The sequence below is a fragment of the Balaenoptera musculus genome, chromosome 12 (assembly GCF_009873245.2).
Source record: "Balaenoptera musculus isolate JJ_BM4_2016_0621 chromosome 12, mBalMus1.pri.v3, whole genome shotgun sequence".
In the NCBI taxonomy this organism is placed as follows: Eukaryota; Metazoa; Chordata; class Mammalia; order Artiodactyla; family Balaenopteridae; genus Balaenoptera; species Balaenoptera musculus.
The window spans coordinates 53721659-54010016 of NC_045796.1; the positions used below are offsets into that span (position 1 = coordinate 53721659).

Genomic DNA, 288358 nt, shown 5'->3' on the forward strand with positions numbered 1-288358 from the left:
AACCAAATGAATTGGTATTTAAAATAACTGGATACCTAGAATGTTTCAGGCACAGATCTTGTAGACTGTGTACTTTGTAAGAGCAAAGGTCACATGGGTCTTTTTTACTATTATATCCCCAATGACTAGCACGGTGCATGGCGCAGAGTTGGCACCCAATATAGATTTTTTATTTGAATGATATAAGAAATTAGAACTACGTATAGGAGGCCTAAGATACAGTACTTGTGATTAATCTAGTGAGGGAAATAAACACTTAAATACAACTTGATAAAATACAACTTGTACCATAAAACTTGATATGTTCTAACCAAAGTGTTTCACTGTTTTCCAGTCATTGCAAAAACAGACAAACTTAGGCTTGTTTAAGCAATAAATTAACTTATCATGGCATGTGAGATGGCTCACAGACTATCCCACAAAGCTGGAGAGCCAGACTCTGAAGCCCAAACATGCCCAGCCACTCCTGAGAGCTGGTCTAGCAAACACCACACTTATCACCTCTCCGCAGTAGGGGCTACACACAGGCAGCTCTGCTACTGCCATCCCAAGAATCAAAGACTTGTTCTGATCACTCTTGACCGAAGATCAGCCCCACACCTTGCCCCCTTACACACTAATGCTCACTTGTAAAAAAAAAAGTTCCGTTCAGGTTCATCTGATTGAGGGAGCTCAGATCCTTTAATGGCTTCTTAGCTGCAAGGGAAATTTGAGTTTTCTGGGTTCTACTTCAGAGAGATGGAATTCATGTGGCTAAAAATTTGCCAAACATAAGACCGATACTCAAAAGAATCTAGGCAGCCAAAAGCACACAAGATGGTCACTGCCGAAGGAAAGGACAAAAGGCTATGGGAACACAGAAGAAGTGAGTAACTCTGGATGGCTCAGGGAAGTCATCCGCAGGGAGGTGACAGGTTGATGAGCTGGGCTGATGAACAAGAATTTATCAGATGGAGACGAGAGGGCTGGCAATCCAGAAAGGGTAAGCAACATGGGCCAAAGCCCAGCATTGTGCAAGGGCATGTGTTGGAATCCAGAAAGGGTAAGCAACATGGGCCAAAGCCCAGCATTGTGCAAGGGCATGTGTTGGTGGGGAACAGTGAGAAGTTCAGTGAGGTTGGATAAAAGGGGATGGGGTGGGGCAGGATGGCAGGAGATGATGCTGGTACGATCAGGTGGGGCCAGACTGCTAAGCACTTGGTGAGCCATGCTTTTAAGTAATTGGGACTTAGCTTTGTAGGCAATAGGGACCCAGCTTACATTTTTAAATAGAGTGACATGAACAAACTTGGGTCTTACAATGTGTACCCTGAATGGAATGGAGTAGGGAAAAACTAGACAGGTGAAAATATTCGAGGAAGACCAGTTAAGAGGTTGCTGCAAGAGGTCAGGGGAGAGGTGATGAGAGTCCACACCAAGGCGATGGGGTGGAAATGGACTGAAGGGGATGAATGCAAAATCAGGTAGGAGATGGAATCACCAGGAATTGTAGTAAATAAAGAAGAAGTAATCAAGAATGACAGTGAGGTTAGATTTCTAGCTTAGGTAAATGGATGAAGGTGAAACCATTAACTAAAAACAGGAACGCAGGAGAAAGATCAGGGTCTCGGGGCATGAAAATAAATTTGGTTTTGAACATATTGAGGCTGAAGTGCTTGGAGGCTATATAGGCACAGATGTCTAAGAATTCATTGAAACATATGGTTATGGAGGCCACAGGTCAGGGCTACATACGTAGATTTGGACTTCATCACTGAATAGGTGGAAGCTGATGCCATGAAATCAGATGAAATTACCTAGGGCAAATGTGTAGAAAATAAGGATAAAGGAGGAGCAAGGACAAAACCCTGAGTAACACTGACATTTAGGTGCTTTGCAGGTAAGGGGGAGCCTACACATGACAGAGGCCAGACAATGCAGTTAAAGAGGTAGGAGGTTGTCTGGGGCAGAGTGCACCCCTTTGGCAAGGTCATGTGATGCCTATCTTCAAGATTTAATAGACAGATAGAGGCTGGGTCCTCTATCTTATAATGCCCTTTGCACTCTTCTCCCTCTATCCAGCAATCTCAGGTGCATTTAACATCTCCTCTCATTCTCCAACAGAGAATGAGGTCAAGAGGCCAACTCTCTCTAACCTACACTGATTTTTTCTTTCTTTAGCCTTCTATTATATTTTCTATCTGAATTTAAGTTGACATTGAGGTAAACTGTAAAAATGCCCATAATTCTCCACTCTTCCCATAAAGAAGTAGAATCCATTTACTCACTCCTTAAATCTAGGTGAGTTATGTGACTTATTTTGGCAAATGAAACATTAGCACGTGTGATGCAAGCAGTACTTGAAAAGAACTTGCACTTTGGGGCTTAGTTCCTTGCTTCTCTTGGAATCTTGCTGCTATATGAACATACCTATACTAGCCTACAGGATTATGAGAGATGTGTGGCTAAGTCACGCCTATTACCCCCAACCAACAGACGGCGAACCATCAGAAATATGAGTGAGATTATCTGGGACAAGCCAGTGCCCAGTCAAGCCACCAACTGATCCCTGACACACGAAAGAGCCCATTGGAGATCAGCTAAGCCTGTCCCAGACCAGAACTGCCCAGCAGACTCATGAGCCAAATAAATAGTGCAGTTTTAAGCCACTAGTTTTTTGCCTAAAAACATTTGCTTAAAAAAAAAGCAGTGACCTAGCACAAGGTCAATAAACAGCCAACTCAGTTGTGAGCACCTTTTGTATCTTAACCTCAGAGATGTACAATGAATGTAGGCAATGGAAAAATCCTGAACTACCACATAAAGATTCAATTATGTCCAAACTACTTGGTAAGAAAATGCATCTGTTTCTATGAGACAATATATTCTAAATTTTAAACAACTGACTTACAAAATGCAGCTAATTTGTAATTTGGAGACTTCAAAAATGTGACTTGATCTTCCTACTTGAACAGACCAATACTCTAGTACCTGTATCAGTTTTCTATTGTCTCTTGCTGCATAACAAACCACCCCCAAATTTAGTAGTTAAATTGAACACTGTCTTTCTAATATACTACAAATACAAAATGTTTATTATATTAAGGCTACTTTGAGGATTCCCTGTTCCATCTATTAAAATTATTTTTAAGTAGATTTTTAATTTATCTAATTCAGCAAAACACTCTGTAACTGATTTAGGCTAAGATGCATCATGTTAGAACTCTAAATAAAACCATAATGCAGGTAATCGTTTTATCTGTGAGATTCAGTGGTAAGCTACCTGAGGACAGGAACTGTCTGGGTCTGACGTGTCAGGCAGCGACGAACCCCCAAATTTTATCCTAAGATATCCCTAGATTCAAGTGGCTAATGGAGTCCTCACTTGTGAAGTAAAGTTAAAACTCACAACTACTAAAATATTTACTACCATATCAATGAACCAAAAATTTACTTGCTTTTAATCTTATGCAATAGAGTATATACCTCTAGTTTGACATAAAATTTATCTTGTAATTCATTTACCCTATTCTTAGTATTTTTGAAAGTTTCATTTTAATTTCCTCTTGTTGTTACAGCTCTATGGCCATTGTGTAACAAAATGGGAAATACAATGCTGAGCAAATGGAATACCACGAAGTAGTAACGGCAGGGTGGCATACTTAAATCTTGGGATTTAGAGTCAGACAGACCTTGGCTGGAGTCCAAGCACTGCCACTTACTAATTATGTAACTCTGAATAAATTACTCAACTGCTCTTAGCCTCAGTTTTTCTTCTCCAAAAAAAATGGGAAAGGGGCTTCCCTGGTGGTGCAGTGGTTAAGAATCTGCCTGCCAGTGCAGGGGACATGGGTTCGAGCCCTGGTCTGGGAAGATCCTACATGCCGCAGAGCAACTAAGCCGTGTGCCACAACTACTGAGCCCACGTGCCACAACTACTGAGCCCACGTGCCACAACTACTGAAGCCCGCACGCCTAGAGCCCATTCTCTGCAACAAGAGAAGCCACCGCAATGAGAAGCCCACACACTACAACGAAGAGTAGCACCTGCTCGCTGCAACTAGAGAGAGCCCGCACAGCGACAAAGACCCAACGCAGACAAAAATAAATAGATAAAATAAACAAATTTATTTTAAAAAATGAGAAAAATATACTAAAGTAGGAAGAGTAAATGACGCGTGTTAATAGGGAACATGAGAGGATTTGGGGGGGTGATGGAAATATTCATATTCTATATCATGATTGTAATGGTAGTTAGTTACATGACTAAAGCATTTGTCAAAATTCATGGAACTGTACACCAAAAGGTATGAATTTTACTGAATGTCAAGTATACCTCAGTAAAACTTATCTTTAAAAATATAATAATAAGGGCTTCCCTGGTGGCGCAGTGGTTGAGAATCTGCCTGCCGATGCAGGGGACACGGGTTCGAGCCCTGGTCCAGGAAGATCCCACATGCCGTGGAGCAACTAAGCCCGTGAGCCACAATTACTGAGCCTGCGTGTCTGGAGCCTGTGCTCCGCAGCAGGAGAGGCCGCGATAATGAGAGGCCCGCGCACCGCGATGAAGAGGGGCCCCCACTTGCCGCAACTAGAGAAGGCCCTCGCGCAGAAACGAAGACCCAACACAGCCATAAATAAATAAATAAATAAATAAATAAACCCAAAGTTTAAAAAAAAAAAAAAGAGGAAGGACAGGGAGATACTTCGTTCTCTATTTAAAAAAAAAAATACATATATATATAAATAAAAATTTTCAATGCATGTGAAGTAGTTAGCACAGTGTTTGACACTTAGTAAGTGCATAATAAATGATAGTTTAATATATCAAAATTATGAAAAATTAATTTTTCCATTGTCACAGCAATGATTCTCCCCATAGTTAATAAATTCTTACATCTTGGTGTACTGAATTGGAGATCAAATTCAGCATTCCCTGTATACCTCTTCTGCTCTTTAAATGTTATTAAATGTCAAAGGAAAGTGCAAAAGAAATAGTCAAAGCATACTTCCAGCTATGGTGCTGAATATTTTCACTTTACATAGATCTATTAAACTCCCATTGAGGGCCCACTCTATGGGATGCAGAGAGATATAAAGACAATACAGGCATTCTGCCGACTTAAACACTTTATATATCCATTCATTCTAAAAATATTTCTTGAAAACCTATTATGCACCAAGCACTTGCACTTGGAAATACATTTGGGGCTGGGGGGAAACAATCACTATCCTTGTGAAACAGTCTTGTGGGAGAAGTGGACTTTAACCCAGGAATTACCCAAATACATATTAAACGTCTCAAAAATAGATACAAATGGATAGCTGGCTTGGAAACGTTACACAAAGAATAGCTGACCTGAAATTCAGCAGAGATGAGAGCAAACCAAGAGTTTTCTTTTTGTCGTGCAAGGAATATGGCAGATAAGAAGGTGAAAGATATAATCCTAGTGGTAGAGAACTTCTTTCTGGGAGGGATTCTCAATTTTGGATTCAAAACATGTGGCCTATGGACAATTGGGGATATTTGAATATGAATTTATGTTAGATGATGGTATTGTATCAATGCTGGATTTTCTGAGTGTGGTAATTATACTGTGGTTATGTAGGAGATTATTCCTGTACTTAGGAGACATGTTGAAGTGTACCTAGATGTTTGCTTATAGTCACAAAATATAGTTGTTCTCCTATCTACATTTAATCAAACCACTGTGGCATCTGGTGATGCTAATATTACAAACATAGTTGTCATTAACCAACTTTGGGTCCTAGGAGATGCACAGTAAAAATTCTCCCTTTTATTGGTGTATTATTAGTATTAATGCTTGAGCAAACTTAAGAATGCCTAGAGAGGGCTTCCCTGGTGGCGCAGTGGTTGGGAGTCTGCCTGCCAATGCAGGGGACACGGGTTCGGGCCCTGGTCCAGGAGGATCCCACATGCCGCGGAGCAACTAGGCCCGTGCACCACAACTACCGAGGCTGCGCTCTAGAGCCACGAGCCACAAGTACTGAGCCCGCATGCCACAACTACTGAAGCCTGTGCGCCTAGGGCCCGTGCTCTGCAACAAGAGAAGCCACTGCAATGGGAGGCCCGCACACTGCAACGAGGAGTAGCCCCTGCTCGCTGCAACTAGAAAGGGCCCGCGTGCAGCAACGAACACCCAAAGCAGCCAAAAATAAATAAATTAATTAATTTAAAAAAGAAAAGAATGCCTAGAGAGAGTGGTTCATGGGTTAATTATAGACAATCCTCACTACACAGTTTCAGCCTGTATACACGGTTTAAGATTTCTCAATATGTGGCACAAAAACAGACATACAGATCAATGGAATAGAATAGAGTGCCCAGAAATAAACCCACACACCTATGGACAACTAATCTTTGACAAAGGAGGCAAGAATATACAATGGAGAAAAGACAATCTCTTCAGCAAGTGGTGTTGGGAAAGTTGGACAGCCACATGTAAATCAACGAAGTTAGAACACACCCTCACACCATACACAAAAATAAACTCATAATGGCTTAAAGACTTAAATATAAGACAAGACACCATAAAACTCCTAGAAGAGAACATAGGCAAAACATTCTCTGACATAAATCATACAAATGTTTTCTTAGGTCAGTCTCCCAAGGCAATAGAAATAAAAACCAAAATAAACAAATGGGACCTAATCAAGCTTATAAGCTTTTGCACAGCAAAGGCAACCATAAACAAAATGAAAAGACAACCTATGGACTGGGAGAAAATATTTGCAGATGATGAGACCTATAAGTGCTTAATTTCCAAAATATACAAACAGCACGTACAATTCAATAAGAATAAAACAAACAACCTAATTGAAAAATGGGCAGAAGACCTAAATAGCCATTTCTCCAAAGAAGACATATAGATGGCCAATTATGCACATGAAAAGATGTTCATCATTGTTAATTATTAGAGAAATGCAAATTAAAACTACAATGAGGTATCACCTCACATCAGTCAGAATGGCCGTCATTAAAAAATCTACAAATAATAAATGCTGGAGAGGGTGTGGAGAAAAGGGAACCCTCTTACACTGTTGGTGGGAATGTAAATTGGTACAGCCACTGTGGAAAACACTATGGAGGTTCCTCAAAAAACTAAAAATACAGTTGCCATATGATCCAGCAATTCCACTCCTGGGTATATACCCAGACAAAACTATAATTCGAAAACATACATGCACTCCTATGTTCACAGCAGCACTATTTACAATAGCCAAGACATGGAAGCAACCTAAGTGTCCATCGACAGATGAATGGATACAGAAGATGTGGCACATATATACAATGGAATATTACTCAGCCATAAAAGGAAACGAAATTGAGTTATTTGTAATGAGGTAGATGGACCTAGAGACTGTCATATAGAGTGAAGTAAGTCAGCAAGAGAAAAACAAATACCATATGCTAACACATGTATATGGAATCTAAAAATAATAATAATAATAACGGTTCTGAAGAACCTAGTGGCAGGACAGGAATAAAGACGCAGACATAGAGAATGGACTTGAGGACACGGGGAGGGGGAAGGGTAAGCTGGGATGAAGTGAGAGAGTGGCATGGACATATATACACTACCAAATGTAAAATAGATAGCTAGTGGGAAGCAGCTGCATAGCACAGGGAGATCAGCTCCGTGCTTTGTGTCCACCTAGAGGGGTGGGATAGGGAGGGTGGGAGGGAGATGCAAGAGGGAGGAGATATGGGGATGTATGTATATGTATAGCTGATTCACTTTGTTATACAGCAGAAACTAACACACCATTGTAAAGCAATTATACTCCAATAAAGATGTTTTAAAAAAAAAGTCCATTGACAGATGAATGGATAAAGAAGGTATGATATACATATACAATGGAATATTACTCAGGCATGAAAAAGAATGAAATAATGCCATTTGCAGCAACATGGATGGACCTAGAGATTATAATACTAAGCAAAGTAAGTCAGAAAGAGAAAGACAAATATCATATGATATTACTTATATTTGAAATCTAAAATACGACACAAGTGAACCTATCTATGAAACAGAAACAGACTCAAAGACATAGAGAACAAACTTGTGGTTGCCAAGGGGAAGGGAGGGGAGGGGAGGGAAGGATTGGGAGTTTGGGATTAGCAGATGCAAACTATTATATATAGGATGGATAAACAACATGGTCCTACTGTATAGCCCAGGGAACCATATTCAATATCTTGCGATAAACCATGATGGAGAAGAATATATATATATATGTATAACTGAGTCACTTTGCTGTACAGCAGAAATTAACAAACATTGTAAATCAACTATACTTCAATAAAATTTAAAAAATTTCTCAATATGGAGATTTAGTATATTACAATGATCCTATGTCATGTTTATTTCAGTACATTTAATGGCTACAAATTTATTCTTTTTTTTTTTTTTAAATGGGTGTTCAAATTTTTCTCACCAGGAACACCCTTCTTTGTGCTCTTTTTTTTTTTTTTAAGTAGCTGCTTAATTAATTAATTAATTTATTTATTTATTTATGGCTGTGTTGGGTCTTCGTTTCTGTGCGAGGGCTTTCTCTAGTTGTGGCAAGCGGGGGCCACTCTTCATTGCGGTTCGCGGGCCTCTCACTATCGCGGCCTCTCCTGTTGCGGAGCACAGGCTCCAGACGCGCAGGCTCAGCAGTTGTGGCTCACGGGCCTAGTTGCTCCGCGACACGCGGGATCTTCCCAGACCAGGGCTCGAACCCATGTCCCCTGCATTGGCAGGCAGACTCTCAACCACTGCGCCACCAGGGAAGCCCTACAAATTTATTCTTCAAGGACATTTTTTAAAAACACAACCAAGGGGCTTCCCTGGTGGCGCAGTGGTTGAGAGTCTGCCTGCCAATGCAGGGGACACGGGTTCGAGCCCTGGTCTGGGAAGATCCCGCATGCCGCGGAGCAACTGGGCCCGTAGGCCACAACTGCTGAGCCTGCGCGTCTGGAGCCTGTGCTCCGCAACAAGAGAGGCCGCGATGGTGGGAGGCCCGCGCACCGCGATGAAGAGTGGCCCCCGCTTGCCACAACTAGAGAAAGCCCTCGCACAGAAACGAAGACCCAACACAGCCATAAATAAAATAAAATTAATTAAAAAAAAAAAAAAAAACACAACCAAGACTTATCTAAAGCCAAATATGATGAATAAAGTGAATAATCCAAATACGTATTTTTTTCCAGTGGGAGGGGTAACAGAAATTAGCCATATTTATAAAGTGAATTGTTTTTCTTGTATGTTTCTTAAATTGGCTTTAAAGGCAATTGCAAAAGAGCTTTCTGATGCTTTTGAAACCATGCACCTTAGATTGGGACTTGAACCCACACAGCTGGGACTCGAACCCGAGCCAAAACCCACAGTCTTCCAACTGAGATCACACCCTGGTCTCAGGACTTAACGAAGGTCAGGTTCTTGATGTCTCATTGCAGAAAGAATTCAGTGAGAGACAAAGTGTTAGGTAAGAAGTGAATTTATTTAGAGAGAAACACACTCCACAGACAGAGTGTGGGCCATCTCAGAAGGAGAGAAAGGCCCCAGGATATGGCGTTGTCAGTTTTTATAGGAGTGGGTAATTTCATAGGCTAAAGAGTGGGAGGAGTACTCCAGCTATTTTAGGAAGGGGAGGGGATTTCTAGGAATTGGGCCACTGCCCACTTTTTGATCCTTATGGAACTGTCATGGCGCCTGTGGGTGTGTCATTTAGCTTGCTGATGTGGGCGTATACTGAGGCTCAAGGTCTAGTGGAAGTCGACTTGTCCACCATTTTGGACCTATTTGGTTCTAATCAGTTTATGTCATGTCCTCAGGCTATGTCATTCTTTCAAAGGTTGTGCCTTGCCTCCTTCCCTCCTGTTTCATTTTGAGTAATTACATTATTGTTCAACAAGTGTGTAGCCTTCTGGAGTTTCAACTTTGAGGAACAACATAATTTATATTTCATTATGCTTTTTTTTAAAGTCACCTAACTTTAGAGTTGTACCTTTAATCAGATGGCTTTAATTCAAGTAATTCATTTTAGCTATAAAAAGAATTTAGTGGTTATTGGAAGTTAACACTGGAATTTTTTTAAGAGCTTGAAAATATTTTATTTATTTTTATTGAAGTATAGTTGATTTACAATATCGTATTAGTTTCAGGTGTACAGTATAGTGATTCAGATTTTTTTTTCGCAGATTATATTCCATTATAGGTTATTTCAAGATATTGGGCATAAATCCCTGTGCTATACAGTAAATCCTTGTTGCTTATCTGTTTTATGTATAGTAGTTTGTATCTGTTAATTCCATACTCCTAATTTGTCCCTCCTCCCCCACTTTGGTAACCATAAATTTGTTTTCTATGTCTGTGAATCTGTTTCTGTTCTGTTTATAGATTCATTTGTGTTATTTTTTAGATTCCACATATAAGTGATATCATATTTATCTTTCTCTGACTTATTTCACTAAGCATAATATTCTCCAAGTCTATCCATGTTGCTGCAAATGGCAATATTTCATTCTTTTTATGGCTGAGTAATATTCCATTATATATCACATCTCCTCAAGCCAATTGTCTGTTGATGGGCAACACTGTAATTTTTAATAAATATATCATTCAGTCAGTAAGCATGGCTCAGGGCACTGCTAAGTGCTACGCGGGGCCCACAACATCCTTTAGGAATTCAACATCTAGTTTAACACATAAGACTAAATATTAAATGATAAGGGTCAAAATTTAAAAGTTGCCGCTCTAATGTGAGCCTTTAATCATTATTTTATCATTAGCTTACTAATCTAATGCATAAAAACTAATACATTTTATTTTGTCTCATTCCTTGGCTGCACCTTCGTCCACCATTACTCCTCTGCTCCTAAATAACTATTCAGGACAACACCCATACCTGATCTACATTCAGATTACTTGGAGGTGGTCCTGTCCTACAACTAAGATATGGTGATCCACATACCACCCAGGTTAAGCATTGCCTATCCGTAGTAAATTGAGAACATTATATAATTCTTCCAGGTGAATGAGGACTTTGCGAGAGAAGACATAATTATTATATAGAGAAACAAAAATATTTATTCTCATATGCAATGCTTATTAAATTATATGAATTATGTATTACTGGATTTTTTCCTCATATTTGTCTTGTTCCAGAAAAGGATTTGAGGTAGGTGAGTAAACTATAGATAATTCATAAGCAATGGGCTGTGTAGGTTGATTTCCCCACTCAAAAACATGGATAATTTCATACACTGTAGTGATAGCATAATAAAAGTAGCTTAAATGTTTAAGCAACCAGATTCAAACACTAGTTACGGGTAATTTATACTTGGGACAATCTAGCCCATTAGTCACTACTATATTTAGCATCCAGAGCAATTCATATCAATGTGGGCTAATTATTCTGACTAAATGGATCAGTCAATTCAATTCAGAAGTTAGTATAATTGATTTTCCTCCTACTGAATTGACATTGGCTGTGATGTTCCCATTACCTGAATTATGACATTCCAGATCAAGCCCATGGTACTAGATCTTAAACCTCAACCCCCCTCACAAGCACCCTCTTCCAGTCAGTCACTATTTCTCCTTCCCACCCCCTCCTTTCCATCCCACGCCATTATCTTTCTTGTCATTTCTCAGTTGACTGTAGTAGCTTTTCAGATGCTCCCATTGCCACCATCGCTGGTCAAAATACCGTTCATGCCATGGTCTGAGGAAGTTTCCCAAACCACAGATCTGATCATATCACATCCTTAATTGAAACCCTTCAAAACGGCTCCCCTGTGGTTACAGCAGGAGCTTTAGAACCTTCTTGACTTAATCTATTGGAAGAAATAACACAACTCAAGGCACACATACTAGTTCAGGATGTGCATATATATGCATGATATGCATAACTGAAGTAAAAGTTTTATGAAACAAACTTACCCTTGCTTCTTGTGATGCACTCTGATCTATTCTATTCTATTCTCTTCTTCTGTTCTATAAAATTGTATTTCACATAAAAAAATTATTGCAAACCACTAAATTGATCTCACAATCCACTAATAGGTCATAAGCTACAGTCTGGAAAATCCTGGTCTAGGGGATATAGTTCAAACCACTTACCTCGGTTTCCAAGCCTTTTTCTGCTATAGCTCTAGGTGACAATTCTGGCTTCATTCATTTATCCATCTAACCAGTAAGTAGCCGCCCAACGCCCACTACTGTCAGGCCCTATGTGGGGAATTAAAGGCTCAGTGCCGACCAGAGAAAAGAGCGCAGACCAGTAAAAAGTCTATTACCATTCCGTGATAAAAGGAAGACAAGACTCGCCGGTCGCAGGGAAAAGGTGGAGGCGGCGGCCACCACGGCTCGGCCGGGGTTCCCAGTGCCACGTCCGCCGCACCCCCTCCCCGTCTCCCGCCCCCGCGAAGCCTGATGCGACTCCAGCCGGACCCGCTGGCTGCCCCGCCCACCGCCACCACCCCAGCCCCAGCCCCAGCCCCAGCCCCGCGAGCAACCTGAGGCCGGACTGCGCGCGCAGCGCCCGCACGGCTCGCACGGAGGAGGAGCTCCGGACCCTGTTCGCCAGTGGCCTCCCTGTGGCCATTCAACCCAAAGATCTCTACCTGCTCTTCAGGCCGTTCAAGGGGTATGAAGGGTCCCCATCAAGCTCACATCGAGGCAGCCTGCTGGTTTTGCGATCTTTGACGACCGGGCAGGAGCAGAAGCCGCCCAGAAGGCATTGAACGGTATTCGCTTTGATCCTGAGAACCCGCAGACCCTGAGGCTAGAGTGTGCCAATGCCAACACCAAGACGGCCAAGAACAAGCTGACGGCTACGCCAAATCCCACCAACGCTCACCCCTCCCTAGGAGCACACTCAGAGCTGATGGGGGCCCCTCTGAGCCCCGCATACCCAGAGTCCTGGGCCCCCTACCCTCTGTACACCACAGAGCTGACCCCAGCCACCTCACCTGCTGCGCTCACCCACCCCGCTGCCACTACCGCTGCCGCCGCTGCCCTACATGCTCAGAGGATGCAGGTCAGGTGGCGCTCTCCCATTTTCAGGATGAAGAAACTGATGTCCAGAGGTGCGCAGGTACCCTTCCTCTGATACCACCCAGCGAGGTTGGAAGTCTTGTCAGTCCTGTTAGTTCTTCAGTCTTGTCGCCACAGCTCGAGGCCCCCGCCCCACTGGGGAGGAAGCCGCCCTGAGCTTCCACTGCCCCAAGGCAGCCCGTGCAGAGCTGCTGCTTCCCTCCAAAGCCTGAGAATTTTAAGCCTGACTCAGTGCACTGTTTCCTGTTTCCTTTCTCTCCTCTTCCTCAGCCCTGTCCTGCCCCAAAACCCCTCTTCAAGGTGCTCACGGCAGGATTCAGGGGCCTTCTCTCTGGGACACCCAGACCCAGCTCAGAGGCCTCCCTGGGACTGAGCGAGGCCTGACCTCCAGTCCAAATTTGCTTCCGTAGCTCCATCTCAAAGAAACGACGCGTTTAATTTTGCATGTTTTCTGGCATGGATTAAGACACTTAAGCTTCTGTGTATGTGAGTGTACCGTTTGTTCTCACATTGTGTCACCATAGCAACAGGTCCTGACCACGAATGGTTCATCATTCCCAGCCCCACTGTCCACACCCCTCCCTGCACCCACCCTGTTTCAGTGAGGACCAAGCCCTGCAGCCAGTTCCGCCCAACAGGAAGGACCACCCAGCCAAGACAGAGCGTTTTCCTGGTCATTTCAAATCGGGGTCCTCTGCTTCCTCCTCCTCAGATGCGCCAACAGCCGTTAAGAAAATCCTTTCTCGGGACTTCCCTGGTGGTCCAGTGGTTAAGAATCCCCCTGCCAATGCAGGGAACATGGGTTTGATCCCTGGTCCAGGAAGATCCCGCATGCCGCGGAGCAACTAAGCCCGTGTGCCACAAAGACTGAAGCCTGCGTGCTGCAATTACTGAAGTCCCCGCCTAGAGCCCGGGCTCGGCAACAAGAGAAGCCACTGCAATAGGAAGCCCGCGCACCGCAACGAAGAGTAGCCCCCGCTCGCTGCAACCAGAGAAAGCCCACGTGCAGCAACGAAGACCCAATGCAGCCAAAAAATGTATATATATATCCTTTCTCTGCCGGTTTTGCGTACCTCTCCACATAGCACCCCACCCCTGCTGTGGCTCATCATTCTTTTCAAACTTTGAAAGCAACCAAAACGTGGAAGTATTTTTGTACCTTGTGTAACAAAATATTTATGCCACATAAAGGAGAAAAAAAAAAAAGAAGGTAAATACAGGCTGTTAAGGCAACACATAGGAGAGATATTTGGGCCATTCTTGTGGGGAGTAGAAGGACTTCCCAGAGGAAGAGACCTCTAAACTGGCACCTAACGGATAAGTAGGTGTTAACCAGGAAAAAGGAGTGGTGAGAAGTAGAGTCCCAAGCAAAAAAAATAGCTTGTATACACCCGGAGGTGATAGAGGGCAGGATCTTTATGAAAAGTGAAAAGTGTTTCTGTGAGGCTGGAGGACAGAGCTCAGGGACATATGATAGAAGATAAGGATGGAGAGGTATTGATTGCCCCATGGAGGGTGTTGAAAGCCACACTTGCTCTTTTAGGCCAGGGGTTTCCAGATCTGTCCGAGGGAACCCAAGGGCTCCTTGATCTTGCCTCTGCCTGCAGAGGCAATATCAAGGCCAAGCAGGCTGGGCTCTCCTGATCGCCTTCAACCAGAATAGCAGTGACACAACATCAGCTTTGGGAATATGGATTCCCGATACTGGGAAGTGTGGAAAATAGATTGGAAGAGGGCCAAATGGGCAGGTATCCCAAACTAGGGGAGTGGCAGAAAGAGGAGTGGGAAGAATTCAGAGTCAAGAGAAAGAAAAGGCAGCACTGGTGACTGAATTCTTGAACAAGTCCTCATCTTTAAACTTGCTGTGTTTTTTTTGTTTTTTGGGTTTTTTTGGCTGCGTTGGGTCTTCATTGCTGCGCGGGCTTTCTCTAGTTGTGGCGAGCGGGGGCTACTCTTCGTTGCGGTGCACAGGCTTCTCATTGCGGTGGTTTCTCTTGTTGCAGAGCCTGGGCTCTAGGCGCACGGGCTTCAGTAGTTGTGGCACGTGGGTTCAGTAGTTGTGGCTCGCGGGCTCTAGAGTGCAGGCTCAGTAGTTGCAGTGCACAGGCTTAGTTGCTCCACGGCATGTGGGATCTTCCCAGAATAGGGCTTGAATCCGTGTCCCCGGCATTGGCAGGCGAATTCTTAACCACTGCGCCACCAGGGAAGTCCCAAACTTACTGTGTCTTCTGTTCCCTTTGCCTGGAACAGGGGTTCTTAACTTTACTTTTATTCTTTTTTCACAGTGAATCTCTTAGACAGTCTGGTGAAGTATGTGGAGCCCTTCTCAGAATAATATATTTAAATGCATAAACATACATATTATTACATAGACATACGTATTACTACAAAGAGATAATTGTATATTCCTATACAGCTATCAGAATGTTAGGAAAACAAATTTGTGTTATGTAGTATGCAATAAATAATAAGGTCTCGCAGTGAGTCTAATTCCTACTGTAATTTCAAAGTAGCAATATGTGTAAAATAACGTTTCAAGAATCTGAGTCAACTGCAATATGAATATATCTATGTTGAATATATCTGTTTCTATTGGTGACAAGTTACAAGTATTGCTAATACTACTCCAGTTTGTGACCTATATTTATAATGGAAAAAAATGCTAAATTTCAAACTGGAGGTTAGTGAAAATAAAGACGTACTCATTTTCTCATCCAAATTCTTCAAGCTCCTTAATTTGAACCGTGGACCCCTTGGTTAAGAGCCCCTGGCTTAAAAGCCCTTTCTTTCCTTGTCCACATGTTGTATCTATTTATCCTCTAAGATTTATTTTATACGTTGCTACTGGTTCTCAAAGCTAGGTTCCCATAACAGTTGTACATAGTCCTATTACAGCCAGTTAGGGACTATTGCAATCATTTGTTTACTTATCAGTTCTCTGCCAATCTGGAATGTGAGTTCCCTGAGGGAAGAAATTATTTCGGATGCATCTTAGTATGCTGAGTACCTGGTACGGCCTGGCACATAAAAGCCTATTAAGTGAATGAACACACTGTTCCGTGAGAACACTAATAATTTTATAAATCGCTGGGAAAGTGTGGAGAGGGGGCAAAAAGGATACTTTATTCGTATCCGTCTTTCTGGAATACAGAAATTTCATGTTATGGTTTGATGAAAAGATGAAAAGAATGTTAGAAAATCTGCCTAGAGTAAGGCAGTGAATAAAATCAGTGCATAAATGGTGGCTAGAAATGTGTGGCAAGCAGAACATGAAAGCTTCTTGTTTCATTTTGCCCTTTGCTCTAATGGCAATATAACCGAGCTCTTCTAGGGAGAAATGGAGATCATGGGACAAGAAGCAGTCTTGGGTACCTGTGAGAGGTGAAGAATTGGCTGCCTGAAGCTTACTTCTTCACTTCAGTCTCTCCGTCATGGGAAATGTAGGTGAGTTTACTGTGAAGCTTAATTTTCAGGTCTCTTCACTTACGTGGGTCCTTTCTAGGGTCACCTAATTTTGTATTTGTAATTTCTTTGTATGTGTGCTTTCCAAAGAGGACCTCCCAAATTGTATGAGGTTAGAATATTAGAAAAGTGTTATAGAATCGTGCCCAGCACATAGTGTGCTCTGTAAATGTTAACTATCTAACTAACTAGATAAGTAGTGTGTATGATGAATTGTCTAACCTCCTGACCTAGAGTATCTTACATTTGCAGAATAAAATACACTCACAGCATCCAGGCATGAACGTGACTGTTTCATCCCTGCTTTTGATCATTCTTTTTTCCTTTCCTGAAATACCTATACCTTTCCCTTCTCTCTCATTCTCTTAAATCATGACAGTCCTATAAAGCCCAAGGTAATAAATGGATCCTAGGAACAGAGTGATGGCTATTGAGCGTTTCAGTAGTAGTGTTTAGGAAAACATGAAAAGTAAACCATGGCATGTGTGTGGTAGCGATACCACTAAAGGAGAAAGATAAAGGAGAAAGGTGTGGGCTGACTGCCATCAGATCTGGGAGGTGAATGAAAAAAGTAATGATTACACAATGGGCTTTTTAAAAATTCAGCAGTTATTCCACAACAGACTTTATTTTTAGGCAAACTGAATACCTGAATTTTCAAAAAAATCGGTGTTTTAAACCATCCCGCTTGTCCCTAAAATTGACAGAGGTTTTAGGAACATACCATTTCTGGGATGACAATTCTGATACTTTATGTGGGCAAATTATCCCACAGAAAGTTCCCCAACACAAGGGTTGCTGGTAAACATACATTTTATTTTTTTACTTTTTAAAATTATGTGTATGTTTTGGGTCTTCTTTTTTTTAATTTTTATTATTTATTTATTTATTTATTTATGGCTGCGTTGGGTCTTCGTTGCTGCCCGCGGGCTTTTCTCTAGTTGCAGTGAACCAGGGCTACTGTCCGATGCAGTGCGCGGGCTTCTCATTGCAGTGGCTTCTCTTGTTGTGGAGCATGGGCTCTAGGCGTAGTTGTGGCTCACGGGCTCTAGAGCACAGGCTCAGCAGTTGTGACGCACAGGCTTAGTTGCTCTGCGGCATGTGGGATCTTCCTGGACCAGGGCTTGAACCCGTGTCCCCTGCATTGGCAGGCGGATTCTTAACCACTGCGGCACCAGGGAAGTCCTAAACGTACTTTTTAAAGTAAAAAATTAGTACTCTGTGTAATTAAATGTGACTTTCATTTAAATTTTTAAAATTTTATTTAAAAAACATTGCACCCTGAAAAGACATGAAGAAAATTTAATTGCATATTACTAACTGAAAGAAACCAATCTAAAAAGGCCTCATACTTGATGATTTCAACTATACAACATTCTCAGAAACCCAAAACTATGGAGACATAAGAGGATCAGTGGTTGCCAAGTGTTCAGAGGGGGGAGGGATGAATAGACAGAGCACAGAGGGTTTTTAAGGCAATGAAACAACTGTATGATACTATAATGGTGAATACCTGTCATTATACATTTGACTAAACTCATGTTTAGCCTCTCTGACTAAATCAAGAGCAAACCATAATGTAAATATGGACTTCAGGTGATAAAGATGTGTCAGTGTAGGTTCATCAATTGTAACAAACGTACTGTTGCAGGATGTGATAGTGGAAGAAGTTGCGTGTGTGTGGAGATGGCATGTGGGAACTCTGGACTTTCTGCTCAATTTTGCTGTAAACCTAAAACTGCTCTAAAAATAATTAATTAGAAGTATATATTGCCCCTGCTTTTAAGTTTAGCGTTTAATAACTGAGGGATATGAATTATATTTTTGAAAAAGAATCCATGGAGCTCTGCGTTTTGATACATATAACATAAAGTCTGTGCATAACATAGTAACCATTAATAAACTATGAAATGAAATGCTTTAAAAAGTGCCATTTCAGTCATGGCTTCTACTTCTGAACTTCTAAGACATGTTTTTCCTTGACCATTCTTTTCACCTTGTCTTGCATTCTTGCTGAATCTCTGTGTAATATTGTTTCCCAGTCTATATTGTAAACAGCTCTAAGGCAGAACTGTGACTGCTATTCTTGTATTTCCCGTACAGTCCTGGGGAGAGGGCACTTCCAGCAGAAGGAACAGCATCAGCAAAGACGCAGGATGTGAGGCAGAGGTCAGAGAGAGACCAGGGAGCCAGACAAGTGATGGGTGATGAAGCTGGAAAACTGGATTAGGTTAGTTCCAAGAAATTTCGGTTTTATTCTGTAGGCAGTGTGAAAAACAGGGCAGCGACATAATTAGAACTGTGCTAAAGAAGATTACTCTGGCAGAAGATTGTAAAATGGGTTGGTGCAGGGGAAGGGAGGCACAGAGCCTGATGAAGGACATAAAAACAACAGCTCCTGTGTATTGAGAGCTCACCATTTACCAAGCACTGTGGTAAGTGTTTTATGTGCATCATCTTCCTTAACCTTCACAACGAGTCTATGAAGCAGGTGCTATCATTATCCTCATTTAACCGTGAGGAAAATGGAGAAGTGGAGGCTTGGAGAAGTCACATAAGAGTCAGGTTCTTGGGCGTGTGACCTGTCGTATGCACAGCGCTTGATTTAATGCTCTGCTGTCGCCATCTTCAAATTCCTTTCCTTAACAAAGGGCCCTCATTTTCATTTTGCGCTGGCCCTGTGGAATTATGTAGCCAGTACTGGTTAAATAATTTTTTTTTCTGGGGCCACACAGATAATAGATGTCAGATATGGGATTTAAGAGCACGTCCTCAGCTATGCTATTCTGCACTAGTTTATGATCGAAGAACAAACACAGGTGAAGGAAAGGGAATGGATTTGAAGGAAATTTTGTCAGTACTGACAAGGTTTAGAAAGTGTTTGGGTTTTTTTTTTTCAAATTAAAATAATTTTGTTGTGAAAACTTTTTTTAGGATTTCACAAAATCTCTTGAGATAACTTGAACTTTCCTATTGGGAAACAGTCTATTACATCACTGAGGGTGCTATTGACTGGCCTTGCTGGTTGGGGAGCTCGGAGCTTTGTGTCAGGTTGATTGTGACACCTGGTGATAGCAACGTATTATTGCAAGGATTTATTTTGCTGTTTCAAGAATCAGGCTGTTCAGTTTGGTTTTGTTTTTTTAAGTTTCCCTTTAATTTTATACTTCCCAGACTATTTTTCTTCTGCACACATTGAGAAAACAGATTGAAAAACTGCTTGACTAATTTTTCCCAGTTTTTAATAGGAGCTATTTATAGAAAATATTCCTATGAGAACAGCCAAATAATCTAATTCAAAGATTTTTTAAGAATAATAGTAATTTGGGGGATCAAAAATTAAAACACAAATGCATACAAGTTATGAATGTATATATTTTTTCTAAAGAATATTAGGCATATTGTTTTGATTCATTCCTATACAATCTATGTAGGCAAGTAGATAGAGAGTACTGAGTAACTGGAATCATAGTCTTATAACACAATATTTTCGACAAAAACCCACATTTTATCTGTAGCAGTGCTGGAATTACATATGGTATTATGTAGTTGACATGGTAGTCATAAGAAAACTGCTCCAAATTGTGATTTTAAAATATATATTCATGTAATGAAATTTGGGAGGTTCCTTTGTTGTTGCTTAAGAGTTACTTATTTTCACTTTACCAAGCACCTAATTATGTGAACTCAAGAAATGTTTAAATGACTGAATGAAGACTTGTCACAGTGACTGAAAGGCTGTCACTGAAGCTAAAAGAGTCTATCCATCCAGCTCCTGGATTCATTTTAGAATGTCAATTAAATAGATACAAATGGGATGTCTATGATTGTTCAGCATTGAAAGTCTCAAAATAATATTTGAATCCTCCAAATGCTCTCTCACCTCACAGGAGAGAACACTGTATAATGATACTTTCCTGACCTTCAAGCGTGTGTCCTTAGAATTGCCTAAAGGTAAAAACTTAGAACTATAAATATGATCACAATCACAATCAAATGTGTGTTATTCAGTATAATGCATTCTGGCCTGGTTGTTTTGCTCTTTTGTTCAAAATGAATATTTACGTGCAAAGAACTGAGGTAGGCAGTGCCTTAGAAACACGAAGAGCTATAGAGGAGTGTTACGCTCCAAAGCCTTTAGCATCCAGGTAGGTAATCTAAAGTCTAAATAAGTGATAGTGCGGGGACAGCGAGAAACTGGAGAGGGCATTCCCAGCCTAAAAGGGGGCAGCTGCAGCTCCACTCCAGCACTCGGTTGCCATGTGGGAATGTGGTCCCAGGGCTGTCAGATTCCAGGATAAGTCAGAAATCCAAATTTTTGAAACCTGTTACCATTTTTTTTTCTTTTTTTAGAGTCTAAGAAACATTTTAAAGGACAGAGTGGATATCTGTCACTCTTGGTAACTGATTGAGAGAGACGACATAATGTTAACAAATGGAAATGACGGAGAACAAATATAGAATTCCTCTTATTTCCAAATTTTTGCTCAAGGAGCATAATCATGAGATGGGAAAGAGTACAACAACAACTGGACCATATCCAGAGGAGAGATATGTCATGTGAAGAATGGGTGAAAGAACTGACAGTGTTTATGCTGAGTGGGTTTTGAGGCATATCTTTTCATAGCTGAAGTGCTGTCTATTACAAGGGTTAGCTATTTCTATTGTAGGTTGGGGGTGGGGTAGAGGAGGGACAAGGGGAGGAAGGAAATAAACAGGGTCAATTCTTAAAGGTTACAAGAAGCTGGATTTTAGCTCAATATAATCACTTTCTACCCATTAGGGTTCTCCATAAATAGTTTCTCTGCCCCCTCCCCAAACATTTTATTAGGAAAAGTTTCAAGCATAACAGCAAAGTTGAAAGAATTTTACAGTGAACACCCATATGCTCACCACCTAGATTCTACCGTTAACATTTTACTGTACTTGCATTATCACATATTTATCCATCTATCCATCCCTCTAGCCATTCGTCCATCCATCTAATTTTTTCGATACATTTCAGAGTAAATTCCATTTAGTTTTGCCTACCATTGGGAAGTGGGGGCAACTTTATCCCACGAGCTTTTTTACAGAGGCTAATGGCTGTCTGCTGGGGATGCTATAGAGAGGATTTCTGCATTAAGTAAGTGGAGTGGACTGGACTGTGGCTTTCAATTTTTTTTGACTGCTACCCATATCAAGAAATGTATTTCACATTCCTACACAGTGTAAACCACGTACATACTAAAGTAAAAACTTCAGGAAACAATATTTACCTTTAATATGTGTGAAGCATACCAATATTTTCTATTTTTTTTTTAACTTAAAAATTGCTAGTCATGACCCACTAACTTGATTTGATGACCCACCAATGAGTTGTGATTCACCACTGGAAAATCATTGGGCTAGACAACCTCCAAGAAGGTTTTTTTTTTTTTTTTTTTTGCTGCGCTGCACGGCCTGTGGGATCTTAGTTCCCCGACCAGGGATAGAACCCACGCCCTCAGACAGTGAAAGCATGGAGTCCTAACCACTGGACAGCCAGGGAATTCTTAGAAGATTCTTTCTTTAAAAAGAATCCTGTGGCTAACACTAGGATTTTCCTAGTCTTCCCACTTATCAGGAACCTATCATGAGTCTCAGCACAGTAGTATTCACTTGGCATGCATAGCATTATGTTGAAAGCCATGTGTAATGAAGAGAAAAACGTTAAATGCCTGCTAAGACTTCTGGATAGACCTAATGCAAACACTTTTTAGGAGTAAGTTGACTAATTGCTTGTCATTTTCACCAACAGGAAGACATAGGTACGTACAATTGGAGGGATGGCTGGGCTTCAGTATTCAAGTATTTTAGTCTTTTGTTAAATGCGGCTCTTAATTCGTGCTGTGGCTCTGACAAAGTGGATAAGATCAAATGAGAAAATAGATATGAAAACACTTTGAAAACCAACGTTTTATTAATTTTACTGTGTGAAGCCAGGACAGGGATGCTGCGATGAAGCTCTAGTGAGGCAGTGACTCAGTATGTGTAAAACTCTCTGCTCTCATGGAACTGTTACATTAACCTCCCTAAACAACAATGACTATGCCAAAAGCACAGGACTCTAGGAAGAGGGTAGAAGCCGGGAACTTGCCATGGCTTTGACCGAAAAGTCACGCTCTCTGCTCTGTCCGCGCATGCTCAAGCGCGGCTCCAGCTTGCTCACGGGGTTGGGCCGAACTGGGAGGGCGGAGTGCGGGCCACGTGGGGCCCCGTGACGTCATCTCCGGGCGCCGAGGGTGACTGTACTTGCGGTGGGCTTCCAGAGCTCCGCGGCGCTGCGGGCTGTCTTCGCTGGATACGGGAGGGCGGAAGTGCAGCAGGGTTCGACTCCGACCTCCGCGCAGGTGCCTTCTGCGGCTGCGCAGGCCAGCGGGACTCCAGTCTGGTGCATCTCTGCGGGACAGTGTGTCTGGCGCTCTCCGCCGCCGCCCAGCCAGAGCCCGAGACCCGAGCGTCCTCACCGGTGCAGGAAGGCGGAGGAGAAGCCTGAGCTTCTGGTAGGGTATGTGTGTGTCTGTCACCCCAGTGTGAGGAAATGCCCGGAGGAAGAGGGTTGGGGAAGTGCTAGGTAGGTGTGGTAAGAAGGAGGGGCGTGTGCGGCGAGAGGAGCGCTCCCCCGGGCGGTGGTGGCGGGTGAAGGTGGTTCCTCGGGGGGAGGTGGCGTTGGCCAAGAGCCCACCTCGGAGCCCTAGTGCCGGCTGGAGGGTGTAGCCTGCGCGGTCTCTCGGGGAATACGTCCGTTCCTTACTAAGGTGGGAAGCTTGGGTCTCGTCGCAGGCTCTAGAGTTTAGTTCGGGACCTGCATTTTTCGTGGAATAGTTAGTTATTTAGATCATAGTTATTTTATAAGCAGTTCGATTCTATCCGAAATCGGTGGGGTTTCCCCCCAATTTATCTTCTCAGACGCATTCATTGTTTCATTTTAATAATAATATTTAGTGCCAACAAAGCCATTTTCCCTTGGCAGAGCACTTTCACATACTTTATAGTTTGGATTATTTTCAAGTCACACCTGAACGTGGGGAACCTAGGGAAAGTGGATTGGTCCTAGATTTTTTTGAGGGATGGGGAGGCACAGCATGTTTTCAGCAAGAATCAGAACCCAGAGGCTATCAAACAGCACTGAATTTCCAAGGCCTTCCAGAGTTTACTTGATAAATTTCAGTCTTTGGGACTGTGTGTACTTGGATCTGAACGGACTTATTTTGTGATTTCCATAAAGGGAGTTGTTGGTTGAATTTTGAATTTGAAAGTAAAGATGTTGGCCTGAGGGTAGCAGTGGAGGGAAATTTTAGAATTTTATATTGGATTTAAGTAGGTGCTTTGATCCTCAAAGGTATGCCGATTAAAATTGGGGAAAAGTGAACAGAATGGTACTATATTTATAAGAGTTTTTAGAATAATGTACAAGCTTCAAGTGTAGGTTCACTTTATTAATTTAACAGATACTAAGTGCTAGTTATGTGCCAGGCAGTGAACAAAAAGTAAACAAAACAATAAACAGTGAGGAAGACAATAAAAATCCCTGCCATAATGAAGTTCACTTTGAGGGTTGAGGGGGGAGACATTAATTTAAAAATTAATTAGAATATGTGTCAGGTAGTGAAAAGTGCTATGAAGAAAAAATAAAGTAATGAAGGGGAATGGGGAGTGCTGGTAGCATGCATGGGAAATTATAGTGGTGGCCTTAGAAAAGATGACATTTGAGCAGAGACCTAATAGTGATAAAAAAGGGTGCCCGTGGATGTAGTGGAGAGGGCCATCAGAGCAACCACAAAGTCCCTGAGGCAGGAGCACATCAGCGAGTTTGGCTGGAACTGGGGGAGCAAGTTGCGGAGAGAAGCAGATAAGCAGGTCAGAGTGGGGTCAGGTCATATAGGGCCTGCTAACACCTCGTAAGACTTTAGTTTTTACTTTGAATGAGATGGTGGGGTTTTGAGTAAAGGAGTGAACTGATCTGACTTGTGTTTTAAAAGATTTTTCTGATTACTTTGTTGTCTCTCTGCAGCAAGGGCAGAAATGTTGAGACCTCTGTTGGTAGGCCATTTGCATTTATCTGAGTTAAAGGTCAAGGTGACTTGGATCAGTGTGGTAAGGGTGGAGGTGGTGAGAAATGGCCAGATTCTAGATTTATATCTAAGCTAGAGCCATCAAGTGTGAAGAGGGGTCATGGATGACTCCCAGATTTATGGCCTGAGCTGCTAAAGAATGGAGTTACCACCCAGTGATTTGGGGAAAACCACAGAGTAATAGGGAGAGGAGGGAGGAAGATCTGCAATCATTTGCAGTTTTGCACTTGCTGAATTTTCAAATGAAATGTCAGTATACAGTAGTATATATGAAACTGGAGTTCAGAAGAGAAGTCTAGGCTGAAGATGTAAATGTGGGAATTGTTAATGTGTAAGTGATATTTAAAGCCCTGAGAGATCTCCAAATGCAGGGTTCAAGGACCGTGGGGCACTTCAGCATTTGGAGATTGGAGGGAGTTATGACCTATCCCCCAGGGTGGAGGTGGGGCTGTTCCTTAAAACCCCTGTTCAGAACTAGTGATCCTTAGTAACCAGATAGAAGGAAATAGAAAGCCAGGTCATTAGCTGAGAGAGAGTGAGGAAGGAGATGTGAAAATTTGAGGAGGGGGAGTTGATTTAGGACAGTGGAAGAATAAATGGACTAGGGAAGTATGAGAATACTGGGCAATACTCAGAGCCCACTTTTTTTTTTTTTTAATTAATTTTTTATTTATGGCTGTGTTGGGTCTTCGTTTCTGTGCAAGGGCTTTCTCTAGTTGTGGCAAGTGGGGGCCACTCTTCATCGCGGTGCGCGGGCCTCTCACTATCGCGGCCTTTCTTGTTGCGGAGCACAGGCTCCAGACGTGCAGGCTCAGTAATTGTGGCTCACGGGCCTAGTTGCTCCGCGGCATGTGGGATCTTCCCAGACCAGGGCTCGAACCCGTGTCCCCTGCACTGGCAGGCAGATTCTCAACCACTGCGCCACCAGGGAACCCCTCACAGCCCACTTTTGAGGTCAGTGTTCATGAATTTAAAGGGAGATCAGCCAGCATATATATTTTTAGATGTTTACAAATTTACTACTAGTAGTTATTTGATATTTTAAGTAATTTCTGAGTAGTTAGGGATTTTGTCAGCAAAACAGCTTCAGGTAATAGGTTAGCCTTTCTTGGTTTGTAGTGTAAAAGGGACTGTTAATTGTGCATTTTATTGGGTTGGCCAAAAAGTTCATTCAGGTTTCTGTAACAGGTTATGGAAAAACCCAAAAGAACTTTTTGGCTAACCCAATATTTTTATCATACTCACTGTGCTGTTTGCTAAGTGTTGTTGGTTGGGCACCTGCCTCTTTTCCAGGCCATGAATTAGATGCAGAGAATACAGCAGTCAAGAAGTAGTCCCTGCCCTCAGGAAGCTTACTTCTAGTAGACTGCATCATGGGTTGGGATTTCTGTTCTTCCAAAACATTGCCTTCAAGTTGGATGCATGGTGTTGATGTCGTAGTATATGTATGAGAGGGAAAAATATTTTTCTAAAATAGTGAAATTCGCTGAATATGAAGTGTGATTGTACAGATTTAGGAAAGAGTTTAGGTGGAAAAGTTTCTTAAGTAGCTAGTATAACTTTTGGATTTACACATTTTATTTATTTATATATTTTCCAGTTGTTTAACAAAAATTCCAGAGCCTATTATGTGCTGATTATGCTAACGTCCTGGATACAAAGGTATATATGACTCAGTTTCTGCTGTCAAGGAACTGACAGTTTAGTGTGGGGAGGGGCAAGAGACAGATAAGATACACAGGTGCAATGCATTGTTACACTGTATAACAATAAAGATATAATAACAGAAGTAATTATATTATAGTTTGCTTAGTGGAAAGCTTCCCAAGGAGTTAATGTTAAGCTGACTCTTAAAAGAGGATTAAGAGTTGTCCAAGAGAAGGGGCAAAGGGTATTCAAGCAGAGGGGCCATGGAAGCACAGGGAAACCATGTATTAAATACATTTACCATTTTTCCAGTGCTTGGTTACTAGGTGCTAAATACCCAACAACCCTGTGAAATTAGAATTATCTTCAGTTTATAGATATGAGGTTTAGAGATGTCAGGTTTGTTGTCTAAGGACATACAGCTTATATGTGGAAGTCAGGGTTGAAACCCATGTCAGTCTGATTTCAAAACCCCTTAACTACCTTACTGGATAGCCTGCTGTAAGCATTTAAATCTTCTCTGTCCTTGGTCTTTGTCCCTCAGCCGGTCTTTTTACCAACTTCTATTTATTCTTCCTTGGAAAGCCCTCCTGTCTCTCATCAATCCACTGCTACCAGTCTAGGTCAGGCACTCATTATGTGCCTTAGTTGCTGAAATTGCTTCCCGGCTAGCCTCTCTCTGGCTCTGGATCCCCTTTTGTGAACTGCTACCAGATAATTGTTTTTATTTCACCATTATAAAACCTTTCTAGGCTTGTTGGATGAAATTGAAAACCCACAATTTTCTATTTGGTGTACTTCATTATCCAGTTACATTTTATATTTACAAATTTGACATTAAAAGAATAATAATTGCTTTTATTTCTCAGCACATGCTGTGTCCATTACCATGTCAAATACTTTATAGATTTTTTTTTTTTTTTCTAGAACAACCTGGTGACTTTTACAGGTAAGGAAATTTAGACTGAGTGAAGTAAAGTGACTTACCTAGAATCAGGTATGATAGTAAAACATGTCACAGGTCAGCTCTTTCATTATCTACTACTCCTCCCAACACAAAGTTTCCTAAAAAGTTGGTACACATACTGCTCCTGCCACTTCCTGCCTTTGCTGATGCTATTTTGCCTTGCTTGGAATATTTGTCTTCTTTTTGTCTGTCCATATTCTACCCATTCTTCAAGTTCAATATCTTTTAAGATTCTTCCCTGAACACTATAGGTTCTGTTAATATTTAACTTCTTCCCCTCCTGCATTATGAAAGCTCTCACAAAGTAACATTTAGTTATAACCATGGACATTTTGGAATTGGAAGGAATGTTTGGCAATAAGTATGGTATGATGGAAAAATTATGAGATTGGAAATCCTGCCGTAGTAGAGGAAAAGTAAAGGCACAGTGAGGTAACAGTTTCTGCCTGATTCATGCATAGAAGAAAGGCTATTTTGAGCAGAGTCCTGAATGATGTGTAAGTTGGAAGGCGAGGTGGGGAAGGCTACTTTAGGGTAAGGAACCACCGGCATGAGCAAAGCCATGCAAAGGACATGAAAGTGCATGGTATGTTTAGCAGATTTGTAAATAATACCTTCTGGGCGATGCCTGAGGTTTTAAAAAAGTTATCACCACCATCATCATCATCATCTTGTATGCCCTCAGCACCTGCCACAGAGCTGGGCATATCAAATGATCAAATATTTATTGACTCTCTATTGAATGTTATTAGCAATGTTCAATGTATAATTTTTAGTTATTTTCCTTTACTCTCATAATTCCAGTTTACACTAAATAATGCTTTTGATTATTCTAAGTTCTTAAAGTCTTTGACTTTTGAACATTTTTTGAGACATGCTCTGGTTGGTTCTATAAATTATGATGATAAATACACTTTATAGTACTGTGTTATAGGCATTGTTCTAAGTGTTCTACATGTATTAATTTAATTTTCATATCTATCTTATGTGGTCAGTGCTGTTATTCCCATTTTACAGATGAGAAAACTGAGACACAGAGAAGTTATAGGTGAAGAGTTCACTTTAGATAAGCGGTAGACTCTTTTGGGGCTTGAGAGAATGATTCAAGTATAGTTTCACTTTGGCTGTGGTTCATTAGTTGTATATGTAATTTTGAAATGGTTACTTCCGTGATCTCCTTAAATAAATAATAGCTCCACATTTAGAATTTGTTGTACTGATTTTTGCATTCATTCTAAAGAATACCCATCACGGAGTTTTTTGAAGTGAATAGTCTTTATGTATTCTTTTTTTCCTATAATCTTCCTTTGTTTTGGAGCAGGTTCATTTATACCTGCAAGGATCTAATACTGTTCGTTTTATTTTCAGTTTGGCTTTGGCTGGAGAAGAATTCAGCCTATATGTACTGCTTTAACCACTGGAAGAATGACAGATGACAAAGATGTGCTTCGAGATGTGTGGTTTGGACGAATTCCAACTTGCTTCACCCTCTATCAGGATGAGATAACTGAACGGGAGGCAGAACCATATTATGTAAGTTATGTTGATGGTGGCAAATGGGATACCATAACTTTGTCCATTTTTGTAAATAAAGCTCTAAGAACCTGGAGGCTGATTTTCAACATTTTATATACAATTAATATGTGCTTATTGTGGAAAAAATTAGGAGACAGATCTACAAAAAGAAGAAAATAAGAATTACCTCTAATCCTACTACTCAGAGGAAAAAAACACTGTTGACATGTTGATGTGGGACCTTCTTGACTTTCTTTTTCTTATGCATATATAGTATATGATAATGAATCATAAGTTATGTGTGGTTTTTTAACAGGAAGCTATTTTGAAAATGCTAGGTTCAGACTTGATTCTTTTGTATGTAGGTGGTTCAAAGCAACTATTTAAATTCTTTTTGCAAGCTGAGTGAACATATGAATGTGTGTGTGACTTCATATGTTCATGAGCTAATATAGATTATATGAAATATATTGTTTAATAACATAAATCGCTGTATATAGACTTGTATGTTTGAGTTACTGTATTGTCTGTTCTAAAAAAAAAAAGTATCAATTATCTTCTGATTTTAGTCTGCTTTTTTTCTTTTCTAATTGCATGTATGATCCAAACTTAAGCATCTGTCAGTCAGAGATAATAGTATCTTGCCTTTTTACTGAATAGTCCCTAGTAGGCAAAGACATTCTCAATTGTTATTTTAGTTTTTTTTTTTTTTCATCTCAGGTACACATAATATTGTTTACTCAGGAGGATCTGGAGAAGTGGAAATGTATTTGTGGTTCTGGATTATTTCTTGTTGTGCTTTTTAAAAAAGTTAATTAATTAATTAATTTTTGGGGCTGCATTGGGTCTTCGTTGCTGCATGCAGGCTTTCTCTAGTTGCAGCAAGCGGGGGCTACTCTTCATTGCGGCGCACTGGCTTCTCATTGCAGTGGCTTCTCTTGTTGCGGAGCACGGGCTCTAGGCGCGAGGGCTTCAATAGTTGTGGCCCGCGAGCTCTAGAGCTCAGGCTCAGTAGTTGTGGCACACGGGCTTAGTTGCTCCGCGGCATGTGGGATCTTCCCGGACCAGGGCTCGAACCCGTGTCTCCTGCATTGGCAGGCAGATCTTAACCACTGCGCCGCCAGGGAAGTCTTCTTGTTTCACTTCAGTAAAGCTTGCGCTTGGCTTTCTTCCTCTCTGTTGGAGAAGCAGCACTATTCCACAGCCTTCTCCAGCTGTGGGAAGTCAGACTGCTGGAAGAAGCTCCTTCAGGGGCCCATTCACTAAATTTTTGGGTAGAGGAACTTGCATTTTTCTCTGCACATTCTCGAATCTGGCATAGGTCATGCAAATGGTAGATACTCAGTGCATGAAAGCCTCTCTACACCCATGTTAGGGGTTTGTTTTAAATTCTCTGGGTTTTCTTATTGAATGATAATTTCAGAGAAATTGGGCAGTCTTTTGTACTAGTATTTAGGTAGTCGTAGCTGGTTATATTTATAAATTTGAGTCATTTTAACTTTGGAAACCTCAACAATTATCTGCCTTTAGAAAAACTTCCACAGTTAAAAATGAAGTGTGATCATAGCTTATTTTTAGAGACATTTCATTTGTTAGATGTATTTTTCCTCTTCTCCCCCTGTAGCATGGGTTAGGATATCATTTATGTTTGTTTCCAAACTAGCTTTTGCTATTTTAATGAAAACTTTTAACTTTGGGTAGCTTTCTAATAGTATCTAAACAAAAGAGTGTATGTGTTCAGCTGGTCAAAGTGGCAAAAACTAAGAAATATATAATTTAAGACTGTTTACTTTTAAATCAGAATATGATGTTTGACACACTTTCTGCAGTTAAAAAAAAAAATCCAAGTAAAGAATATAGTATTTTTCCTTCCTTATATATGAATCTGTTTAAATACGAAAAGACCGTTGTGAGAACTAGAGGGTAAGTTGTTTTCTGTCTGTTTCTAATCGAATTAAAAATGGCAAAGGGTAATGGGGGATAACTGTTGGAGGAAGAGGATTGTTTTGTCTAATAGTAATTGATTTTTTTCTTGAATTCTTCCTAATTCTTCACCCAAAAGAAACTCTTACATAGTGATTGTGATTATGTTTTTGCAGAATATTGGGTGATAGGCATATAATAAATATTAAACAAAGAACTGGATTTTAAAACCATGCAGCATAATGCAGATTTTGTTCTTTAAATACATACATACTTAATAAACACATACGTACTTAAGTATAAGAAAGACAATATACAAAACCACTAGCAGTGGTTACCCTTAGAATTATTATAGGTGAGCATTTTAGTGCCAATATGATTTTCATTCACCTGTCTCTTGGTTGTAAATTAAACTTGAATGTATTTTTTAATTGCTTTGAGTTATAATAATGATAATGTTTTAAAGATTCCGGATGAAATGAGATGAAAATATCGTAGCCTGAGAGCCAGTAGACCTCTTTCCCAAACATTCTCAAAGTTCAGATGAGATAACATAACAGGGTTGTCACCAAGGATTGAAGAGTCCATTCATGTTCACGTGGAGGTGCAGGAAGGATGGGTGAAAGGGAATGTAGTTTATTTTTATTAATATTTATAGCTTATTTCTTAGAAACTAGGTTTAAAAATATCCACTCATACCAAATTTATAAATTATTACTCAAAGAGTCTTCTGGAATGTCCTGTTTCCATTGGAAAAGCATGTTAATGTTAGACATATTCCTGTCTATTTGTTGGCTCCATATAAATCTTTCAGCCATCATCCTGTATGTATATCATTGAGAATTATATCGTATTTTACAGGGAGTATTAGGAAGGAAATTTGTTAGAAAATAGGCAACTTTTCAGTTTTTGTTGTTTCTGTTATATTCATTTGAACTGTTGCTTTTCATTTAGATTATCCAGTATGAAATATACATACTAAATTGCATTCATATTTTGTGACTTCTTACCAGAGGAAATCATACAGATACATGGTCATCGATTTGAGTGGACCCTAAACATTTCCCAGCATTCCTTTTATGTTTCCTTAGTTAGCTGTGTCTGTTCTCCGCTAGGACTATTTCTCTGAGTCCTGACCTCATTTTTCTTGACAGGTGACCTCACTTTCTACTTCACAAAGGAAATAGAAACCATACAATAGGACCTTCCTTAACTTTCTGCCACCAAGTCTGTAAAACATATCTGCACTCAACATACTTTTACTTCTCCTCTCTCATGTTTTAATGGAAGAGGTGTCCTTTCTTCCTAGACAAGGCCCAGCCTTCCATCTGTGTTCTGGATCCCATCTCCTGCTTCTGTATTTACTTTACTTTCAAACTTTTCTATCTACTGACTTCTTCCTTGCAGCATTTATATTGTCTCAAATCCTTTCTATCCTAAAACAACCCTCTGTTGACCCCATCCTCCTTTCAACTACTTGCTTTTCCTTCACAGCCAGACTTATTAAAAAGATTGTCTGTACTCATTGTTTCCTTCCCATCTCCCACCACTTTCTTCACTGTAATCATATTTCACCCTACTCCAACAGAACTGTTCTTGTCACTGTCACTAAAGACATCTTTTTTTTTTTATTTTTTTTACCAGACCTAGAGTATGTTTTTGAACTTTCATTTGCTTGATCTCTCAGCACTATTTGATGTCATTGGCTGTTTTCTCCATTGCTCTGCAGTGCCTCATTCCTGGTTTTGCTTCTGTGGTCCCCTTTGCCAGGGGACCTCTTTTGCTTGTTGCTCAGTGTTGGCATTCGTTGGGGCTTTGCCTTTTTTTTTCTTTTTCCACTTCACTGTTTTTTCCCCCCTAGAGCTAACACTCCATTTTTATGTCTTTGTTGAGCATTTTTATCTTGACAGCTCCCCAGGATTTTTCTCCTGAACTCCAGACCTATATGTCTTTCTGCTGGATAGCCTTACTTAGATGTCTTGAAGGAACTCAAACTGAGTGTGTTTGAAACTGGACTCATCATCTTTACTCCGGAAAACCTGATTATCTGCCATCTTCCCTTCCTGTTTTATCATCCAGCTAATTAATTACTCTTACAGTAATTAACATGGGACTCATCCTTTGATACTTCCTTCTCCCGTATCCCTGACATTCATTCATAACTTAGTTCATCTGATTTTACATCTCAGATATTTCACACTTTTCTGATTCCTTTCATACCCACTGATACAGCCTAGTTCAGGCCACCATTTAAAAACTAGTGTATTGGGACTTCCCTGGTGGCGCAGTGGTTAAGAATCCACCTACCAATGCAGGGGACACGGGTTCGAGCCCTGGTCTGCGAAGATCCCACATGCCGCAGACCAACTAAGCCCTTGTGCCACAACTACTGAGCCTGCACTCTAGAGCCCACGAGCCACAACTACTGAGCCCGCATGCCACAACTACTGAAGCCCGCTTGCCTAGAGCCTGTGCTCCACGATGAGAGAAGCCACTGCAATGAGAAACTCGCGCACCGCAACAAAGAGTAGCCCCCTCTCGCCCCCGTGCGTAGCAATGAAGACCCAACGCAGCCAAATAAATAAATAAATTTATAAAACAACAACAACAACAAAAAACTAGTGTATTGTATAATATTAACTAATTCCCCTGGTTTCAGTCTTGCCCTCTTTCCATTTTCCAGTCTGCAGTTGGAGTCATCTTTTCAAAACACGTATCTGACATTGTCACCTGCCAGCTAGAAACCTTTAGTGGCTTTTCATTGTCTTTAGGATCCTTAATATAGTTTACAGGGTTCTTCATGATCTGGTCCCTTGCTTCTTCAGTACTATTCTGTCCTAAATCTCTACAGTCCTGTCATATTCAACTTCTTATAATTCCTCATGTGCCAGTCTTTGTCCTTTTGTATTCATGCCATGCCTTCTTGCAGTTCCCTCTGCTGGAATGAGCAGCAGTATCTCCCATCCCTACTCACACCCAGACATCCACACCAACGCATGTTTGGTTCATTCCTGTTTCCCTTTTGACCCTTGCCTTAAAATTGACCTCCTGTCAAGGCTTCCCTGAGCTCCTAGGTTGGGTTAAATTTCTTTGCTACTTGCTCCTATAACGTTCTTTACTTCCTCTTTGCATTCGTCGTATTTGTAATTTTGTTTTTACTGTCTGCCTCTCAAGCCTGTAAGCTCCATGAGAGGAAGAATTCTTTCTGTCTCATTCAGTGCTCTATCCTCATCACCTAGTGTGATGCCTCACACATTGAAATGGGACAGAATTCTAGTGTATTTTAATTCTGTTTTTGTTCTAGATAAGCGAATCTCTAATTTTATAATTGAAAATTGTTGGACAAAATAGGATTCGGTGTAAACAAATAATATTACGGGCACTTTTTTTCTGAAACATAAGTAATCTATACAACTATGTAAAACATGTATGACTTATAAGCTGTACAGAAAAAAAAAATGAATCACTTGTGTCATACTGAGTACTTGACAGTGCTGAATGAGGAATAAGGGAATGGTGGAGTCCTCGTAGTAGACAGTGTCCCCGGGGGGGGTTAATCCTTTTTGTATTAAAAGAACTTAAAGAACCTTGAAGACATTAATCAAAGTGAAATAAGCCAGACACAAAAGGTCAAATATTTTATGATTGCATTTAGATGAGGTACCTAGAATGGTCTAATTCAAAGAGACAGAAAGTAAAAAAGTGATTACAAAGGGCTGGGGGGTAGAGGAGAACGGGGGAATTACTGTTTAATAGGTACAGCGTTTGAGTTTGGGATGATGAAAAGTTCCGGAGATGGATAGTGGTGATAGTTGCACAGCAGTGTGAATGTATTTAATGCCACTAAGCTATATACACTTAAAATGGTTAACCTGGTAAATTTTACACCAGGTATATTTTACCACAATTTTTAAAAATGAACTTGAAGTAAACCAATTTGATACACCAAAGAAAAACCTTATGTGATACAATCTGGATGTAGAAGGCAGGGTGATGTCTTTTTGCTGTTACTTTCTTTCCCTTTTTACCTATTTAAATATTTACTAGATAAAGTATCTATACCTACTCTCGTTATTTCTTAGTGCTACTATGTATAGATATTTATGTTAGTTATGTGTTACTCCCACAGGCTAATTTAGGACAGAAGATTCCAGCTACATTTTATTGTACCTTCTGTCTGAAGAATGAGCATTCTTTTACAATTTATCACTTTTGACCTTTTGTCCCACTTAACCTTTTGCATCTCTGATTCATTCAGCAAATATTTATTGTATGCCTGCTATGAAGCAGGCACTATTTTGGGCATTGGGAATGTTAGTTAGCAGTGAACAAAACAGATGAAAACCCCTGTCTTAATGGAGCTTACATTCTAATGTTCCTCATTCCTTATCGTAAATAAGTTTTCGTTTCATGAAAATCATTTGTGAATTTTTCAGCAAATTTGGTTGAACCCTATGCATGTAGGACAGCTCTTTCCAAAATCAGGAGCTGATATCCATACTCATTTAGTCCTGATATATCTTCTTTCTTATGATCTCCAAAGGGTAATGTCATTCTCTACAGAATAGATAGCTATGCAATGCCCAACAGACATTTTAAATTAAAGTCCTTGACTTACTGACATAGAACTATTGGACTAATAGACCATACTTAATTTATTTTTAAAAAATGGCTAATTTACCATGCTATTTTAATTTCTTAGAGACTGCCCATGATACTTCTGTACTTGATTCTGTCATTTCTGACTCTAATGAATCATTTCTTTGCCATTTATTTAATAGAATATGGTTTTGGCAAGTTATTTAAGCTGTATGTAAAATAGAGGTGATAATAATTCTTCCTGTAAAACAGCTAGTGCTTTTCCTTATACATAGTAAGTATGTTTCCTTTTTTTTTTTCTTCCCTAATCACATTCTAGTTGTTTCTTTATAAAAGAGGAACTTATGTTCTGTTGAATCCACACAGCTATCCAACACCTTGTTCCTAGTATTAGTACCTTTTATTCCATACTGGAGCATGCCAACTACCGCCCATACCCCTGTACCCTGTAGCTCCTAGGACTACTGTCATGTTCCCTTACCTAACTGGGGCCTGTTACCTTGATCTTCAGTGATTAAGTATCAGAGTGCCTTTAACCAGAATATTTCTCTTTGTATATATTCCCCAGCCCGCTACATAATTCTACTTGATTTACTGATCAAAAGACATAACCTTGAATAAGCAGCATGAAAAGTGATGCAGAGTTACACTCACAGAAGCAGCTGAAAGAGAGTAACAAAACAGTTTTACCAGCAAAAGAAGACAGAAGCTTAGGAAAACAAGAAATGGCTAGAGAGTCTGCTGCAAAGGAGGAAAATACATGTATTTTTGCCAGTTTCCTCCTTTTATCTACTCGTAGGTTCTTTAAATAAATTCTTGCTCTCTTATGTTTTCTTTCTGGGTACCTTTCCTAGGGGAAAAACACTGACAGCCTTCATACTATTCCAGTTGAGGCTTTACCAACCTTAATGTTCCTTTCCAGACTTTGCTCTCTCCAGAGTCCAAGTAGGTCCAGCCTCCATAAGGACAGATTGAGGGAGTTGATTGACAGTGGCAGGATCGTCAGTCCACCAGCATTATACTCTAAGCTTGTACTTTATTGCATTTAAATATTTAAATGTGTAGCTCAAAAGTCAGTCATCTAACTTACCTCTCTCCTTGAGATTTCATTAGTAATCACAAAATCTTTTCTGACTTCCAGACCTCCCCCACTTTTCCATTCCTTCTTTCTCATCTCATGTAATATTTCCTTAACAGATTTCCTATCTAGAATCTTACCTTATTGCAATTTTTATATACAATGGCTAGAATATTCCTCAAGTACTGTTTTCATCATGCCATTAATGGTATCATAGTGGGCTTCACTGTTTATCAAATGAAAATTTCCATTTGACCTTCAAAGGTCTTTCTATTGCTGCCATGAAGTATTTTTGTAAGTACTTTTTATGAGTTTGTTTTGTTTTGTTTTGTTTTTAGCCTCCACTTTATTTTAGCCTCATAGAAAAGGATAGATTATGTCCTTGTCTTGGTGTTCTTCACTGCAACTAAGCCAGTACACAGTAGCTTATCAAAATGTGATGGACCAATTGAGAAGTCCTGATTGATAAGTCAAGGTGTACATTAGACTGAGTTGATTATCTTCTCAGAAGTTGAATTAACTCAGGAGAATCATATTAATTTTTAAGTTAAATTTGGTAGAACTAATAAGTATCCTAAATAGTATGACATATGATTGCATTGTATTTTTATTTGGAAAAAAGTATTACAGAAAGATTGCACATAGACTTGTGTTATTTATTATTCTAGGCATTTATCTTATAAGCTGTACATAAGTAATGACCTCATAAGAAATTTTAAAACATCTTAGCCTTTAGCCTTTGATTTTCTATAAAAAGCAGTTGACTTTGTGTGGAATATTCAAAATAATGCAAAGAAAATGGTTGTTTTTCAGAATATTCAAAATATATTTAAAAACCTATTTAGTATATTTCTTTTTGAAAAAATAGTAAATAAATATGGTTTACAAATTTTCATTTCAGTTGCTTTTGCCAAGAGTAAGTTATTTGACGTTGGTAACTGACAAAGTGAAAAAGCACTTTCAGAAGGTTATGAGACAAGAAGACATTAGTGAGATATGGTTTGAATATGAAGGCACACCACTGAAATGGTGAGTGAATTTTTCTGCATTATTAAGCGTTGAGTATATACTAGCTTTAAGAAGGTATAGTGCCTTGAAGCAGTTTTTTAAAAGTTCTATACAAGAAATCACTAGTCTAGCTCTATAATACAGTGAATTTTAAACCAATGCTGGAATATTTTATTGGCAATATTTCTGTCTTCTATTTGGATGCATGGGAGACTGGACAGATTTGTATATTTTCATCAATAGATTTCTTTATATGGCATAATAATAGTAAATTTGGTTATGGAGTTTTTGGTTTTTTTAATTTTTTTTTAAACGTATATTTAAAACTCCCTTATGAATAAGTCACTCTGTGACACTATTCAGTTTTGTTTCTATCTCTAAAATCTTTATAAACAGAACTTTATATACGCATGATTACCTAAAGGGGCATCTTTCAAACTGCTTGTCACATATAGTTGACCACTGTGCTATAAGCACATGTTGTTTAGCCTTGGTTTAGTATTTAAATTATATTGATTTCCTTTTTGTGTGAAAAATAATTTTGGTAGTATATTGGAATACCATTTTTTCAGAAACATTTAAAATAAATATCCTTTTTCAGACACATAAATCTGGGCTTATCCATGTATAGATGATGTAATTTTGTACTTCCTCTGTTACTGGGAGCTTTGGTCATTGTGCTTCCAAAAATATTTAATGAAATTGAAGAAATTACAGGGAGAAGAATGTTAAAAAGTGACTCAAGATATGCTGAGATATAGGTGTTGAAATGCTGCCATATAGATGTAGTTGAATGAGAAAGATACAGGCTGAGTCATGCTTTAAGTGAAATATGAAAAATATAAACAGTTTAATAATGGACTTGCTCTTTGAATCTGGGAATGATAAAAAAATGAAGAGTTTTAAAAGAGACTTAAAGCAAATAAAAGGAAGCTAGTAGGTGTGTAATAAGTGCAGCTGACTTGAATCCAAGGATTACTTAGAAACAAGGAGTGAACTTTTAGAACTCACTTTGTGCTGATGAATTTCCAAGAGTGGGTAGATTTCTCTTAATGATTTAGAAACATGCAAGGTGATATCTTGTATTGAGTTATGGGTCACATCACTAACCTTTTTTTTTCTTTTCTTTTTTTTGTATAACGTTCATTTTTTAGTCAAAACAGAATACTGAGCTTCATAATCACATTATCAGACTCATTATGACTCTTGAATAGTTCTAGACCTCTGGCAGCATAGATAAGTCAATGTTTTCTGTTTCTTTTTATTTCTCAGAAGAATTGGAGGTTTTGGAATGGGAAGGTGGCTTAAAAGAAGTATAAGAGGAGCAAGGATCAGGAGAGTAGAGGGAGAGGAAGGAGGGGGAAAGATTGTGGGTGAGTAGCAATAGGATATCTCTGCTCTTGACAGTTCTATCTGTATTATAGATGGATGTTGAAATTGTATTGCTTTATGTGTATTAGTTATAGATTCCCTTAAGAACTCATGCGACTGACAGTGGGCTTTTCAGTTTTATCATTGTAAAGCATGGGTTCTCAACAAGGGCCCTACTGACATTTTGGACCCAGATAATTCTTTGCTGTGGGAGGGCTACTCTGTATGTTGTAGTGTTTTTAGCAGCAGCCCTGGTCTCTACCCACTATTGCCAGTTGCACGCCCTTCAGTTGTGATAGTAAAAATGTTGCTAAATGTCCTGGGGCAGGGGGTGCAAAACCACCCCCATTTAAGAAACTCTGGAAAAGATGGGAAACCTCAATTTAGCTTTTATAGTAAATGATTATTAAGTCATCATCTTTCAGCTGCCGTTTTAATTTATCTCGTGTGGTGATTATTTTTGTATTTGCTGTGATTTGTCTTCTATAGGTTTGTATTCTATATATGATATCAGTAAACAACATTTGGACCCATTCCTCCCTGTTACGACAGAGTGATGATTTTGGCTTCAAGATACATTTTCCTACTTTGTCATTATTTATCCCTTCTGAAAGTCTTTTATTAAAGAGTGAAATTATTTTTCCTTTTAGAGAGCTTATGTGAAAGCAATTGTGTTCACATATCTTCATTTTAGTTTTTGGGGTGTTAGCTTTTTATGCATGATACCACTTTCATAGCTGTGTCTTGCTGTACATTCATTGTATTTAATGGCTTTTGATACAACTTTTCCTTTAGTGTTGTTAGGTATTCCATATATTTGAGGAATGACTAACTTACCAAGGCATGAATAAAATTTAGGACCTCTGGGCTAAGTTCTGCTCTTTTCTCTCTTTGCTCCCAACAATAGCAATTTTCTCTTGTGTGATAAGAGTTATCCTCCTGGAAATAGGCTGTCAGTATCTACCTGGCATTTAAGCAGTGGACTTCATAGGATAGGATAATCATTGTAGGGAAGCAGCTACCACTGAAGCTTTGTAGGACTTGGACTTTTGAGACCATAAATGTGTCTTAAGCGTAGAGGAGCATTTATTTCAGTAGGATGATAATGTCTGCCTTATACTTGATTCTTTGGAGTTTTAAGTAAATTCAAGTGAGAAAGGAAATCAAACACCAGTTTAGACAATTCATAAAAGAAGGAAGAAAGCATAAATTGATATTCCTTCTCTCTCTCTAACCCTTTCTCCTGTTCATATTAATTATTATTACAAATATTTAATCATCTATGTGAGATGGCTGAGCAGGTGCTCTGTACCTTAAGCAGTAGCTCGTAAGAGGTGCTAAGTAAATGTTTGTTGAATGAAAAAATGAATCTAAATAAGTCTCTTCTTTTTATTGAGAAAACTGAGGCTCAAATAAATAACTTACTCAAATGAGCAAGTAGGACCATATTTTGAGGGCTCTTTCTACCATACATGCTGATATTCTGTTTCTTAGTTGTTGTTTTCTCTGATTCTGTATGTTCTAATGACTTATGTTAATTTGTCCATATTAGAATAGAAAAGTATTTAAGAACAGTGGTATGCACATAATGAATACTTAATATGTTGTTGATTTGTAGAGAGATGCCAAGGAGGCCTTATCTGATTAGTGCTTTTAAAAATTATATGGGAAATGGAAAGTGCTGATCTTAACTCAAATTAAGGATCTCTTTTTAAAGAGTGATTTGAGTTGATCAGTCAGCAGAGGGTGCTCTAACATTGCATTTTAAGGGATAAAGTTTCTTGTTACCGTAACGCAAGTGTTCAAAATTTGTATTTGTTACTTTTATATTAGGCTTGTCTTAAGAGAAAAGTTCTTGGTTCTTCTAAAGAATACTTTGTTAGTATACCCTAATGCTAGTTAGATCTTAGGCCTCCAGGTACAAAATTTAGAAAAAGGTTCTTTGTCAACTGTAAAACAAGTGTCTGTACAAGAATATTATTATTTTGTGTAAATTGACTTATTTTCAGGATTGATTGTTGAAAATAGATTGTTGAAACTACGTTTTGAATTAAAAAAAAAAAAGGCAGCAAATACTGATGTTGATCTTAAATGTAGGCATAATAGAGTGACCCAGAATTTAATACTGTACCTATGTGATTTCAAAAGTAAATTTTAACAAAGTAATTTTAACATCTTAATTGTAAATATTGTGCAGGCTCTTCTCTTATGTCCAGTCATTTTTCTAAGGTTGTGCATTTTTAGAATTTTATAAATTATTCTGTAAACTAGATTTTTTGAAATGTGGTTTACTTAGCATTTTATACATGTAGTATCCCTTTAGTTGGTTATTTCTGTACTTTTTCATCCATAGGAATAGGCTTAGAAAGCTGAGAAACACAGCACTGGCCTGTAATTGTCTGTGTTTGTACTATAGACAGAGTAACGCAAAATAGATTATAATCATTAAATTACTTTGGTTTATGTTTGAGTTAAACCCTTATTCATTAGAATGTAATCGTGTTTTCAGTGAATCACTAACGTAGCAAACTTACGAATAGGATGCATTTATTTCAGTGAAATGGAGTGGGACAATAGTTCTCTAGTATATAGGGAAGATTCCTTTCAATACTGATCTTAAGATACTGGTTTGCTATCTAACTGCAGATGTTTAGACTAGAATGAGCACCCTTGGCTGACCTCAAAGCGTATCTGTTACTGCCATACCATGTGCCAGTATGTATATGTATTTTAGCAGTAATGAAAGGGTAAAGAAGAATCAACTTATGCAAAAAAAAAAAGAAAACGTTAATTCATTTAGAGAATTGAATTTAGAAAAGGCTAGAGCAATTTAAGGAAGAGAAAGAAAATGAATAAAATGTGAAAGCAGACACAACGCTAAATATTCTGGTGCAGTTAATTTTTATAGCGTGGTAGATTGAACCTTTACCAGTTTGGTCCTCTTCTGGGGTATTACAGGTTCAAATCCTCACCACTTCCTTTTGTTTTAAATTTAGGTTAAATTGGCAGGAGTAGCAATGTAACAGCCAAATGGCTACATTACGATTTGACCTCACAGTTATGGCTTACATGGTTTCTGTGTTATGGGTTAGGAGCCTCCTAACAAAACTACGTGGAATATCTGTTTAGAGGAATTGTGCAAATTAGTACTTTTGAAATCTTTGACATAAATCAGATTATAGTGTAAGAGAAAGTCAGTACTTTTAATTTTTGCCAGTTCTGTTTTTTAGATTTTCTTGCATATTAATAGATTCATCAAAAATAAGCAATCTTGGAACCAGTTAATTCAGGTGGTGTATTTGTTTGGAGTTAGTATAATACTTGCATCAAAATCGTTCTGACATAAACATCTGCATTGATGATCCACGTATGGTCTATATACTTTGACAATAGATAGAAGTAAATAGTTATTTTACTCCTAAATTTTTCTGGCTTAGTTTTATTTCTAAAGATTGTTACAGGATAATTGTTAGCTATTGTATTACTTAGAATGCTCTTATGATAATATTTTTTATCTTTTTAAATCTTAAATATAAGTTTTAGAAATTATCATACTTAAATTTCCATCCTAACCCTTAGTATATCAGGAAAAAGTCATCATCATTTACTATTTGAGACCAATGAACTTTAAAATATATATATGCGTGTGTGTATGTGTGTATATATATATATATATATATATATATATATATTTAAGTCACTTTATAAATAACTTAGAGAAGTATAAAGGAATGGCATATAACAACTTTATTATAGAAATTTTAATAAGCATTTAAATATAGAAATTCAAATTTTCACTCCATGTTTTCCTGGTTTCAAAGGTATATATATATACCAGAAGTGGGGAATGTCCTCAATGCAAGTTACTGCTCATTAGTTGTCAAACATTCAAATAGACCTCTATGAGGTTCCAACTTGTCATTACTTCTGGCTCTTCTTGAGTTTAACGACAATGCTTTACGAAATTTAAAAAGCCCTAGATCGTGATTTTGTTGTAAAATAATTTCTTTATTACATGAGTAAACATCCTGAATGAGCAGTCCAATTGTTTTTAATTTCTGCATCATCTAATTCCTCCCAGTCATCTTTGTTTACAAATCTGGCTTTAATATTTGCCCACTTACTGTCAAGTAAATTGCAGTGTACAAATGGCATTAAAGATAAGAATACTGATACACACACATCCTTTTAGCAAAATGGGATGGTCTAGGTTCTAGTCATGAAATACTGTATGAAGAAATCCTTTCCTTTGACCAATTTTCCCAGCACCACTTATTGAAGAGGCTGTCTTTTCTCCACTGTATATGCTTGCCTCCTTTATCAAAGATAAGGTGACCATATGTGTGTGGGTTTATCTCTGGGCTTTCTATCCTGTTCCATTGATCTATATTTCTGTTTTTGTGCCAGTACCAAACTGTCTTGATTACTGAAGCTTTGTAATATAGTCTGAAGTCAGGGAGCCTGATTCCCCCAGCTCCATTTTCCTTTGAATGACTAAGTGGATAAGAATGCCATATGTCCTTAGAAATACATTGTTTATGCATTAGTTCTTGAGTTTTATAAAATGCACCTAGGATATCATCATCTAAAGACTCATACTCTGAGATTTCACTTATATGATCAGTTTTACCAATGTCATTAAAGTCTAAAGTACTGCTATCTGTCTCTTTGCAAAAATCTTTTGATTTATCTAATTATGTAACGTCTTCCTCTGTCAATATAGGTGGAAAATAAGACATTTTGAATTTTCAGCTGTATTAATGAGAGATAAAAGCAGACTCCAAAGATGGGGTCTGCATCCTTATTTTATGCTTTTTGAAATATGATATAATGTTTTAGGTCACAAAGTAAGAAAATGGAAGAAGGATGCATTATTATATCTTTCTTCTAGGCATAACATTATTCTTCCAAATTCTTATTATTTTAATCTTTTTTTTAGTTAGGAATAATTGATAAGTAATGATGAGATAATCCCTAGAATGATGAAATAGCAAAACGTTTCAAGATAGAGGAAAAAAATAAGATCACTAAGATACCACAATATATCTTAGATTTGTAAAAGGGTCCAGTGAGTTCATATGGCAGTTACTAGACAGAGTTTTTTTCTTCTTTATTCTTAAGTGAGTTTTCTCTGTGATTTTTGGAAGACTTTTAAGAAAGAATAAAAGGGGGGACTTCCCTGGCGGTCCAGTGGATAAGACTTCACCTTCCAGTGCAGGGGGTGCGGGTTTAATCCCTGGTCGGGGAGCTAAGAGCCCACATGCCTCATGGCCAAAAAACCAAAAACATGAAACAGAAGCAATACTGTAACAAATTCAATAAAGACTTTTAAAATGGTCCATATCAAAAAAATCTTAAAAAAAAAAGAATAAAAGTTATGAAGTATTAATCTTAAAGTAGAGCTGCTCAGAAAAGAAGTTCAGAACCTAAAATTGGGCCCATTGGATCTTCATGGTATACCAAGGGTTAACTATTCTGTGGATCTTTGATTTATGCATTCAGCAGCTATTAGCTACTTTGTTCAAGATTCTGTGCACTTGCAGGCCTTTTCTTTTTAATATTGAGGGTAAAAAAATAACTGATTATTATGAGTCTTTTTATGTTTAAATTGTATTCTAACTCAAATACTTATTATTTATTTTTAAGGTTGTACTTGATTTTATGTGACTGTATAGATTCCTTGAAGATAATATTTGATTTAACTTTAGAATTTGTATATAGTTCCATTTGTGAATGGTGGAGAACGTGTACAACACTGAATTGCTAGTCATTTTATGGGGTTACCGGTGAATCTATCCAATAGGTCAACTACATAATTTGCTAAAGAGATTCTATAATTATATCTGCAGTGCTGCATAGAGTTTGGAAAGCAGTATGCTCTATTACTTTAAGTACCCATATTCATTCTTAACCTAGTTGCACGTAACTCAGAGGGACACGAGGACTGAAAAAGGTCTAATTTGTAAAAGTGCAGGGCATTATGTAGAGCCTGTGCAATTTTAAGAGGTCAGAGAGAAGGATCAGAATTGGATAGAATCTATAACTTGTTGATAGTGCAATATTTTTGTTTTCTTTAATTAATATTTTTATTTCAGTTTTTAACTGAGACTGGAGTTTTTCCTGATTAGAGAATTTCCTAAAGGAAGCATTCTGTAATTTAGTTAATTCAAGATTTACTTCATATTCATTCCTAGTTATGAAGGATTTGTGTTAGATACTGACTTTCGATTAGAGAGAAGTATGAGGGTTTTATTAAGAGATACAACACATATATGACTAAAACTACTCACTGTTTTATTTTGCTAGCAGGGCATTCATCTTAAATTCATTCTAAATAAATATATGATCCCTAATGACTGATGATTTTTCCACAATTATATTATGTAGATGTAAGCAAACATAAATAGTATTAGCTAATATTTGAATCTTGATCAGGTAATGTATTTGGGTCACTCATTTGGAAGGAAATTAGATGTATTTTCAAAGTTTTCCACTCTTAAATCTAGGAGTAATTCACTAATATATTATATAGGAAAGAACAGGACTGCACATAAAACCAGGCAGTCTTCTTTTTGTCTTTGTTGGGAGGATTATTTATTCTGATTCACTGATTAAGCTACTTTAGATTCTTTAAAAGGTTGTAAAAAATAAGGTTTGTCCACTGAAATCTGCAAGGTTTGTATTATTAACTTGTTTGTTACTAAATAATTTGCTTCACTGTGAGTAATGGTTATATTAGGAAATGTTCTCTCATTTAGGAAGTCCCAAATTTATTATTAAAAAAAAAAAACTTTAGAATTAGGTTGCAGAAGAATATTCAGTGACTTTGGAAAATGTTCACATATTGTTATATGAAAAAAGCAGGTTATAGCAGTCTGTAAAGGATAAGCCTAATCTATATTTAGATATGTATGCATAAAGAAAAGACTGGAAATTTATATACTGTAATGTTAATAGTAATAAGTACAAAATAGGTGATTGCATGCTGTTTTAGGTGCTCTTCTCAGTTCTTAACATTTTCTAAAATTTTAAGTTGTTTTTAAAGAAAAAACTGGTTGCCCAATATGAATGCTTGGATGATAATTAGATGTGGCAGTACTGTGACATAACAGTGCTCATGGCTGATAAAAGGTGCCTTAGTACAATTTCATTATGTATATTGAGGATTCCCTGGGGAACGGTATGGTTAGAAAAAAAAAAACCACCTGATGCCTAGAAACTATGCCATATTAACCCAGGCAAGTAACTGTGTAAAACATTACCTTTCTGTGATTTGTGGTTAAAGTCCCCTGATATTTGATGTTGGAACATGGCTGGAAATTTATTTTGGAGTTGTAGTTTAAATATTTATTTTATCTCAAAATATACTCTTTCATTTTTAGGCATTATCCAATTGGTTTGCTCTTTGATCTTCTTGCATCAAGTTCAGCTCTTCCTTGGAACATCACAGTACATTTTAAGGTATAGTTTAAATAGCGTTTCCCATTTGTCCCACTTGTGGTAGTACTTAGTAAGTAGACTTAGAGTAGAATTTTTTTTTTAAGTTGTTTATTGCTTTTCCCATGATACTTTTTATTTGCTAAGCTGCCGTTAGTGTTTATAAAATGCCTTTCAATTTCTTCTTAACTCTTGCCAGAACCATTTAAACATTTAACGTATAAGTGCCTATTCTTTGTTGGCGCTGGATACACTATGTTTAAAATTTATAATATTTTGGAATATTTATATTCATTAAAAAAATCTCAAATAGGAAGAACAAAATCCTGAGTGCATGTGGGCATGGGAATGGGGAAGGAGGCAACCTAACACTGAGTAACTCTAAGGCTATTTTGATAGAATGAAAAGAAGCGTTAGGAGACAGAAATACAAAGACTTGATTTAAGTCTGTTTTGAGAAATATTAATTCCTGTAGTTTTTGAGTCCAGGCTAGATTTATTGTAACCTAATTTTGTCTCATTATTTTATAAAAATCTCATCCCTCTTTCTCACTGAACACCCTGAGTCTCCATCCTCCACCCCACAAGCAAGTACTGCTAAAGGATTGAACCCCCTCTATTAGTTGATCACTAGGCAGTGATTCTCAAATGGTGACATATAGTGGGAGGGAGACATGCTAAGAGTTTGAAAAGTCATTTAGGTGTCTGATTTGCTTTCCCATTAGGGTCACTTATTCAAAGTCACTGCCCAAAGGCTCACCCAGTCTTCCTAAGTTACTTTCCTTTCTGTTTTACTGAAATTGAATTTGTGGGGCATCTGCATTTATTTCCGTGTTATTTGCACTAATATACTTTGCACAGCACCATGCTACCACAGATGTTAGTTACCACGGAACCATACAGAGTGAGGACATGGTTCTAATATGCATGAGTCTCAGTTACCATGAAGAGCAAGGACTGCCTGTATGTATAATAATTTAAATTTAGAATGGTAGGAAGGTAAAACTACGCTAAGCATAATAAGTGTAGAGGTTCCATATTGCCTAACAGGTCTTTCCCATTATGTTGAAAAGCATTTCCAGTAATTAGATTGTGTGCGTGTGTGTGTGGGGTGTGTGTGTGTGTGTGTGTGTGTGTGGAATGCACTCTAAAAGACTTTGAAATCTAGGTTAAAATATATCATAGCTACCCACTTATTTATTCATTCAACAAATACTGAGAGCCTTCTGTGTGCCAGCCAGGCACTGTTCTAGGAGCCTGGGATATATGAGTGAATGATACAGAAGATACTCAAACAAAGTTTATGGTACCTAGTTGGCATTGCCTGCTAGGCCCTCTGTAATTATTGGTTGAATTAGTTGATGGATTGTAATAGTGATAGGAAAGGCTTAGAATTCTTATGATTGGTATAGTGTCATGGTTCTCAGAGTGCTTGATGGACCCAGATCCATGGGGATTCCTATTTCCATAATAATATTAAGATGCTATTTGCTCTTTCCACTGTGTTTAAATTTGTACTGATCTGCAAAAGCGATGGTGGGCAAAACTTTTGGCACCTTAGCACAGAGCAAGGCCCTGTACCAAAATGTGCTAGTGGTCGTTGTATTCTTCACCACCACACACTAGGACTGTTCTGGGTGAAGCGGTACAAATTATTAATTATTATTAATCTTGACTCTTAAGTACATGTCTTTTTAATCTCATGTGGTGAAATGGGAATACACATAAAGCACTTCTGTGTGCCAAATACGATGGTTGTCTTAAGGAAAAGCATTGTGCCCTTGTTTACTTTGAGAGCTAAATGAGCCACTTTTCTCATGAAACACCATTTTTTATTTGAAAGAGTGACTGAAAAACTGTGGTTTATTCACATTTGGGTATTTGTTAGATAGTTTCTTGAAAACAAACAAAGTGACCTCTCATTGCAGAGAAAACAACTGACAGTATTTGTTTCCAATGATAAGATTTGCACTTTTAAGTGAAAATTAGAATTTTGGAAAACATGTATCTGTCACCATGAGCTTGACAGCTTTATTATTCTCAAAGAATTTTCTGATGAGATTGGTGGTCATTTTAACAAATTGATTTTTAAGAAATTTTATGTAGTGAAATGTGAAAACGTTTGGAGATGGCCTACTTTAACTCAGTAAACAGATACTTTCCAAATGATCAATGCATTATGTTGAGAAATTATTATGCATGTGTGAAAGATCTGTTCAAAGTGCACGGCTAGCATCAGGAATTTTAATGTAACAGAGGTCAAAATGTTTATTGATGTGTTTTCAGATTCCACATTAATGTTATAATAAACTATGCTTATTGAATTAATGTAGTATCAAAAAAGAATATCCATAAATCTGAAAAGACTATTAAAATACTACTTTTTCCAACTACATATTTTTATAAACCTGTATAATTACATACTTTAACCAAAACAACTGCACAGTATTGAATGTGGAAGCAAATAAGATAACTCTTATCTACTTCCCATTAAGCCAGACGTTATAAAGGTATTTGCAAAACTGTACAGCAGTGCCGGTCTTCTCCCTAAATTGTTGTTGTTGTTGTCGTCCTGAAAAATATAGTTATTTTTCACAAAAATACAGTTTTTGTGTTGACAGGTAATGGGTTTGTTCTTGATATTTTAAAATGAATTGCTCTTTGGGATCCTTAGTAGGTCATACATTGTCTTCCCCGATGGAAAGTTTATTAGAGAAATTAAATAGAAAGCAGAATGTTAGAGGATGTTTTAAATTTGCTCCAACTACCAGCGTGTTTCTGTCAGCTGCTCTTACTCTTTCTGACCCTGGCTTGTGTTGGAGGAAAATTATTGCCCAGATTTCTTTCTCCCTATACTAAGTTCCCTTTATTTAGGGTTATAAGACCTGGTTTACCACAAAGGTCGTCCTCAGGTATTTAATTGATAGCTTATACGGACTGATATAGGCCCACATCCCCTTGTAGTGTCTTATGGCTTTTGATTGATTATAATGAAACTGAGTAAGCATTATATTTGCAGGTAGAAAAGCAATGCTTTTAGATTGAGGAAGCAGGTTTTCTTTAAGTTTCTAGAAAATAGTTTCTCATCAACAGGTTAAATTTATTGAGTAACAACTTTCTGTCAGTTGATGCATCAGTATTTTATCTTTTATGATTTTGTATTGAGTGTGTCAGATGATGTGTGTGCTTTAACCAGACTGCTTAGAATTTTTCTTTTACAGTTGCTTTCAAAGATATTGATTTTAATTAGATTTTGTGCAACACTGAAGTCTCCAAGAGATTCCCCCACCTCCATCACACACATTTGGGTCAGTTCATAGTTCACACTGAATTCTTGGGGAGAAAATCTGTTAAAAATTTTTCGAAAGGACATATTTTCTCTAATTTTTAACTGACTTTGATGCTTGTCATTTGAATAGATTCATAATGTTTATAGTAAGTGAATTTTAATGTCTAGAGCAGTGCTTTTCAAAATTTAATGTACGTACAAATCACATGTGTGTCTTGTTAAAGTGCAGATTTTGATTCTGATTCCATAGGTTTGCGTTGAGGGCAGAGGTTCTGCATTTTTAACAAGTTCGCAGTGCTGTTGATCCACCAGACCATGGGTTGAATAACAAGAGTTTAGAAAACAATGCAGATTTAAAAGTTAGTGTTGGACTTCCCTGGTGGCACAGTGGTTGAGAATCCGCCTGCCAACGCAGGGGATATGGGTTCGAGCCCAGGTCCAGGAAGATCCCACATGCCGCGGAGCAGCTAAGCCCGTGCGCCACGACTACTGAGCCCGTGTGCCACAACTACTGAAGCCTGCGTGCCTAGAGCCTGTGCTCCGCAACAAGAGAAGCCACTGCAATGAGAAGCCCATGCACCAGAACGAAGAGTAGCCCCCGCTCGCCGCAACTAGAGAAAAGTCCGTGCGCAGCAGCGAAGACCCAACGCAGCCATAAATAAATAAATAAATAAATAAATAAATAAATAAATAAATTTATTTTTAAAAAAAGTTAGTGTTGTGTACAAAACCAAAAGTTTGTAAAGGATGATTCAGAAAATTGTTTTTGTAGGAATTTTTATATTATTTTTTGAATTCTGAGAGAGAAATATTATGCAGTTGTAAAGTGTTAACTACTTTAAAACATGTAGATTTACTTTGCTTTCTTTTTCTGTTTACCAAAACAGGAATGAAAAAGGTATCTTCTTCATGGTTTTCTTAATTAGCTTCAAGGACATTTTTGATTCCTAAATCTGATTAGCCTCCTGAGAAAATTATTTTATTTCTCTTTCCTCAGCTTTTATTTTTAAAAATTCAAACCTGTATTAGAAAGATTGAGAGTCGAACACCCACAAACCTTTCACCTGGATTTGCCAATTGTTATTTTGCTACCTTTGCTTTCTCTGTCTCTTTTTTTTCTTTGATATTTCATTATTCCTATAGGCATTTTGCTTGCAAAGCTGCATTATAATCAAAAGGTTGCTTGCAGTATATGCAGTTTTTAAGGAGGGAAGTTAGTAGTGTGATTCAGAAATTTAGTAACATCAAATGAAGAGAGTGGGCTCTTTAAAATGCTCAGGTCTATTGCATATCTATCCTAAAAAAAAATTAATGGAGTAAAAAAAACCCAACAATAATTCAGTGTTTTTCTTTTTCTCTTAATAAAATGGTGCTAAACTGATTTATTTAGGTTTCGAAAAGAACAGAAATTTAAATTTTGAATCTTGACAGTGATTATTAGGGGTCAGAGCTCACACTTGCTAGGCAGAATTGGGTCAGCATTAAGGTAGGTGTTTCTGTGTAAAACACTGCTGAATGATCGTGACCAGACAAACTTAGGTTTTTGGATCAAGGCACTCTATCTTTCCTACGGTGCATGGGAAGGCACTACCACTGGTCCTGACTATACCTGTAGGACTGACCGCACCCTTTTTCTGATGGACAAGTTTTCTTACTAGGCCAAGAGCCACTGTGTCTCTATCTAAGGTAATTTACCACGTCCCTGCTCCTTCCACTGTGTGTTGATGACATAGATCTGAGGTAGCTTTCCTTGTTCTTAAGTGCACTTCATGGTCTCTCCTATGCTTCTGCTGCCTGTACTTCCCAGCTCTAAATATTGGTGGCTGTCTTGAAGTATTTTATCAGTAGTGTATTATATTATCTGTCTATCACGGTGGGACAGGTCAGCAGAAATGTAGCAGCTTAGAACAGCACACGTTTATTATCGCACAGTTTCTGTGGGTCAGGCTTACCTGGATCCTCAGCTTAGTGTCTCACAAGGCTGTAGTCAAGGTATTGACTGGCCTGTATTCTTGCCTCGAGACTTGAGAATCTGCTTCCAAGTTCACTCAGGTTGCTGGCAGAGTTCATTTCTTTGTGACTGTGGGACTAAGGGATATATCTTCTTGTTGACTGTTAGCTAGAGGCTGTACTCAGCACCTACAGGCTGCTTCAAGTTCCTTGCCATGTGGATTTTCCCAGCATGGTAGCTTACTTCATTGAGTCAACAAAAAGAGCCTCTAGAGCTAGTCTGTTAGCAAGACCAGAGTTATATAACATGACTTAATCACAGGAGTAGTATCCATAATCTCTGCCACATTTTTTTTTTTAATTTTTAATTTATTTTTGGCTGCTTTGGGTCTTTGTCATTGGGTGTGGGCTTTCTTTAGTTGCGGCGAGCCGGGGCTACTCTTCGTTGTGGTGCGCGGGCTTCTCATTGCGGTGGCTTCTCTTGTTGCGGAGCATGGGCTGTAGGCGTGCAGGCTTCAGTAGTTGCAGCACATGGGCTCGGTAGCTGCGGCGCACAGGCTCTAGAGCGCAGGCTCAGTAGTTGTGGCACACGGGCTTAGTTTCTCCACGGCATGTGGGATCTTCCTGGACCAGGGATTGAACCCGTGTCCCCTGTATTGGCAGGCGGATTCTTAACCACTGTGCCACCAGGGAAGTCCCTTTGCCATATTCTTTTGATTAATACAGATCACAGGTCCTACCTACACTCCAGGGGAAGGGGTTACAGAAAGGTGTGGACACCAAGCGGTTGAGATCACAGAGGGTCACACATACTTAAAACTTTATGAAATAAGATTTGTTTAGTCATTAAATTATATATCAAATATTTACTGGGGTTAACATCTGCTTTCATCTGACAGAGTAAGTGGATTGTATTTTTCCTCTAGTCATAAGCAGCTATAAAGCCAGACAAAATATATGAAGTAGAGCTGTTTTCAGGCACTGGATGTAGAGAGAAAGAGAACAAACGAGGTGAGCCCCGCATTTAGCCCATCTCTGTGCTTCAGGGTAATTGGCTAACTATGTCATGGGGAGTGGAACTCAAGCAGAGCAAGGAAGTTCTACTGAACTGAGGGTGCAGAGATTGGAGTTCTGGGCTGCTGAAGCAGCTGGAACTTGTTAGACAGGTTGTTGAAGAAGAGGGTACGTACAGAAGTATGAGTTCCCCAAGAGTGCTTGGCTGAGGGTTGGGCTGTACACGTGTAGGTGATGTTCCTTAAGGCCTAGTAGAGAGTGCATGTTAGGGGGTTAAAAGTGGGAGAAATATCATAATACCTGGAGATGTTGGATTTCAGCCCATCCAGAGTGGAGAAAGACCTAGTTAATATATTGGGTATTAATCTTAGATTCCTGAAAGGCTGTGCTTTTGGACAGGTTTGGCAAGTTATGGCCTGTGTTCCAAATCTGGCCCACTGACTGTTTTTATATGTACTGTGATCTAAGGATGGTTTTTATATTTGTTAGTGGCTGAAAAGAAATTAAAAGAAGAATAATACTTTGTGACATGTGAAAATGATGTGGAATATAAATTCTAGTGACCATAAATGATGGATGGCTGCAGCCAGCCATGTTAATCCATTCACATACTGCTTTTGGACTACAGCAGCAGAGTTGAGTGCTTGCTATAGACATTGTATGGCCCACAAATAATACATTTACCATCTTGCTCTTTACAGACAAAGTTTAAGTCCTCTTACAGAGTAAGGATTGCTCTGGATCTGCCCTAATAAAGCCTAAAATTAAGCCTTTTTAAGATCAAGGAGAGGCTCCAGGCAGAACAAACTCAACAAGAAAGACAGTATAATCTAGAATCCTTACACCATATTCACAATGTTTAGCATACAATCGTCTATTACTAGACATGCAAATAAGTAGGGAAACTTGAACCATATCAAGGGGAAAAAATGCTGTCAATAGACATTGACCCTGAGATAACCCACATTTGGAATTAGCAAAAAATGAATTAAAGCAACTATTAAAAACTCAGTGACTTAAGATAACAAAATTGCAGAACTGAAAACAGTATCTGAAATTAAAAGTTCACTGATGGACTTAACAGTGAATTGGAGATGGCATAAGAAAGCTTCTGTGAACTTGACCGGTCCATAGAAATTATTCAATGTAAAGAACTGAGAGAAGAAAATTGGAGGGAGGCGGGGACAGAGTCCCAATGACTTCTAGGATAATATCAAGCAGTCTAACATACATGTTATTGGAGTCCTAGAAGGAAAGGAAGAAGGACATGGGTCAGAAAGAAAATTTTAAGAAATATGATTTGACTCACATTTCCTGGTTTCAAAGCAACAGTAAACACAACTACATGGTACCAGCAACTAAAGTACAAGCAAACAAAGAAAAAAATAGATAGGTAGATAGATAATAGATAAATTGGACTTCATCAGAATGCAATACTTTCTGTGCTTCAAAGGAAATGAAAAGACAACCCACAGAATAGGAGAAAATATTTGCAAAATTATATATTTAATATGGTCTGGTGTCCCGAATATATAAGGAACTGTTAGAATTTAGTAATAAAAAGGTAAATAACCCAATTAAAAATGGAAGAAGGATTTGAGTAGACATTTCTCCAAAGAAGGTATATAAATGGCCAGTAAGCATATGAAAAGAAACCAAGCATAATTATTTATAGTTGCCAAGACATGGAAAAAACCTAAGTGTCCATCAACAGATGAATGGATAAGGAAGATGCGATATATATATATATATATATATATATATATATATATATACACAATGGGATACTACTCAGCCATAAAAAAGAATGAAATTTTGCCATTTGCAGTGACATGGATAGACTTGGAGGGCATGATGCTAAGTGAAGTAAGTCAGAGAAAGATAAATACTGTATGATGTCACTTATGTGTGGAATCTAAAAAATAAGACAAACTAGTGAATATGACATAAAAGAAGGAGATTCACAGATATAGAGAACAAACTAGTGGTTACCAGTGTGGGGGGAGAGGAGACATAGAGGTGGGGGAAGTGGGAGGTACAGACTCTTGGGTGTTAGATAGGCTCAAGGATGTACTGTGCAGCACGGGGAATATAGCCAGTATTTTGTAATAATTGTAAATGGAAAGTAACCTTTAAAAATTGTATAAAAATAAAAAATGAAAAAAAACCACAAAACCTCAGCATAATTAGTCATTAGGGAACTGCAAAGAAATACCTCAGTGAGTTACCCCTTCATGCCCACTAAAATAGCTATAATCAAAATGTTGGACAATAACAGGTGTTGGAGAGAATGGGCTAATCGGTACTTTTCATATGTTACATGTTACTGTTGTGAATGTAAAATGCTGCAGCTGCTTTGGAGAACAATCTGGCAATTCCCTCAAATGATTAAGACCTGCCATATGACCTACCAACTCCATTCATAGTTACATACACAAGGGAATTGAAAACATATGTCTACCCATCAACTGGTACATGGTTGTTCATAGCAGCTTTAGTCATAAGAACCAAGAAGTGGAAGCAATCCAGATGCTTATCAACTGATGAATGGATATACAAAATGTATATCCATACAATGGAATATAGTTTGGCCATGAAAAGGAACGGAGTACTGTTACATGCTATAGCACAGAAGAACCTCGAAACATCATACTGAGCCTGAGCAAAAGGAGGCAGACTCAAAAGGCTGCACTTTATATGATTCATTATATGAAACGTACAAAATATGCAAATCCATAGAGGCAGAAAGTTGAGTAGTGGTTTTCAAGAGCTGGAGGGAGGGCAGAATGGGGAGTGACTGCTTACAGATACGAGGTTTGTTTCTGAGTGTTGAAAATATTATGTAATTAGATAGCAGTAATGGTTGTACAGCTTGTGAATAGAGTTGTCCCTGGGTGTCTGTGGGGGGTTGGTTCCATGACACCCCTCTCCATAACAAAATCCGCTGGATGCTGAAGTCCCTTATATAAAATGGTGTAGTACAGTCAACCTTCCGTATCCACAAGTTCTGCATCCACAGATAAAACCAACTGCATTTTGATCCGTGGTTGGTTGAATACATGGATGAAGAAGCTGCAGGTATGGAGGGCAACTGCATACTAAAAACTACTGAGTTCTAGTCTTTAAAATGGTCAATTTTAAGTGAATTGTATATGAACTATATCTCAATTTTTTAAAAAAGAAATAATGATTAATAATTTTCCGAATTTGGGGGAGAAAACAGTCTGTGTTAAAGAAGGTCAGCAAATCTAAAGCAAGTAACTATGTAGAAAACCACATCCAAGCACGTCATAAACTGCTGAAAACCAGTTATAAACAGAAAATCTTGAAAGCAGCCACCAAAAAAATGACACAAGAGAACAGTAGGTTAATGATGGGTGACTGCTCATCAAATAGTGAAGAACAAAAGAAACAAATATTGAAGAACAAAAGAAAATGGAATGACATCTTAAAGCACTGGAAGAAGCTACAGGCAGGAATGAAGAACACTAGCAATGGTAAATAAATAGAAAAGATTACCTCTTTTAACTTCTTTAAAAGAGAAATGACAGTTTAAGGCAAGAATAATATCATTTTAAGGAAGGGTTAATAATGTCTGTAAGTAAAATATGTGGCCGCACTTATCTAAAGGATGAGGCCGCTAAATCTTCAGTTAGCTATGGGTCAAAGAAGAAATCACAAGGGAAATTTTAAAAGTATTTCAAACTGAATGATAATGGAAACACAACATATCAAAGTTTGTGGGAGTCACCCTAAGCAGTGCTTAGAGGAAATTAAAAACTTTCTATAGTAGGAAAACATAATTTCTGATACCAGGAATGAAAAAATGGGATATTTCTACAGATCTTATAAACATTAATAGGATAGTAAGAAATATCATGAACAACTTTATGCCAGAAAATTTGACAAATGGACAAATTCAATGAAAAGAAGTAGCAGATATGAATAGCCCCTAAATATATGTAGAAGTTAGATTTGTAATTTTAAAAAAAGTTCTCACAAAGTAAAATTTCTTGCCTAGTTTCGTGATTGGTGAATTCTGTCAAATGTTTAAGGAATAAATAATGTCAATCTGTAGGCTTTTTCCAGAAATAGAAGGGGAGGGAATATTTCCCAATTTGTTTTACAGGCCAGAATAACTCTGATACCAAAACCTATTAAAGATATTAAAGGAAAATTGCAGACCAGTATTTCTAATGAACTTAGATGCAGACACTCTCAAGAAAATACAAGCAAATCGAATGCAGCAACATAAAAAAGGACAATACACCATGACCATGTTGAGATTGTCCCACAAATACAAGGGTAACTTCAACTTCATTATCAATGAATTGATTTAATTCAGTTCAGCATATTAGCAGAAAAAAGAGAAATGATTTGGTGAATAGATGCAAAAAAAGCTTTTGACAAAACTCAGTACCCATTTTTCATCAAAACTCTCAGCAAGCTTAGGAATAGAAGGGAATTGTCTCAATTTGACAAAGACTAAATATGAGAAGCCTATAGCTGAAATCATGCTAAATAGTGGTTTACTGAATGTCTCACCCTAAGATCAGGAAAAAGGCAAGAGTGTCTGCTTCCACCACTTCTACATAGTTTTGCTCTACTGCAAGATACATATTCCTAAAAAGCACTGTGTTGTTAAAAATCAGAGGAAACCCCAAAATTTCATTAATGACAAATGAAAAAGATAGGAACCTAATAAAAGCACAATTTTACATATGTTAAATGCTTAAGGAATACATAAGTACTACAATGAATATGGCACTCTGTTGAAAAAGACTGGAAATTTGCTTGTTGAAATGAGCATTGGAAAGGATTGCAGCTTGTTAGTTATTATGAAGTGATAGGAGGAAGGTTATCTGAAATCAGACAAAATTGTAACATAGGATGTGGATGAGTGTAGCTCATAGTATGAATTGAAGTAGTGGATCCATTTCTGAGGTGTGTGTGTGTTTTGTGTATTCTGATATGGTTTGGTTTAGCTGGGTGCATTTTTTGTCTTCACCTACTATTGTGGACAATGTTTACAAAAGTAAACATGAAAGTTACATTGTTCAAATTGTTCCCTAATATTCATTCACTTTGGAACACATCCAAAAGATCTAAACAGACATGTGTATGCACACACACATGTATATGTGTATATATATGAACAGATATATATGTATGCTATGTATATGTATGTTCATGTGGGAATAATCAATTAGCACATGAAAAGGTGTTCAACATCATCAGTCATCAGGGAAATGTGTATTAAAAACCAAAATGAGATGTTGCTTCACACTCAGTAGAATGACTAAAATTAAAAATACAGTACCCCAGAAAAAGGAATTCCCTGGTGGTCCAGTGGTTAGGACTTGGCACTTTCACTGCCCTGGGGCGGGTTCAATCTCTGTTCAGGGAACTAAGATCCCGCAAGCCACACGGTGCGGCCAAAAAAAAAATTCTGACAGTACTAAGTTTGAGGAATGTAGTAACCAGAACTCTTACATTGCTGGAGGGAGTGTAAAATTGTACTTTCATCTTGGAAAATAGTTTGGCAGTTTTTAAATAAAGTTAGACATAAACTTTCTTTATGACGACATTTCTGTTTCAAGGTATATACTCAAGAAAAATGAAAACATGTTCTCAGAAGACTTGTACACTAATGTTCATAGCAACTTTCTTAGTAATAGCCAAAATTTGCATATAATCTTAATGTCTACTAACAGGGTTTTGGATTAACAGATGGTGGTATATCCATTCAGTTGTACAGTACTATGCAATAAAAAGAAATTAACTACGGATACATGCAGTAACAAAAATGAATCTCAAAAACATGCTAAGTGAAAGATACTAGAGTACACAATACCACACATTGTATGATTCTGTTGATATGTGATTATATTATAGGCAAACCTAATCTCTAGTGATACAAATCAGATCAGTGATAGCTGAGGTTCAAAATGGGGGAACTGATTGCACAGGGCACCAAGGAACTTTTTAGAAGGTGATGGTAATATTCTGTATCTTGTTTGGGCTGACAGTTACGCAGTATCAAAATTCATCTAACTGTATGCGTAAAATTTCTTCATTTGGCTGTATGTGAAATCATATCTCAATAAAGTTACTTATTTTTAAAAGTTTTTTGAGATGACACAGACTTGAGAACAGTCTTGGTCTCTGTCTTGAGGAGCTTTAAGAGTACGGTGACATAAAATATAAGTGATATTATAGGGTCAAGTATAAGGACTTTGTGAACATGACCTAGACTTGGGGAGTAAGGGAAATTTCCTGAAGGAAGTGATATCAAAACTGAATCTGAATTTTGAGGAGGATTTTTTTGGGGGGTAGGCATGTAGGTGGTTGAGAGATAGGCAAGGAGAGTGTGCCAGGCAGAAGAAATAGTTTGTGTAAAGGTACAGAAAAGAGAGTATGGCTGAAAGAATGTCTGAGCAGATGACAGATATTCAGGATCGTTGGAGCAGAGACTGTATGTGGGAGAGAAGGGAAAGGGAATGGAGTATGTGAAATGCGAGTAAGAGATTATGCTGGAGAGGTTAGCAGAGAGAGAAATCATTCGAATGTTGAAAGCGTCAGAAGTTTGATTTTATCTTAAAAGTAGAGCAGAGCAGCTGAGTGAGAAGACCAGATTTGCATTTTAGAAAGATCAGCATGACTCCAAATGTGAAAAATGAATTAAAGAGGGTAAGATTTGGGGCATGGGATCCAGTCACGAGGTTTTTCAGAAATTTCACATAGTTGTTAATTTGTACTAGGAAAGTGGCATTGGGAATGTTGAAAGTGAATGGATTCAGATCTATTTAAGATGTAGAGTCAACAGAACTTGATTGGATGTGGGAGACGGGGAGAAGGAGGAATCAGCAGTACATGGAAAATGTTTTTTTGTTTTGCTCTATTGTCATAATAGAGCTTGTAATATTATTATTAATAGACTGAAAAGGCTTTTTTTCCTACTAACTTTGTAACTAGTTTTAATGTTTCGTTTAGTGTTATTTGGTTATCTCTAATGCGTCTGGACATACTCCAGACTGCCTGGATTAATATTTTAATTAAAGGACACAGGTAATAATATATAAGTAAATGGAACCTTTCAGGAAAAAAGTGAAATTAGATCTAGTTTATTAGGATTCTGACTTGGAAGATTAATGAAAGCAAGTAAAGATGGTGTTAAAGTCGCTGCCTTTATTTGCAAGAGTTTGGACTGAAAAGATATGGACTTAAACAAAAAACTGCTCATGTATATGAGAAGAGATTTAGAAATGTAGTGTAACAAATCAAGATTCTGCTTGTAATTTTATTGTGAAGCTTTCAAAAAAAGATTTCCCACCCCAGCCCAAGCTAATCATGGAAAGAAGAGCATTTCATGAGTAGAAGCTGAGGGGGCTTTGGGTGAGACATCTGACACTGTATTCATTGCCACAATTAATTCAACTGCTATGGCTGCCTAAGCAGGTATCTCCGTTTTTCTGTTACTGGCTCTCATGCTTCCCCTGAGTTCATTTCATTAAAGAGTTCATCTGGAGATAGGGCATTCTCTGTTGAAGGGTAGGTGTACAAACATGCACGCTCTTAATAGACCCCCTCTTTTGCTATAAAGACTAGGCATTTGGAATTGTCAGCTATCAATTATAGGTGTCAGCATTGGTTAAGTTTAGAAACCTGCAAAGCAGTGGAAGTCTGGGAAAAGCAAAACCTCAGTACCTTCTCTGGTTACAAGAGCCATTGAAGGAATTAGCAGCCTATGCTGATGCAACACTAAAAAATGGCAGGATTTTTTTCCTCCTGATTTTTCAAACCAGTGGTTTGAGAGGTCCTAACTCCTTTTTTTCATAATCAGCTTGTATACAATTTTAAGAAATTCTAACGGTATTTAAGCTTAAATAGGTCATAAATTAAACTACATGAAAACAATATTTTCTTTGAAATATGAACTTTTATATTTTCTGCCACTCATTCATAGCCAAAGTGGATAATTAGCAGTGTAGTGAACTGTACAACAGGGGTCCCCAGCCTTTTAGGAACCGGGCCGCACAGCAGGAGGTGAGTGGCAGGCAAGCGAGCGAAGCTTCATTACCCCCGAACCATCCCTACCACCCCGCCCCAACCACTGCCCAAGTCCCTTCCCAGGAAAATTCGTCTCCCATGAAACCGGTCCCTGGTGCCAAAAAGGTTGGGGACTACTGTACAATAACTGAAAAAGCCCTTCTAGACTTCCCTGGCAGTCCAGTGGCTAAGACTCCGCCCTTCCACTGCAGGGGGTGCAGGTTCTATCCCTGGTTGGTTGGGGAGCAAAGATCCCACATGCTGCACGGCCTAAAAAAGTAAAAAATAAAGACAGCATTGGTCTGAAAAAGCCCTTCTAATTTTATAGATCAAGTATAACAAAACTGAAATTTTCTTAAATACAAATAACTATCATAATGCTAATCCATTTGACTGTAATAGAATTGATATGATGTACACTTAATTCTTCGTCCTGGTCAGGAATCCAGGGCAAATCCCTTCAGTCTAGCTAATTCAAAGCAAATACAGCTGATTGTAAAGTTGCTTATGGCAGGGACACTCTCTCTGCTGTCCATATCCTCTCTCATCTTTTAGTTTTATCTGTCCCTCATATTCTCCTTTTGCCTTTGCATTCTTAAGACATTTTATATTTTCTCCTATTCTTTGCCTTTGTGTGCCTGTGTCTGAAAGCATCCATCTTAATTCTTTATGGACTTCTAGTTCAAGAGCACCATGAATCTGGAATCCATTTGTACCTAGAGAGACAATTTGATTGTCTCAGCTGTTTCCTTCTGCTCTAGGCAACTGTGACCAGCGGGTAGTTATATAGTGGCTTACCGTTTGCTCAGCAGAAACTGTGAGGCTGGATTCTATGAAAATAGAAGGAGGTGTGACTGATTATTTGCATTTAAAAAATATGCTTTAGGAGATAGCCATAGGTAGTCAAGTGCCTTTTCCTTTGGTAGGAGGGCATCTATGGTAAATTTCCTAATCATTCAGGAGCTTTCCATGACTTGGATAATTGAATGTTGTCTATTAATACAATAACATGAGTAGGCTATAACTAAATGCTATTTTCTACCATTATTATTTGACTCCATTTTTATTAAAGGACTTATAGAACAATGTCTTTTTTTGGTAAGATAATGTTCGAATATAATCATTAAGTACATATTTAGGTCTTAGGGAGGAAGTGGTATTGCATGGTGGTTTAAGAGCTGGGACTGTTGAGTCAGACTAATTCTAACTCCACCACTAGCAAGCTGTACAATTCTATCCACTCCCAGAGCTTTATTGATATATTTTTTGTCTGTAAAATAGCAATAACAATAGTGTTTACCTCGAGTTGTTAGGAAAATTAAATGATTTAATCCAGATTAAAGTCTTAGTACGATGTTTGTCACATACTAAGTGCTCAATTAGAGTTAGCTATCATTGTTAATATCTTTCTTTTTTTTCGGTGAAAAGTGCATGTCATCTCATTTACATAACTGCTTATTTGTCCAATGATCATTGCCTCAACTGCCTAAAAGATTCAGTGAAGGTAAAGAATGTAAATTTAGCTGTTTGACCTTACATTTTTTTTTTGTTTGTTTGTTTGTTTGTTTTTTAAATTTATTTTATTTATTTATGGCTGTGTTGGGTCTTCGCTTCTGTGCGAGGGCTTTCTTCTAGTTGTGGTAAGAGGGGGCCACTCTTCATCGCGGTGCGCGGGCCTCTCACTATCGCGGCCTCTCTTGTTGTGGAGCACAGGCTCCAGACGTGCAGGCTCAGTAATTGTGGCTCACGGGCCCAGTTGCTCCGCGGCATGTAGGGTCTTCCCAGACCAGGGCTCGAACCCGTGTCCCCTGCATTGGCAGGCAGACTCTGAACCACTGCGCCACCAGGGAAGCCCCTGACCTTACATTTTAACAGCTTTGTCAAGCTCTAATTGACCTAAAGGAAACTATGCATGTTAAAAGTGTACACTTTGATAAGTTTATACCACAGTTTATATATTTGTTTACCTGTTGACATTTAGGTTGCTTCCTGTGTTTTTACTGCTACAAATAAAGCTGCTGTGAACATTCATGTACAAGTCTTTGTGTAGACATATGCTTTTATTCCTCTTAAGTAAATACCTAGTTGTAGAATGACAGGATCAGATGGTAGGTGTCTGCTTTTTTAGAAGAAACTACCAAACTGTTTTCCACAGTGTTTGTACCATTTTACATTTCCATCCACATTCTTGCCAATACTAGGTATGGTCAGTCAAAAAGCTATTTTTAAAATTCTTGCTCTTTCATATCTTTTTTCATGTTGTATAAATGCATACCATATCACATAAGGATTATTTGGAAAAAGTGCAGAATATGCCAGACAGCTAAAGATTTTTAAGTTAATTTTAAAACGTATTTGGAGTTATACTAAAATCTCTTTATTGCAAAGGTAAGAGGTGGTTTGCTTAAAATATTGGAAAATTGCAGGAGATAACAATTCTTTGAAGAGCTAATTTTGTAACGTGTGTACCTGTTTTATATGTCTATTTTTTCTTCCTTTGATAGAGTTTTCCAGAAAAGGACCTTCTGCACTGTCCATCTAAGGATGTAATTGAAGCTCATTTTATGTCTTGTGTGAAAGAAGCGGATGCTTTAAAGCACAAAAGTCAAGTAATCAATGAAATGCAGAAAAAAGATCACAAGCAACTCTGGATGGGTTTACAAAATGGTAAATATAACAATGTCTAATTTCATAATACCACTTTATGAAGTATGAAGTAACTATAATCCTGTGAGTAATTGGTACATCTTAGGGTTGGTGGTACAAGTTTAAATTCCAGCCTCTGTGCACAGAATTTCACAAAGAAGCTACCTTTGGTCATACCTTTCTTACATTGTACCCTTCTAGCATCCCTCTCTTCCTGGATTCCCTAGCATTAGACAGATTGCTTTGCCCATAATATAAGACAGTATAAACTTCCTGTGTTTAGCTTCTGGAAAAAGTGCCCTTAGTCCTAGTCATGATCCTTCTGGAATTGCAACTGAATACCCTGTGTATGTACCAAAATACCTCCGCCTGGGTAGGGCACAATCTCTAGTCTCTGCTTTCTCAGAACAGGAAGCCTTGCTTTGTGCTCAGATTCTCTCTCTCCTGGCTGGGGTTTAGAAAATACACTCAAGGAAAAAGCTGAGGGGAATCTGCAATTTACTGATGTATTCTTCTTCTTAGCCATCGTAGTTCCTTAATCTTGCCTGCATTGATTGCCCTCCAGCGCCTACACACAGTTCTGTATACAGGCAGTTCTCACTTTGCATGGGTCAAATATGCATGAATTTCAGTTAACATGCTTTAGTTAAATAATGCCAGTTCCCCAACAATGTGGCTCAAATTTCATTTGTCATGGTGTATTAACTGTGAATAATCACATAAAGTACAATTACGTAAGAGTTAGCTCTTCGGTCCACTCATTATGTAACAACAGATACATATCATGATCAGTGACCGGTCACTTTCTTTCAGTGTCTGTCAGTGAATCGTCGTTATGCCGCTGTTATTTAATTCACTCACAGACAGCAAAGCATGCAGTTGTGTTGCCTCCTTGTGTCCATTAAAGATTTATTTATTTATTGATTGATTGCTATGTTGGGTCTTCGTTTCTGTGCTAGGCTTTCTCTAGCTGTGGCAAGTGGGGGCCACTCTTCATCGCGGTGCGCGGGCCTCTCACTATTGTGGCCTCTCTTGTTGCGGAGCACAGGCTCCAGACATGCAGGCTCAGTAGTTGTGGCTCACGGGCCTAGTTGCTCCGCGGCATGTGGGATCCTCCCAGACCAGGGCTCGAACCCGTGTCCCCTGCATTAGCAGGCAGATTCTCAACCACTGCGCCACCAGGGAAGCCCCCTTGTGTCCATTGATAAGCCCACATAACATTTTGTAAAACTGGATAATTGAAAGAGGGAATTAGCCAAGAAAGGTGAAAGTGTAGCAAAGAAACAAAAAGTGATAACGCTGGAAGTGAAATTTGAATAGAAGGTAGTGGAATTATAGAAGACATAGCTAACTGTGGGGCTGTTGACACTACCACCATTTGAGAGACTTTAGATATGCAGCCCCAGGAGCTTAGTGAAGGCAAACTCTTCCACACAAATGAGGGAAGTGGTTGTGATGAAAAAGATGAAGTTATCCCAGAAGGAGTGATACTGGCAAAAATATCACATTAAAGGAACAGGGATATCTCATGGTGTTGAAAGTGCAAGTAACATGTTTGAAGTTGATCCAAACTTAGAAAGGAGTATGATAATTTGCCAAGGTTTAGGAAAGATGCTTGCTTGTAAGAAAGCAGGCACTATTCAAACTGTGCTTAAGATTTTTACAAATAAAGCACTTTAATTCTCCATGTTTCTAATGCTTTAATTAGTGTACTGTTAAACACAGTACTAAATAAATATTAGTTTTATTTACTTTTTTCATTTTCCTGTACATTTATAACCACCAGAGTTTTTAATATTTTGACAATTTTCTAAAAGATCACAAAGCAATCATAAATTTTCCCATTAACTATTAAGATCACTTTGCATGGTTTTATGTTGCATGGTCATTTTTCCAGTCCTGCACTACTGTGCGAAGCAAGGACTGTCTGTATTTTGTCCATCTTCGATAGTTGTTTTTGGACAAGGAGTTGGTACAATATAAGCTGCTCTTTCATGGCAACAACTAGAATAAGAGAAAACCCCTCTTTCCCCCTTAAAAAAAAAATTTTTTTTAAATGTGATACAGTTTTATCTTTTGGACTGTATCATTACCATTTCACAGAGTTGTCTGTAGTTATTTAGTATTTATTAAACTTTCATTATGCAAAATACAGGGCATTATCTGTGACTTCATTAGTACAAAAGGTACGTATTTTATGACAGTGTGTCCTGAAAATTAAATTTTCACATTTCTTTTAAGTTTCTTAGATTTAACCCAAGTTACATGGAGTTGCTCCTTAGTTTCATATTTGTACCTCCGATATTTCTTAATTAGGTTGTAAGGTTTGCAAAAGGAAGGCACCAGGCCTTTCACTTCATTTATATTACTGAGTACACATATTCTTATTAAGTGATCAAAAGAGTTTACAACCCCTTAAGAAGGTGTACTTTTTCCTTTTCCTAGCTGGCTATTTGTAGATGAAGTGACATTTTAGGAGGCTTGTGAATAAGAGGATTGCTTAAATGGAAGAAGACAGGAATGTTCTAAAGAGAGAAGAGATCTGAGAGTAATTTGTCTTCAGAATTTAAGTAAATAATTTAGATGAACTTTTAAGTAGATGTTCTTGAAATCTATTGTGAGCATGGTGAGTCAGCTATAGAGAGCCCAGGGATTCAGCAGAGGATTCTAAAAATGATTGAACTGTTTCAGTTGGGGCATTAGAGGATTAGGTATGGAGGGTGATGGGTAAGAGTTGTGGAAATAACAAAGGTGTGGTTTTTAGTCTCAGCTCTTCTGGTAGCTCCTTAGGGCAAGTCACTCAATCCCTTTTAGCTTCAGTTTCTTTATCTGTAAAATAAGAGAATATCTGCTATGTTTTCCTATAAATGTTTTTAGAAGCTTTAACGAAGCACTAATACAGTTTATGTGAAAGTGTTTGAAAGGAAGTAAAGCTGTCTTGATAAAAAGAATTATTGAGAAGTCACTTTGAGACTCTAGAACAGGGGTTGGCAAAAAGTGTGGTCATGAGCCAGCCACCTGTTTTTGTAAATAAAGATTTATTAGAACCCTGCCACACCAATTCATTTATGTAACATCTATGGCTACTTTCATGCTACAACAGCTGAGTTAAATAGTTGTGATCAAAAAAACAAACAACCCAATCCCAAAATGGGCAGAAGACCTAAATAGACATTTCTCCAAAGAAGATATATAGATTGCCAACAAACACATGAAAGGATGCTCAACATCACTAATCATTAGAGAAATGCAAATCAGAACGACAATGAGGTATCACCTCACACCAGTCAGAATGGCCATCATCAAAAAATCTACAAACAATAAATGCTGAAGAGAGTGTGGAGAAAAGGGAACGCTCTTGCACTGTTTGTGGGAATGTAAATTGATACAGCCACTATGGAGAACAGTATGGAGGTTCCTTAAAAAACTAAAAATAGAACTACCATATGACCCAGCAATCCCACTACTGGGCATATACCCTGAGAAAACCATAATTCAAAAAGAGTCATGTACCACAGTGTTCATCACAGCACTATTTACAATAGACAGGACATGAAAGCAACCTAAGTGTCCATCAACAGATGAATGGATAAAGAAGATGTGGCACATATATACAATGGAATATTACTCAGCCATAAAAAGAAACGAAACTGAGTTATTTGTAGTGAGGTGGATGGACCTAGAGTCTGTCATACAGAGTGAAGTAAGTCAGAAAGAGAAAAACAAACACCGTATGCTAACACATATATATGAAAACAAAAAAAAAAAAAAAAAATGGTTCTAACGAACCTAGAGGCAGGACAGGAATAAAGACACAGAGGTAGAGAATGGACTTGGGGACACGGGAAAGGGGAAGGGTAAGCTGGGATGAAGTGAGAGAGTGGCATGGACATATATATACTACCAAATGTAAAATAGCTAGTGGGAAGCAGCCGATTAGCACAGGGAGATCAGCTCATGCTTTGTGACCACCTAGAGGGGTGGGATAGGGAGGGTGGGAGGGAGACGCAAGAGGGAGGAGATATGGGGATGTATGTATATGTATAGCTGATTCACTTTGTTATACAGCAGCAGCTAACACAACAGTGTAAAGCAATTATACTCCAATAAAGATGTTAAAAAGTAAAAAAAAATAGTTGTGAAAGAGACCATGTGGCCCACAGCTTAAAATATTTACTCTCTAACCCTTTTAGAAAACATTTGCCAGCCTATAGAAGGTTGATTAAACCAACAGCTTGTATTTATCATTGATCTAGAGCATGACTCACAGTGTCACATGTTCAGAACTTGGTATAACTTAACGTATCAGACTTAGTCTAATAACTGCCTTCATTGCTATTTTTTTATATAAAAAAATATATTTTTTTATAAAATTCCTTTTTTCCTATTTTTGTCTTAGCATATATTCTTTCTTGGATATATGACTATTTTAAAGTTATTTTTATTAATTTAACTTTTATTAAATTACTTTTCAAATTGAGTTTCATTAAATCCAACTTAAAATGGTATGTGGTTGAAATAGATTTTGTTCCTTTTTTTTAGCTATAAATTATTTTCGTAGCTATTATGTTTGGTTATATTGGTACTGCTAATGATTGAGTTTACACACTCAAAATCCTACATGTGGTATCCTGTGGAGACCTTGATAGTTTATTTTATACCTTTTAAAATTGAAATATACATTTAGAAAATCTTTGGCTGGGTAAAGGTTGTTTGTAGAAAATATGTTTTGGGGTAAAATGTTGAATGTTACCTACATTAAGGTAAATTGGTGAAAGGTGGGTATAGTAGTTCATTCTGTTCTTTCTGCCTAGAATAACCTTTCCCTCCTTTTTTGTCTATTTAATTCTTACTTAATGTTTTAATGCTCATCTGTCTTGTCACCCTTTAAGTGAAAACTTGCCTCTTTAATTTTTTTTTTAGCCAACAAACTATTTATTGAACATCTAATATGTGCCTAACACTATGCTAGGAGCTAGTGATCATCCAGCAGTGATAGAACAAACATGGATCCTGTTTTTGTGAAGCTACAGCCAAGTGGAGGCAGAACTATTTATATTTTCATGCTCTCATGGCTCCTTGTCCATTCATACGCATTCTTGCTCTCATAATTCACTCTCTGTTATAGTTATGGTTTATGTATTCTGCTAGAATATAAATTTCTCTTGGTTAGAGTGTATCATGCATTTTCTGTATCCCCAGCACCTAGTATATTCTTAGGCATAGAATGGACAAATAAATATTGACTGAGTGACTCCTTTATTTTAATCCTATCTAGTACAACAAGGAAATACTGTTAACAGCTTTTTATAAATAGATTAATATTAGTATAAAATAGAGGAAGTACCTTTAAAATTTTTAATTATGGAAGTGGATTTTATGTTTAAGAATTTTTCCATCCAAAAGAAAGTCTTACAGATTTGTTAGGGCAAAGATATTTCACCTGTTGGTTAGTGTAATTGTAAATTGGTCGGAATTGAGACAAAGCAGATGGTAAATTTATTTCATTCAGAACTGCACCTGTACAGCATAGCAACTAAACGATTTAAACAATTTTTGAATACTTTCAAATGCTAATTTTAATTTTTCAGATCTCTGTGAAAGAGAAATAAGAAAAGCTTTTGAAACCAAGAAAGCTCATTTAAGACATACTGTGCCTTTCAGTGTTTTTTATGGGTTTTCATTTTAGATATAAAAGTATTTAACCTCCCTGTGAAACAAAGGTAATGACCACAAAAAAAGAGAAGAAAGTAGCATTTTTATTATTTATGAGGCACTTGTCACTATATTTGCAGGCTATTTTCTATTAAATGTCAGGAGGTTTTTCTTATAAGCTAGAGATTTGAGGAAATCTCTAAAAAATATTTCTAACATAATATATGACTTAGTTTTCAGCTTTGGTTTTCTGAGTATACTAAAAAAGAAAAGATGGCATCAAATAAATTCCATAGACCTTCAAATAAATGCAAGTTTTCACTGCTAAATATTGAAAATTTACATTGTTTATAAAGTATGGTTAATCCTTTTGAGCTAAGTAATTTTTTAGAGAAATCAATTATTTGGTAGTGTACCATTTTAACTTAAAACTGGTTTTTAAGAGGAAATAGTGGTTAGCCTAAGGTGAATTTTATGATAAGTCATAGCATTTTGAAAATACTTTTGTTTGGTGGGTGATGCAAAAGAAATGCAATGGTTATAACATTATAACCATATAATGGTTATAACAAGCTTATATGATAGAGACAGTTGGGTTGTGATTGCATTGCTTTGTTTTTATCAGTTGCAATATAGTAGTATAAGTAATGGACTGAGAATCTCTTGGTCTGAGAAGGAGCATTGGACTTGATCTTTCTTTGCTTATCTCCTATTGGTTGTGTGGCCATAGCAGATCACTCTTCTGAGATGGAGTTTCCTTATAAATGTCAAGGTGATGATACCTCACAAGACTCAGATTCAAAGACTGTCCAGTGGTAATCACTTACACCTGAATTCTGGTGATTAGATAGTCTTGATTCCAGAGGATTTGCTGGAAGAATAATTATTGTTTATTTCTCTCTCGCTCTGTCTCTCTCTCTCTCTTTACCTCTCTCTCTTTCCCTCTCTTCCTTCCTGGTCCTTTCAAGCAGGACTTAGGTAAAAGGCAATAGATAACTTTCTAGAAATAAATGTGGTCATAGAAATACTACTAAAACAGAAAGACAAGAGATTTTTGGACTTAACTCTGTATCTTGAAGCTTCCATTTCTGTGCTGTTATCACAGTGTCAGTACTGTTCTAATGTGTAGGTGGTGTGGAAGGAGATTCCTATGTAGAACTGTCAATAGGAAGCGTAAGTATTCTTCTTGAACCTTTTGTCTCAGTGAAAGGTCACTATTTGGTAAGCTTCCTTTCTTTAGAAAAACTCAGATGTTTATCAGTCATGAGAACACTGGGATCACATTGTATAAATAAGAGCAAAGAAAATAGTGTAATGAGCATCCACATACCTATCACCCATCTCAGCAGTTATCAGTATATGGTCAGTCTTGTTTCATCTGCTCTCACCCCTCCCCCACTCTGAGTTTATAGAAATTTTCATTCTTTAATCTAGCGCTATGAATATTGCTCACAGATTTATATTCTTCACAGACTTTATACTCTGTTATTTAATCAAGTCTTGGAAAGAACAGTCATTATACGAGAGTTATACCCAGATCCTGATAGTATGGATTAGCCAATTACAAGAATCTACCACATGCCAGGCACTGTGCTAGGCCTAGGGGGCGCTGGGGTGAGTATGACAGCCATGGTTCCTTCCCTCAGAGTTTACATTCTGGTGGGAGAGGCAGACATTAAACAGATAGCCTTTAAATAATTATTACATTTATATCTTGAGTTATAGAGGAAGGGATAGAGAGCAGTGTGGTTGTGATGAAAGTGTTCCAGGCACAAGGAATGATCTGGGTTAGGCTGAGAAGGAGAAAAGAGCTTAATAAATTCTAGGGGCTTTAAGAAGGCTATTCTTTTTTTTTTTCAGAATCAATATTTTATTTAAGGGGTACTTTTACTTCCTTTAAGCAAATCTTTAAAGCCATGTTACGTGGACTTCCCCCTTCAAGCCTCCTGTGGTTCTTCTGTGTTTAATCAGTGGTTCTCCAAGGCCTCAATTTTCTTTATAAGGCTCAAGAAGGCTATTCTGACTAGAGCACGGTGATCAAGATTGAGAGTGGCAAGTAGATAACACTGCAAATTGGATAGAGGACCCTATCTATTCAGGGTCTGATAGGACATTTTAGTGATATTGAACTTAATCTCCAGGGAGTGAGGTGGGGTAGATAGGGGACTGCTGAAAGATTATAAGCAGGGATATAAAGGAATCAGATGTTCTTTTTTAAGTTATCTCTGACTACTGTATGGTTAATGAATTAGAAGGGAACAAATATGGAATTAAAAGGCGAAGTACAAGTCCATTCCAGTGGTTAGGTAGCAGATGAATTTTTCAGACTACAGGGCAGTGTTGAAGGTAGAGAGAAGTGGACAGTTTTGAGAAATATTTGAGATGTAGACTTGCTAGGACTTAGTATTTGGTTGAATGTGGTGGGTCATAGAATGAAAACTGTCATAGCTGGTTCCCAGACATTTTAGAAACTGTTGAGTGTGCCTAACTACACTCATCCAGCTTACAGACACCCAGAAGGAGATCATTATTGTTATATTAAGATAAATCATTTTTTTGATATCCAGTCCCTTAATACTGTCATAAAAAGAAACATGGTCACTTTGATGCTATAAGTATTTTAAAATTTATGCTGATTTCTACTAATTATTGTTTTACTTTCTGAATGCTCAAAAACATTCTAAAACTTTGCTAAAGATTGACGTCAGGCTTACCAGTTGATAAAATCCGTTCATATTTTTAGGTTGAAACATTTGCCTGTCTGCTGACCTCAGGCACCTCTCTTGTTTTCCATTGTTTCATAAGATTATTGGCATTGGTTTTGTAATCCTATCTTTAAGTTCTTTTAGTGTCCTCTGATGTAATTTTCCTTTGTCTGAAGACTTGCATTAATTTAAAACAGAGTACCTACTGTTATGTCTGAATCTTTTGAAGCATCATTTTTATTTTAGCTAAGTTTTCACACTTTCTTCTTTGAAAATCATTCTCTTGTTGAAGAAAATGGAAACTAACAGAAGTTGGATAGTTTAGCTTTCTCTCTGTCATCTCTTAATATGATAACCGTCTTTCCCAATAATGTTCTCCATGCGTTCGTTCTTTCTTTGCCAGACATGGTTTATAAAGCTCGTTTTGTTTTTCCTCCTTTTTTTTTTTTTTTTTTTTTTTTAAATAAACCTCATCTTGTGCTTGGTGTTGACCTTCCTGCCACTCTTCTTGCATACTCCTCTTATTAGTCAGGATTCTCCAGAGAAATAGAATTAATACACACACATACACACACACACACACACACACACACACAGATTTATTATGAGTAACTGGTTCATGTGATTTTGGAGTCTTACACGTCCCACAATCTGCCCTCTGCAAGCTGAAGACTCAGGAAAGTCAGTGGTGTAATTCACTCTGAGTTTCAAGGCCTGAGAACCAAGGATGCTGCTGGTATAAATCCCAGTTCAATGGTAGGAAAAGATGAGATGTCTCAACTCAAGCAACGGGGCAGGAAAAAGGGGGGCAGATTCCTATTTCCTCTGCCTTTCCTTTTGTTCTCTTCAGGTTCTCAACTGATTGGATGATGTCCACTCACATTGGGGTGGGCAGTCTACTGAAATGCCACATATTCATATGCTAATCTCATCCCAAAACACCCTCACAGGCACACCCAGAAATAATGTTTAATCTGGGCATCTGTGGCCAGTCAAGTTGTTGCATAAAATTAACCATCACATTTCTGCTATAACTTTGTTCATCCTTTTTTTTTTTTTTTAAATTTTATTTATTTTATTTTTATTTTTATTTTTGGCTGCGTTGGGTCTTCGTTGCTGCGCATGGGCTTTCTCTAGTTGTGGCGAGCGGGGGCTGCTTTTGGTTGCGATGTGTGGGCTTCTCATTGTGGTGGCTTCTCTTGTTGCGGAGCACGGGCTCTAGGCGCGTGGGCTTCAATAGATGTGGCATGTGGGCTCAGTAGTTGTGGCTTGCGGGCTCTAGAGCGTAGGCTCAGCAGCTGTGGCACACAGGCTTAGTTGCTCAGTGGCATGTAGGATCTTCCTGGACCAGGGCTCAAACCCGTGTCCCCTGCATTGGCAGGCGGACTCTTAACCACTTCACCACCAGGGAAGCCCAAGGAAAGAATTTTGATATTAAGTGCATTGCGAAGCCATTGGAGGATTTTTAAGCAGGAGAGTGATGAGATGCAGAATATGATGGAAGAACATTGTAGCTGCTGAATAGAGGGTGGAATAGAGGGAGCCAAGAGTGGAAGTGGAGAGTCTGTAGTAGTAGGTCCAGGTATAAGATGATGGTGGCCTTTAGGGTGATGATGGTAGAGATGGAGAAAAGTCAGTAAATCTGGGGTTTATTTTGGAGGTAGCATTGATAGAATCTATTATTAGATGGGGTGTTAGGTTGTTACTAAACCAAACTTGAGTCAGCTCACCCACACACAGTAAAGCCAATCTACTGACACTGGGTTGTGGTGAAGGAAAGTACAGTGTTTACTGCAGGGCACCAAGCAAGGAGAATGGGCAGTTCATGCTCAAAAGACCCAAACTCCCCGACGGCTTTCAGGGAAGGGGTTTTAAAGGCAGTGTGAGGGAGGGGCTGCAGGGTGTGTGATCAGCTGTTGCACAATTGTCTGATTGGTTGGCATCAAGGTGAAGTTCCAAGCATCATTGACCTTCTGGTTTCAACCAGACTAGGATCTGTGTTCTTGTGGTCAGCAGTTTCCATCTGGTGGGGGCCTGCTTCCTTTAAAAACAACTCAGGAATGTGTGTCAGGCCTTTATCTGTATCTTTCAGGGACCTGGGAGTTGGGTGACTGTGCTGTGTGGTGGATTTATAGTCTAAATTGTTACCAGTTTCCCAGCCCAACAGCTATTCTTTATTTCTACATCTTCACATTTCCTAATCATTAACTCTTGAGTCAGCCTTTTGAGACACAAGGGAGGCCTGGGAGACTAAAGCAAAAGCCTTTTTACTTCAAAGGACAGGGACACAGGGGCTTGTGTATGGTTTCAAGTTGAGGTTGAAAGAAAGGAAAGAATCATTCCTGAGTTCTGACTTGGGCAGCTAGATGGATAGTAGTGCTTTTATACCATGATATGAAATAACTAGATAAAAAATAGGTTTGGGATGGGGAACAAAGCCAAATTGAAAAGGTCAGCCTTGAAGGCAAAAGTTTGAAATGTGGGCTTCCCTGGTGGTGCAGTGGTTAAGAATCCACCTGCCAGTGCAGGGGACACAGGTTCGAGCCCTGGTCTGGGAAGATCCCACATGCCGCGGAGCAACTAAACCTGTGCACCACAACTACTGAGCCTGCGCTCTAGAGCCCATGAGCCACAACTACTGAGCTCGCATGCCTAGAGCCTGTGCTGCACAACAGGAGAAGCCACCACAATGAAAAGCCCATGCACCGCAATGAAGAGTAGCCCTCGCTCACCGCAACTAGAGAAAGCCCGTGTGCAGCAACGAAGACCCAAAGCAGCCAAAAATAAATAAATTAATTTTTAAAAAAAGTTTGAAATGTCTCTGAGACATTCACGTGCAGATGCATTGAGTTAGATGTTGATAGAATTAAGTATTGTGAGTGTGTATCAGTAGATGAAGAAAGCTTAACAGATTTGAATCGAACGCTGCAGCTTCTAATTTCATAGTCATTTACTTTAACAATAAGTGCCCTGTTTATTATTTTATCTTAAAGGATATGACAGTTAATGTCCTAGTGATACAAGGCAATGAATATGGAGCAATCCCATATATTCCTAATGTATGAGAGTTCTTTATATCCACTAACCGTGTTTTGCTTTTTTTCTGCATACAGCTGAGATAGTCGTTTCCCTTATTGTTTTGTCTGCAGTATAGTCAGATGAATAAGTTCAGTCTGAAGCTGTGTGTGTGGCTTCAAGAATCTACAACTTTGTGAGAAATTTGCTTAGAGAAAATTTGTAACCTGCTTGAGCATTCAAGTTTTACTGCTGAACAAACAAGCATTTTACTATATTATGCTACATGTTTTAAATCAATCTCTTGGTATTCTAACTTTCTGTAATTAGAAATAATGATGAAAATCTAAAAAGTTTATGCATTTGTGTTTTAATATAAAATCATAAAGATACTTTGCTTGGCTTCTGGAGAAAGATTGCTCTTGGGAATTACATGATTTGAATGAATAAATAAATTTGGTAATAATTTGGATCATAGCTTCTTACAGTGCTTTGGGTATACTTGGCAGTGAACATCATGGATAATAAAACTTGGCGAAAACATTTAGACAGTTATTTCATAATACACTACAAATTATACTAACATAAGTTTATTGAAAAGAATCCATTAATTACAGTGAATGGTCATATGTTCCAGAGTTAATCAGTGGTAGAGAGAATACATTTTTGTGTATGAGATTCAGTTGATAAATGTACAAATCTATGAGACTAGATTTATACTTCAGTCTAAACTCTGATCAGTACTTGAAAATATTTTTAGTGAACTCTTAGTGTTGCAGGAATACAAAGGTTTGGTTTGTAATGTCATTTTAAATAAAATTCCATATTATCTACAGTAAGACTACCTTATCATATCTTTTATTTATCTGGTCCAGTTAAAAAACTTTAAAAAAATGTATGCCTTGTAACGTACTGTCACTTTTTTGTAAGGTAAGTTTGGGAAGGTTCAAGAAGCTTTTTCTTATGAATGTTGGTACCCTATATAAAGGAAATGCAGATGAACATCTGTCAGATATTGATCCAATATCAATATCCAGATATTGATTTTCACTCTTGGACTCATGACCTATTATTATTACTTGAATTTAGAATATGATTCCTCTTTCTTCTTAAAAAAAAACAAAACACAGTGTACACACAAACACAAAACACATATATATACACAGGTATATATGCATATATAGTTTAACTTACTTTGTTTTTATATTTTTATTTTAGTTTTTAATTTTTTAAATTTAGGTATAATTGACATGTAGCATTATATTATTTTCAGGTGTACAATATATAATGATTCAATATTTGTATATATAGCAAAGTCTCACCACCAAAATAAGTCTAGTTAACATGTCATTTTACATAGTTGTAAAAAAATTTTTTTTGTGATGAGAACTTTTAAGATCTACTCTCTTAGCAACTTTCAAATATGCCATACAGTATTATGAACTGTAGTCACCATGCTGTACCTTACCAGTTATAAAATAACTAAAAATAACTAAAATACTGGCTGCACCAGTTTACATTCCCACCAGCAGTGCACAGGGTTTCCTTTTCTCCCCGTCCTTGCCAACACTTGTTATCTCTTTTCTTTTTGACAGTGGCCATTCTGACAGGTGTGAGGTGATATCTTTTTTTGTTTGGCTGTGTTGTATGTTCGTTGCTGTGCGCGGACTTCCTCTAGTTGTGGCGAGCGGGGGCTACTCTTTGTTGCGGTGCGTGGGCTTCTCATTGCAGTGGCTTCTCGTTGCGGAGCTCGGGCTCTAGGCTCACGGGCTTCAGTAGTTGTGGCATGCAGGCTCAGTAGTTGTGGCTCGTGGGCTCTAGAGCGCAGGCTCAGTAGTTGTGGTGCACAGGCTTAGTTGCTCCGCTGGCATGTGGGATCTTCCCAGATCAGGGCTCGAACTCGTGTCCCCTGCATTGGTAGGCAGATTCTTAATCACTGTGCCACCAGGGAAGCCCATGAGGTGATATCTTATTGTGGTTTTGATTTGTGTTTTCCTTATTATTAATGATGTTGAGCACTTTTCATCTACCTGTTGGCCATCTATATGTCTTCTTTGAAAATGTCTATTCAGATCTTCTGCCCATTTAAAAATTAGATTGTTTAGGGGTTTTTTGCTATTGAGTTGTATGAGTTTTTTAATATATTTTGGATATTAACCTCTTATCAGATACATGATTTGCAAATATTTTTTCCCATTCAGTAGGTTGTCTTTTCATTTTGTTGATGATTTCTTTCGCTGAGCAGAAACTTTTTAGAGTGATGTAGTTCCACTTGTTTATTTTTGCTTTTGTTGGTTTTGCTTTTGATGTCAGACTGAAAAAAATTGCCAAGACCTATGTTAAGGTATATGTGCATATATATTTTAACTTATTTTGTTTTTAAATGAATCTTTTGTTTTGAAACTTAATATCGTAATTCTCCTCAAGAGAATGGAAAACCCCAAGTGTACTTACTTTTCGTAATATTTTTTTCGTTTTGTCAGTTAGCTCCTGATCACTTTTCTCTAGAGCAGTGTTTCTCAAAGTGTAGACAATGGGACAGAAGTATCAGTTTTAGCTAGGAACTGACTAGAAATGTATCCTAAACCAACTGAGTCAGAAACTCTGGGGCAGATCCCAGTAACCTGTGGTCCAGCACCCCTCCAGGTGATTGTGATGCACTAAAGTTTGAGAGCCACTACTCTTGAGCAGGATTTCTCAGGGTTGGCACCATTAGATATTTTGGACTGGATAATTCTTTGATGTTGGGGTGGCGTCAGGGAGGGGCTGTCCTGTGCATTATAGGATGTTTGGCAGCATTCCTGGCCTCTGCCCACTCACTAGATGCCAGGAGCACACTACTCCCCGTTCTCAATCATCACATTAATAAATGTCTCCAGACATTGCCAGATATCACCTAAGCGGCAGAATCACCCCATTTGAGTACCACTGCTCTGAGAGAGGTGATGTAGAATTTAATGCATAAAACTGCTTCTCCATTAAAGTAGCAGTGATCATTTATTGAATCCCCAAGTTCTGTCCTGGGTACTTTACATGAATTATCACTGTCATCACAACAGCCTTGTAAGATGTGTTTGAAAGTCTAAAGCCTGGGCCAATTTATTTATGAAGTTTCTCATCTGTTCCACCAACTCAGCCTTTGAGAACTACTATGTTCAGTTGTTACAGTGACTCATTTAGGCTGTATTTGGAACTATATTCTTTAAACAAAAGGACTTTGACATGTAAACAAATTAAAGTTATTTTAATCAGTTAACTCTTCTTGTATGTAAACATAACCATGTGAACTTCTTATTGTAAACTTAGCTATAATTGTTTCTGGATGATGAGGATTATTTTATTTTTGTTGAGGTGACTATTAAATGACAAATGAATCAATAGTATGCTGTCATTTCAGTAAGACTGTTTACATTTTTTAAAAATTCATTTATTTATTTATTTTTGGCTGCGTTGGGTCTTCGTTGCTGCGTGCGGGCTTTCTCTAGTTGTGGCGAGCGGGGGCTGCTCTTGGTTGCGGTGTGCGGGCTTCTCATTGTGGTGGCTTCTCTTGTAGAGGAGCATGGGCTCTAGGCGCTCGGGTTTCAGTAGTTGCAGCACGTGGGCTCAGTAGTTGTGGCTCGTGGGCTCTAGAGCACGGACTCAGTAGTTGTGGCACACGAGCTTAGTTGCTCCGCGGCATGTGGGATCTTCTCGGACCAGGGATCGAACCCATGTCCCTGCATAGGCAGGTGGATTCTTAACCACTGCACCACCAGGGAAGTCCCTGTTTACATTTTTTGAAGTAACATGCGTCTTCCATATTTTTCCTTTTCCTTCTTTTGCTGCCTTTCCTCTCCCTCCCCAGCTTTCTATGTGGCACTTGATCTAGTTCTGAATATGTTGATAACACTTCTTTCCCTCTCTTGCCTCTCATTTAAACTTTTACCTACTCTCTGACCAATTCTTTCATTATCTTTCTAGGGTCTGGATGACCAGATAAACATTTTAGCTCAACAGTCTAATTAATGAGGGCCAGTGTGTTACCTATTCCCAGGTACCTATTTCATGTACTTTTTAACAAAGACCTAGAAATTACTTTATTGAGAATTCTAGAATTTCCTCCCCCTCCACTCTCCCAGTCCTATCCCTGTGACATTCTATTTACTCCATCTCTGCCTGTGCAGACCAGTCCTGACTAGTGGCTGTGATAACGAGTTCTGGATGTCACGGTTCTCCATATTAATGATGTTTTTTCTGAACCAAAGAAGTAAGTGCTGTTCTATAGCAGTGCTAATTTGTTATTATTTATTGCATGTCTCTTTTATTGCTTTAGAAACTGTAAAAGATTCAGAAATCCTTTTATGTGAAAATTACATTTAAATATTAAACTATCCAGTGTTTTAATTAGCATTCAGAGAGTTGCAAGATTTTAACCCAAATGCTGGAAAACTAGAAAAGAAGCAACCCATAAAAAATGAGTGCAAAATAAACAAATTTGTGTATCTGAGATACAGGGTGTTCAGTCAAGTCCTGATTATTATCTTCAAAGTGGCTTTCTACTTAAGAAGCATTTCTTCCCACAGGGTCCCTTTAGGATCCGGACTATCTCTGGTTCCTGGGCTTTTCTACATCTAGCTTATTTCTATCTTTCTCTGTAGAGGAATATCAATAAAATATCCCAAATGGTATTTTTAATTGGAGTTTATTTGCATAAAAGATTTAACCAGATTCAGATTTCGCTTTATTTCACATTACCATAAACCGCACTCAGAAGTACACTTCAAGATATATGCCTCTTTTTCTTAAACTAGCTTCTTGTTTTTGTTAATAAACTCAGATTTTTTTTCCTACAAGTATATTCACCTGCACTTAACTTTTCCCTTATTTTAAGGTGAAATTATTTTTATGTGGGTTTTTAAAACCCTATAAAAACATTTTTGCGAGAAAAAAAAATGTATTGCTATTTGTCCACTCAGAATATAGGGAAGGAGGAGCAGAGGAAAAAAGGCAATTAGTGGACATCTAATATCTGGGAAGGAGGAAGAGAAGAGAGCAACTGCATAGGCTCATTGAGTGAAGGAGAAAGGCTTTACATACAGAAGTTTCCCCCCAGAAGTGGCGGGGGAGGGTGGTGGTTGTGATGGGATGAATTGGGAGATTGGGATTGACATGTATACACTAATGTGTATAAAATAGATAACTAATAACAACCTGCTGTACAAAAAATAAATAATATAAAATTCAAAGAACAGTTTCCCCCCAATATTTTTATCATCATTTATTTTAAGGTGTTATTACACTCAGAATAATATTCTGTGAGATTCAGATATTTGAGTGTAAATGAATAAGTTGAGAAGTACTGGTAGAATAATTTCAATAACTGTATTCTTATTTCTACTGGAATTCTTAGAAATCCTGATTAACTTTTAGGATACATTATATATATCATTTATTACTAAAACCTACTGAATACATTTAAAATAATAGTATTTATTCTAAAATAAACTCGCTATAGGAAGTAATATAGTTTATAAAATGTTGGGTGGGCCCTATTTTTGGGGGTATGTGTATAATTTTACAAGTCAACTTTGTTTTGATAATGAATGAGTTGTTATAATAAATAAATTTTGTAGTAATTGCCACCTGAATAATCCTAGTAGCTAAAAGTTAAACTATGGTTGAATTTTCCAGTTTTACTCATCATTGCCCATGTCTGCTTTTAAGAGGTAGTTCCTAATTGAATGATGTTTTCAATTATCAGTTGCATTTTTCCTTGTTCTCATTGAAAAATAATGCCTTAATGTACATGTTGAAGTAAATTTTTATTTACTTAAATGTTTATTAAGTATTTATTTCTGCAACAGCTACTGCTAACTGTTCAGTTTGTGATCTGTAACTGCCAAAGGAAACAAGATTTGGTAAACTATTATACCTGACACTACCATGAATTTTGAAGTATAGGACTATGGAATTTTTGATAATATGAACATTCTGTTCATTAATAGTTTCTCAGATTCCTGTTAATCATACGTCATTGAATTGACTCAACTTGGAGTGTTAAAACTCCAAGCAGTGTTTTAATTTATAGAAACGTAACTGAAAGTTTTCTGTGATATGGTAGCATCCCTGAGAATCTACTGGCCTGGTGACCTCAAGCAAATCATTTACCTGCTTTGAACCGCAGCTTCCCTCAATAAGTTGCTTTGAAAATCAAACAACATAAAATTCATTTAGGGTTTTAAAAAAACAGTTAAATTCTGTTCGGGTATGTTATTAATAAAAATGATCTCTGAGGTTCTACTGTAATCAGAACCCATGACTTTTCACTGTAGCATCACTTGAGTTATTTTAATACCACTTCTTTACCAGCCTAACTTTTTAAAAAAAATTTATTTTTGGCTGTGTTGGGTCTTTGTTGCTGTGCGCGGGCTTTCTCTGGTTGTGGCGAGCGGGGGCTACTCTTCGTTGCAGTGCACGGGCTTCTCATTGCGGTGGCTTCTCTTGTTGCGGAGCACGGGCTCTAGGCACGTGGGCTTCAGTAGTTGTGGCTTGCGAGCTCTAGAGGGCAGGCTCAGTAGTTGTGGCGCATGGACTTAGTTGCTCCATGGCATGTGGGATCTTCCCGGACCAGGGATCGAACCCGTGTCCCCTGCATTGGCAGGCAGATTCTTAACCACTGCGCTACCAGGGAAGTCCCCAGGCTAACTTTTAACATGCTTTTTACTTAAGCATCTGTCACTTGGTCACCTGCATTAGAAGAGAAGTGGGCGGGGAGGACTTGAACCATCAAGCACTACTAATGCACAATAAAGGACCAATCGGACCCATTAGAAATTGTGATAACTTTATGTATGTCAATTTGGCTTCCCCAACTACATATTAAGTAAAGGAGAGTCCGTGTACTTGTTTTATATTTTGGTTTTTAATTCTCTACAGCTCCCAGTACTCAATTAGGTACATAATAGGAGTAAATAAACACTTTAATAGATTTAACTCTATGCAGATCCTACAAAGTAAAAACTTAATTGAGTACACTGTTACTTCTATCAGTTGTTTTACTTTTTCTTTTCTCTTCCTTGCCTAGAATTAAACAGGAGATTCATAATATGAACTATTTGCAAATGGGGGACTTCTTTTAAAGAGGCATTTTTCATGTAGCCACCTTGGACAGATGAGATGGATTTGAAATAGAACAGAATTTACCTGTAATCATATTACATTTACTAAATTCCTGTGATGTCCCAGTCCTGGATATGCCTTCTTAATGATTCTTCCTAAGAATTTGATAAACATTATCAACTTTAAAAATGAGGAAAAGAGCTTACAGGGCTAGTAAGAGATGGGACCAGGATTTGATCCTAGATCTCTGATTCTAAAGTCAGTGTATTTTCCAGTACATCTGGAGGCTGTTAACTCTGGCTACATATTAGAATCATCTGGGCGTTTCCAAAAAATACAGTTCCAGGGAATCTGAAATAACTGGTCTGGAGTGGGTCCTTGACATTAGTATTTTTTTTAAAGTTTCTCAGGTGGTCCAGGTAGGCAGCTAAAGCTCAGAAATGTTGCATTATATATTGCATCTCCAGTGACCGCTGGTGCCCCACCCACCTTTTTAAGCTTTTGTTATTTGTCTAGGAATAATTATTAATAAAATTTTCTCATTTACAGTTTCTCATCAGAAGCATGAGGAATTTGTATTAGAATAAAGATAGAGTATCCTGCATAATAAACATTGCAAAGATAGTAGTGAATATAATGGAGTATCTTTTTCTCCATTGGTCTTTCAAAAGTTAAAATAGATTTTTGTTTTTGTCTTATGACTTTGGAGTGCTCTGAGTGAAGTAAAAATGGGCTTGATTACATGTTAAATTTGTTTCTGGCCCTCTGAATTTAGGAAAGTGATAAACTAACTTAACCTGAGAGGAAAAATATTTTCTCAATTTACAGTAGTTTTGAAAGGTAACAAGTCAGGTAATCTGGTTAAAAATCTATAGGTGATTTACACAGGAATACATTTAGTTAATTAGCGCTGGCCTGCCACTGGCTATAGCTCTTTAAATCTCTTTTTGGCAAACAAGCTACTTTAAAAATTGTCTTTTAGAGTCAGTGAAGACTTGAATATAATTGAAGGTCATTCTTCCTTTTTTTATTTTTAACATGAGCACATAGAATAAGTTGGGGTTTTTTTACATTATGATTTTTTTTGAATTTTGAATCCCTTTTATGTTGTTACTGGCCCAATTTGAAAATAAATTTGAAGTAAATGTTTCTTAATTGGTTGAAATACAGTAATTGAATTCTGTCCATTAAAATAAAGTCAACTACTGGGATTGACTCTTGGAATGCATTTTAATTGGGGGAGAGAGACAGTAACTAATTAAACACGTAAATAGGGTAATTTCAAAGAACAGTAAGTGTTTAGAAGAGAACAGGATAATACTTTAGCTAGAATTATGAGGAAATTCTCCCCTGAGGAGGTGACACCTCTTTTGAGACTTGGATGATGACAAAAAAGCAGCTACGTGAAGATTAGAAAAATGGGGGATTCCAAGCCTCTAACTGTGATATGGGGATAAGCTTGGTGTTTTCTAGGGACAGAAAAGAAAAATAGTGTGATTTGGAGCTTTCGTAAGCAGATTGGTAGGCAGCGAGATCTCAGAGGGATGCAGGAACCATTGCATTCCAAGGGAGTGGGAGGGGGCTGAAAGGAACCAGCTTCCTGGGAAGGAGGTATTTCATTACCAACGTCATGGTTGCTTGCATGCGGAGTTTGAGTGAGGAGCAGTCTGCCCCATTTGTAGCCAGTAAGGAGATGCAATGGATTTTTTCTTTTAATAATGATTCTAGTACTTAACTTCAAATAATCATATTGTTAAAGTACATTATAAAGCATTATTCCTTATGGCCCATTAGAAAAATGTTTGGAAATTTATTCATTCATGGTATGATTCAATTTATGTTTTAAAAGAGCATTCTGGATGCTGTGTATTATGGATACAAGTGGAAGGGCAGAGACCAATTAGGAGGCTGTCACAATGGTTCAGATGAGAGATGATAGTGGTTTAGATGAAAGTTGCAGCAGTGAATACAGAGAGAATTGCACTGTAAAAATATATATTGATTCCTCTCCTTGATGCCAGTTTTCTAGACTGTGTTACAGCATCTTCAATGTATTCCAAGAGTGAATCCCAGTAATTGACTTTATTTTAATAGACAACACTTCTTTTTTAGGGCAGAGGAGTATGGTAGTTCCTCCTTATTCATGGTTTCGTTTTCCACAGTTTCAGTTTCCTGTGGGCATACGTGGTCTGAAGATATTAAATGAAAAATTCCAGAAATCAATAATTCACAAGTTTTAAATCGTGCACTGTTCTGAGTAGTATGATGAAATCTTGCTCCGTCTCACCTCAGCATGTGAAGTATAGGGGATGATTCCAGTATATCCACACTGTATGTGCTACCCTCCTGTTAGTCACGTAGTAGCCGTCTCAGTTATCACATCAACTGTTGTGGTATTGCTATGCTTGTGTTCAAGTAACCCTTATTTTACTTAATAATGGCCCCAAAATGTTAGTGATGCTGGCAGTCGGGATCGTCTCTTACTGTGCCTAATTTATAAATTAAACTTTATTACAGGTATGTAGGTATAGGAAAAGACACAGTATGTATAGGATTCGGTACTATCCGCTGTTTCAGGCATCCACTGGAGGTCTTGGAACGTATCCCGCATGGATAAGGGGAGACTGCTGTCAATGTCTTCTCTCAGTTTATTCTGAGGCAGTGATGCTCCAGGTCAGAGATTTCCTCAGATCCAGGTTTTATTGCTCTTTTGATTCACGCCAACAACAAATTCCCCAGGGTACAATCCTATTGCCAAGATGAGTGTTTACGAACAGGATTAAGGATTGACCTTCTCCTGGTTTGGTTCTCCTCTCAGCCTTAATCCAGAGGCCAGCCTGCTGGTCCTGCCTACTTCTGTCTTCATGACAAATTTTCAGGGGTCCTTGAAGCACTTTCAAGACTTCTTTGAAGATATGTCACCGTAACTGGAAACCTCAAACAGAACTTCTCATGGAAATGTGTGGGTGTAGTTCTGTTAAGAAGCATCCAAGCACCAGTGGACGTGCTGCCGTACAGAGAACGCTCCCTTCCCTGGGTCAGCCCTAACTGTCCTGTTAACATATGACTCAGAGGACAAATGAGTTTGAAGATACAGGTCACATACTTAACACACCTGTGTTTGGTACCCTACCAGTAATTACTGGTTTTTTTCCCCCTCCTATTTTGCTTCACAAAGATGTTTACTATATTACATGTTAAGAAATTAATTCAAATAGGTCTATACTTGGACATGTTTTCTGTTAGAAATTTTGAAAGCCTCTGGTCAAAACACCATGTATATCGCATGGCCGCCTGTAGTACTGGTTTGAATAATACTGTTGATAAATGCGGACTTTTGTGAGGAGTGTGTTCCCTTCAGTAGTGATTTTCAACCATTTGCTTTTCTCTTTAAAGAAAAGCTTAGAGCCTGTGTTTTATGGGCCATCATGATCTGACACTTATTTAGGGAGCTGTAAATCTGTTCTTTTTGACATCACAGACTTAAAGAGCAGGAAGTGGATGGTGTGCATGTGGAAACCATTTCACCCCTTTCCTATGGTTATATCCCAGCCAGCGATACCACATTACTGAATTGAGGCTGGGTCGCAGTCCCTTAGATGTCCTCCACGTTTCCTGTGGGGTCCTGTAGACGAATACATTGTTTGTGGCATTTGAATATTAAAAATTATTTTGCCCTGAGTTCTTAATAAAGCTTAAGTGGAAGAGCAGAAACATCCTTTAAGACTGCCACTTTTTTCTGCAGCTTTTTCCATGTGAGGAACAAAGAATACAAGTGTAATCAATTTATTTTTCATGCTTCTTAGGAAGATCTTTTGTTTAAAAAAATGTTTTTTCTGGATTTTAAAAAAATTTCCAAGACCAATATAAAAGCTTAATTCAGCAGAGAGTGAGAAAAAAAAATTGGTGGCCACCAGGATTTTGAGGAATTCTGTTTTTAATATCTTTAAAAAAAAAAATAGATTGACTTTCTATAGCACAGCTATAGAAAACAGAAACCAACTTATCAGTCATATTCTTAATAGCTCTGGCAAGAAGTACGTTAAGTTACCTTCTTTTCTCCCATTCTTTGTATAAGCTAAGTGACTGCTAGTTTTAATTTTCTTCTACTTAGTAGTTTGTTTTGTTTTAGAATTAGAACTAAATTAATGTGAAAGCTGTTGAAATAGATGTACATTTACCTAACTTTACAGTTTAAAAAATGAGTAGCTAAAGACCATTGCACTTCTTTTACTTGTAGGTACTGTTTTCGTGGCCAATGACACAAATAACTAAATTTACAACTTAATTATAATAACTAATAACGTAGTTCCAATATTCAAAGTATTGTTTGGTAACAGGTTAATATGTACTTGATTCATTACCATGTAAGAAGTTAGCAATACATCCTTACTCCAATTTTATTTAATTATTGACTAAGGGATAGAAGAGTTCCTGATGTTACAAAACCCAGTGTGAAAGACATTTGGTTATAAACTGAAACTCAGCACTGATTTTCTTTTAATTTCTTTTATTTGTATCTTTCTTGTTAATAACTTTGACTTACAAAAGTTAGATTATTCTTGGTTGGAATGTTTTTGGTATTGTTGAGGAAATGCCTATTTTATATAAGAACATAACATTTTTATAAGAAGATAAAGCTAATCTTAATTAATACAGATTTTTATTATGTCTTTATTCCTTTAAAACTTAGTTGTATCAGACTAGGTCCACTCAGGAGGTAGAAACCACACAGAGGGTTAAATAGGTTAAGTATTATATACTGAATGGTTAAACTCTGGTAAAAGAGTAACTGAAGATATAAGAAAATCATATCTGGTACCCTAGGGCTAAAGAGGAAGGTCACACTTAAAAGGAGCCCCTTCCCAGGGCTGGGTTTAGAACTCATTGGAGAACGTATATTCCAGCCCATTGGGTTAGTAGAGAAATTCACTATTTTGCCCAGATTGGAGCAGGTCTGCAGTGGCTGGGAAGTCAGGAAAATCTGGAGTGCGGGCCACCAGCAACAAGTGGCACAGGCATGCAGAGGGACTGGCGTCTCTGTGGGAAACTGTAGGCCAGCCACCCATATGGGCCTGCAGAGGAAAGCAGGGTGCTAATTCGGGCAAGGGGCCTTCGGTGTGTGTGTGTGTGTAGGCAGGAGCCCCTTTCTCCTGCAGTGTCCTTTCAGTACTCTCTACTGAGAAAGCTTAATGTGATTGTCACGCTAGAGATGCTTAAAGAAATTGTGTCCATTATGCCTGTGTATATTGAAGGGTGAATTTTGGAGCTGAGAGTCAGTAAATTGGTAATGTGCACAGTAATGTTTCTTTTTCCAGTTTACTTTTTTGCAATATAGGTACATGAAAGCTTTTTACTAATTACCTTTCTGTACTTTTTGTTTGTTTGCTTTCCTTCCTTTAGCCCTATTGACATTTTGAGTCAGATAATTCTTGGTTGTGGAGAGCTGTCCTGTGCATTGTGGTATGTTTAGCAGCATCCCTGTCTTTTACCCACTAGATGCTAGTAACACACACATATTGGTGACATCCAAAAATGTCCCCAGACCCACAGGGGAGCAAAATCTTCCCTGGTTAAGGACCACTGCTTTAGCCCATTTTTTTTCCCTCTGTCAGAAACAATATAAATTTTTCATTTAATAGAGGTTTGCTTGTGGCTTTTAATAAGTTATATTTTGATAAAGAAGGTATCTTAAATAATTACAAAATTTTATTTTTAGAAGAGGTATTAGAACTATTTAACTCCTTTTATTTCATCTGTAAGTGAATTAGGGCAGAATTTTCAGTTGATTTGTTTCTAGTCTAGCTATTAAGTTGCAGACCTAGGATTAGGATCTAAAAATTTTAATGAAAAGTTATATATGTAGTATTCTGTTATTCATTGATTCAGGAGCATATGTTGTGCATGCACTGTGGTAGGTGTTAGAGATTTAATGATGAGGCAGTGAGTAAAATTTTAGCAGTGCATGAAGAATCACTTTATGTAGCTATCACATTCTTGCTTGATACTTGAAAGTAGAAAGATACTTTTAAAAAAACATTGACTGAATAATTGATTCATACATGAAAGAATTGTGGTTAAAGGAGCTACTCTTAGCGTTAAGATGCAGTCTTGTGGTTGCAACTGTTGAAACGGTTGTGGGCTTTGAATCAGAAGACCAAGAGTCTTGTCTTGGTTCTTAACTAAACTCATAAAAAGCTGGACCTTAGTTGTCGTCTGTGAAATTGCCCTGGACTGACTGGGTTCTAAATTCCCTATCCTACCAGTTCTATTGTAGTATGTGTCTTTCCCCAGATTGGAGTTGAAAATGAGATTAGAGAAGGCCTAGAGCCTGTCACAGTCATCTAGGAAGAAACAACTAAACTTTGTTTTTTATATATAATTATGATGGCTTAAGCAGTATGAATAGATTGCCAGTAAATTGGGTTGAGATGAGTCTAGTAGTAGAGAATATACCAGGCTGACCTGAGATTCTGGAGTATTCATGTACTTTACAGAGATTTGATTCTGAGATAAATTTCTGTGTATAAAAAATATTTTAAGGTAGAAATCTGGGTGAGTTAAAGGCGTTAAAAAACAACACACAGAATGGGAAAAAAAATAGTTGTGTATTATTTATCAGATTAAGGGGCTTGTATCCAGAATATATAAAGAACTCTTACAATACTCAACAACAAAAAGATAAACAACCCAGTTAAAAAGAGGACAAAGGATTTGATAGACATTTCTCCAAAAGAAAATATATTAATGGCTAGGAAACAAATGAAAAGATACTCAGCAGAATTAGTCTTTAGGGAAATGGAAATCAAACCATAAGGGGATACCACTTCACACCCACTAGAATGACTATAATAAAGAAGATGGGCAATAATGTGTTGGCAAGGATGTGGACAGATCAGAACCCTCATACATTGTTGATGGGGATGTAAAATGGTGCAGCCTCTTTCAAAAGCAGTTTGGCAGTTCCTCAAAACATAGTTACCATATGGCAGATAAACAGTTACTGTGTAACTCAGCAGTTCCATTCTTAGGTAATATGCCCAAGAAAATTGAAAATACGCATCCATACAGAAACTTGTATGTGAATGTTCATGGTAGCATTAATCATAATAGCCAAAAAGTGGGAACAACCCAAATGTCTACAAACTGATGAATGGGTAAACAAAATGTGGTATCTCCATGCAATGACATATTATTTGGTAGTAAAAATGAAGTTCTGATACATGCTACAACATGAATGAACCTTGAAAACATAGTAAGAAAAAAAAACAGATGCAAAAGACCACATATTTTATGATTCCATTTATATGAAATCTCTGGAATAGAATAGAGATTAGTGATTTCCAGGGGATGGGGGGTGAGGGCATAATTATTAATGGGTACAGGTTTCTTTGGGGGATGATGAAAATGTTCTGAAATTAGATATTGGCAACTCTGAATATGCTATCAACCACTCAGTTAACACTTCAAAAGGGTGAATTTTATGGTATGTGAATTATATATCAGTAAAGTGGGGTTTTTTTTGTTTAAAGCAAGCGTTACATTTTTAAAAAGGAGTTGTTTAATCTAAGATTAAACTGCAACTGACAGTTATTTCTGACAGTTATTTCTTAAGTGTCAGTTTCACATTTCTTTCAAAGCCTGTCCTATAATTTTATCTTTTTTCTGTTTAATGTGTACTCTGTTTGGTATTTTTACTTTGTTTCTTTAAACAATTTGTGGTTAAACTTTAGGTCACTTGAAGCTGTGCCTTTATAGTTTAGACAGTAGGAATAGGACCAAGGGAATCGAGACATTCATCTATACCTGATGTTTTTTGCTGTGGTAACACCAGTAGTCATAATCTGTTTAGGGTTTCTCTTATGAGAAAAAATGTCTATGGAAATATCTAGGAAAAGGAAGCAACAATAATGTAGAAAAAAATTAATTTTATATCTTGCTTTATGTTTAGTTATGGAAAGATAAGTTTAAGAAAAATAATATAGAAATAATGCCCTTTCAGAAACTTCTATGAGGATGGATGCTTAACAACTTTCATCTCTTCATATGAGGTATTAAATTATAATGTTGTTCATTTTTAATGAATAATTTATCATTACAGACAGATTTGACCAGTTTTGGGCCATCAATCGGAAACTCATGGAATATCCTGCAGAGGAAAATGGATTTCGTTACATCCCTTTTAGAATATACCAGGTAGGAAGTAACATTTTTAACAATACCAACTTATGAAAGCCTCGGACATCTTACTTCTTGAAGCACTCTAGTCCAAAGTCTTTTCAGTTTGCATAGTAACTGAATAACATTTATTAGGGTTTTCCAGATCTCTTCCTTTTGGTGGCAGTCAAATCAGAGACTGCACTGTGAAATATGTGACTCATTTAGTTGGTGCTCTTTATTTGCAGATTTTGTATTTGCAGATTAGCCTGCTTGCTAAAATTTATTTGCAACCTCAAAGTCAGTACTCAACAGTACTACCCTGGACATGTGCAGAGTGATGAAAAATTTGATTTGCCCACGTGCACATTTTCAGTGATGCTGTGCCTTCTTGTTTTTGCTCTCATACTGTAAACAAGTGACTTTTCCCAGTCTATTTAGTGCCACGTTCTTCACATTTTTGTGCTTTTTGTTGGTAATTTTGATGTTAAAAATGACTCCCAAGCATCGTGCTGAAGTGCTATCTTTATACAGAAACATACATAAAACAAGGTTATGTATTGATGAGTTGAAGACATGTGACCAGAGACTTGCAGTAACCCTTGTAGTCCCCCTAAGAGCAATGGTTCAGTATTTGTTAATTCAGTGTTTGCAGTAACTTTATAGAACATAAGTACCACAGATGAGAATCGACTGTATTTGTTTTAGATGATGGATCTTCAGTGTTGTACAACAAAATAAATAGTAGCGTCTCATTACTGTACACTTTCATGGGGTTAAGAAGCTCCATGTTTCTGTAGAGTACTTTAAAACTACCATGTGTTTCCTATATAGCAATACTGAGTAAATTTTCATTGAATGAATGGTATCCAGAAAGCTAGTTGCCTACTATCATGGAAAAAGCAGTTAAGAATAGGAATTAGAAACACAGTATCACAAACATAGACTCTCATCTAGCAGGCCCTCCATTCAAACTCAAAGAGATTGTGTCATAACTTCCCTCTGTAGCCATTTTTACTATCTCACAGTCTTTACTCATAATTACTTCTACAGTTATTTTTTAATCTTTTGTAGCGCCATCAGATTAATGTGTGTTCCAAGAGGAAAACAAACTGTCCAACTGAAAAGTAAAAAACAAAAATCCCAATATACTCAAAGAATGAAAAGTTTTTATGACTTAAATAAGGTTGCTTCTCATTTATTTCATTAACATAATGGCAAATAGACTATGTTTAGATCATGGATTCATAATATGTACAATAGAAATAAAATGAGAAAAATGCCTGATGGAATAAGACCAGATGATCTAATTAGCCACACTCCTCTGCTTCCTTTTTTCAGGAAAGTAAAATTTTAATTCCACAAGTCTTTGTTAAGCACAAATATTACCCACTGGGTTTGGAAATGCCATAATTTATTTATTTATACTTTATCTTGTATCATGAAGAATCTGAGGCAATTTACAAGAATATATTTTGTATAGTCACAAAATAGAAAAAGTTTGAAATTTAAAATTAGAGCCACCAAAGATATAAAATGGAAACCCAGCATGAAATGACCTACGCTATGAATAAGTGAGATCCTCAAATTTATTAAAATTGACCTATAAATTTGACCCCAAGCTTCCTTTTAGCCAGAGCAAAGGGGAAAGAAATGTGATGAGATATAATTTTGTTTTTCATTTTATATATGATGAAAACTTACTAGGTCATCAGGAAAGCTAACTTTTCTTGGGCACCACCTAGGAAAGAAATTCTCACATGGCCTCATTTTGAAGGGACAGGGCAATATATCCTTTATACCTTACCTACAGTAAAAATATAATAATAGTTTCAGTAAAGCTGCTACCTAAAGTGTCACTCAGTGATAGCTAAAGACAATGTGTCATAAGCCATGGATCATCCACAGTATAATAAAGACTTGGCGAAGTAATGGGAAGGCTAAGGCAGAATAAAATTTTAGGTTATTTTATGGAAGAATGTGTTTATCAAATAAGAGGGAAAGTAATTGATGGAGCAAGGCAATTGAGGATTGGGATTAACCAGTAAAGTTTAGCCCAAGAGAAGAGAGGTTTGCAGAGACCTGTTAAGGAAAAGGAAGGGAAACATTGTTGCTGCTCACGTGCGAGAGTCTCAGTCTCCTCTGTACAGGCAGCAGAGGGGTAGAACAGTTTCGGCAACTGTTACGTTAAACAGTGGGCAAATAGGACAGTGCCTATATCTGCATAAAATAATGTGAGAAAGGTGGCAGGAAGCCTAGTTGTATAGAGAGAAGAAATGTCTCACGTTACATGAATTGGTACTGACCACCTAGGTATTCCCTAAGAGAACTTCAGGAGTGATTTTACAGAACTAGATTCAGTAGTGATATGCTTTAGTTATTCCACTGAGAAAAGCCAAAATCGAGTCAGATTTTATGGACTAAGTATAGTACTTATAGTGGGTAGGATCCTTTATGTGGTCTATAAATCTCATAGGGAGAGGCTACGTCTTCACCATCACTGACATAGATATTGGTGATTAAAATACTGATTAAAAACAGTAACAGGTTATTACAGAATTTTAGAGTGGTCCTGAAGTTTTCTGAGTAGATTTCATTTTTTTTTTTTTTTTTTTAAATGCAGCAGCCCACTTTGGGGTTGAACTTGGAAGGGGTGGGTAGATGGGGATAAGTGAGATTGACTCAGGTGGCTTGACTCTGTCCTCCTGGGGACCAGTGGTTATAGCATCACATACTTATGGAAATTCTGAAGCACGGTTTGCAAATCTCTTTATCTAGGCCTGGACAGGTTCAGTGATTTGCCCAAGTTAGGTAATTCTTGATCTAACTAGCACTGTGGATACACTAATACACTCAACATGCTAGTGATATCTCTGAAGGCAAGGCTAGTTTTTTTTGTTTGTTTGGGTTTTTTTGTTTTTTCCTTTTTAAATCTGTGTAGTAGGATTTAGCACAGTGTTATGTACACTGTAGGTGCTTCACAAGTAACTTACTTCGTTGAATCTTGGAATATTAAAAGCACCAAAGATCACATAATTCTGAAGCTGAAAAAAGACTTCATAGTTCAAATAATCCAAAACTGAAAGAACCAGCTGGCTTTAACAAGGATAGTGCTGTTGTAATAGTTGAAGAAAAAACACTTTTAAAATTAATTCAAATGGTGGGAGAATAGTAGGAGCAAGTGGAAAAGAGCTGTTGGAAGGGTTGCATCCAAAAACAGTGCATGATAGATCAAGATCACAGTTTTGCCTTATTCACCTAATCTGACAATTTGTGACTTCATGTAAACCTCTCTGAGCTCACCAAGTTGTCAGATATTTGAGACATAGAGGCCAAAGCAGTTTCCCTTGAAAAACAGTTAGGTTTCCTACTAAGAGCACTGCACTAGAAGGGAGGCCTCTAAGGCCCTGTGCGAGGTGTGACACTGACTAGTTGTGTGTCCACAGGCGCTTACTGTCTTGCTGGGCCTTCGTTTGCTCATCCACAAAATGAAAAGGGCATGACTGAGTGAATTTATACATCTGGTGGGAATTGTTCTTTAAAGAAGCCATATTACAGGTTTATCTAATTATACCAATGATATTCTTTTTCAAACACTTTATACTGCTGATTTCAGAGCAGATTTATTATTTTTACAGTAAGCACAGTTCTTTCCTTTATGGCAGTATTTACCATTCTTTTCTGGGGAAAATTGTCAGATGTATGCATACCTGTTACTGTCATATCATAACAGAAAAGGATTTAGAGGGAGAATGTGAGAGAGAGAGGGAAAGAGAATGTGTATGTGTGAGAGAGAATGGTTTTCATAAAGGTCTATAATTAGATAGAAAGTGGGAAGCTAGAGAATTCTCAAAATTTGCTTGACAAAACCTGGCTGCCAGGTGGTGACTGTTAGGGCAGAGCTTGCTGCCTGATCTTTCGTCTGTCAAGACAGTGGCAGCTTTTCCTCAAACAGGGAGAGACAGAGCCTCAGGGTTTTTTGGTTTTTATTTATTTATTTATTTTTGGCTGTGTTGGGTCTTCATTGCTGCGCATAGGCTTTCTCCAGTTGTGGCGAGCGGGGGCTACTCTTCATTGCGGTGCGCGGGCTTCTCATTGCAGTGGCTTCTCTTGTTGCAGAGCACGGGCTCTAGGCATGCAGGCTTCAGTAGTTGTGGCTTGCGAGTTCTAGAGTGCAGGCTCAGTAGTTGTGGCGCACGGGCTTAGTTGCTCTGCAGCATGTGGGATCTTCCCGGACCAGGGATCGAACCCATGTCCCCTGCATTGAAAGGCGGATTCTTAACTGCTGTGCCACCAGAGAAGACCCCCGAGCCTCACGGTTTTATTGGTTCTCTTTATTGAATTTGCTGTTGGCTTACCCTTATCTGGTTTGGTTCTTACTTGAACTTGATTAAAATTTTAGACGTGCGATGCATAAGTGAGTATAAAAATTTAGGAGTCTTAGTTTTTGCCCATTGTCCATTCTCTGGCTTTTTCCATTTCCCTATTTTGTATTTTTGAATCTTCATTCATGCCTTGACCAAAGGAAGATGGGATCTGCTTTCTGTTTTCCTTAATTATATGATCTAAAGGTAATACCATATTTCTACTGTTGACTGCTTTACAGCTGATTAGTTTGTGTGGTTGGTATAGTATATTGATTAAGTGTAGCTTTTACTTATGTGGCATTTTGATTAATCTGTACTTTTCATTTCTTTAATATACTAGATGTAGATCTCTGTACTGTTTGAGACCTTAAATTAGTAAGTAAATTTAGATAAAACCTGAAAATCCAGGTTTATTAATAAGACAAATAAAGGGCATAATTTTGCTAAACTTTTTTTCTTTGCAGCATTCTAATAGAATTCCTCTATAGCAGGGGGTATAAAGGATAGGACAGTGAGCATGCTTGAGTGAGGCCCATTTTATCTTTGGAAGCCTCAAAACCATCTTAGGATGTAGGGATCATTATCTGATTTTACACGTCAGGAAACTGAAGCTGAGGAATTTTAAATCACTTGCTCAGGGGCACACATATGAAATGCGGAACAACTAGTATCCAGACGTAGGTGAGACTTACAAAGAAAATATAATTTTATTTATAAAAATTAAGTTTACAGAATTTTCAAGACATAAGTATCACATAAAGTGAAGTCCACTTTGACCAAACCTAGAAAATCTCTAACTGGTGATATTCTTTAAAGGTTGACTTTTATACAGATTGTTGGAAAACTTTAGTTCTTTCTCATCTGTAGTTTGATTACCACGGGCTCAAAATGACTATAATCCAATGACGGAATTTTAGTGGTAAAAGTAAAATAGGTCCAAAAGTAGTTTAGAGATCCATTACAGACCAAAATGTGTCATTTCTGTCATTTACATAACAGTTTACTTTAGCGTGTGTGTTTCAGGTCTGTGTTCCTGAAATCCAGGTGCTTCATATTAGCCAGTATTCTAGAGATGAGGTTAATGGCAGGAAGTGCTTCAAAAATATAACTAAAATGTTATTGAGACGAGCACATGTAAACAGATGTGATTAATGAGGATATCTGTTAAAAAGACTTGTAAAGTGACTGTGAAGTCCTTAGGCATTGGTATTTAGGTTGTATAGTGAAAATTAGGCACATAATTTCTGTTTTTCAAGAAGCAGTGGATTCATAAGTGTTATCCTGCCAATATGCTACATGTAAGAAAAGGTTGTCTCATTCATTCATTCAAGTTCATTTGTTCACCAATATTTGCATGCTATGCCTTATACTGTGCACAGGGGATACAAGTGGTTATTAATATGGTACATCATCCTTTAAAAGTTTATAATCTAGAGGTGGAAAGAAATTAATCAAATAAGTATACAAACAAATTTTAAATCACAACTTTGATTGGTGCTGTGAAGGAGAGGTATATAGTGCAATAAAGCCTAATTCCTCTAAGGGGAATTTGATCTAGCTTAGTAGGGCAGAGAAGGCTTCTTTGATGAAAGTGTCATGTCTTTTGAGGTCTGACAAGTGGATAGAATTAAGGTAGGCAAAGAGTGATGAGAGGACCTTTGAAGGCAGAGGGGACATTGTAAGCATGAGGACAGCCTGCTGGTCTTGAGCACAGAGTTGGGGGCAAAATAAATATTTTGCTTATTTTTCTTTTGGGTTATTTATCTGATTTTACAGAAATTATTTTTATAGATACTAACCATTTTTCTGTCAAACACTTTGTAAAAAATAATCACAACTATAAAATTTGTCTTGATTTTTTATGGTATCTTTCTGTAAAAAATGTTTACAAACCATTCCATTGGTTTATTTGTATTTTCTTATAACAGTATTATTTTTATTTGATTTTAGTCTTCTGATATCTGCTGGGGCAATTCACCCCTTACCTTTTTTTCAGTCTTTTCATGCTTAATAAGTGGAAATACATTTCTGTTTTAATTTTGGTAGAATTCACCTTTTTATATCATTAAATCTTCCTACATAAGAACATGGTACATCTTTTTTGTTTGTTTGTTTTTGGTTTTGGCTGCATTGGGTCTTCTTTGCAGTGCGCGGGCTTCTCATTGTGGTGGCTTCTCTTGTTTCGGAGCACGGGCTCTAGGCGCGTGGGCTTCAGTAGTTGTGGTTCGTGGGCTCTAGAGCGCAGGCTCAGTAGTCGTGGTGCACGGGCTTAGTTGCTCTGTGGCATGTGGGATCTTCCCGGACCAGGGCTCGAACCCATGACCCCTGCGTTGGCAGGCGGATTCTTAACCACTGCACTACCAGAGAAGCCCAGGTACATCTTTCTTATTCAGATTTTGTTTTTATGTTCTCAAATAGGCCCTGTGCCTTTCTTTTTAATTTATTTCTAGGTGTTTTTTAGATTTTGTTTTTCTTTATTTCATTTCCATGTCTAGATATTTATTTATGGCATCAACCAAAAAAACAACACCTCTTGCTGTCATTTTTTTTTTTTTTTTTTAATATTTATTTATTTATTTATGGCTGTGTTGGGTCTTCGTTTCTGTGCGAGGGCTTTCTCTAATTGTGGCAAGTGGGGACCACTCTTCATCGCAGTGCGCGGGCCTCTCACTTTTGCGGCCTCTCTTGTTGCGGAGCACAGGCTCCAGACGCGCAGGCTCAGTAATTGTGGCTCACGGGCCCAGCTGCTCCGCGGCATGTGGGATCTTCCCAGACCAGGGCTCGAACCCGTGTCCCCTGCGTTGGCAGGCAGATTCTCAACCACTGCGCCACCAGGGAAGCCTCTTGCTGTCATTTTTATCAGCCATTTCTCGTTTGCTTTATCACATTGCTAGTATTGCATTGCCAAGACAGTATTGAATAATAAACGTTACTAGCAGGATTCAGCCTTTTTTCCCAGCCTTTTCCTTAGCCTTTGGGGATACATAGGCTCGTTGGTCCTTAGGCTCATGTCCACCCAGAGGGGAGAATATTGCAGAGGGTTTGTAGCTCCTCCATGTAGGTCCTCCCTGCCAACTCACCCCAATAGGTGCTTTAACTCAGGAGAGCCAGCCACTGTGTTGGGCATGAGATAGATTTGGGAGTAGAAGGGAGAGGGGGAAGCATTAAGCTTCCATCCTCCCAGAATCCTCTCCATGTATAGTTGTTATTATGCTATTTTTTCATGTAAAGAATTATATGGCAGTAATCTTTGGGGCAAGGTGTCTAATACTTAATTCACACCCTAGCTGTGGCGATACATGCTACGATGAATATTAAGACATCTGTGCTTAAAAACAGGATTTGTATCTCATATGTAAAGACAAGAAAGTACAGAATGGATGCTCAGTTCTCAAAATAACTTCACTTCTGATCCAAGTGAAGATAACAGTTATAAAATGATAAATAACTTGCAAGTTGAGGGCATATCATTCATTTTCAGCTTTCTATATATAAATTTAAGGTCAGCTTATGAAGTTAATTTCTTTCCAGAGTATTTTTTTTCCTCTTTTTTTTTTAATAGATCTTTATTGGAGTATAATTGCTTCACAATACTGTGTTGGTTTCTGCTGTACAACAAAGTGAATCAGCCATATGTATACATATATCCCCATATCCCCTCCCTCTTGAGCCTCCCTCCCACCCTCCCTATCCCACCCCTCTAGGTCATCGCAAAGCACCGAGCTGATCTCCCTGTGCTGTGCTGCTGCTTCCCACTAGCCAACTATTTTACATTCGGTAGTGTATATATGTCCATGCTACTCTCACTTCGCCCCAGCTTCGCCCTCCCACACCATGTCCTCAAGTCCATTCTCTATGTCTACCTCTTTATTCCTGCCCTGCAACTAGGTTCATCAGTATCGGTTTTTTTTAGATTCCATATATATGTGTTATCATATGGTATTTGTTTTTCTCTTTCTGACTTGCTTCACTCTGTGTGACAGACTCTAGGTCCATCCACCTCACTACAAATAACTCAATTTCGTTTCTTTTTATGGCTGAGTAATATTCCATTATATATATGTGCCACATCTTCTTTATCCATTCATCTGTTGATGGACATTTAGGTTGGTCAGAATATTTTAAACATTTATTAAACAGCTAAGGAGAATTCCTTCTTTAGTAAACTCAGAGAAGAAGTTGAGCCTCTGTACTGTGCTTATATCTTTGTGTTCATCACAATGCCATACACATAATAGGTGCTCACTAAATACACAAACTGTATAACAAACTAAGGAAGGTCTCATTATCTATGAAGGTGGTGGTCATTCTGGTCTCATAGTAAATTAGACTGTAACATTCATACCATATATTTTTACTACAGAATTCTGGGCTGGATTTTCTGTTGAGTAAACTATCATTCTCTACTATTGCCCTAAAGTAGAACAGAGCTATATGAGATATATAATAATAATAAATCCTATTTGTTTAGCACTTTATATTTTGTAAAATACCTTCACGCTACCTCATTTGATCTTCACAACAGCTTTGTGAGGACAGAACAAATACTATTGTCTTTTTTTAAGGTGGAAGTTAATGACCAGATAAAAGACACAAAGCTAGTGAGCAGTGGAGCAGGGACTAGAGTGCAAATCTATCTCTGTGTAGTATATACATGTGCCCATATTATAAAGGGATATCTTTTTTGCAAGAAGATGAATGTTTATTGAGACTTTAGCAGTTGGATATGAGATTAATGTTTTACAGGCATAGGTTGGTTCAATTAATGAAGAATTAATTTGGAGCACTGATTTGAGTTTAAAGGATTAAAGAAATAGAGTCCAGCATTCTTTTCTTTTTGCATTTGTTGCCTTTGCTTTTGGAGTCAGATCCAAAAAATTATTTGCAAGACCATGTCAAGGAGCTTACCACTTTTCTTACCATTTACTGATATCTACAAGCTTACTGTTTTCTTCTAAGAGTTTTATGGTTTCAGGTCTTACATTCAAGTCTTTAATCCATTTTGAGTTAATTTTTGTGAATGGTATGAGAGAGTGGTCCAGTTTCACTCTTTTGCATGTGGCTGTTCAGTTTTCCCAACACCATTTATTGAAGAGATTATCCTTTCCCCATTGTATATTCTTGGTGCCTTTGTCATAAATTAATTGACCATATACATATCTGTGGATTTATTTCTGGGCTCTCTATTCTATTCCATTGTTCAGTGTGTCTGTTTTTTTGCCAGTACTATATTGTTTTGATTACCATAGCTTTGTTATACAGTTTGAAGTCAGGGGGTGTGATGCCTCCAGCTTTGTTCTTCTTAAGATTGCTTTGGCTATTCAGGGTCTTTTGTGGTTCCATATCACAAAATTTTAGGATCAAATATTCTAGTGGGTTATATTTTTGAGATATAATTCACATCCATAAAATTCACCCCTTTAAAGTGTACGGTTTTAGTATTTCACAGTTGTGCAGCCATCACCACTATCTACTTTCAAAACATTTTCATCACCTCAAAAAGAAACTCCATACCCATTAGTAGTCACTTCTTTTCCCTCCTCTCCCTGGCCCCTGGCAACTACTAATTTACTTTCTGTTTCTGTGGATGTGCTATATGGACATATAAATGGAATCATATCACCCATTAGTAGTCACTTCTCTTCCATCCTCCTCCTGCCAACTACTAATTTACTTTCTCTTTCTGTGGATGTGCTACATGGACGTATAAATGGAATCATATCATATGTGTCTTTTTGTGTCTGCCTTCTTTCATGTGGCATAATATTTTCAAGGTTCATCTGTCTTGTGGCATGTAGTACCTCATCCTTTTTTTAACTAAGTAACATTCCATTGTATGGATACATCACATTTTGTTTAACCATTCATCGGGTTGATGAATATTTGGGTGGTTTCCACTTTAGGGCTGTTATGAAGAAAGCTCCTATGAACATTTATGTACAAATTTGGGGGTGGGCATATGTTTTCACTTTTCCTGAGTATATACCTAGGAGTGGAACTGGTGGGTCATATGATAACTCCACATTGAGCCTTTTGAGGAACTGCCATATTGTTTTCCAAATCGGTTGCACCATTTTACATTCCCACCAGCAATGAATGAGGGTTTCAGGTTCTCCATGTCCCTGCCAACACTTGTTATTGTACATCGTTTTGATTAGTTATCCTAAGTGGATATGAAGGGGTATTTCATTATGATTTTGATTTGCATTTCCCTAATGACTAATGGTGTTGAGCGTCTTTTTATGTGCTTAGTGACGGTTTGTATATCTTCTTAGAAAAAATGTCTCTTCTTTGCTTATTTTTAAATTGGGTTGTCTTTTCATTGTTGAGTTGTAAAAGTTCTTTATATATTCTGGATCCTAGACCTTTACTAGATATATGCTTTATAAATAGTTACTTCCATTCTGTGGGCTGTCTTTTTACTTTCATGGTCATGGCCTTTGAAACACAGAAGTTTTTAGTTCTGATGAAGTCCAGTTCTTTTTGTTGTTTTTACTTATGCTTTTATGTTATCATATCTAAGAAAACCTTGCCTAATACGAAATGATGAGGATTTCCTCTTATGTTTTCTTCTAAAGTTTTATAGTTTTGGTTCTTTCATTTAGGTGTTTGATCCATTTTGAGTTAATTTTTTGTATATGGTGCAAGGTAAAGGGGTCCAACTTCATTCTTTTGTATGTAGATATTCCAGTTCTCCCAGCATGATTTGTTGAAAAGACTTCTCTTTCTCTCGTTGGATTGTCTTAGCACTCTTGTTGAAAATTAGTTGTCCACAATCTGTGGATTTGTATCTAGAGTCTCAATTCTATTCCACTGATTATATGTCTATTCTTGAATTCTGTAGCTTTGTGTAGTAAGTTTTGAAATCAAGAGGTATGAGTCCTCCATCTTTGTTCTTTTTTTCAATATTATTTTGGCTATTCTGGATCTTTTGCATTTCCATATGAATACTAGGATCAGCTTGTCAGTTTCTACCAAAAAAAAGACAGTTGGGATTTTGATAGGAATTGTATTCAATATGTAGATCAATTTTTGGAATATTGCTATCTTTTTTTTCTTTTTGGCTGCACCACGCAGCTTGCAGGTTCTTAGTTCCCTGACCAGGGATCGAACCTGGGCCCAGAGCAGTGAAAGCCCATGTCCTAACCACTGGACTGCCAGGGAGTTCCCTGGAGTATTGCTATCTTAACAAACAATATTAAGTCTTCCAATCAGTGAACACAGGATTTTTTCCCATATATGTAGGTATTCAGTGATGTTTTGTAGTTTTCAGTGTACAAGTTGCCCACTTCTTTTGTTAAATTTATTCCTATGTAATTTTTTCTTTTTGATTCAGTTTTTATTATTGTTTTTGGACTTTTTATTGCTAGTGTGTATAAATAGTATTGATTTTTTTGTATATTGATCTTGTATCCAGTAGCCTCATTGAACTTGTTTCTTACTTCTAACAGTTTTGGGGGGGTATTTTTGGGGTTTTTTTTGCTGCTTCCTTAGAATTTTCCGTATAGAAGGTCATGTCACTACAAATGGAGATAGTTTTACTTCTTCCTTTCCAGTTCGAACGCCTTTTACTTCTTTTTCCTGCCTCATTTCCCTGACTAGAACCTCCAGTACAGAGTCAAAATAAAAGTGGCAAAAGCAGACATCCTTGTTTTATTCCTGATCTTAAGGGGGAAGAAAGCTTACAGTCTTTCATTATTGAGTATGATGTTAGCCTGTAAGTTTCTCTTATATGCCCTTTATAAGATTGAGTTCCCTATATCTTGTTGAGTATTTTTATCATGAAAGGGTGTTGGATTTTGTCAGGTGCTTTTTCTGTGTCTACTCAGGTTCTTATGTGGGTTTTCCCCCTTTATTCTATTAATATGATGTATTGCATTGCTTGATTTTCTTTGTTGAACCAACCTCATATTCCTGGGATAGATACCAGTCAGTCAGATTATATAACATATGTAGCTGGGTTTGGTTTGCTGGTTTCTTTTTTTCTTTTTTTTTTTTTTTTTAATTTATTTACTTTTTAAAATTTTTGGCTGCTTTGGGTCTTTGTTGCTGTGCATAGTCTTTAGTTGCGGCGAGCAGGGGCTACTCTTCATTGCTGTGCGCCGGCTTCTCATTGCGGTGGCTTCTCTTGTTGCGGAGCACGGGCTCTAAGCGCGTGGGCTTCCGTAGTTGCAGCACGCAAGCTCAGTAGTTGTGGCTCGCAGGCTCTAGGCACGCAAGCTCAGTAGTTGTGGCGCACAGGCTTAGTTGCTCCATGGCATGTGGGATCTTCCTGGACCAGGGCTCGAACCCGTGTCCCTTGCATTGGCAGGCGGATTCTTAACCACTGCGCCACCAGGGAAGTCCAAGTTTGCTGGTTTCTTGTTGAGGATTTTGTGTCTATATTCATAACGATTGTTGGTCTCTAGTATCCTTATCTTGTATGTCTTCATCTGGTTTTGATATCCGGGTAATACTGGCCTCAGAATGAGTTGGGTAGTGTTCCCTCTTCTAGTTTTTGGAAGAGTTTGTGAAGGGTTCGTGTTAAATCTTGAAATAATTGGTAGAATTCACCTGGGAAGCCATCTGGTTCTGGGTGTTTCTTTGTGGGAAGTTTTAAAAATTAATAATTGTCTCTCACAGTTTTTGCCAGTGTTCTCATTGCATTTATGGAAGATAGGATATTTGAAGTCCTTGCTCCACCATTACTGATGACACCACCACTTCTAATAATTCTTAACCTCCAAATTTATATAGGTGGATTTTGTAGAAATTTGGGGAAGAGAATAAAGACTGAGGAGTTTTCTAAGGTTTTTTTTTTTTAATCTGTTCTTTCTAATTATTTCTAAATACAAAAATTTTAACTTAGTATATTGCTTAAGAACATGAATATTGCTATAAATGATAGATGATTATTACTTTTTCTAAAAGTTGTACATCCTTGATTATTTTGGATTTTTTTTTCTACATAGGTTCTCCAGTAAAGAACTTTGAAAAATTTGTAGGAATTGAATCTGTAACTTTCACTAATATACCAAGTGGTTAAGATGGAGAAGTTTCATTTAGGCAATTATATCCCAATTAGCTGTGATTTGGGGCATTCACTTCACATCTCTGGACCTCAATTTTATCATTTGTAGAATAGGGATAATAATATATCATAGGGTTGTTAATGAAAATTAAATGTAATACTTTTTGATATTATGCCTGGCACATAGGAAATAATTTGCAAATTATTTGCTGTAATGATTATTAGATTTTATTGCTGTGAATTTTTTATCAGTGATGATAGGGATTGCCATACCCCCTATGACTACTGTAACATATGTAACAAATAGTTCACTCCATTTATCAATATATTTCTGGTCTTAGTGTAGTCTTCTCTGTGAGGCTCTGTCTGGTCCCCAAAATCTATTACTCATTACTGCCAAGTACTCACATAACCTACTCTTTCTGTTTCAGTTCCCTATTTCTTTACCACTTTCTTTCAATTTTCTAGACAAAATACCTTGGAATCTCTTTTGATTAGTTTCTTAGAATTGTACAGTACCAGAACCATTTGCATTTATCACTTTCTTGCCATTTGCACTAATTTCAGTTACTGTTAATTTGATTTTCATGAAACAAAGCTAGACTCCTACCAAATAACATCATGTATTGTTCCCCAAAACATGCTTGATATTTTTATTTTCTTACTCTGTTCACTCCTGCTAGGAATAGCCCCTATTCCCAGAATGCCTCTTAACTCAGCTCAAATGTCACTTCCCCCAAGAAGTCTTTCTTGATTTCTCCATATGTGCCCCAACTCTTCATACCATGTAGAAATTATTTCTTCTTTCTCTGAATTTTGTTTTAAAACATTCCCTTCTGCCTCTTATTATGGCAAATGTAATTATACATTAGGAGGAAACCTTAGGAATCATCTAATTCAGCCCCCTAATTTTAGAAAGCTTGCACAAAACTCTTGCCCAGATGTTCAACTGGATACTTAATGGCAGAGACAAGAGTAGAACTTGAGTCTTGAATTTCCAGCCTGGTTCTTTTTCTGCATGCAGCATTGTAATATAGACATTTCTTAAGCTATTTTGCAGTATTTCACCATGGATCTGTTGAAGTCTGTGATTTCTCTGTAAGATGTAACCTGTGAATTACTGGAGGTCGAGGAATTGTTTCATTTCTCTCTGGATCTCTATAGAGGTTTCTCAGAGACTGTTTCCTGCTAGAATGAATGAATGAATAATACTTTGCTTTAGAATTAATTAGTATTCTTAATGTAAGATTCTAATGATATTCCCTTAGACACCTTTTAAAAGAAATTGGTAAATTGAGGCCTGTAGGGGGCAGCCCAACACAGCAGATTTTGATTGCCCTTGCTAAATAAGCTAGCTACTACTCTCTGGGATTGTTTTAGTCTTAAATTGCTTCCTATGTGGATTTTTGAAAAATGAAAGCAACTATTAATTATGAGCTTATTTGGTGGGTATATTTTTTAAAAATTGTCTTGTATAAGAATGGGAACTTTTTGATGCAGATGATTTGCTGTTTTGTTTTTAAGGCGTTGGATATATATTAGAGCGTCTTAAAAATTTGCTTCGTTTATTAATTCCAAAACAACACAGATAATATAATGGCAAATGTTGCCCCTAATTTATTGTTAAAGAAGTTAAAATATGCAAATTAATAGTATTATCCCAAAGTACTAAAGTTATTATTAAATGAAGTCAACATTTTCTTATTACTAATTTGTTACACTAAGCTAGGTCATTGTTTCATTTAATATTTTCAAGAATAAAAAACATTGCTGGTAATTAAAGTAAGCTATAGAGAAACACCAATAATAGCTAACATTTATTGAGTACTTTGTGTGCCAGGTACTATTTGAAATACTACTTTACATGTATTAGTTCATTTACTTCTCACTAGAGTCCTCTGGGACATATGCTGGTACTGTCCCTATTGTATGGATGAAGTAATTGGTTGGTTACTGAAAATTGCCTAGGGTCACTCAGGAGGTGGAAGAGCTGGGGTTTGAACCCAGGCAGTCTGGCTCCAAAGCTCTCACTCTTAATCACTATTCCTTTGATACATTGTTGAGTTCATTACTTTTATTTTCTTACTTCTTTCTATCACAACTTTCCACTTGAGACTGTTTTCCAGTTTTTACACACATCAGGCTACTTATTACTCCACCCTTTCTGTTGCTTCCTGCCTTCAGTCCTTTTTTTCTTCTTCTTCTTCTTCTAATAGAGAAAATGCATGGACAGAAAGTAAAAACATGACATCCTCCCTTTAGTGTGAAGAGATTGAAACAGATAGCTAAAGTTGTGCGGTTTTCTTTCTCTTTTATTTACAGAATGTTCTTTTTCCAATTACCAATTAAGCGATTTTTAGTGATCACATTAAAGCATAAACTCTTAAATTTAGGAATAGAATGAACTTCACTCTCCTGCTTAAGCATGTAGTACTATGGGGTAATTTTAAGAACTGAAAGATTAAATACCTCATTTTAAAAAGATAGACAAATTTTGATAAGATGGTCTTAATTATTTCACTAAAAATTATATTTTAGATCCCTCCATAAAAAAATTCTTAGTTTAATAACATGCTTATATTTTATTATGGTATTCTAATATATGTAAAAATTGACATTACTGTCAATTATTCGTGTGTATTTTCTTTTTCATTCTCTCCTTTTGATAATTTCAACTCTCCTTTAACACTCTTTGAGAATATGAGTAGATATGGTAAAAATAAGTTGAACTCCAGTTAGTTTGAAATTTGAAAAAAGCTTGGGTTAACTGTGAGATGACATAAAAAATTATAATTTGGCTAAAATGAAAATAGAGTTGTTTCATACCTAAGTATTCAATAGTATTTATATCACAGAATAAGATCTTGGTGTATAACTCTTTTAAGAAAATATTTTCAATTCCAGTTTACTCCTTGGTTTATTATTATTATTTATTTATTAAGGCACCTCATATTACAGTTAATATTTGAGTTTCTTGGAGGAATTGTCAGCCGTATGCCATGGATAACCTACACCTTAGGATGGTCAGCTGCTGCTTTAATGGGTTGATTTACAGCCTTCCCATCTTTTTCTAACTGACATGGGTTTTAGTTTCCTGATTTACTGCTGGCCTAATGAGGTCTTGGCAGATGTTAAGCTCAGTCCCTGTCTAAAGAATGTTTTTTTCCTTCAAAAAGTTTTCTACTACCCATATCATCTGTGTGTGTTTGTGTCATTATCACATTTTTCTTTCAGTCCCTTTCCATCTCAGGAATGCCAACATCCAGAAATGATGCCCTATAGGGTGATCATTTAATCTATTGACAATTTCATGGTGTAAGAAAATTTGCTTAATCACTTATCTATTCCAATAGTGAAAACTACCTTCTGATTTTTTTTTCCTGTTCTTCTCATAAATGATTTTCATATAACAGGCCAGAACACACAACACCTGTCCGTTAAGAACAGAATTACTAGGCTTTGATTCTTAGTAGTGGTTCCTTCTTTTGGGTAAATATGAGAATTGCTTTTGGTCTAATTACTCATACTTTTAAAATAACTACTTACTAATAATTTCAAGTAGGTAATGTATGTGTGATTATTTAGGAATATTAGAAGGAAAAACCAATCTAAAAATACACAGGCTAATATCTTATTCTTTATTTCTGGCCTGAACCTAGAAAATTTTGTTTGGCATTTTATATCCTGGTATTACTCTTTGATGAAGTTTGTGTCTTAGTTGTTGGGTCATACCCATTTTTCTGTTTTTTTTTTTTTTAATTTTGTTTTTAATTTTCAAGGTTTTGTGGGGGTTTATATATTTTTGCTTCATGATCCATGCAGGTTGTTTATAATAATAAGACAAGTACTAAGGAGATCATGTAAATACAGAGATATATGTGTAGCTATATTGATGCATGCATCAATTGTATTGCTATTACATATAGATGCAGATCTTGATATATACATATTTGAAATTTCTAAATTGTTGGCTAGGCAAGTTGCTCCTTTTGCAGATCGATTGTGATATATTAAAATGTTAATTCTCAGTTAAGAAATATAATCTAAACTATACTAAACAGTCAATTGCATTATCTTTTGATGCCTTGGGAACATTTTATAGACTATATCTTGTCTCAAACAGGATGTATCTCTCAAAGGTCTGTTTCAAAAAACCTTATAAATGTAAAGGAATGTCAATGCTGGTTCAAAGAGCCACTGTTTGAAGTGTGTTGCTTAGAGTGGGTAGTGGATAGGGAGGGCTCTCTAACAATGGAGTGATGAGTCTTGATCACAATTAAGTTCAACAGGATTGGATCTACATTTGGAAACCATATATGAGTAGACCATATGTCTACCTTGGGTGTGATCTTTTCATGAAAGTCACCTATCTGTTATGTTGTGACACAGTTATGTACACGACTTAAATTAATTAAAATCGTATGAATTGTAAAATTCATACAATTTTTGAAATTGTATGAAGTAAAATTCATACAATTGTGAAATTGTATGAATTAGTAAGCTGAGGATTTCAAATGATTATTGAATTCACTGATGAGTGATTTGTATATTAGATGTGTGGCTGAGTTAATGTGCACAAAACTTTGAGAAGTCAAACTAATATGTTACTTATTATTGAACTTCATTAACCATATTTTACACCATATTAAATCTGTCTTCAAAACATTCATGTAAATGGATATTACGTTTCAAATGTAGAAAATAAACATACTAAGAAATGACATGTCTTCAAAACTAAAGACTCAAAATGTTAAGAATACATAATACATTGGATTTCTGTTTGTCTAGATATTTCAAAGCATAGATAAGAGAAACGTTGGTTATTTCATGTATATGAGAAGAAAGAAGTTCTCCTGCTAGTTTAAAATTTGAAAGAAATAATGTATTTCATTCGGCACTTCTGTTCTTTTAGTCTTTCCTTACTTTCTTTTCTTTTCCTCCTCCATTTCTCTTTTTCTTCATCTTTCTGTCCCACCTTCTTCTTTTACAGAGCCCCTCCTTTTCTCTGCCTCACTAATCTGAGAAGTTTTACTATGTAATAAGCATTTCCTATTTTAATTAAAGTTTTGAAGTTTACTTTTAAAAGCGGAGTTTTACTAAAGGAAAAATACCTCTATTAGCTTACATTTAAAATCCTTTTCATCATGATGAGGGTAATTATCTGTTACTTCTAAGAAGTAAGCCACAGCTAATTTCTGACTGCATACATGTTTGAAGTAGTTCTTTAGAATCAGCTTGGGACAGTTCTGATGTCTGCTTGTGTAATGCAGCATTCGTACTCTTCACTAGGTGTTCATTTTAGCTACAGATGCTTCATATAAAACAGAGTAGAGTAGCTTTCAAAAGGATCTGCACATCAAAGTATAACTAGAACTCTGGTTTTTACGTTGCTTAAGGAATCCTTAATGGAGTAGAACTAACAAATTTGCTCTTCCCTCTAACACATTATCGTTTTAAAAACTTTTTTACTTCCATGCCTTCCTGAGTCATATCACATATAATTGAATAGATTTATTACTTCAGAATGTTTTAACAATGTCCACATTAAATAATATAGTAATTTATGTTCTGTGTAAAGAAGGCTTCCTTTAATTGTAATTAATTCTGGGGAATAATGATCTGCTTTTGGAACAATAAATAAAATTCCTTAAATAAAGAACTATATTTTAAGTTGAAATACACACTCTTTCACCCATTTTGTAGTTCAGCTGATAACTATTCATAAGTGTTGTGATAATAGCTTTTAGCCACAGTTTGTTCTCTTCTGCCTCACCACAGTCTTCCATTTCTCAGCTGGATAGACTGTCACTTAAGTTACACAAGAATTAATCTTTGCTGTCTATGGTCCTCTTAGACCCTTATTTAAAATATCACCACTTCAGTGTACTAAATAGCAAAATGTTTATGCTATTTTATAACTCCCATTGTGGAAAGAAACCTGCAATTCTGACTTGCTGAATTGGTGGTATTGGAAAATTATCTTGAACTAAAATTCTGATGGGATATATTAGCCTACTTTGGATTCTGTAGACAGTCCTTTCTTCATATATTGTGTTCCATAAATTTGAATCTGTAAAGGAGATAGGACTTGTATTATAAGTAAAAAAAATTCCTAGGATAAGCTACATAATTAGTAATGAAATTCAACTATGATATTGGTACTGTAAAGCCTAACCTGCACTTAGAATATCGTTCCTTTACCATTCTAGATTCTAAGTCAAGAATCTGTGAGAGGAAGAGCCCCTCTTATTGCAGAGTCCCGCCTCTCCATTCGGGTCTCAGCAGTGTGGGCTGGAATCAGAGGTTCCAAGCTAGTAGGAAGGAAGTAGGTAGATGAGGGGTTCCTCTCCTACCCTGACTGGTGGAGTGGGTTCTGGGAAAGCTCAGAAATAATAGACGTAATGAGTCTACAAGCTGGGCAACAGTTGATCAATAAGGACATTTTTTATGATCCAGACACGCTATTTGGTAAGATAGATTAATTCTGTTTTATATAACCCTTTATTATTAAATTCTGAATTCATTTTAGTAAGCCTCCCCGCCGCGCATGCACGCTTTAAACTAGGTTTTATAATTTCAAAACTTTCGGGCTTCATTTTAAGCATCAGAACATGATTTTAAATGAGTTAAACAAATTAAGGCAGAGTTATTTAAATTCCCACAGGCAACTTTAAAATCGGCACGATGTTATACAACTTTTTAAAGAAAACTTATAATTTTTCTGAATTGATGAAGACAGGGATATTTCTCTGATCCTTATTGTTTGGAAACTCTTGACTTTACAATTTTTAAATTTGTGGGGGTGGTATAATTATTGTTTTTTAAGAACTCATGGAACAAACATGGTTTGATGAATAGTTGTAAATGAAACTATGATGAATCTGAATTATCACCCCAGAAGGACTCCCCCCCACTGCCCACCCATTTGAGGACTTTTTAAATTATGTTTTCTTTTTAATAATAGCTTTATTAAAGTATAACTTTGATATCATAAAGTTCACCCTTTTTTTTTCTTTTGGCTGTGCCGCATGGCATGCGGAATCTTAGTTCCCCAACCAGGGATCAAACCCAGGCCCCCTGCAGCAGAAGTGCAGTCTTAACCACTGGGCTGCCAGGGAAGTCCTAAAGTTCACCCTTGTAAAGTGTACTGTTCATTGATTTTTTAAGAATATTCACAAAGTTGGTGCAACCATCACTGTTATGTAATTTCAGAACACTTTTATCACCCCCAAAAGACCCCATACCTGATTAGCAGTCACTCATTCTTCCTTCCTTCCTTCCAGCCCATGACAAATTCCCCCTCACCTCCAGTTCATGGCAACCACTAATCTACTTTCTCTCTCTGTCTCTCTATGGATTTGCCTATTCTGAACATTTTGTGTAAATGGAATCTTAAAGTATATGGCCTTTTGTGTCTGGCTTCTTTCACTTTCATTATATTTCCATGGTTCATCAATGTTGTAGCATGTTTCAGTACATTCCTTTTTATGGCCAAGTAATATTCCACTGTTTGGAGATATCACATCTTGTTTATCTATTCACCAATTGATGGTTATTTGGATTGTTTCTACATTTTGGCTATTATGGATAAACGTTTCTGTAGACAGTAATGTACTAGTTTTTGTGTGGACATATACTTTCAGTTCTCTTGGGTAGATACTTAAGAGTGGAATTGCTGGGTTATGTGATAATTCTATGTTTAATCTTTTGAGGAACTGCCAGACTGTTTCCCAAAGCATGTGCACCATTTTACATTTCGCTAGCTGAGTACGAGGGTTCCAATTTGTCTACATCCTTGCCAGCACTTGTTATTTTCTATCATTTTAATTATAGCCATCTTAGTGGGTATGAAGGGGTATATCATTTCGGTCTCAGTTTTCACTTCCCTAATTACTAATGATGTTAAACAGCTTTTCATATGTTTAGTGGTCATTTGTATGTTATCTTAGGAGAAATATCTTCAAAACCTTTGTTCTTTTTTAGTTGGGTTGTCTTTTTATTACTGAATTATAAGAGCTCTTTATATCTTCTAGACACTAATTCCTTATCAGATATATGATTTGCATATATTTTCTCCCATACCGTAGATTTTATTTTCATTTTCTTAATAGTGTCCTTTGAAATACAGAGATTTTAAATTTTGATTAAATTCAGCTTATTTTTTCTTTGGTTGCTTGTGCTTTCAGGTTGCCTTGCCAAATCCGAAGCCATAAAGATTTCCTTCTATGTTTTCTTTCAAGAGTTTTATAGTTTTACTACATTGTTTTTCTTCATATGTTTTTTAGAGTAGTCACGGGCTATGTTTTTTGAATTTCTTGATCAGCAGATTACTTTCAACAGTGAGATCTGTAAAATATTTATCACTAGTTTTTATTTGCTACTTGTAAAAAATTCACAAGAATTTATGAAATCTGCTTTTGATGATACTTCAGTAGGATAATTTTTTTAAATTATTTGTATCAGAAACAAAAATATCAACATTCCCATATTATAAACTTTATTTAGCATCCACTGTAAAACCTACAGACCTTGCTGAGAGGACTGAGGATCTTGTAGAGCTTCACTAGCTCCTGGCCCAAGTTTAGAAACACTTTTCTAGTGGATAAGACACTTGACTGGACATCAAGAGAACAGAATTTTAATTCTGAGGTCAACACAACCTCTTTTACCCAGATGTTTCTTCTTGCTACTTGGATTTCTATATTTGTACAAATTAAAAGTGCTGCATAGTTATTTTATGTAATTATACCGTAAAGATAGAAATAATCTGTATATAAAAGTATCCTTTGATTCTTTAGTCAAAAACAGTTTATTAATTACATTACTCTTGTAGTAGCCTACCTTTTAGTTTGGCTTTTAGGTAAAATTAGAAAAGATATTTTAAAGCTCTTATAGATAATGAAATTTAAACTATGATTCCCCAGGTATGGTTTTGAAATCTTTCCAGAGAAACCTTAGAAGAATTAAGATAATTATTACTTAAACACATCAATCCTAGCACTTTTATAGGAAGCTTCTCAGTTGGCCACTCTACTAATAATTTCAAATAAAACACTTTAAAGCCATATAACTTGTTTTATAAATTAGCTCATAAACAGCATCAAATTGATCTCAATCTTGAGTAACAGGGATATGGTACTTCCCTGTAACACATTTTATTCAGTGAAAGGATATGAGGACGACACAAACTGTTGCCTGTATTTGAAGAAAATTTGCCTTTAATTATTTATGCGGCAAAATATATTTGGTATTGTCTAGGCAGAAATATAATAAATATAACAATTTAAATAAGACAAAACATAAACTTCAAACCAGATGTGTGGATATAATTCTGATGGGTGCTTTCATTTAATCATAGTCTCAATTAAGACACTGCTGCTTTGAGGATTAAGTGTCCCTGACTATAATAATGACAGCTTTTCAAATGTTAATTATTATTTTTCAGAGTTGTCGGGAGTATTAAAAGTGGACTTCAGACTCTGGTAGCATAACTACAGAAAGTGCTTATTTTCAAGTCTCCCATTTCCCTACATAAAGGATAAAAGTAGTCTGATTAAGTGGCACAGGCTCCCCCCTCCCGCTGTCCTCCCTGTCCCCCTACTTCCCACCACCAGAAGGACTGTTTACTGTAAAGGTCTAAAAGCATTCATTTGAAAATGGCCTGTTCTTTTTACTTAATGAGGTATTGTAATTGTGTATATTCTTAAGCTAATTTTAACATGAGGCTTCTTTTGAAAAGCATGTGATGCAAAATTTGACATGCATGAATATATCTAAGGCCAGATATGCATGTGACAGTTTGAAGCACATATCATGTGTCATTGTTGGTAAAGTCTGTCAGCATATCCTCTGTAAACTCCTATTTTCTTTTTCTTTGTGCCACATATTTATTCTAATGAACAAGACTTCAAAGGGAACAACTCATGGTTGAATACCAATTATTTTTTATTCTCTCTGTTTTTGGTTCTGTAAAGACTAGATAGTGTTACCTTTCTTTGGTCCAGATTTAACCGTGGTTTTAAAGGGAGAAATGAAAGGAATTAATCATTGTTAAAACACCTGTTGCACTAGGTGTTTTGTGTATCTCATCTTATTTAATTGTTACAACAGTCATTCAAAAATATATATTATTCCCATTTTTCAAATTTAGAAACAGACTCCCAAAGATTGATGTAATTTGCCTTAGGTACCTAGTCAGTTGTGTTGTGAGTTGGGATTCCAACCAAGCCCTTGGTAATTCAGTGCATTTGACATTCCACGCTTTATGTGCTAAATCTGTAGGCCACTTTGCTCCCCTTATCCACTAATTTCTCACAGGTACTGTTATATTCCATCTGCCTCTGAATAGTTTAGTGGGGAGGGGCATATGAAAGGGAAGGATTGGTGCTGTACTCTGCCTGAAATAGCCTTGTCTCTTTCTCTGTTTTTAAAAAAAATTCTCCATTTCAGGTTGGAAACTGGAAGACCTATATTCTCTCCTTTGTTTTCATCTTCTTTGGAAACTCCCTACAATTTTATTTAATACATTACATTCTACCACACTTAGCATATTTTACTTTGAACCTACTGGTATATCTTGCACACTTATAAAATGAAATTATGTAACCAGTTTTTTGTTTGATGTTTGTTTGTTTGTTTTTTACTTTTGTTTTTGCTCTAGCTGCCAAAAAGTCCAGAGTTAAAAAGTTTATGCTTGGGCTTTTAAATTTTCTCATAGCACTTTGTACATATTTCTGTTATCACTTAACACTGTTACAATTATTCGTTTATGTGTGCATTGTTCATCTTTGTATCTACTAGCACAAGTGATACCTTCATAAGTGCTCAACAAATGTTTAATGAATGAAGATTTCTGATATATTTACCCCTGCCCTCTGGTTGTTAGAGATCCTGGACGTGGGTACTACTACTGGGATAATTCTTTTTGTTTGTTTGTTTGTTGTGTTGTGTTGTGTTGTGGCTGGACTCTTGACTGTCTGGGTCTGGGCTGTTTGGGGGCCGGTGGGGAGACAGCCATGAGGACTGTGCCTACTTGCCAAGACCACAGGGCTTCACTGGACTAGGCAAGAATTTACCCAAAGCACATGAAATCAGCCTAACTCTCTAAAAATAGGAAGTAGGAAGTGCATCTAAGAAGCCAGAGATGAGAGCTGCCAGTGGGGTGAAGTGGAATCATAGTCAGGAAAAGAAGATGTGATCAGAAACTGGGAGATTTGGGAACAGGCTAGGAAGCAGAATTTGAAAGGATGTGGAGGGAATGTTTCTGGATGGAGGCTGTGAGCACTCTTAGGGGGTGGGACTAATTTTTGAGTTACTGGATTAAAGGAGAGCTACTCAGGGCTGGTCAGAGAGCTTTGTGAGGGGAGTAACCCTGCTCATTTTCTGCTGAATACCTTTAACAACTGTCTGATACAGTAAAAGAGGTGAATTAAAGTAAGAATAAACGAATGAATTAAGGAAACAAATCTATTTTCAGATCACACAATCTATCCACATCCCTTATATCCACTCTCTCCATTTTCTTTGCCACCACACAAGTTCTTATCCTCATTATTTCTCAAGCAAACCAAAGAGACTCCCCAATTCTCCAATCTCTTCCAATTTTAATTTATGTTATAGACTGTAGCAGGATTAGTCCTTTTTTTCCCTCATTCAATTTCTGTAAACTAAAAACAAAAACAGTTCACCCAATCCTCCCACCCCCATACTCCCCGCCTCTGGCAACCACTGATCTGTTCTCTGGATCAGTGAGCTTGGTTTGTTGGTTTGTTGTTTTTATTTTTTGGATTCTGCATATAAGAGATGGGATCATTCTATCCAAGACAAAGATGTGTTAATAGTTTTTGTTGTTATTATATGCATGCTTTTGCTATAAGCAATCTCAAATCCTTTTTTTAAAAAAACATAGACAGGAAATAAATGTAATATTCTTTGTTGCAATTTATTTATCTTTATATCCTTGTAATGCCTGTCACATTACAAGGATTAATGGAATATCAGTGGCCACATGATTCTCAAAAGTAAAGTATTATATTGTGGTTTTTTTCTACGGATATAAGGAAAGTTTTATTGGTGTTCATCATGTCACCATTTTGGCAATAATGAAGGCTTCACTACTTATGTAAAGCTTTTAAAATGTAGTAAATTTAGTTATTTTAAAATTGTGTCAAGTGAAAATGCACTGATTTTGATGGCCCTAGTTGGTGGAGTTTTTAATATTGGAAGTAACTTTACAGTTATATGTGTTTTATTGGACTTATAAAATCTAGTGTTTCCAATGTCTTTCAGTTCAATTTATGCTAGTTATAAATATAGTAGGTTTGCATAAAAATCAGAGCAATTTTTTTCACTTCTTGATATTTTTATAATTTATTCCTTTTCCATATTTATTCTTCTAAAACACATAGTATTATCTATATAGTTAATGAAATAAATCTAATTACATTCTCTATTAATAAGTAGGCATTGCTAATTCCAGTTATAGTTCAGTATAGCTGATTTTTTTAAAAAAATCTAAAAACCTAACAAGTGAACTCCTTTGATATACTTAAGCAAGTCTTGTAAATCAAATTTTATTTACAAATATAGTAAACCAATTATCCTGACTCTTTCATAGGACTTAAAAGCAAAACATACAAAGTAGCTGATGATATCAAAACTTGTTGCTGGGGGCTTCCCTGGTGGCGCAGTGGTTGAGAGTCTGCCTGCCAATGCAGGGGACACGGGTTCGAGCCCTGGTCTGGGAAGATCCCACGTGCCGCGGAGCGACTGGGCCCGTGAGCCACAATTGCTGAGCCTGCGCGTCTGGAGCCTGTGCTCCGCAGCAGGAGAGGCCGCGATGGTGAGAGGCCCGCGCACCGCGATGAAGAGTGGCCCCCGCTTGCCGCAACTGGGGAAGGCCCTCGTACAGAAACGAAGACCCAACACAGCCATAAATAAATAAATAAATAAATAAAATTAAAAAACAAACAAACAAAAAAAAAACTTGTTGCTGTACCTGGAGAAATACCACATATATAAAGTATCAACATAATATTTATTTCTTCAGCCCAACCAAGGGCTTAGAATACCAGTCTAAGGCTCACTGGACCAAATATTATGGATTCAGTTTACAGCGAGTCAGATCAGAGATCCTGAACCTGGGTACTACTACTGGGATGATTCTATCCAAGCAGTTCTAACAAACGGGGTCCCTTGTCATCATGAGGTACTGCCTGCTGTATCAGTAGGAGACCCCCCCCCCAGCCTTTTAATTAAGGGCATTTGTAAGTTTCATAAACAAGTGACTCATCATGCATCTACTGGGCATCTTTTAGGTTGCATCCTTTCTGAATTTTTATGTTTTTCTCTTTCATAACTTTTAATCTCTTTGTTTCAGTGAATAGAATCTCCTTTTCCTATTGGATATGACTCTTTCCTCTTTAAGGTCACTAACTCCTTGGTCTGTGAACCAAATGTGTCCAGCTGTAATTTGTCATTTTCAACAAACTAACATTTCTAACCCATTATATTGATACAATATATATTACCAAAATGACAAAATCAGCCCTAATGCTATGTAGTAACAGTGTGATGACAAGATTAGTATATCTTCTTATCATCCATATTTTATATTACAACTCAATATAAAATACATGTTAGTGTTTAATAAATTTCTTTTGACTGTCAAGTCGTGCTTAATAAGAACAGTAACAGCACTTACTGAGCAACTAAATGTGCACTAGGCATTCTTCTAAATGCTTTTCATAAATTAACATGTATAATCTTCACATGGAGTTGTAACAAATGATACAGAAACATCTCTATACATACTCTTCACCCAGTTCCCCCCCACTGGTGACATCTTCTATAACTATAGTAAAATATTATAGCCAGGAAAAGTGACGTTGATACAATCCACAAACTTTATTCATATTTCATTAGTTTTGTTCCAACACAAAGGCTACCCTTTTATAGCTCAGCCTCCAACCTCACTTTCACCTTTCCCTGACATCTGGCAACTACTAATTTGTTCCCCATTTCTAAAATTTTATCATTTTACTAATGTTACGTAAGTATAATCATACAGTACATAAGCTTTTGAGATTGGATTTTTTACACATAGTGTAATTCCCTTGCACTCCATACAATTTGTTGCATGTATTAATAGGTTTTTACATTATTATTACTGAGTAGTATTCTGTGGTATAGATATACCACCATTTAACCATTCACCTGTTGAAAGACATTGGGATTGTTTTTACTGTGAACACTTGTGTACAATTTTTTTGAGAACATAAGTTTGCGCTTCTCTGGGAGTACTCAAGAGTACAATTGCTGGGTCATATGGTAAATGTATGTTTAGTTTTGTAAGAAACTACCTTACCCTTTTCCATAAGAGCTGAACCATTTTACATTTGTACTAGCAATAGTACGAGAGATCTCGTTTCTCCACATGCTCACCAGCATTTGGTATTATTACCATTTTTTATTTTAGACATGCGGGTAAGTGTGTAGTGATGTTGTATTGTGGTTTTAATTTGCATTTCCTTAGTGGCTAATGACGTGTCAAACATCTTTTTAAAATTATTAATTAATTAATTAATTTAATTTATTTATTTATTTTTGGCTGAATTGGGTCTTCGTTGGGTCTTCGAAAGCATGGGCTTTCTCTAGTTGCGGCAAGCGGGGGCTACTCTTCATTGTGGTGTGCAGGCTTCTCATTGCGGTGGCTTCTCTTGTGGCGGAGCATGGGCTCTAGGCATGCAGGCTTCAGTAGTTGTGGCATGCGGGCTCAGTAGTTGTGGCTCACAGGCTCTAGAGTGCAGGCTCAGTAGTTGTGGCACACGGGCTTAGTTGCTCCTCGGCATGTGGGATCTTCCCGGGCCAGGGCTCGAACTCACGTCCCCTGCATTGGCAGGCGGATTCTTAACCACTGCGCCACCAGGGAAGCCCTCAAACATCTTTTCACGTGCTTATTTGCCGTATGTATATCCTCTTTGGTGAAATGTCTGTTGGTGTCTTTTGCTTATTTTCTAATTGAATTCTTTGTGTTTTTTACTGTTGGATTTTTAGAGTTCTTTATATATTCTGGATACAAGACCTTTGTTGGATATGTAGTCTTGCAGATATTTTCTTTCAGTCTTGTCTTTTCATCTTCTTCACAGAATCTTTTCTAGAGCAAAAGTTTTTTTTATTTTGATAAGGGTCCAGTTTATCAATATTTCCTTTTATGGATCTTGCTTTTTGGTGTTAAGTTCTAGACTAGTTTTGAATCTAGTCCTAAAGTGACTTTGCTTTTTTTACCTTGCCATATAAAAACATTACAACATAAGCTGAATTTCATGATTCTGGACCTTTTAGCATCTAGACAAGTGAACTTAGAGAAAGTAGATTAAAACTAAAAAGAAATAAAATTTGAGTCTGCTAAATTGGGACAGTATTAAGTTAAAATATTCATTACAGTGCTCTAAAACTGTTGATCGTGGTGGTGGTAGTGTTGCGGTGGTAGCGTGTGTTTTAGTGTGTATTTAGGTGGTTGTGTGTACCATGATTGTACTGTGTATATATTTTATCTCAGAAACTCTGCAGTGTAGATATGACCTCCATTTATACTCATGCATATGTGTGCAAACTTGATTCAGTAAAATCTTACAAATTTAACTGAAAATTTTTACAAATTTAGTTCCTCTGCTTCTGTTCAGTATATCTCCAAGGTAAATCAACAGCATAACTTTTCCATACAGGAAAAAGTTATTGTTACAGTGATGAGGGCGCCTGAGTAAAGAAGGGCTGGGGCACAGCCAGCCAGTAGCATCCCAGTTTTATATACATTTGATGTGTTTAAGAAATGACTAACATATTTAGTTTAAAAACTAGCAAGGGCAGTTTCAAATATGACTTTACCAAGTCATATTATTTCTCATGAGAAAGTAATTCTGTTTCATGAAAGTCCCTGAAATAGTTTGCATATTTACAAATATATGGCTAGATTAAACGTTGTGGTGTAGTTCTATTACAGTGGCTTTCTTATCGATCAGGCTGAGGTTCAGATTACCATGGATATTGTTAGCATTATCTGGTTTTATGTATAGTAAATCAAAGTTTAAAGAATTCATGTTCGTGGAGTTTTTGTATTTTTAAAATTCTTGCTATATTCAAAAGGAAAATAGCTTTTAAATACTTCCTAACATAATTTAGTCTTCTCTGCTTAACTCCAACTTAGGTTTAATGAGATCTGTTAAGAAATTTACATGAATTTACCCTTCATTCCCACTGCCCTTCAGAGCCTCTGTACAGTAGTTGAATTCCTGATCTGTCTGTGGAGGGCTTTTGTTTTAAGGATAAGTAACTCTCAAAATTGAGTACTTTTCATAATCTTTGGTGTAACTTACTCAGACACTTAATGGCTCTTTTCTAACATACTAAATTTTTAAGAATGAGAATATAAGTTTTTTTTTAATATGATTTTTTAAAAATTAATTAATTAATTAATTAATTATTTTTTTGGCTGCGTTGGGTCTTCGCTGCTACTTGCAGGCTTTCTCTCGTTGTGGCGAGCGGGGGCTACTCTTCGTTGCGGTGTGCGGGCTTCTCATTGCGGTGGCCTCTCTTGTTGCGGAGCACAGGCTCTAGGTGCACAGGCTTCAGTAGTTGTGGCTCACGGGCTTAGTTGCTCCGCGGCATGTGGGATCTTCCCGGACCAGGGATCAAACCCGTGTCCCGTGCATTGGCAGGCGGGTCTTAACCACTGCGCCACCAGGGAAGCCCGAGAATGTAAGTTTTTAAAGGCACTCGAATAAATGTTAAACAGAAAATGTTTATTAGATTTTTTATTGGGGTATTTTAATAAAGGTTTTTATTATTTGAAGAACAGCAGTTTACTTTGATGAGAGTTTTCTTGGCTACCATTCTACAGAATTTACTTAGAATATGTGTTAATAGTACTGATAGCTATAATGCTATCATTATAAAGGTTGTTGAAGTTATACCTTTATTATAACTGCTCCACTTTGGGAGAGTTGAAAAAAGAGAAGTACAGAGAAATTACAGGCCATTTTTTCTAGGAATGGGAATAGAGGAGAATTTCTGTTTTTTAATATGTAGCTAAGACTACTCGGCCTTTCCTGTTTAGTATATTTTTTCAAATTATTATAATATATATTATATTATTATAGCTAAGCCACCTCATAGTTCTGTCGCTAAGTAGGGGCGAATGAATCTTGAAAAGATTTATTTGGCTTTGCTGAAAACCTTAGTATTTTCAGATCAGAGCATGGATGATACATTTAAACTTTTTTTAAATTGGGGGTACAGTCCTGCCCCTCCTTTTCTACTGACCGGGTCCTAGTTGTCATCACATAGGCTTGCATTACTCAGACAGCCTCTCACCGATCATCCTGATGTTACCTCTTCACCAAGTCATTGTACACAGAGCTGCTTTCCATTAGCCTTCAGAAAAAGCCTCTTTCATCACGTCACTTCCTTTGCTAAAAAGTCTTAAAAGCCTCTTCATTGCCTGGAAGATAGAAAGCCCTAAGTGGGTGGTGGCTATTTTAAATTATTACTGCAGTCCCCTATTCATTTCTTTTTTCTCTGAATTCTTCTAACCTTTATTATCCTAACATAGTTAATCCTTGATTGTGCATGATATCATTCTCAGATTCACCTGTGGGAAAAGTATGAGCTTCCTAAATTGAAGGATATCAATCACACTTTTTAAAAAAAATTTTTATTGGTGTATAATTGATTTACAATGTTGTGTTAGTTTCAGGTGTACAGCAAAGTGAATCTGTTACACAAATACATATATCCACTCTTTTTTAGATTCTTTTCCCGTATAGGCCATTCAGAGTATTGAGTAGAGTTCCCTGTTCAATCATACTTTTAAAAAATGAAGAGTTCAATTAGTGAAGTGAATTGCATTATATTCAGTGCATATTTATTAAAATTTTAGTTTTTTTCATACTTTCCATATATGCTCAACTGTATTATTGTAACACTGTTTTTAACATTTATTATGTATTCACTGAACACACAGTGTAAAGCCAGGAGAGGTACTCACATGCTTGCACCACATCTAGCTTTTCTTACATCGTAGTTTATGTCTGCACTTAAAATCAGATGATTTTTTACCAAATCTGGTAAAAGTTGTCTTGAAGAAGTTGAGATATACCTCTGTGATTTAAAAACAAACAAACAAACAGGGACTTCCCTGGTGGTCCAGGGGGTAAAACTCCGCGCTCCCAATGCAGGGGGCCCGGGTTATATGCCTAGTTGGGAAACTAGATCCCACATGCATGCCACAACTAATGATACCGCATGCTGCAACTAAACATGCCGCAACGAAGATCCCACATGCCGCAACTAAGACCCAGTGCATCCTAAATAAATTAATTAATTAAAAAACGAACAAACAAACAAACCAAAAACTTGTCTCTAATGGCTAGGTATTTGAAATCATTTTCTTATAAAATATAACGTATTACTCTGTTCCTGTAGGTTTTTATGATTTTTCATTCCAGGAAGCTTAAAACAAAAACTTAGCATCTTAAAATGAAATAGCAGTTAAGAGTTGTGGTGGGTATTATTCTCCTTATCATTTACTTATTCTGTTCTTGGCAGTTCTTCTATTCCCAGAATAAACTTAAGAGGTATGGAATGTCCCAAATTTCCAAAGAAACTGGGTGCAAGATCATAGAACTCATAAACGACAGTGCTATTTATTCATAGATTGGCTGATTCCAGAGCCTCTGCAGTCTGTCATGGGGAGGCTTCATCACTGTTGTCGTGCTTCTAGAGAGGGAGTTTGAGAAAATTAAACCTAATTTTTTGAATGGGTAAGACATTGAAATTATTAGCAATAAATTATGACATAGTGCTAATAACAATTGTCAGAGGAAATACATCTACTATTTTGAAATTTGTTGAACCTATAGAAAAGAAAAAATAATAAAACAACTAAGACCATATAATACCCTTCACCTGGATTCACCAGTAATTAACATTTTTTCACATTTGCTGTCTCTTTCTACACACATACTCTTTCTCACTCCCCTCCCCCAACCATTGGACTGTAGGTTTCAGACATCATGGTACCTTACTCCTAAATATTGGATCATGAATTTCTTAACAATAAGGATATTGTCCTTATAAACATTATCACACCTAAGAAATTTGACATTAATTTAATAATATTATCTAATGTTCATTTCGTATTTCCCCATTTATTCCAAAAATGTCTTTTATAGCTGATCTTTTTTTTTTTTTATAAATTTATTTTTTTTATTTTTTTTATTTTTTTCATACGATTGTATTTTTTTTTTTTAATTTATTTATGGCTGTGTTGGGTCTTCGTTTCTGTGCGAGGGCTTTCTCCAGTTGTGGCGAGCGGGGGCCGCTCTTCATCGTGGTGCGCGGGCCTCTCACTGTCGTGGCCTCTCCCATTGCGGAGCACAGGCTCCAGACGCGCAGGCTCAGTAGTTGTGGCTCACGGGCTCAGTAGTTGCTCCGCGGCATGTGGGATCCTCCCAGACCAGGGCTCGAACCCGTGTCCCCTGCATTAGCAGGCAGATTCTCAACCACTGCGCCACCAGGGAAGCCCTATAGCTGATCTTTTTAAATTTCTTTCTCCAATCCAGTATTCAGTCAGACTTCGTGTTTTGTATTTAGTTGTTATATCTTGTCAGTCTCTTTTAATCTTTTTGTATTGTTTTTATTTTTTTAGTGCCTTTGACTTTTTTGAAGTGTTCAGGCCAGCTGTGTTTAGAATGCTGCACGTTCTGAATTTGTTTTATTGCTTCCTGTGATTAGATTTACTTGAGTTTGTGTTAAGCATTTTGGGCCATAATACCACATTTGTGATGTTATATGCTTCTGATTACACTATATCAGAAGACATCTAATGCCAGCTTTAAATTTCTGATCTATTAGTTCATAATTGGCAGCAACAGAGACTTAATTGTTTGAAATCTTTTTTCATTTTTCAAATAGACAACAACTGAACGGCCTTTCATTCAGAAGCTTTTTCGTCCTGTGGCTACAGATGGACAATTGCATACACTAGGAGATCTCCTCAAAGAAGTCTGTCCTTCTGCAGTTGCTCCTGAAGGTAATATAATCAGCAACATTAAAACATTTCTTTCATTTTTCTTTGTTACTGAAGTAACATAAGCATTCTATATTTATAAATAACATTTATTAGTTACTTCAGGAAGATATTTTCATTATCTTGTAAGGAAAAATCTTTTGAAATACAAGCACTTAATATTTAACTTACTATTTTATAAATTATTGACACTAAGAGAATAAGAATTTCACTCCCTTTAGCAAACTAAAATATACTTTTTAAATTACTGTCTTATATTTCTGGGGCCTTGCGTCTTTCATTTGTGAATTCAGTTCTGGTAAACATTATTATTATTTTTTTTTGAATGCTATTTTTATTTATTTTATTTATTTTTTTGGCTGTGTTGGGTCTTCGTTTCTGTGCGAGGGCTTTCTCTAGTTGTGGCAAGCGGTGGCCACTCTTCATCGCGGTGCGCGGGCTTTTCACTGTCGCGGCCTCTCTTGTTGCGGAGCACAGGCTCCAGACGTGCAGGCTCAGTAATTGTGGCTCATGGGCCTAGTTGCTCCACGGCATGTGGGATCTTCCCAGACCAGGGCTCGAACCCGTGTCCCCTGCATTGGCAGGCAGATTCTCAACCACTGCGCCACCGGGGAAGCCCTGGTAAACATTATTTTTAATCTTGCATTGTGTTTCTTCATTCTAAAGGAATAAGAGATAGTTAAAAAAAAAAAAAAAAGAGAAAAGGTCTTGCCTTTGGTTGATATTTTAAAATTCAAAATATTGAATAATGGATGCGTATTTTATTTGAATTTTTTGCTACTCTTTAATGTTTTACTCAACATTGTTCTCTGAGGCTTTTACATTTCACAAATCCAGTCAAGAACTTGTCCTGTTTTGTAGTCCTCATTTTGTAGCTTAGGTTAAGATTGTTTTCCTGTAAGCAGAGGAAAAATATAAAAATCACAGTTCTCTTTGCTTAATTGCAACATAAGGAACACTTGGAAAATGCAGAAAACTAGGGGGGAAATGCTATAGACCCCTAACTCATAGAGGCCACTATTAACACACACATGCAGATATACACTTGAATATTTGAGGGGGGGGGTGGGTGTATAAAATTATATGTCCTGGGCTTCCCTGGTGGCGCAGTGGTTGAGAATCTGCCTGCCAATGCAGGGGACACGGGTTCGAGCCCTGGTCTGGGAAGATCCCACATACCGCGGAGCAGCTAAGCCCGTGTGCCACAACTACTGAGCTTGCGCGTCTGGAGCCTGTGCTCCGCAACAAGAGAGGCCGTGACAGTGAGAGGCCCGCGCACCGCGATGAAGAGTGGCCCCCGCTCGCAGCAATTAGAGAAAGCCCTCGCACAGAAACGAAGACCCAACACAGCCAAAAATAAATAAATAAATAAATAAATGTATTTAAAAAAAAAATTATATGTCCTGCTTTTTTCACCTAACATAACATGATAGTCATTAAAAATTCTTTAAAGCTATGGTTTTAAATACCAGCACTATGGTCCTTTATATCAATGTACCATAATTTGACCATCACCCTGTTACTGAATGACTTGTCTTATTATTGGTTACACTAAGCTGTAGGGGAAATTTCAGTGGCATATTGCTGTATTTGTTAATATATTGCCTAGACTTGGATTTATCATATAGAAAAACATTTAAAACTTGCCACTTTAAATCCTTTATGGGAAGAGGTAAGGCATTAGTAAATGCAAAGGTAATACTTCAGTAGATAATGCCTGTGTTTCTTATTAATATATCCTAAGTTGTGGTAATGGCAGTATTATTTATATGACTTGTAACTATATCACACAGTTCAAGAATCATATAGTATCTATGGAAATGGTTTACCTATTAAGTAGAATTAGAAATAGTAGGATTGAGAGGAATGTTGATATTCTAGCCTAAAAGACTAAACAAAGAATATGGAACTCAAAATGTGTGCTATTTGGCCTGTGAATATAACTATTTTTCTTAATTAAATATGCTTGCCTTTCCTGGCATTCCTATGTATATCTAGCACTTTGAAAATACACAAAGGCTCAAAAGGAGGGGAGAAGAGGGGCATCTGAAATACCATCAGAACCAGTTCCAGAAGGGATCGATAAAAAAGATCATTGACCACTACTCAAAATTATGAAAATTGAGCAAGTTTCATTGGTTTAAGAGGTTACTAAATAACCTCTTAGTTATAACCTCTTATAATAACCTTATAGTTTACTAAACATAGTAAACTATATTTACTGTGTCATTTGTCACCACTGTACTATACTAGTCAAGGTTTTTGATACTGTCATACACATCCTCATCTCTAATAATAGGATAATACTATCTTATAATCCTAATCTTCTTTATTGCTACGTAGTTTTCATTTTCAGTAAGAGTTTGTGTTAACTAATTTTTTTTGCCATTCAGTGATTTTTATTTTTATTAAATTTATAGAGTTGTGCAGCCATTGCCACAGTCTAGTTTTGGAATATTTCCATCACCTCAAACTTCCCACGTGCTTGTTTGTAGCTAATTTCTGCTCTTGCTGCCGATTATAGACAACTACTGGTCTGCTTTCTGTCTCTGTAATTTACCTCTTTTGGATATTTCACATAAAGGGAATTATACAAAATTGCAACTGATTTTTTTCACTTAGCATAATGTTTTTGGGTTTCATTCATATTGTAGTATAAATTAGTAGTTTGTTCCTTTTTATTACTGAGTAGTATTCCATTGGGTGTATGTATCACATTTTGTTTATTCACCAATTGATGGGCATTTGGGTTGTTTCCACCTTTTCACTTTTATGAATGATGCTGCTCTGAACATCCACATACAGGACATATGTTTTCATTTTTCTTGGGTAGATTCCTAGGAGTGGAATGGCTGGGTTGTATGGTAAGATTATATTTAATTTTTTAAGAAGCTACTAAACTTTTCCAAAGTGGCTGCACCATTTTACAGTTCTACCAGCAATGAATGGGGATTCCAGGTTCTTCACATCTTTATCAATGTATATGGTTTTTGTCTTATTATAGCCATCCTAGTGTTGTGTAGTGGTATCTCATGTTGGTTTTTTAAAATTTCCCTAATGACTGATGATGTTGAGTGTTTTCATGTGCTTATTGTTACTCATGGATATATTTGATGAAATGTCTTATGTAAATCCTTTTCTCATTTTTTTCATGGATTATATATCATATAATCCATGAGTTTTGAGAGTTATTTATATATTCTTCATACAAGTACTTTACCAGACATGGTTTGTAATTATTTTCTTCTAGTCTGAGACTTACCTTTTCATTTTCTTTTGAAGAGTAAAAAATATTTTATTTTGATGAAGTCCTGTTTATCAAGGTTTTTTATACATGTGTTCAGTTAAATAATCAAATATTTTTTCTAGTAGACAATACACTTGTATAGTTCCAAAATCTAAAAGTTTATAAAGGAATTTAGTGAAAAGTCTCTATCTCAACTCCTATACATAAAACACTGACTCAGTTCCCCTCTCCAGAGACAACCAGTGTTGCCATTTTCCTGTAAATCCTCACAGAGATGGTTAAGTAAACTTTTTCATTTTGAACTCAAGTTATAGAAATTTGGACTGGGATATTCCCAGTAACTTTAGGAATAATCTTATTTTTCCAGTTCATTTGATCCATGCTATAGGGGTTTTGTGTGTGTTTTTAAAATCTATTTAATGTCTATTTTGCTACATTCTTGAAGATTCGGGAATATAGACTAGTTTTTCCATTTGAAGTATAATTAAGAGATTAATCATTTTTATTGCTGTCAGAGACGGGACCCACAGGCTGCCCCCACTGCAAGCATTGGCCTTCAGTTATTCATTTCTCTGCACTGTATTTTTCTTTATTTTTGAGTACTTTGCAGTATTTTAAAGAACATCGAAAAAATGCTTTTATCAATTAAGAATAAATTGAAATTTAAGCTAAAGCTTAATGTTGAAATGGCTACCTGATTGTACTTTTCTTAGACGTTTTTTGACAATCTTCTTTCCAGAACATTATGTCATGTAAAATGTACTTCTTTATAAAATCCTTGACTATTTAGTGAGAACATCACAATAAGACTCAAAACCTTAATAAAACTGTTCTACTGTAAGGTGCTAGCCCCCCAACTGGCGGCACAGTTATCAACAAATCCACAGAATGATGAGAGAAAACCTTAGTGGACCGAGAGCAGGAAGAAATTGGTTGGGTGTTAATTTTGTATTTGGCATCTTTAAAGAATCATATAACTGTTGAACCTTAGAGTTATTTCAGTTCAGTCTCTTAGTTTTTTAGATGATTTGCTAAAGGTCTCTTAGCTGCTTAATTGTAGAACTAAGTTTAGAACTCAGGTCTCATCTCCTGGTCCATTGGTTTTTCCACTTTACTATGCTACCATTTATTTTCATTTTCACCTTTTCAATCTTTTCACTTTTTTGTTTACTTTAAAATAACATTCTGAAATGTTTGCTTTTTCCTAACTCAGTTTATTCTATGATTTGTGTTTAGTACCTAATCTGGCCTACATGCAAGACCTACACTTTCTTTCAGTGTTCCCTGGTGTGATATTAGCGACCTGAGCTTCTGTTGTTACTGTAGTGTTCCTGTGTATAATTCTGGCTACTCTTCTTGTTGACTTTATGAAATGCTGTCTATGACATTCTGACATGTAAATGAAAAGCAGTCACATGGTTTGAGCTGACACATTTGTCAGAATGTACCTTTGTGCTTTTTTGCCATTCCTACACCCAGATCACAGTACATATACAAAGTTACTGTGGTCCTGCACAAGAATGGCACACACATTTGTGAGGCTTTTTTATTCCTTTAAAGACTCTTTATTCTCTCCTAAATTTTTTTTTAAACATTTTTTTAAAATTTATTTATTTTGTTTATTTTTGGCTATGTTAGGTCTTTGCTGCTGCGCGTGGGCTTTCTCTAGTTGTGGCGAGCGAGGGCTAGTCTTTGTTGCGGTGTGCGGGCTTCTCATTGTGGTGGCTTCTCTTGTTGCGGAGCACGGGCTCTAGGCACGTGGGCTTCAGTAGTTGTGGCTCACGGGCTCAGTAGTTGTGGCTCGTGGGCTCTAGAGCTCAGGCTCAGTAGTTGTGGCTCACGGGCTTAGTTGCTCTGTGGCATGTGGGATCTTCCTGGACCAGGGCTCGAACCCGTGTCCCCTGTGTTGTCAGGTGGATTCTTAACTACTGCACCACCAGGGAAGCCCTCTCCTAAATTTTTAACCTACCCTACCTGCCCATCCATTCCTAAAGAATACACAAGGTGACTCCCCTTGTTTTTTGTTTTTTTTTTTAAAGGGAGGGCAGTGAGGTAGCCACTCACAGCATTAATCCACTAACCTGCCTCTTAGGCGGATATCTTTCTGTGACAGACTTCTTCCCACCCAAACTGTCACATGCTTGTATCCATCAGGGAACATACACATACCATACACATACTTCATTGAAATGATGTAAATAGTACCTATACTTTTGAGGTACTCTTGATGGTACCTTTCATACCAGGAGGAGGCCACATTTCTAACACCAGTATCTTATCTTTGGAAAAAATTTTATTTGCCTCTTCCTTTTGTCACCTCATTGGAAAATAACTGTCAGTCATTTCAGGATCTATGGGGAGTATTCAAAACATCAAGTCACTCTTTCAGTAAAAATCTTTACTGTCTGGTTCAGTACACCTGTGATATTGTCCGTCGTGAAGCATTTTGAAACACCTGCACCCAACTTAAGTTGAAAGTGAAAGACTTTAAGATTGGGTGTGTATAGATAAGAACTAGCTGTCATCACATGATTACAAGAGAAAGTGCTTCATAAAAGTTATGCGGCACCATTGTCTACTACTCCTTACAACAAGTGATTCATGCATGAGGGAATTTTACATTATTTCATCATATGAAGGTAGAATGTACTAATATGCATGAAGACGTGCTTTAGGTCATTATTCTTGTAACTAACAATGAGCTGCTTTATGTGTTTCCTTTTTTGTTTTGTAAGTGGCTAGATAAGTTAGCCAGGATAACAGGAAGTAACCAAAGGTGAACTCAGGTAAATTTTTTCTGTGGTGTCAGCAGTAGTTAAAATGACTCAGAGAGCTAATAAGCTTCTGTAGCAGGCTTGAAGTGAAATTTCTTTCTTTGTCCATTTAGAAACAACATACAAAAACTTTTAAAAACCTAAAACTAAAAATCATAGCTTTTATTATTTTACTTTGGAGAATACAAAAATCTTATAAGCTTTGCCCAATCATGTTTCATTGCTCAGTTTTCTAATGTAATATATAAAAACCTAGTAAGTTAGGGTTATAAAAATAACAATGTCCATTCTCACTTTTATAAGTTTATTTCAAAGTTCCGGTTGATCAGTCCTCTGTAACAGTTGGGCTCTTGTAATCCTGAATTTATATTTGGTATTGTACCAATGGAGTGTGTGTGTAGGGAAAGGCTTACATTCAGTGGCAAATTAGTCAGGGTTCCCTGCATCTCTCTTACCAGCAAGTACAGTCTTCTTGCTGCTTGCCTTTTTCCATTTCTGCCCTGCTTCCTGGGATTTTATTTACTCTTTGAGCCCCTTCCCAACTACCATTTAACTTTTGGGTTCCATTTGATGTTGTAGCTTTCATTATTCATCAGTTTCTTCACATCATACTGTCTTCTGACACTGGGGTTACTAAGATGTCCCTGCTTTTAAGAAACTTTAGTCCAGTTGGAGTGGACAGAAAGATGCACAGATGTGATATGTGTAGGAATGGAGATACGCAAAAGATATTAGGAAGATTTATTGTCTTATCCATTCCAGAGTAGGCAATAAAGACTAAGCTAAGTCTTAAAAGATGAGCAGAAATTAGTTGCAAAGGAGGGACCAGGTCACAGTGTCCCACTGTAGTAGAATCCTTCCCTAGCTACCCAGGGGCTGGCTGCTCAGGGGTAATGTCTGGTCTGAAATGCTGATCTAAAATGTCCCTACTCTATTTCCTGAAAGACTAGCTTTATTTTTCTACCTTTCTCCCATAAATGTGGACAAGATTTTCAATGAGGTCAGAGATGTGGGGGGAAAGTATTGAGGAACTAAGTGACTAAAATTGTTCTTTATTTGCTTAGTACAAATCTTTTTATTTGTACAAGTCTTTTATTGTACAGATCTTTTATTTGTGTTAATCTTTTTTAGTACAAATCTTATTTGTACTAATCTTTTATTAGTACAAATCTTTTATTTGTCAGTACATTAGAATATAATTTTAACAACTGAGGCTAGGGAGTCATAACATCCCATTTAGGAAGTCTAACTTGAAAATTATACTGCTTTGTTTTTGACATGCTTTATGAGAAACCACAGAATAGTTTCTATAAAAAGTAAGGAAAGATGGTGCATTCGCATTTTTTTCTCCTTAGCCCCATAGCATATGATTAGATTGTTTTATAAAGTGAATCAACTGTTTGTTGTAACAGCTTTTTTCAGACTTAAAGCAATTAGAGAAAAGAAACATCTAAATCTCACATTATTCTTCCAAGGCGGATCCTTCAATTTGAAGTTTGAACTTCAAATTGGCACTTTTGTCAGCATGATGACACTGACCCCCAAAGAGGTGGCATTTCAATTTGCCAGTTCATGCCACAGAAACATAAAGCCTTCAAACCCCAAACTTCATCAGAATGAGGGTTTAGGAGTAAGAATAATAATCGTTTTACAGTTTCAGTAATTCTTTTTTCACTCATTTAAAATTTGTTTTCATTCTAGTATCCTTTTGTACCTTCATACAAAGGTATGATTGATTGATTTAGAAGATCATTTAGTAGTTGCTTTTTTTTTAATGGTTCTTGCTCTATAAAATAAGGGTGTTACCTGCTACGCATCTGATAGGATGGTTGGAGGGTTTAAATGAACAAAAGATTTGTGTAAGTGAGATTTCATAATCTAATATTTTTCACAGTTTTACAATTAACATTTTTTTGTTTTCTTATGGTTTTGTTAGTATTTTTTCACAAATAACCGTACTCATAAGAAATTTACCAAGTGGAGTTAGCAAGAACCAGTTTTGTTTTTTCTTGTTGTCATTTGTTGATAATCCCACTCTGCAGAGATAAGTACGTGTTGATATTCAGCCTCTGCACAGAAGATATAGATGTAGGATGAGCTCTAAATGTAAACTGATGTTGGAACCGCTTATACCTCAGGTTATGGCAAGAGTTCCATGCTACTGAGTTTTTAACTTTTTTTAGAGATTACCTTCTGGATGTGATTAGGAATGCTCTGGTAAGACATAAGTAAGCTTATCTCCATAGTCACTGCAGCCAGCTGGACTAGCATATACTTGTTAAAATATGTTAAAAAGGAAAAATCTTAAGGCAAGAGGTCTGGAAGTGTTGCTGCTAGTGAAAGCTTTTCATTGAAGACTATAAGCAACGAATCACATATTTATTTGAAGTTTCAGCTATTCACAGGTAGCCCTGGAAGGCCCATTTGTAACTCCACTGAGGTACCGTGAGCCTGCCATGTGGGACTGGGTCATTGGACTGCAGTCTCATCCTAACACTCTCTACTCTTCATTGTTTTCTCTCTCTGGGTGTAAAAGAAATGAGACAGTGTCATTCACAGTGGTAATACAAGAAGTTCTTCACATGTAGCCCTCATCAACAAAGATCTACTATATTCAAGTCTGGACAGAAATAACTTATGAGGCTTATTTTAAAATTGCTAATTATAATATATTTTCTTAAATGTATCATTATGTCATCAAATCTAAACTGAATCGAACTCTTCGCCTTGTTTGTTTGATTTTCCCTCCATCTCTGTGCTTTGTCCCAACACATGGGTAACATGGACTAATTTTGGTGCTACAGAATCTGTTAATGACTTAACCCATTGACATATGTCTTTTCTAAAATGAAAGAAATAATAAACTGATTATTTTCATTATTCTCCATTAGTGAAGATGGGATTACTGGGCCTGTCAGGAGATGCCTCTGATTTCCTTTACCTAGATCCCAAGAAGTTAAATGAATTAACTTGACTCTTTCAAAAGTGGGAACAGATCTTACATAATTAATATTTCATATTTAGCACTAGAAAACAATTCTCTTAACAAAATAATAACACATGCAGGCAATTAAAAGCAAGTCATCTCTTCGTTAAAACAAGTCCTGTGAGACCTTAACCTGACCATATATAAACAGTGTAATTACTGCCTGTATTTTAAATAAAACAGTTAGCTTTGAACTATTCTGTAACTCATAATTGACAAATATTAGTGGGCCCTATTACACCCAACTAGAATTACTGGATCATTTTATAAAATTAGTTCAAAAACATTTGAACCTATATTTTCAAAGTTTTATTTTTTGGGGCAGGGGGTTTCTTGACGTGAACAAGTTTTAATTTCTAACTTGTACCACACTTTTATCTTATCAGGAGGCATTTAATCAGTTTATGTAAATGGTCTCACAGTCACTTAATACAATGTTCTTTTTATAATTATAGCTAATTTGGGGGGGTTAAGTTTAAATTTTGGTTTATTACCTCCTCATTAAGAAATATAAAGGTTATAAACAAGTCAGTGAAAGAATTAACATAGACATGTTTGAAAAATCTTATACAAAATGTTAAGAGTCAAGCCTTTGGTAATATTTTGGACAGAAATAATAAAAATATACATAAAGATAAAATTTACGCATGGGAAAAGATAGGTGGTATATATTAACTGTGATATTCTATGTTCATTAAAACCTATACTACTAAATGAGCATAGATCCGGAAGAAGTTAATGTAAGTATTTTTAAATGGGTTTGTATTTCTCTGATAAACAGCACTCTCCTTCTGTTTGTGATCATAGGATAAAAGCTCTGTAAGCTTGTATATGTTCATTTTTACTGCTACATCATGTAGTATGCTCTTAAGATTGAGATCTCATTCCCCAGGAAGCATTTCTGTCTAAGATTAATTGCCCTTTTAAAATCAGCGTTTGATGTATTCCTTTGGCTATATCCTGGCTTGGTTTAACCCTCTTTGACCTGACCTCACTGACTATTATCGCTGAGGCTGAGTCAAAATCCTTCAGCATGATGTATGCACTTCAGATTTCAGCCTGTGGTTTTTCATGTCGATGGACTCAATTAGTTGGCGTTTTACTAATGAACATATCAGAAGTTAAAGAATTTGTCAGAGCAACATTGTTCAGAATAGTGACAGTAAAAAAGTTTATCTCTGTTTTTCAGAAGTATCAAATATTTTTCAGAAGTTTTACCTTCAGCATCACACATTCCAAGATAGCAAATCAAGGCATTTTCTGCTGAACTATGTAAAATATAAATGTGAAGCCACAAATCTAACACAGTGGTTGCAACCTTTGGCCTTAGATTTCTGTTATTCCATTCACAAGTGTGAACTAAAAAAACAAGTTACAATCTTGAAATGTTCTGATTAAAAGCACTTTCCCGTAAAGATAGATCATCCATTTCTCTAGCTTCCTTAAATTCAAGAAGTTTCACATATTTAGTTACACATATTAATAGTAAGAGTGAAACTCATGCATCTCTCTAGAATCTCAAGTAACCTGTTTTTTAAAGACATCTAGGTCATATTCCTTGTTGATAATTGGCTTAAAAATAATGGCTAAAATGCAGATTGGGATGGGGAAGGCTGTGAGCCATTGCTAATAGAAATCTCTAAAAAGCAGATTCATCACATACTCTTAAGTCCTCAAATAATGATATACTTTAAAATGTATAACAAAGATTTTAGGAGTTTCCCCCCCCCCCACTTGAATTTTTCATCTTTAAAATAAAATAAGAACCATATCTAAAGTCTATTAAGTAACATCACCATAGTAAAATAGGGCTCTTTTGACTTATCCAGGATGTGCTCTGCTGAATATACATATTTAGAGCAATACTAGATTTATCCAGAGGGTTTACAGTGCTTAATGACTTTTTTTAAATGTCATTCATTTTGTTGTTTGCATAATGATAGAGTCTTTGGGTTTTTTTGTTGTTCTCATCTCTCTCTTTCTTCTTAACACATTCATAAAATCCGTGTGACACACTGCATAATAATGGGTCTGAATAATGCAGAGTGTATATTAACATGAGGCCAAATTCTCACAGCCCTTTGCATGCCAGTCACTTAATTAAATCCACAGTTTTTATATACCTTTTGGTATATCACTCACTTTATTGAATGCCTACTATGTCCAAGCCCTGTGCTGGGCTCTGTGCTGAGTGCTTTATTTGGATATCCCATTTGATCCTCTCTGCAACCCTGGAGGTTAGAATTCTTTATCTACACTGTAGGAGGAGGAAACTGGGACTCAAAAGGTTAAGTGAGTTGCCTAAGAATTAAAAACTAGTGTATTATGCTGGTTTAAACTCAAAAAGAAATATTTTGCTGTTTAGGCATAAAAGACTCATGTACTGGAACTGGAAGACATGTTACCAATCCTCTGTTTTAGACCAGTGCTTTACAAACTGACCCATGGAGTTGAATCACAAACTGCCATGGATCCTAAGTCAGCAAGCAGCAGGACTTGGGAGACAGGCTTCAATCCCACATCAACCAAAGCTGCCCCACCTGCACCTGTGTTATATATTGTGGTTCTGCATAAGATTTTGTTTGAAGAAAAATTCTATACCCATATTATTATGCAATTTATTTAAGGGAACATTTAAAAAAAGACTTTACCCCAGAGATTGATTCAGGTCTGGAGAGGTTATGTATTTTTAAAAATCTTCCAAATGATTCTGATGGCCAGCCAGATTTGCAAACCATAGATCTAGACAGACATCTTCTTTTTATATATAAGGAAAGAGATGAGTTCTGCCCAGAGTCCTTCATTATCAGAATTGGAATTCAGTTGCCTCCCTCCCAATTCATGTCTTTTTTAAAGTTCATAATTTTCATTAATGACTTGTTAACTAATATGAATTTTCTTTCTTCTTTTTGTTTCTATGTGTAATTCTTACTGTTTTAATCATACAACCAAATCTGTCTAAGTATATTTTTCTTAAAATGTCACACAGCTCTAAAATGCTCACTTTAAAGTAGATGCTAGAATTAAGTTGTTTTTATTAGGGTATTGGTGATAATGAAACATTATATGATGTGTTTACATTTTTATCTTTCATAATACTGAGGCTTATAAGTAAGATGAATATAAGAAATGAAATTTTATTGTGATATTCTCTGTATTGATATATGATCTCTTTAGATTTAACATCTACTCTTAAAGTGAATTTAATTGCTACTCAAGGAAAATGCTTGTCTCTGATATTGTTTCTGTCTTTTTCCTTAATTCACAAAGTATTTATGAATGACTGTCCTTATATTTACAAGATGAATTAAAAGAGTTGTTTTTTAAATTGCTATGTGGACATTCTAACAAAATAATGACATGTATTCTTCAAAATTGTCGAGGTTAAGAAATGCAGGGAAGGCTAAAAACTGTCCAAGTTAAAGGAGAGTATAGAGACCCTGAAAATTAATGCAGTGTGTGGTTCCTGGACTGGATCTTAGACTGGAGAAAAAAATAATTAGGATAGTTAATAACATTTGAAATGATTACATAATAGTATAATATCAATGTTAATGTTTTTTATTTTGATAACTGTACTATGGTTATATAAAAGAATATTTTTATTAGAAAGTATATACTGAAGTATTTAAAGGTAAAGGACTCTGTTTCTAATTTACTCTCAAATGATTCAGAAAGTAGTTATATATATACACAGAATGATAAAGCAAATGGTGTAAAAATGTAAACAGTTGATGACTCTGGGTGAAGAGGAATTCCTTGTGCTATTCTTGCAACTTTTCTCTATGTTTGAAATTATATCCAAATCAAAAGTTACCCCCAAAAGTGCCCTGTATGTGAAAATTTCATATAGAATGAGTTCACTTGATAACTGTCTCAAACGTTTGCCTACTTTAAAGCATCAGACTAACGTTTTTAAAAATCTGAGTGGGTGGGATGTGGAGTAACATATTTCTCCTGAGTCATTTACTCTGTAGTGACATATTTCTTATTCCCAAGTATTAAATTCTAGATTCCCATTTTGAAACACAAAGATATATTTACCAAAAACACGATTTACTTTAGTAGCAGTATCATCAAGTGTTTCCTTTCTGTTAGGGGAAAAAAAAAAATCTGCTAAATTTTTACTATTTAGTCTTGTTAGTTTTGATATTGCCAAAATGTCCAGTCATGCTTTGTTGTTATTCGCAGTAGCATCAATTTTGGTGATGGCATATATACTTCTTGGCTTATTTGGAAACATTTTGACTTTTTGTTGTTTTAATAACCAAAACTGTCTTTATCAGTAGAGCTCTTCTACATAGTAGTGGTAGTCATTAGAAACTATTTTCAAAACATTAATTTTGATAGTGTGTTTTACCAGCAGCAAAATGATCCAAGCTCTGAAAACATTTATTGTCAGGCACCACGCTAGGCACTGAGGATACAGTGATAAGTGAGAGAGAAGTTTTAGTTAATAGTTTCAAGGAAACTGCTGTCCCATTCTAAGAATCCTTCTGGTGAGAGTTACATTATCAGAGAAAGTCAGAAAACCAAAAAGATAAATATACACAGGTGAAATATTTGGACAAATGTAAGCAGTGACAAAATTATATATTTAAAATCTTAAACTGTTGTGTTGAGGGATATGACAGTCTAGATCACTTGCTTAGTTGTCTGTGTTTAGCGACACGTTTATGTTCCAGATTAAAAGTGGCCCCAGGTTAAACCAGAGAATCAGGACTGCCTATTCAGGTTTCTGATAATGTGATTTATTGGGTTTGTTTTACAAAGTGTTTGAATTGTGCTTATGTTCTCCAGCTTCTGCTGTACAGTTCTTAAACTGTCCTCTTGTATAACAGGGTTAGCCTTTTGCCTTTCAGACACACCATGCGTCAGTGTGCCATATTGTATTTTTGCTCCCACATTTACATGCTGCTTCAGGCAGAGTATTTTGGATATTCGGGCTGCTCTCTCATAGTATCCAAAGGTGACAACTGCTTAAGGAAGAACTTTACAGATGTAGGACTGACTCTTACACCACTGCTCTTTCATTTTTTTTTGACTCAGTGCTAAGTAGGAGGAAGATTCTGAGACATTAAGGTATTTCAAGAAATATATAATAAGAATATAAGAGAACTCACACCGGAAATGTTTTTAAATATTCTAAGAAAGATTTAATACAGTGAAACCTTGGCAGTCTAGAACTACAAAGTATGAATCATTCCAGATAGCTGAGGGCTTATCCATTTGAATATCAACATTTTAAATCTTCTCAAAGTACTAATACTGTGCGTTTCTATAGTATTCTGTATATAGCTTAATCTTTTAGTTATAAATGATTCATCATCCTTATGGAAACCAATCATTGTATTAATACTGTGATCACACTGTGTAAAAAGTATGTATAGATGCAACAAAGATTGGTGGACAAATCAAAACAATGAGAGAATTTTTTTAAGTTAGTAGTGTTATAAGGTGGTATCTTGTTTCCAAAATTGTTTTAAGCTATGACACAGTGATTCAGGGTTTTTTTGGAGACATTTATTTGGTTATCTTGGGGTGATAATATGTTTTGTTAGGTCGTTATTTGGGCATTCTTTTAGCAATTCTCTAGTTGTTTTTGTGTCCTCTCATTGTCAGTCTGTTGACTGTCACTGCCAGGACTGTCTGCCTCTAATAGGGAGTTTCTTTAAAAGGGTCTCTTGTTCAGGTGCCAGCCAAGCCATTATCACCGTACATCATCAGCCCACTTTGCCTAGAAATTAGAGCACTAGGGATGCAAAAGTCATTTTGAACAGAGCAGAAAGGAAAAATAGGGTATTTCCCTCTCATACAGTCCATGAATTCCCTGTTTCCTGGGCTGTCTTCTGTGTCCAGGAAGCTGAGAGATTAGATGTTGTAGACTGAAGAGACTAAAAGAGACAACCAAGATTAGTGCTAAAGGAGTGGATACAAAGTTTCTTGAGGTTCTTGTTTTGTTTTATTTGTTTTCTGTTGTTTCAAAAAGAGTTTGGTTTTACTTCTTTGTTGTTTTCTATAGCAACCAGCATGCTGCTCCGTTTTCTTTAAAGATCGTCAGTATAGATCATACAAAAATCATAAAGACACAAAACTAATCTTAAATTTAATTTGAAATAAAATTTGAACTTCAGAGAAGAGTGTGAATTTCAGCAACCTTGTTAATTAGCGAACGGGGCGTTAACAAAAATCAATCAGGTTTCAGTACTCTGAAACAGAATCCCTGAGTCAGACTCCCAGTTCTTCGCATTAAAACTTTAACTCTTCTTCTAATAGTGTCTCTAAAATTTTCTCATACATATATGAACAGCTTTATTGAAAATTAACTTACAGCTCCCATCTGTTTTATTAAACATCTTCCTAAACACTGATCTTACTCTTGATGACTTCTAGACACATTTCTGTTTTGTATGTTTTAAATATGTATTGACCTACTTCACACACCTGTCATTTTTCATAGCCGTATAGTACAGTTTTTAATGTGTAACTAAAATAAATTTTGGTCAGTGGGTACAATGGGCTGTTTTCTCCACTATGGTTTCATTAACGTCAATCTTAGGTAAGCACAGTAATTAAGAAAGAATGAATACTTTCACATATAGCAACAGAATTTTTATCAGAATTCATTGTAACCCTCAGGTTTCTGTTTTGGGTGATACATATTGCAACATTTGAACTTTCTCCATGTCCACATTTCCTGCTCAGGAAACAGACCAGGTTTTTAACCTGTTAAAGCAGTAAAAATCCATTTAATTCACTGAGGATTCTCAAAGGCAGCAGATTATTTTTTCTTCAACTGTTTTGACTCATCGATTATTGTTGGATTTCTTTCTTGGAATAGATGGGGAAAAAAAGAATCAAGTGATGATTCATGGAATTGAACCAATGTTGGAAACACCTTTGCAGTGGCTGAGTGAACATCTGAGCTACCCGGATAATTTTCTTCATATTAGTATCATCCCGCAACCAACAGATTGAAGGATCAACCATTTGCTTGAACGGAATCACCCTTAAACAGGATTTACCAGAGCATGTCACCATTCTGCTTCAATCAGGTTTGGTGGAGGCAACCTGACCAGAAACACTGCTACAAGCCAAACAGGAAAAAGATTCCATGTCAGATAAGGGTACTTGGGCTGGTCTTACTTTGCATCACCACTGCTTTCCTCCGCTGCCGTCATTAAACCTCAGCTGCGACATGAAAGACTTTACAGGACCACTGCAAGTCTTCTGTTTTCTTGTAAAATATAATGAAGCTGAAGCCTTTGGCCTAAGAAGAAAATGGAAATATGTGCCACTCAATTTGTATTTCTGATTAACAAATAAACAGGGGTATTTCCTAAGGTGACCATGGTTGAACTTTAGCTCAAGGGAGTGGAAACATTGGTTTAATTTTCAAGAGAATTAGACTTAAGAAAGTAAAAGAGAAATTCTGTTATCAATAACTTTCAGTAATTTTTTGTAAAAGATCAAATTACAGTAAACCCATCTTTCCTTAATGAAAATTTCCTATGTTTACAGTCTGTCTATTGGTATGCAATCTTGTAACTTTGATAATGAACAGTGAGAGATTTTTAAATAAAGCCTCTAAATATGTTTTGTCATTTAATAACATACAATTTTGTCACTTTTCCAGTACTTTCTGACTCACATACATTAGATCACTGTTTTTACTCTGTGTGTTACCTTTCAGACTGGTCATCATTGGCATGGAATGGGTGTAGGGCATAGGATAACTTGTCTCAGGAGCTGTCATAGAATTTCTTGCTGCCGATTTTTAAATCTGTGTTATTTACACTAAAAGTATAAATAATGTTGCCATTTATCATTGCTGTTTTATCACTATAAATCTGTCAAATCATAGTATCTTAAGCATCTGTATAATTTTACATTTTTTTGGAAAAACCCATTCCTTTTCAAGCTAGTGTTTTTCATTGGCCTCAGGTCTAATGTTTCACGGTGGTCCCTGGTAGCCAATCTTTGAAGTTTAAAGATTACCAATCTCCAGACTGCAATAGCTTTTCCTTAACTTTACCAAAAATATTCAGAGGTTACTAGAGTTCTTATTCAAATAAGGAAATTTTTGCTGCACTTTATTACCACGCTGCTGGTATTCTACCAGCTGAACGTACTTGTGCATTACACTTTGTTTCTTGTGAGCTAGCTTGCTGTTCATATTGAATGTTGACCCGTTTGAGTATGCTAAAAGACAGTATCATACAATAATGGTTTTAGCTTCCAAAATAAAGATGAATGTTTTTCTCATAAAAAAAAAAAATTGTACGAATGTGTGGTGAGATCCTGCTAGTGCTCACGGCTTCCTTTTTCCTTTTATGATTTTCACTAAGCAGCAGACTTATCCACAGGGTGAGATAAAGTTAGTCAAAGATCAGATATTCTGGAATGGAAAGTATAAGCCTCAATCAAAAAGAAAAACATAGGGTACCCATAGGATCAGAAAAAAATAGAAGCGAGTAGCAAATACTTGGCTAATGTCAATAAAATGAAAAGTGCCATTTTAGTAAGGCAGAAAAAATAGTCATATTTGCATTACTTAAGGATTAAAAAACCCACTGACTTGTATTTTTTCAAAAGAGGTTGATCTGAATATGATTGTTCACATTAAAAGTGTTTATTCATCTATTCAGTTTGGGGATTTTCCCTCTTGATGTTTTGACAGACTGATGTGAGCTTCAGTGAGCGAAAGGATCAAAATGCCAGGAGTGCTAAGCTGTGAAGAAGATAAGTGTGGTAAGAGCAGTAAGCCACAGTAGTTTTCACAGACAAGACCAATGTAAGGTCTCTGCAGTGGGCTCAAGTGAGCTACTGATCTTTACTTCCAGATTTGAAAGTAAGTTTTATCAAGCCATTTCCCATTTTTACCTACTTGTTCATTATTACACCAGCATCATAACTGTATTATACTCTACTCTAGTCCCAGGTAAGTCAAGCTTCTGATACCCAGAGAAAGAATAAAAACAGAAATTAGTGCTGGCTTAAATATCTATTTTTGTTTCTTTTTATTTGAATATTTAAATTTTATGGTTTATTAAAAAATTAAATTAATTTTGTGTCTGTCTTTATTTCTAGAAGTTGAAAATGAAATTTACTATAAATCAAGTTACCTGTTGGGGAAATCATTAAAATTTCCTTATTCTTATACCTGTCATAAAAGTTTCTCAAAGAAATAAACGATAGGAGGGATAAAGGAGAACATATGAAAGAAAACTGGAGAGGATCACAAATCTCAATGTGCTTGTTTAACTCATCCTCGGCAGCGAGCATCCTAAGAAAATGAAAATGTGCTCTTAAGTTATTGGCATTGTTTAACTAGGAAGGAATAAATTCAGCCTAAGTAAAGTAAATCATTGCTTGTCCTTCATAATGTTGTTTTTCACTTGGATGACCTAAGTTCACGGATAGAGTGAACTGATAAGGACTTTATGTATCTAGAGACCCAAAGTAGCTTGCTCATAGTTAAAACTGACCTACTAGTCTTTACAGCATGGTGATGTTCAGAACACGTTCCAGTCAGTCTGACGTGAACGCAGGATAGGCTGCTCCTGTTATGTTTATTCCCCCATTCACTGGAAGCTAGGTGGGAATGGATGGTTTGCTAAGAAAACAGTATACAAGATTTGATATCGAGTGACACTTACTTTTAATGGTTATCTTTCTAGGATATGTTTATATTTTGTAGGCTATATGAGGTAACATTTTTTCTTTCAATTTTCAGAAATTTGGTTTACGTGGGTCATGCCAGAGAACGACAGTCTCATGTTTTCTTTATCATACTGTTGATATTTAGGTCTGAGGTAAGTTGGGTTTCCTTTTCGATGTGCCAACACAGTTGAAATAGAAGTATAGGATCTTGGGGTATGATAGGAAAAAATCAAGTATGACAATATATAGTCCATTCCGTTCATGGTCAATCACTGGGGTGGAATCAGTCAGAATACTTACCTGTCTCTTGAGTTCTGTCATCCACTTAAGTTTTTATAAATACAGTCATCTCTTGGTCTGAAAGTATTAAAAATTACCGACACGGGTGTTGGAGAGAAGGGAGTCATGCCTGTTTTTAACTAATTGAGATTAAATGATTCTTTGTAATAAAAATTCATTACCACATAGATTTATTTGTCAAATTTTCTCAAACATGAATTACAGATTTGATTCTCCACACTTATTGGCAAATGTAATACTACTATGGAATCTAGCAGTCACAATATAGGAACCATAGAGTGAAAAAGCACTCTATTTTTAGATCCTTTAGGTGGTTCATTAAGTATTTAAGTTTTTTTAATATTTAACTATTCTTGTCAACTGACAATATGTTGGAATGATCACCAGTGAGATAAAGACTAATCTGAAGATTTAGAAATGTCAACATGTTTCAACATACTAATTGATTCTTCTGAAAGTGATGAATTTGGCTTTCCCTCTATAGCTTCCCCACCCCCATATCACAAGAATAAATAAAGCATAACCAGGCTTTTTCCTCTTTGTTTACCATGGTTCTTAGTAGAGTGTCTTGCACATAGTTGGTGCTTTGCAACTATGTATAAAAAAGAAAAAAATTAACAGGATTATTTAATGATGCTTTAAAATCAATGTTATGTTTTCCTGTTAAAAATACCAGCTATAAAAATAGGAAGGACCTTGTTGTTTAGAAATCAATATACAAAGTGCAGTGAGTGCAGGTTTGCAGTACTGGTGAAGACTTGCTTACTCAAATTGGCTACTTTCAGCAGGAACCACTGTGGATCGGAACCTTGTGTCAGTCCACGTTCATTTTAGTTGTAGCATAGACCGCAGCACAGATCTTCTGTTTCAACATCACTCTAATTTAAGCAGCCCCTAAAGTTGGAGCTATTCTCATCAAGCATCTAGAGGTATTTATTGATTCTGGCCTTTTCATAAATGAGTGGTTTGTGTCTTGCTTTTGCCTTTAGACCTTACTTCTGAAAATGTAATACATTTTTAGCAAGGGAAATGTGTTAGACCTGTGAGCAGGGTTCTTCAAACTGAGGTAGACTCTTAGGACCATGTTTATGAAAAGCTTTAAGAGAAATATTTGTCTTTCAGTCTTTTATATTTGAGTGGAAGAGGTATCTGCTTCATGTATTATTTAGAAAATACTGATGAACTTTTCCTTCGTAATGTTTACTGTGGTTTATAATAAATATTTGTATGGTATTTGTTTCTCACACTGAGCATAAACTCCGTAAGAGCAGAGCCCAGGTCTGTTTGGCCCAGGATTGTATTCTCAGGACCTAGCACTGTGCTGCAACACAGCAGAATATACTACATACTTGTTGAATAAAAGGTTGGAAAAGTCTGTGTAGTATATCTCCCTTTTAGACTCCAAAGCATATTGATAGATTAAAGACTTTGAGAAGTTCTAAGGTTAAGAGACCTGTTTGATCTAGCATTTCCCAAATTTTCTTGATTATAGGATTTTTCCTCCAGTACCACATCATATTGAACTCTCGTTTGGGAAATGCTACATTAAATCGTTATATCCTAATGACCTAGAGTTTAGAGCGTAAGGCTTCTCCCTCTTTTTCTGACAACTCCATTTGAAAGTATCTCTTAAGCTTATGCCCCCCCCCCCCCCAAAAAAAAATATCTCGAGTCTATTCATTCCATCCTCTAGATATGTTCCATTTTTGTCAGTATCATTCTTGAAATTCATTCACCAAGTGTATAATGAGTAATATATGCCAAGCTATGTGCAAGAAATACAACAGGTTAGAATTTGTCGTGGTAATGCTGGGTGGACAGTCTGGCTGCACAGCAGTGCCAGAATTTGACAGCACGTTCAGAGCAAGGTTTTAGTAAAAGGGCTGGGAACCACAAGGTCTCTTTACAAGACTTCCATTCCAAGTATAAAAACTAGGCAAATGGTCAATCCTTAGGTGTGGAAGTAAGCAGGAATCAGGGATGAATAATTGCTCTCAGGGAGCCTCCATAAAGGTAGGCAAAAGAGCCATGGAGCTGAAATGCGGCATTCCAGGAGAACAGTTACTAGAGCTCCAAATGGAAGGGCCAAGCAGAGAGGCTGGCTGCATAGATGGGTGATTTCCTGTGGCACTGGTACACGTGGCGAGCGTTTCTTATCTCTAGGGAGATACTGTACTTGTTTGGGATGTGGTGACTGTATCTTTGTGTTGTCTAATGCATATTTTCCAAATAAGCTATGTTGCTGAAAGCTTAAATCCATCATTTGGATGTTGATATTCTTGTTACTCAGAACTGTTGGGTTTTAGCTTTCTTTTACAGAGACAGTAGCTCAGTGACCTATTACCTGTATCTGATCTATTGTGTGCAGGCCTAGGGAAAAACTTCATGCCCTGACTACTAGCCTTTTTCTGGGTAGGCCATCTCAACCATGCCTCCCTTAAGAATTTGGTCATTCCTAAGTGCCTATATTTCAATAGTTCCTTTTGTCATGGTTTTGAAATTAATTATCATGTAATATGAAATGTCAACTCACCTGATGTCTCTGATGTTCCATAGTGATGCTAACATTCAAGTGTGACACAGAAAGTTATTGATGATACTGCTGACGTGTGAAGGTATCAACTGGAGCCAACTTTAGATGAGGGCTAGCCAACTTTAGATGATGGGGCAGGGCTTGGGGAGGAATATATATATAAGCAAATCAGGTAAAAGTTAAGTTACTTTTGGGTTGTACCATGCATGAAACATTCGAATAAAAAAATAGAAATGCCAGATAGGTTATGATTAGCTGTAGTTCAACTCAAATTCAGATGCATGGTGGACACCTTTCATTCTAGGCAGAATGAAGACCATGCATTAGTCTTAGAGCATTTAGGATATCTTAGTAAAAACCAACTCTGATTGCTAATTCTGTGTTCCGCATATTCTCCCAGATCTTAAAGAATTCTGCATGATTCATCTATTCAGACATTTGTTGAGCAAGTAGGGTAGTGGATATTTTGAGAGAAAAGACATGGTCTCTGACCTTAAGGGACCTCTGTAAGAGGAGAGAAGACAAAAGTAACTACAACATAATAGTTGGATATTGCAATGAGAACGTACAAATAAACCACTATGAGAAAAATCGAGCTGAGAGAATGATTTACTTTGAGTGAACTAGATGGTATCTTGCTTGACCTCTCAGAAGCATTTGACAGTTGATCACACCTTCATTCTTGAAACACTTTCTTCACTGGACACCACACCCTCCTGGTTTTCCTCCTACCTCAGCCCTTTCTCAGTTTTCTTTGATGATTCTTTCTTTCTTACTCCTAAATGTTGCAGTGCTCTAGGGCTCAGGCTTTGGTCCTCTTCTCTAGCTGCACTCAGTGTGTGAGCTCATCCTATGGCTTTTAACACCATATGTTTTCTGCAATATTAACTTCTCCTGAGTTCCAGACTTCTACCCAACCACTTACTTGACAACCATCTTAGATGTCTAATAGTTCAAATTTTATTGAGTCAAAGCAGAACTCTTGATCTTCTGCTTATACCTGTAACTCTCTCTTTCCCATCCTAATAAATGCAACCCAGCCCCAAAGCCTACTATCTTTTATTCCTAACCTAGGCATCTTTTTTTTTAAATAAATTTATTTATTTTATTTATTTATTTTTGGCTGCGTTGGGTCTTCGTTGCTGCGTGCGGGCTTTCTCTAGTTGCAGCTAGTGGGGGCTGCTCATTGCGGTGGCTTCTCTTGTTGCGGAACATGGGTTCTAGGTGCGCAGGCTTCAATAGTTGTGGCTCGTGTGCTCTAGAGCACAGGCTCAATAGTTGTGGCGCATGGGCTTAGTTGCTCTGCGGCATGTGGGTTCTTCATGGACCAGGGCTCGAACCTGTGTCCCCTGCATTGGCAGGTGGATTCTTAACCACTGCGCCACCAGGGAGGTCCCCTAACCTAGTCATCTTTAATTTCTTTCTTCACATCCATGTCTAGTCCATCAACGAGTCCTAATGAGTCTACCTTAAAATACACCCTGAATATATTTTTTTACCACCTCCACTGTTTCCATCTAAGTCTCAGCAATCATTGTCTCACCTGGACTACTTAACAGTAGCCTCTTATCTGGCCTCTCCTTAAAACATGTGACATCATGGCAGTTCTTTGATGAAAACATTCCAGTGTCTTTCCAGCCCACCGAAATAGATCTAAAATTACCAAGTTCTGCTTGATCTGATCCCTGCTTCTGACCTCATCACTCTCTGCCTCCGCTACTTTATTATGTCTATACTGGCCTCCTTCCCCACCTTGTCCTTTAAATACGCCAAGATGGTTCTCCCTCTGGGGATTCTGCATGGCTATGTAGCTAACAGTAATTGAGTGTTTACTACAGTGTTCCAGGCACTGTTCTAAGTGCTTTTCAAGTATTAACTCATTTAGTTTCAGAGCTGTATGAGATAGTTATTGATATTATCCCCATGGGGAAACTGAGGCACAGGAAAATTAAGTTACTATACTAGCATCATGACGTGGGTAATAGATCTAGGATTTAAACCCAGGCGGAACGGGCCAGGTCCACACTCTCACCCACTTTCTGCAGTTGCCTTAGCTTGCCTTTGGTCTCACAACAGAGTGTAAGCTCCATGAGGGCAGGGACATTCTTCTCTTCATCCTCTTAACTCTCACGATGCCTGACACATTGCAGGGCCTTATTGAATATTTGTTGAATGCGTAAGTTTCTAAAGCTTCTATTTGAGTAGGTTAGGAAAAGCCTCATTGAAGAAGGCTTTTGAGCTGGAGCTTGAAGAAAGGGAAATTCTTTCTTCAAGAAATTGGGAAAAGAGGGAAGGAAAGTGAGATACAGATACAGATATTCATACAGAGAGAGGTGTATGAATAAAACCTCAGAGAAAAGATTGTCCGATTGGGCTAAGTCACTTGCAGGAGAGAAGGAAAGATATGACAGGAAAGATCTGTTCTGAGAAGATTATAGAAAGCCTTGAGTACCAGGCTAAGGAGATGAGATTTTATTTGGTGTACAATGAGAGCCACTGAATATTTTTAGTAGTTAAATCATATGTTTAGAGTAACCTTTTGAGATGATGACTCTGGTAGCATCTTGTAGAGAGGTTTAGTATAGGCTGAGTCTGGGAGACCAATGAGAGAAAGCCTGCCGTGATCGAGTCACTTACATCTCTTGACTATCACAGTAATCTCAGAAATGGAGTTCCTGCATCCACTCCTGGCCCTGCAATTCCTTTCTCCATCTGGCAGCCAGAAAGATCATTTAAAGCTTCAGCTCAGGTCTTGCGATATTGTGATTTATAATAAGAAATACGTAGTTGGTCTTTTTCTCCTTTCCGGCCCAGAGCTCCTAAAACTGGGAATTTCCTAGTGATGAGAGCAATCAAGATATCTTTCGTTATGTTATTGATGACTTTTGAACCACACCTAAAGATGGGGGCTGGTTGCTGGGAGAACCAATCATGTGATCAGAGGTTTGGAACTTTCAGTCCTACCCCGCCTTGACCTCCAGGGAGGAGAAGAGAGGCCAGAGATTGAATCAGTCACCATTGGTCAATGACTTAATCAATTATGCCTAGTTAACGAAGCCTCCATAAAAACCCAAAAGCTTCCGCAAGCTTCCTGGTGGGTGAATTCATGGACATTTGGAGAGAATGGCGCCTCTTCCCACATACCTTGCCCTATGCACTTCTTTTATCTGGTGGTTCCTGGTTTATATCCTTTTGTAATAAACTAGAAAACAAAATGTTACTCTGAGTTTTGTGAGGTGTTCTAGCGAATTAAGTGAAAAGAAGCGGGAGTTGTGGGAACCCCTGGTCTACAGCTGTTGGTCAAAAGCCAGGCAGCAACGTGGGCTTGCAGTTGGTGTCTGAGGTGTGGCTAGAGGGAGGAGGCAGTCTTGTGGGACTAAACCCTTAGCTGTGGAAGGTGATGCTATTTCTGGGCAGATGTGTCAGAATTGAGTTGAATTGTAGGATTCTCTGCTGGTATCTAGAAAATTGCTTATTGGTGGTGTGGGGAACATTCCCCTCCCCAGACGTTGACATTGGTACAGAGCCATTTTAGGTCCATTTTCTCCTCTGCTTGAAATCTTGAAATGGCTTCCTGTTGTCTTTAGGGAACTCCAAAATCCGTACTATACACAGGCTTTGCAAGATCTGGCTTCTCCCCACTAGATTTATTCCCCATTACTCTTCCTCTTCTTCATGATCCAACCATACTATACGTCTTTCAGATTCTCAAAGCATGAAGCTCTCTATTAATACAAACTCTTGCCTCGACTATTCCTTCTCTCTGGAATGTCCTCTCCCACCACCCGCTCTTGCTTGCTAATTCCTACTTATCCTTTCTCTCAGTTCCTCAGGACTTTCCTCTCCAACTGCACAGTCCCTTCCTGGTAGGGTTGCTAGATGTAGCTGATTAAAATACAGGATGCCCAGTTAAAGTTGAATTTCAGGTAAACAATAACTAATTTTTTAGTATAAGTATATCCCTTGCAATATTTGGGGCATACGTCTACTAAAAAAATTTAGTTGTTTATTTGAAATTCACCTTTAACTGGACATCTTGTATTTTAACTGGAAACCCTACTTCCCAACTAGATTTGGTTATTCTCTCCCCTAGCTCACTCTTTACTTTTCCTCAGTATTTATCTCACTTGTATTCACTGATCCACATCTGTGGTACCTGATAGGCTGTAAGTGCCATGAGGGCAGGGATGAGTCTTCTTTATTCACCAATGCCTAGCACAGTGCAATAGCATGTCATAGGCCCTCAATAAATATTAAATGAGTGAAAACAACACGAGGCTATTAGAGTTCTAGAGAGAGGCCAGGGCTGAAGATACTGTCTTGGAAGTTTTCTGTGTGGAGGTGACCTTTGAAGCAGGAGCAAGTGGGAGGAAGGGAAGAACACAGCAAAGGTATGGAGTGGAAAGAGAAGACCCTGGGCAAAGCTGAGGGGAATGCCCCTGCTTGGGTGGCAAAAAGAGGAAGAAGGGCCAGAGACAATAGAGCCAGAGAAAGAATTCATAACCTGCAGAGGGATCTAGGGAAGTCACAGGGACCAGGCCTTCGGATTTGGCAGTTAAATACTTGGGACCTTCAAGAGAGCTAATTCGGGTCTGATAGCTGTCAGGTTGCATGCAGACTAATCTTGAGAAATTTAGTGATGGGGAAAAAAAGGTTGTAGCTGAGCTGTTAACATGGTGGAGAGAAAATGTGTCTGTGTGCGTGTGTGTGTGCATGTGTGTGTGTGCGTTTTATGCATAAGGGAGACCTCAGTGTGTTCATAGGTGAAAGGGGAGGAATCAGTGGAAAATGACAGTGGTCATCCTGGAGGAAGGGGTGATAGATGGTCTTGGACCAAGTGGAGGGGGTGGACTCAGAAAAGAGGAAGGATGTTTTGCAAGTAGGAGGAGGAGGGTCGGACCAGTGGTTATTAATTACAGTCATTTCTGATAAGTGTGACTCTCTGGTCTCAAAAAATAAAAATAAAAAAGTCACATTGTCCTTATTACTAAAGATTATATCCAGTGTTCACTAAAGGGTATAACCTGAATTTGAACATAATTAAGGTTTCTTAGCCCAGCAGCTTTTCAAACTGTGACAAGCATGGGAATCACTGCCTGTTTAAATGCAGATTGTGAAGAGGAGGTGGGACAGGGCCTGACGTTCTGCATTTCCAACAAACACCCCAGGGATGCGGTTGCTGCTTAGACCTTCCATCCTTGCTTCCAGGAGGCTTTTTTTTTTTTTGCAATGGCAGCTGAATGTAAATATTTTACATTGTCTTAACCTTGTAATGAAATTTATGCGAGAAATACTGAACACCCTTTCTTCTGAAGTTAACTGAAATAAGGTTGAAATACATCTTATCACAAATGTGTTCTAGTTTTAAAGAACTCAAAATGCTCATGTGTATCTCAAACATTAATTTTCTCAGTACTAAGAAAGGAGTTGTCTTCAGAATTTGAAACCATATTGTTTTGGAATATTAGAAAACAAAATTGCTTAAAAGCAGAATGTGATCTTGATGAAATATTTATCTGTAGTGAATTATTATTATTACTTAAATTTTATTTTATTTTATTTATTTTATTTTTGGCTGTGTTTGGGTCTTCGTTGCCGCACGCAGGCTTTTCTCTGGTTGTGGCGAGCGGGGGCTACTCTTCATTGCGGTGCGTGGGCTTCTCATTGTGGCGGCTTCTCGTTGTGGAGCACAGGCTCTAGGCGCGTGGGCTTCAGGAGTTGTGGCTCGCGGGCTCTAGAGTGCAGGCTCAGTAGTTGTGGCACACGGGCTTAGTTGCCCCGCGGCATGTGGGATCTTCCTGGACCAGGGATCGAACCCATGTCTCCTGCATTCGCAGGCGGATTCTTAACCACTTCTCCACCAGGGAAGCCCTGTAGTGAATTATTAATCAGTTATTTTTTTGAGGGATATACTGTTTGTTGATTCAAAGGGACTTCTCAATCTTTTCTACAAATGTTTTTAGGGTATTAGTATGATTCATTATTAATGGTCTAGATATACTTTTTAAATGTTAACATTTAGCAAAGTAATGCTTTTTTTCACGAATAAGAACTTTTATTTGTCATCATTAAAAGTATAAATTTTTTTTAATTTTTATTTATTTATTTATTTATTTATTTATGGCTGTGTTGGGTCTTCGTTTCTGTGCGTGGGCTTCCTCCAGTTGCGGCGAGTGGGGGCCACTCTTCATCGCGGTGCACGGGCCTCTCACTATTGCGGCCTCTCTTGTTGCGGAGCACAGGCTCCAGATGCACAGGCTCAGTAGTTGTGGCTTACGGGCTTAGTTGCTCCGCGGCATGTGGGATCTTCCCAGACCAGGGCTCGAACCCGTGTCCCCTGCATTGGCAGGCAGATTCTTAACCACTGCGCCACCAGGGAAGCCCCAAAAGTATAAATTTTAAACAGATTCTTGTACTACTGGCTCATATCCATCAGCTCGTTCGACTTTAGCACCTGTCTCATCCACAGCAGCTTTTCCAGAACTACTACCTTCACCATGACACTCCATGAGTTTTCCCAACTCAAACTTTGGCTTCTTCAGCATTTTTACTTTCCTAACAAAGACATCATAGAGCAGATAAGTAGACTGGCAAGCCTTTTCTATGTCTTTTCCAATGCTGTCTGGAATCAATTTATTGACCACTTCTTTCAAGTCATTTGTCTTCACCTCTTGGGTCATGGTTTCCATCATCTTCTTCCGGATTTGGCAGACCTGTTGGTGCTGGGCATAAGAGGTCTTCCGAATCTGATTGTTACATTTTTTAGTAAAACCCACACAGAATAGACGAAGCAAATAACCATGGGTAGTCTTGACACCAATGTGAGCTTCAACCATGGTCTGCCATTTTTTGACCATGGAGCACATTTTGTCACAGGTAAGATCCATGCCATGGAGATCAGTCAGGCAATTTTTTGCCCTGAACATCTTCAGTAATTAGCTTGAATTTTCTAAATGCAACTTCATCATTCTGCAGATCAGCAAGGCTCACTTCAAAAACAGAATCCGTAAGGTCATCAGATGTGATTTTGGTTTCTTGAGTTTTTGTGACTAGTGTTTTCCCAATATTTCTTATATTGACACATAGCTAGTGCTTTCACATCATACCAATCTTTCTTAGAAAATGAGTCAACCACTTTCTTCTTGGCTCCCTTTTTGCCACTTTCATAAGGTGCTTGTTCTTGCCAACCACCGTGGTGCTGCTCAGAGAGCCAAAAAGCCAACGTAATGCTTTTTAACAGAAAACTGCAATATAATATAAGCATGCTGTTCACAAAGTAACTATAGGACTTATTTTTTTTATTAATTCCTAGTTTTGAATGCATAAACTATGATGAATGTCTTCCTCTTTCAATCCCATCAGCATATTTCTGTCACTTCATGTAAAAGCTCATTTGAGATGATGTTAAAAGCCAGGACTAGATAGGTGGAATAACCTGCCTGTCACCTGACGTGGGTCAGATCCTGCAGAAAGCGGAGGCTCAAAGATAATCAAGCATAGATCGGAAAAGGAGATTATTATAACCTGAAGGCAAAATTCAAAATTTTCTTCCTCTGGAATCATTTTTAAAAGTTTCTTTCGAGACTTCCCTGGTGGTCCAGTAGTTAAGAATCTGCCTTCCAGGGAGACGCAAGAGGGAAGAGATATGGGAACATATGTATATGTATAACTGATTCACTTTGTTATAAAGCAGAAACTAACACACCATTGTAAAGCAATTATACTCCAATAAAGATGTTAAAAAATTTAAAAAAAATTTAAAAAAAAGAATCTGCCTCCAATGCAGGGGATGTGGGTTTCATCCCTGGTCGGGGAACTAAGATCCCACATGCTGCGGGCAACTGAGCCCACACGCCACAACTACTGAGCCCGCGTGCTCTGGAGCCCACGCACCACAACTAGAGAGAAGCCCGCGCGCTGCAACGAAAGATCCCACATGCTGCAACGAAGATCCCGTGTGCTGCAACTAAGACCTGACTCAGCCAAATAAATAAATAAATTTTTTTAAAAGTTCTTTTCATTTGTAATACTTTGTACACGTGAAAAATGCAAAAGGTTCCAAGCGTGTATGGTGAAAGTCTCCTGCCTCCCGTGCTGTCTTCACAGAACTCCCCTCTGTCAACCAGTGTCTTGTGTCTATTTCAGAAAGCAGCTTTACTTTGTATGTTTAATATTTCATATTAATACATATAGTCTGCACTATTCTTAACAGCTACATAATAGGGTATGATTTTTCCATAATTTTCCCCAAATTTGAATTTTTCTTCATAAAGAAAGTTACATGCAAGTGAATACATTGAGCATTTAGGACCTTTAAGGAGGAATGTCAGTAGATGCCTACAGGGAAATTCAACATCCCTCTAAACTGTTTCCTTATATTTGTAGAGACCGTATCAAAAGCTTGAAGCCCCTGCTAACTCTCCATTCTTACAATTCTAGGAGCCCCTGCTGGGTTTAACAGGACGCTAGAACAGAGCAAAGAGGAGATGCCATTCACTCCTGCGTATCAGCAGACCTACCGGTTAATACCATCAAGAAATGCTCCAAGGCACTTCCATGCCTGTGGGTGAATATTAGAGCCATTCCAAACCAATGCTAACATCTGCATGCTTTCCAGAAGACCTCTGATGATGCAGAACAATCATCACCATGTACAAAATGCAAATCCAGTGGGCACCTGGGAGACCTCACATGACAGTATTGGTTCTGGAGTTCAAGTGGAGTTCCAGCAGGACTTTGTCTTTGTCTGTTTATCTAGTCTCTCATCTATTCAATACACATTTATGAACATTTACTGTGTTCCAGGCACAGTTCTGCTCCTAGGGGTATGAGAAGAGAGACAAGGTTCTTGCCTTCGGGGAGCTTACATTCCGGTGGGGAATAGCTGGCTCCACCTCACCAAAGCCAGCCAGTCTTTGTGTTCCTTCCTCATTCTGGTCATTGCTTTCTCTCATTACCAGCTCCACCCCCACCGCCCGCACGCGCACGCACACACACACACACACACATACACACACACACGCCTACCCTCTCTAGTCAACCTGCAAACCTGCATGCTCTGCTCTTCGTTTCATCACCCCAGATGCCTTGCCTGTGTATATGCATCTATTCATTCCCATGTGTCTAAGTGTCTTCTTTGTGCCCAGCAGGGTTGGAAGCTCTTTGTGGGGACTCCATAAAATTGACTGAATGAAGGCCCGGCTCTTGGCATTAAGGCTGAACTTTTTTTAAAGTAAGTTTTTAATTTTAAAACAGTTTTTTATTCACAGAATAGTTGCAAAGATAACGTACAGAGTTCCCGTATACCCCTCAGCCAGCTCCTCCTGTCGTTAGCATCTGACATTACAATGGTATATTTGTCACAATTAATGAACCAATATTGATACGTTGTTATTAACTAAAGTCTATATCTTATTCAGATTTCCTTAGCTTTTCCACTGATATCCTTTATCGGTTCCAAGGTCTCACCTAGGATGCCACACCACAAGTGGTTGTTGTGTCTCCTTAATCCCTCTGGTCTGTGATAGTTTCTAGTCTTATTTCTCATGGAGTTTTGACAGATTTGAAGAGTTCTAATTAGGTATTTTGTAGAATGCCCCTCTAGTTGGGTTCCCCTGATGCTTTTTTTATGGTTGCACTGGGGTTGTGGGCTATTGGAGGAAGCCAGCAGAGGTGAAGTGCCCTTCTCACATCTTTTCGGGGGTACATGCCATCCACATGACGGGACAGTAAAATCAATCTTGAACACCTGGTCAAGGTACTGTTTGCCAGCTTTCCTCACTGAAGGTGACCCTGTTCCCCTTTTACCTACTCTGTTGCTTGGAATCAAGTCACTAAGTGCCTTCCCCCTCCCCTCAAGGGGGTAGGGGGTGGGGAGGATTAAGCTCCACCTCCTGGAGGGTAGTATTTATGTAAGTCATTTAAATTCTTCTGTAAGAAAGAAGTAACTCTCCCCCTCTTCATTTATTTATTTAGTCAACCACTTATATCAGTATGGACTCTCATGCATATTTATTTAAAGATTTGGGTTATAATCTGATATTAGGCTATTTATTTTGCTGCTCAAATTGTTCCAATTTTGGCCATTGGGAGTTCTTTTTAGGTGGGCTCCTGTGTCCCTTTGACATGCCCCATCCTTTTGTTTTTTGAGTATTTCTTTACTTTCTGGCACTACTGTATATTTCCTTCCCCAGCCTTAGAATCAGCCATTTTTCCAAGGAACCCCGGTTCCTTTTATTGGGGAGGCCTATTTTTCAATCCAGACCTCAGCCTCACTACCCCCCACTCAGGCAGCCCAGTCAAGGAATACGTAGGTATATTCTTCTCTCATGCTGATCATTGAACCAGATGCAGGATATATAGTGGGGAACAGAGCATACAAGTCCCTGCCTTTAAAAGCTAGTGATGTGGCCTGCGAGACAGACAATGAGCAAGTCTCAACGAAGAAATACGTAATTATAACTTTGATACGTGCTTCAAAGGGAAGGGACATGGCCCTCAGATGAAAAATAACCTAAGTCAGGGACCTGGGTTGCATCAGGTGGCTGGAGAAGCCCCCCATGGGTAGCTAACATTTAGATAGAAAGTTGATGAGAACGATTCAGCCATTCGAAGAGCAGAGGGAGGAGTGTTTTCGAAAACTGCAGGTTAGTGGGTCATGGCTAGCTTTTTAAAAAAAGGACAGAACATACCGGAAGTATCATGTAAAACTAATGTTGCCTTTATTTATAGGTTGATGTATTTACTGGTTCATGGTATAAAATATTTCTTACTGGGGAGTATTGTCAAAAAAAAAAGTTGAAAGCAACTGTTTTAGGAGGAAATAAAGGCAGATTGAAAGCTCTGAAAAGAGAAAAAGCCGTAACATACTTGAGGACCTGAAAGGAGGCCAGCGTGACTGTGGGGAGTGAACCTAGGATGTGAGAAGAGGCTGTAAATGTAGGGAGGTGCACAGCCCTCGAACAGGGCCAGGGCCCAGGAAGCCTTGGTATTTTAATTAAGGAGCAATGGGAAGTCATTGGAGGGTTGCAAATGGGGAAGTGTTGATATTTAAGAAGATCTTTTAGGCTCCTATGTGGAGAATGGAAGGAGAGGGCAAATGAGGAAGCCGGAGCCAGTCAGCGAGAAGGGTCGTACAGAGGGAGGCCCAAGGAAGAAGAGTCACTAGGACGTGTGTTCACATTCCATCGTCAGTCTTGTACTCCCAGCCACTAGAACAATGCCTGGAACACAGAAGACCTTCAATGTATACGTGTTGAATGAATAAGCTACATGACTGTAGTAAAGACGGAGAGACGTGGTTGAGTCAAGACATGTTTGGGAACCGGCAAGTCTTGCTGATAGATTGGGTCTGGGGAAAGTGGACGGGGAGAGTGAGAGCCCTGCCTCACACACTGCACCCCGCCAGTGCTCACGTTTGCTTTCTTTCTCTGTTGTTGGGCTACTTTGGGTAGTTACAGGATCCTTCAACTGTTTAGACTGTGTTTCTACCTCTGTGCTTAGTCATAGTGGCCAGAAGTGGAAATAACAGAATTTTTCAAGAGAAACTGAGATTGAGTAGAATCACAAAAACCAGTTCTTAGCACAGGTTTTCAGACCCACAGATTTTATAATCTTTGATGCCAAATCTCTGAAATTCTGTGAGCGCCAATCACTAGCAAATAAAGATCCTCACAGGGGCACCAAAATTCCTGGCGTTTTAGCATTCTGACAGGGAGCTGGCTGGGGGGGGGGGCGGGTAATCGTGTATAGCTATGTGCCAAAGACCCTTCTCCCACCCGATTTTATGTCATATTAAAATATATTGTGGCCAAATCCTTTCTTTATTCTCCTTTTCTTGACAGTGCTGATGCCTGAGGTCTGCAGCTGGCTGCCCACTTGGCCGCTGGCTTCCTCAGCAGAAGACAGCCACCTCCTGTCACTGTGGAGGAACTGGCACGAGGACAGGCCTAGACAGAGCCAACATGGAGCAGAAAACAGGAGGAGCCGGACCCCAGGAACAGAAAAATGTGAGTCCTCTCTGGAAAGTCAGGCACCAGAGATGGGCGTGCTCCAGAAATGCTGGTTAATTTTGAAGGATTGGTCCTTTTGGTCAAATGGGTTTCATGCTCTTGACTGAGAAGCCAAAGCAACCATCAGATGTTACTGGGAGTGATGCCAGTGGTGTTTGCATTGGTTAAGAATTTTCATATGACAGAATAACAAACTCAAACTGGCTTAAGCAAACAAAGGGGTTGTGTTAGCTTATGGCCTGAAAACTCCAGCACGCAGTCTAGAATTTAAACCTTCCTCACGATACCAGCTCCATGTCCGTTTTGTTTAGAGCACTGCCTCTTCTGTGTGTCGGCTTCATCCTCAGGCTGGCACTTCTCTTGGTGGCGCAAATGGCTTGTCGGCTTCATCCTCAGGCTGGCACTTCTCTTGGTGGCGCAAATGGCTGAGGGAATTTTGAACCTTGTATTCTCCAGTACACCATCCAGGAGAAGGGGGATTGTCCCCTCTGGTAAACCCACAGAGGGCTGAGGAAGCTTTTTTTCCAGAAGCCCTAGGAAACATTTCCTCAAATCCCACTGGCCTGAATCGGGCTGTATGCCCACCCCTGAGCCAATCACCATGGCCAGGTGATGGATACTCTCTGGCTTAAGCACATCAGGGCTACCCCTGGGAGCTGGATGTATCCAGCAGTCAGAGAAAGGGGAGACAGTGAGGGGTTGGTGCCCTCAAGGCAAAATGTGGGTGCTGTGGCAGGAAAAGGGGGGAGAGAGATGATAGGGAGGCAACCTATGTGTGTTTACTACATCAACATCATTATTATCGTGATAAAGGCCAAACTGGAGGCAGTGCAGGTATAGATAAGGAAACCTTTGTTCAGAACCCCAGTTCTGCCTGCTTCTAGGTGAGTGACTTAACCTCTTCAGGTCTCAGTTTCTTTATCTGAAAAGATGTGGATGAAAATACCTCAGGGAGGGTAAAATTCATGTATCTAAATATGTCATATATATATATATATATCTCAAAATATATCAGGTTATATATTTGAAAAAATAAAAATAAAATATGAGGTACTTTTTGTATTTTCTCAAAGTGGCAATTACAGTCAGTCCTGTAGAAGCCAAGATTGAGCCCACGTTTCAGCCTAGTAGGACAGCAGGTGGAAGGAAGGCTTCCCTGGCCTCCAAGTGTTGGGCAAGTCAGGGCCCATCTCGTGTCTTCACGGCGAGAAAGAAGTTTCACTGGTTCAGAACCAAACTTAAGCAGCAGGTGTTCAGGGATGGGGTGTTGAAGTTTCAGCTTTGATTTTTCTATGAAATCGTTCAGGTTATTAAAATGTCGGCCCTATTCTCTTGTTTAAGAACTGGTTTCATTTCTAATGACACAGCACCATCATGCCATTCCTTGATTTAGTCACGAGAACCAAAACTAATGTGTGGCTAGTTTCATGTCGTTTTTATAGCAGTTAGTACAGAGAACAACAGGCTCTTGTAAAAACAGATGTATTTGCTATCTGTTTCTCTATCTGCTGCCTCTTCAGGCTCAAAACCCTATTTCTAAGATGGCGTGGTCCTCTGGTTGGGCCTTGTGGGAGAGGCTCCTGCGAGGACAAAAACCTGGCTGCTCTTCTCAGTGGGAAACCGAGTCCCAACCCCCAAACGTTGTAAGAATTGTAAAGGGGTGTCAGAAAGAGACCTTTCACCTTTTGAGAGAAGACTCGCTTGGCATTAATGTCTACTGTGAACACAGAAGAGGGGGTTTTATTGATGAGCCTCTGTAAACTTCTTCAAGGCCTTGTGGTATTCACATGAAAAAGTGAGCATATATTTAGCATTCCTAGAAAAAGCATGACCTTCCTATTAATGCTAATACTCTCATAATGACACCACAGCCAGTCTCCTCACAGAGGCTTTATCATCTACAGTGTCTCTATAAGCAGGTTAGATAACAAAAGTTTACAGATGAGGAAACAGAGACATTGAATTTTCCATGGCTTCAGAGAGAGAGTGTTGTGGAATTTAATTAGAGTCCTGGGCTAACCTCTACTGTGTAATTGCTTGATCTCTCTGTGTCTGAGTTTCCTCACATATAAAATGCAAATAATAATAATAATAATAAAATCCCTCATGGGTGGTAGTGAGGATCATGTAAACGAATGCATGTAAAGTGTTTAGACCAGCACCTGGCACATAGTTTTCACTCGATAAATGTTTGTTGTTGTAATTATCATTACCTTCACTATCCTTTTTTCTCAATTGCAAGTTAAATGACCTTGCCTCTTTGACTCACACGTATACAACCCACCTACTGGGTCTCCCCCCACCCTCAGTTACTCATTTGATCTTGATCTCAGTTTGTCTTCCAGCATCTGTCTCAGACTAGGGCAAGTCTTGCTTCCATGCTAGAAAGCTGGCCTCCTCTAGGGCCATCTCACCAATCTTTTCTTGTTGCCTTTTAATGCTAAATATGACTCCTAGGGCACCAATGTTTTTTAAAATGTTGAATATTGAATTGAATTTCATGTTACATAGATCCAACTCACCTGAAAGACCTCATTGGGCAGTTATGCCTCCTGTTCTTTGCTTTGATTCGGAGCCTGTGCTGTGCTGTAGTCAAGCCCCGGTCACCTTCTTGGCCCAGTTTTAAATGTTTCATCCAGTTCAACCAACATCATATCACTTAATTCCCGCATTTTAAAAAATTTCCACATGGGAACATTGTCAAGAAAGCCTTTCTGTAGTTCATTTCTTTATCTTAATTCATTCTTTGTTTCTTTCAACCAATATTCTTTACTGTGTTCACCTGAGCAGTCCCACTAATATTGCTGGTATTTATTGCTTCGCATATGTACATCTTGTCCCTTCTCTCAGATTGTGAATTTCTTGAGGCCAAAAGCCATTGTTTCTATTTCTTTGCATCACCTGCAAGACCGTGGGCAGGTCTGCCTGGGGATTAACTTGTGGAGGGGCTGTGACTGCATCTATGGCTCTCCCTGATCCTTTCCCTCTGCTTATAGCCTCTTTCTTTTCTCCTAAGTGTCTCACTAGGCCTTAAGCAAGCAGAGACGTAGATTTCATTGTCAGGGCTGATCTGTCCTGTATTTGGGGCTTTGAAGGTGATACACCCAGGGGCGTCCTTGGACCAGGCCTCCAACACCCTCTGTTGGTGTACGTGTTGGCAAATTACCTGCCATTTCCTCCAACAAATGATCACATCTCCCGTTCATGTCTCATTGTGTTTTCCTTGGTTTAATCTCTCTCCTCCTACCCACAGTCTTATCCTGCCTTTCCCTGATTCTCTTGCAGGCCTGTCCCATTTCCTGGCCTCTGTTCGTGCATTGGCCATTACTCTTGCTCGACCCTTCTGTGTGCCTCACTTTGGTTTCTGTTCCCCCTGTTCTTTTTCTTTCACTTTCCCCCGCCCACCAGCCCTTTTTAACAGTGTCATCATGACTTATAGTTTGGGAACATGGCCCTCGCCATCTCCCACATTACACAGCCGCCCCAGCTTTCGTTTGCCCAGCATCCCTTCCCTGAGCCAATCCGGCAGGATGGAAGCTCTGCCACGGCCAGACACCAGCACCAACTCTTACTGTGAGCCCTGCTTCATGCCCGTCTGCGGAAGCAGGGGCAGGGCTGAAGATGGAGGCCACAGAGAAGGACCCCAGACCTCTCCTCAGCTTCTGCTGGGTTGTGTGAGTTGGGTGTGACCCCAAGACTCAGAACAGCTTCGCTCTGTGAAAGCGCGAAACAGGGAGGGTTCTCTGAAAGGAATGGTCTGGGCTGCGGGGAAGAGGTGGGGTAGCACATGTGACAGAGACCCAGGAGGTTTCTTGTACTGACATGACTTGGCCTCCTAATCCACAAAACTCAGCTGAAACACCCAAGCCAATGAATAACAGGGTCCCGGCCATAAGCAGAAAACGCTCTTCCCTTTTTCTTCCTTCCACCTCACCCATGCAGCCTTGTGCAATCTGCCCTTATACAAAGGTTTGCAAAATTGTCCAAGTGGAGGACAGGTCTGCAGTTTCTTGGCCACACTTCCCTTCCCGGAGGGTCAACCAGCACAGCTGGAGTAAGCTGACGGAGTAGGAGGGGAAGGGGACGGCAAGGATGCTGGGAACGGGGCCTTCTAGGACTCAGTTTCAGAGACCAAGAAAGCGGTCTTCTTATTTCAAACACGCAAACTGAATTTGGTCAGACACTCTCCTTGTGAGGCAGCTGCCCTTTGAAGCTGTGGACCGGGGTGGAAATAAAAGCTCCTGTCTGAGAAAGGATATGTTTCTTTCTTATGCTCTCTCCTGACCATTCTATTTCCTGCTGGTTCGCTGCATGAACCCTCTGCCGGCAGCATGGGGGGAGCCTGCGGCAGCCGGAGCAGCGGCGCCTGAGTGAACGTGATTAACACCCTGAGCTCCACAGCTACCTCGGCATCTGCAGCACCTTTCCCCAGCCTGACCTCCCCTTGATGCCTTTCTGCTGCTGCTGTGTGAGCCAAGCTCGAAAGCCAGGCTGAACAGGCTGGTTGAAGAAAGGAGTGAGACAGGTCTTAAGTCCCAGAAAGGCAATGCAGCCCAAATCCTGGTACTAGTGGTTAAAGCCCACCCATGGATGCATCTCACCTATGACACAGGCAAGAAAGCAAATACAGCTAAACTCAAGATGGACATCTGTATTCAGATATCTTTTTTTTTTTTTTTTAACATCTTTATTGAAGTATAATTGCCTTACAATGGTGTGTTAGCTTCTGCTTTATAACAAAGTGAATCAGTTATACATATACAATATGTTCCCATATCTCTTCCCTCTTGCATCTCCCTCCCTCCCACCCTCCCCATCCCACCCCTCTAGTTGGTCACAAAGCACCGAGCTGATCTCCCTGTGCTATGCGGCTGCTTCCCACTAGCTATCTATTTTACATTTGGTAGTGTATATATGTCCATGACACTCTCTCACCCTGTCACATCTCACCCCACCCCCTCCCCATATCCTCAAGTCCATTCTCTAGTAGGTCTGTGTCTTTATTCCCGTCTTGCCACTAGGTTCTTCATGGCCTTTTTTTTTTCCTTAGATTCCGTATATATGTGTTAGCATACTGTATTTGTTTTTCTCTTTCTGACTTACTTCACTCTGTATGACAGACTCTAACTCCATCCACCTCATTACAAATACCTCCATTTCATTTCTTTTTATGGCTGAGTAATATTCCATTGTATATATGTGCCACATCTTCTTTATCCATTCATCTGTCGATGGACATTTAGGTTGCTTCCATGTCCTGGCTATTGTAAATAGAGCTGCAATGAACATTTTGGTACATGACTCTTTTTGAACTATGGTTTTCTCAGGGTATATGCCCAGTAGTGGGATTGCTGGATCGTATGGTAGTTCTATTTGTAGTTTTTTAAGGAACCTCCATACTGTTCTCCATAGTGGCTGTATCAATTTACATTCCCACCAACAGTGCAAGAGAGTTCCCTTTCCTCCACACCCTCTCCAGCATTTATTGTTTCTAGATTTTTTGATGATGGCCATTCTGACCGGTGTGAGATGATATCTCATTGTAGTTTTGATTTGCATTTCTCTAATGATTAATGATGTTGAGCATTCTTTCATGTGTCTGTAGGCCATCTGTATATCTTCTTTGGAGAAATGTCTATTTAGGTCTTCTGCCCATTTTTGGATTGGGTTGTTCGTTTTTTTGTTATTGAGCTGCATGAGCTGCTTGTAAATCTTGGAGATTAATCCTTTGTCAGTTGCCTTCATTTGCAAATATTTTCTCCATTCTGATGGTTGTCTTTTGGTCTTGTTTATGGTTTCCTTTGCTGTGCAAAAGCTTTTAAGTTTCATTAGGTCCCATTTGTTTATTTGTGTTCTTATTTCCATTTCTCTGGGAGCTGGTCAAAAAGAATCTTGCTGTGATGTAGTCATAGAGTGTTCTGCCTATGTTTTCCTCTAAGAGTTTGATAGTGTCTGGTCTTACACTTAGGTCTTTAATCCATTTGAGTTTATTTTGTGCATGGTGTCAGGGAGTGTTCTAATTTCATACTTTTACATGTATCTGTCCAATTTTCCCAGCACCACTTATTGAAGAGGCTGTCTTTTCTCCACTGTATATGCTTGCCTCCTTTATCAAAGATAAGGTGACCATATGTGCGTGGGTTTATCTCTGGGCTTTCTATCCTGTTCCATTGATCTATATTTCTGGTTTTGTGCCAGTACCAAACTGTCTTGATTACTGTAGCTTTGTAATATAGTCTGAAGTCAGGGAGCCTGATTCCCCCAGCTCCATTTTTCGTTCTCAAGATTGCTTTGGCTATTCTCAGATATCTTTTATATTCACCCATATTACCTGGTATGGTGCTGAGAATGCATTTAATATTTATGGACCCTTTTGGCATTAAGTAAGGCCTGGCCAAGATAAAGGGAAAAGATAATAGGAATTTTGCCAAACAGGACCAAAGAATGCAATTTTTTAAACTGTATTTTATTATTTTTTTCTCTTCCATTATGGTTTATTATAGAATATTGAATATAGTTCCCTGTGCTATATAATAGGACCTTGTTGTTTACCTATTTTATATATAATAGTTTGTATCTGCTAATCCCAAACTCCTAATTTATCCCTCCTCCACCCCCTTTCCCCTTTGATAACCACAAGTTTGTTTTCTATGTCTGTGAGTCTGTTTCTGCTTCATAAATAAGTTCATTTGTGTCATATTTTAGATTCCACATATAAGTGATATCATATGGTATTTGTCTTACTCTTTCTGATGTACTTCCCTTAGTATGATTATCTCTAGTTACATCCATGTTGCTGCAAATGGCAAAATTTCATTCTTTTTTATAGCTGAGTAGTATTCCATTGTACTTATACCACATCTTCTTTATCCGTTCATCTGTCAGTGGACATTTAGGTTGCTTACATGTCTTGGCTATTGTAAGTAATGCTGCTATGAATGTTGGGGTGCATGTATCTTCTCAAATTATAGTTTTCTCCAGATATATGCCCATGAGTGGAATTGCTGGGTCATATACCTCTATTTTTAAAGAACTATTTTTATAGAACCTTAGCTTTAGTTGGTATCAGCCAACGTGTGCCAATCTCCTTTCTGACCGTCTTATTTTAGAACTAAATGTATAATGTTACCCATACCAAGTATCTTGGATATCTTTTTCAATTGATCTTGAAAGTTCACAGAGCTGGACTTTTGAGGCCTTCTACTCTAGACCTGTGGAGTACATGGATGATCCACTGAAGTGCAAAAAGAAAATATTTTAACTTCTGTTTACATCTATGTTTTGTTTTTTAATAAATTTATGTATTTATTTACTTATTTTTGGCTGCGTTGGGTCTTCGCTGTTGCGCGTGGGCTTTCTCTAGTTGCAGCGAGCGAGGGTCACTCTTCCCTGCGGCACGCGGGCTTCTCATTGCGGTGGCCTCTCTTGTTGAGGAGCACGGGCTCCAGGCACACGGGCCTCAGTAGCTGCGGCATGTGGGCTCAGTAGCTGTGGCTCGCGGGCTCTAGAGCGCAGGCTCAGTAGTTGTGGCGCACAGGATCAGTTGCTCCGCGGCACGTAGGATCCTCCCGGACCAGGGCCCAAACCCATGTCCCCTGCATTGGCAGGTGGATTCTTAACCACTGTGCCACCAGGGAAGTACCCACATCTATGTTTTAATGTAAAAATGAAGAAAGGAATTAAGCTTTACTAGTACTACTAGTAATAATAATATGACTAATATTTGCTATACATATTTGCAAGTATATGTGTATAACATTTACAAATAAATATAAATATGATGGGGATACAGGTTCTAATTTTGCAGGGGGTGGGGACTGGATTGTATGATCAAAGAAGTTTGCTGGGACTGTTGCTTCTGACCATATAGACTAATAGAGACCAAATTTACCCTCCGGTCTGAAACAGCCCCCACAAAAAAACAGGATCTAGCATAGGAGTTGTCACATGATAGTTGCTGAATGAACATGAGTTGAATGAATAACTGAAGCTCCCCAGGGAAGCCCAAGATGGTTAGATCACAGATTGATGGGGCGTTAGGGCCAGTGGCACCTTTAGCACTGATCTATTCCCAGTTTCCCTCATTATCTAGATGAGGAAATTGAGGTCCGAGCCACACAGTGACCTTCTCCAAAGTCCCTCAGCCCTAGTGGTGGAGGTTACTGGAATATTATTTCCTATAAACCAACCCTAGAGTCAGCAAGTCAATAAACCACAGCCCCAAGCTGCAGAAGGACCTTTCTTTTTTTGTTTCTTTTTAAAAATAAATTTATTTATTTTATTTATTTTTGGCTGCGTTGGGTCTTCGTTGCTGCATGCGGGCTTTCTCTAGCTGTGGTGAGTGGGGGCTTCTCTTGTTGCGAAGCACGGGCTCTAGGCGCACGGGCTTCAGTAGTTGTGGCTCGCGGGCTCTAGAGCACAGCCTCAGTAGTTGTGGCGCGTGGGCCTAGTTGCTCCGCGGCATGTGGGATCCTCCCGGACCAGGGCTCTAACCTGTGTCCCCTGCATTGGCAGGCGGATTCTTAACCACTGCGCCACCAGGGAAGCCCCAGAAGGACCTTTCTTAAAGGGCTAATTCCTGCTACTCACAGAACAGGGACAGGGTGGGGTTTGAGGTGTTAAAGGTAGTATGTTCAGAAACAAAAATAGGCACCAAGAATTATTGCAGACAAAGCCACTTGGAATTGAAGATATGGCCAGACATTGCTCAATTCTAGAAAAAGACTGAAAGAAACTTCCAGGTTGGGTAGAGAGGCCAGAGGAAGATCATTGCTAACATAAGCTCTGGTCGCACCTCAAGACTCTACAGGAGACTTTGGGCTCTGGATCAAAACAGGCCTATCTACCTAGAAACTCCAGAAGATTCTGGACCTGATCCAGGCCAACCAATACTTCCTAGGATAGCCCGCAGGCCCTGGGTCCGTCCTGGGAGTTGGGGTGCAGGTGGGCCCACAGCGAGCAGTCTCATGTTGGGACCCCACTGCCCAACTGCTTGGCCTGACTGAGACCCCACATGGAGAAGACCCAGTCCTGAGGGGGACACTGTCAGCAGTGGAGACCTTCAGGCCACCATGACATGTGCATCACAGGAGGATCTTCCTGCTCTGGACTATAGGAGCCGCTGACATTGTACCCAGCAGGCAGGAGCAAACCACTCCACCCCACCCACGCCAGGCACTTTGTCCTGGGTTTTCTTGGGAAGTGGCAGCTGTGGACGAACGCTTTCACTTTGGGTTTCTCCTCAGTTCACATTTCTGCCTGCTCCTCAAAGTCCTTGAAAAGGCAACCCAGCTCTTTCAAAGCACTTTTTTTTAGGGCCAGAAAATTCTAAGACATGTCAGTGACTGCCTGCTGTTGTCTTGAGTGTTTAAGACTTGATCTGGCCCGTCGTAGGAATGGACTTCTGCCCACAGAGGCTTCGTACTGCGTCTCCTACCACCCGGAGTATGTCTACGGGGTGTACGGGGCGGAGGCTAGTGCTTGGCTCTTGTTTCAAAGATTTTTTGGCAGTCTCACAGTTCAGCAACGTTTTCAGCAGTGACATTTGGGCTTCACCTGACAACGTGAATGACACGGTTTGAAAGTGAATGGTGCTTTAAATGAGGCATATACAGACTTCTCGGCCCTGGGATCTCTAGAAGGAGAGTTCCTCCCGAAAGGAATCTAACAGGAGATGATTATACAGCTTAAAGCGAGTCTCCTGAACAATACTTGCCATCTGATGTACACCGGATTTGGAGGTCAATCTCCTTAGGCTCAGGGCCCAGCTAGGAGGTGGTCTGAACCAGCCTGACCCAGGGGTGGACATAACCAGCCAAGCTTCACCTGTGCTGTGCTCCCTCAGCACGGAATTGTCCACTCGACTCACTAGCAGAGGCCAAACGCAGAGCCCTGGAATGGGAAAGGCATGTTCCTGGCAGCCAGTGACTGGAAAGTGATCTCTGTGCACTAATTAGACCGAGCAGGACAGGGCTGTCATTAGTCTCCACTTTATAGATCAGGAAACAAAGGCATTGAAAGAGCAAGTAAGGCACCCACTGCCACAGGGCGAGTCAGCAGTAAACTGGGCCCAGGACACAAATTTTGTGCCTTCTGGGCCAGCATTCGGCTCTGCCTTGGCCTCTGTGGTCTCAGAGAAGATGTCTCCTGCTTTATCCATAGCAAGAGTTCTTTGTGGCACTCATTCCGTGAACCCTGCCCTAACACTCTCTGTTCTCCTCAGGTTTGCTCAACAGCCTGAGGCCCTGCCTTCCTCAGTCTCCCTTCACGCCACCCCTTGGCCGTCTCACGGGTTGTCCAGCTCCAAATGGCCTCTTACAGACTCGTCCCAGTTGGCCTCCCCACTCACTCCAGCACATCCACCAAGTGGTCCCCATGCTCTCGGCCTTGGCCGTGGTGGCAACTTCCCCACACAGTGTGGCTCAGAAACACAGCCCCGACCTGGGGCTCCCAGGCTTGTTTCCTTCCCTTACTGCTTCTGTCACCCACACTGGTCTCTCTGGTTCCTTCAGCCACTCCCTGCATCCTCTTCCTCATCTCTTTCTCTGCCTGGAAAGCCCTCCTCTTCCTGTACCATCAAGGCTCCTTCAGGAATTCTAGGCCCCTCCCAACTCTTCAAGAACTCCTGTTTTTCCTTCTCTGCAATGTCTTCCTGTACTGCCTGAAGAAACATGGTGGTCTCTCCAGCTGCCATTTGCCCCCAAATCGGATTTGGCCTCAAATCTCTCACCAGTATCTCAAATTTTTATTTAAGGTGATGTGATAGGCAGAATTCTAAAATGACCCAAGATTGCCTGTTTCCCCACTTGCGTGCACACCCTGTGAATATGATGGATTTTACCTGTGTGATTAGATACGTTTAATGGCACATTTGACCTTAAGGGAGATTGTCCCAGTGGCCCTGACCTAATCATAACAGGGACCTCAGTCCTATAACCACAAGGAACTAAATTCTACTACCAACAAGAAAGTGCTAAAAGAAGTGCCCTGTTTCCCCAGAGCCTCCAGACAAGAGTTCAGCTGAGCCAACACCTTGATTTCAACATTGTGTTACTCTGAGCAGAAGCCCAGGCATGCTGTGCCAGCCTTCTGATTTATAGAATTTAACTGTGAAATAATAAATGGGTATTGTTTTCAGCTGGTAAATTGGTGGTAATTTGTTATGGAGCCATAGAAAACTAATACAGGTAAATATTTAATTGTGTTGGAGTTGTGGATTTTCCACATTTATCCTGGCACCAGAGTCTCAGGTCAGTAGCTACAGCCACAGTTGTGTTGATGTCAGCCTTAGACTGTAGACTCCCAGCAGGAGAGCCTGGCCACCTGGTTCCCTCTGAGCATAATTCAGCAATAAGGGGGATTCTTGGTTCTCAGCACTCTGCTGCCAGCTCCGAGGCAAAGATGAACTTGGCCTTCCTGCCCTCAGGGGCTTCTCATATAGTAATTGGACAATCACTGAAAGAGTCTAATACAAAGAAGATCAAGGCAAGGGAAATCACATCCAGTATGGGAAATCAAAAACTTATTAGAGGAAGTGACATTGGACCTGAGCCCTGAAGGCTGAGTGGTGTTTTACTTTAGGGATGGAAATAGGAAATTGAGTGAATTTTTAGAGAAATAGCGTGCTGGACATCTGACACATCAGGGGTAGTGTGAGTTAGGATAGAAACAGTATTCTGGGTCCCCAGTGTGTGAAGGCTCTTGAATTGTCAGGTGTAGTGTGTTTGGGTGATTTGGTGAGGAATTAGGGACCATGGAAAATTTGGAGGCTGGGGCGGGATAGAATCAAGATGGACTGAGTATGTAAGATGGATTAAAGTAGAGGCAGCTAGGAGATGGGGATTATTTGCAGACCATGAGAGGAGAAGAGGTAAAAGTTAATCAGAGCCTGCATCATGGCTCTGGCAGTAGGGACAGAAGGAAGGAGAGAATGTCGCAGTCGCTGGGGAAGATAGAAATTCCACCAACAGAGCCACGAAATGAACATAGCATCCAGCACAGGTCCATCCATCAGTCCCGCCTTCCTCCACTCAGTCCAATATTTAAGATGTATTGTATGTCTCCTCTACCCAATAATCTGTCCCAGGTGCTGCCCCAAAGGCAAACGTCACTACATTTGAGGAAGTAGGAATGACTGTGTTACCAAGAGACAAATGGTAAGTCCTGTAAGAGAAGTGTGGCTCGAGAACTACAGGTTCAGGAGGGAGGAAGATGACGCCCAGCTGCAGTCAGAGTCTTCAAGAAAGAAAGACGTGGAGTCACTGTTTAACTTGTAGGTGGCAAATTTAAAAGGAGAGGGGTCTTTGCATCTCTCCTCTAAACTACCAGTGAAACTTCACCTCATCCTGGTACACACACACACACACACACGCACACACACACACGCATGCACGCACGCGGACACTCACTCAGCTGGAGCCTGCTGACTCGCGCCTCGCAATGACAAACGTGGTGAAACAGTTATTCCTGCACATGCTCAGTTGGGTTGTTCTAGAAGACAACTGGGTAGCCCTTTGGGCCATTCCTTAGACACTGGCTTCCTCCAGCCACCTCCCTGGCTGACTGCCCGAGCTGTGGTGGTTATCATGACCGTACAGGGTAAGAGACACACAGCGTCGTTTTCGTTCAGCCATCACCAGACCAGCCGAGGGCCGACTAGGCCAGCAGGGCTCTTCCTCCTTCCCCCTCGGTTCTGGGTAAGCACACGTCTTCCACCCTTACTTTAAAGGCAGACAATTTGTTTTTATCATTTGCCAACACAGCTGAGGATGATTATTAATTAATCAAAAACACTGACTTTTAACTTCCCACGCTCTCTCCAGAGATGCTCCAGTGACAGCGTGCATCTGGACTTCAGAGCTGTGTAGATGGAAGTGGGCACCATGCAGCAAAGATTTGTTTTTTTCTGGTTTATTCTTTTTAAAACACAACTCTAGCTTAATCCCATTTAGCCAGTAAACTTGATTCTTAAGGTGGTCTCGTTCTGTGGGATTTTCTGCTGGTCTTTAGACAGCTTCCTTTGAAACCAGAAATGCTGTGTCAGGATTTCACAAAAAGGAAAATGTAAAGAGCACATTTTCTGTTCATCAAAAGCTCAAACCGAAGCACACGAGCAGCATGTTTCCATGAATAATGAGACACCGCTGCCCTCCTCTGCTGGCAATCTCATGTAGTGGTAGTGCCCACCAAATTCGAGGTCTCGGCAAGGAATACCTAACAGCTTCTGAGAGCCGGTTTGAAACGTTACAGTTGTAACATCACAGCAAAGGATGATCTGATTCAGTGGGCTGAGGTTTAAGCAACGGAGTCTTTTCCCCTGTTGTAAGATGGCGCTGCTGGGGAGCTAACCTCCCCTCTGAACTTGAGCTTTGTGGCGACACAGTGGTTTTCAGTGAAAAAAGAAAGGGGCGGCAGAAGATAGCTTGCCTCAAATTACACATCAAAGCTGAATGGCTACCTCTAGAGTGAGACGGGGTGCGCTTGGCTTCATCACTTGGCAGAGGCTAGAGTAAAATCTCCGACGCCTTTGTAGGAGCTGTACCGACGGATAGAAGATTTTAAGCAAAACCACACTTAGGAGGCAAGTGGGCTTCCCTTCCACTTAGTGAGGGCCGCGTCTTCAGAATCTCAAATACCTGCAAGGAGTGTGTTGTCTTGTAAATGCAGCGGTGCCAGCTTGGGAAAGGTGTTTTGTGAAATGTGGAGCAAGGACTCCCCCTCCCGCCCCCGTGTGATTGTGCTTCCTTTCCCCATCCTCGGTGACCTATGTTCCCAAAGCCCCCAGCTCCTTTAAGACAACTCCTGGAAGCTGTCTTGCCAGTGCTCAAACCGTCCCGGCTTTGTCTCTTCTCTTTGCTCTCCTGCCACCTGTCTTTCTGTCCTTGTCATTGTCCCTTAGCATCTCCACTGGAGGTGTGCAAGGGAAATAGAAGGAGAGAAAAACTCCACCTTGCCACAGTCCATTTGCTTCTTGTCAACAGCTCTGCTAAAAGGCAGAAGAGGAAGCTATTGCCCAAGATAAGAGTTTAGATAAGGTTTGGGGATTATCTGTAAAATTCACTTATTTGTGGTTACCCTCCCGATTACCTGAGGATAATGGGGGGGGGGTGTCTTTATCAAGCACCTGTTTTTAGGAAGTTAAGAGCAAAATTCTTCAGTCATTTCTAAGAGCTGGTCAAAATAACTTGAGATAAAACTAGCATACCTACTTTATACCTTGTTGACATAAAACTAGCAAGCAGCTAAATATCCACTCCATTGTTTAGCTCTCTGAAGCCAACTGACTTTGGAAGTGGAGAATTTCCTATCTCTTGTTAGTCGGGGAAAGAATTTAACTCATTCTCGGGTTAATAGGGGTCCCTGACAGCCCTGCAGTTCTTTTGAATGGCTGGGAAGAAGTAAATTGAATAGATAAGTGAGGATCTTTGATTACAAGTAATAGAAAACAACTGAAACTAATTTAAGCCAAAAAGGTCAATTTATTATAAAGACTCAGCAGAGGATCTCATGAGACCCAAGGACCAGGCCTCTGCAAAGGGCAGGGGCTGAGGCCTGGAAGGCTTTAGTATTCTTGGTCCATCTCTCACCACCCACCTCCCCTTTAAAAAAAGCTATCCATCCTCTTCAGTTCTCTCATTTATACCTTAACCTCCCCTTGTCCTTCCCTTGCCCCCCATACACAGGGTAAAGAAAACAGAGCTGACCCAGGATCCCAAATTTCCACTTTCACAGGGTCAACCAGCAAAGAAACAAAGACCACTCTCTCTCTCTCTCTCTTTTTTTTTTTTTTTTTTTGCAGCACGGCATGTGGGATCTTAGTTCCCTGACCAGGGATTGAACTTGCACCCCTTGCGTTGGAAGCACAGAGATTTAACCAGTGGACCTCCAGGGAAGTCCCCAAAGACCACTCTCTTTTGGCACTAGTTTAAAATTCTCAAGAAAGAGCATCTGATTGGTCCAGCTTGAGAGCTGTATCCGCCTCTTGCCCAATCAGCTCTGACGGGAGGGTGGGGTCGTGGGTATAAATATGGCTTCTGGGTCAGAGAGAGGCAGTGCTCAGAAAAAGTGTGTGGGTGATGGGATAGGATCACTCAACATTTAGTAATCCAACAAAAGAAAAGGGCCATGGTACCTGTTCCCCTCATACAATCTGGAGAAAAACCTGCACATGTAGGAAAACAGACAATTAAAATCATTTAGTGCTAATTACTGTGAGGATAAAAACCCTGATTAGAATGAGCTCTTAGGAAATAACCAAAACAGCCCATCTTCAGTTGAATAGATAAATACATTAAGGATGGGCATAAAATGGAACCCACAACACAGTGGTGAAAATTAATGAGCTACAGCTACACAGTTTAGTATGGATGAATCTTGAAAGTATAACGATGCATGAAAAAAGCAAGGCACAGAAAAATGCATCCAGATGTTTTTACTTATGAGGTTCAGAAACATGCAAAATTGGACAGTATATTAGAATGTAGTCTTACTTATGTGTATGGTAAACTATAAAGAAAAAAAGAGAGAATGATAGACTAAATTAAGTGTAAGGTCACTTATGTGGTAGAGAATGAAAATGTGCTCAGGAACAGATAAACACGGAGCTTCAAACAGGTTGGTAATGTTCTGTTTCTTAAGCTGAGTGGTAGATGTGACAGCATTAACTTTATTATGATTTAATCTATACTTACGTACTGTTTTTGTTCATATGATATACTTTGTAATTAAAAATATATATAAATGAACGCCATTATGCAAGAATTCTAAGGAAGCCATTTCCCTGTCCTGGGTGATGGCCCACAGTATTGTGCTCACCTGATCAGGGGACGATGGTGAATAATTCAGTTTGTCAAGTGGTTTTCTGGTTTCTATCCATGTGACAACCACCCTGACAAGGAAAGTGTCTGGGGTGGCCCATCAGCACTGTGACCTGGAAAGTGCCTGAGGTACAGCCAGGCTTTTCTTGGGTCCTTTGTCCTGATGTCAAAGCAATTACTCATGTCTACTCCCAGCTCAAATGTCCCAGCCATCTCTACCCAAGAAAGCTACCTACCTGTGTGCGAGCATTCCCATCAAAACACGATGACAAACTGGCAGTTTCTTAAAAGGTTAGACATAGAACTACCATATGGCCCAGCAATTCTCTTCCTGGTATATATCCAACAGAATTGGATAGATACTTGCACACCCATATTCATAGCATCATTATTCACGGTAGCCAAAAGGTGGAAACAACACAAGTGTCCATGAACAGGTGAATGGATAAAGAGATATGGTTCATCCATACAGTGGAATATTATTCAGCCATGAAAAGGAATGAAGTTCTCACACACGCTACACATGGATGAAGCCTGGAAACATTATGCTTAGTGAAATAAGTCAGACACAGAAGGATAAATATTGTATGATGCCACTTATACAAGACACTTGGCACAGGCAAACTCATAGAGGCAGAAAGTAGAATGGTGGTTACCAAGGGCTGGGAGGAGGGGAAAGGAGGAGTTATTCAACGGGTACAGAGTTTTTGTTGGGGATGATGAAAAAGTTTGGGTGTAGATAGCATGGTGGTTACACAACATTATGAATATTTTTTTTTGTTTTTTTAAAAAATTTATTTATTTTATTTATTTATTTTTGGCAGCGTTGGGTCTTTGTTGCTGTGCGTGGGCTTTCTCTAGTTGCAGCGAGTGGCGGCTACTCTTCATTGAGGTGTGCGGGCTTCTCATTACGGTGGCTTCTCGTTGCGGAGCACAGGCTCTAGGCACGTGTGCTTCAGTAATTGTGGCACTCAGGCTTCAGTAGTTGTGGCTCGCAGGCTCTAGAGTCCAGGCTTAGTAGTTGTGGTGCATGGGCTTAGTTGCTCTGCAGCATGTGGGATCTTCCCAGACCAGGGCTCGAACCCACGTCCCCTGCATTGGCAGGCGGATTCTTAACCAGTGCGCCACCAGGGAAGCCCAACATTATATTTTTAATACCACTGAATTGTACACTTACAAATGGTTAAGATGATAAACATTACATTTTGTGTATTTTACTGCAGTTTTTAAATAATTACAGAGCACTGGGAAAGACATATACCTGGATGGAGAAAAATGATACAGGGCGGGGGAGTGGGGGAGATAGATAAGTGCACAACATCCTTTTTCCCTTCCTAGATTCTTTCCTAAATTATCTAAACATCACTTTATTTCCAGTCGAGTCCTGCAGCCTGGGACCATCATTTCCAGCAATATTCTCAATGCAGCAAAATGAGAACTTATGTATGCCTCAGGGAGTGTGATATCGTGGGGGTCCCCTCTGTGGGGGAAACAAGTCCATGGGTCCAGGGCTAAGCCCCCAACTTCCTCCTGCCTGGAAGGTAGAGGTGGGCCGGGGAGGGGTGGTGGGAGGCCCGAGGTGGAGCCTACTTCAGAGGCCTGAACACAGCTCTGCGTTCCCAACGCGTCAACGCTGCGTTTGGCGGCTGGTTGTTCAGTGTTTCGGAGGAAGAGAAGGAGAAGGAAAGATGTGTGTGGTTAAGCCCATCTTCTGTTTTCTTTTCGTTTGCTGGGATCAAGTGGTTGCCTCTGACACGGAGAATGTCCTTCTTTGTTTAAACAGCAAAGATCATCCATCCCCAGATCCAAAGAATGATGGGTAGGTTAGGAGCTGGGCTGTAAGTAACAACATACAGCTGGAGGAGGCTGTGCTAAAAAGGGACCCCTGGAGGGAGCTGGGCCTTACCCAGGGACCCAGGCCACGCCGTGACCTCCGAGGGCTCTGGGCACTGAGGCCTTTGTGAGCCCCTCACACCATAATAATATCAATATTAAAATATAACTTTAAATACTTCAACCTTTATTCCTCTTTTAGACAAAATTTAGTTGATTTTTGTGGGCCCTAAAAATTTCATTTTTTTTGAATGTGAGAAAAAATGTTAAAGTTTCATAGGCCCTCACAGGTATCTCTGCCCTAGCACTATGTCTCCTGTGTGTAACCTGGAAGGGCCTGGGGCACACCTTCTTTTTTTTTGTTTTTGTTTTGAATATTTAAAATGATTTATTTTATCATTATGCACATTGAAGGAAAGCATTATAGACAGCAGAGTTCTTTCCCACCATAAAATTTACACCCATTTAATTAGCTAGAAACACTAGCTTGAAGAGGTACTGATATATTCCATTTGTAATAATCCCTCTACAGCAAACAATTGTCTTACAGTCGGAACATGTTGAAGAAAATATTGTCTCACAAGTCTTTTTTGTTCTTTGAGTCTCAGTCACCAAGAGTTCAAGGGACTTTGAGAGAATCCTGGTGTCCTGGATGGCCTGATGAATGCATTAAAATCAAGCAGTGTATTTGTATTCTGAAAATACTCTTAGATCCATACAAGTGTTGCTTGGGTTGTGGACCTCACATTTCTCCCACTGGCACTGTGCATCTGAAGGACATTTTGTTATGGAAGTTTCACACCAATTTTGTTTTGTTGCTTCTTCATTAGCCGCTGTGCTTCCTTTTCCATTTTCTTCCTTTGTTGTTCTGCTGCTCTCTTTTCTCTGTCTGCTATCTTCTGCTGCCTCAGAACTTCTTCGGCTTGCCAGGCCGCATCTTCTTCTTCTTCCCATGCATTGGTATTTTCCTGCCAGGTATCCAAGTCACCTAATTCAGGAGATTGATGAATAAAAGGGATATCTTGTGTAACTGCTAGTCTACTAGAGAAACCTGTGCTACCGTCTGGGATGCCAGAATTTAATGGTTCTCTCTTCTTAATAATGATTTTCTGGGTTTTCCTTATAGTTGGTGTCATGTCCTTAAAATAGTCAGGTTCCAGTTGTTCTAAAGCATTGTGCTGTGTTGCCACATTCCCATTCCCTCCTTCAGTCTTTACACTTGTGGGTGCATCTTCATCCCGGGAAGCCCACTCTTCAACATCTGTCTGCTTAGGAACTGATGAATAATCAACTGTAGTTGGCAAGGTTATTTGGTCTCCACTTAATTTCCATCCTCTGCCAGGTCTGCATATTAATCTCTTTAGGAATGAGAATACTGTTGCTAGGCAGGTACAAACTTTAAATAACCGAAACTGTGTGATAGCCATGGTGGGAATCAAAACCCTCAGCGCTTTTGGACAAATGACATCTCTAGGAAATCAACAGGAATGACAGCTTGGCTATGTCAAGTGAAAAAGATTCACCCACTGTACAGATGCGGAAAACAACAGGAGCGTTTTCAGGTTACACGATCCGACGCCATATGTACGGCGTTTGGTGAAAACGCTCTCAACTGCTCCAAGTGGGTGCCGAGTGGACTGGGATTTGGATTTTAGAAAAATCTGCTTGGGAAGGAGCAAGGCCTGCCCCTCCCCGTCCCCGCCCGCCCGCCCGGCGGAGGCTCCGAGCTGCCGCGGGCCGCGCGCGCACACCCACACCTTCTCATAGGCCTTATTCTTCTGGGGTAGGAAGGGACTTTGAGGTCATCTGTGCCACCTCCCATGCAGGCAGAATCCCAGTAAGGCATCCTCCAGGTGGGGTCCAAGCAGTCCCTCTAAGTATGAGCAAGTTCTTTATATTGAGCCCTTGAGCGAAAACCTGCAGCCCTGTAACTTTAACCAGCTGCTCCTAATTCCACTTAACTGGACCAACACAGAGCAAGTTTTAAGTCCTTTAAATATTTGAAGACAACTCTCATGTGTCATCTCTACCCCCAACCCAAGTCCTCTGCTCCAGATCTTGTGTGACAGGATCTATACACTCTCACTTTCTGAGCACCCTCCTTTGGACAAGGACCAGTGCCCCCCCCAGGTGTGGTCTGATCTGACCACACCTGTTCCTTCTGCTATAATGTCAGCCTTCTACTAGTGTCACTTATTAGTAATAGATCACACAGTTGGCATATACTAACCCTGTGATCAGTTACACCACATGGGTCTTTGTTCCCTCCCAAGCTGAAGTTAAGCCAGTCTATCCCAGTCTCTACTGGAGCCATTGATCTTTTCAGCATGGAGACATAGCGTGTCCTCTTTGACTTGAGTCATGATGATCTGTCAAGATCCTTATTCTGACTTCCAGGACAGAGGCTGTCCTTTCCATGCTTGGCTCTCTACAGATTTGACAAACATGCTCTCTTGGTCTTCATCCTGATACGGTAGGGACCAAAAATTCTATTTTCAAATTTGCCAGTTTTTTACTGTTACTGAAGTTTGGGTCCGAACCCTGACAGAGTTGAAACCAAGAAATTTCCATTTTGATTTTGTGAGCGATTTTTGCATTCTAGGGAGGAAGGAAACTAGCTCTTGGAGTTAATTTTTCCTTTTGTTCTGGAAGGAACGCTTTGATGAGGCTTTGCTTTTCTTTTCTTTGTAAGTCATCAGGTATAAGGCTAGATGTTATGGGACAACCTTCCAGGAGAGATGACCTATCCTGGTCACATGTGATGGAGCAGTGCTTTAGTGAGAAAAAGGTAAAGGAAAAGGTAGTGGTGATGAGGAAGGCCAGTGGCATGTGGGGCTGCTGATACCTACTTGAAGTTTCTTTTTCTGCTCTGTAATTCCCTGGTGTTAGGCTAGAGTCCTCAGTAGATGCTGTTAAACTGTTGCTGTTTTCACTGTGCTTTGGAGAACTGTGAGGGTCCTTGGGGGAAAGAGAGGCAGCTGGTGCTGACCAGGAGGAGCAGGAGTGAGAGACAATAAGAAATAACCAGGATGACTCTGGGGACAAGGACATACTTCTAGGGAGTCCCCAACCGGTGAGAGGAGGAATGGGGACATAGCTGGATTTTCTGATATGGGTTACTCAGGAGAGGGTGGCCTGCGAGGGCTGGAGAACGTGGGATGTCCAGGCTACACGCACTCAGCCACAGGAGGAAGTCTTTCAGACGCTGTCAATTTAACATTTAATATTAGCATGTAAGTAACATGCTCTGGGTGCGGACTCATACCTGGGGGATTCAACCAGCTCAACAGCCCTCTAGCTGTCCTACCCACTTGTCTTCATCTTTATTTTCTGTAGATTGTTGGGGTTTCTCTTTAATTACAAAAGTTATCTGTACTCCTCATGAAAATCCAAATGATGCAGAAGCCCATGGGAGAACATTTTGTCAAGTGTTATGTTAAAATCAAGATGCACCAGGCCTGTGGCATTTGCCAGATCTCTTTGGCAGGGAGGTGCTTGTTGGCTTGGTATGCTGTCTGCCTTCTTGTTGGCCCTGGCTCCCGCTCCCAGCTCTAGAATGTGGTCCTGAGGTCCATGATCATAAGCATCCTGAATGAGCGGGATGTGGGCAGACACTTGAACTAGTAGGAGAATCACATTTGCTCTTAGGTTCCTCAAGGTGGTGTTGTTCCTTAGCAATAGTATTTGAGGGCCTAGCTAGGGTTTTACGAGTGGCAATGGAAATAGCATCTAGAAGAATATTCTGTTACTGTATATGGTAAAATGTAGACTTTTAAATTTCTACACAAAGGTAGTAGAGATCTGTTGCTTTTAACTGCCTTATATCCTTTCCCTCTTCTTTTGCAAATAGCACCCCAGTTTTCTTTTGGGGAACCACTCCTTTCCCATACTTGACCCCAGTGGTCTGTGAGGGGCCACCCCTACACCCTGGCTCTTTGGATGAGCGTGTGACCTAGGCCTGAACAAGAGTGACGTGTCCTCCTATCACAGTGACTTCAGAGAGGGTCAAGCGGTCCAGTGGGCCAGCCATGGTCAATCCCAGGACTTTCTGCTTGTGTTATCAATAAAGAAAGGCTCTCCACCTGCAGAGCTGCTCCACTGGGGGAAGCCAGCCTGAATTCAAGTGGCCACCTTTGTCCCCACAGATGAGCCCTGAGCCAGGCTGAGAGATGGAGAAACTCAGGTGCCAATGACCTCGTTTGCTCACAGGAGTCCAGCTGTATCTGAAGCCATCCCTGAAATTCTCCATCTAAACCAACTTGAATGGAGTTCTGTCACTGACAACTAAGAGGCCAGAATAAGGTATCCTTTTGACAACTAAAAAGTATCTACTTGGAGAAAATAACTGGATTGGTAGTTGTATTTTGTTTTTTCTATATTGAATGTATCAATTATTAGATATATGAATGTATGAGTGGAAGAGATCAAATGAGGCTGTTTTCAATTATTGTACAAGCAATATTTGGAGTTTCTTAAGTTCATGAGAGTTTTATAATACTCAGGCAACAATCGGGCAAGGTAAACACGAGGGAAGGTGATTCCCATGCAGTGTCCAAATTATTGGAAAAACATCTTCAATTCTTTAGTTTATGACAAGTTAAGACAACTATCCCCATCAACTCCTTAGTTCAAGCTACAAAAATGGAGGAGAAAGGAAGTATAACAGATGGAGTGCATGACATTAAATGCAATTAAATGCATTAAAGGCAGTTTTGGGGAACACTGCCTTTCCTCACAGAATGGACACAGCACCACCAGTTCTTGTCTGGTTTAGATGCTGTCCACTCACAGCAGGTGACTGGCAGGCCAGTGCCACATTCAGTCTATCATTTTTTCCTGGACTTCTGGGGAAATGCCTTTTTTGATGTGTGTGTATAAGTGTGATTTTCTTAAGTCTTTGTTGACTGACAGGTATGATCCAGACAGCAGACGAAGAGACAGGGAAGCCTACATCAGGTATGATATGGAGTCCTTGTGTGGCCTTGAAAAAGCCACTTAACTTCCTGGCCTCAGTTTCCCTGTCTGCAAAACAAGGCTCATAATCCAAATCTAGATGCCTCCCTGGGCTGCTGTGTGCATTAATTACTATTTATCGGGCAAGTGGAAGTTGAGCTGTGTTAATTATTATTATCATTTCCGGGTCTTTCAGCCAAGTTGAAGCCAAGCCCTTGCCTTGTTTTTAGTTCCTGAGATCTGACAAGGTATAGCCCCAGGTGGTGAGAAGGGCCATAAATCAAGGCTAATCAGCAGATTTATGCATATCTCACCACAAGGGACTGGCCCCGGGAGGCTCTGCCAGCCACAGGCTTTGGTTCTGGAGTTCCAGGGCAGCCCAGAGACCCACAGGCTTTACTCGAACCTCGTTCGAACAGAGCAAGAGTTGTGAGGCTGCATCCACACTCCTGTCCCTCGCCTCTTTGTGTACCTGCCATTTAATTTACTAAGGAGTCTGGAGATCAATAAGAGACGCTCACCCTGTCATTAGACAAGGCCCTAAATTGCAAGTTACAGGTGGAGAAGCTTCAGAAGTGTTGTGATCACTCATGAAGAAAGATGACTAATCGCTTTCTTCTGGTCACTTATTTGGCTGATGACTTCGGTTTCTACTCTCTAAGTACAACAGTTATCAGATTTCCATGTAAATAGGTAGCTGACAATTGGCACATCCAGCTTCACTGACTACGCTTGTGGGTTCACCTAGTCCCAGATGCCTCGTTTTGCTTTTCCCAGCGTCATTTAAAGTTCAGGGCACGGGTGAAGGAGAGAAAGCTCACCTCACCCCACCCCACCTGCTGCCATCTGCATCCCCACTCAGGATCACTGCTGAGTGTCTGGGAGACACTGCACTTTTAACCCTTTGCAGGGAGGTTAATCTCACATCCAGTGCAAGTTGGATAAACAGTACCAGCCAGTTTGGGTCTTGGCCACGTGCAGAACCCTGGAGTTTAGAAAATGAGGCCCAAATCCATGAGCATTCTGAAGAGGAGAAGGGGTGAAGCTAACCGTCCAGGGCACAGATGCCACCTATATCCTGTATCATCTCACTTGGCAGGGGCTGGAACAATCTGATTTTAGGGAAATCCTAAGCCCCCTGGTGAAGCACCATGCTTACCCACCAAGGACTGAATCCCATTGTCCAAGTGCGGATCACGTCCCTGCCTGTGTGCTTGACATCCTCGTCAAGGGACATACCCACATCTATTTGCACTGATTCATAACTGTCTCCTTCCAAATTTAGTCCTTGATGTGGATACCATCCCCCCACCCTTCACCCCACATGCCCCGGCCCTCACTTTCCCCAGCTCTGCAATCCCCTGGCAGACGGGCAGGTCCCGCCTGGCTCTTTTGTCTGCTCAGCACAGCAGGCAGACGGCAGGGATAGTGGTGAGTGCTAGTTAACTAATTAACGATTATAAAGCACTTTGAAAACATAAAGAACTAGATAAATGCCAAGTGTTATTGTTATTAATGATGAAGAGGCTGTTTAGTCATCCTTTGCCTTGAACTCAGCTCACTGCCCCCACTGTGGCCACAGGCTGATCTGTGAACTAGGATGAGAACCCTCCTCCTCTCTGCAGGCGCTGTTTCACACTGAGTCAGTGACCAAGGTGAAGGGCAGGGGCCAGGAAACCTCTCCTCGTCTCCCACCTGCTCTCGAAGCACTGCCTGCTTTGCGGCTGTCATGCTAACATTTACCGAAAGCCAGGCTCTGAAACTGCCGCTCTGTTTCCCATTCACCTGTTTGGTAAGTTCGCTGATGTTTATTTGATTTCTTGATTACAGCGATTAGAACGTCTCTGTGTGAGGACAGGATGGAGCCCAGAGTGAAGCCCTACTTTCCATTTAGCGGATGGACTCACTTGTTCACGTGATCTGATCATTCTCTCTTTTACGTATTTTTAGGCCTGAACTCTTTTCTAGATGCTCCTATGTACACGTGCTCATTGACAGAGTAGCTCTGTGTGCTGGGGAAGGCAGACGTTGTTTTCCCCATTTTACAGACATTAAGGCCCCAGGGCATCTAGAACCTGGTGACAGGGCCAGGGGTGCACCCAGCTCTCCTGAGCCCCAGACAGAGCAGTGCCCTCCAAGACGGGCAGTGATTGCAGCAGACTCCAGACACCTGGCAGGATATGCCAGAAGACGTCGAAGAGGCTCCCTGATACATTTGCCCGAGGCAAACCCTCTCAGGAGCACCTGGTGTCTGGTGCTGACTGAAGCCCCAGCACTGTCCTGCCTGAGGCTTGTGATCCCAGAATCTGACATCCCATAGAACGGCAGGGCCGGAGAGATCTCAGAATCCGTCCGTGTAATGCCCTCCCTTCACGGACGACGAATCTGAGGTCCAGTCAAACTACTGGTCCAAGATGACAGAGCCGGTTAGGGAATGAGGCTTGAGGCTGGCCTTCCCACTCTGCAGCCTGGCTTCTTCCTCAATAGCCGTTTGTAGTTCAGGGTGGTGAAGTTTCAGGTGATGTCATGTTCTTTGTACTTTTCTGTATTTTCCAAAATTTCCTTCTGAAATGATAGAAGTAATCTGAAAACAAATGATTGCTCTATGTGAATAAATGCAAATATGGAGTGCTGCATTTCTCTTCCCCAAGCACAGAACTCTTCTTGGATCGGTAGATGTTCTTTCAGCAGAGGCTCAGAGGGTGCAGACATTGCTGGTTATCTTAGCCCTTTGGGCTGCTATAACAAAATACCACAGTCTGGGTGGCTTATAAACACCAGAAATATATGGCTCCCAATGGTGGAGGCTGAAAGTCTGAGATCAGGGTGCCCACACGGTCGGGTGAGGGCTATCCTCCAGTTTGAAGACTTCTCTTTGGGTCCTCACATGGCGGAAGGGCCTGGGGGCTGTGTGGAGGCCCCTTTTTATTTTTATTATTTTTTTAAAAAAATTAATTTAATTAATTTTATTTATTTTGGACTGTGTTGGGTCTTCGTTGCTGTGCGCGGGCTTTCTCTAGTTGCCACGAGCGGGGCTACTCTTTGTTGTGGTGTGTGGGCTTCTCATTACGCTGGCCTCCCTTGTGGAGCACGGGCTGTAGGCATGAAGGCTTCAGTAGTTGTGGCACGTGGGCTCAGTAGTTGTGGCTCGTGAGCTCCAGAGCGCAGGCTCAGTAGTTGTGGCGCACAGACTCAGTTGCTCTGCGGCATGTGGGATCTTCCCGGCCCAGGGCTCGAACCTGTGTCCCCTGCACTGGCAGGCGGGCTCCCAACCACTGCGGGAGGCCCCTTTTTAAAGAGCACTAATCCCATTCATGAGGACTCCACCCTCATGATCGAAGCACCTCCCAATCCTAACACATTGCCCTGGGCATTAGGATTTCAACATATGAATTTGGGAGCACACAAACCTTCAAACCATTGCACTGGTTGTCTTCTCCCAGCTTAGTTCCCCAAAGGAGGCATCTCAACAGACCTACTACTTGGTTCTAGGTCTAAACCTTCAAAGGTGGGGCTGTGTGGCCTGGGGGATGGGAGGGACGGTTGATCTGATCCTACAGCCGGGGGTGCAGCCTCTCTTGATGGGGCCACTGCTGCTGTGAGGACAGCCTCAGAAACCATTTGAAAGGCCCCTCGGTGACTCTGAGATCCAGCTAACACCACACACTGTGCGCGCTTCTGACCAAGCTCTGTGGCCTAGTGCTGTGGGCTGAGGTGCTGTGGGATTTCTTTTATTAAATAGTGAGTTTATTACATAGCTCCGTTTTTTAAAATTGCAGCTTCAGAATACATTGAAGGTCAAATGTGAATCGAGAATGCAGGCCTGGCCTGGAGTGGAGCTAGAAAGCAGAGCAAAACCCAGCAAAGCCTCGGGTTCCACCCTCTCCTGCCCCCTCTCAGTTCAGAGCAGCCCCGTGAGTGAGGCCACAGCCCTGCTCACAGGGCTGTGACAGCAGAGTCGATTCTCCTCATGTACTTTTGAGCAGATGCTTTATCCTGAAGAATTCAGGAGCATCTGGAGAGAGCAGAGGAGAGACAGCATCCAGAGGAGAGATGCCAGCGGTGAGGCTGACTCCGGAAGAGGCATCCAACCCACTGGTCATGGGGAAAGTAAGGCAAGCACATCCCAGAAAAATCACCCCCACCCCACCTTGGAGTTTTCTGGCATGAGCTATAGCATAATTCACATGGCCAAGTGATACAAAAGAAAATTAGCTTCTCAAATCTAGAATCATCACTCAGCACAGCCATCCCTCTCTTCCTTTTTCGGCAGAGCTAACATGAATGGAGCACTTACGGCATGTCGGGCGTGATTACATACAGTCTCTCATTTAACCCTCACATCAGCTGAGGAGCTCACTTTTGCAGATGAGGAAGCTAAGGCACAGAGAGGTTAAGTGGCCTGCCCAAGGACACACAGCTAGTATGTGGTAGAACAGGGATTTGAACTGTGTCATCCAGTCTCCAAAGCCCAGGCTTCCATCTCTTTGGTATTTAGAGGCCACAGTCCCATCCACATCTCTGTAATTAGAGGTTTCAGTGGAAGTAGAAAATATTTCGGGATCTCTTATGGTGAAAGAATTGCCCAAGAGGTGTTAGGAAGGCCGAGGGGCCAGTTGAGTCACCTGATGGGGGATTTCTTCCCAGGGATGGTGCTCTTGGTGAAAGAAGGAAGCACACAGAGGAGCTTTGCGGCTGAAGAACAGGATCTGGGTGGGCGTCTGTGTGGAGCCGCCATGCTCAGGACACAGAAAGCCAGGCTGGCTCGGCTCGGAGAGAGGCTCGCGCAGAATGACGTTAGCTGCCCGTGCTTTGACCCCCTCAACGCCATTTCCACTTCCATCAAAATCCACTTACGGACACTGCTTTAGTCAGTTGGACTTTACAAGCATCAAGGCATAGATGCTGGAAAGAAGGGATTTCTGAAATGCTACCACATGTTTGAAAGGTTGTGTGCAGGCTGTCGTGTTGTGTTTGGCTGGACCTGGCCGACTCCCGCCCCCCCAACAATATTTAACAAGCACCTTCCAGAAGACGCAGCTCTGCATAACCTGTGCTAGGAATTTGGGCCTCTGCGCTGAATATTGGTCCTATTTCGCATGTACCTCATCAACCTGATAACATCCCTCGCAGCTGAAGAGTCACGTTGGTGGAGTGTGCAGGGCAGGGAAGCTCAGAAACACAGGACCACAGGAATTACCTACAGAAAGGCTTTCATCCGAGCATCTCAAAGCACCGCCGGACAGTAATTAATCCTCACAACACCTGTGCTCGGAAGGTGCGCGATCACCTGGTTTTTATAGATTGGGAGGCACATGGTGCTGTTAAAGGACTTTCGTCAGGCAGCGCCTCCCTCGAGAAGCTGAGACTGGGTGGTGGGGCAATCCTACCTGTGAAGTGGGGGAGAGGCAGAGAGCGTGGCTCAGTGGGTGGAAGCCAGGCCCGTGCCACCTGGCCACCTTTCCCTCCCCAGGACACACGTTCCCCAGTGCACACTTACTGTGGCTGCGAGCGGGGGAGAGGGGGTTAAGAAGATTCTCAGGGCTTCCCTGGTGGCGCAGTGGTTGAGAATCTGCCTGCTAATGCAGGGGACACGGGTTCGAGCCCTGGTCTGGGAAGATCCCACATGCCGCGGAGCAGCTGGGCCCGTGAGCCACAACTACTGAGCATGCGCATCTGGAGCCTGTGCCCCGCAACGGGAGGGGCCGCGATAGTGAAAGGCCCGTGCACCGCGATGAAGAGCGGTCCCCACACCGCGATGAACAGTGGTCCCCACTTGCCGCAACTAGAGAAAGCCCTCGCATGAACCGAAGACCCAACACAGCCAAAAATAAATAAATAAATAAATAAATAAAGTAGCTATAAAATTTAAAAAAAAAAAAAAAAAAGAAGATTCTCAGAGATTCAAGAAACCAAAGGCGGGGTGAGGAGTAGAAGAGAAAGAGAATGAAAAGCAAGAAATAGAGCAGGAGGAGGTTAGAGGTTCTCTCTGACTTCCTGTAAGTATAATCCGACTGGCCACATGTGAGGGAAACCAAATGTCATGTGAAGCAGTGAAATTGTCACCCTCAGGAGGTGGGCCTTGTTGGGCAAAAGGTCAGAATAATCCCTTCTCTAGCAAAGCAGAAGTCCCAATGCTATTTTTGGAAACTCCTAGAATTTGCCACCACGACAGGGTATGAGAAGAGCCACAGTTACAGTTCATCACCCTGCAGTGCAGCGTCACCCTTCTCTCCACTGTGGCCGATAGGCTTCTGAGAAGTGATCAGAACAGATGTGAGTAAAGTGCATCACACCTCGAGCACGCTGGGGCTCCTCGTGGTTACAGGACTTGGCGGGGAGGATCAGGGCAAACAAGTCATGACCCCCCTGAGCAGCGGTTGGAAATGTGGGCTTTTTAGTTCTGCTGAGCTGAGCTCCAATCCCAGCCCCACCTCCCGCCATAGCTGGGTCACCTGGGTAAACGGCTTGATCTCTTTGAGCCTCATTTTCCTCATCTGTTAATTGGGGCTAGTCATGCCCTCCCTCCTGGGATGGTTGGAAGAGTTAAATGCAATAATACTAGTTCCTACTAAGCATTCAATGAACAGCAGCTGTTATTATGTTCTTACATTTTACATATTGGTTTGTCTTTACTAAAAGGACACCTCCTGTAGATGACAGGAGCGAATGTGAGCACTGTTTCTTTAGGGTTCTAAAACACACCATTCCTCCAAGCTGGCTCAGAGTGCCTCTACATTCCAAGTCTATGAAACATGACTGACTTTGCTTGGCCTAGAACACCCTGGCTTTTCATTCCCTTGGGACGAGCATGGACCAAGTTGACAGCCGGAACCGTCTGGGGGCTGATCCATCCTGTCATCTGAAAACACTCCCGTGGTCTTTCAAGAGGACCAGCATTATTTCTCTTCTAATAGAGGATCTGATGCAATGACTAAACCTTTTTTAATGCCCCCTTGGGGATTTGATAAAAGTGATAGTCCTCTCCCTCTCAAAAAAATGCCAATGCACACAAAAGTTTACACAGTCAATTCTCGTTACTTGTGGTGGTTACGTTCTACGACCGCTAGGAATACTGAATTCATGAGTATGGAACCATTGCCCCTAGGGAAGATACAGAGTTAGGGTCCTGCCAGCCTCTGGTCACAACATTTTCATCAACTGATCAATACCTAACTTTGTGTTATGTGTGGTTCTGTTTAAAGACACCTGATTTAATAGAAATTGATTCATTAACATTGAACTCACAGCCAGCACCCCAGCACTGTAACTCATGCCTGAATGAAGCTTCTCTAACGCACATATTTTCTCTGTAAGGAACATCACAGCCTTCTTGCACTTAGGAACACTAGGCAGCTCTTCAGCTCTGTGCCTGGGGCCTTTTTAAACAGTGAAATCACTAACAAAAAGTACAAGAGGCACATAACATGGAATTAAATAGACTGCGAAAGGGCCTCCCTGGTGGCGCAGTGGTTGAGAATCCGCCTGCCAATGCAGGGGACGCGGGTTCGAGCCCTGGTCTGGGAAGATCCCACATGCCGCGGAGCAACTGGGCCCGTGAGCCACAATTACTGAGCCTGCGCGTCTGGAGCGCCCGTGCTCCGCAACAAGAGAGGCCGCGACAGTGAGAGGCCCGCGCACCGCGATGAAGAGTGGCCCCCACTCGCCGCAACTAGAGAAAGCCCACGCACAGAAACGAAGACCCAACACAGCCAAAAAATTAATTAATTAATTAATTTTAAAAATAAAAAAATTAAAAAAAAATAAAAATAAATAAATAGACTGCGAAAAGTCGCTTGTTTACAGCGTCAGGGCCAAAACAAGGAGACAAGTTTGCCTTGTTCAACTTTAGCTGAAGTGTGCGTACTGGGTGACTCAAAATTTTTGCTGCACTGCACATGTGTGTGTCCGCAGATGACTACAAAAGCACCAAGAGTATTGATCCTGGGATTACAAATAAATCTTAACAAGTAGACGAATTTGCAAATACAGAATCTACAAATAATAAGGATTGACTTACATCGTTTCCAGGCATTCAACCCGTGGAAGCCAGTTCTATGGTAACTGGGGCAGGGTGAAGTGTCTTACCTTTCACAACCCGTAGGAATGTGTCTAAACCAGGAACAAGTAAAATGTCATTCGGTATAGGTATGGGCATCCTTTACCAGACATTTCCATTATTTTCTTCCTTGATATTTTATACCTCTGGACTATGTTCAAGGCCAACAATGAAAAACCTAGACTTTGGGGGAAAAAATGAGCATATTATTATAGAAAGTAAAACTATTTGGTGCTTTCTTACATTTATTATTATTGGCTTTAGCAGTAAAACGTTTATCTTTCTCAAAAATGTCTGATTATAACTATGTGAAAAAATACGCATATGCAGAAAGATTGGGAGGAAACAAGAGAAAAATGAAAACAGTTGTTAGGGTGGCAGAATATGAAAACATTTCTCCGTCATAATGTGCTCTTCAGTGTTGATGTTATGTGATCTCAGACATAAACTGGAGAAAAAAACTTCAGTTAAAACAGTATGACCAGGAGTAGAAAAATGACCAATGAAAATATACTTAAACACAGGGGACTTAATAATCTTTCATCATTTGTCCTTTGGAAGTTAGCTCACATTGGCAAAAAAAGATTGTGCATACCATGTTACCCATCATTTCTGTTCTACAGCATTCTCTAAGGTCCGTGCTATTCCTCTGCAGGATGGATTTTAATATTCTAAGCCCTTTGGATGCTTTCATTCCTGCAGACACATGATGTTAAGACAGAAAGTAGAAAACCAGAAGAGTCAAGATGTAAATGGCGCAGGTAACCAGCACATTATCAGGTGTCTCTGGGAAACAGGAAACTCAGCAACAAGTGATTTTGTGAAAACTACCAAGGAGATAGTCCAGAGAGAAATTGCCAGCAGGCGTGCAAAATGGCCTATATAAGGCAGATTGGCCACAGGTGCGACCTACAGCCTTTGAGCACAGAATCTGATGCAGTTCATGGGTGCACATGCCTTAGTAAAATTCCCCCTGAAGGCCATAGCCATCAGCCAATCCAGGATTTATTGAGCACATTTAATATGGCAGGCTGGACAACATGTGGCGGACACCAAGAAAAATCAGACCCAGTCCTTGGCCTCCAGTCACAATCTGCTTGTGAAGACAGGATTCGGTCATGGAAGGAGCCCTGGGCTCGACGAGCGCCCAGCGCTGAGCTCCCGCTGGTGCCAGACCAGGTCTAGGCTTTTGGGACACACAGTGAATAAGAGAAAGTCCCTGCCTTCAGTTGCTCAGATTTTTGTGGGGGAGACAGACAATAAACATGAAAACAAATCCAGAGGACTGCTTCCGACAGAGATGAAGTGCTACGAAGAAAACCAATGGCAGTGTTACAAAGAGTGCTTGGCCTCTTTGGGGAGATAGCACGTGAGCTCAGGTGATGGGAAGTCAGCCAGCTGCAGCAAGATCTGGCGGGGAGAGTTCACTGGCAGAGGATCTACAGTATGTGTGGCACATCAGGAGACCAGCCCAGAGGGAGGAATGACGCCTGTAAGGAGGGAATCCTCCAAGGGGTAGAGGACATGAAGTAAGGTCGGACTTTATTCTGCAGGTCAGGGCTGCCTGCTACTCCCTGCCTTTGCTCTCGGAGCAGATATTGCTAATCTAACCCGGCACTCTCTCCCACCAGGCCCAGGGGCAACCTCTCAAGCAGACACTACTAATCAACTAGAACTGAGGTGTGAGTTAAAGACTATTTGTCACCAGCACTATAAACAGTGGGAAGCCTCTTAAAGGTTATGAGCAAGAGACGTTCAAAATAAAAGGAGTGTTTTAAGAAAGATGAATCCAACCATGGTATGCAGGCTAACTGGGAGGGAACTGAAATGAGTGTTCAGCAAGGCCACTCAGAAGAGAATATTAATTGTGGACATTTATTAAGCACCTACTATGTCCTAGCACTTTACAGCTTTATCCGTTTTTATCAACCTCAAAAGGCAGATATTACGGTTCCCTTTGAGCAGATAAAGAAACTGAAACTCAAAGAAGGAAAGTCAGTTGTTCAAGTGGAGAAATGGAGACCTAAGTCTTTCGGTTCCAAAGCCCTCTCTCATTTCCCTGTGGAACACTGATATTCTGAGCGCAGATCAGTAGGAATTTGGATGGAAAGATATGAGAAACATAAGGGAAAAACTAGGGGGAGATGATGCAGGCAAGGGTAGGGTCAAAGATGATGGCCACAACAAAAGAAACTTGGTTTTGGATACGGAGAACAAAGTGTTGAGTGACACACCGGTACTTGGGAGGAGCGGGATGGGGAGTTGGGGCTACAGGGCGTATTTTTAGTTGTTGTTTTATAAGCTTCTGCATTTTTTTTGCAATAAGTGTATAATTTTATAATTTAAAAAGTTAGATTGTTTAGAAATCTAAGTCTTTTTCTCCTGGGTAACTGAGAGATGCCACTGACAGAATTCAGGAGATGCTAAGTTTTGGCTTGGGGGTAAGATAATACATCCGATTTAGACCCATTGATTGAGGCGCTGGTGGGACAGCCAGGTGACAACGGCCCATAGTGTTTTAGTTCCAATTCAGGATTCAGGGACATTTGTGGTTCCAAGCTCTGACTCTTCATTCTGGAATGCGGCCAACCTAGGCCATCCTGTCTGCCACTAGGCTAGTCACTCAAGTCAAAAGCTCAGGAGATCCATGGCAAATCTCCAGCACCAGGGTGGCACCGGAGCTGGACCCAGAACTAGGAGGAGCTGACACCGCTCTGGGCATATTCTTCATTTGTTCACAGTTCCCAAGACTGCTCCTGGCAGGGCGGTTGGGGAGGGCAGCAGAGGGACCCCCTCTGGCATCCCTGGCCCCGGCGAAATGCTGGCCCTCTAGTCTAGGAGTGGGCCCTGGCCAGGAGAGAACTTCCTGGGGTACTTAACCTCTCCGTGCCCTATTTACCTCAAAGCAATGGGGTTGTGAGCAACGGCTAATAAAAAGAGCCCTTTGACAACTAGCAGTTTCCATAATCACAACCACAACAAGAACAATCATAATAATACGTCCAGGAAAAACGACAGTTCACTGAAAATTTGAGAGTAGATTCCTGAGGTGGGAATAAGATGCCCCCATAATCATCTTACTCAAGATGCTTTTTAATAGAAGGTAATAACCAGAAATGAAACCATCAACATAATATACGCCATGTCATAAAAAATAATTGTCGGGTCGGCCAGCCTCCCTGGAGCAAGACTTCCCCTGCCTTGCTCCTTCGTTGCCAGCCTCGGACTTCATTCTTTACCGTCACTTAGCAGATACCTGTCCTCGGCGTCCGGGCTTTCAGAATCGGGGCAGAGAGAGCCCAGTAAGCCGATACACATCGTCCCAGCTCCCAAGCAGCCGGGAAGCTTTGATCTCTGGGAGTGGGCCATTTCCTCTGTGGGAGAGAAACGAGTGGAGCCAACCCAGGATGAACATGTTTCCCTCCTGTTTGTTTGCCAGATGTGTGGCTTTCAAGCAAGCTGGGCTGGAATGGATACATAGCTAACATGGCCGGGGTGGGCCTCTGGGTGGCACCGCCCCACACTGCAAGACTGCGAAGTCTCCCTTGGGCTCTCAAGAAGTCAGTCAAATGGTCATTTTCCAACCCCCAAAGCCTAAATATGTATAATTTCTTTAGAAATTGGCCTGAAACCCAACAGCTGCCTAAACGTACCAGCTGTCTGAATGTGCTAATGGACCCCTGGCCCTGGAGGAACCCAGTGGATCATGCCCTGCCAGGCCCACACCGTGTGCCATCTTCACAGCTTACAGGCTGACACTTGACCCAAAGTCTCTCTGTCACAGTGGTCAATGTCCTGTGACCCTGGAACTCTACGTTCATTTTAAAAGGCCTAATTCTAAAGCATCACTTCACACTGTGGCCTTTAACGGAAAATTCCTTCCAAGCAGCAGAAGGCAGATCTTGTGGTTGCAGGGTGTGAAGCAGCACTTTTACCTGTGGCGAGATCCCCTGGCTGAACCTGTGAAATGTGGGAAAGATCCCAGTTCTCTTTAGGAAGCAGCAGCCCAAGTGGGGCGGCCCTGCCCTGCATTACTCAGTCTCAAGGTTGATTCATTTCAGTGATACAGACAGTGGGGGAGGCAGGCAACCACTGCCCATTACCCACCTCTCTGTCGCGTCGAATTTAATCACTTAGAGTCATCTGACATAATTTGGATCGTTTTACAATGTGTTATTTCAAATTCTATTTATGTAAGCTGTAGGGGAGAGTGGACACCCCCAGCCCCCCAAGGCCTCGTGGCTAGAGACAGGGCACTGGCCATGTGGCCCAGCTGCGTCTTTGTGCCGAAGGAGGCCCACTAGTCTGCACTTCCCCTTGGGGTGTTGAGTGACATTCCTTTCATCCCTAAGGATAAGTCTCTCTGGTGTGGTTGGTGGCTCCTTCCTTCCTTGGCAAGCTCTCCAGCCCAAGGTAGGCATGATTATCTCTAAGGAAGCCCCAAAGTCAGCAATCCCTCCCCGCCAGATTCTGGTGTAGCAGATCCCCTCTCACCGGCCTCATTTCCTCTTCCTCTCGTGGTTCTGCCTGGGCCTGTCATTCTCTTCCCTGACCGCCCATACTCCTAACAGCATGATGTAGATTTACAAAATCTCAGAATCTCTGAACCGGTAGAGGCTTTCACCTCCCTCTGCCCCAACATTTCTTCCATTACTGACCCTTCTCAACCGGAAGAGCATTTATTCGGCTCAGCTGGCACCGGGAGGGGCAAGCATTGGACATTATCCTTTTACTTTGGCGCCCACTACTAAATTCCTGTGGTTAGTGCCCGAGAGGGGCCTCCTCATGTAGCTGCCCACAGTGTCCGCAGCCTGGTGGCACACCAGCGTCTTCCCAGAGGGGCTCCATTTGTGATGTCCACTATGGCAGCCAGTAGCTACCCTGGCAACGTGGCTCGTTCGAAGAGAAACATGCTGTCAGGGTAAAACAGCAGACTTCCAAGACTTAGAGCAACAACAGCAAAAAAAAAACCCTCAAATATCTCATTAATAATTTTTAGATTGATTATATGTTGAAATGATATTTTGGATACATTAGGTTAAAGAAAATACTAAGATTCTTTAGCCTGTTTCTTTTTACCTTTTTTAAAGTGGCTACTAGAAAACTTAAAATTACACCTGTGGCTCGCATTGCATTTCTATTGGGTAACACTGGTCTGGGGTGGCTACCATATGCCATGATTCTATTTACGCTGCTACTATTTGTTTACCAACTTTTCTGGTTATTTTTATATTTTCCTTTCCATTTCCCCTTGCTCTTTGCCTTCCTATTTTAATCTCTTGTTCCTCCATTTACTCACTACCACATTCCCACACACATTTCCCCTTTTCTTTTGTCTTTTTCCAGCCTCCCCCAATGGCAGGATTGCCACGAATTATGGAGTAAGAAACAGCGACGGCAGCGACAAAGCGGTGTTTTGGTAGAAGAGCCACCTCCACCCAAAGCCTCTCGAAAAGAAACTGTATCAGGTACCAGCCATTACTTCACAGGGCTCCTGGGCCCACAACGCCACCCCTTAGCCCTTTTGAAATAGCTCCAGAATGTGGCCTTAAGGCTGATCCCTCAAGGGGTGATTTCCACCCACACAGTGAAGATGGGATTAAGGGGGAAAGTTAAAAAAAAAAAAAATCCTCCCTAACTGCCTGATTAGCTTGTATTGTAGGTCTCTGGAGACTATGTTCTTTTAGGCTTTAATCGCTATCCATGCAGTGGCCCCTGAGAAACATGTTTATTACTAGTATTAGGCCCAATATTAATAATAGCCATAATAATCATCTGTTCATCCGTAGTGAGTAAAATATTCCACGAGAGTGAGATGTACACCCATTAACTCAGGGCACTGGAGTGTGTGTTTGGAAAATGAGCTCTTCTAGGAACTAAAGGATACTTGAAGTCCTGACAGAGTTCATGGCAAAGGCATGTACCGCCAAGCAATGCTTCCTTAACTCCGGGTGGACAGGTACGGCTCTCAAAATCGCCATAGATGCGTCCATGCAACCCCATTTCTTTGGTGTATTCAAAACAGCTCCAGTGGTGTTATCCCTTCTAATGCAGTAGTGGTTGAAAACCCACCTATGGGACTCCCGATTCTGTGACAGTTCCTGGGGAGGGGGAGGCAGGAGGTCCAGGGCGAGGCTTTCCTCCTGGGGTGGCCTCCTGCACACCCTCCCTTCTCCTGTCCATCAGCCTCGCCCCATGTTCATCTTCCTGAAACATGGAAGGCTGCATGTGATCCTGTGCTCAGAAACTTTCCATGAGCTTCTGTTGTCTAAGTCCCCCACTCTGGTCCCTGGTTCCGCCTCTCACTTCTCTTCCCAGCACTCCGCAAACGGTTCAGCCAGCTGGTGGGTCATTTGTTCATTCCTCAGCCAGGGACTGAAGACTGAGGATGTGCCTTGAGTTCTCCTAGGCTTTGAAGATACAGACAAACTCCATTCCTACCCCCTGGAGTCTACTGTCTAGTGAGGAAATAATTACACAAATCATGGTTTTCCTGGAAACTATGAAGGTCAAGTACAGAGGCTGGAGAGGCCTATCTCAGCTCTCCTTAAGCCTTTGATCTCCACCTCCAGTGGAGGCTCCCGGAGGACAGTCACGTGGTTACCTCCCCAGGAAGCACCCCCACCCCCCACCACGTGGCTGAGCAGGAGTCGGTGCTCAGGGAATTCCAGGCAGAGCTTATTGGCGACAAAATATCAGGGGCAGGAAGGCTCTTTCCAGCCATGGACTCGGTGCTTTTCCGTGTCTGTGCTCAGTGGTTCAGGATTCAGAAATGCCTGGCAAAGAAGCAAGAGAGAGAGTCCAGGGACCCCTGCCAGGCTTTGTGCAAAGCGTCAACGGTAGGACACTTCCTGTGAATTCTTGTCAATACTGTAGATATGATTGTACTCAGTAGAGCACTTTGAGGAGCAACACATTAAAAAATATGTATAGGACTTCCCTGGTGGCACAGTGGTTAAGAGTCCGCCTGCCAATGCAGGGGACACGTGTTCGAGCCCTGGTCCAGGAAGATCTCACATGCCACGGAGCAGCTAAGCTCGTGCATCACAACTACTGAGCCTGTGCTCTAGAGCCCGCGAGCCACAACTACTGAGCCCACGTGCCACAACTACTGAAGCCCGCGCGCCTAGAGCCTGTGCTCTGCAACAAGAGAAGCCGCCGCAATGAGCAGCCCACGCACCACAACAAAGAGTAGCCCCCGTTCGCCGCAACTAGAGAAAAGCCCACGCGCAGCAACGAAGACCCAACGCAGCCAAAACTAAATAAATAAATTTATTAAAATAAATTAAAAATATGTATAGATTTTAGACCTTCTAGCAAGACCCTGCCCCCAAAGGGGAGGGTGACAATCACTGAAGGCAAGTGATGGTTCCTCCCCTTTGTGTGGCTCAGACTCCACCCGGAAGGCATCAGGAAAGTGAGCATACCACCAGGGGAGTTTGGTGGGTGATGCCCGTCAAAGCCACGGTGTCCTGCCCTCGGGTTGTCAGCCAGGAGCGTGTGGAGCAGGAACCAGCGTGACACTGTCGTCATCACCGCATTACGTCCGTCATCCAAGTCCACGGGGAGTTTCTGTGGAACCAGAACGAGTGAGTTTCTTGCTCGCTGCTGGGAGGCGGTTCCTGAGTTACAGTGAGCACCATCTTACGAAACCCCAGCTTGGTTTCCTCTTCAGGTGGACTTACTGGGCCTTGCCGCAGATTTTATTTTATATTTATTTATTTATTTATTTTTAACATCTTTATTGGAGTATAATTGCTTTACAATGGTGTGTTAGTTTCTGCTGTATAACAAAGTGCATCAGCTATACGTATACATACATCCCCATATCTCCTCCCTCTCTTGCCGCAGATTTTAAAGAGAGGCCCTCAGGCTACTTTCAGGCCAGAATCACCTGGGGATTCCTGGGCCTCACGCCGAATCTTCCAAACCAGGTCTGGGGTGAGACCCAGAAATCTGCACTCTGCCTGAGCGGCCCCGGGGACATTTGCAAACCGCTGTGGAGAGTGACCGCCCTGACCCTTCCCACAACCCCCATCTCTCGCTTCCCCCGGCTGTCAGTACGCCCCCTCATCTTCCCGGAGATGGTGTTCTGCTTTCCCTGTTCCTCAAAGCTTATTGTCTGCTAGCCAAACTGCCCATCCTGCTGTCCTCTGGAACTTTCTAGAGTTGTTTGTTGGTAGTGAGTGCCCACCTTTAGGGGAGGCCCTCTTGTGTTCCAGAGGGAAGGAAAGGGGAGGGGAGGAGGGGGGAGGGGAGGGGGAGGGAGAGACAGGTGACCTGGTGGGAGAGGCAGATTCCACCCTAGCAAGATAATTGGGTGAAAAAACGAAAACTCCTACTGTCCTTATATTTCCTAAATAGAAAACAATGCATTTTTATTGCAGAAAAGGTGGACTTTAAAAGAACCAAAAAAAGAATAAGGAAGAAAACAAAAATGTACTACAAACTCACACTATAGAAAAAATAATTAACCCACGAATAAACTTCCCTAGAATCTTTTTCCTAGAAACTTACGCTCTGCTTTACCAGTTTGAGCTACAAAATAATCACAGTTCTTTTAACATTAAAATTGATAAGATTTGAGCCCCTGTCCTGCCTGTGAGTCTGTCTTTCCTTCCCGCCTATAAGTCTGTCTCTTCCTGTGATAATTTTAAGAGCCAGGAGGCTTACTGGTCTTGCTGCTGGACGCAGAGCTGTTGCGATGTCTGTCTGCTGCCAGACGCACTTTCTCCTGAACAAGACAGACCCAAGCCTGGGTCACCAGTTCAGACTCTTCATCACACCCGCTGAGTTCGCAAGGCCAGGGGTAGGGCAGGCACAGGGTGGAATGCTAGGCTCCTTTTTCACCAGCCGACCTCAATCCGGGCTACATCCATCCATCAGAAATGTTCTTATGATACTGAACCTCAAAGAACAACAACCAAGAACTCAGTCTCTTTCCTCTGGCAGTCCTGACAACGTGTCCACTCCCTGCTGCAGGGATGTCCTAAAACATATATAAAGAGGGACCACTTTTTTTTTTTTCCTTTGGCCGCCCCGTGTGGCTTTTGGGATCTTAGTTCCCTAACCAGGGATTGAACCTGGGCCCTCAGCAGTGAAAGCGCTGAGTCCTAACCACTGGACCGTAAGGGAATTCCCAAAGAGGGACCACTTTTGTTAAGCCACACACACACACACACACACACACACACACACAAAGTCCTACTAACCGTTTCTCACAGTACATAAGTGAAAAGGACCACCAAAATGATTCTTCCTAAGGTGACCAGCCAGTTGTCACAGCTGCTCAAAATAGAGGTGGCTGGAAACTTTTGAATGTCATTTCACCTTAACTAAAAAGTATTTTTAAATGGTGTGGCTTTAAGCTATCTTTTTAAAGTGACAAAAGGACTATCCTTTATACTACTCCCAAACCCTGATTATTGGTCATAAAAATGTTTCAATTATGAATTTTTTCCAAGGCATTCTCTTAAAGGAAATACTACCAGGGCTAATCCTGGGCGGCACTGTGAATTTGTCTTTCTTACCTCACATTATTCTATTTTCTTTCCTTTCACCCTGAAAGGGCCCTGTGTATCTCCAGACTACAGGGATGTTAGACTGTCTCTCCCAAGTCTTCTCTTCTAGAAAAAAATCATTTGATAAAAACCAACTTACTTTGATAAAACCAATTATTAACAAGATTTTTAGGAATTTCCCAGCAGGAGGGCATTTTGAAACAGAACTTTAGAGAGAGAGAGAGCAATGGTTAGCACCAGGAATGTTAGCACCAGTGATGGCAGTCATCATCTGGGGGGTAAAGAGCCTTTGACATGCTCCCAATCACCCTTGTAGTTGGATGCCTGGCTGCTCTGCCCTGCTGGAGGCCAACCCCAAATATTTCCAGCCTGCTGGAAAATGAAAATAGAAGGAGTTTCACGTAGGTGAAACTAAGGTGTACTCTTTTTTTTTTTTTTTTTTTTTTTATTTTTGGCCGCGTTGCGTCTTCGTTGCTGCTCGCGAACTTTCTCTAGTTGCAGCGAGCAGGGGCTACTCTTTGTTGCAGTGTGCAGGCTTCTCATTGCGGTGGCTTCTCCTATTGCGGACGGAGCACAGGCTCTAGGCGCGCGGGCTTCAGTAGTTGTGTCACGTGGGCTCAGTAGTTGTGGCTTTTGGGCTCTAGAGCACAGGCTCAGTAGTTGTGGCTCACGGGCTTAGTTGCTCCGTGGCATGTGGGATCTTCCTGGACCAGGGCTTGAACCCGTGTACCCTGCATTGGCAGGCGAATTCTTAACCACTGTGCCACCAGGGAAGTCCTAATGTGTACTCTTTAAGAGTGACGAAAGTTGAAGCTGGATGATGGGTACATGGAGGTTCATTATACCGTTGTCTCTACTTTTATAGATGCTTGGAAATTTCCATAATAGAAAGGCTTAGAATGCTCTTTAACCAGAAACTGGGGTGGTGATGATGTTGGGCTTTTGACTCTATGTAGCTTGGAAGAGTGAATAAAAATATTCTGTTGATTTTGAAATATATTATTTCTTTTAGTCAGCTCATAACTGACAGGTACATTTTGAACACAGGGAATTAACTTAAATTATTGCAAAAAAGTATGCCACAAGTCCAGTTCTTTTCTCTTTAGTAAAATAATATTTTTGTAATCCAGGAAGTAAAGCCCCATTATGCAAAAAGGAAGGGATCTTTGGACACAGTCCAGGCCCTTCAAAGAGATGACCAGACTTTTCATGTATGCAAAATAACCACAGTCTGGGCTGACTCCAGCTCTTGCCAGAATCATTCATGAAACCTGTACTAGCAGAAATGCAGAGTCTCTTGAAATAGTCAGACGTGCTTTAGACACTCATGGCATTAAGGGTAATTATTGTTGCCTAATCTGAGAACTTGTCACTGGATGATATAAAAATATGGTCATCAGAAACTAGTTTAAGAGTGACAGTGTGGCTTATCTCTGGGATAACTTGCATGTAAACACACAAAGTAAAACTTGGCCAACCAGAAATCTTAGGGAGTGAGTCATTTTTGCTATCTTGGTGTTACTGATATCCTTCAGGCAATAAAACTCTAACCATTATGTGTAGGGATTCCTTGACAAAGTTGTGAACCTCTTCATCATGTTATAATTGGTCATGGTTGGTCCTTGTCTTGGTGACTTAGGGATGTGATGATGAACAGTTACTCTGTTTCTTGATGTCAGGGTAGCTGCGGGCAGAGCTCTCGTCTCCTACACTAAATGATCTACTTGTGCTCCTTTGTAAAGCACCTCTTCCTCCTACAAAGGTATCAGCCACCTCTTCTACCCACTCTAGGAAGCAGGCTTCTAGCGTCTTTCCCTCTGGCTTTGCCTTTTGATTTGCGGTCTCTAGTCTTCTACTATGGACTGGTAAGAAGATCCCTGGCCCCTTTAGAATTGTGTAGAAAGTAAGAATGAGTAGAATGTAAATGACTCTAGATGAGGGGCTCAGCTAATAAGCTGAGAGCTGGATTTTAGCACTGAACTTTTATGAGACCCTTTCTGGTGGATCAGAGGCCAGTATTCTGAATGGATAAGGTCTTATCATCAAAATAACTTACATGGTGTTGGTAAATATAACATTTCTGTCTTATATTTTGAGCTTTATGTTGTTTCTTTCCCCCCCTTTATCAACATTTTAGTGTTTTCCACTCCAGACTTCACCACCGTAGACAATGCCTAGGCTCAAAGATGTCAGCTTATTGAAGGGAGTTAATATCCATGGATCCAAATTACATCAGAGGAATTATTTTTAAATTTAAGGGTGTGTGTGTGTGTGTTTTAATTGGCCAAGAGGTGATTGGGCAGCACATAGGTGGTGAGAGGCAGGGTAAGCACAGTATTAAGAGCCAGACCACCTCCATGGTAAAATGGGGACAAGCACACAGTTGTTGGGAGTTATATGAGTTGGTATTGGTAAAGCATTTGGTAAACTTGAACTTTTATTTTTAGTCAGGGAGAAAAATGAGCCAGGGCTGAAGACTGGTTCTAGGTTAGAACAAGAGTAAATTCCCTCTCCCCTACCTTCCTCCTGCTTCAGGCAAAGGAAGAAAAGAGAAAAAGGGATGGTAAAAATGGCGGCGAAGGAGAGAGGCCATGGAGGTACTTTGTGACTATTTGTGTCTATTCGTAAAATGACCATTAGCTAAAACAGAACTGTATGTAAATAGTGATGGCAGCTTAACAATCCGCCAGTATCTGGCAAATAAAAATGCAGAGAAGACAAAGGAAGAGAGAGAGTGGAAAAAGTCATGGGAACAGAAGCGACAAGGACAGTGCTCCAAAGGTGACCTCTGAAGTGGCAAACACTCACTGCCCCTACTAGGAGACTTTCCTAGTTAGACAGGGGAGTGCCAGAGTGGACTCAGGAATGAAAGCAGCTGGGGTCAGGCAAGGGCCAAGGGCTGGTGAGCAATGAGTGTGGCAGACTTTTTCTTTAATTTTATGATCTCATGAAACGCAAACTCGACTGCAAGGAAGTGCCGTCTTGAGTTGTTAATTAAACACGATTCAGTAAATGAATCAGGACAAAGCCTGAAGTTGCAGCATAATTAATTCAGTGGTGCAGTTCCGGCCCCCCCCCTTTTGTTAGTTGAGTCATTTCCAAAGACAGACACCAAAACCCTTGAGCTGTGGCTGGAAATGAAGAATAAAGATTAGCTTAGGTGCTGACACTTTTTTATTCATCGAGACCTGAGACACTGGACATGGGGTAGAACTTTCGAACCTTTCAACGAAAGCCAAACAAGCCAAGAAATCAGAAGACCCCCATCTTCTAGGCAGGAATGGAGAGGCTGTCTCCCTGGAGCTCAGCTTCCGGGCTGTCCCAACATGAAAAAACAAGATAGTTGGTGGTTTTCGTTGTAAACATTCAGCTGCAAACAAATACCTTCATTCGTTGAGCAGTCGGATGATCCGTTTTGACTCATGCTGCCGAGGTGGCGGAAGTCCCGCTGAGAACAGCAGGAGGAATTAGATGAGACTAAATTAACTCAGGTGTCTGTGGAAATGGGTGGGAAGAGGCAGTGATTCACGGCCAGGACGGAGATAAGCTGGTTCTTGTCTTTATAAACTCCAAGTCCAGAGTCCATTTTCTGAAGTCATCATAAAAGGAGGAAATTTATTTTAGTAAATAGAAAGTAAAAGCCGTCAGAGCTGCACAGGTGAGACTCTAAGTAGGGTTAGAGGTCAGCACCCAGGAGTGATGAGCCATTTGCCAACCCAACCCAGTGGACTCTGATGCCCAGAGACTTAGCTTGATCCCATAGACACAGGGGACTCATACAAATAGCAAAAAGAGAAGTGGTATCAAATGGACGAGCACATTTAGCCCTTATTATGTTTTTTAAAGTTAGTCCAAGGACTGAGGTTTTATTGTTTTCTTTTTCCAACAGAAAAAAAATAAAGGACAAATTTGTCTATTTTCCTTACTGCTTTGCTCCTGTAGTATGGTTTCCAGACCTGAGACTGTAGGAAGTTTTATATAACCCATCACTGAGAAAAACTGGTATGTTACATCTTGGGGGTGAAGATTTTTTCATGCTGAAACTTCTAGGTTGGACTTGATCCATGGGGGGAGTGGTGGGTATATATCCTGAAGACTACCTGTCTGGCTGTTGGCTGGGAGTCTGTGTGATCACCCACCTTCTCTCCAGCAGGAAGAGGGAATCTCCTGGTCCCCTTATTCCCACCCTGAAACCTGTCTCAGCAGCCTGGCCTTAGGGAAGCCCTGACTGTGACTTGTCGAGTTTGCCCTCACAATGTTCAATCCATTTTGGAGGAACAGCTGTCATGGCCTTAGAATCGCCCCAACTGAAAATACAAGGGGACCGTGACTTTATGTAGTGTCATAAAAAGAGCACTGGACTCAGGATTAGAAGAGCAAGGGCTCCATCCCAGCTCTGCGCCTGATGCCTGATGTGTCCATGGGCGGGTCAGTCTTCCCCAGGCCTGACTGTAAGATGAGGGCGGTGAGGAGAGTTTCCAGAGTCCTTCCTGCCTCTGAGATTCTACTGGTCTAGGAGATGTTATTACCAATGGTAACAAAGTTCTGATAAGCTGCCATACCCTCTGGGAATGTGCCAGGAAGAACTTAGAACCAAGAAGACGTGACCCTCCTTAGGACAGGAGCCAGGGCTGTCAGTCCCCTTCTTGGCCACGGTGTCCAGGTGACAAAGGACACCCACAAGTGTGACAGAGTCAGCAGAGGTCCTCAGGGAAGAAAGAACCTTCTACTCAGGGCACATCTGGCTGGCTCTCCTGTGTTCCCCAAATTCCTTCCCTCAACGATGTCCCACATCCTTTTGAATTATCATGTTGAATCAGTTCCCTAAAACTCCAAGTTTAATGGAATGTCAGGTTATATAAACCCCTTCTGTCCTGCTCTACATGTTAGAAGCATCAGATGGGAACTGACTTGAAGGGAACAGAGCAGTAGATCTTCCAGTTAGGGATTAGGGCACATCTTAAATATTATTATTTTTATTTAAAAATTTGATAATATATGTACCAGGTTGGAAAATTCGCAAGTGACAAGAGGACGCTAAAAGTAAGGTGGCTCTTCCTCCTTCCCCATTCCTTAGCCTCCCATCTCTTCCCAAGAGCCATTCGCTTTTTCCAGATTCCTGTATATCTGTTCAAAGATATCCAATGCATACATAAGACTTTGCATCATATGCCTATTTTTTTCTTTTTCACAAATGGTAGCACAGGCCACACTATTACACACTTGCTTTTTTCTCTTAAAGCTGTATTTTGGAGCACTTCCATTTTAGTAGATGGAGAGCCAGCCCATTCTTTTTTACTAACTGCATAGTATTCCACTGTATAGATGATCATATTTTGTTTAACCAGTCTTCTGTATTAATGGACATTTAGACGTTTCCCCAAATGTTGTTATAACAAACAATGCTGCAGTGAATATCCTTGTACATACAACATTTGTCTTACTGGGCATAATCACATATGGCCTTGCTCTGCTGGTATTATTTTTATGTGTAAACGTCCATCTTTCCAATTAGATTGTAAATTCTAGGGAACAGCAGCAGACACTGTTCTGTCCTGTGACTCCGAAAACACAAAATGCAGCATCATGCACAAAAGTTTGGGTTTCATAAATACTGGATGAAAGAATTAAAGCTCCTCATTCGTACCAATGATACTTCAGAGATAAGTAAATGGTAAATCAGAGGTTCAGTGACTTACCTAAAATCACAGAGAACCAGTCAGGCATAGGAAACACCAATAAATTAAAATAGATGCAAATAAAAGCAGATATTTAGAATATTCCAAAAGTAGGCTATTTTTCCAGATTTACATGCACACGTGGAAGAGTTAACTCCATTGTCTAGCTCTGCAAGGTGAGTAAATAACTCCTCTGGAAAAACTGGTCATATTGGGAGGTGGGTAGATGTCTCCAGCTATTGGAATTTCACTCCGTAAATGTTGACTACAGTTCACCCAACGGTGTCCCAGTGACCTGGAAAAGTTAAGCATTGCCCAAAGTGCCTGACTGGTCAGGAGGGAGACATTTCCTCACATGAGGAACCCTAGTTCAACCCAGAGGAAGGTAAAAAAGGAGAAGTAAGGAAAGAGGAAGGAGGAAAAATCAGGAGGAGGAAAAGATGTTCTCTGACCATTTGACAGCTCTGAAAGAAATCAGGAAAAAAGGGAATGAGTAGATGACTTTAATTGTGCCACATCACCTGTTATCAGTGATACATGAAGAGAATGCCCCTTTGTTAGCAAAGAAGGAGGGTGTTGTTATCATGATGTTTAATGAACACTCATTATAACCTGGTAGCACGAAATGTGTGGTCTGATTGGTTGATCTCAAAACAATTATGTCAACATCTCATAGCTTAAAGATTATACAGCCTTGTAGTTTCACAACTTATTACCCCCTTAAAAAATAGTTTTCCATACAAATAAGTGTTGTATTAATCTTTACAAAATGTTTCCAGGATTTCCAAGACCCCTGTCTACCGAGGGTGACTCTAGTATTGACACCAATGTTTTTGAGGTGGTAAGTTTCCTTTGTCCTCAAATTGGGAAGAGTGTTGGATTGCTTTTTTTTTTCTCTCTCTCTCTCTTTTTCTCTTTTCTCTTGAGTGACCTGAAAGAGCAGATTCATTGGGTCTAAGAAAAATATCCCAATTCACCCTTATTCCCACCCCCAAGCAATAAAAGCCTTGTCATCAGGTTTATGGGTTAGATGACAACAAGCAAACTGCACAACACCAGGGCAGAGTAAGTGTGGATGCCACATGGCACTGAAATGCAAGACTAATGTGAGAAGCATAATTATCCAAGGTGGCAGTTTGATGAAGGGATGGAGGTTGACACTGCTAAGCTTGAGTAAGGTATCCTGGAATCTGAGTGCTTACCAATGGTCTGCATTTCAAGTTCCCGCCTCGCCCCAAAGTGCTGGCAGCTCCCTCCTAATGAGGCCCTCCTGGGCACCTGCAGCCCTGACCACGGGGCAGAGAGCCACGTGCTGAGTCATCAATACCTCCCAAAGCTCTGAGCCAACAGCTGCAGGGCAATGCCACCCTGTTTTCCTTTGCCACCCTGACCAAAACACCGTGTTTAGCTAAAACACAGAATGGCTAGAAGGGAGGCCACCAGCTGAGTGAGGTTTCCCTGAGATCTTTTCACGTTAATACAGCTTTACTAAAATGAGCAACAAGCTTTTACATCCATTGATTTGTAGAAATGGACTTAGACATTTAACTACTACATTTTACAGATGTGGAAACAGACTTGGAGAAGCTACACCTCTTGCTGAAGTAGCCCAGCTGGCCATACCAGGAATAGACCCAGGTGTCCTGATTACCTGTCCCCATACCCCACAACTCCCCCCAGTATAGCGCCCCTTCCATTTCAAGACCCCCCCACCATTATTGCTATTTTTCTGGGAATACATCTTTTTGAAAGAAAAAAATGACCTGACATGATTTTATGAATCCTTATGAGATGCTTGGATAGTTAAAGTTAAACCTAGCACATCTCAGCATAGTGTGTTTTATATAATATTAAGAACAAACAACTTAGAGCTCTCTTTGTTTATGATCTCATCCAGAAACTCACATTTCTGAAGGTGTATGTAGAAATGATACTGTAGTCCTATGACCACCTACTCCTAAATTATCACTGATTTATAACAAAATTTTTTAAATTAAAAAAAATTCCTTGCAGGCATAGCCAGATTTAACAATGTGTTTTGCTGATATTCAGTTCTAGCACTGCCCCGTGGAGGCTAGTACAAATATAAAAAGTGGACATGGAATTCTCTGTTAGACATCCAAACCCAAATATAGTCAGGATGTACACTGTTCTTACTTAAATTATCATTTTTGAGCCAAAGGTGAATTATATGCAGAAGATACCCAAAATACCTATAAAACTAAATGCTTCAAATGAAAGCTAGGAATTTGTGTTTCTAATTCAATTTGATCCCTCTTAGCAGTTATTAATAGAACTAATTTATTTGAAAGAGGCCAATAACATCAATCAAATTGTACATAGCTCTCTCTCTCTGGAGGCAGGAAACTCTTTGACATCAAGGTCTTGGTCTTATTCGTACCTGCTCCTGGGTTTATTCCTGGTTTGGCCAGCTGGGATACTTTAGCCTGGCCCAATATTTAAAGTATAATAGGCAGGCAATAAATATTGTTGAATGAACAAATGATTGAATGCATGAGTCAAAATGCTGAATTTACCTTTCATTATTAGGTTGAAAGCCTCACAATTTAAAACATGCCCCCCGCACCCCAAACTCAGTCATTCTGATAAAATGATTTAAAAATAAGAGGAGCAGTAGGGAGGATTTTCCCAGCGTTTTTTTTTTTTTTTTCCGCCTTGGGGGAAATGGGTTAAAAAACCACAAGGTTGTATGAGTTACATTTAGTGACTCCTCAACAAACTAATTCTATAGCTAATACATAATAAAGTGGAGGTTCCAGAAAATGTTTAAAATTAAATCTCTTGTATTTCATGGACTTAAGATTGCTATGCTGAGGTGGAGAGAGAAGTTAGTGGCCATGGTTTAGGAAGGTTCTGGTCATAGTTACTAGTTGGATGATATTAAGCAAGTTACTTAAGAACAGTTACTGTTTTGGAGTACTTTCGATGTGAACTGGGTTAAGGGTTTTTTTCCCCTGCATCACCTAATTTATTTGATCTCTCTGGGCTTCTGTTTCCTTGTATGTATAATAGAACCCATCTCAAAGGGTATTCATGAGGATAAAATGAGAAAATGGCGGTGGCAGACCCTAGTAACTTATACAGTATAAATCAAATGAGGCATTATTTTCATAATGATTATTGTACTACAGAAGCACCAAAATCAGTATTTAAGGTACATATTTTACTTTCTGTTTCTTCTACTGGAACAATGCCATTTAAAGTGAATACAGTAGAGAAAAAATAGGCATGACTCATAAATCCTATGTTCTTTGGAACCTTAATCTGTTGCTCTCTTCATTTATCTCATGAAGGAAATGAACCAAAGAAGGAAAAAGTCAAGGCAGGAGTGAGAGAAGATGAAAAGTTACTCTAAGAAGTGCCCAGCTAATTTCTAGAAAGCTTCTTATCTGCAAATAGTATGGTCAAATTGTTCAGAGTGTTTTGAAAGCATCCGTAGGACTACTGGAGTGTGATTTGTAATCTATTCCCGTATTTTCTTTCCCCTGAATTTCCATTCTCAGGAGTCTCAGAGTAAGAAGTACATCGTAAAAGCCTGGAAGCTTTGTTCTGGGCGGGAGAAAATGGTCTATTGAAAAACAAGCCAACCTCATTCTGGGTCTTGAAGCTTGACCATGTCATTTATGGAGTGACCCAGTCACGCTGTAAATGACCAGAGACATTCCAGAGTTCATGACTGTTGTGTAACAGCAACACTTCAAGGGTGGCTGCAGGCACGAGGCACAACACGCCCGCCCAGTGCGGTGAGTGGGAGGAACCCTCCCCCTGGAATGTGGCTTTGCTCCAAGGCGCGCCCTCCTCCCCATCCCTGCCACCAAGTGCTGGGGGTGGGAGACTGGACAGACTGGAGGGACGACTCTATTTTCAGGGAATGACAAACTGATCGTGCTGATTGAGTGAGAGTACTCACCTGCCTCCTGCTCTGGCTCCAAGGACAACCTACTGGGAGGATTTGTTTAGACATAACTTGTATGAGGAAGTGGTGCAGAGCAACAAGAGCCCAAACAACCCGCCACCAGAGAGGACTGCAGCCCAGGCTCCATTAGAAAATCGGGGCAAGGGGCCTTGTCCTCCCCAGGGTCCTGCAGCCACCAAGCTGCTGGAGAGGACATTCCATTCCACTGAGCGAGAGGAGACAAGATGGCAGCTTGAAATTACATGTGCAATAGTCCAGGAAGCTTGTAAACATTTAAGGAGTTGATTGTTATTTTCATTCCTGACCAGTTTGGTGGTGCCAGTAACAAGTCCATAAACTGCTGAAGCCCAGCCGGAGTGCTGAGAACAAGCATTTGGGAACGTGATCCCCAGTGAGTGATGAATATTCATGGCCGAGTGAATCTGAACTGCTCACTAGACAGGGAGGCTGGTGCATGAACTTGCAACAGGTCTTGGCACGGAAATCAAGTTTATAGATTTAACTGAAAAGAAAAGCACTCATGATCAAGACATGTCAGTGCACAGGGGCTCAGGGGGAGGCCAAAGGGGCGCTGTTGTTTCACGGGCTTAGAGTTTCAGCTTTGCAAGATGAAAACGTTCTAGAGATCTTTGCACAACAATGTGATTAGAGTGAACACTACTGAACTGTACACTTAAAAACAGTGAAAGTGGTAAATTTTGTGTGTATTTTTTTTTACCATGATTTAAAAAAAGAGAGAGAAGAAATGTCACTACAGAGACTGCCCTAAAACAGCTCAAACCAAATATATAGCTGTGCCCCAGCCTCTCTCCCCTTGTCCTCCCAATATGTCACCTGTCCATCGGGACAGGTGCTAAGGAGTCAGGTATAAGCTATCCTCAGGCTACACAGAGGTCCCCGTGGCCACTCTCCTGGCTTCCCAGAACCACAGAGCTCTGGAAGTGGATGTTCTTTCCTTCGTTGAATGATGTCTTCCTCCATCACCCCAAGGTGATCAGGGGCATTAAAAGACGTGCTTTGTGGCTCGGAGGATTGGAGAGACCGGCTGGGGTGGGTACACTGTAGAGGCCAGGAGGAAACCTTAGTGATCCCTCCTCTCCCCTCTCCCCTTTCCCCTCTCCCCACCACCCCCCTGCCTGGCCCCCAACACCCTCTACCCCATCGAAAGGGACTTTCCCTCTGTAACCACCAGGGTCTCCAGTGGTGAGCAGAGACGGTGACAAAAGACGTGATGTGGTTTCTGCTCAGTTAGAAGCACAGGAAAAACTTTCAAACACCCCTTAGAAGGGAGAAAAACCCAAATACGGAAGGAAGGAAGTCTGTGCACCTTCAGCACAGACTTTGCCTTGCCTTTTTCTGGTTTTTGTTTATAAGAAATATATGCTTCTCTTTTGGAGAAGCCCAGTGGCCCTCAGCAGAACTCATGGTGAGCCGGGGTTCAGCATCCCTGCCAGCCAATGCTCATCTCCACCTGATCACGTTCTAACTCATTCCTCTGATGTGAACAAGATTTGGACCTGAATTCAAGAGATGCTTCTCTCATGTCTAAGTTATATAGCTACTCTTAAAAGATTCCTTTCTTCCTTCCTTTTCTTCCTTTTTCTTCCTTCCTTTCTTTTCTTTCTTTCCTTCTTTCTTTCTTCCCTTCCTTCCTTCCTTCCTCCCTCCCTCCCTCCCTCCCTCCCTTCCTTCCTTCCTTCTCTTTCTTTCTTTCCTGCCAGTCCTCTTAAGAGCACCTAATTCTTCAGGCTATAGATGAACCGTAATATATGATGTTATTACACTAAAGTTGGAGGGATGGTTGAAACAGCTGTAACCTATCTAAGATGGGCTGAATGGTTTGCTACAGATAAATGTAATTTTCAGTCTGGAATCCATGTGCAGGTCAAAACTAGAGAAGACAAAAACTACCAATTTGAAGCAACATGACTATAAATCTACAGGGTTTCTGTTGGTTGCAAAAGCTGTATAACAGGTGGGTATATTGCAAGTCTTCAGATAATTCTTAGAGGAATCGTGCCTTGTGGGATTACATTGCTTGGGAACAGAAAGGTAGAACAGACTGCTGTTTCTCAACTTTCATCTCTGTCTCCAGGTATGTTGGTTAACTATATATGGGGCAATATTTAAAACAGAGAACATACCTCCTTAAACTCAGAAGTAACAAAAAAATTTTTATGTGTACTCGAAGCAGACAAGATGTCCATTTATGTGTTTCCTCTCCTTTGTAGAAAACACAGACCCTCCATGGTTTTAAAGTGGAATGAGCTTATCCACTTTATCCAAAATAGCAGCTGAGTTTTTGCAAGTGTGCAGTGCCTTCTGTCTGAGCATCACTGTGCCCTTCGGCTGTAGTTGTCAGGTCCCTGAGGCATGTCTTGACAGGGAGTGAGGAGCTCCCTGCCTCAGTTTCCTCTTTGGAGCACTGCTGACCTGAGGCTGACCCGGAACCACTGAAGCCTGACACCCACCCTCTGTTAACGCATGTGGAACTGCCAACTCAGTCAGGCTCTTTGAAGGGGAACTGGCTACCCCCAGAGTGATGAAAGCCTTTCAGAAAAGGGGCATCTGGAGGGAGCTTGGTTTCAGGGACGTTATTAATTGTGTTGAGCTGGGATGGATTCAGAATAACGTTGGGCCGTAGCAGGCCACGGTTCTCCAAGGCTTGCTGTCTCCACCTTGCTTTCCTGAAATGTCTGCAGAAGTCCTTAAGAGTCAAGCTCCAGACAAGGCAAAAGACAGTAACTTAATGCTGTAAAACCCTGCTGTTTTGGCAAGTCTGCCCTAAGTACAAACAGCATCAGTGACTCCTGTGGCCCTGCCCCGCTAGGCAATAGCAATGTTGTGTAACCTGCTAACTTGGGAAGCAGAATCAGGAAGATGGGATTTGGTTTCCAGGTCCAGCAGAAACTTGTCAGGTGGCTTGGGCCTCTCTCCTGACTTTCCATGCTTTGACAGTCCCATTTCTAAGATAGAGATGCTCAAAGCCCATCCCTACCTTCCTCCTTTGTGAAAACATTCAAGGACGAAAGCCTTAAACCTTCCACCAGCACAAGGCCAGGTACTTCTTGCAGCAACAGCAAGAGCAGATACTAAGATCTGTGTGAGGCTCTGATGGAAACCTCAGCCCCACTGGCCAGATGTAGAGAACTACAGTCTTAACCTTGGTTCTTAAAAATGAAATGGATTCATTAAAATTGGGCCTCATTCTTTGATTTTACAGCCAGCTGTGTGCATGGGCTCACTGCTCCGTGGGTCACTTGGGTCAAATGTTCCCTGGGGCTGGCATCTGCCAGCCCCTAGAACCCTGGCGAGCCACCCGCCTCCCAGGAGTCCACCGGAGACAACCAGTGAAGCCCTCGCAAGCAAATTATCTCGGGATTTGTGACCAACCATCTTCCACCTCCTTTCTGTTGAAACAGAATCAAAAGTTAACTGCACGCAGGCAGCTCCGATAAAGAAGTATGTTCTACACTTGGAAGGAGCAGGGGGTCGACCCTGCAGCTTTGGAGATGCCTTGTACTATCTGCACCAGCCCTTCCTCGCGATGCTTGACCCGTCTTCCGGTGGGTGCGAGCACTTCCGGTCCTCACGCTTCCGGGAGGCTCGGAGGGCGGGGTCAACTGGTGGAACCGGTTCACTTCCTAGGGCTCCCAATGCTTCCTCAAGTAGGCGGGGGCAGAGGCAGTTCTGCTATGATTGGCATTTTGTTTGCTGGCCCTGATGTGCTCCGGAGAGGATATTCTGTCAGCTCTTGGCACAGAAGACATTGCGGGACGGCCACTGTGTCCCTGCCCTGACACACCACCAGGAATGAAAGGGATCACTGAGTATGAACTCACAGCCTCATTTTCAGAAAAAGGCTGAGGCAGGCTGAGCGTTCGGGCCGCATCAACTTCTCTTAGAAGATCTGCGCACCCTTCCCGGCCCTCGGCCCTCGCTCCTTGCCTTGACTGTGTCCTGTATGTACGGAGAGGCTGTCGCCTAGCCTTGTAGTGTCAGCAGGTTGGAGAGAGGACCAAGTCATGTTTTCTGTGTTCAAGGCGGTAAAATGGGCCACATGCGTCTGTGACGGCAAGTAATCACAATGAAACTGACACTCAAGTAGAAAACGGAGTCCGCCCACAGGAGCAGCCCTGCACCAACTGCTGCATATGGGTTAAGCCTGGAGTCGCAGCTCAGGTCAGCCTCTGGCTGCCACGAGCTGGTGATTCAGTAATAACTGGAAGCACGATTGCTTTTTCACTCGCTATTTTTTAACGGTTTATTCATAAAGCAATTTTTCACTTTTCACTTATTTTCAGCCCCTTTCACATCTATCTACTCACAGTTTCTGTCTTGGCTTAACCTTTCCCTCTCCTCCTCCGTCTTGCTGCTTCATTTTTCTTTATTCCCCTTTTTAAACCTTGAACCGTTAGAGCCGTATCGAGGCCTCCATTGCTTTGCTAACCAGAATGTTTCTTTCAGCGTCTTCTTGGGTTCTCTCGATTGGCCTCACCTTCTCTTCTTTAGCTCTCATATTTTTGACCCCCTTTCCTTTTTGTGGCAACAAAATTAAATCTTTCTTAGTCTTCATACAAGTAAGCCTTTGCATAAAAAGAAAGAAAGAAAGAAAGAAAAAAGATGTATAAGAAAAAACAAAAAGCCGCTAAACTAAACAGCCTAGAATTCATGGTACTTGAACAGAGGTTTGATTTACACACAACTCATTATTTCCATTAAAAGAATCTTGATTCCTTTCAGATGAGCATATTAATTCCTGGGGAAGTTTCATGGTTCTCACAAATTAGCAGGACCTTTGCGAGCCCAATCTCTTGCCAAAAGAAGCCACAATAGTTTTTTCCATATAAGCCTGCCTCTCATTTCCATTTTCCTCTGACATCTGCTCTCTAAATTACAAATATCTGCCTATAGCAACAATCAGACTTCCAAGGAAAACAAACCAAAAGGAAATAAGAGAAAACGATGGACTTTTAGCATATTAAGAGATGTAATACTTCCGAAAGAGGCAAAGAAAACCTAGGAATGACTCCTTCATTTTATGGATCAGGAAACTGAGGCCCAAGAAGTTCCAGGACTTTCTTGAGAGCACACAGGTAACTAGGGGTTGAACCAGGACTAGAACTAAATCCCCAGTTCACTCTTTTCTGCAGAGTAGGAGCACATAATCTCAGTTCCCGCCTTGGGGGTATATTTAGACTCTGGCCTGGGGAGCACAGAAGAAGGACTTAAATCACCCCATTCATGATCTTTAGATGGTTAGTCTCACAGCAAATCACTCTCACATTAATTGTTCTAAAACTGGGGAGGCAAGAAAGCGTTCCACAGAAAAGGATGAGGGTGCATCCCACTTCCTTTGCCTGTGTGGATGGGAAATAGTACTCAAGGGCAGCCTTGCTGTGGAAGGAGGGAGGGTGGAGACGGTCCCTTCTCTTCCCAAGGTGTAACTACACTGACAGGCTGCTAGCCTGGACATTGCTCTGCAGAGTGCTGGGTGCCAGGTGGGAGTGGTACCATGTCTCATTTTCCACCCCCTTTCAGAATCCCTGGGAAGAACTCAAATGGGGAATACGTTTTCAAATATTTTACAAAACATACAGCACAGTTCATTTCGTGGTGTCATGGACTCTTCCTCAGAATTAGACAAGCTCTTCAGATTTGTCTTCCATATAGATAGTTTTATATAAATAGTTTCCTAGGAGGCCTCAGGAACATTAAGGAAACTTAAGTTCTCTACCAGAGCCTTAGCTCTGTCTTGTCTCCAGGTGCACCATCATTTGTAAGGTTGAGAGAAACCTTTGAATTACAGACGTGGGAAGGACTTGCCAGGCATCTTGCTTATCCTGTGCTTTCAAACAAGCTGGCTCCTCTCTAAGCCCTCCCAGCAAGGAGACTACTTCCTCCCTCCCATGGAAAGGAAGCCGTTGTGTTACCAACCCTAAAGGTGGGTGTTATTTTTTGTCATTTAAACCAAAGTCCCTTCTGCTAACGATTTAACTTCATTTCTTTTGCTCTGCTCCTCACCCTGGTTGCCATAGCCCACAGATGAATTCTTCAGATACCTAAAGATGGGAAGTTGTACCATGATTCCATGAGAACAACCCCCTTTTGTTAACACACTGAAGAATTTCTTACCAAAACTACCCACTGGCATTTACCTGTCACTTCCTCTTTCTTTCTTGATGGGGGTAGGAGAAAACTACAAGGTGACTGTGTTCACATTTATGCTAAATAAAAGCTTCTATCTTAAATTCAGAGAGAAGGAATGTGTACATGACCAACTCTGGTTCGTTATTTATCAAACCTGGAAGGAAGAGCAAACCAGGAGAGGGTCTGTTAGTTTATAGTATTCTGTGAAACTGGGCATGGGGAGTATTTGCATAAATCAGGTTAAGAATAACTTTTTGGAATCTTGCTCTGTTTTTGGCCTAAATTACATGATTAAAGCTATCTTGAGATTAAAATCACTTCTCACTTATTGAAGGAGCAGCTGTCAGTAGCACTTTGAGCAAACGGACTTGGGGGTCCTGAGGACTTGAAGCTTAAAAAAGGATGTGATAGGAGGCTTATTCCTGGGTCCTGAAACATTTCTTGCAGCTGCTGTATGCCCAGAAGTGGACTCCAAAGAGGTAGCCAGTGCTCAGGATGATCTGATTTCTTCTGGCCAGACACTGATAATGAAACAGACATGTTATGGAGAGAGAACTCTATAGTCTCATAAAGGAAATAGAAATGTCTTTTCAATTGGTTCAATGATCCCATTCTATGTAACTTCTCTTCTATGCATTAATGTTTTTAGCTGCCAGCCTCTGTGGTACAGCCTTCCTTTGTAGACCAGATTATCCCAGAGGCCTGGTTTTACATTAGAAATCCTCCACCATGTGCCTCTAATTACTTTCATTTCTCTGCTCTGGCCTTTCCCCATTATCTTCTTTTAAAGAAGGCTTCACACACACACAGACACACACACACAGAAATAAGTTCACTTATACAAACTTATGGGTCCTAAATTGGTTTCCTGTCCCTCAAGAGAAACAATTTGAGATGTGTGCCCATAAACTCCCATGGAACTGTATATTCTATGTGTTTTCTTCTGGTGAAGAATTGAATGCATCATTTCTGAACAGGGCTTTTAGTTTAAGGAAAGATTCAAAAAGGTGGCTTCTTCATTTTTGCCTTGCTCTACAAACAGCTGCCCAAAGTCTCAGTTCAACAGGGTGGATGTCGGCTGGGGAGACTTGAGCTCCTAGTGAATATTATCTTCTCATGTAATGTTTCATTAAACAGCTAAGTCCACAAGTGTTCCCAAGATAGATAACTCTCAAGAAAAAAAGGCATGCTTTGCCAAGTAAAGAACTATGATTTATGGTAGTAACTGTTATACTCTGACTCCTTTTGGGCTTTGTTTTGAAAAATTATTACCACAATGGTTCTCTAGAATTTGGTAGTGCAACCAGCACCATTTGGCCCATTTATGACAATAGGGTTCTGGTTTTCTTAACTCCACAGTTAAATGTTGGCAGCATTTCAAATTCTTGACACAGATGTTTAAGTGAATATAAAGAAGCAGCATTAAAAAAAAACAGTGGGCAGTTTTGAGTGTCTAAATGTAGGGAGCATTATTTTCTTAACATGCAGTTAGCATGGGCATGGTACCATGAACTTGGTAATGGATGAAATGGGAAGCATGAAAACCATTTGCAAAGGGCTTTTAGATTTTTTTTTGTTTCATTGAGGGCAGTAGCACTTTTCTACAGGCATCTCTCTTATTCACATCTACCAAGTGAGACTCAAAATAATTTGTGCCTTTTTGTTTGTGACTGGAGAAAGATTAGTTATTGGAGCATCAATGGATGAGCAAGTAGACTCACTCCCAACATAAAACCCTTGGGACCACATGGCCAAGCCACCATGATCCCTGGGCTTCATACTAACAATGCCCAGAGGCTGGTCAAACAACAGCTTTCTTGAAATTTGCTTTAAATGCACAAGTGGCTAATCTACTTCCCGAGTTAAGATGTGAAGGAAAAAGATACAATGGGATGTAGGGCAGGAAGACTATGCAGAAGCACAAAAGCCCTGATTCCCCGTGGGGTGCTCAATGCTGGCTACTGAAGCAAGAATGATACCACCAATGGGCAAAATGCTCCTCAGGTTCCCAGGGCTCCCCAGAGCCCCTCACCCAGCAGCTGGCTGGGTCCACACACATACACGCTGGATCAAGGCTAGGACGGCATTTCTGGACTTGATCTCAAGTCTTCCTCACCTCACCACCACCCCCACGTCCATCAACAAAGTAAAACAAACAAAAAAGTCCAACAAAAGCAAACAAATCTTCCCCTACTTACTGGCTAATGCTTGAAATGATTTCCTTAGAGGGCACTTTTATAGCTCATAATTAAAGAGAAAAACCTTTGAGTTATGAGAGAGGCAAGAGACCAACCCTGTTAGAGCAGTCGCCGATAGAGGAGGTGAAATTAGGGAATCATCTCTGGGGGGGGGATGAAGGGTGAGGGTGGGGATGTGGGCAGGATAGAGGCAAATTGTGTCATGTTCAGAATTTGTTTTGGGGCCACCCTTGCAGTATGGTTAAGGTGTCGCTCACTCACCCTTCACTCAAGACACTAGACAAGCATTGGTAAAAGCATGAACATTTATATTTAATTTACATTTTGACAATTTGCACATAAATAACAATGTAAACCAGTACGTAAACATAAGATAGTTTGTTGTTCTAGCAAAGTAAAAAGCCAATAACTTTGGTTGGTTTTAACTTTGAGTAGAAGAGAAAAAAAAAAAAAAACCACTGTTGATTGTGGGCTCAACGTTCACATGTAAGAGGCCTCAGGGAAAGTCAGAAGGTAAAGAGAATCAAGAAGTCTCAAGCCACTGTGCAGGTCTCAGGAAAAATTCCCATTAATGAGAAAGCATGAAAGGGGAAAAAGAGAACAAATGAGTAATTGGGAATAGGAAGTGTTTGGTGTCAACGTCAGAATGTGATGCTTTGGTTTACCTACAATTAAGGACTGTGCTTGTCAAACACTGATTAAAAAATACCATAAAAAACTGTCAGTTTCGTTAAAGGAACAGATCAGTAAGGCTCTTAGGTTTCTCTGCATTATCCTAAATTTGTTGTTCTCTTCTGCAGGTTGACATTAGTTGCCATGGACCAAAATACTGAATATATAAACCAGATTGATGAGTGATACATCAGTTATTTAGGAAGGAGGGAGAGGAAGAGAGAGAAAAGTTGCAGTGGTCGATGGGATTTTCATTTCTGGGGCTTGGGTGTGACCACATCATCAGAATGTGGCAAAACAAACAAACAAAAACCCATCTTAGATTGTCCTTAATAGTAAAAAACTTATGTCTCTTTCTCCCTGGTTGTTATGCAGTCCACACCTTTGCACCAAGGTTTTAGGGTCACTTACAATAGCAAGGGGGTGCCCAAGCTCACCAATATGACTGTGAGGTCATCGAGTGCTAATTAAGCAAAGTCTCAGAAAGGGTTTGATTTTTTTTTTTTTTATGCCATTAGGAAAAGAAGGATCTTTCACATGGTTTGGCTCACAATTTAAGTGGTTATAAATATATTATATATACACATGGTATAGTGGTATAAATAGATTTATAAATATACATCATTCTCCGCTACACCTCAAATGCCAACGTGTCATCTTTGGGTTTAGCAGAAGAGGAGACAGAATGCGACGCATTCCAGCTTTCTGGTGCACACTGGCTCTCTCCTCTTGAGTAGCAAATCATTAGAGAAGCCATCACTTCCTGCACTACTGGACACACTCAATGAGGTAATTGTTGAACAACTCTGCAATGCCCTTTCTTCTTCAATTAAATTAACCATAAAATGTAAAAACACAAATACTGAGGAAAGTCTGAGTTGTACAGAAAAAAAATACAATTGATGTGTTGGGGATAGGAATGTTCATTACCCGCTTTGACTCTAAGACAACGAGAATACCCGTTTTCCGGTTTTTGGTTTTTAAAGTGTGGCCTGAGCCTATCTAACTCAAATCCTTCCTGGTAGAGCACCACGTTTGTGCAATTTTGACATAACAACAAAAAAGACCAACAACAAAAACACCCAGACTCATGCTCCCTCACCTCACCCATACAAAACCACCTGTGCTTTGGGAATGTTTTGCAGTGGTTTTAAACATGGCATTTTGTCTTCTTCACATTTTCAGATAATACATTGGGATGCCAAAGTCTCGTGGCCACCCCGAACGGTCACATGACTTTGGGGATGGGGCGACTCTGTTTTTTGGAGAGGGAGACAGATTAGCAAAGCCTTCTTGTCGCCTTTCTGGTAAATCTGTGATTAGGGGGGAAAATGCTGAACTATCTACAGAAACATACAAGATTCTCTCTTTCTTATTTCTTCTACCGAAGTTATTACTGGGTAATTCTGCACACATACCCCCAAGTTATACAGTGCTGTTCAAATGATACAATCCTATGAATGAACACATCAATTGTCTAACTTTGGCAACACCAAAACCTCATTTTCAAACCATTATTATAGAGGGAGGTCGGCTGACGTAATGTATTTGTTTACTAAATCTTAGGTACTTAAAACAGATGTGCAGAAATTATCTACAGAGAAGAGCCACCAGACAAAAATATAACACTTAACTCAAATTACAAGGAATTCTTCCAGTCACTGTAAACTTTTTTTAATTATTGCTTTTTGAATGATAAATTGTATAATAAATTATGAAGGATTATCATTGAAAAAATAATTATGGCTAGGCAATAGTCTTAGCAATGGGAGGGCTATGCAAACATATCCACACAAATATTCAAAATACACAGGTTCAAATATATAGATGGGGGTGTAAATAAGTATATATAATATGTATATATATTGTCTTTCCCTCATTTATGCCCTGAGATTTCAGTAACTTTGGGGATCCTTCTTTAATTCCAGAGAGGTGAGGGGAAACCATCTGCCGTCAGGAGAGCTTTGCAGAACTGGAATTATGTACAAGCGTTTGCTACAGGCACCCTGACTCGCCAAGTCATAAGTTAAGAAGACAAAACACCTTTTGTTTTCTGCAAATCTTAAGGATCCATTGGTTCGATTGTTTCTTGTTTGACCTTTACAGGTCCCAGAGGTAGTGGGTTGCTGTGAGGCAACTTCAGGAGGGACGGGTCTGTTGACTCGTAGAGGCTACATCCTGAGAGCAGTCCATTCCCCATGTTTCTTTGCAAAGACACTTTCAGGCCAGTTTCTTCTTTCTCTTTTCTGACCACGGCCAGAATCTCCTTCTCCACCACAGAGGTCACGTCAACGTTGTCCTCCATGTCCTCCAGCCGGTCGGCATTGTCGCTGATGTCAAACTTCTCGATTTCTTCGTTGATTCTGGTCAGGTCCTCCAGAGGCAGCCCCGTGGCTGGGGCCACAGGACAATACCCCTTCAGGTGGACCTTGAGGCTGCAGAGATGGATGTAGCTCTTGTGGCAGTGGGCACACTTGTGGGGCCGCTCCCGGGTGTGTAGGCGCTTGTGGAGTTTCAGGTGCACAAACTGGGTGAACTTGGCGGGGCACACCTTGCACTGGTAAGGTTTCTCTCCGGAGTGGAGTCGCAGGTGGGTCTTGAGATTGCTGGTGCTGCTAAATCGCTTGTGGCAAACCTGCAGCGTGGGGAAGGGGGCAGGGAAGGGAGGTGGGAGACCAGAAGGTTAAGAGCTGCCGAGTGGAGGGGCACGCTGCCCACCCACACCCAGCAACCTGGGAGGTGAAAAAACTCCCAGCAGTGTTAGGCAAATAGAGCGATGGGAACGCACTGCCCATGGGGTGGTGTTTCCCTTCCAGACCACTGTCCAACCACTGGAAGCTGGTGTGTCATCATCTCAGCTCATCAGCAGCCCAAAGAAGGCAGAATTCTTGTGCTGGTTAAAACTATGGGCTATGGGATGATGGGAGGGCGACTCCTGAGACACTGTCTACAAAGGTCGAAAGTTCTACCCAGAAAACACTGCCCACCTGGCATTCATGTGGCTTCTCTCCCGTGTGTACCAGGTAGTGTTTCTGCAGGTGGGCGAGCTGAGTGAAGCCCTTGTTGCAAGTCTGGCATTTGAAAGGCCGTTCTCCGCTGTGCACTCTGAGGTGGACCTGGGAAGAAGCTACACACGTTAGCTCGGCTGTCACTTGGCTGCAAAAGCGAACATTCCCATGCAAGGACTCGGGCATTTAGGATGCAAACCTCTTAAGAAAAGCATCAAGGTGAAGTCTTAGAACAAATCAAACCGCGATGTGATTTTTCAGAACACTCTGTTGTGTTGGAGCTAAAGGAACAAAAGTCATAGGCTAAGCAGGGACTCGAAACTGATGTTCTAGCGCAAACCCCACGTGTTTATCATTCAGAAGACACTCAGGAGAGGGGAAGCAACGTGTCCCAAGCGGTGCAGCCAGAGCAGCAAAGGCAAAGGCAAAAGCGAAGCCGCATCGACCATGCCCAGCCCGGGTCTCACACTGTGGAATGGCAATTTATTACCTGCGGGAAACCAACTAAATACCCACGCGCGTCGTGCACTCCCGGGGACAGACCCCCGCACCATCGGGCACCCCACGCCAGGCCTACCTTCAGGTTTGAGAGCTGGCCGAAAGTCTTGGCGCAGACGTTGCACTCGTACTTGATCTTGCCGTTCTGCTTCTTCAGGGGGTAGGGGAGCGTCTTGTAGCCGGTCATGTTCCTTTTGTTCTTGATGAGATTCACGGCCTCGTCGCCGCCGCCGGGGGCCGCCGCGGCCGCTGAGGTAGCTTTGGGCTGCACCACGTGCTCGGCCGTGGCGGCGGTGCCGGCCGTCGGGGACCCGCTGGTGGGGCTGCAGGCCTTGTCCTTCAGGCTGGCGGCCGCCCCGGGGAGGGAGAAGGCACTGTGCGGCGCGGGCACCAGCACCTCCCGGGGGTGCTCGGGCTGCAGCAGGCGGCGCGCCCCCTCCGAGGGCAGCGAGCTGGGGAGCGAGGCGGGCGCCAGCATCGGGGGAGGCAGGCCGCCCCCGCCCAGGAGGCCGCCGTACACGGGGTACAGCCTCGGGAAGAGGCCGAAGCTGCCGAGGCCGTTGATGTTGCCCACGGCGCCCAGGCCGTTGCAGTTCATGCCGTAGGGGGGCAGCAGGAACTTGGGGTAGTGCGCGTTGTAGGAAGGGATGAAGGCGGGCGGCAGGTGCGGGGGCGGCGCGTAGCCGGGGTAGGGGCCCAGCCCCTCGGCGGCGGCGGCGGCGGCGTACGGAGCGTTCAAGTAGGCGTAAGGGTCGCGGTGCTCCTGGGAGCCGGGGGCCCGCGGCGACACGGTGTTCCCGGGGCTGCCGTGCAGGCTCCGGTCCGGGCTGCTGCGCGCCGAGGGGCTGGGCGTCGCGGAGGACGGGATGGGGGAGTGCGCGATGTAGGGCGGCCGCTCCATCCCGTAGGCCAGGGAAGCTTTCAGAAAGTCTTCCGGGAGAGGGGCCCGGATCGGGTACACCACCCGCGGGTAGAAGGGCATCTCGGGGCTCCCATTTTTCCGGAAGTCATCCGCGTCCTTTTCCGAAGTGAGGGGTGAAATGTTGGAGCGGTAGAAGTCCTTCCCTTTGGAGGGGTGGGAGTCCAATTTTAGTATTTCTTTCACGCTGTACTCTCTCTTCGGGACATTCTTTGGGCAAAGTTCATGTTTCTCAGTGCTCTGCTGCTTTGGATGGCTCTGGGTTTGCGCTGAAATAAAGAAAGGGTGATTACTCAGAGGGAGACAGAAAATCGGAGCGACGTTGCCCAGCCCAAGTTGCTCTCTCCTTGAGCAGACCTGAGCCCCAGCTGCCCCAAGAGGGACACCTGGCATCTCAACGCCCACTTATTCTAGAAGGCTCTCGCCACTCCAGTTCCTTCTCAGCAAAACCAGGTCACTGGGGGCATCGATAAAACGAATAGCACCGTTTGTGTTATTTTGTTTCCAATGGTAAAAACCTCATGATAGGACAGTCCTGTTCGACCTAGAGTAGGAGAGCCTCCATGAAAATGGCGTGGAAAAGTACCGGGACGGGGTGTCACAGGTTAATAAAAGTCATTCTCATGTTCACGGTTTACCTAAAGGAAATCAGCACACCCTGCAAACTAGATGTGCAAGATTAAGACTCATTTCAAGTAATAAGCAGTCATCAGTTTTCACCTCCCTTCTTGTTTAATACGAATTTGATAAAACCCTGTTAAAACTGCCTCTCCCAAACAGACAGATTAGCAACGTGATGCCACCCCTTCCCCTCCATTTGCTGACAACACCAGAATTTCACTGAGGCTCTGGTCTAACCAGGCTCCCAGTAATGCTGTCCCCTGGAATCACAAGGCGTGACATAGGCATCACTGCCAAACCACAACTGGCACTTCCTGAGCCAGTTCAATTACTTAGAGCACCAAAGAAAACAGGCAGCAAAGATGAAAGCATGTATTCCAAAAGACGGCATATTGTTACTTGGTAAACAGACTGTTTAGGAACAGCAGCAATGAGAGGACAGGCTCTCCAGGCCATCGCCAGCACTGCCCCTCCAAACACACAGAACAAACGATGCCTTCGGGAAGACACCAGCCAGAGCAGGGAAAACCAAACACTCGCTGCTCAGCCTTCCCTGGAAACCACAAGTAAAATACATGCTGCTTAGTCGGAGCTCTGGTTGTTGGAGGGCAACCCCTCCAGCCTGCACACCTGCCGTAGGCATAGGCATCAGCTGTCGGTGTGTGTAGATGCCAGGAGAGGCAGGGACCTCGTGGCCTTAGCCTCAGAAGAGGACAGGCTTGGGGGACTGGGCTGAAGCCTCTGTAAAAGTATCATTCACTGTCTTTAAAAAAGTCCCTGTTCGATTTAACGGACGAGGAACTCCAGGCTTGATACCTGATAGGTCTAGAAATGAACTCTGTGGAACTCCAGAGTCTGAATTCTTCAAATCCATTCTCTAGACTGACAAGCTTGAGGGATTCGATTCCAGTTTGAGAGCCCCTCAGAGAATGTTATCTCTGCTGGCTGTTATCAGTTACTCCTGGGTGAGCCAGCAGCCCCAGAATAAACACAGCCCAGACACTATCAGGGAAGATGCTGATGGGGGCAGTGATGGAAAGCTTGTTGAGGGAGAGGGATTTCTGAAGCCACTAAACCAAAATAAATAGCCCCTTATCAGGCCAATATCAGTCTTTCAGTGAGGCTCAGCAGGCAGGAAGTTCAAATTGTCACTTTTGTTTTTTAAAGCTGAAATGGTAAAGGAAGAGAGACAACTAAGTTGGAAAGCCGATAGGCAAGGCATCTCACACCCACAGGAGGGAATTTTGAGGTGAAAAACAATGATTTGGAGGCATCCACCGAAAGATGTCACCCTAAAAGAAATGAAAATACAGAAACTTCACCATCATAACTTTCTGCCATTTTTATGTGGCAAATTACATCTAAGTCTCCTAACTTTCTTCACTGGCTTCAACACTGTCTTGGTTCTAAAATCCAATAAATTAAAGCCATAAGCAAAAAGTTTAAGTCCGTCCGTAGCACTGTCCCTACTATTTATTTAGTCTGGTGTTCTTACTGAGCACCTCCATAATCCGATTATTGAACTACCACAAAGCTAACGACTGGGGACTTCCCTGGTGGTCCAGCGGGAAAGACTCCGCCCTCCCAATGCAGAGGGCCCGGGTTCGATCCCTGGTCGGGAAACTAGATCCCTCATGCATGCCGCAACTAAGAGTCTGCATGCCACAACTAAGAGTCCGCATGCCGCAACTAACACCCGGTGCAGCCAAAATAAAAATTAATCAATTAATTAATTAATTAAAAAAAAAAACTTAAAAAAAAAAGCTAACGATTGGGCCAACAAACCAGAAAGTCGGAATTTATAATTTTCTGTGCAAAATACTGAGCACAGTGTGCCTAGCATATAGTAAATCCATGATATATGTTCGATATCTCTTATGCCTTCATAAAAATACATTTATTTCTTATTACAAAACAATATCCGGAGGGCAACGTCAGCCCCCCTCAGGTGTTCTAAGGTGGTGATCATGGAGTCTATGTGAAAAGGTACATTTAAAAAAACCATCCTTCAGCAGCTGAGTAATCAGTGGAGCTGGTGTCATTTCTGACTCTCCCACTCAGCAGCAGCTTGAGTTAACATGAAAAAGAAAATCAAGATCTGTTTTTGTTCTTAAAATCTTAAATGGCTGTAGGCGGACGGAGTCATTTCAAGAGTGAACTGCTTCTGAAGGCTCTGAATGGCTTAATTATGCCGACTCACATTTTCGATCTATAATAAGAACCCCCAAGACTACAAGAAAGAACCTAGAAGTTCTGCAGTAGGCAAAACAAAGTCTGTTTTCAACTGAAACTGAGAAAGCAGATTAACATTTAGAAGTCTATAATTTGGTCAACTGTTTTCTAGATGGGTTAGTTAGATAGATTGAAAAAAACTACCAAAAAAACTTGGGAGGGGTAAGAGTTAAACCTGATAGTTCCTATTCCTCTTCTTCGGTTTTTAAAAAATGCCTATTTATGATTTCTGGCTACTTATTTTTCTTTACCTCAGTTTTCTTCAAATCTCTTCTCCTCAAAACTCTACCAGTTGAACTATCACTGCCATTTTAAAGCCCTCACGGAGATTCTGACACAACCTCCATTGTGCTTGAAGCATGGAACCCAACACAACTCATGTGAAGACACAATCTACCTATTAGGCCTGATGAAACAGTGGAAATTTTCCTGATCAGCATCTCAATCATCAGTTACCACACCTAAGACAACTGGTTTCACAAGGCAACTGGAGTCTTGGCTTATTGTGACTGCCTATTGTTAACTCTCATTCTTTACTACGAATACTGGACAATGAATGGGTACCTGAAAATGTTAAACCACCATTTAGAAAAAATTCTGCGTAAACAGAAAGGGATATTTGAGGGAACAAAGGTGTCATTTCATAGTATACGTGACAGTTGCTTCTGAACACAAAGAATAAGCATTTGAATAAATGCAAGGCCTTTTAAGATCTTTCTTTGACTGGCAGGAGGTAAGGGATGTATGTGAAAAAACTTCTTTGTGGTTGGAGCAAAGTCACCAGGGTGGGTCATCTCAAATGGAGTTACTGTTCAAAAAAAAAAAAAAAAAAAAAAAATCAAAGTCTTTTTCTCAATCCGTGAATGATGAAGCTCAAGGAATGGGAGGAGACCCTCAAGAGGAAGTGACCGGCTATGCTGAGAAAGTCAGGAGGAAGCAGCACATCTTCCTGGGAGATGTCCTGCCAGAATATAAGTTGCCTTTTACCACTGGGCCTGGCACCTACAGGTGGTAAAACAGCTGAAGGGCTCCTGGGATGCTTGGCACTAGTGACATGATGGAGACTCTTGGAAGCGCTAAAGAGAGATAAGGGAAAAGAACCGCCACCATTGGCCAGGACCTGATTATACCCACCATGCTCAAGCTGAAAGCCAATTTGTTTCCAACTATTCTAAGACTTCTTCCTGAAGCTCAAGGTGCACTATATGTGTGTATGTAAGGGCCACAAACACAAATTTAAAGATGATCTTATGGTGGAGGTCCTTAAGCTTTTATAGCCCCAGCTTTTCAGAAAACTGCAAATATAGTCTTGGGATCACAGGGAGAGCAAAAGTAAACGAGACAGTGTGGGATGAGCACCAAATAGCTATAGAATTGGATTATACCTGACTAGGATAAATAATTGGTCCTAAAGTTTAAGTCAAATTCTAATTTATGTTAATATTAACATTCATCTCAAAGGACAAAGTGTGAACTAAAACAATTTAGCCTCCAGATAAAGCAAGTGGGACAGCATATGGACGATTGATGAATCTGGGTAAAGGGTCTCTGGGAATTCTTTGTACTGTTCTTGCAACTTCTCCTTAGGTTGGAAATGAGATCAAAACAAAAGGTTACAAAAATTTCAGAATTTAGAGGCCAAAACTTTTAAACCAGAAGGAGCTGATTTAAAAAACTGCTTTAAAACTTAGCAGTCTGAGAATATACAACCGTAGTTACAACAGGTTGGAATTTTATGGTAAATCTTAAATCATTCATAGAGATCACTTGAGAATGACTAAAATGAAGTAGGGTTTTGCAGAGAGGTCATGATAGCCAACTTTAAGCAAATAAAAAAGAAAAAGCTTGCAAACCTAAGGAACTGAGAATTTGTTAAGATAAAGTGATAGGTGGTTACTGTAATACTCATCAGGAGATCAGATAATTAGGTTTTTACCATTAGGAAGGAAGCTAAGATATAAAATCTTTAGGGTTATCCATATTCAAATAGATTTGAAAAATTATAGCTCCGAGTTTTTCTAGAAACAACCTTTTACGTTTCACATCAGACCATAACTTGCTAACCAAATGTGCATCTCTACAATATTTCAATGTACATGTTAAGCACTGACAAATTACCACAAACAAGGAACTATACCTTGCATCCTTGGCATGTCAGAACCAATCTCTATTATACTATAATCCTACCTGCCCCCTTTTGGATAGATTAGCATTGAACATATATTTCTTCCTGTAACTTTCTGAACATTCAAAGTAGCTCTTAGTATTTTTTAAATGATCAAGTTTCATTACAGGGAATAGAGACTAAAAAAAGCTGTTTTCCTGTTCCCAGTCCCTAGTTTAAGCCACCTACTTGGACCATCAGATGAAGCCATGTAATTAAACAACATGTTATTAGCGCAAAGGGGCAGAACTGACATTACTGGCATTTCTAATTTTTTTGTTCTGTAATCCACTTACTGAGATTCATCATTGTCAGCTCTCCAGGATAAGGGTAGTGAAGCCTTTCCGCAAAGTCCCGGCAATACCACACAAGAAGCTCCTGGTTGGCGGGGATGGGCTTAATGGTGTAGAAGTAGATGTTCATGCCGTTCTGACAGGCGGCCAGGTTCTGCTCCCGGGCAGAGTGTGCTGGGTTCACGTAGCGCAGCCAGTTGCTCTTCTCCTCATTAAAGCCATCGATGAAGTGGTGAAGCTCCCCTCGGGAATAGATCTGCCCAAAAGAGAAGACGGACATGGAAAAGAAAGCCCCAAAGCAACGAAAAGCTTCCCTGGCACCTCTGAGAATAAACCCAGCAAATACCGGGTTTGATTTCTGGTCCCTTATTGCCTGGTTAGAAAAGGAAATCAGTTTAGCCGGAGTTGTCTTGAATCAGCAGAAATAAGGGCAGAAACAGGGAAGGCACACTTTGTCAGTTACCTTTTCCATTTCAGTTTTAGTGTCTTTTCACTTCTGGGGAAAACTAACAGGAAAAGTAACAGAAGAGTGAAACACAAGATTTCATTTAAGGAGCTGCCTCAGAAGGAGTAAACAACCAGCGAGTACTGTTTCTGCTACCACAGTGAATGGCACACAGGCGATGCCACTAACTTGAGTTGCGATCACGCAGACTTTTAATGCTTTGAGTCACTGGGTATTAGACCAACCCGACTGAGTACGTCAAACCGAGTCTCTCAACTTTTTCTATGGCCTCTGTACTTGCCGTTTCCTACACCCCCGCCCAAGGCTTAAACTATGCAAACATCCTCCACCCCCAAGCCTCCAAGTCCAGCAGTAACACTTGTTCATATGAATACTTGGAAGCTTGCCTTTTTGTGGAAATGCTGGGTGAGGCCAAGGTGAACTTCACCTGCCATAACAAAGTGAACACTGGGACAGAAGCCAGCATCAGACAGTCTACTGAGAAGTCACTTTTCCTCTTGATAAACGTGTTCGGCCTTGCACTTTTCTTCCAAGGCAGAGGAGGGGAGAGGGAACCCTCTTATCCGTGAGGAGGTTGGGCTAAAACACCACTCACAGAACCACAGGGTTCGTGTTTTTGGTAAAAGAACAGAAAGAAACCATATTGTTCTTTAAAGGCAATGCAAAATGAAGAATTCAAAGTCTGCCCTAGAGTAATACTGCTTTTGGTTAACAGATACCCTCAGGCCACTCGGTAAAAAGGTAGAGAGAGGTAAGAATAGGAAAAATTAAAGTATACATTCTTACTGAAACTTTATAAACAACTTTATAAACAAACGCCTTACCCTTCCACAGAAAGTATCTCTCTTTCCCTCTTTTTAAGATGTGCCCAACTCGTCTTCAGACTTAAGAGATCCTTACATATATATAAGAAATACCTGGTTACCTGCAACTTAGAGGTTCCAAGTCATATGGGCCTGGTTCATAGCAGAAGTTTTGCTCTAACCGGACAGCAGGTTATTGCTTTGTTCTTAGTCACATGCTATGTTAGTCTCTAAAGTGTTTCTGTATTTCGCTCAAATGTTATCAGACAAAAAGGAACTCTGTCCCTTTAACACGGGCAGTAAACACCAGAATCACTTTCTTTTAAGAGTAACTTCCTGTAAATTGTGAAGGGGGAAATACATGTGGCTTCATCAAAGCAGCTTGTGAGAGCTTTTGCGGTGTGTTTTGTTAAGAGAAAATGGAACAAGGCCGGGTGAATTCTGCTATCAAGAGGGGTTTTCAAGTTTGTTTACTCTGATGTGCAAACTTCCAGGAACACGGGGTTCCATCGCTCTTGCACTCTTCGCTGGGCGGAAACTGCTTTCTAAAGCTACGGGTATGTTGATTCCAGTCAGCCTTCCACGGACTACAATTTACTGTATCCTCATTTAAAAACAGAAATGTCGATGCCATGAAGTCTTACACACACACACACACGCACCCACACCCACAAGAAAATAAAATAATGATACGTCAGATGAACACTGCTCCCTATCACCCTCACTACATTTCCATATATTATCAAGAAGATTAAAAACGTGCTGACTCATAGCACAGTTACAAGAAATGTCACTGGTTTCTCAACTTGAACATCCCTTCTCTTCTTTGACTGTGTAATTTGCATGAAACTTTTTCTTTCCTCACAACAGATGTTCATATTCCTGCCAGCAAAATCAGGATGCTTTTAGCAACATGTGGGAAGTTATCTCCTACAATATCCTTTGCATGTGAAGGACCGATTTCAATAAATCCTCCCAAGGAAAGCATTTCAGCTACTTAGAGTGAATCTTCAATGAACCAGGGAACTGGGACAGAGATAGGAGGTTCTTAAATATTTCTTGTCATTTTTTTCAAAAGGATCATGAATTAACGAGACTTATGCTGGATTTTCTTAATTCCGACCTTCAACTCCAAGAGTTACATGTGTCTATGGCTCACTTCTGAGAAGACCTTATTGGCAGTAAAGGGAAAAATGAACTCGCTTACATTTTGCCCATTATTAGTCAGCTATTAAATATATTTTAAGCATGACTAATTATTAAATAAAAATTGTGAGCACAGAACTCAAAGTGAAAAATTCTCAGTGATCTCTTTTGTTTGGAAAATAGTAAAATACATTTCTTAAAACACAAAACTTCCCAGATTAAAAACAAAAAGCTTGTTTCTTAGGAACAGCTTCTGAGTGATCCCCAAATAGAAGTCTTTTATAAATATACTTGTCCAAATGATATAAGCATTCTAGGTAAATCTGGCCAGAGTAAGTATAATACAATTTTTGTTGCTACCATGCAGCTGTTTCTTAAAAGAATTTTAGTAACAGTTTCCCAGTAATCATGTACATTTTATGCAAGTATGTATGTAAAAAATTGCTTTTAAATTTAGTAAACGTAGCTTTATTTTCTAATCGAGGAAACCAAGTATCCCAGAGAGATCTATGGGAAAATGGAAAGCAGTCCAATTTTTTCTCTGTTCATCCTAATCCAGGGTCTTTTACTCAAAGATTCCATCTAATTAGTTCACCTGTGAGGTCCTTTTTTATTTTTAAAATTAATTAATTAATTAATTTTTTATTTTTGGCTGTGTTGGGTCTTCCTTGCTGCGTGCGCTTTCTCTAGTTGCGGCGAGCGGGGGCTACTCTTCGTTGTGGTGTGCGGGATTCTCATTGCAGTGGCTTCTCTTTGTTGCGGAGCACGGGCTCTAGGTGCATGGGCTTCAGTAGTTGTGGCACACGGGCTCTATAGAGCGCAGGCTCAGTACTTGTGGTGCACAGGCTTAGTTGCTCCGCGGCATGTGGGATCTTCCCGGATCAGGGCTCGAACCCGTGTCTCCTGCATTGGCAGGCGGATTCTTAACCACTGCGCCACCACGGAAGTCCTGTGAGATCCCTTCTAACTGTGATATTCCAAAGGAAATTGTATTGGCCAGACTCTTTGGATGTTAAAGGAAAGTTTATCATCCCGAATGATTATAAGCATTTCCCTTACGCTATGGGAGTAACTTACGTACTGTCAAACCCAATAGTTTCATGGTACAGGTGCATTGAAACAGGACGAGTCTTGTGGTCCATCTTCATTCCCCTAGTACCATCTTCTACCCATCCTTCCTTAAAGGCATTTATTTTCGAGGTAATTCATTTATGATTACTTGTCCATTCGATTAAAGTTAAGTCAGCAAGAAATCAACAAGGGGTGAAATCTAAGGCTTGGTGACTCATTACTACTTCCTTGCACAGAAATGCAAATGAACTTACCCTTGAAGCAAGCAGCAAACTGTTTCCTTTCATCACAAAGCTCTTATGAATTGCAAAAATTAAAATTCACATATAGACCATCTCTCCATCCCTAACCACCTTACAGGCTGTGTTTCCCAGGCCAAACATTTAACCAGGTTCATCACGATTGCTCAGAATTCCCTACGTCCATGGGGACCCTGAATACTTGTGGGGAGCCCCAGGACACGTTGAAAAAGGAAGTGACCCAGCAATTTTAGTTTCATTTTTTCCCCTAATACTTAATGAGTCTGGAAAAATTTCCCTACTTACCCGCCAAAAATATTTCCTGTTGGCGTTCTTGGGAACTGTATCATTGGTGTAGATTTCACCTATTAGAGGTCCAAAACGTGTCCCCTTTGGTATGTATTCTTTACTCACCACTCCAATAACCTAAAGGGGGTAAAACATATGAAACAATGAGTTCAACTGTAAAATATTCATTGATCTTTTCATTTCAATGAACTGAATTGTCAAATGGTAATATAACCAACAATGATGAAATTGTACTATGGAGAGCAGACATTAATGGTGCCTACATAATTAACAACGAGCTTGACTTTTGGGGAAGACCATCTTTTAAACTCGCAGATCATAAGCAAATACATAACCAAGTATAAAACAGTCTAATTCTCTGGTGACTGAGGGTCCTCTATTTTACTTTAATTAATACTTTTTATGCGAGAACGGAGAGGGTAACCATTCCATTTTAGAACGAGTTTCAGATACTGCAGAATCAGACAGTCAAGGTTAGACCACTTCAGCCCGCTCCTAGTTTCCTATTTCTTCTTCTCCCTCAAGCCATAAACACAGTGTGCTTAAGGGGAATAAAATAGTTTTAACCTCAGAAACCAAAATAATGTTCTTTGGTTGTTCCACAAAGGCCTAAGGAACCAGAAACAAAACATATTATAATTTTTTCATTCCAGATGAGGGTTTTTTTTTTTTTCTTCTTATAACTTGTAAGTTCTCTTTAATAGAAGGGAATTCTTTCAAGTAACTTTGTTCTTCTCTAGCATCTTCTGCTCAACAGTGGTCAAAAGTCTTCCTTTGAAGTGGAATTTATACCGAGGAGAGCTGTGGGTTCTAAGATCTGAGGAAATGACCTTCTCAGACTTGGATGGATCACACATTTTGACTTTGTAGGGCCTTGCTAAAGAAACATGTTAACTATACCAGTTCCTCCTTGATCGTAAATTTCTTTGGGGGGGTGGGTTTGAAAAAAAAAGTCACCAACCAGGAATCAGGAAGCAATTCAAAAGAACTCCTTCTCTGTAATAGTCCCTTAGGACATTTTGCAGTACATTTTGTTTTGGTTTTCATTCACTCACTTTCCTCTTTTCATTTTCTTTTTGCTCCAAACAGCCTACAAACCACTTACTGAATACTTTACTGATACGGACCAAGAAGGGAGGTAAAACGTATTTATTTCCAGTTTTTATTATCCCTGGTGGCTCCTTTATAATTGTGTACCTGAAATGGTAAGGCCCAAATACATGAAGCAATAAATGTCTGCAGTGGAATCTAAGATTTTGGTTATGATATACACTGACACCTCACTAATCTCATCAATAATTTGTCTCCGTTTAAATGAATATGGAATAAGCATACCTACATGCTTGTGACAGACTAGGCTTTCTCATGTACGTGACTTAAAGAATTAATTTAAAAAAATTTAGTATTCAATATACAAGCCAATGGAGCATACCCAGACTGGAAAAACAGAAAAAAAGAAAATTTCCTATACCTAACACAAGTTGAAACAAGGTTGGTGAGCTAGTGTTATTTTTGGCCCGTTATGAATTTCTGGCAAGAGCTGAAAAAAGCAGATGTTCATTTCATCCTCCTCCTCTGCCTCATTTACATCTATCTGCCCTTTCAATAACAGTTCATCGTTATTGGTATATGTTGGCAGTATAGCTCTGGGGGACAGGAGTACTTCAGAACAGTCTTGAGATAAAAATACATCCTAAAGCTTAAGTAGACTTACTTATTCAGAGGCTCATTGTTTATGATATATTATTGAAAGTAATTAATTTGAAAAATGCATGGAATTGGCTTCTATGACGCAAATCATTTGGCATTCATATCTGAGTGATTATTCCATAATATTAAAATGACAAACAGGAAAAACAAATAATGTCATTTGTTGGTGAGCCAATAATTAGCAGTTGATATTTTCAACATATCCACTTTAAAGCAGTAATTTTAAAAAAGGTACTCAACTGGTTTATCAACCTTGTTTTAAATTATAGTCTCTCGCAGACAGTGTCTTGGGGGTCAGAGCTTGATTACCAACAAGCAGCATGACATTGAGGCCAGGGTTTTTCTTCTGAATTGCCATTCTTTTAACCAATGGGCTTCGTGGTATTCAGCTATCAATCTTACACTAAGAACCATACACCATTTTCTTACGGTCCAGAAGAAGTCAAGTAGCATTTTGTTCCCACAAAGGAATCTGCAGTAGACATAAGCCACCTGACACCTTTGAGCACAGCTATAGGCAAGTCACTGGGGAAGCTGTATGACAGCACGGGAAGTAGCTCTTGCCGTCGATAACCTTACAAATGAAACTCAGCGGGCCAGACAGGAGAATAATTTGTTAGGAAAGGGAGGTCTGTGAAAATCCTCAAGTCCCAAACAAATAAAAAGAGCCTCAATATTAGATTATCTTTGCAAGTGAGACAGAACCCTAATATTTTAAGCTGTGTGATGCACAGAGCTTTGGGTACATATAAACTCACACATATGAATAAATAGACAGAAAATCATAGAATTTCAAGGTTGGAAGGAACGGTGTAGCTTATATACCATCTCTATCCGTTCCCAGTCCAGCACCCTATCTCACAATCAGCACCTTCACCTCAAATCCATGTCTGAGACATTATTCAAAGAGCACATAAGAGCTGCAACTCTAAGATTCTAATTCTAAGATTCCAGTGCTCAGCCAGGTAACCGGAGTGGGGATCGGAACCAGGGTAGTTTTTCGTGGGAAGTGGGAGACCAAGTCATACTTCTCCCTCTGGCCCTGGAAAGATCCAGATGTGAATCTTAGCCAACAAAGTTCTATCCTTGGAGCTAGCCTATGATACAGGGGAACCTGGTATGTGCCTTGAATTTCCCAGAGCTAAAAAGACTAAGAATGTGTTCACCTAGTTCAGGAAGGAAACTTCACTGGAACTGACCAGGGTCCTAAAGCATCCCCGCTGGGCACGGACTGCTGTGTGCCTCCCATAAACCCACCAGCGAGAGGACACTGGCCTCAACACTTCCCCGCCTGCCTGCTCCTCCCCACTGTGTGTTACGTGTGGGGCTGACCCCTTCAGACCTGTCAGTGGCCTCAGTTACAGAACATACCCTGAAGTCCGAGGCTTGCAGACAAAAAACAGGGCTTGTTTTCCATTTTACAAAATGAAGATGTCACAACTTAGTACAGGTGGACTGGGGGTGCTGAATGAAAGTCTGATAGTAAGGAGAATAAATGTGCTTTTTTTTTTTTTTGAAAGCAAATTCCCTCTTTAGAATATATGAATACACATGCATCGCAGTGAGTTTCAAGCAGAAACATCATTCAGGTCTAAATGTGGTATAAGCATCCTCACCCCAAATTATATTAATATCATTTAAATTACTAGCTACCTCTTCCCCTCTCCCTCCATAAAAATGACTCATTCGATTAAAATTCTATTTTGAATACAAGGATAGTTGCATTGAGATGACTAGAGCTCTGTAGTGGATCAAGACTTCAGCCTGTACTTCACCCCATTTTTTAAAAAACGGGGTGGAGTGGATAGCCATGTTTTAGGAAAGTTTCCTTCTTAATTATCTTCATATAGAAGGAAATGCGGCAATGCCTGGGTACATGGTCTCCACAATAAAAGGCAGCATGAAGAGGGAATGGCACTTATGGCAAGATACTTTTTAGAGATGGCTTAATAATGGACTTCAATGAAAATGGACACTGAGTCCCCATCTTCGGCCTGACGTTTCACTGCCACACAACTCTGGAGGTCAGGCTCAGAGCCACAGAGCCTCTGAATTCAACACAAGCAACCTCAGTACAGGCTCCTGCTTCCAGAACAGAAGTGTTTAAATCGATCTTTCTGTATTCAAGTATTCACAGAAGATTATTTCAGGAGGTCAAGGGGAAAATCCCCCTAAAAGAATAACCCAGCAGTTTAAAAAGTTTTAAAAGTTTTTTGAATAGTATGTCTATATTTGGTTTGAGTTCTGGAAATAGGAAGTAAGAACAGCCTCATTAAAGGTGCAGAATGATTCTAAACCAAATCTAACAATGAGGGTCAAGACCAGAAATATGGTTTGTATGTTTTGTTTTTAAACCAAAAAGAAAAAAGGTGCTGACACATAGCACAAATTCATAATGAAAAATGGTCTTTGCTAAAAAAAAAAATCCCCAGGATGTCAGCACATCAGTACATAATGTAACATCTTCTGCTACTTAAATGAAAACATTTAAAGAAGGGCAAGATAAATCAGTCAGAGGAAAACTACACGTACAAAGGCTTTTTTCCTCTTTCCACGGCTTGTGGGACTGAAAGAACTAACTGAATAATGATCATGTAAACATTTCACCCATCCTGAAGATTTCTGTTCTAGAACTGGTGTGCAGCTCTCATATTCTCAATGGCTCAATCCCACGGTTCTCTTTCACCACCTGGAGGGACCTCTCCTTCCCCAAAGTGCAAAAAGGAAGGAGGGAGAAACAGAATAACAGGTACACATTCCAGAGAGAGCTTAAGACAGTATTACATTTAAGTTGGTTTCCTGGTTGCTCTTATGATGAGGGACTACAGATATACCGCTCTCTTCAAGCATTTCTAGGGGAAAATAGAATAAGAGAAACCTGATCTCTTATTAGGTTCGTTTTGAAGGACCCTCCTTAGGAATACAGGCACTGTATGCTTTTTGGGTGCGGAATACATGAAATAGGGAGTTACACATTCAGAGAAAAAAACACCAAACAAGCTTAATAAATGATCGTCCTGAAGTTATGTTAAGACGATAAATAAAACCACAGTGACACCAAGAGGGGCCAGTGTAGCACAATCAAGTAGCATTGGTTGGGGAAGTCTGAAGAACTTTGCTCCAAGTCCTGGCTCTGGCTCTAAGTATATACCTTAAGTAAGTGACTATCTTTCTGAACCTTGGACTAAGGGCATTATTCTATTTAGCTATGATTTTACATAGAATGATGAAAATTGAAAAACTTAAGCTAAGAGCTGAACTGAGGGTAAAAACACTACAGAACTTAAAAGGCAAGGCTGACCCACAGAATGGAGGTCTTGATTTCAATCCCAAGGGGCTGGATGGGGCAACACAGCACAATTGAAACCTGGGAACAGATCAATATTTGGTCAAATTTGATATGGGAAAAAATGCTACACCTTATAAAGCCACAGCCAAACCTTAAATACCCAAACAAATCCTACACTGATTCCATGGGCCACATATTAAGAGACCTTCTATAGAGAAGGGCATTACTTTCAGAAAGAGGTGTAATTAAGGCCGATCTCTGGCGTGAAATTTTTGGTAATGTTCACATAAAAATACAATTTAAATTTTGCTTTTTATGAAATCAGCCTCCTCTCTCCCAGCAGGAAAAAAGAAAAAAAGAAAAAAAAAAAAGTTGAGCTTTAATGAAACCCAAAGCAGAGTTGCTCTATTTAATTTTAGACAGCTGTGTCACCCCCTCACCAAAAACACTGAACTCAGATACACAAACAGGAAAGAGACAAAGTATTTCCCAAACCGGCTCTCAACTCCTTCAAATGCTGTTCCTTAGGGAAGGAGGAAAGTGATTTGACATGGTTGTAATGAATAGTCCCAGTATAGAATTCTAGGCTCCTACAGCAAATGACCCCCTTTTTGCGACTTTCTGAAGGCAGTGATAGGACGGACAGTGACCTGTGGGAATGGTTGTGATGGCAGAGCTGTGGAGGGGAGGATTCCTCCAGCTCAGCCCGGCAGGCAGTAGACCAATGAAAGCAGCTGCAGTAGCTGAATTCTCAAAACAAGAGGTGGTTCTGCAAGTTATTTCACAGCCAAACATTACGCCTAGCTACAATCATTATAGAAAAGGGTAAACACAAATCCTTTGCTCATTCCAAGTTTGGGTTTTCAGCCCCTTTGAAACAACAAAGGGTGTACCCACTTCAGAGGCCAAGAAGAAATTGGCCTGCCAGCCCGGTCAGAGCAAAGGAGCTGCCACAGATAAACAGGGGTTAGCTCTGATGTCATCCGGACAGAGGGCACTTTTACATGAAACTCTTCTCGGTTTATACCATCACTTCAGTTCATAAACACGTCAAGGTTTTGAGAACAATTTTAGAAACCCAGCTAATAAAGCTGGCTCGTTAAAAAAGTAAATAAATAAAGCCATCTCATGACCAAAAAGAGACAAAAGAAACATGTCAAACATTTTTTCTAAGAAAAAGTTTCTCTCCCTCAAAAGCTAGTATACTGGGGGACGAGGGCCAGAATAGCCAGAAAACTTTCTCAAAGCTGCTGACAATTTCACCCACCCCATGCTGCAATTCGGCTTTTCCAAGACATGTCAACTTGCCAAAAGATTTCAGTTTACTAATTCGTATGGAACAGTCGAGAGCTGGAGAAATAAGAAGGGATGGACTTAGGGTAAGAGAAAGCAATGAAAGAAGTGAATTAAGTGATCAGTTATTTACTGATACTTACAGATTCTCACAGACATACGAGGCCTCAAGGGCAAGTAGGGAGATTTGGCGTCAGGTGCCAATCTTCTTCAGCAAGAAACCAGAGGCTTACCTCTTTGCTGTTTGTGGCATATCTGAAAAGCAGATTCCTCGGTAAGGATGCCTCTGCCTGAACCGAAGCGCCTCCTTCGGTGCCAGAATCCCAGGGGTGGTCGTTCACAATGTATGTACACTTCTCCTCAAACTCAGCCTCTGTCCACAGAGTCATGTCCGCGTCCTCCATGTCCATTTTCATGGTCCCCTCAGTCCCCTCTGCCAACCCTGGAACCTTCACAGCACTGGAGTTACACTTAGGGGCAGCCTGGAAGAGAAAGGAAAGGCCTTTAATCCCCATTGTCCTGTGGCTCCTCCGAGAGAGGCTATGACTAATACAGTCGTCTGAAGACTTTAAAAGCAGATGCAGAGTGCTTGGTACAGTTGAGTAAGAGCCAGAAAGCCGTAGAAAGATTGCCTTGGAGAAGCAAGGTTTTTAAATGCTATCCTTAGTCAAAAAAAAAAAAAAAAAAAAAAAAAAGTGTGGCAACCACATTGGGGGACAAAGTGAAAAAAAGAAAAAAAGAAAAAAGGAAAAGAAAAGAACCACCTCCAAACAATCCCTGGCTTTACCTCTCACGGCAGAAAAACGATGGGGGCGCCTAGTCCTCTGTCCCAGGACGCCTGGGGTCATGGCCGCCAGACCCTCAGCGCTGTGGAAAAGCTGCCTCAGAAAAGTGTCACAAACAAGGAGAGGAAGAGGAAGGAGCTCTGTCTGCCTCTGAATGAAGCTAAAAATGGAAAGCGCGTGTGGTGCAGGAGCGGAACCCAGCCTGCCTTTTCCAAATGGGGAAGACTGAACTTTCCCACCAGCTCCCAACTCAAAACAACTTTCAAAACAACTCGCTCCCCCCCCTCTGCAGCGCGATCTCTTTCATCCTCTCACAGGGAAGGCTGAAAAGGGCTGCATCCTGCCAGCATCACTGAGCTGCAGCTTTTCCGAGATCATTTGGACCATAGGAAAAGAGAAGGAAAGATGGGGGCGGAAGGGGGGGGCAACTCCCCGCAGTTTCTTTTGACTGTGGGCATCTGACGCCAAATTGAAAAAGTAAAAACAAAACATAAAACTGTTCAATAGAATTCCCTGGAGAGAATTCCTTTAGGAGCCCTCAGCTACAAATAGCACTTTCCATTTAAATCTGAAAGTGTACGAATTCCCAGAAGTCACTGATGGGCTACAGTTTACTGTAACTAAAGTTATAACAAATACAGAAGGCTCAGAAGACAAGCTCTGCTTCCACTCATAAACTGATAAGGGTATTCCCGCAAATCCCCCCTCACACGCAGGAAAAGTGCTTTCCAAAGAGAGAGAGAGAAAAAAAAGGTAAACAACGTCTGCAGTGTTTTCGCATACAGACGGGTTGGGGAAGAAGTAGGAACGTGGGTATCATTTCCATGTAAGAACATGTCCTTGTTAGAATGTAAACATAACACTGTCCAAGTCCTTCAGGGTGGCTTTTCCATTCTTTTATTTCTTCCCTAAATATGATGCTCTTTAAAAAAAAAAAAAAAAAAGTCGGATGCGAAGTTGTCTTTCCCTCAGCCACGATTTAAACAAACGTGCTTATTTCTACGTAGTTGCAACATGTACAGTCACGATGCCAAATAAGTGTTAAAACCAAAATTTAAACTTAAGCCAACGCGGAATAGTTACTTTGTTGGACGGGTGTGGGCGGGAGCCACTACCGAAATTTCAATGAACTGACAATTATGCCTAGAACTGAAAGGGTTAATGATTCATAAGGAAAAAGTCTTACAAATGTTTGACAGTACTAAGCGCCCTAAAGCAGAAGCCCTTCTGGTTTCTACTACGACTACGTTAGCCAAGAGAAAAAAAAAAAAAAAAAGTTTTCAGATCAATTTCAGAATGAAAAACAAGATCAAGTTCCTTACCAAGGTCGTACCCACACGTTTTTCCAAGCAAATATCCAACATCTGAGATAAGTGTCGCTCATGCCTACACAGTCCGCATGTGCTCCGCGTCCCCTCCCGGCGGAGGGCTGGCGCGCACCGCGGCGGTGCCCCTCTCCTCCGGCGGCCGGCGCCCGTGTCCCGACTCCCGGCGCGGACAGGTGCCGCGCTGCCCTGCCTCTCCGCAACACTGGAGGGCCGAGTGTCACGGCAGCACGCTCAGTCTGTGTTAACCCGGCCGGCGGCTCGGCCCTTTCCTCCTCCCTGCCGCAGATTTCCCATTCGTGATTCACTCCTACCAGCCGCCCGAAGTGGGGGCGTGGCCACACCTGGCCGAGCCGTGCAGAGCTCACCCCAGGGCTTTCCCCCAGCCCGCGAGCGCCCAGAGCTTCCTCTCTCCGTATCTGAATTTCAACATTTACTTGGAATCTTCTGACTTCCCTTTGAGGGCACTTAACCTCAGCGTTTACTCGGGCTGTATTGTATTCTAAAGACTCCAGACCGCCCTCCTTCCTGCTGCGGCTTTATAAGGGGGCGCACATTCCTTAAATTCAGGGAAACCTAAAAATGACCTAAAATCCTTTGAGTTCCTCGGCTCAGATCCAGTTACGGAACACACAAAACTTACTTGAAAAGATCACGTGAAAAGAGCAATGATTTTTGCATGGAATGGAATAAGATGTAGCTGTCTAGTCCCCAAGCTACTGCCTGTGAAATACACGTTTTCTCCCCGCAAACTTGAAAGCTTCCATTTCTCCCGCTAACTAAAGGGCGCTCATATTTGGTAGAACTGACTTCCCTCTTTCAATTATTTAGTAAATAGGGAAATAGGAAAAAGGTATAATCCTACAGATTAAAATTTCTTTGCCTTTTCTCTCCTCCCCCAAACCCACAGGCAGACTTCCTAGGAGTGTGTTTGCAAAGTGTAGAGCATTAATCGTTTCCTAGTTAAAGGGAATGTGGAACTGATCGCTGCAAGTGGAAGGCAGACGAAGGCAGTAATTAGTGGGGCTCTACGCTGGGAGCCCTGCCCGGCTTTTCCTCCAGCCCCAGTCAGCCCTCTGTTGAAGGAAGGACATCCTGTGATGATGGCATACAATGTCCTGTTTGTTTATTATTAAGAGCGTGGACCTTGCATTCCTGCTTCTCATTACAAAACAAACCAGATGCTTTACTTCCTTCAATGGTCTTGTGCCTTCAGCAAGGAATCGTCTAATTCAGAGAAACAATGATGCAAAGGGTCCATTTAGAGCAGACACCCCATTAGAAGGACTGTTTAGGTCACTGTAACACAAGTCTCCCACTATTCCTGCTTGCCTTCTATACGCGGTGGTTTTTAAAATCATCTCTCTCCTTCAACCTTAGGCTGCAATGTTTTCCCTAACATTTTAAATACACGTGTGCCTACACACCCACGTCCTGACAGACGTGCACACCCCGACGTACACACACCCAGTCCTCACCTAACGATACCAACTTAGTCATACAGTGAAGTGGACATGTGAGTATTTGTTTATAGGAAGAAACAAAACAAAGCAAAAAAAAAGCCCAACTCGATCATAAAAACATGTCTGTTTATCTTTAAAATTTCTTTTCTCTCTTTTAGGAAACTTTTCTAGAATTTTTTTTTGGGGGGGGTAGGTGGGAAGTAAAAGATTACTTGCCAGGAAATGGTATTTGTGTCTAAAATCCTTCCTCAATCTCTGTAGTACAGAACAATTAAATTCCCACTAGGGGACATAAGTAATACACTCCCCGCTCACTGCCTGGTGACCTGTGGTTACATGTTATGCCAGAGGGGACGCTAGCACCCAGGGGAAACAGGACTTTGAGTTGGTAGATGTGCTAGGGGTATAAAACTGAATGAACAATTCCTTAAAGTGTTCTCAGAAAGCTCCAAGATGATAATTAAACAAGAGAAATCCAGCCTTCTCAAGAGGGCTTATTAACCGATGCTGAGTCAGCGCCACAATGGACAAAAAAACAATGTAGTCATACTGAAGGCCGGCCTGCTGTTCAAACAGTCTCGCCTGCAGATGTTAAAGAGTATTTCACTTCCCTTTTAGAATCAAACGCTGTTCTTAGGCCACATACACCCTGCAAGCGCTGGTGAGTCAACCACGGTGGAGTAAGGGAAGGGGCCAAAAGTTGGAGAGTTGAGGTGGGAAGAGGCTATTTTAAACCAAATATTTACTTTAATGATGACTGGAAGATGGCAGTGAATCAGCTCTCTGTTAGTTGATATCAGCCTGAACTCACCTTCGGAGGTGGTGAAATGGGCTTGAGTCTAAGGAGGATGCAAACTTCAAATACCAGTGTGGGACTTAGCCAGGCAACCCTAAAATTAGTTCCAGGTGCTCCAGCTGAGCTGGAGAAGGCCAGGAGTAGAGCTTTAAGGAAAAGAGACACACAGAGAATTGGACTAGAAGATCCTTCCAATAATACCAAAAGCACCAAACCCAACCATTTTTATTGCAATCATAGCAGTCAAGGGTAGGCCGTAATATAATTTAACATGAAAGCTGCAAAAAAGGAAGAAGAAATAAAGGAAGGAAGCAGTCCCCATCGTAAGGAAAAGCATGTTCATACAGTCATATCGAGGTATGTCCAGCACAAAAGTGTTAAGGGGGAAGAAGAAGGGGTCTTCCAAACTTCACTCCCCGCTTCTAGAAGGCCAGAGCTTGGCGTTTAGAATGCTGACAAACAGGCAGATGTCAGTACTGGTACAGCTGTGCAGAGAGAGCTATCTGAGGCTGCCACTGTCTGCAATCTTAAGTCTCAAAATGTTTGTTTCTAAGTAATACCTTGATGCGTTTTTAGTCACCATATTATTTCCCTCCCTGTTAGAACACCAAAAAAAAAAAAAAAAAAAAAAGCCAACCTCAGTTACCTTTATTAATCAGCATTTCTCAGGCAGAGCTCTCTCCTTAAAAGTGTTCACAATGGCAGCAAATCATGAATGATCCCAACAGCTCAGCTCTCAGAAACTCCCAACTATTCCCTTTGATGGTGTCATCACAACGGCTTGACAAGCCTATAATACTCAGTCTCAGCTACCGGGCCGGCCCAGTCCTCGGTGGCCCGGGAGTTGCAATGTAGGTGGTCAGATGAGTGTGGGCGAAGACTACTGCAGAACGAAGGGAAATTGAGTACCAAATCTGGAGACCTGACTCCACTTGGGAAAAAAAAAATTTTTTTTTTTCCTAAGGAAAGTAGAAAATGGGATGAAATGTGCCTAGGATGAAACGTGTTTTCATTTTCTAATTCAACTCCTGCTCTACCCAGACAAGGTCAATGACAGACTAACCACATGAAGAGAACACCCCACCCTCCTCTCCCCACTCCCCACCCTCACCCCAACACCCACTTCCCACTTCCTGTAAGTCAGGCATCTTCATGCTGGTAAACATTTGGGGACCAACTGCAAGCCTGAGCTCTAAAAGAGGGGCACTGCGGCTTTGAAGCCCTCCCACATGTCTCAAAGCCACGCTGACTGAGCACTAGAGGGGCACTTGGTTTTTACACTTTAACAGCCTTTTCAACTCAAATCTCTGTGCTCAGTGTGCTGGCTGCCTGCCTTTTTAAAAGCCGGACAAGAAGGGCAGGGATGTGTGTGAGTGAGAGAGAATGTATGTATGACACATGCCATGTTACAATGCAGCGTGTGTGTCACTGGTATGATATGTATATGATATGTTTCAATGATGGGTTGCATCAGTTTAAAAATAGCACAAGGCTTCCTTCCCGTGACACAGCTCACGGCTCCAACACTTTGGACAAACGTATTCAGGGCCTAAACCTCGGGACAGTGATCCTAGGGGGCTGTGGGTGTTTTGAAATGAGGTCAGTATTTTGAATTCTTAAATAAGGGAAACAAAAATTAAGTAAATTGAAAAACCAAAGCCGAGCTCCCTCCCCTTCCTAGGAATAACGAACTGGTAAGCACCATCCAGAAGACTTTATAAAACCCACACAATGTCCGAGGTCTCAGTATTTACAGAACCACCTGTGTCTCATCATACCTAAGTGTCTTGTCAGCCTTCCCTTCAGACGGACACTTGTGTTCTTATTGAATCATTTACATATTTTATTTAAACTTATTCATTGAGTTTGACATCCACCCACTTCATAAACAACAGCAGCAACTATAATCATTTCTATGTGATTTGTGGGGAAACCAAGGTGGGTTTCCTATGTCGGTGTTTCTTCCTAATCATGTATCTATTTTATCCAACAGTCAGGCAAGAGAGGGATTTAAATGTCTGAAAAGGCTATGGGGAAGGACACGGGAAGGAAGATCATTTCTGAATGCAGAAAACATTTCCTAGTCTTGCATTTGGTGGGACAAAGGAATAAAACAAACTAACAGGAGACAAAATATGGGCTGTAAATAAGGGAGAAAGAAAGCAACGGGAAAGATGTCCATCCTGAAACTCGGCTTCCTCTTACCTCTTCTCTTCATTTCAGGGCAGAGGAGGAGCAGCTGCCACACAGGAGAAGCAACACCTCAGGGCAGAAGTTTGCTTCTCTCACCTTCCAGTGGGAGGAAGAAACCACACTGAAGGAGGCGGGGGGGGGGGGGGGGGGGGGGGGGGGCGGAGCTGGGATCCAAGGTGGAAATACAGAGGATGTTTTAGCAGCGTGAGATGAAAGAGGGGCGAGTTGTCTTAAACACAAAGGTGAGCCATGAGAAGCAACAGCCGCTGTAAGAGCAGCCGTGAGGCCAGGAGAGCCCGCACGGGCAGGAGCCGTCCCCACGGAACAGGAAAAATGCCCCACGCACGGCTGGGCCTGCCACACTCTGCTTCCCTAAAACCCCGGAGTGTTCAACAAAGGATCGGGGAAGAATGATTTCTTATTAAAAATGGGACTGACGGTTTCTTCCCATCCTTCCTAAGCAAAGATTCGAGGTTGCGGAGGCTTGATTTTTATGTGCTGGGGTGAGTTAGGAGAGAAGAGACAGAATTAATAGTGAAATCCTTTGAACTCCCTGCCAAACAGAGAGCAGGGGGGAAAAAAAAAAAAAAGTAGGACCTTTGTAATTTGTTTAAAGACAGAAAGATGTCCCCTATCCCCCAGTTCTGCTCCAAAGGGGACTTCATATGCTAACGGCGGTGAGGACCATAGACCCAGCCCAACATCTTACTTTCCTGCCGAGGAAGCTGAGGGCCAGAGGTCAGGAAGCAGAAAGCTCATCTCTCTGGGCCCTCCTTCCATGCTTGGATCTAACACACAGCTGGGAACCTGGCAGATGCCAGCCCACAGACGGACCTCATCTCCCGCAGACAGCAAAACCAGAACTTGGCTCTCTGTTGAGTGTGGAATCCTCGTGGATGTTTAAGCACCTGTGAGGCCTAAGGTACAGGTGGGCTAGGAAAGGGGGAGGGAGGAGACTCACCTATTGTAGAACCTTTTAAATGCTAAACTGGTGGTGACAGGAATAAAATTAAACCTGCCTAATTCGGTACCTGGGTTTGGAGACTGGTGACTGGTCCTTTAAATGCTTTCTTCTCCACCTGAGTTGAGAGGTGATGGAGGAAAGGGAAGGCAATACAATGACAAACCTAATTTAATAGACATCTTATCTTCTGAAAAACTCTCCGATGTTGACAAAGAATGCTAAGAATATGCCAGGAAACCTTTCAACAAGAAGATAGTGTGGAGATTGCGAAGCCGGCAGCCCTGGCTTATCTGATCTCCATCTACAGCCCATTGTTTCCTGCAAATACACAGGGGAAGCTGGGCCTGAGGGGTTAATGTTCAATAGGCATCTTCCCCCTTGGTGTGCCCCTGGGGACAGAAGGGCAACCCAGCATTACCCTAGAATGGGACCAATCACAGGGAAAGCCAGGGCTTCGCGTTTTTCAGGCTGGCTTCCCAACAGCTCCTTTTAAAAAAACAGGCACCGTCTTTAGGAGAGATTAATCCCACAATGGAGGTCCATTAAAAGTATTAGGATGTAGACCCGCCACCATGATCCTCGGGAGGAGAGCTCTGTCCTGACAATAGACAATTAAAGCTGATAAATCCAAGCTACTTGTTGCTGTTCTAATGCCTCCTAATTGTATGCTACTTGTCCCTGGTTCCAGCATTCAGGGATGAAGCACGCTCCTCTAATCTCCAAAGTACCTGACCTACTTCCTACAGGATCTTTTCAGCATTCTTGTCTTCCCATCTGGACCCCTTTTTCTCTTCTACTTTTCTCCTCTTCCTCATAGCTTGAGAAGAGGAGAAGGAAGGGTGTTGGTGGGGAGGGGGTGTCGGAACAGAGGGCTGCCTCCAGATCAATACCCCTGGGGCCTCAGACAGTTCACTAATCGGTAACAGCTAATCATGCTCACGGACACACCAGTGACGAGACTGCACTTCGCATGAGACTCAACGAGTGGCACGGGGCACACGGAGGATCCAACTGTTAGATCACTGCTGGCTGCCAAATCTGCAAGTGCTCATGTGTGCCGAGCATATGCCTCGGTGATTCTATTTGTAGCTGACATCTCACTAATTATGCTGCCACCACCAGCTACTCAGAGCAAAGCATTCATTTCTCACCCAGCGCTCCAAAGCATATAATTCTATCTCAGCAACAGAGCTTTAAATGCCAGTTTGGTGCCTGCCTGCATGTGTGTGCTCTCCTTCCAGAAACTTAGGAAAGGAGCAAAACTGTCTTTGCAATGCAATTTTGGCCCTTAGGGTTTATTTTTTATGTTGAAAAATCTTTATTAGAGCCATCTATTCCTTCCCCAGTCAGTATCCTAAAGAGTACGTTGTGATCAGTCCTTAAAAAATACCATAATTTTTTGGTTGTTTTTAAAAGAAATCCTTGTATTTCAGATATACATACTGAAATACTTATGGGTGAAATCATGCTTTCTGGGACTTGCTTCAAAACCCCTCAGGTTGGGGTACAGATGAAACAATCCAGGTCTTGAGTTGATAATTGTTGAACTGGGTCATAGGGAGCATTATATCATGTTCTTCAGTATTGTAAACAAAATTTTATATTAAAAAGGTGAAAAAATAAAACTTTTAAAGTTCTGCCTGACTGACCCATGCTGTTGAACTCAAGTCTATCACCTTTTGTTAGTGGGAATGCACGTTGAGAAGCATTGATACAAAATGAAGGAGGCACCTGCTTGCTATCCTGCCCCTGTGAAAAGAAGCGGTCTCTGGGATTGCAGTCATTTTGGGGGACAAGTTTTTTTAGTGTTCGGCAAACGTAAGACATCTTTAGTGCCCTTCAGCACGAGAGGTATAACAGTCACCAAATATGTTTAATTTCGCCCTTCTGATAAAATTGAAAATTGTGCCTCACTGGATGCTGTTTTACAGTGACCCCACCAGGAAATGATTAAGAGCCCGTCTTGGGCTGAAAACATATATGCTACAGGAGGTAAAACAACTCGTAGCCATCAGAATCGGTCCCTGAGTCACGCACCCTCCTCCAGATAGAGGGACCAGGAACAAAATATTGCAGATAACTCACTTTTTCTCCGCAGTATTCTGAGCCACCAGCTGGCAGCACCCAGCAGGGGCTCAACTGATAAACTGTGTCAAAGTCAAATCATTTGTTAGCTCCAAAGGGAGGAGAACAAGCTGAAAGATGGACTCAGGAAGTAGATTTATCTGTTGCAACACATTAACTAGTATAAATACCAGGGGAAAAAGTAAACACATTTACCCAGCAAGACTTAAGGACTAATCACAAGTACCTCACTGCTTAACTCAATGTTCTCCCGAAGCTTTTCACTCATCAGACAAGTGACACCAATTCGTCTTGATGTTCTACTCAGAATATATTTAAACAAATCAAAGGTTTATCTCCTTATTGACCTCGATTTCATTAACATCTAGTTTACACTAATATAAAAAGGTTCTGCCAGACTAAAGTTTTCTCCAGTGATAATGTCCCTCTGTTCCTTAGGAGAGGTTTTTCCAACATACCATTAGAAATAAAAACAGTTCAAATTGCGATGCATATTAAACCTACACATTCATTCATATAATTTGAGACGTTCTTTGAAACATTTTTCATTTCAGAAGCCCCAACCAGCAAAGACCAGCATGACAGTCAATACACGATATTGGGTTATGAAGTACACGCTTTGCTAAAGAGTTGCTGGAAGATGGTAACCGTGCCAGGCGTGGCCAGGACACCTGGCTTCCAGGCCGGGCTGTGCCTCCAGGCTCCATTTCCTCGTGTGTACCACTTTTTTCCTCATGCTTTACCAATGAACCCACGCACTGAGTGAGGACCTGTCTCTGCAGTCTGCTACCTACTGGCCTGCGAGCAATCCCAGGCATCTTTGAGCACCCAATACGCAGCACAGTGCCTGGCGTGTGCTGGATGGTTGACTAACGTGCGCTACATGAACAGATAAAAAATGGCTCTCGGGTCCCACCTGTGAATGAGGCATTGCCATAGGCTCTGGAGATACTTTCTCTTTTTCTAGAGAAGGTATATACTGCTGCTCAGCCCTTGTTCATGGAACTTTAATAAATGTTTCTGGATAGAAGCCACAGGCATAGAAATGTGCGTATTTATGGGAGAAGGGAGGAACCTACCTCTGACAACAGAGCTTGAAAATAACTTCACCAGCTAAAAACAAATGTAACAGTTTCCCAGGTCTAAGTGAGTTACCTAGTCCTTGTGAGGTCTGCTTTTGTGCACTCATACAGCACTGGACCTCTCCCTAAAATCTTCCCCTGCCGTCTCTGGGCCTTCCTCCCCTTCACAGCCATTCCACCCCATGGTAATTAGGTTTAACAAGAGCAATTAACAAAACAAACTCCTTGCTGCTTAGTGGGCTGATAATTCTGATTGCAAAATTGTTTTAGTATGTGCAAATGCAGTTTAAAACAAAGATAAATAAGTTATGCAGCCATTTTGCATATAATCCATTGTGTGTAGGAAACACACTTCCACGTCTTAAACATGCAGTCTAACATTACCATTACATTTCAACTATAGTTTACTAAGCATTATGTCTTCTTCAAATAATATTAATTCAGACCTAAAGAATCTAATTAGGATTATTTTTTCCAGTGTTACAGAGTTTTAAATGCTTCTGAGACAAAGGCCTCGTTTTTTCCTACTTATAAGTACATAGCTCTTCTCTGTGTGTGGTTTTTTAAAATTAATTAATTTATTTTTGGCTGTGTTGGGTCTTTGCTGTGCGTGGACTTAAGCTGCAGCGAGCGGGGACTACTCTTCGTTGAGGTGCGCGGGCTTCTCATTGCAGTGGCTTCTCCTGTTGCGGAGCACGGGCTCTAGACATGCAGGCTTCAGTAGTTGTGGCACGCGGGCTCAGTAGTTGTGGCTCGCGGGCTCTAGAGTGCAGACTCAGTAGCTGTAGCGCACGGGCTTAGTTGCTCTGTGGCATGTGGGATCTTCCCAGACCAGGGCTCGAACCAGTGTCCCCTGCATTGGCAGGCAGATTCTTAACCACTGCGCCACCAGGGAAGTCCCATCTTATGTGTTTTTTAAAAGGAAGATTGATGTAAACATAATCAACAACATCCAATTTCCTGGATGCTTCTACACAAAATACTTGTGTGCCATCTTAATTTAAAAGGGATCAGTGAGGGGTAGACTATTTCAAGTTGTGGTTATGATTTTGCCTTCGACCTAGTCACCCAAGCTAGGTCCACTAAACAACACTATCACCTAGAACCTTTCATTCCTTTACCACTCAACCTCACCAGGTCCTGTCAATATTACTTCCAAATTATACAAAATACTATGATTTCTAATTTTTTTCTGTCACTATCGTTGTAAAATCTTTTCTCTGTACACCAAAAATGTGGCACAATTCCAATGTTTTGCTTATTATTCAATACTAGTGTCACATAAGATTTCAATCATACATTTGGAGTTCTATATACTTTAATTTGATTTTACCCGTAGTGATTTTTATCATAGTCTTGTACCAACTCCCTTGACTTTTGGAATAGGAGCATGGCGATGAAGGAAAAAGAAGCTTTCTGCAACTACACCTGAAAAGGGAAAGCCTACACTTGATTAAAAGTATAGTCTTCTTTCCACTAGAAGTCTGCATGAGCATCTAACAGTAATAGAATTCTCAGTGTGTTAAAACGGGGATAATCCTACAGGAAAACAAACACAATAGCCTCTGAGGGCCAAGGAAGAGACTTATCAGAACCAGGGACATTTAATAGTTAATATAAGGCTGTGTAAAGCTTTTTTTATCTCTTGGATTTCCCAAGAAGTCATTGTTGCTAAGTATTATGTCTTTATTCTGAAAGAAACACTGGAAATAAAAATCCAATTGTCTCAAAATATATAGAATTGGTGAAGAGCTAGAGCTAAAAGAATGGCTAGAATATTATTTTAGCTTCTAGAAATCTAATTTAGTGTAGGAAGTGAAGATTTTTTGAAAATTAGTTTGCTTGAGAAAGGAAGACACTGAAGGATTCCTCTAAATAGTAAATTGTTCTTGCTGTAAAAATATGGCTCAATTTATAAAAATTTTGTTTTATAAAAATTTTGCAAATGAGATCTGTTGATATAGTAAGAGATATTGATAATTCAAACCAAGTTCTGTTATGATGGTCAAAATTACTTTTTTTTTCCAATTTAGTTGCTAGTCAATACAGCTGATGTTTCTTATTCAACGCAATTGGGATCAGATTTTTTTCTATCAACTTTTTAAAATTGAGGTATGGTTGATTTACAATATTATGTAAGTTTTAGGTGTGCAACATAGTGATTCACAATTTTTAAAGATTAGAGTCCATTTATAGTTATTATAAAATATTGGTTATATTCCCTGTGCTGCACAATATATCCTTATAGCCTATTTATTTTATACATAGTAGTTTGTTCCCCTTAACCTCCTACCTCTAAATTGCGCCTCCCCAATTTTTAAAAAATTATATAGAGTTAAACCAGAGACTCACAAAAAACAATAAATACTAACCTTAAACATTGTATTTGATAATATATCAAAGAATGTCAATTTTACTGTCTTTGATGCAGGGCCAAGGCCTCTGTCTGAGAATGAACCTCTTCCTTCTGAAGTCCCCAGTGTCTTTCCTGCATAAACCCTCGCATACTTCAATGCCTTTCAGTCCAAGAAACCTGAGGGCAAAACTCCTCCTAGATTTATCCCCCCTCCCCAATATTTTATAATTGTTTCACCCACATCTATTTCAATTATAGGAATTTTTTCAACTAGTATTTATCAAGTCTTTCCAAAGATTTCTACTTGGTTTTAATGGAACCAAGTCTTAATACTTATATTTCATTGGTTTATATAATATTTAATTAAATTACATAATTACAACTAGCATCATCAAGTTTGGGAACACATACAAGCATCTCTTGGTAAGCATACAAATCAGAAAATACAAAGCAGAAATGCTCAAGGAATGTTAGAGAGGGGTTGATGAGAGAAGCATGAGAGGAAAAAGTCAGTGTGTTTACAGAGGGCACAGAGAATATAAAAACACCGAGCAAGTTATTTAGTGAGATTAGTTAATAGCATTTCTAGGTGATCAGCCAATAATTGAATTCTTCTAAATCACCGCACTTGGGATAATAAATTGTTTTGAAGCAGCTGATACTGTAAAGTATAACCAAGAAGATGCTGCGATTTAAAAACATTATTCATTTTTTTCTTATTGTCCACATTTCTTCTGAACTATGAAAAATAATTTTTAATAATTAGTAAACTGGAAATATTGACTCCATAAAATAAATATTCTGAAATATTAGTAAACTGGAAATATTGACTCCATAAAATAAACATTCTGATCTAAAAGGTAAAAGGATATTTATTATATAATACGAAACTATAAAACCTATGCTTAGTTAAGAGAGTATCGTACAGAAATTGTCCTTTTTTTCATAGGTAGAGGTAGAGTTATGAGATGACTTCATTGAATGTAACAACAAATCGTTACTAGCAGAACTCAAAGCAGAAGCAAGATGTTTCTTAAGGTTCTATTTGAGAATTGAATCAACAGTGATACTGATAAAGGAAGTATTCAGAAATTTTAAAAAACTTACACTTAAAAATAAATTACCCATTTATTTTAATACACAAGGAATCAGTACTCATGGTTAAATTTTAAAAAGAAATGAATATTTTATACAATATCACAGCAGCTTTATTGCATTTGCTTCTAGATAGACGGCCATGAGATTATCTGCTGTGCCCCGTTCGTAAATCTTCAACAAAAGTCTTTATACCTGAGATAGTTTAAGTGGGTTTATTATTCCTTGCTACCAAGTGAACCCTAACAAAACAATTATTGTTAAACATTATGGTGTAGATTCTTGAGTTTATCCAAGTATCATTTTTTAAATAACATCCTATTGTAAATAGTCTTATAACCCACTTTTTTTCACCTATTACTGCAAACATCTGCCCATGTATGCATCATTTTAAATTGCTATAAAGTATTCCAAAGTGCATATATCATACCATGCTTTATTAATCATCAAACTTACATCACTAATATATTTTTAAACTATTATACAGAATGCTGTGGGCAATTAGTAATTTGAGTCTGAAGTTTAGGAGCATTTGGTCCATGAAAAGTTACAATCCCTAGAGATCTTATCTAACTTTGTAATTTCATAGGAGAAAAAAGCTGACACAGACAGAGAGGGTAATTTTCTTTTGGTCTAGTTACTGGTATAAAGCCTACAATATCTTATCTGCCAGCCCCCAATCCAAAAAGCTCTGAAAATTGAAAGTTGTTTCACTTTTTTATTCCTAGCACCATGCATCCACTCTCATCACCAACATACTACAATGGTCTTCGAATTGCTTTCTCCATTTCCAGTTCCACCAGGATTTTCATCAACATCACTGCTACTGGAATTATCGCTCTGAATCACAGCCTGCCCATGGCCCTTCCCTCCCCCAAACCCTTGCATGGCCTCCACTCCTGCTGACCCAAGACAGTCTGTTGTCTTTGCCTCAATTAGTGAAATGTCATGCTGTTTTCTGCTGCAGAAACACTAATGTTTGAATAAGAACACCTCACTGGGTGGATATGCATCAATATTACCTCCCTAAATTCTCAGAAGTTCCAAAGTCTAAGTCACACCTGGCCCTGAGGGGAGGGATGCAGACAAAGGAGTAGGACCTGCATCAGGGTCAATTCGAGAGCCAGGTCACGTTCCTCAATTGGTCACTGGGCCTGCGACTCCGTATACAATGACTGATGGCGGCCTAACAAAGATACTGGTTGAGGGACTTACCTGGTGGCGCAGTGGTTAAGAATCCTCCCGCTAATGCAGGGGACACGGGTTTGATCCCTGATCCGGGAAAATCCCACGAGCAACTAAGCCCGTGCGCCACAACTACTGAGCCTGCGCTGTAGGACCCGAGCCACAACTACTGAGCCCGTGTGCCACAACTACTGAAGCCTGCGCGCCTAGAGCCCATGCTCCAGATCAAGAGAAGCCACCGCAATGAGAAGACCGTGCACCGTAACGAAGAGCAGCCCCCGCTCGCCGCAAGTAGAGAAAGTCCGTGTGAGGCAACCAAGACCCAACACAGCCAAAAAAAAAAAAATTTAAAAATTAAAAAAAAACCAAAGATACTGGCTGAAATGAGTTACAAAGTTTTAATCTCTTCTCTTCTTATACAAACTTAAAAGTCACAAATAATTTTTAAACAATAGTAAGATACGTAGCCACACGTTATCTAGGCAGAACAATAAATGAAAATAGTAGTTCCTTAATACTGTTCAGCTGATTTGAAGACAGGGACAATAAAATGGCCTCGTCATTTTTTTAGACTGAAGAAGATCATATGCTAGGCTATAATATTGCCCTTAATATATGCAATCCAAAGGATACTGAGAGATAACGGTGGGTTTAGAATGATACACATGCACACAGACGCACAAATTCACTGACCACTGGGATTTTACATGCCTACTCCTGGTTGCCTCGTGGTGAAGAGAACAGCCCGCAGCCAGTTCTCCTCCCTTCCTCTACGCCCTTGTGCCATCCCTGCTTCCCCTTCCCCGGCCCACTGGAGTCAAATCTGCACACAACACAAGCCCAGTCTTCCGGGGAAGCTCAAAAGCCTGCTGGCATAAGGTTCCCTTCAAAGCATACCCTGGAAGTCTGTCTGGGATGAGAGTATTGAAACCATCCCCTTTCCAGGGAAGAGCTACATCTGCCCCACCATGTTTCTGTTCTCGTTTACTCAGGGCTCATGACATATATGGTTAGAAGGTTGTCCCGAAGCTCCCTGGCGCAGACGGCACTGCAGATGGCACTGCGGACGGCACTGCGGATGGCAGGAGAAGCTGTACACACATCTGGGCAGAGGCTTCCAAATAGGACACACTGAAATCTGGTTATCCGGTCTTGAGTTTCATTAGAACTGGGTTACAGAGAAAAGACTCACTGTGGGACTAACTGTGGGAAAGAAGAGGGAATTGTTCCATCTCTCTGCTTCCCCCCTGCTCTCCCCCTCTGCATTGGACCAATACTCAAACTCTACAACAGAGAAGAGGAGAGCTGGGCGTGGAGAATATGAAATACCTTAGTTGCAGACAAGGCACACCCAACTGTGTGCTATACTTTAGTGTAGAGAGGGCAGAGAAGGTCACGATTCCCAGAACCGCCTCCTTTATAATCTGCAATTCTGCTTAAGACTCATATATTACTCCCCAAAATATGCCTGCATTATTCTGCTTCCTTTTAGACTATGAATTTACTCCTCACTTTTCTCCCCTTTTCCTGCCCCCAAAGAAATAACTAAGAAGAATGAAGGCGAGCTTTTCATCACAGTAGGTAAAGACGATGGATGTCTATGACTTGGGGTGGACATAAATGCAAAAGCCCAGGCAAGGGCATCAGTGAACGGAACACACTGACAGCAGGTCATTATAATATGCCCCACAAAAGCCTTCCCTCAGTGGTCCTCAAGCTTTTCTGCATATTAGAATGGCCTGGGGAACAATAAAAAATTCTGACGGCCAGGTCACACCTCACACCAGTTAAATCAGAATACTGGCATGGGAGCCAGCAAGCTAGGTTTTAAAGATCTTCAGGTGATTCCAATGTGCTGCCAAGTTTGGGAAGCAAATGATTTACTTAATTAGATGCCCACCTTTTAGATTAAATCTGCACTTGAAATACTGTCTTCCCCCATCGTCCCCTGGTTAAGGAAATGTACCATGGCTGTGGAACATTCACAGGAATGGCATCTGAATATATGGCTTAGGTTGATCACCAGGTAATAGGCAATCTGCCTCTGAGATTAGCAAAGAACTGGGGCAGTAAGGCCAAGGACCTGAGTTCTGTACTCACAGGGGTCCCTTAGGCTGGCTTGGGTCTGTGGCCGTAGGTTGTGTCCCTAATTCCAGTTATGGAGGACTATTGTGCCTGGAAAAGGAAACCACCACCAGGAGTGTGGATGAGTAAATGCCAATGCAATACCCGATACCAGAAAATCAACTCAGAATTCTACATTCTACTGAAAATGGGTCAGTACTGTCATCTTTGTGTATCAATTTTTTGTTGGCCTTTATGTTATTGCTCTTACCAAACTGGATTCTGAACATAGTCTGAATTTAAAGATGAATGGATGGTCATGGCAAGATGCATTCTTAATGTAGATGGTTTGAACCTATCAATATAAATCATGATTGTTCAAAGAAACAGCCCGGAAGATTGTTTTAAGAATAAATATTTGGGACTTCCCTGGTGGCGCAGTGGATAAGGATCTGCCTGCCAATGCAGGGGACATGGGTTCGATCCCTGGTCTGGGAAGATCCCACATGCCACGGACAACTAAGCCTGTGAGCCACAACTACTGAGCCTGTGCTCCAGAGCCTGCAAGCCACAACTACTGAGCCCATGTGCCACAACTACTGAAGCCCATGCACTTAAAGCCCATACTCTGCAACAAGAGAAGCCACGGCAATGAGAAGCCTGTACACTGCAATGAAGAGTAGCCCCTGCTACTTCTCCACAACTGGAGAAAGCCTACATGCAGCAACGAAGAAAACTATTAGAGGAAAACATAGGTAGAACACTCTATGACATAAATCACAGCAAGATCCTTTCTGACCCACCTCCTAGCGAAATGGAAATAAAAACAAAAATAAACAAATGGGACCTAATGAAACTTAAAAGCTTTTGCACAGCAAAGGAAACCATAAACAAGATGAAAAGACAACCCTCAGAAAGGGAGAAAATATTTGCAAACGAAGCAACAGACAAAGGATTAATCTCCAAAATATACAAGCAGCTCATGAAGCTCAATATCAAAAAAACAAACAGCCCAATCCAAAAATGGGTGGAAGACCTAAATAGACATTTCCCCAAAGAAGATATACAGATTGCCAACAAACACATGAAAGGATGCTCAACATCACTAATCATTAGAGAAATGCAAATCAAACCCACAGTGAAGTATCACCTCACACCAGTTAGAATGGGCATCATCAAAAAATCTACAAACGATAAATGCTGGAGAGGGTGTGGAGAAAAGGGAACCCTCTTGCACTGTTGGTGGGAATGTAAATTGATACAGCCACACGGAGAACAGTATGAGGTTCCTTAAAAAACTAAAAATAGAACTACCATACAACCCAGCAATCCCACTCCTGGGCATATACCCTGAGAAAACCATAATTCAAAAAGAGTCATGTACCACAATGTTCATTGCAGCACTATTTACAATAGCCAGGACATGGAAGCAACCTAAGTGCCCACGACAGATGACTGGATAAAGAAGATATGGTACATATATACAATGGAATATTACTCAGCCATAAAAAGAAACGAAACTGAGTTATTTGTAGTGAGGTGGATGGACCTAGAGTCTGTCATACAGAGTGAAGTAAGTCAGAAAGAGAAAAACAAATACCGTACGCTAACACATATATATGGAATCTAAAAAAAAAAATGGTCACGAGGAATCTAGGGGCAGGATGGGAATAAAGACACAGACCTACTAGAGAATGGACTTGAGGACACGGGGAGGGGGAAGGGTGAGCTGGGGCAAAGTGAGAGAGTAACATGGACATATATACACTACCCAATGTAAAACAGCTAGTGGGAAGCAGCTGCATAGCAAGGGGAGATCAGCTCAGTGCTTTGTGACCACCTAGAGGGGTGGGATAGGGAGGGTGGGAGGGAGACACAAGAGGGAGGAGATATGGGGATATATGTATATGTACAGCTGATTCACTTCGTTATACAGCAGAAACTAACACAACACTGTAAAGCAATTATACTCCAACAAAGATGTTAAAAAAAATTTTTAAAGAATAAATATTTGAGGGACTTCCCTGGTGGTCCAGTGGGTAAGACTCCACACTCCCAATGCAGGGGGCCCGGGTTCGATCCCTGGTTGGGGAACGAGATACCTCGTGCGTGCCGCAACTAAGAGTTGGCAGGTTGCAACTAAGAAGTTCACATGCTGCGACTAAAGATCCCGGGTGCCGCAACTAAGACCAAGTGCAACCAAAATAAATAAAAAATAAATATTTTTTTTAAAAAAAGAAGAAATATTTGAAAGTAGCCAAAGCCACTCCTTGCGATATGGCATGGTGCCTAGAACACAGAGCCCAATATATTTGTCAAGTGAACAAATGATAGAAGTGCTATGCCATAGGACAATTTTTCAAATATTACTAATGCCACCAATATTTACATAGAGAAAAATATTAAAACATGGAGATTCTTGAGATTTTTAAGTTAAATCTAAATGTCCAGATATTTGTAAACTATACTTTGATAGTATAACTTTTCCAGAAAGAGATTCAGCAGTATATACCAAGAGCTTTAAAGATTCATAACCTTTGGTCAAATGATTATACTGATGGAGATATACAGACAAGAAAATAATTTGAGGAGTCAGATTTATATAAACATATTAGTTGCAATGTTGTTTAGAATAATGACAAAATGGAAACAGCCTGAATATTCATATTTATAGAAATTGCCAAATAGGTTATGATACAGCCACATGATATGAGTATTATGTGGCCATTAAAAAAAGGTTTTAAATAAATGTAACATGAGAGAATGCTCATGATATACCACTGGAAAAAAAGGAGGATACAAAACTGTACTATATGATTCCATTCGTATTCCTTTTTACAGCTGCTAAAAATGTCCTATCTTTTATGTAAAATAAAAACATCTAAAACAATTAGAAGGGTATATATGAAAGTTGATTCCCAATTCTACTCCTCTAATTAGTCTTAATGAAGCCAGCAGTGTTGTCATAAATTACAATTAACTATAATCCCCATCTGACACGCACCCGCTGGTCCATATGCTGGGCCTCTTAGTAGACCAAATGTAACAAGCCCTTGAAAATTTATTTAGCTAAAAAACATGCAACAGACACAAAATGACAGCCACCTAGGAAATCTGAAAAGATAATCGTTAAAAGCAAATTGAGGGGGAGTTGGAGGGAGGGGAGAAGGAAGAATTGCATTAAATCTATTTTCCAATTTTCCTCCTTCCTTCAAGCATAAGTTAATCCAATCACAGCTCATAAATAGCTTAGAAATTTTTTTTAAGGTGAAAAAAACATACACAGGGCATTGGAAGCCAATTCCTTATTCCCCATCCTCCTCACTAAGGCAACCTCTTCCACTGAAGTCAGGCAACCAGTTAAGAGTGTAGCTCACAAGAGTATTTTTTATCCAGCAGAAATATTTAGCTTGGCTGTCTGCCAGAGAATGCTGGAAGAACGGACTGAATTAGGGGATTTACCTTCCACGTGTTTGGCACGTGTCATTTGGAGTATCTGAGAAGCTGGTCTCTCTTTCTCCATGGCACTGGAGCAGTGGAGAGGGCTGACAAACCATCGGAAGAGTAGTGTCACTACTAAGTAGTAAGACACAGCGTGATCTGAATTTATAAGTGGGGCATTTTACTCAGCTTCCAGTTTGCTTTTTTTCCATGACTGATACAATAATAAAAGGTTAGCCTAGCTACCTATCACCATTGTAAGAAGAAACATGTAATATTTTCCCTCAGTTCTAAAGATGCCTCCATTTCTTTCCTCTTAACACCACTTTGGAGTTGTATGAGTCTATAAACAATTTTTGATAACTGTGATTTCAAAAAAAAAGCTCTGCATCACAAAGCAGTTTTAACACCTTCATCTATGCATTCTGAGGAACTGTTACTTTATTTGTTAAACATAGACATCACTGGGAGTTATATACAATCAAGTCCCTGACCTAAGTTTTTTAATTGGTCCGATCCTGTGCTAAGCAACTCTACACTTAGTAGACTCTAGCTGTCAGAAGTGAATCTACTGTCATCTCCCTCATTTTATGAGAAAGGCTAGATGATCGGCTAGCGGAGGAAGAGGTGGTGCCAGATCTGAAATCTTTACACCCATGTCCCTGTGTGCTTTTTGCAACCTCGTGCCACCAGCCCATTTGGCACAAAGATCAGTGAGTGACGGGAAGTCCCTTGCAGTTGAGGAAGGCTCTATGCTGACATAACAGTGGCCAAAGGCGGGAGACATCCCACAGCCGCCAAATAGAGAACGTTCATCAAGCACCAATTCCTAAAGAACTTGTTTATTCTCAGAAAACAAACAAGAGAGGATAACGTTCATTTCTTTAAGTGAGGAAAGAAAATCCCTGTTTGTCTTTTCTTTGCAGGAGGTGCCATCAGGCTGTCATCGTATCTAGAGTTGGAAAGATTACCCCGAGACCGCACCACATCTCCAGACAAGGTGGGGGGGGGGGTTCTATCTCTTGGCCCAAACCCCCAGCTCAGTACAGCCTGTTAAATAACAATGTTCAATTGTATGACTATGGATGGGAGAGGGGAAATTTAACCAGGCTTTTAAAAAGTGAATGAAGCGGGAGAGGTTTCTATAGATACAAATTTAACATGAATGTTTTATGAGATACAATTTATGTGAAAAGGAAGGGAGAAGATATACTGCACATATACATAGGGAAGGCTACACAAGAGGCTGAAAAGAGTCATTACCTCTGGGGAGGAGCTGGGTGGCTATTCATGTGCGTAGGGTTTTCATTGTATACCTTTGGCACCTTTTGAACTCTGAACCATGTGTATTTACCCACGCAAAATAAATCAAATATAATTTATATATATGTATATGTATATATATATATGTATTGCTTTCAATTTAAAAAATAATGTTGCTGAAGAGATGCTAAATCTTGATTCAGGGAAATTTGACAAACTTATCATACATTTTTAAAATTGTGGTAAATATATAAAACAACTTGGTAACTTAATCATTTAAGTGTATAAATCAGTGGCATTGATTATATTCACACAATTGTACAACAACCACCGCTATCTATTTCCAACAATTTTGTCACCTGAAACAGAAACTCTGTATCTATTAGACAATAACTCCTCATTCCCCACCTGCCCCCCAACTCTTCCCCTTCCTAGCCTCTGATAACCTCTATTCTACTTTCTGTCTCTATGAATTTGCCTATTCCAATTTCCCATATAAGTGAAAACATACAGTATTTGCCTTTCTGTGTCTAGCTTATTTCACTTACCATAAGGTTTTCAGGGTTTATCCACATGTAGGTGTGTCAGAACTTCATTCCTGTTCATGGCTGACTAATATTCCATTTTGTTTTTCTGTCTGTATATACCATTTCTATATGCCATTTTGTTACTCATCTGATGATGGACACATTATTTCCCTCTTTGGGCTATTGAGAACAATGCTGCTATGAACATCAACATACAAACATCTGAGTCCCTGTTTTCAATTCTTTTGGGTATATCTAGGAGTAGAAATGTTCTGTCATATGGTAATTCTGTTTAGCTTTTTGAGGAAGCAAACTCACATACATTTTAACACAGAAATGATAATTGTAGGAATTTATTCCTACAATTTATTGTAGGGAAGTAATTGTAGGTGTTCCCAGATAATTACCTACCAGGTTACTGAACGTAAGCACTGTTTATAAAATTGAAAAATTGGAAGCAAGCCAAATGATCAAGTGATATAGGATAGATTAAATGTATTATTTATACAAGCAAAGTCCATGAGGTTGTTCGGGGTAGCGGTTAAGAGAAGTGGCTCTGAGGTCATCCTGCCTGGGTTAAGATCTTGTCTCCACTATCTACATGCTGTCTGACTTTAGGCAAGGTAATTACCTTTTCTACTTCTCATATTCTTCATAAGCAAAATGGAAATAATAATTGTACTATGTTCACTGAGAGGTTGTAAAGACTAACCCAGTTAATATATACATGCAACATTCATGTATAAAAGAGCCTGGCACATAGAATGTGCTTAATAAATGTCCATATGTATGGTTAGAATACTTTACAATAAGCATGCCCTAATTTTATAGTAAATAATTGTTGCAGAATATGTGTAAAAATGGAGAAAATACTTGGATTTATAGCTGACATTACTATAATGATTTTGGGTGGAAATCTACATATATATCCAAAAAAATTGGAAATAGATACACAAAATATTAATAATTAATTATAACTCAGTGGTGGAAATACAATTCATGTTTTTCCTGCATTTTTTCAAGATTTTTCAAATCTTTAAGAATGAATATTACTTTGATAATCAGAAAAAAAAGTTAAAAATATTGGATAGAGGATCTGTTTTTTGAATACCCACCACATTTTTAATTTGGATTCCTAAAATTAAACAGTTTGATGTCCTAGCTTCAGAAATTCTAGATCCTAAAACCCGCTTTGAAGGAAGAATCACGAAGTAGAAAATTCTCCTTTACAAAACTGCCTACGATTAAAATTTTATTTAAAAATCTTTATTAAAATCTGGTAATCATCTTTGATGGTAAAGTTTTAAGACTGACTTGACCAAGCCCCCCTCCTTCAGCTCCCTCCCGCCTTCTGACATGATCAGCTAGCTCTTGTTCCCAGCGTGATGAATTAAATGTATGACAGATATGACAGGTGAGGAGTGCATGGAGGGGCTTAACCAGCAGGGATAAGATAAAGCCCCCATTTAAGAACAAAGCCCCCACCAAAGCTTGCCTACTAATGACCACGAACAGAATCTCTTCATTTGCCCCCTTTGGAAGGAACAGGCAGAAACCACAACCAACAACCAACGTGTGGTTAGGCAGGGAGGCTGTTTCTCCAAGGGCTATTTCTCAACCAACTAATTGAAAATCCTTGATTTTCTGTTAAACATGTCTGCAAGACAGGCCCCCTTCCACGGACATGAGTGAGGCTGCCTTTCAGTGCTGTAGTAATACAACAGATTTAAATTTACAGCTGGACTAAGTGGAATTACTGTATATAAACCATAATATCTATCTGCAGCTAAGATCCAGCTAAGCCCCAGAGAGACAAGTCCAGCAGGGCAAATACAAGGAATTTTGGAAGTCAATCCATTAGGATTACCAGGCGGCCCCCGATTTTGGAAGTCATAGGCTCAATCTATGGAAGCAATGAAGGCTCAATCTTCTTTTACCCTAACCTCTTATCTGAAGGCCTATTGACCCAGTTTTTATTTAAAATAAACTGATAAACTACAGATGACATTGTAATCATTTTCTACAATACATAGTGACATGATATTAGTGGGCAGGCAGCCTAGTCACATATGAACTTTTGTGCAGTAATTAAAAACAGACTTTTGAAAACTATTTGCATAGCAGAAGTGTAGCCCTCTTCATATATAATTACAATAACCTGAACATTACCAATGACGCATGAGGCTAACGATACACATAGGAAATGAACTGTTGGTTACCATCTCCTCCTTCAAGACTTTTAGCCACTGTTCATTTCAGCTTATTAACAACACAGGGCATTGTAAAAGAAGCCAAGTTATAGGATGCTCTCTGAAAATGTACTGTCTTCTAGGGTCTAGCTCTTGCGGATTGATTTGTGTAGGGGCAGGTCTAAACACAGTAGATATTCAAGAAATACTTGTTGAATAAATAATAGACAAGATGGACAGAAAACTTTAAAGCCATAGACATCCTCCAGGCACTGTGGAGATGAGAATAAATTTGATGGGTGTCCTGGACCATCCCTGCAGTCTGTGCAAGGTTTGTCACATTAACACAGCTTTGGCTGGCTGAAGTCCTACTGAGGACCAGGTAGGCCAATAGCAAGAAGCATTAGCTCTCTTCCACAGGTGAGGAAACACTGACTCAATTAAGCAACTGTCCCAAGTTCAAAGAGCAATTCAGAGACCGGGCTGAGTGAGAACACACTGGAATCTGTGAGGCACCAAGGGCTATTTCCCTCTGCTGTCCCTCTCACCCCACCCCAGCGGAAAGTTCCCTGATCAATGCTAGCTTTAATTCTGCATCGGTGAGAACTCAGGCTAAATGTGCATTCTTTCCTTCTCGCTAAGGAGAACCAGCTCTGGGAACATCTGAAACATCAGGACCCAACTTAAGCTTCCACTGCCAGGAAAACTAGAGAGAATTTTCCTGCTCGTAGAGGTCAGGATAAATGGACACTGCTTTGCCTGCTCTCAGAAGACAAGCCCTCAAGTACTGCTTCCTTTCTCCAGTTTCACTCAGGAGTAGAATTATTCAGAAGTTCCTTAAAATATCAGATTCAAGTCACTTGGCAAATACTCTTCAAGTTTCTGGACTTGGACCTATCGCGAAAACAACCACCTGTGTGTTTTAACAGTCTGGCAGCTTCCCTGCCAGCTGAGCCCCTCACCAAGAACCCAGGAGAGCGATCGATCACTGTGGGAGCCCTGCGAACAGGTCTGGATTGTGTCTGTCTACGGCTCAACACCCAGAGAGGACATTTTGCAGAAGAGCCAAACAGACATGGAGGCAAACTCTGGGAGACAAAGGACAATACTTAACTTTCACCACCTGGGCTAGCCTTGCAGAAGAAATGGTCACACTCAGTTATTGTCTTTTCCTCCTAGACAACTACTGTTTAATCCTACCTCCAGCTGATAGTAACTGGTGGAAGACACAATGCTATTTTTAGACAGGACAGTGAATTCTCCCTTTCATCTATGAGAAATGTACATCCTCTTGCATTCAGGTCCCTCCCAGATGCTGGATTTGGGGTAAATTTTTAATACGAGGGCATTATTACAAAGTGAGTGAGCTCAGAATTCTCTCAAACAGTTTTAAATCCAAAGCCATACCCTCTATACTGAACTCTTTTAAAATGTGAAAGTCAACAGAGTATAGGCTAAATCCCTACAAGCCACACTCTTGACACAATGATGAAAGATCATTTATTTTAAATAAGACTAGTACACAAGGAGGAAATTAACCAACATAACAACAAAAGCTTCTTGACATATTTCTGCCTTCTACCATTCTCAACCACTATCCTCACTCCATCTTTTTAATCTCAGGCTAACAAATGACTTGATCAAGAACTTGATTCAACACGTAGTACACTTAAAATGGAATTTCCAGAGTTGACAAAAAAATATTTTTGGGATTGATCATAATGCCACTCTTTCATATCTTTTTCTATTTTTTAGAAATTATTTTTCAAGGAACCAGAAATTACTAAATTGATGTATTATCTTTATGCAATAAGTAACGCTTTAGAGAAAAAACGTATCACACAGAGCAGGCAATCAAACCTGATTCTTAAATACCCGAAAATGAAGAGAAAACTTATGCCAGCCGCAATTAACGTTCTTGTTTTAAGATGAGACTGCTCATTTTTCAGAGGTGGGGTTGCGGGACATTTATAGGCAGAATATAGATTAAGATCAGGTAAACTCTACCAACTTTAGATCATTCTAGTTGGTGCCAAGACTACCTGCTCTGTAACCAAGAGGTGAAATCCTTGGTGTACAAGGAAGCTTTGGAAAATCCAAGCATGTTATTTCCCCCGGTAATTTTTTTGCCATTTGAAGAATGATCTGGAAAGGAGGTGTTGAGTTAGTTTACATTAACCTCAGCCTGACCTGGAGGTAGAGGTTTTAGGAGCTGAGCAGCGGCCACAGTCAGGAAAACAGCACAAGGAAAGGGCTGCATTTGCCGGGACCCAAGAATCACCCTGCCATTCTTATTGTGGACGGAGGGCACCCTCTTCGCCCTTTGGGTGGGAGGGAATCCATCCATCTTCATTAGGTTTTTTGTGGGGGGGGGGGGAAGGAGGAGGCCTGCCATTTCCTTTGACTTTGAAAAACAGAAGCCAGCAGTGATTATTCATTTCCACCCAGTGCCCCCCACCAAACCCTCATAGGCAACTGGGGAAGAATCAACATGGCCCAACACATTAGCAGCCGTCCTATTAACCACAGCAAGCCACAACTTAGTCAAAACCCATAATTAGAAAAGATATGTGTTGGAGGTGGGGAGGTGTAAACGGTTTTGAAAGCTCTTCCTAACTTTTTCTATCAGGAATAACTTCTGTTACAGCAAGTCCATATAAAAGCTAGTCCACTCTTAGAAATGGCCAGATTTGGCCAATGTTTTTTGTACATATCACATTACAAATACATTGTTGAGATTCTGCTTTTTTGTACTCCCAACAGCAACTGTGCTGGCAGTGGTATTTGGAGGACTGGAAATGCATCTCAAACTGTTCTGCAGTATAGATCTGTGGAAAAATCAGTTTTTAAGATATGAACTTTTGTGTTACAGAGTAACCTCATGAAAGACGGTGTTATACATTTTCCTTCCCTATGAAAAGAAAAATAGATTGAAAATGAATGCTATAGGACAAAAAGAGAAAATTACTCCTGATACTGTTTAGATCTTAAGAATAAAAAGAAACACTGTGCATTACAGAGATGTGTCCCAATAGATGGAGCAAAAATATATTTTTAAGATTCTATAGCTAGCTCTAAATATGAAATGATCAAGAACCTCTTTATAAATAGCCTGAGTTGTAAGAACAAGATATGTAGACAGTGGAGCCAAGAGGTTTTTTTTAATTTTAAATTGTAATATATATGTCCCACTTGCTTTCCAACACTGATGAATGTATTTACAACTTCACCAATAGTTGTTTTTCCCTCACCCTTGCCTATACTGGCATTTTTCAGCTATCATCTTTGCCAATCCAATAAGCAAAATGATATGGCATGGTTAGTTGTACATCAGGATAGATCCCCTCCTGACTATATCTTGAAACTGTGCTTTAAAGCCTGTCTACTTCACTTCTTCTTTGACAGGTCTATATTCTAAGTCCATTCTCTAAAAAGTAGAAACTGATCATGGATGGGCCAGGGCTGAATTTGCCTGTTAGACATTATTAAAGTCTCCCAATGCCTCTGAAATGTACAAAGACCTCTGCCCCTAATTAGCTGAAAGCTTCAGGCCCATCAGTCAATGTCTCTGAGCCTCAATTTCCTTATTAAGACCCTCAACTCAAACAAGAAATAGTGTGTCTTTATACCACAGTGCTTGTTGCTAGAGATGACTGAGATGAAGTGGAGGAACTCAGAATCTAACTGCATAATGGAAAATAGATTTGAAATAACACTGAGCTGAGGGACACAATTATCATACCCGAGGCAGATGAATTTAGACATCTGGCTGGGGCGATAACTCTTGAGTCCGGTGCTGAAGGACAAGGTGGATATGAATTGCTGGAAGGCAATCAGTCCAGGTTAGTCGAACCAGTCAACTGTTCTGGCTAAATCTCAGGACACTGGCTGAAAACCACAAAAAGGAATTGGGGGCGGTGGGGAGAGAGGGGCAGTCATGGCATCGAGTCTGGGATTCTTCTTGCTTCTCGTGACTGCGTCTAGCTCATTTCTCCCCACCCCCAATTCCTTCTGTTGAAGGACACGACATGCATATGCCACACCTCTGCTCGCTGCCATTATCCACAGACCCCCTGGTCTATCCCCCTCTTACTGACTTTCACACCTGGCTCCCTGTCTTCCTTGCTAGTTACTTCTTGTTACTTCTGACATCATCTGATCTTTTCTCCCCTTCATTCCTACCCCAGCCACCCATTCCCAGCCCACTTAATGGCATCACATCATGAATAATCAAGAAGCATCCTTCCTCCAAGCGTCTGTCTCAATCTCCTCCTCTCCGGTCTTCCCAGCACATTGACTTTACTATCCTGACTCCAAAAATTTCTCAAATCACATCAGATCTTTTAGTCCAATGACGAGTGGCCCTACTTTTTCACTCTCTGATCTTTACCTCCTGTTCTGACTTCCCTTATCACCCAACTTTGAGTCTATGATCTGGCCTCCCTTGCATATCATTTTCAATTATATAGTTCCACTTCTGTCATACTTACCAGTACCCAAGAGAGTTGTCTGTGTCTTCAGACTCTACTTTCTGTCATCCCAATTTCTCCCCAATCCACTGCAATCAAGTTTTCACTCCCACAATTGCACGTGAAATCACATGTTCACCAATGGCTTCCATCTTGCCAAATGAGTGGGCAATTCTCTGTTCTCATCGTGTTTATCTATGAGCATCACTTGACACAATGGTGCACTCCTTCTTGAGGAAATTCTTCATTTGACTTCTAAGCACTACACTCTCCTGTTTTCTTCACTAGCCACTGCTTCTAGTCTTCTTCATTGGATTCTCATCTTCCTCCTTTAAGAGGTGGCGTGAACTAGGGTTCAGCTGCAGCACCTAATGCTTGGATTTAAATAACCATCTATATGTTGACAACTCCCAATTTTAGATCTCTAGCCGGGAACACTCGGCTGAGCACCAGACTTCTGTAACCAGCAACCTACTTGACATCTTTACTTGGATGTTTTATGGACGTCTGCTTCTTAAAAAAACCAAAATAGATTTTCCCCTCCCAAAATCACTCTTCTCCCTATCTTCCAGTCTCAGTGAGTGGCGCCTCCATCCACCAAGATCAAACTTAGGAATCATCAATCATTTATGCTTCCCTATTTCTCTCTATCCCCTCCCTCCACATCCAGTCCATCAGCCTGTCTCACTAGCTCTACCTTCCAAATATATCCCAAATCCTCCAACCACATCTCACCACCTCCAGCAGTACTACCCTAGCCCCAGACACTATCATCTCTTGCCTGGACTGTTGAAAGAGTCTACTAGATGGTCTTCTCCCCGTCTTGTCCTCCACCATCCATTCTTTACCCAACATTCAGAGAGCTTGTAAAGCATAAATCAGATCATGTCATTCCAATGATAAAACTTGCCAAGGGCTTTCCATCATCCTCAGAATGAAATTAAACGACTTACTTACCATGATAGTCAAAACCTTCCCTGTTCTAGCTCTCAAATCTCATCTCCTTTCACTCTCCCACTGGTTCTCCAGGCTCTAGCCACACTGTCTTTTTGCTGTTTCTCTAACAAACAAAATCATTCTCACCTTTGAATCGTGCTCTTCTCTCACCAGACTTTACATGGATCGCTCACTCATTTCATTACGGTCTATACTCAGATGCCACCTCCTCAGGGAGACCATTCTTGTCTACCTTTCTCTAAAAATAGCACCCTAACTCATCATTCTCTAGCGCTTTACCCTGTTTTAATTCTACTATCATGATCACTATCTCATTAAAATCTGGAATTGCATTAATTAATTTGTTTGTTTATTGATTTATCTGTCTATCCCACTAGAATGTAATCCCCATTAAGGTTACAGAACGTATTTTTTGCTTTCATTTTTTGTCTTTTTACCTCTAGTCCTTAGCACTTAGAACTATGCTTGGTACTTGTAGGTACTCAAGAAATATTTGTTGGACAAGAGAATTATTGAATGAGTGGATGGAGAAGTTGAATGCTATAAATTTAAATTTTGTTCACTAAGTGATTGTTGAGCATGGTGATCTCTTGAGCAGGAACACTGATGTGATGGAGATGGAGTTAAAGATGGGCCAGCTACTCATGTGAGACGGAAGCAAACGGAGGCCAGAATCACTTGCCCTGAGGCTGTTCTAAGAAGTGCATCTGAGAGTGGGAAAGAACTTTTGCCAGATATTGCTGCAGGATGGTATGTAATGTAAGGAGGGGCCAAGGTGAGGAAAAGTCACAAGGCATTTTAAGAATGTAAACCTATACAACCCAGAAGTGCTGCTGCCCAAGGAGGAACCAGCACGGGGCAAGAGAGGAAGATTATAAATTAATCTGCATCATGTTCTACCTACTTTTAACAGCAAGAGCTGAACAAAGAACTTCAGAATTTCTGGTTCTGAATTGGGGCTGGGGTAGAATGCAGCAAGAAAGAGGAGAAGGGGCTCACATGAGAGAAGGACGCTGGTCTAAGGCTGATGCATGACTGTGGGAGGAGCTTACCCCAGGTGCCCCTACCACCGGCATCCCTGTGTGTGGACCACGGCCGCACTACTCTCAAGGATGGAGTTGGGGAAAGGACTGCGAGAGCCCTCCCAGGCATGACCATCCGGTGACCATCCTGGGGCCTCAGCACCCTCCCATCTCCTTTATATTTGTTTACTTAAAAAGAAAACAAATTATCTAAGGTCTAAGGCACATTTTCTTAGAGTAAGAGAAGCACAGAAACGAAAACTGGGTTTTATATACAGCAGGAACCAAGGACCAAATGATTATTACATCTAGTTTCATTTTAAAAGACGATTTATGGTTCTGGTAGGAATCCTGTCACTCCAAATGATTTTAAATGGTTCTTTGACATGTTTTTCTTTGCAACACAGTGAATTTGGCATAGATATATGTAAAGCTGATTTATTAAAAAGAAAAATCAATATTGTGCAATAAACCAGTAAATCATCCTACAAAATCAGAACACACACACACATTCCTATCGACTTATACTCTGTTCAGTATGCATCCCAAACCAACAATTGTGGTGAAAAATTAAGAACCATTGCCTCCTCTCAAGGTCTACAAGAAAAAGCTGCATTTGTGTGAATATATTTGGCAGGTGTATGAGGTAAAAAGCTTCTTTTCACCTTTCTGTGCAAATATAACTTTAACAAGAGTGCTTGAACATGCTTTTCTCTAAACCACTCATAAAAATTCTTGAGGTTCTTAACCTTACTGGAAAAGAAAACCTCAGATGACTATAAAGTAAATACACAGCATATTCTCAACATCATGGCCATCTTCAAGCAATTTCTCACACTTATAATGCATTTATTTTTATATAAAGCAGATGCGGGTCTCTGGGGTAAACCATGCCTTTTATTCTTATGTTGTGAAAGTCCCTTCTAATTAAAACAGGAAATACAAATTTCCTTGTCTAGTTCTAAGGATAAATCCTACTTAGCACAAGCAGCTGTCTGCAATTTTTGATGAGCCCTTTCTGGCTATTCCAAATGTGCACTGCTGAATTCATACTTTGTGGGCACTTTTGAATCCCCATTCCAAGAACAAAGGGCACACCCAGCGTTTCTGCATTCTTACCAGCCAGGGCTTTGCACGCTTTGGGCACCTTCACAAGCTAAATAAGCAACACGAGCAGTGTTGCAGCTTCAAAAACGTATTCAGAGGTGAGAAAGCTGAATATATTCTGGTGGACGGGTTAAGTAAAACATGTAAAATGAGAAGTCACTCAAAGAAAAGGCTAGGGATTGAAAGAGGGAGAGAATGTAAATGAATTTCTTTTAAAAAAATTATTCTTCTTTAAATGCTTTACATTATAGCTCAAATTGCAATTAAGAAGACTCTGGTCCCACCCTTCTAATTAAAAAGCACAAGTAGTTCCTTTACTGACCACAACAAAGGGCAAGTAGACTCAAACCCACTTCCTTTGCAGGAGCTTCTCTTGTTGCTTCTGAGCGGTTCATGTACGGCTGATAAAATGGGCTATTAGGTCTAAGGGATTCAAGCCCAAGCAAGTTTATACACCTTGGAGCAGATTAGATATGGTATCTGCTGAATGAGACAGTTTTTCCACTCTTGTCAAGCCTGGATTAATATTCCTACTAATTGCATTTTAGGAATGGCCAATTAGTTAAGAGTTCAGTCACCTGCATAGGAGAGGCGGCAGGAAGGTAGAGACAAGAAACTGCCCTTAAACCCTTAGGGGTCTGTGGGTCCCAGTCCAAATGCCCTGTGCTTTCTCCACTTCACTGCTGAGCCCTCACTGGACGTCGGAGTAGGAAGCCAACGTCCTAAATCCTGCTGGGCTGTGACAACAAAGAGTTGGTGATGGAAGTTTGCACTTAACTAATGAAACAAAACTGCTTGGTAGCTTCATCTGTTAAGAATTATGATATGGATATCCTTAGCTTGAAAGGGTCTTCTTTTCATCTTAAATACAATTTCTACCTTTATATTGGAAACAATGAGTTTTTTCCTTGAGTGAAAAACTTGATGTTTGTTCTTAAGAATGACCCTCTCACCCAATCCTCTTCTCATATATACAGACTTACTTTTATTTGGCCTCTCAGTCAAAAGAGTCTTATTACCTAACTTAAATTTGCAAATTCAGCAAAGTGTTGGTTGTGCTTGGAATAATAACAGGCACCTTGGCAACTAAAGGGTCAATAATGACTATGAACCCTTTAAAAATCGAGTCAGGGGCCAGAAGTCGCACTAATGATTCTCCATAAACATGGCAAGAAAGTTAGTTAATAAACACCAACTAACTTTTTTCAACTGCAGCAATAAATTGTTTAATTGGTGAAATGTCCACAAGCTCCACTCAAAACACCTCGTGGATTGTTTAATTAGCAAACTCTTGCAACACTCAACAAATAGATATTGGCAAGTTAGGGAGACACAAGGTCCCTGAAGTATTAGCTGTGCTGATAATCTAATCTGCAGGATTTTCAAAGGGACACATATTTCTTTTCTTTTCTTTTTTTTTAGATTTCAGACATTCTAATGACAAACATTTTCCACTTAAAATGTCCTAACCAGTAAATAAAATATAAAAGATGTATAGACAACTACTTATAATTGGGAATCAGGTTGCTAACGAGATTAATAACACATCTCATGTATATAATAATGCAGGACATGTGTGTATGTACCCTCCCAATGTAACGACAGCATTTTGTTCACACAAATATACCTAAATGAAAAAAAAATTCTTTTGAAAAACAGGTTGTCTTGCTGTTTCAGCAAACTGCAGAGTAGGGTATTACTTGATATATATTTAAGGCTGTCCACCCAGTCTCCTACCTGCCAAAGTACTAGGAAAGTTCAATTGGCGGTGATTTATAATTGTTGAACAGTCTTGGGTCAAAACTCCATGGCATGTTTTGAACCAAGAAGTGCTGAGTGGGAAGATCATCCTTCATGACAACCCCTTCTGCAAAGGTACCCACACCCAGGGAAGGGTGAGCAGTTTGGGTGTGGTGAACCAAGTCCTAACCCATTAACTGTTGGGAAGCCCTGGCAGAGCCATCCTGGATGTGAACGGTTTCCTTCCTTGGCTCAGATAATCCAGGACTGAGAAGTGCTGGTTAGCTGATGAAGCCCAGGTCACAAATCCAATAGCAGTATGGATCATTTCAATATATTTTGTTCCAAGGGTATAAACCATGTGCCAATATTTATGGTAGTATCTTAAGTAAAATGGTGTGTATGGAAATGTCAAAACCCTATCTTCACTACAAATTCAAAATATATGTCTCCTCTGTGAAAAGACCAGTAAGTAGTGTGTTTTTGCTTATAAAGGAACACATAAACACTCGTCCCATAAAGACAAAAGAAATGTATACCTTTTCTTGGCATAGAAAAGTTTGAAAAGCATTAAATTAAGCTTCTCTCTCCTTCCTCCTTAGAAAGTACAGGTATGATTCATTACAATTAGCATAAAATAATTGATTAAGCTTCATGTAGCTGTTCTTAGCTCTACCTGAAGAAGTTAAAATGCACGTGGTCCTTATCTTCTTAAAGCTTATATATTAATCTGACACTTACCCTCTTAGGCTGAAATGTCCAAATCTTTCATATACTGGTTTGCAAAGCACAAAAGTTGAAGAGCTATGCTTATTATCCACTTAATAGTCTTTTAAATACTTGACATATTCTTGGAAGAATATCTTGAAAGAAAACTGAATACCACTGAAGACACACTCCCCTCCCACCCCCACACTTCAGAATTAGTTTTAAGTGAGAGACAGACAGACAGACAGAAGGGAACAAGTAGCAATTTGATTTTCAATTTAGAGCAGAAATATAACCAGGCATACACACAAAAGATTTTAAATTATTTATAAGAAGAGTAAGAGGCAAATCATCTACTTGGTCAAAAAACATTAAAAAACCCTTCTGTAAAATATCTGAGTTTGTATCTTCCTTCAGTTTTCTCTATACATAATTGTTTGTGTAAAAACTTTTAGATGATCTTGTTCTCTATTTGTCTGCTACGATCGAATAATGACAGCTACCTGAGACACGATCAGTCTTGGGGTCGGCCACTTCACCAAGCAGTAGGCAGACTGATGCTTCCAGCAGATGACCTGTGATCCCAGAATTTAGTCCCCATGAAAAAAAAGAGACCAACCCAATGATCAAGCTCTGCAGTGAAACCAAAGAGGGGCTTTTATTCTGGAAGTTGTTACAAGTAGTTCATAACCTTTGTACTCTAGACACTCATTCAAACTACCTCACCACTCTGTAAACCAGGGGCTAAGGATGCTCGAAGGCATGAACTTTCTACCCAAACAGGGCATTGTAAACATTCGGGGGAGGCCTGGTGCTACTGCTAAAATAAACCATAAAAAAGGACATTAGCCAAGACACTTTTATTCAGGGAGCCTCTCTCAGTTCAGGGAACCCAATTTCAACTTCAACCCTTTTACTCAAGAGCTAGGTCTCAGTGAAAACAAGCAAGCCTCTTTAGAGCACTAGCATTTTCAAGTTTTGTCAGCATCCTTCGGTGCTAATAAAAAGTGTATTTAAAAGAGTGAAAGGAATCAGGACGCGATAGAATAGAATATATATTTATAGTCTGGGTGGCAACAGTGTTCTCTATCTTTTAAATTGTAAATGAAACACAGGGGAAAAAATACATATAAAGGGGAGACTGCTCCTCAAAAGAAATTACTTATGACAGCATTTCTGCTTCCTTCGAATTTGGAATTTGGTTGTCTTAATTTTAATTTTCGAAGCGAGTTTTAGTTTTTAGTAAGAGATCTTACCTCTGTCAGGTTCAAAGATGTTTGGACTACAAACTGAAATTACATTATTTGATCCTAGACTGCAAAAAGCTTTTTCTTAATTGGGGAGGGAGGAAGAGGACAGAAGAAGGGAGTCTCCATGCGCTTAAAACTGGTGTAAATAAAATCACCAGGGGAAGCAGGAAGTGAAACTGGGTCCAGTTTGCCTAAACTGAAGGAAATAAAAGAAAACATTTGTTCTAAAACTCAAATTTAATTAAAATAAAATTTCACTCAAAACAATCACTTTAAATTAAGGTGTAAATTTGTAGAAAATAATATGTTATAATGTTTAGGTTTTAATAACCTCTAGATGATCACTATGAATGTTTAAAGTTACATGATTTAAACACACCTAGTTAAGAAGTCTTTGGGTGTAAATCTGCCGTCCCACCAAATCATCATCAATGGCTAACAAGCAGGAGACAGTTTGTCTTCCAACCATGGATCCAAAATAACCACTGAATTTAATACGTTGGATATTTTACTGTGATGGTCTGATGAGGTAAAGTATATATTATTAACATCAAGTTGATAATTATTTTTAGAATTGTTAATTAAATGTAAAGCACATAAAGCATAAAAGAGATAAAAGGCATCTGGTTAACTGGAAATTCAAGGAGACAATGCCTTGAACACATGGGATGTGGAAAAGCTTCCATGAAGTAAAAAATATTACCCGAAGACTCAGTTCACTTAAAAAACAAAACAAAACCAAGCAACTGGTTTTATCTTAGTCATATTAATCTCCAAGTCAACTGAACCAAATTTCTACAGGCTTCCTTTGGTATATCTTACAATAAAAATGTCTCTGAACAATATTTATGATAGCTAATTTTTAAAAATTGGGCAAAATATACATAACATTTATCATTTTAACCGTTTTTAAGTGCACAGTTCAGTGGCATTAAACATATTCACACTGCTGTGCAACCATCACTGCTATCCATCTCCACAACTTTTTCATGATCCTCAAACCCACTAAACACCAACTCCCCATTCCCTCCCACCCCCAGTCCTTGGTAACCTCTATTCTACTTAATGTCTCTGTGAATTGGACTATTCTAGGTACCTCACATAAGTGGAATCATACAATATTTGTCCTTTTGTGTCTGGCTTATTTCACTCAGCATGTTAATTCTTTTTCAACGTAAATCTTAATTATCCAACTTATATATTAAAAAAAAAGAAAAAAACTTGTTATTTGGAAACTGTAAAGGCGACATCATTCCCAAAATACAGTACAACCATCACAGGCCACCCACTCACCTTTTCAAAAATAATTTTTGCCTTCTATAAAAAAAAGTCAGGTTTCAGCATCAATTCCCCCTTCAAGAGTTCAGACTCCAGAATCTTCCTGGACAAGCCATGTTGTGGTCTACTTCTAGCCCGGAAAAGAAAGTTATGCCAGCTATCCTAAGCAACACTTTGCTGTACCACACACCTGTTCAGACAACGGGTCAGTTAAACAAGCAAAATAACAGCTGAGAAAGCCAGGTCAGCTACCCTCTGATCTGAAAGACATTTACAGAACCAGTCCCCCTTCTCTGCCTTCTTTATGTGAAAATAGCAGTTGAAGTAACATGATCCCTTCCCTTCCTGTTTGAAGAGACAGTGAAAGCCCTCCTGCTGCGAGTCCACTCTCTAAGTCTGGGGAAGAGGCCTCCTCTATCCTCCAGCTTAGTTCTTAAGCCTGGGTCTACAGGGGAAAGAGGACCCATCCCACTGTGGTTATGTTTGTTTAAGGAGCCAGGTCCAACTCAAAGAGTTAACGATTAACAAGGGCCATATTACATGTCACATTTTCTTGTTACCATGCTTTTTACTCCCAGGTATAATTAAGGGAATTTTTTGCTTTCTGACCTTTCTTAAGTTTCTCTTCAGTTGGGCCCAAAGGTTTTAAATGCAAAGAATACACAAACTGAATAGATAGCATTGTGGTCTTATGACAGATGAAATCTGAATTTTCCAGAAGAATTTTTTTTTTTTTTGAAAACTGATACAACACTACAGGTATAGCAGGAAAACCACCCAATCAGATGTAAAGACTTTATGAGTTTACCTCTTCCAAATAGTTTTATAAATTTTTTTCTAAGTGCAATTTATCATTGGATTGTAAGAATGAAAAGTATACAATTCTTTAAGGATGTGACTTTTTAAAAATGTTTTCCTTTATTTGTAACTTGGGAAAAGTGTTTCTCTCAATAGCTTAGGTGTGAGTATACTGGTTTGCTTTATTTTACCTCAAGAAAAGAGAAAGGATGAATGACTGAAATCACCTAAGTAATGACTCATATGTTTTTGAAGGTGTAACTCTGTACTAAATTTATCACACGAAACTAGCAAGTCCATACCGAGCCTTCTGTAGGTATAGGGAAGTTTTGCCTTTGTAGATGAAATGGATGAAGGGAAAAAACCTAGCATGCCTGGAAAGATGACAGCTCAAGAATATACATTATTTTCAAATAACCTCATCTGTTTTTGCAAAATAATAAAGAAAAATTTAAGAAGAGCCTCAACATTTTATATTCTAAAGTACCATAAATAGTTCTGGTTAAAAAAATCCTGTGTGTAATAATTCTCTTTTAGGCTTTCATTTTAATTTTAGTAAAGCTTTTCTCATGCTCTCTTAAAATCACACAGTTTTAGAATTCTGTATGGAACCTTAGAGATAATGTAGTACAGTATCCAAACTTTTTTTTTTTTTTTTTTTAGTAGTGGAACCACCTCTGCTTTTTCTTTCTTCTATTAAACCTACCGAAATCTTACAGTGCTCTGAGCAACTGGAATATAGATAAAAGCAGAAATCTGATTGGGGACTCAACCTGAGGGTCCAAGGCCCATGTCCGAGAATCACTTCGCGGCAGTCCAATCCCCTCATCGTACAGAAGTGGAAACAGAGACCCAATAAGGTTAGGCGACTTCTCCAAATTCACATCACACCAGTCTTGCAGCTGAGACTAGCACGAGCGCGCCTTATTCACTGCCATCTCCTACCTTACTCTCCACCAAATCTTAACAGTTCGGAATTTCAAGTAATTTATTATTTTGCACTTGTAGGAGAATTAAAGAAGCAGCACAAAGTTTAGTGGGGGGAGGGAAGTGTGTGTTTGAAATCCTTGATCACCTCAATTTGCGTTAACGAGGCCAAAAGATGAGAAATAAAGACAGAGAATCAGGAAAAGAAGGGACCAAATTGAACTGAAGGGTCAGGGCAGTCATTCATCATTCTTTCCTATATTAATTCGTTCAGCAGACAGTTATAGCAGACCTACCTGCACCAGGTACTGAGAAAGACGCCCAGATAAATTCGGACATCGTCTCGGGGCCGAAGTTTACTATTCGGTGGGGTTCTGCGCATGTGCGTGTGCGCATGCGCATACCGTCCTAGGCGGGATGTGATAAAAGGCCACGACAGCCACGCCGGGGAGGGGTGGGTGACCAGGGGAGGGTGACGGAGAAGGTGTCCTCTGAGCTGAGCCTCAACAACTGTGGTGGAGGATGGTGGCACCAAGGATGGATGCCAGCAGCTGCGGCTGGAGAACAGGGGTGGAAAGGAAGGGAAGAACGCCGGCCTTTCTCCCATCTACGCTGGCCGAAACGAAGGCCGCTTACAGAATTGTGGGAACTATGTCAGGAAGTTACTTTGGCCCAAACTTTGAAGGGGTGGGGAGTAGGGAGAAGAGAGGTAGCCAGGAGACAGTGTGGAGGCCAGGGCTTCAGGTTGGGGGAAAAGGACTGGGGAGTAAAGGAAGTGTTTATTTACTAAGGGCATGCATGGAAGATAAATCCCTCTAGAAATAACGCATAAAATTAGGGCAGCCACCTAAGGATTATTGGTAAATGAGGTTCTAGATTTCCCCAGTTGTTGCCGAGCTCGTTTTGGTAGAAACAGCAGAGGTATAGCGCAGTCAGCTCTGGAGGGCTGCAACCGGTTTGCTTTCCAGAATCAGTGTCTTTACAACTCACGCCCCCTTCCCGGTACTATGCTGCCCCAGAAGTGCTAACAGACAGTTGGAAAGCCTTTCCCTCACATTTAGGAAAAAAAAGAGCTCTAAAATACTAAGGAATGGAAAAGGTCAGTCAACTCTGAAGCAAGACAAAAGCAACACCATGGGAGAGAAAAGACTTCCCCTGCAGCCTGGCCTTCACGATTCCATAAAACACATTTCCCTCCTGATAAGACCCTGTGCTGACCAGACAGCCACACTTTACTGCAGGTTCACTGACTAACTAAGCTGTCTTTTTCAAGGATATCAGTGCAACCAGAGGAGCCATAAAATTGTGAAATTTCGAGAAAAGGGGGCTAAGTCAAACACAGGCTTGGTCTAGCCTGATCAGTGCGGCCGTGGACAGACAGCTAAACTGCTGATACCAGGATACCGCCGTGTGATCAGCTCTGAGCGCCCCAGTCCTGCCCAGGTCCGCTCACACATTGCTTCTTCCAGAGATGTTGCTTTTGAGAGATGCAGAGCCTGTGCCATCAGAATTCTGGTAAGGGGAGAGGCATTTTCCAAATTCTGGTTATTCATACCAAATAAAATATAAACAAAGGCATAGCACCCATTTACTATTTGCAACTACATTTTAGAATTTCTGGCATAAGCTGTTTAAGAAGTGCCAAATCTGAAGTTTTACAGCTAAAAAATAAAATAAAAGACTCTCCCTCTACTTTGAATTTATTTATTAAAATGCCCCAGACTTTTACATAAAAAGAAATGAAATGGAGGTATTTGTAATGAGGTGGATGGAGTTAGAGTCTGTCATACAGAGTGAAGTAAGTCAGAAAGAGAAAAACAAATACAGTATGCTAACACATATATACGGAATCTAAGGAAAAAAAAAAAAAGGCCATGAAGAACCTAGTGGCAAGACGGGAATAAAGACACAGACCTACTAGAGAATGGACTTGAGGATATGGGGAGGGGGTGGGGTGAGATGTGACAGGGTAAGAGAGTGTCATGGACATATATACACTACCAAATGTAAAATAGATAGCTAGTGGGAAGCAGCCGCATAGCACAGGAAGATCAGCTCGGTGCTTTGTGACCACCTAGAGGGGTGGGATGGGGAGGGTGGGAGGGAGGGAGATGCAAGAGGGAAGAGAAATGGGAACATATTGTATATGTATAACTGATTCACTTGGTTATAAAGCAGAAGCTAACACACCATTGTAAGGCAATTATACTTCAATAAAGATGTTTAAAAAAAAAAAAAATGCCCCAGACTTTTAGAACTGTGCAGTTCTTCTAACCAGCTCCTGTGTTTTAGCTTTGAGGAAACCAAGGATCAGAGACGGTTGGGATTTGCTCACACTTGGCTTATCAACAGGAAAAACTGACAATATCCAGGGTTCTCAACTCCTGGCTCTTACTCTCTCCGTTGCCATAAATAATTTTCTTATTAGTCTTTAAAATTTTAGTGAAGGTCCATGTAATTCTAATTCCTTTGGTGCAACTATTATGAGAGGTTGTAGCGAAACGTAACTCTGAAGATAAGGATGACAGAAGTGGTCATCCTAATACACATTTTCCCCTTGGAAAGTCCCAGTGAATTTCCCATAACAAAGATTTACCTCTTTATATCCTACTCTTGTGTGATTAGCTAAGCCACACACACAATGAAAAGAAGATATGCAATTCTCAATTTATCTTTTGACCAACTATCCATGTGTCTGTCTGTCTCTCTACAGGCATTTCCACAAAGACCTATTTCACTGCTAAAGACTATTTTTAAAATGTACTATGCCAATAAAACCCAAATTAACTACTTCTCTCACTGTCCTCAAAAACTAAAGAAATTGCATAAACTGTGACTAAAAATGAGGGGTACACTATGTGTAGTACTTATGATTAAGGAAACAAATTAAGACTCCAAATTCTTCCCTTACCTCCACTAGCTATTCTTTTTTCCTTTCCTAGTATTTCTGATACAGGTGTTAGCAGAGAAATCAGAATAGATGCAATGTGCATAAAGAATTAAGAAAACCTAGGACGCTTGGTCCTCTGTATTTATTAGTTTAAGAAACAAGGAAAGATCATATAGGTCACTTCCTATGGTGATCGTCAATCTCTTAATGAGTGTTGCTTTTCAAACTTCTTAATCAGTAAAAAAGTGAAAAGTACCTATGATGATCTTGAAACTTCAGAAAAACTGTTATTAGGAAGAATGTCATCTTCCCTCTATAGGAAAGAATATATTCTCAGGACACAATTAGAAGCTCAGAGAATTTCTGAACCCTGAATTTACTTGTCCTTCATTCTTCTTTAATTTGGCTAGAATAAGCCTCTCTCCCATTGTTGATGAAATACTCACTTTTCCACTCAGGCGGCCTGGAGTTCCCCTCCGGACCTCTGAAGGAGCCGCCCGGAGCAGAGCTTTCCCTCTCCCAGTGCAGAGCAGCTCTCCCCCAACCCCCCAAAGTGGCTCTGCAAGAGGCCTGTGTCAACAGCCCTATCGGGACGATCACATGACATGGCCTTTGTCTCCTTCCTGCTGGTGTCAGTGGTCATGGCCAAAGACTGAGACAGGGGATTGCCAGGAGATGAAAAATGCTTCATGTGTTTGTATTCTGCTGTCAAAGGGGGAAGACAAGCAGCCTTTTCCACTGCCTTCCATCACAGCCCAGAAAGGACCTGCTTCTCCCACCTGAATGGTTTAGGACGTGCCAGGAACTAGAGACGCAGGAAACTAGATCTGTGGCCAGGAGCCCACTGTCCTTATTCCATGGAAATGAAAGACAAGTTGCTTTGATCACCTTGGAGACCAACCACCTCCTTCTACTGAAAACTAACCCCACCTTAGCGGTCCCTGCTTCCCCTCCCCCCAGGAGCCCCACTCCCTCTACTCCGGCTTGAGTATCAGGCTAATCAGTTTGATCTGACAGATTTTAATTACATTAATTAGGGCTTTTCTGAGTAGGCCTGATTAGCATCCTATACACACATTTGTGTGTGTGTGTGTGTGTTTTCTTTCCTAAAGCAGCTCTGCTAGGATCAGGACAAATACTTTCCTTTCCTCTAACAATGGTGGGGTTTTTTTTTTGTCTTGCTCAAGGTAAAAAATCAGACATTTGGTGGCAATGGTTGTGAGAGTGTATTTTATAATAAAATCACCCATGAGGATCTGGGGTAGGCTCTGCATCTATCTTGTGAGCCTTAGTGGGGGAGAAGGGATTGTTATTCAGAACGTTTGTCTAGAACACAAACATTGGTTTCATTTAGCCTTTGCTTAGTAAATACTACATTTAGTTTGAGTTTTAAAACTCCAAGTTCTTCTAAATCTTGCCCCATACCCTCATCAGACTGGAGCACAAAGAAATAGATTCGTACCTCTCTGTACTATTTTGTCCATCACATTTTAAAGAGAACCAATGATAACCACACAAAAGCCAAAGGAGATTTATCCTCTGCCCCTCCATTGTTTCTTAGAGTAATGAATGTCAACCAGGTTTTAATGAAAATATTTCTTAACTACTTTCAGCCAAAATAAAAGAGAACAACAACATTGATTTCTCAGAACACTGTACAAAGATTAGCATGGCATATATATTTAGCCTTGTTGATCATCTGTACTTTAATTATTGCTTTAAAATATGCTGTTTTGAATAAGCCTCAATAAATGAGGGCATAGTTCCAGACACCAGGAAAAAAATCTAGCAAACTAAATAAGGTTTGTTTGCTTTTTTAAACAGTCTGATATGAAACAATTTTTTTCTAAACCATGTATCTTAAGGAAAGCAGTAAAAGCATGGACTTGCGACCCTTAATCCAAGTTTTGAATCCTATTGACACCGCTATCTCCCTGCTGCCACTTGTGCAATAGCCACTTCTCTGCGAATTAACACTGCTATTCACACCCACCTGAGCTATGTCATAATTAGGATGGTGTTTTATTGGGATAGTTCCTGAATTGGTTGGAATCTTGGTAAGACAGCTGAGAAATTGCATTTTCTAGCCACAGTGACTTACCAGAAAGATAAAAGTTCTTTTTTAATTACCTAAAAAATATTCTAATGCCATATTTTTCATTTACAATGTATCCAATTATCTTATCTTTAAGGGTTAACTTGGATTTAACATTTCTAGCCATTTGGTTTCCTAGTCACTTTAAAGTGAAAGTGAAGTTTCTAAAGGTGGCTATGTATTCACCTTTTTTTTTTTTTTTCTCATTTTGAGGGGAAAAAGTCCTCAGTAAAAATGATGTTCATTACCTTTTTGTTGTCTCCCGATTCTCACTGGAAATCAGAGTGATCGTTCCTCCTTTCCTTGGTCTTATCTAGGTGGATAGGATGTCCTTTGAGAAAGAACCTGATTTAACCTGCTTTGATGACTACCAAGCTTAGAAATGGGCTTAACAATCACAAGAATGGGAATGATCCATTCACCTGCTTGGGAAGTAGCAGGAATCCAAACCTTTTAACTCTAGGTCTTTGATCCACTTTGGATTAGACAATTAAGATTTTCTAGGGAGTGTTAGTAAAAGACTGAAGGAATTGAAGTGTAGAAACAGGTTATGTGATTTAATGTCAGATACTGCTCCCTCCACACCCAAATGTTTGCCCTGGATAGGATCTATTTTATGCCTTGCAGTGATAGTTGACTTCTGGCTTCCCCTGGCAAAAAAATACTAAGTGATTTATTAAGCAAACAGACAACAAAAAAAAAACAAAACAAGCAAACCTGCACACAATAACGTAGTGCCAAATTTTACCTAGTATTCAATTTAATTACTCAGCTACAACTTTCAAATCTTCTAAACAGTTCAAAGGAAGAGAAATGGAGTTAGAGTGTTGACAGAATTTGGTGTGTATGTGTGTGTGTATGGGAAGAATAGAAAAAAGGTAACAACAAAAAGGGAGAAGGTGGTTGATGGGAAAAAAATGTAAAGCTTTTCTTTTCCAAAAAAATTGAGAACTTTAAAAGCAATGGGAACTTAAAAAATACAGGTATAGATATACATAGGCAAATGTGTGCGTGTGTGTGTGTGTGTGTGTGTGTGTGTGTGTAGAGAGAAAGACAGAGAGCAGGGGTGGGGAGTAGGGCATAAAATTAACACAGAAAAGAACTGCAAGTGAGAAAAAGCCTTTCCTTAGAATTTAAAATACTCACTCCAGTGCAGAATAATAGGATCTCAACCCATTTTATTAAATTAAGTTCCACTGATGGTCACCTACTGATTTCAATGCCACTTACTGTCAATTTGATTAAAAATACTTAAGTCTGAATGTAAGCTCTCCAAACATATTTTTGTAATCATTAGGTCTGTGTCACTAGAGGATGACAGCTCTTCATTCGGTTCGCTCAGCCAGTCAGCCAGCCATCGATGATTTACTGAGTCCCCGCTATGTAGCAGGCGCTGTGCTAAGCAGCGGGTATGCAGTATTTAGCAAAACCGACATGGTCCATACCCTTCATGGAGCTTATCATTCAGGGAGAGACTGACATGAAACAAGTAGATGTAAAAATATAATCACCACGTGTGGGAAGTGAGAGGAAAGGAAAAAAGGAGAGGGTGCTGTGTGAGAGAAGAGGGTAATGGCAGGGAATTGGGTGTTCAAGGAAGACCACTTTGTGAGGGAACTTTTAAGCTGAAGCTTAAAGGTGTCAGCCTTGCCAGCTGGAGGGAGAGGAAGAGGACAGAGGCGGAGGTCAGGCGGGATGGAAAGAAGAGAAGCATCCCAGCTCCAAAACCAGGAAGCCCAGTGAGTTCTGGGGGCTGAAGGGCCACTGCTGTGGCTGGGTGAGTGACGTGAGTTGAGGCTGTAGAAGCAACAGATCTTTGTAGCTCATGGTGAGAAAAGGATTTTCTTCTGAGGATAAGTCTAATAGGAGCAAAAGTTAAGCACTTATTTTTAAATTAACTTTTTTGGCACACTCAATTGTGGAAATATACTACAGTAAGAGAATAAATAAATTAGCTACATCTCATGATAGAACATTTTCCAACCATGTAAAAATGTTTCAAACTAATATTTAATGATACAAAAAATGTTTAAGATATTTAAAGTCAGTATATACATAAACGTATAAGAGCAATTTTGTAAAAGAGAAACACATCTGTAGTTGTATTCATAGAAATAGTAGACAGAAATACACCGAGATGTTAAAAACGATTAAAGCTAGGTGGAAGAATTATAGATAGTTCTATTTTTGTTTAACTTTGTTTTTCAATTATCATACGGTAAAGTGAATTTTAACACATGTATAGATTCTTGTAACAATCAAGTTACAGGGTGGTTCCATCATGCCAAAAAAACTTCCTCATGCTATTCCTTTATAGCCACACCTGATGGCTTATTTTAATCTTTTTACTTTTCTGTATCTTCCAGCTCTCTGCAATTAGCAAGTATTGCTTTAGTGTTCAGGTAAAAACACATAATTTGAAGTAGTGGAAATAAAAGAACATAGTAAACAGTAATTCCCTAAACAATGACTTTTTTCTTAATCATTGTTTGAGATTGATATGTTTCATATATTTTTAAATTTTAGAACCTTCCTCAGCTAACTCATTCTGCTCCTGTCCAGAAATACTAAGCTTTCAGCAATGTGAAAATATATTATCACTGTGGATAGGGCCAGGGGAGGCCTTATGTCATCCAGAAGAAGATGCTCTCAAATGAACAATGTCAATGAAAAGTAACAAAGACGTATAGTAACATTAATAGGGATGCCAGCTCAAAAGACCTGGTGGGGAGGAGAGACAGAATTCAACACAAGAAACATTCCTGTTCTTTTTCTTTTTAATTAAGCATCTATTCCGATGATACCAGCACATGTACAAGTAATCCTAGGTCTTGCATAGTATTACAAGAATTAGCCATCACAACTTTCTAACCATCAAGGTCTATTCCGATTGAATTATCCAGCATTGAGAGTAGATACTTCATTTTTAATTTGTTAAGCAGAAAAATATATTTCTATGAGGCCAAGTCTAGGTAGATAGTTTTCTTCTGGACAGGATTTCAGGAAGATGGTGGCTTGCAGTGTTCCTACTGCCCTCCCCTCTCAATGCAAATCCAAGTAGGGAGCATCTGCTGGGGTTGGGCAGGCCTGGAGTGGGGAAAGGAGGCTTTGGGCTCTGCCTATGTGAAGGTAAGACCTGGATGGGAAGACCTGAGGAAATCTGGATGGAATTCCCACTCGATCCCAAACACACACAACTCTGAGTCCTGAGGCTCCAAACAGGATCCTTGGAAAGCCCATCCCATCCACCCAAGAAGGACACAGCCTGAAGGTCTACCTTGACTCCTTCCTCCAACTAGAGAGCTGAAGAGGTGAACTGAATTATTCTTGCCCTAAGGCTAGGCAAGTGTTCAATTTTGCTATGGAAGAGACATGGGAGGTAAATACTTTCATTCTTTCCATTTTGAGAGGAGGAAAATGAGGCAGAGAGTAGCTGAGTAACTTGCCCAAGATCAAATAGTTGGTAAGTGGTATTAACAGGATTCTAATCCAAGCAGTTCAATGTCACCACCCATGTTACTGTTACCTCTCCTAGAAAGTTGTGTTGTTTATAGTGTGAAAAAATAGGAAACTAAATGAATGCCCATTAACAGAATGGTTGAATACACTGAGGCACAGCCATACCAATGAATGCCAGGTACAAATTAAATAGAAGTTGGATCTGTAGTAGCTTTAGAAAGATTTCCCTCATGCATTTATTGAGAAGAGCAAGATACACAATATGACCTGATTTTTCAAAAACAATGACAGAAAATGCTGTATACCCTTATGTTCCTCTATAATTATATGATCATGGAAGAAGGTAACAAAGGACACACACCATGATGTTAACATTAAAAATGGAGTTTTTATTCTTAATTCATAAAATGCAAGTCAATAATAATTCTTCTAACTATAAAAAATAAGAAATATATAAGCTTTTGATCTACTACAGTAAGGTATGTACTCCAACAACACCTGAGCCCACAAGATACAGGTTAGAACTGGAAAGCCTGCTTTATACAGAGAAGCTGCAGGCTGCTACTGAAAGGATTCTTAGTCACTGAGAAAGTAGAACAGAAACTAGGAGTATATCTCTTAAGCAGACTATCTGCAAGCCCCTTCAATCCTTTTATTAGAGGCTAAATACACTCTGGCTTGAGTGTGGACAGAGGTGGTGTGCCTGTATTGTGCGTGCAAGCACGCATGCACAAGTGTATTTATTCTAACAATACCACGCTCTCCATTGCCCCAGTCTGGAACAGTGTTGGAAGGAGGGGACAAATAAATCAATTCAGCAGGTCACTCTTAGACACCTTCGGAAATCAGCTGGATGCTCTGATTTCTTCATTCATGTCAAGAAAAGGAGAACAATAGGTCCAGCCATTAAGTCCCTCCCAGTTCAAGATAAGAAAGAGTTAAATAGATGATAATCCTTGCATTAGCTGGGTTTCAAACATTTCACTGCTTAATCATTTCTTCCTCACTGTGCACTGTACAAACACACAGGGAATGTTTGGAGAGCCTCAGTCTTAGGGATGAGGAAAGGAAAAGAGTTTCTAGAGAGGTGTGGGGAGGGGAGGGGGAAGGACAGAGACAGAGAATTCATAGGGGTGGACAAGCCAGAGAGATTTCACGGGCAAACCTGTACTAGGAAATGAAACCATTTCTTAATTGCCATTTGGAAAAGAGGCTAAATACAATCTTACTAAGCCGCTATGGACTAGCTAACTGATTAAGGCAGGGATGTCAGCAAGAAATACTTAATTCTAATATTATATGACAATAGATTTGTGACTAACCCATTCAGTACTATTGTTTTGCAAACTAGCTTATTTTAACTTTTTAAGTAACATTTTAATCATGTTTCACTGAACATATTAGGGGTAACATTATATACTTGAATTTAATGATAAGGAGAGACAGAAGGGAGAAAATTCCAGGTGGCCTATATTTCAATTCTTTTGAAATAAAAACAATAAATAAAAGAAAAAAACAGCTGTGGTTGCTTCCTGAAATGAGTGGGCTTAGGAATATAGACTTGTCTGATAAGTTGGCACAATGTTTCAGAAACATTTATGAGTAACCAAAATAGTAGTTATAGAGGATAATTCTTCTCCTTATAATCAGTGTGCTGTATAATACAGAAACTTGTAAAACTGTAACAGGGATTGATTCACTTCTCTCTTAGGTGAAAGAAAAACTTAAGAAGACTTTTCTGAATACACAGACCAAATGTAATTTTATATTCTTGATGTAATAAAAATCTATATCTAAAAAAAAAAAAAAAAAATCTGTATCTACAAAAATGCTCCCTACCTGTCTCTTTTGTAAGACATGTCCTTATCCTTTGAGGAAACCTCTTAGCCTCTCCCCACCTCAACAATACAAACTGGAAAGATAGAGATGACCGCAAGAAATCAAAGGGAATGCTTATACCATAGCTACTTCTGCATTTTCTAAAGGTATGTGAGCAAGAAATAAGATACCTTAGTTATTTTCTAAATATTTTAAAAACACATACTTATATGTCATCTCGTTTGATCTTCTCTAGCTATGGGTCATTAGGATGGACAAGTACTATGCAAATCTGAATAAGATTCCTGAAAATACATGTAGAAGGATAAAACATGTGTGTTCAAAATGGCAACTGAGGGCTTCCCCGGTGGCGCAGGGGTTAAGAATCTGCCTGCCAATGCAGGGGACATGGGTTCGAGCCCTGGTCTGGGAAGATCCCACATGCCATGGAGCAACTAAGCCCGTGTGCCACAACTACTGAGCCTGTGCTCCAGAGCCCACGAGCCACAACTACTGAACCCGTGTGCCACAACTACTGAAGCCCACGTGCCTAGAGCCCGTGTTCCACAACAAGAGAAGCCACCGCAATGAGAAGCATGCGCACCTCAACAAAGAGTAGCCCCCACTCCCCTCAACTACAGAAAGCCCGCGCACAGCAACAAAGACCCAATGCTGCCAAAAATAAATAAATAAAATAAATTAATTTTTAAAAAAAAGGTAATTGAAGGAGAAGATTCTGAGAAGGTGGTGGAGTAAGAAGTACCAGGAATCCATTGCCCGAACTAAATGACAATTCCACTGGAAAAATCTGTCTGATGTAATTATTTTGGAAGTCAAGTAGACCGACACTCACCATGGGAGTCCCAGAAGGAAAAGAGAGAGAGAAAGAGGAAGAATGAATATTTGAACAAATAATGGCTGAAAATTTCCTAAATTTGATGAAAGACATGAATATAAACAACCACGAAGCTCAATGAACTTCAAGTAAGATGAAGTTAAAGAGATCCACACTGAGACACAGTATTATCAAACTTTCAAAAGACAAAGAGAAAATAGACAAATTAAACTTTGTGAAAATTAAAACCTGTGTATCAAAGGACACTATCAACAGAGTGAAAGGTAGCAAATTGAGTGGAAGAAAATATTTGCAAATCATATATCTTTCAAGAGATTAATATTCAGAATATATATAAAGAACTCCTAAGACTCAACAACAACAACAACAAAAAGCCAATCCTGATTCAAATGTGGCAAAGGATTTGAATAGCCTTTGGATTTGAATAGACTAAGAAGTCCACGTGCCTCAACTAAGACCGGGTGTGGCCAAAATAAATAAATAAATATATAAGAAGATATATGAATAGTCAATAAACACATGCAAAGATGCTCAGCATCACTAAAAATAGGGAAATGCAAATCAAAACCATGATGAGAGAACATGCTACTATCAGAAACCAAGAAAATAACAAGTGTTGGAGCATTTGTGGATAAAGTGGAATCTTTGTGCACTGTTGGTTAGATTGTAAAATGTTGCAGTCGCTGTGGACAACAGTATGGTGATTCCTCAAAAAATTAAAAATAAAATTACCATATAGTCCAGAAATTCCACTTCTGGGTATATACCTAAAAGAATTGAAAGTGGAGTATCAAAAAGATATTTGTATACCCATGTTCACATCAGCATTAGTCACAATAGCTAAAACTTGGAAACAACCCAATTGTACATTGACAGATGAATGGATAAGCCAAATGTTGTATATACATATAATGGAATATTATTTAGCCTTAAAAAGGAAGAAAATTCTGACATATGCTATATCATGGATGAACCTTGAGGACATTATGCTAAGAGTTTCAGTTGTGCAAGATGAAAAGAGGTCTGGGGATGAATGGTAGTGACGGTTGGACAACAATATGAATGTGCTTAATATCATTTAACTATACTCTAAAATATGGGTAAGATGGTAAATCTTATGTGCATTTTGCCACAATACAAAAATAGTCACAAAGAAAATTTAAACTAAAAAAATTAACCTCTGGGAATTGTTCTAGCCAAGTAATTGGTGAGGCTTGGCTGAGGCTTAAGTGAGAAAATTTCTAGAAATTTCCAGTCAAAAATCAAGCCTGGGTACAACATTGGTAGATTCCCAAAGCATGGATGGAAAAAAGGGCAAGGGTTTTATCAGCTGTATGTCTATTCCATGAGTTATATTTGCATTTTCCTTTTTGAAACCTTTAGCTAAACCTTTGGATGATGATAACATATATTACTGAAACACCAAAAATAAAGGTTGTTCGTTGTTTCCTCTGATTTTGAAGCGGATTGTTTTTATCAATAGAATCTGTCGGCTGGGGAACGTGTTTGAAAGAAAAACCAAAAGGTCTAGGCTGGACTCTTCCTATCTCATTAAGCAAATAGTAGACACATCCTAAACCAAGCTTCCTCTGCCTCTATGAGCTGCATGGGCTTCATCTGGTAAATGGGCATTTGAAATATCTTAATTGTTCTATATAGCTTTGGTTCACTCTAGTCAATGAAGAAAGCTCCTAATGAAAAATGAAAAGTGATTTCAAAGAAATTTGAGGTAGTAAGATTTCCCCCTGCCATAGGAATATGAACTATACTACAATTGCTTCCTGATTCTGCACTCCCACAGAATCCTGTTAAAGTGGTGTACTTGCCCTGAGAAATAAGAAGATAAATACCTACTAAGAGTCACCTTCCCCTTTTGGAAAATAGTTAAGATTTTTAAAAACAAATCTTCTTACTGAATGTTAGATATCACTATCACAAATTAATTCATGTGGACTTAACATTGCCAGTTATGATTAAGTAATTAGTTCTAAACCAATTCTCCAACTGAAGTCAACTAGAACGCTGGACAAAAATATGATACAAATGTTTTCAGATACAGAACTGTGATCTTTGAGAGATGGGAAACTAACAAGATAAGCCCTATCACCCCCCAACTTTCTGCCTGAGCACCTATAAGATACAGCAAATGAAGGGACCCCAAGAAGACTACTGCCATCACATTAACCTGAGGTGCCAAATATCAAAGAACAAGGCAGCAGAGGTGGTTGGAATTTGTATGGCAAAGGACCAAACAGAGGGAGCTATGCAGAAGAAGGGCTTAAGAAATCGGCAGGTGGGTCTCCTTGAGTCTCTGACTGAATATGCTTACTATCGTTAAGGTGAGATTCCATAAGGCCAAGAAACAAAGAAAAGCTACCAGGGAGCTATAAGTAGAACAATGACCATCACAAGATGAATAGACCATGGTCTATTATTCAACAACTTAAAGGAATGAACTCTTGATACACACAACATGGGTAAATCTCAAAATAATTATGTTGAGTGAAAGAAGCCAAAAAAAATGAGCACATACTGCATGATTCCATTTATATAAAATTCTAGAAAATGCTATCTAATTTATAGCGATAGGA

The 288358-nt window shown here is 40.0% G+C and overlaps 4 protein-coding genes and 1 pseudogene across 11 annotated transcripts; 2 read left to right on the forward strand and 3 right to left on the reverse strand.

The window, feature by feature from the left end:
• Positions 1-816: 816 nt before the first annotated feature.
• LOC118905001 (RNA-binding protein with multiple splicing 2-like) lies at positions 817-16424 on the forward strand. The gene is given in 4 exon segments (XM_036871219.1): positions 817-865; positions 12303-12647; positions 12650-13078; positions 16378-16424. Coding segments are annotated over 4 exon segments (870 nt in total).
• Positions 16425-22449: 6025 nt separating this feature from the next.
• On the forward strand, positions 22450-141186 carry ATG5 (autophagy related 5). Of its 4 annotated transcripts, none has more exons than XM_036872124.1 (8): positions 22451-23037; positions 28587-28751; positions 37235-37362; positions 46095-46173; positions 62955-63117; positions 89671-89765; positions 123075-123192; positions 139038-139809. In XM_036872124.1, the coding sequence occupies exons 2-8, from the start codon at positions 28644-28646 to the stop codon at positions 139172-139174; spliced, it is 828 nt and encodes a 275-aa protein (XP_036728019.1). In that variant the 5' UTR covers positions 22451-23037; positions 28587-28643; the 3' UTR covers positions 139175-139809. The 4 variants fall into 4 exon arrangements, with proteins under 4 accessions (XP_036728021.1, XP_036728019.1, XP_036728018.1 ...); XM_036872123.1 differs by having other exon boundaries at positions 22452-23032; XM_036872126.1 differs by lacking the exon at positions 139038-139809 and having other exon boundaries at positions 22450-23032; positions 89675-89765; positions 123075-123147.
• Positions 141187-151090: 9904 nt separating this feature from the next.
• On the reverse strand, positions 151091-153646 carry LOC118905002 (annotated as a pseudogene).
• A 21490-nt stretch (positions 153647-175136) lies between these two features.
• Positions 175137-175884, reverse strand: LOC118905003 (receptor-binding cancer antigen expressed on SiSo cells-like). The gene has a single exon (XM_036871220.1). The coding sequence runs from the start codon at positions 175776-175778 to the stop codon at positions 175137-175139; it is 642 nt and encodes a 213-aa protein (XP_036727115.1). The 5' UTR covers positions 175779-175884.
• Positions 175885-215145: 39261 nt separating this feature from the next.
• Positions 215146-237907, reverse strand: PRDM1 (PR/SET domain 1). 5 transcript variants are annotated; one of them, XM_036872132.1, is made up of 7 exons: positions 237688-237907; positions 235814-236062; positions 229286-229405; positions 225258-225510; positions 219105-220213; positions 218507-218635; positions 215146-218154 (listed from the first exon to the last, which is right to left on the reverse strand). In XM_036872132.1, exons 1-7 carry the CDS (start codon positions 237727-237729, stop codon positions 217582-217584), a joined length of 2475 nt encoding a protein of 824 aa, XP_036728027.1. In that variant the 5' UTR covers positions 237730-237907; the 3' UTR covers positions 215146-217581. The 5 variants fall into 5 exon arrangements, with proteins under 5 accessions (XP_036728027.1, XP_036728028.1, XP_036728029.1 ...); XM_036872133.1 differs by lacking the exon at positions 237688-237907 and adding an exon at positions 236368-236445; XM_036872136.1 differs by having other exon boundaries at positions 217893-218154; positions 218507-218646.
• Between the last annotated feature and the right edge of the window lie 50451 nt (positions 237908-288358).

What these genes read in the sequence shown, in the direction of transcription:
- ATG5 (XM_036872124.1), top strand. Translation starts at nt 28,644, where the DNA reads ATGACAGATGACAAAGATGTGCTTCGAGATGTGTGGTTTGGACGAATT. An exon ending in TCCCTTTTAGAATATACCAG is followed by an intron (nt 89,766 to 123,074) that starts GTAGGAAGTAAC and finishes TTTTTCAAATAG; the next exon opens with ACAACAACTGAACGGCCTTT. An exon ending in TTCTGCAGTTGCTCCTGAAG is followed by an intron (nt 123,193 to 139,037) that starts GTAATATAATCA and finishes TTCTTGGAATAG; the next exon opens with ATGGGGAAAAAAAGAATCAA.
- LOC118905003 (XM_036871220.1), bottom strand. Translation starts at nt 175,778, where the DNA reads ATGGCTATCACACAGTTTCGGTTATTTAAAGTTTGTACCTGCCTAGCA.
- PRDM1 (XM_036872132.1), bottom strand. Translation starts at nt 237,729, where the DNA reads ATGTTGGATATTTGCTTGGAAAAACGTGTGGGTACGACCTTG. An exon ending in ACAGGAAATATTTTTGGCGG is followed by an intron (nt 225,511 to 229,285) that starts GTAAGTAGGGAA and finishes TCTTTTGGGCAG; the next exon opens with ATCTATTCCCGAGGGGAGCT. An exon ending in GCTGACAATGATGAATCTCA is followed by an intron (nt 220,214 to 225,257) that starts GTAAGTGGATTA and finishes TCTTTATTTCAG; the next exon opens with CGCAAACCCAGAGCCATCCA.